At 42.4% G+C, this 273,700-nt stretch overlaps 1 protein-coding gene and 3 long non-coding RNA genes across 10 annotated transcripts; all 4 read right to left on the reverse strand.

The window, feature by feature from the left end:
• Positions 1-28,090: 28,090 nt before the first annotated feature.
• LOC146396170 (uncharacterized) lies at positions 28,091-51,696 on the reverse strand. Of its 2 annotated transcripts, XR_014829038.1 has the most exons (8): positions 51,349-51,696; positions 49,148-49,222; positions 45,661-45,735; positions 39,820-39,932; positions 38,383-38,443; positions 35,302-35,439; positions 30,597-30,621; positions 28,091-28,946 (listed from the first exon to the last, which is right to left on the reverse strand). It is a non-coding gene; the product is annotated as an uncharacterized LOC146396170 (long non-coding RNA). The 2 variants fall into 2 exon arrangements; XR_014829039.1 differs by lacking the exon at positions 49,148-49,222.
• A 31,206-nt stretch (positions 51,697-82,902) lies between these two features.
• LOC102164493 (uncharacterized) lies at positions 82,903-119,173 on the reverse strand. The gene is made up of 4 exons (XR_001301648.3): positions 119,060-119,173; positions 108,965-109,140; positions 88,613-88,772; positions 82,903-86,060 (listed from the first exon to the last, which is right to left on the reverse strand). It is a non-coding gene; the product is annotated as an uncharacterized LOC102164493 (long non-coding RNA).
• Positions 119,174-122,129: 2,956 nt separating this feature from the next.
• On the reverse strand, positions 122,130-165,416 carry LOC106506385 (uncharacterized). The gene is made up of 4 exons (XR_001301650.3): positions 165,236-165,416; positions 128,743-128,835; positions 127,943-128,143; positions 122,130-125,381 (listed from the first exon to the last, which is right to left on the reverse strand). It is a non-coding gene; the product is annotated as an uncharacterized LOC106506385 (long non-coding RNA).
• An 11,624-nt stretch (positions 165,417-177,040) lies between these two features.
• Positions 177,041-243,513, reverse strand: IRS1 (insulin receptor substrate 1). 6 transcript variants are annotated; one of them, XR_014828786.1, is made up of 4 exons: positions 240,137-243,513; positions 238,716-240,081; positions 227,021-227,191; positions 180,650-181,702 (listed from the first exon to the last, which is right to left on the reverse strand). XR_014828786.1 is itself a non-coding variant. In NM_001244489.1 (2 exon segments), a coding segment is annotated over 1 exon segment (3,726 nt). In that variant the 3' UTR covers positions 180,636-181,702; positions 238,716-238,736.
• Positions 243,514-273,700: the final 30,187 nt, after the last annotated feature.

Consider the following 273,700-nt stretch of genomic DNA (forward strand, 5'->3'; position numbering starts at 1 on the left):
GGACATTTGGCGTCAGATAACTGTTATGAAGCACTGTCCTCTACTACTAGGAGCATTTTGAAGAGGAGAGGAGTCAAATATCAATAACCGAGAAGTTTAAAAATCCAAATGCCTTCAAGAGCCAGGCTGGTCAAGACAGAGAGAGGTGAACTGAGGGACTGGCCTCCACAGAGTCCTAGCCAAGTGCTTTCATGCAGAGATGCAAGCCTAGTGCTCATGGGTCTCCCAGCTTTGGAAGGGAGGTTGGAAATTGAGATATTAATGTAAAAGGTGAAGTTCTGCTCTTTAATCTTGGCCACTAGTTAAACTTTTCAAACATAGAGGGAGTCCAACAAACCTGGTCATCAGCCAGAACTGGCCGAAGAGTAGATTATTTCCAACCTGGGGAAGTGGCCCAAAAGCTCTCAGAGGAGCACCAGCGTGTGACACTGGGCCTGATGGACCTCTGATAGTGCATCTCATCCACCAGGTAGCTGGGGATTTGGCTGGACTGTGTAATTTTGGAGACTGGGGAGTACGATGGGCTGAAATGTGCACCCTCAAAATTCATGCATGGAAGCCCTATCCATCTCCACTCATCCACCCCCACCTCCACCCCCACCAGGGCCTCAGAATGTGACTGTACTTGGAGCTAGGACCTGTAAAGAAGGGATGAGGTTAACTACAGCCATCAGAGTGGGCCATAACCCAATCTGACTGGTGTCCTTGTAAGAGGAAATTTGGATACGGACAACCATAGAGGAAGGATCATGTGAGGCCCCAACAAGGAGACAGCCCTCTGCAAGTTAAGGAGACAGGCCAGAGGGGAAATTAACTCTGCTAGTGTCTCAGTCTTGGATTTCCAAGCTCTAGAACTGTGAGAAAAATTAATTTCTATTGTTTAAGCCACTCAGTCGTGGCATCTTCTTACATCCTCCGCACTGTGAATACAAGGAATAGCAGACATCCTCCCTTCTCTTCACAAATTGAGAGGGGATCTCCTTCCCAAGGCTGGTAAAGAGAGAGTGGGCATCAGCATGCATAGGTAAGAGCCAAGGTCCAGTCACTCGTGCAACTTGATGATCGGAGGAACAAGAGAAAGAGTGGGCTAACCAGGACCTACGTTCACTGGCCACCTCATCCATGCCTCATTTCTGTAGCCCATAAGACAAACCTAACACATCTCTGCTTCAGCCAGCCCTTGGGGAATATCCAGCCTTGCCTCCTCCCTGAATAGCACTTTGTTGGCAATGGGGTCCAGCTGCCTGATTCTCTTCATGTTCTGCTTCTATTGCCTCTACAAACTCTTCTCCTGGAGTTTCAGCCTCAGCTCATCTGCATGGATCTCCTGGTAGCAGCACCTCCCTTTAAAGGTAGGTGAGAGTTTCTGGGCCAGTCTCTGGGTCCAGCCCCAAGGCTAAGCCAGTCCATCTCCCCTTCTCCCAAACAAGGCTGGGAGGGGTGAGGGTCAGAAACCCAAAGGAGGGGCATTCAAACAGGAGTGTGTATATGGGCATGAGTTGGGGTGGGTGTCATATCCTTTGAGGGAGAACTCCAAAAGGGAACGGGCTGGGTGAGGTCAAGGTACAGGTGAAAGGGTTGTTCTGAATGAGCCCCTACATTGAAAGAAAATGATAGGGAGAGGATCTCCCGTTGTGGCTCAGCAGTAACCAACCTGGCTAGTATCCATAAGGACTCCAGTTGGATCTCTGGCTGTGGCTGTAGCTGTAGCATAGGACAGCAGCTGCAGCTCTGATTTGACCTCTAGCCCGGGAACTTCCACATGCTGCATGTGCAGCCCTAAAAAAATAAAAAAATAAAATAAAGGGGAGAGAAGAGAGAAGACAAGGTGGAACTCTTAACTGCCTCACCAATTGGATTTACTATGAGTAAGCTGAGCATCAGAGGACCTGGACGTAACTGGAAGGGCAGGATAGAGAGCTAGAGGGCTAGAGGTTGCGTCCAAGCCTTGAGCGGGGAAGGAATTAAGCACAGGGAGGCAGGGAAGACATTTCCCAAGTGGTGTCAAAGGTCAGCTTGTCCAGAGGTCTGTGACAACTGGCAATTAACAGCTGTGCTTTAGCTTCTGTGATGAAAGGCCAAAAATGCATCCGTTCCTGCCCCAGCCCCCTCTCCCTTGAGCCGCCAGGTTATATCTTGTCACAGCATCACATATTAGTGCCCTGATTATGTTAGAAAAGATTCAAGAAAGCATTTATTAAGCAACTACTGCGATCACACAATCGAGAGATATGGCCAAAGAGGATCTTTTTTAGGATGCTAATACTTGTCTCTTAAACTGAGACGTTATCCTAAACACACTTCCCTTACTGCCTGCATTCCAAATTCCAGACTATGTGTCTTTGATCCACTTAAAAGGAGAAGTATTCTGCTCTGAATCAGAACAAGTAAACAGCAGAACAAAGCATCTTAGAGACTCCTCAGGAGAAATTTGACAGCCTTCATATTTTAATACAAAGTACCTGGAATGGGTGACATCAAAAGTCAATTTCTGCTAAATAAAGTAATAACTCATCAAGTTCCAACTATAGAGATAAGCCAGTAATTACATCATCATTTGGTATGTATCACTCTCTCTGTTATGTTTGCTTTGGCCCTATAGCATACAAGGGCACTAAGCATTAATAAACCCAACACTGGAACTTCCTATTAACTACTTAAATCAGAAGATGCCATTTACTTTCTCTTTAAGAACTCCTTTTCAAGCACTTTAAAAATAGTACCTTTATCAAAAATATTAAGTGGCAAGAAACCAAACAGCACACTGCCTTAGAGGCACTCCAGCTTCTATAGAAAATAAGGTAATGCCTTTAAAAGATTAAAGGAGAAAGATCTCCATGACAGCTTACCCTTGTCCCTCCTCTCCACTTTCCTTCCTTAAATCCGATCATCTGCCTTTGTAAAAGGAACCATAAAATAACATCCATGTCTGAGTATCAGTGAGAAGATTTATCCATTCCTTGGGCATAATCCACTCTCCTCCAATTGAGTTAGCATCTGGCAACCTGGCTGGAGGGATTTGATGTGACAACACATCCCCCAGGCAAGGTTTCTTGATTCTCAATTGCTGTGACCCCAGATGACTCAGGGTCACTGCTCCATTCCCCAGAGCCAGCCTCTTAGTCTCAGGCACATGGTCTTATCTCCCAAGCAAATGCATGGATTTTTTTTTTTTAATTCCTGCATTTCATTTCTCTCCACCAAATAACTAACAAACCTCTCTTTCCTAAAGACTCTTTGTTCTCTTCAGAGTTCGAGCAAACTTTTCCAAAATTCACAGAGATTTTTTTTATTTCCCATGCTCAGAAATGGGGCATTTCAGAGAAGAGTGCCTGTTTGTGTGTTTGTACTTCTGTCTGTCTGTCTGTCTGTTTTGATCTCAGTTGGGTTTAATCAGTAAAACATGTTAGAACTTCTGTTAGACCAAGTTCTAACCCAAACATAGCTATTTAGAAAAACTGCTCTCCTGTACTCGGGCAGCAAAGCAAGAACAGGTTTGTCGAAGTACAGGGTGTGGAAAGGATTGCTGCACCCCGATGGGGCTCTGGATCCAACTCCATCAGCATTTTTCTCCCACCAAAACACCCTCCCACCCTTTGTTGCAAATGAGGATTCCAATGAGTTAGGTCTGTCCCCACAGGTAGTCACCTGCCTGGAACCTCGAGAGCAAAACCATCCGTGATGAAAACATTTTTCAGAGGAGGCAGGGCTGCCTTTTTTTTTTTTTTTTTTTAACTCAGAAGACATGCTAAGGCATCTCACTGTGTTTGATGCTTTATGACATGTGCCATAAAAAGCAAAACATGTTTTTCAAACAGCCGCTGATACGCAAGAAGACGAGTGATTTCTGAACATGAGCCAGTTACCCTTGCAATGTTTTCTCTTTTTTTTTTTTCCATTACATCTCATGCACAAATGAAAACACAAGGTAAGACTTGCAAATCTCCCATGCAAAATCCCAGAGGTGCTCCAGTTCCATGAACCTCCTAGTTTTTAAAATATTCCTGTAGAGTTAAAAATGCATCTCATTCTGTTTCCATCCAGCTGTTAACAGATTACAAATGCTGGTCAGAAATCAGCTTCTTGGAACCTCCTGATACTTGATGATTCTAGGAAACACTGTTTTTTTGTTTGTTTGTTTGTTTGTTTCCTGATGTTTATCACTGTTCTTAGAAACTGTAAAGAGAAAACATCCTCGTGGAGTTCGAGGCAAATGCCCGTGGGTCTCTTGGGTACAGCATTATTCCCCTGAAATCAAGCAGAAATGCACAGGAGTTGGTGATTTGGAGGCAGCTTAGTATGTAAGTGGAGAGAAGGGGCTTTGAAAATAATGGACCCTACGACTCTTGTTATTTCTGTATAAACTTATGCAGCTATTTACCCTCTTTAAGCCACAGTTGTCCTGATTGTTAAATGATGATTTAAAAATAGTGCCCGATTCTCATTGTCATTAGGAGATTTGTTCAGACAATCTACATAAATAAAGCACTTAGCTCTGTGCGGCACACAGTAAGTGTTCTAGATCATTTTAGCTCCGCAATATTGGAAACCGGAGCTCCAGACAGTCACTATGTGGGGCAGCTTTTATAATGACCCCATACTTAGGAAGTTGACTTTAATAGAATTGATAGCAGAGTGAGGCTAGTAACAATGGCACCTCTAGTAAGACACTGAATTTTTAAAAAATCTGTAGGTAGGGAGGCTTAAGGAATGCACACAAGCAACAACAACCAAAAAGAAATTTAGAAAAATTTGAAACAGCGGGAGAGATTGATTCAAAGCAAGCAATACACTGACGGTGTCATTAAACAAACAAACAAACAAAAAATGTATCAGAAGAAATGAGATAAATTGCAAAAAAGCTTGGTTAAAAAAAAATGCATCTCAAATTAGGCTTTATGAGATACTTACAAACCATGGTGACATGCCTGGTTTTCTCCAAAAATGAAATGTTCAATTATTGACATGGAATACATGGTCTCGGACTCGGCCACTAAAACCATAGAGGTTTTGTTAGAATGAGATGTGGCATTAGAGCACAGACGTTTAGAAGGGTTTTTTGAAAGAAGCTGTGCCACATATTCTATATCAGGGAATAAAGCACAAAAGAGCAAAGGACAGGCTAAAGAGGAAAAATTAAAAATTAGAAAAGCTAAGCCAGTACAGCAACCTTCCCCCGCCTCTACACCTTAGCTATCTCGTATATACCTGCCTACTAGGGTTAACTCAGGAGCTGGCTGTTCGATTCCACTGTCATGTGCAACGTGGACACATGAGCTTAACAGAGAATTGCTTCACCACAAAAGCAGTTGGAACAAATGTATTCCTTCACTGCTGTAGCTGGGGACAGATCCACAGAGGAAACAGGCATGACAGAAATGGGACAGGCCAGTAACAATTCTGCCCCAAGCCTCCTTGGCTCTTGTCTCTTCCAACTTGCTTTCTTAGGACAAAATCTTTTATAAAGGAAAGCCAAGCAAAGAGCTGGAATCATCAGTGTAACCACTCCTTCCACAAACCACTAAAAGGAAGTATTGTCATCGCCCCCCGGATACTAAGAAAGATTCAAGTCCAAGTGGCAGAAAATCAGGGGGATTAAAAGGAATATGTTCACTCATACAGCCTATTGGTGCTATAATCAATGTGGAATTATAATAAATAGCTATCATTTATTTTTATTGTTAAGGGACCATTTTTCTTCACACTTATACTTTGTTCAACTGGTAAGGAAAGCTCATTAAGTAAACTCTTGTAAACTAGAGATACATAGAAACAAACAAATCACCGCAGTGTCAAGAAAGCACACATGTATCTCCTGTCTGAAGTGATGTATACATAACATGTTTCACCATGTTACCCATAGCATACATTCCTGTCTTGTTTTTAGCAGCTAGTGTGCCAGGCACTGAGTACCTTGAATGTGTTGACTTATTTAACTTTGCAAAAAAAAATGCCTTGCAGAAAATTCTATAATATTTCCATTTTACAGGTGAGGAAATGGAGGTCTCTGGAGATTAAATGCTTTGCCCAAGAAGATGATGAGGAGTCGGTGAAGGAGAAAGGGGTAAAATGCAGGCATCTCCCCATAGAACTCACATTCTTCATCACTCTGCCATGCTGACCCTTTTTGATAAGAAAAGAGTTGTTTAATAGAGCTTATCATCAATATACGTATTTCTGAAATTAGTGGTGGATTTCATCTCAAAGATTCATTAGATGAACTCGTGACGAATTCAAAAGATGTCCCCTTAACAATGAGCCACAATTTGTAACGAAACTCTTTTAGGCTTTGAGGCTTCATCCAGATGACGGTGTAGAAAGAGGCAGCAATTCCTTCAAATTCTTGTGGCTTTGTTAATGTGGCCAGTTTAAACACATTTGCTGGAATGACAGTTGGTCTTGGGACTTGGGAAGTTAACTGTGTTTCTGCCCATCCCTGGTACCCCTGGGTAATGGAGCAGTCGTGCTGTACCTTGGTTTAACTCGTCTTAAATTTCATGTATTAAAATATGTCTCTGCAGGGTAAATTGTTTTCAGAAAAATTAGATGGTTGGCATATTTTGAGGGGATTGGTAAATGTCTTATTTCATATTAGATATTTTTAAAGCTTGGCCAACTATCAAATGCTCATGTAACAATTTTTTCCTTCAAAATTCTGTAGACATGGCTCCATTGTGTCCAGGGGAAAAGTCAGTGTAAGGCCAGCTAAGCTTTGTTCTTTTGTTTTTCACCTATTTTCCTGCATGAATGCTTACTCTCTTTTTTTCCATCCCTGTAATTCAAAAGCTACAAAGTTCTCTTTTCATTTAATTCACTTTGAACACAGTGAGCCCTTTTGATCCGCTTGTTCATTCCTTTCTTTCAACTCAGGGAACCTTTATTTAATTATATCTTTGAATAATTGCTTCTGTTCTACTTGTTATTTATTTTTCTCCTGGAACACCTATAATTCTGGGGTTGGCTCCCCATCCTCTGGCCTCCATGCATACCCTTTGTTCTCATCGTTTTTAACGTTTGTTCTTTCTCTCTATATCCTGGTAGAACTTCTCTAGTTCTTATTGTTATGGTTCATAATATGTATTTGATTGTTTATAATGTCCCTTCAACTCTTTACTGCTTTAACTTTGTTAGTGCATCTAATTTACCTAACTACAATTTCATCTAATACAGATTCCTGTTCCTATTTTATAGTGACCCTGTCTTCTTGTTTTATCCCATGGCAATGCCATTTGCTACATTTTTCTTCTCATTCCTATAGTAAATATTTTTCGGAGATAGCCTCTTTCTCTGTGACTTCTGGATGGTATTCTATTTTTCTTCTCTTATTTTTATGTATGATTTTCTTCCCTATTTAAATAAGAGATCTACCCAGATCCAGAGTTCAAAAGACAGGATTATGTATTAATTTTGGCTCTCTTTTTTTGTCCAGTTGGTTCCTGGTCAAATTTTTTTTTCAGACCTCCTTGTGGATGGCAGGTGGATGTGCCTGCAGCTCCTACCCTAATTCCCCTTCCATAACATGCAAAACCCTCTTGCATGAGATGGGATCTTCTCAGCTCCATTGTTTGGCTCTCTGGCTTTGAACACATGGATGATATAAGATAGTACAATTCAAACAGTAGTCTTCCTATTTCTACTTTCATCTCCCATCATCCTCTTCTCCCCCATCCCCTGCCTCACCACTCTTTTCTTTTATATAGAGTTGCTTTCTAGGAGCTTTAATCCAGGAGTAGAAGAAGTAGAAGAACTGCTGCACCCTTGTGACACCAAGGCAGCCCTTGTGTTTCCTGATTGATGCTTGAGTTCTGTGTTGGCAGCAGATGATTGAAAATGGTTGGAAGGGTCTCAGGCTAATTTTCAGGACTGCTTCTGGTATTGTTTAGACTCATTCCACCAGCCAGGAAGACTTAGTTGGGATTAGTCCAGTTTCTGGCAATAGGTACATGGTTTTGTTTTTGCTTTGAATCACAGTGTAAACTTTAACCTTTTGCTGTAGAAGAGTTTGTTTTGGAGACAACTAACTAGATGTCCTTTTTGAACTGGAAGTTCTCAAGTGGATACCAAAAAAGGAGTTTTTCCTCTGCCCTCATTAGGTTATTCTTGCCATGTGACAAGGTGGACATGGCAATACATTGGGCAGAGCTGCAAGATACCCACGTTCCTTTTCTGACAGTGTCATGGGGAACGATTAAAAGCTCAGACACCTAAACCATTCTTGTAGCACATGGAGCTGACAATGAAAGAGATGTGGCTTCTATAACAACCTGGGTTCAAAGTGTCAGAGGGAGCCTGGGAACAGCTTTCTGCATTGGCCCAGGGTGATACAATGACGTTTCAGCAGAAAAGTCATGAGGAAAGTAGGTTTTGTCAATGTCAAGAAAGTTTAAAAAAATCAGAAATTAAGATTAAAAATGTTTTATTATAAAAGAAAGAATTCATTTAGGAAACAAGACCACGTACTTAGAAATTTGATTAAATAATAAGTATCAACCAATGGTGGTGTTTGATCATGTGACTGACTATGACAGTCCAAAATTCCCTTCAGAAAAGACTGTAGGATTTTTCAGTTTTGTATATATATTAAAGTAGTTCAGTAGCTATAGAGAATGGTTGTAATTTATAGCTTCTTTCTGAGTAATTTTATGCAAATTCTAGTACTAATAATAGTATGATTCCGGATATTTCAGTAAGATGTTTCTGGATAGAAGAAGTCCCAATCCCTTTTCAGATAGAAGCTGACACATTTGGGAGAAGGAGTTAATTTCTGTGGAAACTGACACTTGAGGTAAACATACACACACACACACACACACACAGGAGCTTCCATCTTCATATTCAACTAACAGTTTGGTCATATAGACCCGGCCACCTAAGCAGATTTGGACTTGGCTCTCTCTCCTGGTTTAATTTTGATTTCTATTATCAGCAAAGCTAAGCATAAGCTGTAATTAAGAGAATAAAGCAGAAAATGAAGAGACAAAGTAGAAATTGAAAATTAATTAAGATTAAGTGAAATTAGTTTCACTTAATAGATTCACACACTAGCCTAGTGACAGTAAGCTTATTAGTTCTACTGATGTGAATTCATAAGAGTTTGAAAAGTCTATATTAAGGTTCTGCCTTTGAAAATGTTTCTCATTATCAATCCAACCACTTGATGAAACATTATAGAAAGACATCATGCTCTTGTTGACTTAAGAGTTTTGTAATATCATGATCATCTCCCAACATGCAAGGTGGCAGGGTCTCATGGAAAGGTTAACCACCACCTAGACCCAAAAGGTCACAGTAAAAATTGAATTGTCTCTCATTCTCAAGGACATTCCAGCCCATGACAGTTTTAAACCTATTAAAGTATAAAGCCTTTGTGAAATGTATAAACTTTGATGACTCCAAGTTTTAGATATTCCAGGAGCAAGCTGTAATCTTTCTTGTAATGAATGTTCAATTTTCTTCTCAAAGCTGAAATAGATGCATATTCTGTGGGGCATTCAAATAAACAATAAGCATTTTTGTTCTTCACAAGATCTGTAATAAAAAAAAAAACCATGCATGCAGCTGAGTCATGTAATCAATCTACAGCCCAATAAGTTATTTTTAAGTGTTTTTTCACTATTCATGGTTTAAAAGTGTGGAAATTCCATAAATACTTCACATGCATTGACACACAAAAAAGCAAGAATATTTCCTGGAAATAAAGAAACAAAACAAAAATTTTTTTAAGCAGTCCCTTTCTTTATAAACCAGTTCCCTGAAAAAGAAAAGCAAGTTTGTCATCTTAACTATAAGTTATTTTTTACACTAATTTGACTATAAATCACTTGCCCTTATGTCTAGTCGGTAGCAGATGTCTAAAAAGCAATCTGATGAGAGATATTGTGCTCTAAGCACCCGCTTAATTTTGAAACATACTTGGAATTAACATTGAACTGTAATTTCTCAGCAGCAGCATGTTCATATTATGTGCTGAATAATTCTTGGGTGTGGGGAGAAGTCCTTTAAATTGTAGGTCCTTTAGCAACCTCCTTAGTCTCTGTTCACTATGTGCGGTAGAATCCCCCACCTGGTTGTGACCATCAAAAATCTCTCCACTTTGGCAGATGCCCCTTGGGTAGGGGAGATCGCCCCTGATTAAAAACCACTGTCCTGGCATTCCCTTTGTGGTGTAGCAGAAATGAATCCCACTAGTAACCATGAGGTTGCAGGTGTGATCCCTGGCCTTGCTCAGTAGCTTAAGGATCTGGCGTTGCCATGAGCTGTAGTGTGGGTCACAGACACGGCTTGGATCCTGTGTTGCTCTGGCTGTGACTGGCCGCTGTAGGTCTGATTCAACCCCTAGCCTGGGAACCTCTGTATGCTGCAGGGGTGGTCCTAAAAAGCAAAAAAAAAAAAAAAAAAAAAAAAAAAAAACACTGTCCTATCACCCTTGCTAATTTGTACTTGCTCTGGAAATGTTCAGAGCTCTTTCTTCTCGTTGAAGGAAATTAACATGTTTGAAGGCCCGAAGGTGTGGTTCCCTTGCCCAAATGTGTTATTCAGGCTCACTGCTGCATTCTTGTATTTGCAATTTGTCAATCTCAACGAGTTTGTGGCACTTCGCAGCTTGAAATGCCATCCTGTTGGGGTTGGGGGCGTGCCACCGTCTCAACTGATGGGTTCTGTTCAAGCACAGACCAGCATCCCTCTGGGAAGAAAAATAAGTTCGATGTCTATGGAATCAAATATATGCCTTCTGATTTGCATTCTTCCCTCGCTTTCTCTTTATTTCCTTGCCTTACCAATACTACTTATTGGGAAATGCATATTTTTCCACTGGCAATTTCTAGGAGGAAGCTTCAGGTCTGTTAGTCCCACCTTCAGGCCTTTCCCCATACTCCATACCCTATCCCTCTCCAACTACCAGCTGGATAATTTCTGTTCAAGTAATTAATTCCATTGTTCTTTTTGACAAGGCACACCCCGTTCATGCAGGCAGCACATGGCAAATTGTAGGGCCTGTTCTCTATCTGCCTCCCAACAGCAACTCTGTGACAAAAGGCAGTGAAGAAGCAGGTCATTTTAAGAGGATCAATGGGTGGCCAAGGAGTAAGAAAACCTGATTATTACACATTGGATGGTTTGTGCTTTTAAAGTGTCCAAAGGAGAGATTTCAGTTTCCATTCCTAGGAGGAAAAATTTGTAGACTTTCAGGGATCTGCCAAGTAAAAAGAGCTCTTTGCAAATCATAGGGTAGGGGGAGTAGCTTTTATAACGACCTATTTATTGTAAGGACACACAAAACATCGAAATAGATTCCCTCTCAAGTCATTAAGAACATGGTGGCGTGGAATGCTTTAGGTAAATGATATTTGTTCAGGAGATTTTAAGAAATGTCCTCCAGAGAAAGATCTAATCACCTGAAGACAAGTTTGGTTGTAATTGAAACAGAAGATAAGCACACACTGCGGAAGGGCAGGCCCTGCACTGTCCTGGCTCTGATGTCCTCTGTCCTGGGCTTTTGTCCCTGACCCAGTTTCTCCCATATCTAAACTGTTCTACAATGAATGGCCAGCATGGCTCCAGAGTCTGTCTGCAATTGCATCTACTCCAGTTGGTGGTAAGAATCTAGCTTGCCTTGAGTTTCTGGAAACCGGCCCCCTCCCCAAAACCTTCATATAATCTAAGCACACCATCCTGTTGAGTATTAGGCTAAGAGGAGTCTCTTTAGGAGATTTAAAATAAGACCAGAAACAAAGGACAAGAAGCACATGTTACCCACAAAGCCCTAAGAGAGCACTCAGTCTTTAGAGCAGAAGTTCCCATTCTTTTAAAGACAACCAGTTATGGAAATGGGCATTCAAGGCCCAAGAGACTATCCTGCTGGCCTACCTCTCACCTTTCTACATCTGCCTCCCAAATACAAAATGCGCCCACTCTACCAGGTGGGAACTGGTTGCCCCCACCAACCAGTTAAGATTAAGTTGGGGCATCCGTGGCCTTTTAAGACCAAACCCAGATATACAAAAAATGAAATGTTTCCTTTTTTACAATAAACTCCATTTTTTATTTGGAGGGCTCTTTCACTAGGTGAGGATAAGGAAGAGAGAAGCATAATCTCACAGAATGCAAGGTCATCCCCAGAGATGGCCCTGTGGCCTGACAAACATGAGTAGATCAAAACCTAGAAGTACAGGAGCAGCAGCTGCCCACACATCTGAGAGTCTCAGCTCTTCAGCAGTTAAGTGACAGAAACACTTCCTTTCAGCATAAGACCTCCCTGGGGCCACATCGGAGCCCCTCATGCATACCCAGGAAATCTATGACTAGGAATAAGGAAACTCAATGAGGCTATTTCTGGCCCATGTGTCCAAACACTTCTCCTCAAGCCTTCTAAGCCATGCCATGGGGAATGTCTTATAAACTAGAAAAATTGAAACATCTAAGAGCTGTGCTCAGGAAGCAAAGAACTGGTCTCCTCAACTCTCAGGTGGACTAACCCAACAGATGTTTCAATTGTCTCTTCCCTGCTCCTTGCTGACACTAGCTCCTGGTTGTTTCTCAAAAGCCTATGTCTCAACTTTATTCTTCACCTTTGACTCTCATCACATGCCAAGTCCATGGACTGTTTATCTAGAAAGGGTGAGTAGAGAAAGAAGTTGCTGTGTCTTATGTCATCTGCATTGCGTGTGTGCTCCAGTTTTAAGGCTTAAAAAATTAGTCAAGAATTTAGTTCTTTTGTTCCACTGTAACAACTCCCACGAGGCATCTCTTGATATTTATTTGTTAGGTTATATATTCCTAACTATCTTCCTACCACCTAATCAGCTGGCAAAAGCGCCTACCTTAAGGATATGTTAGCTCAAGCAAGGGGTATGTGGGCAGCTATCATGTTTTCCTCACATTTCAGACTTGCGTGTTTAAGGCTGGTGAGTCTTCCTGAACTACAGATGAATGCAATACACGCAGGTCTTTTCAGCCTCTCTGGGAGCCCATGTGCTGATGACCTTGTATTCATAAGTACATTTGAAAATTTGATTGACTATTTTTAATTCCTTAGTTCTCTCATTGGTAGCTGTGTCACCATATTCTCAGGAAAAATAATAATAATAATAATTCTAGATCTCTGCAGTCTCCTTAATAACAAGGCAATAGAGCCGTTAAGGCTTGGGATGTGTTTCCAATAAATAAGAACAGTATTTAACCTTATGTACAAATGGTAGAAGTATGTACAACGGAGTCATTTTTGAATAAGGGATTGCGTGGAGATCATCCATCAACAGTGTATTAATCTGCCAGAGCTGCCGTTAACAAAGCATCGCAGACTGGGGGACACCAACATTTATTTCTCACAGTTCTGGAGACAGGAAATCCAAGATCAAGTTGTCAGCAAGGCTGGTGTCTCCTGAGGCCTCTCCCCTTGGCCTGGAGATGCCACCTTCTCGATGTGTCCTCACGTGGCCTGTCCTCTAAGCCTGGGCATCCCTAGTGTCTCTTCCTCTTCTTAGGAGTGCACTGGTCCCCGGACTTGGACCCCACCCTCATGACCGCCTCGAACCCAAATTCTTTCTTCAAAGGCCCCATCTCCAAACTCAGTCATATTAGGAATTAGGGGCTCTACATATGAATTTGGGAGTGGTGGGGGGGGATACAATTCAGACCACAGCAAATATTATACATCAGTGACTCTACATAATAAGTAAAACCTATAAGCTAAATAAAGACGTTCCTTCTCTTCACACGCAGCCTTAGAATAAGGATTTTTAATTTTGTTTTTTCCTGCCAAAGGCTAACAATTCAAGTTGCTTCCCTTTTACCAATAGAGAAGCTGACTCAGTGCCTGGCTGTTTGCAATGCTGATCCCTGATGCAACCGTGGAAAAAATGGGACAGAGAGGAGTCAGCAAGGGATGTGGGTGTGACTAACGATGACTCACGAGGCGAGTGATCTGATTGCATCCAAATCACTACCGTGCCCTCCTCCCACTTACCAGTAGCAGTTCTTCCCTCTGACAAGGAGAAGCCCCTGTCCCCTTTCCTGGAACACCACTTCATTTATGCATTCAAAGCTCACATTTCTCCAACCCTCTTTCTCAACCGTGTTTGGCCGTGAGAAACACCCTCAATTATAGCTTAGCCATTACAAACACCAAAGGGCATAAGCCCTCAGGACAAACAGGGTTGAAAAACCAGGACAAACAGGGGTGAAAAACTCTCATGGAAAAAAAAAAAAAATCCTCTTGTAGAAGAATACTGTTGAATTCAAAGTGATAGGATTCCTTGTCTGTCAGAATTGAACGTGAAGTAGACCTCCAAAAAAATCACTAGATCCCGAAGGAATTTAAATAAATTTAAACTGAAAAAATTATTCTTCTGGGGAATTTAGCTGCCTTTTTTTTTTTTTCTTCTGAAGAGTCCTGGTGTACTGCAGCCACAAAACATGAGCGTAAAATAAATGTCTCTGTGAAGCAACTATTGCTTTCATGTTAATGAAACTACCTAAGAAGCAATGTTTAGGGACAAGAGTCACTACCACAATGGCTATGATTCTCTGTACATTTTCCTTTTATGAAATTTGTGAACTTTTGGCCTTTTTTATGGTTCCATTAGAATCTAAGACAGCACACACATAGACACAAACACAGTACGGAGATGATACTAAAGGCAAGATTGCACTAATCTATCTTTATATAAAGAGCACGTTAATTTGCCACTTAAGTTCAGAGTCAATTGCTTGGCTTTCTAGAAAATGTAATATCTATCATGAGTTTTAACCCTAAGGCTAGCCAGCCTCACCTTTCAAAATTAGATACTTGGAGTTTATTTCCTCTGTGAATAAAGAACAAAGAAAAATGCAGTAAAAAAGGGTTTCGTTGTTGTTCTTCAGTTATACGTATTTTTAATGATATCTGTGGTAATAGCATTATGACTTTCAGCCTTGCAATTTAATCAATTGAAAGGAATTACTTCGTGGCTATAAAAAGTGATGAAAGGCAAGAAAATTTTCTAGGTTATAAAAAGAAAAAAAATTACACACACACAAAAAAACACCACACTTGGAATAAATGTGAGTATCATTCTATGATATTGTTCTTAAAATACGGAGAGAAAAATGACTGATGCTTTGACATTGGTCTAGAATGATTGTGCCCACACATTAGAAAAATTCTCCCACATGTTCACAAATAAATTGACAATTCAACCAGTGAGCTCTATGTAGAAATTTGACATATGTTTGAACTTAACCATTCATACACAGAGAGAGAGAGCTCAGAAACATCTGACTTTATAAACACCAGATTCTCATGGGCAGCCTTGTTTTTCATCCATGGCCAACCCCACTCCCCCATCCCCACCTTGGAGCACACAACGGGGGGAAGCGGCCACTGCCCCCATGGAGAGAGAAACTGAAGGTATTTAGACATTTTAAAGAGTTAGGATTTCCCACTGTGTTGCAATGAGATCTGTGGCCACTTGGGAGCCCTGGGATGCAGGTTCGATCACCTGCCCAGCACAGTGGGTTAAGGATCCATCTTTGCCGCAGATGCAGTGTAAGTTGACACTGTGGCTCAGATCAGATCCCTGGCCAGGGAACTCCAGGGTGCAGCCAAAATAAAGAAAAAAGAAAAAAAATAAATAAAATAAAATTGGAAAAAAAAAAAAAAAGAGTTGTGAGGTTTAGAACTTAAAGAGACGAAAATGTGTGGCAATCAGGAGCAGAATTATGTGTACATTTTGATCCCAGACTCTGGCAGGGGAGGGGGTGTTGGGGGTGGAGGAGAGACTTACTTCCCTCTATTCATTTCTGATGTTTAAAAAAACAAACAAACAAAAAAAAACGGTGAATGGGGAGGAGAGGAAAGATCTGCACTAGAAATGAAACACTCTTTTCTTCCTGCTGATACACTTGAGGTCCCTGCTCAAAAATAATATTCATATAAAGATAAAGTGTGATTTATTCTGAAAATTACACCTATGGGTAAAATGCACTTTCAATTCAAAAGTAAAAAGCAAGAGAACACCCTGGAATTCAGGAAGAGGTTACCACCTAACAAGCACTTGTGACGTACTTTATAAGCATTACCGTATTTATCATCCTCCACTACTCACTGGTTAGTAGATGAGCTCGCAGCATTATTTCCATACTGCATCAGGGCAACTGAGGCTGAGAGCCTGAGACCCTGTGTGAGTGGAAAACAAGACCTGATTCAAACACTGACTCCAGGGGTTCCAGCTGTAGCACAGTGGGTTTAAGAATCCAACTGCAGCGGCTCGGGTCACTGTGGAGGTGTGAATTCAATCCCTGGTCCGGTGTGGTGGGTTATGTCTGGGAACTTCCACATGTTGTGGGTGCAGCCACAAAAGGAAAAAACAAAAACGAAACAAAACACTGACTCTAAGGCCTTGTTCACTCTAGCTTGTTGCGACCTTGCCAATATACCCTTCACCACCACCAACCTCCATGAGTAGTGATCATCATTTTCCTTTTTTTCTGAAATGTCTTATTGTGATGTCTCATTTTCTTCAGTTTAGAAAAATTTAAACTAAAAGCCTTTAGTCTGAGGCCAGATCTTCAATTCCTTGAAGTCAGGGACCATAATTTAAATTTTGTTGCGTCCTAAACCCAACTGAGTGGCTTACAAGTGGTGGGGCTTATTGATTTAATTGTTTGATTTGATTTGATACACAATGTGTCTTAAGGAGCTGAAGTGACTTAAAGCTTTCCATTTATTATTTGGTAAGGCCATAGTAGGCTTGCAAAAAAATTTTTTTTAGATCTGAGAGCTAATGGCCACATCAGAAATAGCAGACTTCTTGGACCTGGAATGTTGTATGCTTTAATATCCAGAAGTGCTGATAGGAGCAGACAGCACTAAAAACATACAATTTCAAGTCATAAAGTATAAGATGCATAGATTCACATGTGTAGAGTAACAAGGTTTGGCACAGAGTTGTGGAATAAATGTGCTTTGAAATCCCTCAGGAAACTTGAAGAACATGTCAGGATATTTATAAGGTCCACACGGCTATACAGCATGGACCCTTGGCGTCCCTTGAGTGCTGGGAGAGTTCTTCAGAGGGAACATGAACTAACCTGGCTGAGGGGGAGCCTGGGGAACACTGAGCAAGAGAGAGGAAGAAGATCACTGAACAAGCCTTCAAGAAAGGAAGTCATCCCTTTGATGAAAGGTAAGTCAGGTGAGGACCTGAAAGGACATCAAGGTGGACCCACCTTCGCCTTCTATTGGTTAAAGGGAGAACGACTTTTCTTTCAAGTTACCTCAAGTTAATTTCTGCCCTTCCCTTCTTCTGAAGCTTCTTCCCCCTGCCTTTTAGCTGTAGCTATTACTCACAGTGGTTTTTAAATGTTTATGTCACACCCACTCCTTAGTAATTAAGGACCATTTTTGCCATATGTATATTTCTTTAATTGGTACACATCACTGGGACCACCCTATAGAGCCACAATATTGGCAAAGATACAAGACAGATTGTTTGGGTTCCCTTTCTCTCTCTCTCACCACAGTGTGTATGAGTATACATTGTGTGCATAAGAGGAGGTATTAGTCTGCAGGGGCTGCCATAGCAAGATGCCCCAGAAGAGGGGCTTAAACAACAGATATTCATTTCTCACAGTCCTAGAACCTAGAAGCTCAAGATCAAGGTATGGGCAAGGCTAGTGACTCTGAGGCCTCTCTCCCTGACTTGCAGATGCCACCCTCTTGCTGCATCCTTACATGGCCTGTCCTCTGAGTCTGGGCATTCCAAGTGTCTCCTCCTCTTCTTAGGAGGACACTGGTCCTCCTGGGCTAGGGTCCCACACTCATGACCGCCTTGAACCTGACCTAAATGACCTCTTTAAGGCCCCATCTCCAAAGTCACTCACATTTGGAATTAGGGCCTCAGTCTATAAATGGAGGGGGGGATACAATTCTGTCCATAACAGGTGGGTAGAAGGAACCAGAAAAATCTTTGAGGAAATCATACAAGCAGGGAAATATTTCCTCTCCAGAAAGTTAGTTGAAGTGTAAAGCCACTAGTTTACTCTTGATATGTGGCCCTGATCAGAGTTAACACCAAAGGACAGAAGAGGAGCCACAACATGGGATGGAGCCTGAATATGGGGGGGATAAGAAAGACCCAAGACTTCAGACGACAGCCAGCTTGATGCATAGTAACGGTGTGATGTGGCTACAAAAAAAAAAAGCAAATAATGCCTAACCCTATGTTAGGCTTCATTATAAAAGTTTAATATTTAGACTGGGGTAGGGGCTCTATAAGAACTTTGTAAATCATATTGGCCAGACCACACAAGGAATATTCACATTTAATTCTGAGAATCAGCTTTGAAGAAAGTGCTGCCTATATCTTCTGGAGGAAGATGGGCAAGCTGAGATGGAGTGTGGCAAATAATTGTGTTTTCCTTCTCCATTTTCGACCACCACACCATGAGAGAGAATGGTATGTCCCCACAGTGTTGACATCAGTGTCAGCACACATGCCTGCGCTGACCAATGAAACATGAGCAAGAAATATGGACCAGTTCTGAGTAGAAGCTTGGCAGCCATTGCATGGTTCGACCGTAACTCTTTTCTTTTGGCTTCAAACCAGTACTGTCCCAATAGCGGCCACACTGCAGCCTGGGTCCCATGAGGGTGAATAAGAAACCAGGATGGTGGTTTAAGCCATAAGATTTGGGGGTTGTTCCCGTAGGATGGAAAACTGGCTGGCGACAGGGAGTGAAAAGCATGTGAAGTTCGGGAAGGTTGAATGACTCTCACTCCCTCACAGGGGTCCTGGCACAAAAGTAGGTATAACTAAATATCTAGCATATCCGCTTTAAGTGGAACAAGCTCTTCCGTTGAGGTCCTTCGATGCATACAAAACTCCATCACCCTGGTTGTCACGTAGTCCAGAGTTAGGACATTTCGTAAAGACGAAAAGATGATAAAGGACTGTTCTCCTCCACTGTAAACTCAAGAAGTGACATTATTGGGCGCTCTCACTATAGTGCAAAGGGATCGGCAGTGTCTTGGGAGTGCTGGAACACAGGTTTGATCCCCAGGTTGCCACAGTGGATTAAGGATGTGGCATTGCTGAGGTGCAGCCCCCCCCAAAAAAAAAATCTAGAAAAGAAAAAAAAAAGTGAATTATTGGATTCTGTCATGTCAGAAAGCAAAAAGATGTTTATGTCTAACCTCATCCTGAAAAACATGTAGTAGGAGACTTTCATTAACTTAACAGGTGTAAAATACCTCTACGCCATCTCCCCACATTCTGGTAATCCTTTTACACAACTTGTCCAAAGAATTTGCGATCCTAGACTCCTTCATAAGTGGGGACCTAGGCTCTTCCTTGTGTCTTAGATTCTCCAAATGAAAGGCACGTGTGCGACATGGGATACAGAAGTGAGCAACCTGGGGCAGGGCCCTGGAGGACAGACCTGTGGCAGAAGCCCATGGTTCTCTGGATGATAATAGAGGAAGAGCTTCCACCCCAAGTTTGTAGATAGTCAAGTGGCCATGGGATTTATGCTGAAGAAGTCTCCACAGCGGGCTGCCCATGACTTCGATGTTAGATAGAAACCCTCACTGCCGGAAAAACGTAAGGTTATGTGAACAGAGTTATCCCCAGTGTCTTCTCTTCGCCTCCACATGCCCACTTAAAAATTGGCAGTGGTACTGTAACAAATTTCCCTTCCTAGCTTTCAAGTCTCTTTAGTCAAGCCTCATGTATTTTCCTCCCTCTGCTCCACAATGAGTGTTTCCCACTTTTATAGGCCAAACTCCTGGTTGCAACACACACACACACACACACACACACACACACACTGATTTTACGCCCCACCATCCTTTTCGCGTATCCTCTGCACCCACTGCCATCCTTGTCTGTACCAGGAAAGCTCCCCTGCTCCTCTCAAGGTATCCAGATTCTCTCTATCTTTAAAAAGTTCAGCTTAGATCCTATGTCCACAGAAGCTCTAATCACTCCAACTGTAAATAATCTATTTTCTAAAACTTTTGTAATGTGGTTTTCCACTTAATTATTTTCTGGGGGTTTGATGCCTTTGTTTTGTCTGCTTCCAACTAAAATACTTTGAAAGTAAGCTTTTGCTTTTTCATGGATTGCTAGCAAGAATTCTCACCAACCACCATGAGGTCTTTCCAACCAACTTGCCATTCTGTCAATTTGCAATACTTTTCCGTAAATGAAAAGGCAAGGTATGAAAACAGTTTGCTAAATTCAAAAAGCTTTGGTGTGTTCTAGACCTTGTGTGGTAGTAGATTGAACTCTTTTGCTTTTCTTCTTTTCCCTCTTTTATGAAATTTTCCTATTATCATGACTGCTATTCTCTACTTCTTGATAATAGCTTCTAGAATAAAGAATTCTTAAAATAGTAGAAATTTAAAGGAAATTAAAAGTGCAAAATATGATAACAATTTAGTTAAATATGATTATGTTGAGTTTGTAATAATCTAGAAAAGAAGTTATAATGTGGAAAAAGCAGGAAATGGTTTATATTCTGTATTATTACACCTCTAATAGTGTTAACATCAGTTACTATAGTAACATTAGCTAAAATATAATAATGTAACTTTCACACAAATGTTCATTTGATTCTTACAAACACCATATAATATAGAAATTCTTATCCTCCTTTCATGTAAAAGAAAACAGCTCAGCAAGGCTAATATACTTATCCAAGGTCACACAGCGGGCAGGAGACCAGGTGCTTGAGTTGAGATCCAGTTGATTCCAAAGATATTAGGGTCTTGACACTAATTTCTACATATGTATGGAAAGCTACAAAGACTGGAGGAACAGACACAAGTGCTAACAAAGATTTTCTTTGAACAACAGAATTATGAGAATCCTTTTTTTTTAACTATTTCTCTGTTTCAAGTTCATAATTTGCATAAATAAATAAAGCAGAATGATTTTTAAAACTCAACAAATCGTAATTCCTATATCATTCCTCGATACTGGAGTTAAGGTTGAAATGATCTGATCAAATCTTCAGCTTGGAGCTCAGAACAGACTTGACTTCCTTTTTTTTTTTTTGCTTTTTTTAAGGCTATACCTGTGGCATATGGAGGTTCCCAGGCTAGGGGTCGACTATGCCACAGCCACAGTCATGCCAGATCTGAGCCACGTCTGCAACCTACACCACAGGTCATGGCAACACTGGATCCTTAACACACTGAGCGAGGCCAGGGATTGAACCCACAACCTCATGCTTCCTAGTAGGATCCGTTTCCACTGCACCACAATGGGAACTCTTTACTTGACTTCTATATACATAAAAATAAAGAAACCTATCCTAGGAACATAAGAAATAAAATGCAAAGGCATTGCCTAAACCCGTTGCTTCCTTTCTCTGTCCCTTACCCCAATCCAACCCACAGCCCACCAACGCTGCCCTTGTTCCTTTTTAAGTTCTTTCCTGAGAAACTTAACAAAAAGAAAAGGAAAGGGTACAATCAAAATAACAATAGCTACCCCTCACTAGATGAATTCAGATCAATATCCTGCAGGACGGTGGCCTTTCAATGAACTGTTTTGTTCTTCTCACATCCCATTTTCTCACCTCTCATATACACAATTCCTTAGCATGGTACATCTCTTCTCTTCAGTAAACAACATACAATTAACAAATGCCTGCTCAGTGGTCACGAAAGCATCACTGCAGAGATGTTTTTGAGTAACTCCAAAGTACGTGTTTCAGAATGATGCCTCTTAAAATCGAAAAAGGAACATGGAGCCTCAGATTCAGATCCATAACCCCAACTACATCCTGTCGGACTCTCCAAGTTTCCCTCACTCTTTTGACGGAGGTGAGGAAATACGGCTTTACCCAAACATCTCTTAACAGAGACATGGGATGCCTTTACTGAAAGGAATTTTCAACAATCAAGGTGCTCTCTGTTGAGGAAAGCTGCCTGACTTCTACCTCCCAGGGACCTGCCTGGATGCTCAGGACCTTGGATTTTTGTGGTGCACACACCTGACTCAGGTGTGACTAGCCTCCAACGGGTACATCACGGTTGTCCCTCCAAGTCAACAATCGAATTAATAGATCACTGACCTTAACAGTGGTCAAAATGCATGGAATGAAAACAACAAATCTTTGGCACATCCAAATAGACGGCTAAAGAAATATTTCCTTGGAAACATGACTGCCTTCTATTGTTTTCTTCATTCTCTTTTTTATTTTTCTTCTCTCTTTTTATTCCAGGGCACCACCAATTAAATTCCCTGCATTTTCACACTGTTCTGCAGGTTTATCATATTACTTCAGAGAAGGGTAAATAATTGACTAGATCCATGACCTCTAATTCCTATCGTTCAATTAGATATGCTCTGATAAAATTACACATAAACACTGGACAGATTGCATTTTATACCCAGATTCCCAAGGAATCTAACCCTAGAATTTTTTGAAAGAACTCAAATGATCAATCTAGGATTACAGTAAAAAATGATTTAGGGAATGATAGACGAACTTCTTACAATGAGGTCCTTGATGATGCACAAGGGAACATTTGAGTGTTTTGAATGTTTTTCACAAAATAACATCTACTTTCATTAGTTGGGTGATCTTCACCTTCCTTTTAGACTTTCAGAATCAGAGAGTTTTCATTCTCACTTCCTTCTATTATAGAAGTAGCTATAAATAGGTTAAAAGAGTAGCTATTGCATTAAGTGAAGAGCATCCAGAAAATAAATGTTCCTGTGGGCAGGGTAGCACCAGGAGCATTAACCTGACTCACAAAGCCAGCTCAGGAACTCCAATCGTGGCTCAACAGGTTAAGAACCCAACATAGCGTCTGTGAGGATACCGGTTCCATACCTGGCCTTCCTCAGAGGGTTAAGGATCCGCTGTTGCCACAAACTGTGGCATAGGTCACAGATGTGGCTTTGATCCATCGTTGTTGTGTCTGTGGTGTAGTCCAGCAGCTGCAGCTCCAATCAATGTGACCCCTAGCCAGGAACTTTCATATGCACAGGTGCTGGTGTAAAAGAAAAGAAAAAACACAAAGCTAGCTCAAAGCTCACTCAACCTGATGAACTGTTATCCACAATAAACTTGGGGGGTGGAGTTTGGAGCTTCCAGTCTGGACTACATACCAGCTCCTTGAGGTTCAGCTCCTCTTCTTGTGTGTCTACTGGCTGGTTACATTTGGGTAGGAGAGGTTGATTTCAGCGGAAAACTTGAATAATTACTCAGAGCAATGGAGGAGTCTGACTTGGGTATAGACAAAGGCAAACAAATTTACTGCCCAAAATGCAAACAAAAAAGAAACCTGCAAATAACCTAAATGCCCAAAAAGAGGAGAATAATTAGTAAATGATGATGTGAGTGTCTGATGAAATAACACGTTCATTCAAAATCATGTTTTTTAATCCCTGGTGACATTAAAAATATTAAGGCATAATATTAAGTGAAAGAGACAGGATTTAAAACAATATACATGATCAAAATTTAGAAAAAGGGAGTTTTCATTGTGGTTCAACAGTAATGAACCCACTAGTATCCACGAGGATTCAGGTTTGATCCCTGGCCCCACTCAGTAGGTTAAAAATCCAGTGTTGACATGAGTTGTGGTGTATGTAGGTTGGCAGCTGCAGCTCCGATTGGACCCTTAGCCTGGGAACTTCCATATGCCATGGGTGTGGCTCTAAAAAGACCAAAAAAAAAAAAAAACCCACAATTTTTAGGAAAAAAAAGTGCGAGTGTGTGTGTGTGTGTGTGTGTGTGTGTGTGTGTGTAAAATTGGTAGGATATATACCAAAATCTGAGAAGTTAAATCTTTTAAAAATATAGGAGTTTTTCTTCTTATGTCTTTTCCAAATTTTCCACAATGAGAGTGTATTACTTTTTATAGTAAAGAAAAGAACACCCTGAGTGTCTTTAGATAACATCAGCGTGGTATAGATTTTCTTTCTTTCCTGGCTTGTCCCCCTGCTAGGCTCTTTCCCAGAGATGCCTCAGGCAATCCCTATTCCACCATTTCCTGCGTCATGCCAGCAAATTTTTCTTTCCAAAATACAAATCTGATTTTATCATTGCCTTCTTTAAAACTTTCAGAGCTATCCCATTTCCTAAAAGAATCCAGACTCCTTTGCCTAATTTATACAATATTCCCAACCTCCAGCCAGTCAAGGTTCACAGCTGCCCCCACCAGTTCTCCCCTCCTGGCCCAGACACACATCAGACGCATCGGCCATCCTGGATGCCTCTGTGTGAAGTTTTACACGAAGGCTTCTTGCTCACTGGATGCCTTCTGCCCCAATACCCAATTTGCTACCTGGGATACTCCTACTCATCTTTCAGCGCTTACGTTGTTTAACCATCCCATGGTATATAGGATGTGTCAAATAGGTATAATAATAATATGGACTATTGAGGGGACTAAATAGGTTGGTACACATTTGCTTATCTATGCTGTTGTTGATTTCCGTTTTTTACTAAAGGTATAGCTGATTTACAATGCTGTGTCAATATCTGCTGTACAGCCAAATGACCCAGTCATACATATATACATTCTTTTTCTCACATTATCTTCCATCAGGGTCCATCCCAAGAGATTGGATATAGTTCCCTGCGCCATACAGTAGGACCTCTGTATGCTTATCCATTCTAAATGTAATAGTTTGCATCTACTAAACCCCAAACTCCCAGACCACCCCACTCCTTCCCACTCCTTCTTCGCAACCACAAGTCTATTCTTCATGTCTCTGACTCTGTTTCTGTTCTCTAGATAGAGTCAATCCCTAGCAGATAGTAAATTCTTCATAAGTTGGAATCTGGAAAGTTCCACTGTCTCCCCTGCAGTGCCCAAGTCGTCTTCCCTACATGCCCACTGCACACGCAGCTCAGCTTTAGCCTTTCCCAGGCTGTATATTTATTACAGGGATTACTTCTGTGCCTGTCTTCTCTGCAAAACTGGGACCACATCTAGGTAAAAGACTAAATTATATTGGTCTTTGTTGCCCCTGCTCCTGGCCCATAATTGGTCCTCTGGAATGCTTATCAAATTGAAGAGATTGATATCAAACAGCAACAAATATTGTATCCTGATTCAAGAAATGAGAGAAAATTAGACATTTTTAAAATCATGATTGGGCTCAGAGGGCGTTAAATAATTGTGTAAATTTTACTTGTTGTGATAGTGGTATTAGGAGCCTGGGTTTTTCAAAGTCCTTATCTGTTCTCTGAAGTTTTTAGGGGTGAAAAGTCTATGGTATCTAGAATTTTCTTTAAAATGTTCCAGCAAATGAAAGTCAACAATAAAGCAAGGGTAGATGGGACAAAACGGGCAATACACCGATCATCGTGGGGCTTGATGCACGTACCTGGGAGTTTGTTACACTGGTCTCTCTGCTTTTGCAAATGCCTGAAAGTTGCCATAGTAAAGGTTTACAACAACACCAGCAAGTGAACCACTAGATTTTCATAACAACAGTGAGTAAAATCTCATAACGCTGGTATTTTCACAAAAGAAAACTATGTAAAAATTTGTTCTATAAGCATAGGAGTGCCCCATGTATGAAAGGTTCTATTCTCATCTTAGATGAATTAATAGCCCACCTAATTTGAAATTGGCAACCCAGCCATCAGAAACTTTCTTTTGCTGAGACCTGGAAACCAGAGACCACACCTTTCAGGATAACTGAAAAACAATGATAAATAATTAATGACAGTAAGCCCTCTGCTAATATAAATGCAAATGGTCTGCTTGATTTACATACAAATGGTCTTTTTTTTTTTCAAATATATCAATAGTGGAAAATCAATAAGGTAGTGAAGGGAAAGTCACTCCCAAAGCTTTTTTAATGTTAAAAAAAATTAAAGCTCAGTGTTAATGGTTATTCATCTCCCACCCTCCCAGGCCTGAGCAAAGGCTTAGGAATCAGAATCTCCAAGCAGCTGCTGATTCACCCTGTGACCTCAAGCTCGTCCCTGTGTCCCTGTTTTCCTAGAAAAGGGATGAAGACCATCCAGTGGCAGGAATATCCAGAGTCATATGGACCCAAGCAGATGGGGCCCATCCAGTGCCGGAGGCATCCGAGCCACAATCTCCATTTAGGCCTCAGTCACCATCTCAGATTCCAAAGTTTTAGACTCTCCATCTAGGTTCTTTGTCTCAGGGTAACGGACAATAGCCAAGAGCCATCCACCCACAGAGCTCTCTTTTGTGAGGGCTCCCCATTGAAGTCCCTCTATATAAACCAAAAGGGTCATGTCAGGATACGTTTGGCCGTTGGCCATGAGATACTGAAACTAGAATTACTGAACATTAACTGCATGGTGGATTCAATGATAAGAAATGCCTTTATTGCAGGATGAGTACAAAGTGGCTGTTATAGTCTTACTTGTGTAAAGTATTGCAAAGTGCTAGGCACCCCCTAACACCAATGAAAGCCAGAGCCCTCCTCTAAAGCACTCTACTTGAAAGACACTTTAGAACTCCTAGAATTCTAAACTTCAGAACTCTTAGGAGTACTAAGAATCTCCTAATCTTCCATGATGGCAAGGCAGAAAGTGATTTCATTGTTGGGAAGAAATAATACAAAATTCCAATTTAAAAGAATATATACATATAATCTGACTAATAATTAAACGCTCAAATTCACTGGTGGAAATAAAGACCATTTTTTAAAGACGTCACTGAGCACAACGTCCATGCACATAGTAACCTGAAGTTTCTGTTTGGAACCACATCATAAGAAACTGATTTGAGTTTTAGCAAACGTGGAGAATGTGCTTGCAACTGATGGAAAATCAGTGACAAAGAGACAGGCATCTCCTGTAGCTGCTTGGAAATGAAGTCCAGCTTATCTTCCAATTCGACGTGTATATTTCAGCTGGTCTGTCCTAAAATCCAGGCACTATGGTGCTTGCAAAAATCCACCATGAGGGGCCCAACCAAAACGTTACTTCCAAGAGATGTAGGTAAATCCTTCAGAGCAGCTGAAATGCCATCCAGGGAGGGAGAGGTCACGGAGTGACGTGCTTGCCATTCGTGTTGGCGTGGAGTGGAGGGAGAAAAGCAAATAGTGGGATCCAGTGTGCGATCTTCTCCCCTTATCCAATTCGATGTTAGAGAAGCACACCTGAGCTGTCTGTTAAATGGGTGATTCTAGGTGACTTGTGAATCACAGCTCAGGACAAGAATGAGGTGACGCTAGAAAGACACCAAGAATGTGAATTTTAAGGAGACTTGTTCACTGGGCCAGGGTGACTGTTTTCCTTAAATTTTGTGCCCTGGACATCTCTCTTGCCTCACCTTAGTCCTGCCCCTGCACTACAAGTCAGATTAGCTTGACAGAGTCAATGACTTTGAAGTGCTTTCTGGAAGACCAGGCAATAGTACCTCAGCATCATTATCCCTCTGGGCACGTAATTACCCCAGTGCTCCGAGGGACGGGCACACCGACAGGACTCTAGAGGGCAAGATTTCAGACATGAGAGGTGTGACAGAGCCTTCCACTAAAGTCCCAGACTCGTACTCCTAATATATGACCATGACTCCCCTTGCTCTCTCCTCATGGGGTCCCGAGGAGAGCCTGGAACATGCAGTGTCTTACTCCTATCAAGGCAGAATATTTACAGAAAGCACTGATCCCACCCAATGGGTCCTGAAGTCCATCATGTGCTCTCAGCCTGTATCCAATATCCCTGGCAGAAAACCGAAGCTCTTCTCTACTTAGCAAGCCCCCCAGGGCCCCCATCTGAGCATCCTATTTCTCAACCTCAGTCGCACATTGGAACCACCTAGCCCATGTCAGTGCCATGAGTTAAATCGGATTATCAGGGAGGAGAGCCCAGGCAATCATTTGAAATCTCCCTAGGTGATTCCGGAGTACAGCCAACACTGAGAACCACTGGTCAGTTGGATTGAGATAATTTCAATCATGACAGATCCCTAATGGGCCAACCCCCTGCCCAAAACACCAAGCGGATTCATGGAAGCATTGAGGGCATTGAATTTATTATTAAACTTAATTGGATTAGATTACTCATCACCCCCACATGAACACAAGCCAGCGCGCACACGCACACGCACACATACTGCTTTGGGTGATGAATAGACAAAGCAGACACATTGTTGTAGCTAAGAAAATGGATATATTATGGCAGGTCAGACTGAGATCCTAAACCAGTCTCTTTGCTCCTACAGATCTAGGGCGACCCAACATCCCAGTTTGCCTGGGACTGGCCTGGCTTTAAGTGCTGAAAGTTCCCTGTCCCAGGAAACCCCCCGGGGCCAGGCAAACCACAGGGGTCGGTGACCCTATGATCCCCTCTCTACCTACTTCTACCCAAGGAGCTGAGCTTCATGGCAAGTATCAAGGATGCCTTTCTCTCTGGCTTCCAGTTGGTTTCAGCCAATGGGAGACACTTATATGAAATTAGGGAGTGGGAGCACAGTGGGTTTACAGTGTTTGGTCCGCTGAAGCATCACGCTTCTCAACACCTCAGCTTCTATCCGGCTGCCCCCTCCTTCAGCTGCCCTCTCCAGAATTCGGTAACCACTTTCTCCCCCTCTCCTTTTAGGTTTAAAGGTAGAAATAGTTCCCTACTTTCCCCAGTTCCAAAATACTGCATTATCTCTTGTTTGTTTCTCCAAATCCTGCCCCCTAACTATGTAAACATTGTCATGATTAAATTGTCCTCACATTACCAGGTTTGAGGGTACCATCTGTTTCCTGTCAGGACCGTGATGGATCCACTCTGTATTCGGAAGGGGTAGGGCACTCTGCTTTGGAACCCCACTGGAGCATATGGGATGGAGGAGGGGCAGTTCCCAAAGGGAAAGGAGATGCTGTTTACGGGGCAAAGATAAAGAGAAGCTGAACAACAGACAGCAAAGGGCAAAGGGTGAAATCTAGGCCAGGGCTACTCAGAGTGTCACCAATGGTCTGGTGCTGGTACACGGACTGATGATGCTGGTCAATGAAGAGCTAAGAAGACAAAATAAGATGAAGCATTTAGAAATTCTGACAGCAATTTCACATTGTGCACAATGTGTTTTACAAAATAAACAGTCCAGTCAAGTGTATTAGAAATTAAAATCTTCAAAAAATGTTCCTTCACAACAGACAGTTTGAGAGGCCCTGATGGAAGCCAAGATGTTATGTATTGATGTTATGGGTAAATTTCAAGAAACGCTTCTATTGAAAATTTGACTGAGAAGCTCATGTTTTTAGATAACAAATAAAAATCAATATTTACTGTGGGCTTACTGTGTGCTGGCTGCTCTTTTCAAATGTTTCACATGGGTTTTCTCATTTAATCCTTGAAAATGGCCTGTGGAGTAGGTAGTATTATTCTCCCCAGCTTGATAAAGAGGAAAGCAAACCCCAGAGAAGAAGAAACTTATTGAAGCTACAGGAGTACATGGCAAACCAAGATTCATGTCAGGATTCAAAACTGGATTCCAGAGCACAGGAACCCCAAATTCTCCACAATACCTCTCCTTACCAAAATTTCAATTTTTCACAATATCTACGTAGTCAAAATAAACATGGCATTTATATGTTTCTTTCTATTTTCTATCTCTCTGTTCCTAGTTTTGAGCTGGATTAGAAAAGATGCTTCAATTTCTCTTTTACTTTTAACTGAATCCCCTCTTGCTTTTCTTCAAACCCTTGCAGAGCAGTTAATGATATAACTTGAAACACTCTGGCATGATCTATATAAAGGGTGTATAGATTTGTCTATATCTCATTCTGATAAAAAGTACTTAGAGCTCAATGGTCTATTACCCAGACCATTCCCTTGGCTTCCCATATATTCTGTGGGAATTTCACCTGCAGTGTTGGAACTAAGTGTCTCTTTATGCTGTCTCTAGTTACATGCTATAAATTGGACCTTTAGCAGAGAGCTATAAACATCTATTCCATTCAGGGATATAATAGCAAATAAGGGCAAAGGTGCTTCAGAAATAAAGATGAGACCTGGATGCCAACCCGTGCTTCAGGTTTTGTTGATGTGTGCATTCAGGCCATTTCCGTCTTTACCTCTGAAAGAGCTGCATGTGAGTGGGAAGTTCTCTGCCACTGTTTCAGGACAGACAGAGACGAAGAAAAGAAATAAATACTGACTTTTCCAACCAAAGTATAAACAATACCACTTCAATACCACTCTGGTGATTTTCTGACACGTAGCTCAGATAACTCCACCAACATCCATCACCGGCTACATACTCACGATTTACCTGAGTGAGGTATTTTCATCATCCCTCTTTAACAAGGAAGTGGAAGTTCATTAAGTGACCTGCCCAAAGTCTCATAACATGTAGTTGCAACTATAATCCAAGCCTTTACTAACTAGTGTTTCCCATACACAGAGAACTATTCTGGCTTTGTTATTCCATAGCCTACTTTACTTACCAGATATCACTGGTAATCTGGTTATAATATGAAAACTTGGGGTGGTCCCCTCTCACCACTTTTACATGACTAACCATCTTGGGCCCTCTTTACACATTTGTAGAACAATGCAGCGAGAGGTGGAGAAGCAGGAGCTAAGCCCAGTCTCAGAGTCACTCTGCCTGGGTTGAATCATAGCTTTATAAACCTCAGACACAAAAACATGGGCATGTTACTTACCTTCTCTGTCCTCCAGTAGCATTGTCTATGAAATGAAAATGAGAAAATAAAACTCACCATAAATGTTGCAGGCAGGATTGATTATTATATGTAAAAGCTTGGCACATAATAAGTACTGGATAAATGTTAGCTAGTCCAAAGTACTTTTCCAAAGTTAAAGCACCAATGTAGCCTCTTAGACAATTATAAACTTTTTTGTCTCTGATATCATCTTTAGGGTGGAAGCATGGAATAGGCAAGTTGGGTAATCATATTCCGTACTGAAGAAACCAGTACATTTTGACAGTGCAAATGGCATCATTCATAATTTTAATGGAACAATAGGTGTGATCTGGGACTGTACAGGACAAACCAGCTTGTGTTGTTTGTTCTCTATATGGAGGCTTCCAGGTCTCACACCTGCTCTGTAAATATCTCACTTACATATGTACTAGGATTGTCCTCTTTCTTCATACTGAGTTTGAATTTCCCAGCCCTTAAGATTTCCAATATCATAGTCATCCCCTAAATTAGAAATAATACAAGATATTTATTCAACCTTCATGCTTTCTGCCTTATTAATCCCGATCCTTTGCTAAATAAAGGATTCCACTACATTAAAAAAAGCTACAAGAATCTTGACCTAAGCCTCATACTGTACACAAAAATGAACTCAGAATGGGTCATGGACTAAAATGCACAACATGAAATGACAAAACTTTTTGGAAAAAAAAATAGAAAATCTCACAGACCTAGGACTAGGTGAAAGGTTCTTAGACTTGAAACCAAATGCATGATATGTAAAAGGATTAAAAATTAAGATATCATCATTAAAAACTTTTGATCTGTGAAAGACTCTATTAAGAGAATAAAGAAAAAATTACAAACTGGGAGAAATATTTACAAATCACATCCGACAAATTTTATCTAAAATATATAAAGAACGCAAAACTTACATTGTTCATCTATAGATGACTGAATAAAGAAAATGTAATACATACTACATTAAGTTAAAAATATGCAATGGAATATTATTGTACCTTGAAAAGGAAGGAAAGTCCAACACATGCTACAATATAAATGAAGCTTGAAGACATCGTGCTACATGGATTGTAAAAAACAGAAAGTAGAATTGGTTGCCAGGGACTGGAAGGAGGAATATGGAGTAGTTCAATGGTCTAGAATTTCAGTCTTGCAAGAATAAAAGAATTCTGGAGACTGGATTAACAAAAATGTGAATATACGTAAGACTACTGAGTTGCGCACATAAAAATGGGTAAGATGGTAAATTGTATGTAAAATAGAAACATACAAAATACAACTAATGAAATTGAATCAGTAATTTTAAAAAACTCCCAACAAACAAAAGTCCAGGACCAGGCAGCTTCACAGGTGACTTCTACCGAACTTTTAAGGCAGAGTTAAAATAAATTCCTCTTGAAATATTCCAAAAAATTACACAAAAAAGAATGCTTCTCAGCTCATTCTGCAAGGCCAACATCACTCTGATACCAAAACCTGATAAAGTCACACACACACAAAAAATTATGGGTCAATATCACTGATGAACATAGATGCAAAAATCCTCAACAAAACATTAGCAAACAGAGTTCAACAATACATTAAAAGGATCATACACCATGCCCAAGTGGAATTTATCCCAGGAATTCAAGGATGATGGTTGGATATCTCCAAATCAATCAATGTGATTCAGCACATTAACAAATTGAATAAAGATTATATGATTATCCTAGTAAATACAGAAAAAGCTTTTGACAAAACTTAATATCTATTTAAGATAAAGACACACAACAAAGAGGGTAAGTGGGGAACATATCTTGACATAATAAAGAGCTTATATGACAAGCCCAGAGCTAACATTACACTCAATAGTGAAAGGCTACAAGCCTTTCCTCTAAGATGAGGAGGTGGACAGGGGTGTCCACTCTAACCTCTTTTATTCAATGTAGTGCTGGAAGTCCTATCTATAGCAATCAGATAAGAAAATAAAATTAAAGGAATCTGAATAGGAAAGGAAGATATAAAACTGTCACTGTTCACAAAGGACGTGATACTGTATATATAAAATCCTAATGACACCATCCAAAATTTTCTAGAATGCATCAGTATATTCAGTAAATTTGTAGGCAACAAAATTATAACATATAAATCTGTGGTGTTTTTATGACTAAAAACATGAACTATCTGAAAGAAAAAATTTTTTAAACTGCATTTATAGTCACATAAAAAAGAATAAAACACCTAGGTATAAATCTAACTAAGAAGGTAAAAGACCTGCAGTGGAAAAACTATAAGACACTGACAAAAGAAAGTGAAGAAAATACAAACAAATGGGATGATATACTGTGCTCATGGATTGGAAGAATTAATATTGCTACAGTGGCCATACTACCCAAGACACTCTGCAGATTCAGCATAATCCCTATCAAAATATCAATGGCATTTTTTACAGAACTAGAAAAAATAATTCTAAAATTTTTATGGAAACACAAAAGTCTCCAAATAACCAAAACAATATTGAGAAAGAGGAATTAAGTTAGTGGTGTGATACTCCCTGATTTCAAACTATACTACAAAGCTACAATAATCAAAACAGTATGGTACTGGCACAAAAATAGGCACACAGGTCCATGGAAGAGGATAGAGAGCCAAGAAATAAACCCACTCTTATATAGGCAGTTAATCTATGACAAAAGAGGCAAGAATATACAATGAGGAAAACACAGTCTTTTCAGTAAATGGTGTTGGGAAAACTGGACAGCTACATGCAGCTTACATCTGGTGCTGCTGTGACTGTGGTGTAGGCCTACAGCTGCAGCTGCAATTTGACCCCTAGCCTGAGAACTTCCACATGCCACAGATGCATCAATAAAAAAGAAAATAATTTTTTTAAAAAAAATGCTAACTTGAAAAGATCTATGCACCCCAATGTCCATTGCAGCATTATTTACAATAGCCAAGATATGGAAAAACCTAAGTGCCCATCAATAGATGAGTGGATAAAGAAGATGTGGTGTGTGTGTATATATAGATGTGCATGTGTGTGTGTGTATAATGGAATATTATTCAGCTATAGAAAATTTGAATAAAGTATTGCCATTTGTGACAAAATGGACAGAAAGACCTAGAGGGTATTAGGCTAAGGGTAATAAGTCACAGAAAGCCATATACTGTATGATTTCACTTATATGTGGAATCTAAACAAAACAAACAAAAAAAAAATAGAACGAACAAACATAACAAAGCAGAAACTGAGTCATGGAGACAGAGAACAAACAGGCAATTGCCAGATGGGAGGGTAATGGAGAGATGAGAGAAATAGGAGAGGAAGGTTGAGAGGTACAACTTCTAATTACAAAATAAATGAGTCATGATACGAAATGAACACTGTGGGGAACACAGTCAATAGTTATGTAATATCTTTGCATAGTGACAGGTGGTAACTAAACTTTTCATGGTAATCATTTTGAAACATAGAAATATTGAAAATGTGTGCTGGGAACTAACAGTATTAATGGGTCAACTACACTTCAAAAACAAACAAGCAAACAAAGTGATGGAAAAAGGGAACAGATTTATAGTTACCAGAGGCAGGAAGTAGGGGGAACAGAGAATTGCATGTGGAGGTCAAAAGTTATAAATTTCTAGTTATACGATAAATAAGTTCAAGGGCTGCAGTATATAACACGATAAATATAATTAACACTGCTGTATGTTATATATGAAAGTTTTTAAGATAGTAAATCCAAAGAGGTCTTATAGTAAGAAAATATTTTTTCTACATCTTTAATTTCGTGTCTATATGAAATCATGGATGTTCACTAAACTTATTATGGTAATCATTTATTGGTGTATACAGTCAAAACATTACACTGTACACCTTAAACTTACAGGGCTGTATGTCAATTATATCTCAACAAAAACTAGAAGAAAGAAAAAAGATATTCAGCCTTGCTAGCCATTAAAGGTAAATTGAAGCCAGAGAGAGATAGAACTCCAGTAAGTATAGACGAAGTAGGTGGCTACTCTTCTAACACAATTTAGTGGAGGGACCTCATGCTGGATTGAGGAAAGAGTACCCTATGAAGATGGAAGGGGTCCTATTACTAATTTCAACAGAACAACAGGCTTGATCAGAGATTATCCCAGACAAACCTATTTGAAGGAATACAATTTAAAACAGTGACAACAACACATACCAATTGCTGAACAGGATGTGGAGAAAGTGGATCTCTCACACACTGATAGTGGGAAATGTAAAATGGTACAGCGCCTCCGGATAATGGTTTGGCAGTTTCTTTTAAAACTAAAAATAGACTTATCATATGGCCCAGCAATTGTACTCTTGGGCATGTCCTAGAGAAATAATATATATATATATATATAAATGAAGAGAATTTTTAAATATGGTGCCACCAATACAATGGAATACTAATTGGTTATTAAACATATATAAACTTATGATGATTGTGTAGAAATGGGTTTTAAAGGATTCAGAAATAAACCATGTTTAAAACTGCAGATATCAAAACACCAGCCTGGAATAAAGACGAACAGGAAAGAAGCAGAAAGAAAACAACTAGTGTGTGGGGAGGTGGGGGGGATGGATTAGGGTGCTCATTTCCGTTCTTTTCAGAAGAGTCTTTGCAGTTCTTTTTATATCTTATGTTTTTAAAACATGAAACCAAAACTGGAAAATCATTACCAGAATACAACCATTCAAAGAGAGACTTCCTGGGAGGGAGGGGCTTGCCTGCAGGGCCTCCTGCTGCTCTGCTGTTGAGCCTTGAGAGCATTCACCAGAATGATCTTTATCAGATTAGCTGGGGTGGGTGCCAACCGCCTGAGGATTAGGACACAGAAGAGAAAGGTATCAAGGGAGGCAGAAGAAAGCCAGAAACAACACAACTGCCTGAGCTGCATGATTAATTCTGTCGATATAGAAAAGGACCTTTAAGGAAAGGGAATCAAGGAGGAGTAAGAAAGAGAAGGGTCTGATTCCAAGAAGGAAGGGCAGAGTTCATCAGAGTGTGATCAAGCAGAGCTCTAGGAGGGCAGCATCTGAAGGCAGGAGACCTAAAGGGTGCAGCTCCAGGAGGAGGACAAGGTGAAGGGAGGGAGGGAACCAAGTGGGACAGGATGAGCGTAACAGTTTCTATCTTCAGCATTACAGGATAACCATAGCAGATTTCACATTTGAGTTTCCAAAACATAAATAATTAGAGGGACAATACCATCCTTTGTTAACACGATTCGTTATTCTTTTAGTTATTTTGATTTCCATGCACAGTCTATAAACTTGCAGGGGATCTTTGCAAACCAAACTATTAATTACTCCTTCCAACAGAGAGAAGGAAGGAAAGAACAAATTCAGAAACAAGGAGCATCATTTTGATGAGATGATCTGTCCAAACACACCATGGGCCACTATTTCAACTCCACCCTCACTAATGTCCCAGGTTTACTTGCTGAATGTGGAATGGCTTTGCATTTAGATGTTCTAAGGAAGAACTGAGTCTCTGTTGCTCGTTGCAAAGTTCCTTCATCTCTCTGAAATTCAGTTTCTTCATGTGACAGATGTGAGAATAAAGGGAGACTGAAAGACACACGCACAGTAAAGCATCCGGTGTCCTGTATGCATTAGGCACTCAATAAATGTTAATCCCTTACTCTTTTCCTCTCCTCTGTCTCCACCCTGCCTAGTCCATCCCTAATCGCAGCAGACCCTGCCCACACCTCTCTGAACTTGCCATACACATGCATGCAAGCACTTGTGACTCTGAGGTTGGCTGTTTGTTGGTTTGCTTGGGGGCGGGGGGCTTAGTTTGTTTTTGATGTGCTCTCTGCAGGCATAGGGCAGGTCAGAAGTGTCAGGGGTTGACACTCTAAAAACAGCCCTCAGTTGAAGGATAAATACTTGAGCGTCCTTACCTCCCCAAAAGAGCAAGTCCGAGGTGCATTCAAGAATGTGTCCAAGGTGCATTCTAGAACGTGTACAAAACGTCCCCAGAAGGAATGGGCTCCAAGTGCCACAGCAGCAATTTGATCATAGCACCCAGTATGGGTTTCTTCCCTTCTCTCCCTCACGTCTTCATTCCCCTATTGATTTCTCCTGGTACCATCTCCCAGATAAACTCTTTGTACTCAAATCCTAGCCTGAGTCAGCTTTTGGTGGAACTCAACCCAAGATCCCGAGACACTCAAGCAGGTATTTTGGCCCCTCTCATTCCTGAGTGGTTAAGACAAGCTCAAGATCTCACTTGACACTGGTCTGAGTAGCGTTCATGCACTGGTTCCAGCGTATCAACATGAAACCATTCTACAGCTCCTTGCAACATAACTTTGTGACCAACTACTCTTCTGAAAGTATTTTCTCAAAAGTTTCCAACAATCTTTTAATTGAAAAATCAGCCCTGCAATCCTTAACAACCCCTGCAAAACTCAGTGCTAATGGTCAACCTTTCTTTGAAACCCTCTTCTTCTTTGTGGTGGAATTCATTCCTTGCTTTTTCAGTCTCTGTCGTTTCCTTTCAGAACCCTCTCTAGATCCTCTTTGAGTATCTGCTAAGTGTAGGCCTTTTATTTATTTATTTATTTTTTTTTTTTTTAGAGCCACACCTGTGGCATTTGCAAGTTCCCATACTAAGGATCGATTTAGAGCTGCAGCTGCCAGCCTACACCACAGCCACAGTAACACAGGATCCGAGCTGCATCTGTGAGCTACACAGCAGCTCACAGCAACACTGGCTCCTTAACCCACTGAGGGAGGCCAGGGATCAAACCCACCTCTTCAGAGACAACATCAGGTTCTTACCCACTGAGCCACAACAGGAACTTCACCAAGTATAGGCTTTCACATGTTCCAGTGTCCAGAATGTGCTTCTGATTTTACACTCTCCTTCTAGACTATCTCATCCACTTTGCTGTCTCAAATATCTCCTGTCTACCCATGACTCCCCAAGTCTACATCTTCAAATCAGCCTTCTATACTCCTGGTTAAACTTCAGATGCAAAGTTGTGCTAAATATCTCTACACAGAAGTTCTCCCATCACCTCAAACCTAATAAGTTCCAAACTGAACACTTTATCTCCCCTGATAAGCTTGCTCCTCATCCCATGAGCTCCACCTCCACGTCACAGGTATGCTTATACTGGGGTCCTCCTCTTCACTCAGGCCCCCCAACCAAGCAGTCTCTCTCACATAGATCAGTTCCTTTCCATCACCACTCGTTCAGAGTGTCACCATCTCTCATCGTGAATAATGTAGTTGCCTCCTAATGGAATTAATGCAGCAACTCGCAATTCACTACCCTCTGTATGATCACAGCACAAAAATCCCTTGAGGTGGGTGTTATCATTATCCCCGTATTACAGGTAAAGATGAAACCCTATTCAATGTCACCCCTGCCACTATGTACCCAGTGCAATCCAAACAGACTCAGCTAGAAAATCCTGAAGAATTTCCACCATGCTAGGTGACACTTTGGGCAGATGGTAAAGTTCTGCATGCATTTTATGCATCCCAGGAGAATTAACTTTCTCTTGTTGCAGGAAATGCGGTCCCAAAGAGGGTGAAGTGTCATTTGGAGCATGGACTCTGGGCATGAGATCTGGACAGACGCTGGCCTAAGTTTAGATCCCACTTCTGCCTTTTACAAGCGCCATAACCACAGGCAAATTAGTAATCTCTCAGAGCCTTCATTTCCCCACCTATCAGATGAGAATAGTAAAAATTTACTTCAGAGAACTGTAATAAGGATTAAATTAAATGGTGGAAGAGAAGTACCTGGTGTGTTCCTGTTGTCTTGCAGGTGCTCTGTAAATGGTAATTATTCTTTAAAGCTATCCTAAAACAAGGAAAAAGTAAATATAATGAGATGATGTAAAGACAGGATAAATAAATTTATTTTTTAAATATTATTTTAGAACAAATAAAACATGCAAGCAAAGTCTCCACACTGAACACCTTCTTAGCAACCCCAAACTAAGGAATCACTTTCATAAAAGCAGAATGCACTAAAGCAACACTTTATTTGGCTGCACCTCTATTTACAAATCATGGCCATTGCCTCTAAAAATTAAGAAACGTGGTCTTCATTTGATTTGGATCCTACAAGTCTTTGAAATTTTCAAAAACTTTTCTCTTCCCTTCCACTCATGAAAAGCCATTTCAGGGCACCTAAAAATGGCAGTGGTAGATCACTAAGATTTGGAGGCTGGTCTTGGCACTCCCAAATACCAGTGGAAAGACTCCACTTGCTGTCAGTGGAAGGGCCAGATTCATGGGACAGCCCTGAGTGGAGTCTATGGCTACATCTATTATATCAGCCACACTCAAGAGCCCATCAATGACCAGTCCACTTTTTGGGGAGCATCTTAGGAGGCAAAGGGTTGTCCAAACTGCAAAGAGGTTGACACAGTAATGTTCTCTATGTAGTTCAAGGAAGGAGTCCACAGAGATATTCTCACGATGTAGACTCCATTATGAAAGAAAAATGAGGCTTGAACCACTGTGACAGAATTGCCAGTTTCAGGGGAGTGTGACAAGACCTCTCTCTAGTCACTGGGATGGAAGCGGGGCAGGGAATCAATGTTACTGATGATGACTAACTTGGATGTTGGCTCATGGTGGAAAGGGCATTTGAGGTTATAAAAATATTTGGAAAATATAAAGCCAGGACATCCATGCAATGCCCAAAAAAATACCTGAAGTTGAGGAGTTTGAACTAAAATGGGATGTCTATGTTTTGGCAAGTCTAGGAATAAAAGGAATGCTTCCACTGGATCTCTTTTATTCTTTAATGCAAATCCTAGGTTTGCTTTCTTTGAAAGTACAGTAAACTATCTCTACAAGTCCCAACAATCTCCATTTTGGTGGGGAGGGTTAAAGAGAGACCCCTACGTAGCAAAATCTGGAGAAGCCAGGAGATGATGGTGGCACAAACAAAGCACTTTCATCTTCAAAGCTCTTTATAAGTGCTAATTAATTAATCCTTCCTACAACCACGTAAGGCGGTAAGAAGAGATCAAAGGGACCCTGGACAGAAATTGGCAGGATGAGCTCAGGAAGGCATATAACCCTCTTCTTGAAAGTAGGGGAGATAGATTTTTCCCAGTAAGAGCTCTTTCCCACTAAGTCCCCCTCCCCTTGAAAAATTCCCATTGAGAAGATACACTGGATGAGAGAGATAATGTAGGAATAGGAAAGAAACCTTTAACTGACCCCATGCCATTTTTCTGAAAATATAGTGAGAAAAGAAGGTAAAGACGTTTCAATCCAGACGTTCCTCACTGTTCCCAAGTTCATGAGCACCATCTCTCTTAGTAAGGAAATCACTAGAAGATCAAGGACAAAACAAGATTCAGCAGAAAATCAGAATCTAGATTGTTGGGGGCAAGCTTGCATATGATAAATGAAACTAGTTCATTGTTCTCTTGTGATTTCGCTTGTTTATTTGTTCACGACATTATGAAAATAGATCTGGAACCTAACAGAACATTCAAACACTGTTAAGGACAATTTTTAAAATATTCTAAAATTTCAAAATAGGGTACTAAGTAGGAACAAAATTGTACAAAACATATTTACCAAGGTCCTCATGAAGTCTATTCATGAATTAAATACACATTATCAAATATACAAATGTTAAAATGTTCCATAAAAGAAAGACAGTGAATATAACAACAGCTCAATAATCTACATGTGTGCATATCATACATACACCTTTTCGGTATAAATGAGTTGGATGAGGACAGTCAATGCTTAATCAGACAAGTTTCTCAATGCTGATACAACATACTTGATACTGATGTATTGGTAGCAGGATATTGACTCTCTTCAGGAATCACGGTCATTTTCTCTTTGGCTTGAACACAATGAAAAATGGCTGCAAATAGCTTCCTCCACATTATTTGTGGCTAGGTAAAGTATTCCATGTCAACATAAAAAAGTGATGAGAAGGATTTTTTTTCCTGACAGAGGACACCATTAAGTACCTCAATTTTGTGGGCTTAGAACATGTGATAAACGGGAGGGCAGTGGGTGGTTGGGGTTTGGCACTGTGTTTCCAAGTGCTTGTTGTCATATTTGTGTGTTGAATAAAAACTTTAATGGCATTTGACCCCAAATCCTCTTCCTTTGGTTATTTCAACACACACAGATGACAAGTAAGATGTAATTAGCATTTTCTTACATATTTTCACCAGAAAGAGATGTTTCTAAGTGACATTTATAATAACCATATAATTACAACCTATCCGCTTTTGAACCAGGAGTGAATTCTTGCAGAAAACAAGCCATGAATATGGTCAAAACCACGGATAAGCTTTTTGAGTTAAAATAGGGCCAGCTGATGGGAAAGGGTTCATGGGAACCTACTAGGGTGCCGGAAAAGTTGTACATCTTGGGCTGGGTAATGATTATACAGCTTGATTCCTGTAAAGATTCATCGAGATTTAAGTGCACTAACTGCATTTCATACTCTTCAACTGAAAACCTGGAGTTCCCGTTGTGGCTCAGCCACATTGTTTCTGTGAGGATGCAGGTTCGACCCCTGGCCTTGCTCAGTGAGTTAAAGGTCCAGCCTTGCTGCAAGCTGTGGCATAAGCTGAAGCTGCAGCTCTGATTCAACCCCTGGCCCAGGAACTTCCATAGGTCACAAGTGTGGCCATAAAAAGAAAAATTAATTAATTAAAAAAAAATTTTAAATAAAAAGCTAAAAAGAGACCATTCTAGCTATCTCCATGCAGCAATTTTAACACAAAGTCCTCCCAAAAAAAAGGTGAAAATTCATACAAGCATTGAACATTAAAAAATAAATAAATTTTTTTCTGGACTCTGGAAACATTTCTGGTGAAGACATGAGAGAACTGGAAACATGATCCATTGCCCACATACTCTTTCCCCTTTGAATGCAATAGCATAGTCAGCTAGAAAGCAGATGGGAAGAAATTTTAGCCTCACCCCCATCTCCCTACACCCCAATTCCACCTATCAACCAAAAAACTGAGCAGCCAGCTAAATCTACTTGATTTTGCTAGAGTTACTTTCTGAGACTGAAAGTCATGACCAGCTCCATCCTCCAACCTATTTCTAGCCTTTAAAAAGAGCTAAATGCTTCTATGTCAATAAATTGAGCATCAGTATCTACAATTCGGAGCTTGATCTCACACAGCCAATCATTTAGATGCTGTATTTCACCAAAACATCATTTGCAGTAGCAGGTGGGGACAGCAATGCTATAAAGAAAACGTTCTGGGAGTTCCCATCATGGCCCAGTGGTTAATGAATCCAACGAGGAACCATGAGGTTGCGGGTTCGATCCCTGCCCTTGCTCAGTGGGTTAAGGATCTAACATCGCCATGAGCTGTGGTGTGGGTCACAGACACAGCTCGGATCCCATGTTGCTGTGGCTCTGGCATAGGCCGGCAGCAACAGCTCTGATTGGACCCCTAGCCTGGGAATCTCCATGTGCCGCAGGGGTAGCCATAGAAAAGACAAAAAGACAAAAAACAAACAAACAAACGAACAAACAAAACAAACAAACAAAAAAAGTTCTGGTTGGAAAAGAGAAGAAAAGCAGAGAAAGAAGAGATGAAATGAACAAACGGAATTTTGATGTTTCCCTTTCTCCGTGAGTGTCCTTGTGGATGAGATGGAAACAGTTCCAACTTAGGTCCTGTGGAGGATTATTCTGGTGCAACTCCTCAATAGCTATCAGATTTCAGGCAAGTTATTTTAACTTCTCTGAGCTTTAGTTCCTCCCTCAGGGGAATGAGAAGCTGAGCGGCGTGGTGTGTGAGAGCACTTGACAACGGTAAAGTGGTACAAAAATGGAAGTTCTCAACACAGCAGCTGGGGAGATCCTATGAAATCATGTCAGATGAGGTCACACCTCAGCTCCAAACCTTCCAGTATCTCCTCTTCTCACTCAGAGGAATGACCAATGTCCTGCCTCAAAGCTCTGCCCTCACCCTCGACCCCGCCCCACACCTCCCATCCTCTTCTTTGCTCCAGCCACCATCAGCCTCTGAGTTCTCCCGGACCTGTTGTCACCCAGGCCTTTGCTCCTCCTTCTGTCTAGAATGTTTTTTCCTCAGGAGCCCCAGGTTTGCTCCTTTCGTCGCTTTGAGGTTACTACTCAAAACTTTGGTTCTCAGGGAAAACATTCTTGGCCATCCCCCTAAAAGTCCCACCCTCCCTCCAGACTCCCTGCTCCCCTCTGTGCTTTTTTTCCCTCCTTACCATTTAACATTATTTATCTCATTCATTATCTCTCCACTCAGTTTCTGCAGGAACACACGCCAAATAATTCTACCGGATGGAATATACTAGAACAGTGCCTGGCATATGGTAGGCACTAAATATATATTTGTTGAATGAATGGACTTACGGCTCACATCCTCCTCTCCTCCTTTAAACCCTCTCCCTCCTTTTTTGTTCTTTTCCTTAAAAAGCTGAAGTCTTATTCCTGCTCCAGGGTTCGCACGGTCACCTCCTGAGTGAGGTCTTCTCCACTTAACTCCCTCCTCCTCTTCTTCCTCCTGTCTAGATGCATCCATCCCTCTCCGCCTTCCCTGTAGTGTATGGCTTACAATTTTTGTCCAGCATTTAGATTTCTCACCCTCTGTCACAGTGGCTGTGATCATTGGTCCCCATTTCTTACATCGTGTGCAGGGTGGGTTGTCCAAAATGATCGTTTTAATTATCACCGGTTCCTAATCCATAACAATCTCTCACTGGAACATTGCTAAATGCACACATATGTATCGCATATATTTTACTTATTATTTCCACTGGAAATGGAGAAGGTAGTCTGCAGATCACGTCTTCAGTTCTGTGTCAGAGAAGATCATAGCAGTCGCACACTCCTGGCTGGTCACCCCACGAACTCTAGCTCAGAGCACTGAAAATTCCCACCCCGTTCCATGATGATTCTTGCTCTCTCTCAACACCCTCCATTGTGTTCTTTTTCTCACATATTCCCTCCTAGCCACTCCATTGTGACCAAGGAGAGAAAGCAGGGGATTTCTGTAATCAGCCTAGCATGCAGGAATATCTAAAGCCTGTATAAGGAAAACTATTGAAAAAATGTACTTCCAAAAAATATGTGGGACAAGAAAGATCCTCTCCAAAGTAGACATCTTTATTTGAACTGTACGGTAATTCTAGGCTCTCCAACAGGGCCTCATTTTCAATGACATCAGTTCTTGAATTCTAATCGCTTCTCAAGCCATACACATAATAATGGCCACAAACAAGAGAGGCCAATGACTCTATAATATCTCCAGACAAAATCCTCAAACCATTTGTTCCGATGACTGTTCTCAGCAAAGTGGGTGAAGGGCATTAATTCCTGTAAATCCATCATCCAGCAAGATGCCGCCGCAGTGTCCACGGTGACCCCAAAGGGAGTGAAACAAAACACGCCATTGACTCTCCAGAGGTTAATCGATCGTATTTCTGGTGCTCCTTGGTTTGACATAACCAAATTTGCACCGAAAATCAAGTCATCTATCTCTGTTCTGGTGAACTGAAAAAAATGTAATCCTGTTTGACCTTTCTTGAGGTGCAGTCAAAGAAAAACAGATTCTTTTTGGAGCCGGACAACCCGCTTGTATCTCTCTTACAGACAGACACCTGAGCAGTCCTAGCTCTGCTCTTGTTCAAGAGCACTGGATGGCCTGTGACAAAACCACTCACTTGCAATTTGGTCCCCAAAGGCAGGAAGATCGGAGAGCTTTCTGTGTTTTACTTTGAGATGATAAAGGGAGCACTTTTTAAGGATGATTAAAGAGAAAGAGGACAAGCAAGGAAGAATAACACGGTACCCTGATTCACTATATAGCTGAAGAGGAAAATAAATCTAGAGAAATCACTAGGTTCCCACAATCAACCAATTTTTCTCACGGAAATGGTTGCCAGAGTTTGCCTCTCACAGTGGCCTCCAGAAAGCAGACTTGGCCCTCTGCTTCAATTTGTTTTTATTAACTTAATTTAGAACTTACTGGAGAGATGCTCTTTTTTTTTTTTTTAACATAGAGGCTTTCTTCCCAGAAAACCAGAGTATTTGAAGTTGTATTTCAATGGCTATTTACAAAGGGATTTTTCTTTCTCCCCCCCCTCCCCAACTCTCTCCCTTTCATGAACACTCTCTTGCTCTCATTCTCTCTCTCCCTCTCTCTCCCCAGACATGGCCCCGAATATCCTTTGTGGGATGTTTAAAACCTCTCATGTTCGCATTGTCCCAGGGAAGGAAACCGGCCTGTTTCTCTGAGGATAATGGGTGAATTGGATACGTTGAAAGCAGGACTAAATTTTTGCAGCAGCTCTCCAAGAAGAGGGCAAATCAGGATGACATCAAAGAGCGTGTGTATCCACTCATTTGGTGGCTGAGATGTTAACCAAGCAAAGCAAATAAGCACGAGAACCAAAGGGAGGAGCCCAGGGAGGAAAGAACAGCCATTTGAAGGGATAATGTATATCTCACAAATGGCCATTGAGGAATTTCAGGCTTTCCACACATGTGATGTATACATGAAGAGTGACCCAAAAAAGGGAAAAAAATGTTTTTTAATATCTGGTTCCCACACTTGGTTCTTTCCCTGGTGTGTGTATATGTGGAGACTAAACCAAGCTCTTGGTTTTGTTGACAGAGGTAGAAAAAGGGGCGGGGGGATGGGGTTAGAATGTTCTTCCTTGGACCAATTACACTTTACACAGTTTTTATTTTCCCTTAAATCCCAAAGGTCTTCATTTGTGTCATTACTGATAGGCACTTCCCTAAATTTTTACTGAGACATAACTCAAAATGTCAGGCCAAGGTTCAACGAATAATAGGAAAGCTTTGAGAAGACATGCAATTCAATCAAACCTCTTTTTTAAGGTGTAGAGACTTAGGTAGATGGTAATGTCCTCCACGTCAGCCCTGCTTCAGGTGTAAGGGGTGGAATTATCTGAGGAAGGGAGTGACACAAATGATGCTGATTTTAAATTTAAGCAGACATCCACTGTAGAAATGTCAGTCCAATACACATTCCATAACATGTACGGGACTGTTTTTACCTTCTGTGTAAGTGTTAGCAAATCTGTCCTGGAGCTTGAAGAATTTCTGAAGCATCATCATTTTCTGGACTGGCTCTAGAACACAAAATTATAATAATAGTAACAGTATATATTATATAAGTGATTATGTAGGCATATTACATAATATAAGATGAAAATACTGTATTAAACATTTATGCTGGGTAAGAGTCTTTTTGAGCAAACATTGATCAAACACGAATAAAGTTAATATTTGTTTATCTTCTTTGTTCTGTTAAGGTTTTATTGACATATAGTTGATTTACGATGATGAGGTCATTTCTGCTGTAGAAAAAAGTGATTCGATTATACCCATAAATACGTCCATTCTTTTTCAGATTGTTTTCACATATTATCACAGAATATTGAGTCAATTTCCATGTACTGTACAGCAGGCCCTCACTGACTATGCTTTCCATATTCAACGGTGTGTATACGCCAGTCCCAAAGCCCCTTCCATGCCTCCCTCCCCACATCTGTCCCCTTTGGGAACTATACATTCTTTGAGTGCTAACAATGTGCCAGGCACTGTTTTAAGCGCTTTATGTGTTTTAACGTGTTAACTTTAATGACAACCCTGAGAACTAGCCCCTACTATTTCCCCATTTTCCAGAGGAGGAAACAAAGGTGCAGAGAGTGTAAGTAGATTTTACAAGGTATTTCTATGAAGAGACATTGTTATAGTGACAGCTGACATTTATTGAGTATATACCAAATGGCAAACAATGTGCTAAATAGTTTAAAGTACATTAAATTTCTTAAATATCCTAAAAGTCCTCTGGGGTAGGGATTGCTCTTGACCCTAATACACACAAACCTAAAGACCACGCAGACTAAATAATCCCAAATATTAAGTCGTGTGACAACTCTCAAGTTCAAAGAAGCTTACTGTGGAAACAAGATCTTGTCCTGAACTTTCCTACAGTATCCTCTATTATTAGGGGGAAAAAAAAAAGAGGGAAGGGCATGACCACCTGCTGTGATCCTTTCTCTACGGCCAGAGTTGGAGAAGGTTCTCCTTTGCACATATCCTCTTACTGAATGCTCCCAACTACCTGGTCCACAGGGATTATTAGCCCTATTTTAATGATAAGGAAAGAGTTTCAGGGTAATATTGTTCAACATCCACAGCTACCGAGAAGCAGAACCAGGATTTGCACCCAAGTCCTTCAATACCGAGGTCCCCATGCAGCTGTTCCATGGTTTCCTCTCTAGGCTCTTGCTCTAGAATAATGTTGAAGATCCTGAAACACTTCCTATGGGCCCAGTTTCCCTCCGTGTGCCTCAGAGTTGGGGGGACAGGAATGGAGGAGGCAGAGGGGGGATTGTCCAATCTTTATTTCTATCTGTATTTTAGTGATGATGACACAAACTTGAAAGCTATTTCAGTACATTGTGGTGGACTCTGGAAAACCAAAATAAGGGAGGTATTATATATGTTTAACATGTGACAACTCAGACAACACTTCTGTGGGGGGACAATCTTGTAAGTGGCTCCCCATAATTCTTTCTTCCTGGGATTCATGCCCCTGTATGCTTCCCTCCCCTTGAAAATGGGCTGGACCCATGGACTTGCCTCCAATCGCTATGAATGTGGAATATGGAAAAAGTGACAGGAGGTTGCGCCTGAGATTCAATAATAAAGGACTCTGACTTGTGCTTTGCTGGTACTCTCTCTTTCTCTTGCCTCCAGTCCTCTCTGTCTTTCAAGAAATGACCTGGCATGTTAAAGACACCCATGTGGCAGGGAACTGAGGGATCTCTCTGGCCCACAGAGGGGACCTTCCCTCAGTCTAACAGCCCACAAAGTACTGAGACCTCCAACAACCATGTGAGTCAGTTTGTACACAGATCCTTCCCCACTCGAGCCTCTGGCTGAGACCACAGTCCTGGCCAACACCTTGACTGTGAGATATCCCACAGCAGAGAACCCAGCTCAGTTAGTGTCAGACTCCAACCACATAACTGTAGGATAATATATGCATTTTGTTTTAGTTATTAAGACTTTGGGTAATTTATTACAAAATAATAGATAACATATAACTCCTTCTCCCATAAAAAGTTCTTCCAGACAAATATTTACAGTCATTTTTACTTTGACCTGACCCATTTACATCTACATCACTCATTACATCTACAGGGAATGAAGAACACGGATTTCAGAAATCTCAAACGGCAGAGATAGCCGTCCTGCTTTTACCACCTCACTGTTGCTGGAAAAGTCTACCATCAGTAGACTTGGGGCCAAAACATCTGGCTCGGCCAGGAGCTCTATATCAGTTAATTTCTCTGGGCCTTGCATTGCTGTTTGAAAAAAACGGGGTGAAGGTGCTTACTAGAGTTTAGAGCTGAAATCCCTTCCAGCATGAAAAATAAATGTGAGATGATCTGCAAGAGCACTAAGGACTGTTAAAAATGTTACTGCTCCCTGATAAACAGCAGTGAGGAATGTCGCTGCCTAACTGGTATACAAGACTTGCCTTTCTTCCTTAGGTGGATTAAAACACAGACCACGGCCCAGTAAGCCATGTCATTGAGGCAACACCTTGCTAGGATACTGCTTTAGGCCAGCCCAGTTCCAGCAATGGCCCAGTGGGTGGGCCACAAGTCCGTATTGATCTCCCACCCCTATCCCACATCTAGAGAAGACCATGCCTTTAACAGGGAGTCCTTTAACCCTCTGAGACCCAATGGTGTGCACATCAGAAGCTTTATGCCGTACATGCTAAATCAAGGCCATTGGAAAGGAGCTAAGGCACTAGAAAACAAGGTATGGCCTGGAAGTAAAATATCTAAAAAGCCATCACGTTGGAATAGTTTTATACCTCCAAACACAGAGGAGAGTTTTGTGAGTCACAGGAATTGTAAACTCCAGGGAAGTCTAACTCTGAAGTTCTGGGCCACTCCCCCCTGCCCAAACACACACACACCCCTTCCCCCCTTTGACCCACATTATGAAATAGTAGCCTTAAATAAAGATATTCTTTTCAAGGTGGAGAATGATTTGGGAAACATGTAGGGAGATCTGTAAATGCTTCCTAATCTATCTAGGGGAAAAATCTAATAAGGAGCTAAAAATTACTTCATCTTATGCTCTTCACTGTTTCACCATTGGACAGACATCCCGTGATTCCCTGTACAGGACCAGCGATTTGCCTTCATTTCTGTGTACGAACACATGCCCTTTCAATCACGCAACAGCCTGTTATATGATTCCAAGTCTCAATAACTGTTAAGCATTTCATTTGTGTTATTTTGGCAGGCGTCGGTTCGATTGTCTTATTAAGTCAGATTAGTTTTACAGTGGAAAGGAAAGCAACACATACACACAGGCAATTCGTGTCTCTTGCTGCTTAAGAGCACTGTGCCTTCCATCATTCAAATGGTTAGCAATTATACAATGAGTCCAATCAATATAGACAGCCGACACAAGTCAGACATAGCTGATCTTGTATGAATTAATAAGTACGTAATGAGCCTTTACCGCTTCTTAGCATGAATTCTGCAGACTCCATCTCTATTTTTCTCTTGTGCCTGGGAGTAGCTTAAAACAGTAGCCAAAAGAAAAACATTAACGGCAAGAAAGCCTTGGTTGGTGGATATTTATTTTGGAGACTATCAGAGAAATAATTTGGTCTGTGGTATTTTCCTTACTACTGTTCAACAGCTCGATCATGCCTGTTGCTTCTAGAGTGTATGTCGCTGATAGTTAAAACCTTGGAATCAGTTGTTCTGGTTCTGGAATCTTTGAGTCTTCGTTTGTCACTCTTTCCTTTCACAATGTGTGTTTCTTCTATGTAATCACTCTTTCAGACACGAGCAAATGGTTGCCATCTTAGGACAAACTCATGAGATCAGAACTGCCTGGAAATATGCTGAAGTGTGTGATCTTATTCCAGAAACTGATGCTTTGTTGAAATTCAATATTGTGTATTTTACCAGCATATATTTAATGTGCATCAATGGAAAGCATTTAAAACAGCAAATTTTAATGCTAATTTATAAGGTGCTATTTCCAGACACTGCTTACAGGATCCTTTTTAAACAATTCTAAATTCCTACTACCACGAACGCTACCAAAAATAATAGTAATATCCCTTACAACATTTTTGAATTTACAAAGCACTTTTATGTGAGATATAAAAACCCTGTGAGACAGATAGTACAAAACATTTTCCAACTAGCAGATGAGGGAATTGAGAACAGGAAGGGTAAAATAACTGGCTTAAAGTTAGTAAGAAGCAGAAATGGAATTCTAGAGTCCAGGCTCTAGAGCAAGAAAATCCAGCATGCTTTATAGCATAAGAGGACCAAATCTGATCTAAAATAGAAAAGCGAAATAGCAACAATAATAATGTTGACATTTTTCTCATAACTGGGCAAGACTAAAATAGAACATGGGTAACATTTGGAAGTAGCAATTGGGAAGAGATGAGATTCATTTGGAAACCTGAGTAGAGATTTTCTATCTAAAAAAAGCACTGAGACTCATGTAGGGACCTCTTGGTCCTCTCCAGTTTCCATCAGCTGCAAAGGAGCCAGCTACCTGAAAAGTTACCAATAAACCTCTCTTAGTGAGATACACGAGGCCGAGTCCTTCTTTTGACTGTCTTCAGCTGTTGTGATCATCACCCCGGAAACAGGTATGGCTCCCTTCAACTGACCTCGCATAGCCCTATACACTACTGTATTGTATTCAGTTCCCACCCCAACCTTATGGACAGGCCAGAGCACATGCCATTCTCCTCATTTATTCCAGAGGACTCTACAAAAACACCATGTCACTCATCTGTGCACTCAGAGTTATTTAATCATAGGTCGTGGGACCAGAATTGGGGATTGCTCTGTCCAAGACTGATCTGTCTCTACCAAGAGGAGTCTTACTAACCACTGTATCAGTTGGGGTCTGATCAGGAGATAGTTAACTCAAGGCTACTTGAGCAGAGAGAGTTTAGTACAAAAGTGAAGTAGATAAGCAATGACTTCAACCAAAAAATGTATCAATCACCTCTGTCTCGAGACGAGATGTTTATTGGTAACATTACAGGGAGCTGGCTCCTTTGCAGCTATGGAAACTGAGAGACCCAAAAGATGATACTCATATTTTCAAATGAATCTCATCTCCTTGATACTCTTCATCTACCTACATAAATGAACAGCCAGAAAGAGAACACTAAAGTATCACAGAGGTTGCGACCACAGAAAGCAGGGAGGGCTGAGAGAACAAGGTCTGGGATTCTGAAATAAAATTATTAAACTTCTAGGATCTTGGCAAGGAGCCTTATAGAAGGGACCCAGACCTCTGAGGAAAAGTCATGACCCATCAAGCACTCTTATTCCTAAGGCGTAAAGGAGGTTGGTTCCACATTGTTGGAAAACCTGCAAGATGTGCTTACCTGCTGCTATAGGAAAACCTTGCCATTTCTGAAATTAAAAACCATCGCTAAGGTCCCCCTTGCAGGAACTAGAAACATACAAGAAGAAGCATTCCCTTCTTTTTCCTCCAGTCTTGCAACCTCTCTTGGGTATTCCCAGTAAGCAGCACCATGGGGAGCCAGCTAGCAAAGCAGAAAGAAGGCTTGTACAGTCTACCCCAGCACCACTCCATAGAGTTTAAAACTGTGGGTCGAGAGCCAAGAGACCATAGCTAAAATCTGGTAGCATCCTCACCTTTGGATCCCACAGCCATGTACGTCTTCTAGTCTTCTACCGTTGCTAGAACTTCCATACAACAATAAAAGCAACTCTGCATTTCTGCCTGCCAAGATCCACCTGTCTTCCTACAAACAAAATACTCTCATTCTCTTCACCGAATGAGGAGACAGAAAGTCCTGAAAGGCTTTGCCTCCATCTCTGACCCATGTTAATTAACCATCAGTTTCAGTCCAGGTCTTTTCTGGATCTACTTTTACCCAAACGCTAACTTCTAAAATGAACCTCCAATATGGGGAGAGAGAGAAAACAGTTGTAACAAGTGAAAAAAAAAAAAAAAACAAAAAACCTCTATTTCCTATGGCTGTTACTGATTATGAGGTCATAATGGGTATTTGTAACTTCCTTCTCCTGAGACTCAGTCCATATTTCTTCTGCCCTCAGTTAGATCCTCAGCTGGCTGGGATTAGTCCATGGTAGCATCACCTAAACCTTCTTCCTGAAAGGTCTGAATCCTCAGTGGTTTGGATGGCTTCTCATGATTGCTCTAATTTTTCCATTATCTTTTACTACTTGGTAGAAAAGTACCACAAGGCACTTAAGAAAACCTTCTAAGTTCCAGACATACTTCTCCTTTCCCCCAAGGTGAAGAGCAACCCCGTCTACCTTGGTGTAGAATCAATCCCCTACAGCCAGTAGGCTCAGTGACATAAGGAGACTAAATGGCCAAGAGGTGTTCTTGCCTGCCTATTCAGTGAAACCACAGTTGCCACTATTGTAGGCCCTGGTGGAAGCTTTTATTTCTCAGGAACCAAGACCTCCAAACCAAATGGAAAGTGTTCAAGTATGACTGGATGATTATTAAGAGCCTCGACTCAGTTCCACATGTACTAGTCCCATGTACTCTGGCCTTAGGAAGGGCGGTTTAATGGTCTCTGATCACAGGAGTCTCATCCACTCAGCAGTAGAGGCCTCATTTTAGAGTGTGGTAACAGAATTCACTCTCTTTAAATGAGAGTGATAAAATATTATACATAATAATAAAACATTGCATGAAGGACATCATTTCCTCTATTTTGTTAAACTGATCCCAGAAAAAAACTCTTCTCCTAAGTTTGCTAGATGTTGCTCAAAGGGGAAGATTGTTCCACTAGAGGCAAAAGAACACAACAGATCATTCTGTGCTTTCAGAAGACATTCATATGATTAAAGGAAAAACGAGAATTCTACAAAGAGGAGACAACGTGGGGCTATTCATTTTAAAGAAATGGTAGAAAGTGGGGTTAGACAGAAGAAGAAAAGCAAGAACATTTGAAAAGCAACAAATTTGAAAGGAATAAATGCAAACCAATAATATCCCGGCAACCCTAGAGTTCTTTAGATGGCTGCTTCATCCTGCCATTTTCCCTTTTCAGGTCACACACCTTCACCTCCACCCCCACTACTCCCCTCCACCTTCCCCCTCGTAACAGGTAAGCCCTGCAGCTGGATATGCCTTTTGATCAACACCATGTGATTTTTTTGTCCACATTCCCAGGTTAGATCCCATCAGAGAGAAGACATTTCCAAAGGCTGCCAGAAGCTGATAGCAATTGCCTCTGTGGTTTGGAAGTTTTGTGGTTAATTTTTGTATTTAGATATTTATTCCCTATAATTTGCAGAGAGGCATTGAACCGAATGCTCTGGTCCCCAGTTCAAATCCCAGGACCCTATAATTCTGCAGAGAGAGAAAGAGAGTGTGGGAATAAGATATTCAGTGCAAATTATAGGGTCTTATGAGAGAGGGGGCACAAGTGAGACGGAGAGGTTTGCAGAAGCTTCTGTTCCCTCTGGGCTTCAGAGTAGAAGATGAGGATTCAGAATCTCCACTGCCAGCCAATGTCGGCTGCCAGAGACCAAGGGCCCCTCCCAGAACCTCAGCATCACCACATTGTCTTCCTACAGCCAGCCAGTTGCTACACAGAGAGAGTCAACTTGGACAGCCGTGGAAGGGCCACGCCCTGCATTTGAGAAAAAACATCAAAGAGAAGGCATCAGAAGGATGACCTCATCCCCTACTTTAAAATCCCACCTTCCCAACTCACCCTCCCTATCTCACACTCTTTCACGTGGGTTATTGCAATAGACTTCTTTGTAATGCCTAGCAAATAGTAGACAGTGGTTAAGTTTTTGTTGAGTAGATAGAGGAATGGATAGATAAATCATGGTCATAGGTCTCCTTGCCGGCAATCTCCTTCCTTTCTATCCATCCTTCATGATAAACCGTCTTAAATATGTATCAGATTTTATCCACCTACACACTCTACCCCACAAACAAGGGCATTTCAATACCCCCCTTATTCCCAGAGTAGTAAACGAAACTCCTCAGCACAGAATTAAAGTGTGACCCCTACTCCACCTCCCACTCCATGCCTTCCCTCACCTTAAGCTCCAGCCGTGCCTTTCACTTAGCCAGGTTACCTGGGGAAGTGCTTTAATTTCCTGAGCCTCCATATTCCAACACTTTCTACACAGGACCCAGAATTCCAGCCACACTTTTCCTCTTGCCCTTCTTCTTCCACCCCTGACTGACCACCCACTTTCAAGACTTTCGCCCTTTAGAAATAATCATCTCTTTTTCTTTGGCTGGGCTGGGGTGGGGTGGGGGAGGGGTAGGTACTTTTTATATGTTTTTATCTGATTTATTCTGCCTTACTTTATTTTTATCCATTGTCAGTTCTTATCTCTTTCACTGGACTGTGATTTCCTTGAGGGAGGGGACTATATTTAACCACGATATTCTCCTCAGCCCATCGCCTTGTGCTTGACCATGGCAGGTGTCATTGGATAAGTCCTTGAAAGGATTGATTGTGAGAGGCCTAGGCAGTCTTTCAACAAAATGTGAACACAGAGAAGTTGAGAAGGCAGTCTGTTCTCTTCCCTCCCTCCAACTCCAAATTCCTTCACCCTGAATTGCTTATTTTTTTTTTCCAAAAATTACCGCATCACAGAATCATTCCTTTAGCTTAAATCCTTGTCTTCTAAGAAGTAAAATAGACATAGTGGTTAATCAATCCCTCTTGGAGAGTTGCAATACCCCTCTTTCTGGGGTCATACTTCTAAGTAAGAACACATGTATCTGACCCTTTCTGGGAAGCAGATTTTCAGAGAGATGAGAGCTTGGTGCTACCGAGGTGCCGGATTGAAGACACAGAGATGGGAAGCTGGGAACACCAAGATAAACTCCCACCACATCATAATCTCGCCCAGACCAATCCTGACTGGTGGTCCCTAAGAGCCTCCTAGGTGGTCCGTAGACATAGTTCTTGAGGAATTAATGTTTATAATAAGACTATGTCTTTGTTTTTGTTTCTGGAATGAATTAATCATTCAGCCAGGATAGTAAATGAGGATCAGACATCGCCTTTCAACAAAAGCATTTCCTTTTGTCTCATTAATACTTGAAAAAGCGTTCGGCTCTGTAGAATGTACATAGCTGAAATGCATGAGGCCACAGGTTCTTTTCCTCTGATGGAAGGACACAAAAGAAGGAAAAGGGTGAGATCGCTGTTATCATCTCATTCCTCCTAACTTTACAGAGCTGCTCTCTAACCATCAGTGTAAACTCTTGTCAACATTAGGTTAAAGTCCCCTTAAGGAGGTCTTGTTATTTTATGTCTCCAAGTTATCTTTCAGGCAGGCTCACTCCATCTAACAGAAACTCTGATTCACTCTTCAAAATTCAAGTCAAGCACCGTTTCTCCCCAGAAGCCTGTCTTGACTTCTCCAGATAAGTGTTGACATCCACTTATGTTTTCTTACTTATTTCTTTTTCATAGACGACCTTATTGTGAATTGACATTGTACATTGATTTGTCTTTCTACTTCAGTTATTACTGCATAGCAAACCACCTCAAAACATACTAGCTTAGAACAATATATTTTATTAATTTCTCTTAATTGTATGGGCCACCTGAGTTCAGTGAGGCAGTTCTTCTGCTCCATGAAGGTGGTAGCAGCTGAGGTCACTCAGGTAGCAGCATTTTCACAGGGACCCACTTACAGCAGGAACGTCTTGGTGGCCTTTCATTCTCCAGGGTCTCTCTCCCCATGGTCAGTCATTCCATAGCCTTGCTTGAGCTCCTTATAGCATGGCAGCCATACTCCAGGAGAGGAGAGGTAGAAGCTGCTAGACCTCTTAAGGTCTAATCTTAGAACTTGCCCTGAATCACTCCTTCCCTTTCCATTGATGAAAGCAGTCACAAGCCCACCTCAGATTTAAAGGAAAGAATTATGAAACACTTTATTTCATCTGCTAGAGGCAGAATACAGGCAACAAAGGAGAATAGAAGGTTTAACAGTAGAAGATCAGTCACTGCCTGGCTCCAAGTTAAGTCAGTCTGATATTTTAATTCTCACATTAGGGTATTTATGTCTTTTGATGCTCTCATTGAGGTGTTTGGTCTCAATGAGAGAAAAAGTTGGTTTTCTTGGGCCCTGGTCTCCAATACTTGCCAAGATTTCAGCCCTCTGAACCCTCAAACTTCCCCTGTCCAGTGAGGCTTCTTGGTCTCCCAGGGACTTAATGTGAAGTGATTTTGGACATTTGCTGAGGGTACTTGTGGTGAATTCTGTGGTATTTGTCAAGGTCCACCTGCAGGACCAAAGCACTCCATTTAGGACATACCTTTTGGAGGTATATCTAAATGTCTATCCCTACCTTGTCTCTGCTTTTCTCCTTTGAGTGTTTCAAGATCATTGAAGCCTGGCCTTCCAAATAATTTATCATGCCCTCTCCATGACCCGAACAAAGAGTCTTTATTAATAAATACCTAAAATTTCAGTATGTACCTCATAAATGTTCCAGAACAGGACTAATGATTAAATTTTTTTGTATTTTTTTAATTTAATTTATTGATTGATTTTGTTAAAACTTTATAATGAAAATCCACTTATATAGATAAACTACCTTAAGCGATTTTTCCATTTTGGATTTGAAGAGTAGGTCATAAGCTGAGAACCACCTAGAGTAGAATCCAAGAGGATGGGAGGAGGGATAGCAAAGCCCTCAAAAAAGGTGATGTGGGTGCCACTGGGAAGGAATCTGGGACCTGCCTCCTGCCCCCAAATCTGCCCTCCACCTGAGACATGTACCCCAACCTACAGGAGATGCCAGCAAGACCCAGCAGCCAAGATCCAGAGACCAAGGCTCGGGCCGTGTAGAAAAGGGTCTGTCACACTTTCGGGCACAGCTGGCTACTTAGAGACACAGGCGAGTGCAGCCCTTAAGGTATCAATAAGACAGAAAGAAGAAGAGTGCCCCAGGTGACCAGCTGGCTGCCACCCATAGCATGTGCACATCACCCCATGGCACCTCAAGCATAGAAGTTGAGCTTAGGAATCTGCCCTCCCTGGACCCTGATCCCTTTGGTGCTGTTGGAGGAGCACTGGCACTTGAAGGTCACCTTCCCACAGTGCACTTCTGTTATGCTCTCCTGCCCAGAGTAGCTGAGCTCGCTGCCGTCCAGGATGGCACTGGCCGTGTCGATGGTGTTCTGTTCCACCTGAACGGGGTGTTCAAACCAGACGGAGAAGGTGTTGCTGGAGCCGCTGGGGAAAAACTTGGTCAAGTTCTGCACGAGGACCACCCCAGCACCTTGAGCTCTATCTTCACGCTGTACTCAGCTTTCCCAGAGCTGGAACCCTACAAGTCCAGCCCCGCAATGATTAATTCTTGACTTTTCCTCTCGTGTGTTAAGGTTCTTCTTCCAAGTCTGCTCTTTTGCCGCTAAGTAACTCCATAGACAGGCTGTTTCTCCTCTTTCTCCTTTCCCTTCTCATTAAAATCCTTAGTAAAAACAAATCACTGAGCCACAGGCAGAAACGTGGCACCTGTCGGGTTACTGGTCCCCTAACCCCCACCAATGGACCCAGCAATACAGCTATCCTGTCTCTCTCATGACAGTACAACAATCAACCTTCCTTAAGAGGACACTGACAAAGTAACTACATTCAGGGCTTTTTGCTTTTGGTTTTGTTTTTATAAATTCCATCCATCCTATAGGAACCCGAATACCTAGGAAACAGTAACAAAATACTGATACATCAGTGCACTTAATTAAACTGCCTCAACCAATCATCTGCTTTAAAGTTGGTGATATTCAATATGCAGAACACAAAGTTTTTACCCAGTTGGTTTAGAACTGCCAACGTGGGTGCCATAGAAATGTGGTACATTTTCCAAAGACAGGTCAGTGATTTTACTTGCTATTTTAGGGAGTAGTCAATATACTACATAATTTCACCTGTCTTGACCCTAAGACCTGTGTTAATGATGACTGGCTGGTAAACACCCCCATCAACACACACACACACACACACACACACACTGATTTTTTTTCAATTGCAGTTATAGAAACTCTGTGCTCAGGAGTTCCCGTCGTGGCGCAGTGGTTAACGAATCCGACTAGGAACCATGAGGTTGCGGGTTTGGTCCCTGGCCTTGCTCAGTGGGTTAACGATCCGGCGTTGCCGTGAGCTGTGGTGTAGGTTGCAGACGCGGCTCGGATCCCGCGTTGCTGTGGCTCTGGCGTAGGCCGGTGGCTACAGCTCCGATTCAACCCCTAGCCTGGGAACCTCCATATGCTGCGGGAGCGGCCCAAGAAATAGCAACAACAACAACAAAAAGACAAAAGACAAAAAAAAAAAAAAAAAGAAAAAAGAAACTCTGTGCTCAGATTAACAAGGTAATTATTCCACAGTTCTTTATGCTTCTCTGACTTATCTGGATTATCAACTAGTATTCTCCTGGAGTCTGTTTGTTTTGAGAAAGGCATTTATTGGTCCATGTAAGTAAAAAGTCATGGTTGTGCTCAATTGGACATGACAGGATTTGGGGCCCACATTATACCATTAGGGTTCCCTTTTTTTTTAATTTTTTTCCTTTTCCTGGGCTCAACCTTTCATCTGTTCTGATACACTTAATGTGGAGATAGGATGACAGTAGTATCCTCAATCCCACATCCTCTCAGGCTTAAAACCTAGCAGAAAACCTCAAAGGAAAGTCCCAGAATTGAATCCCATTCATCCTGATGATCATGGGCATGACTTATGCCCATTAAAAATAAAAAAATATTTCTAGCCAGTGACATGGAAATGTGCTGGTTTGTTTGGGCTGTGTGCACAGACTTCAAGCCTGGAGTCCGGGATAACTTCTGCTCCTTTAAAATACATGGGTAGAGAAAGGTTGGGGATTTCCCAGAAAAAAATTATGGTAGGTGCCAGAAGGAGTATGAATGGCAGGCATCTCAAATGACAGACAAGGTCCTGCCCTCATGGAGCTCACAATGGAGAAAAGAAAAGAGAGGATGAACAAAACACTTAAAAAGATAATGCCAAACCATGTTGAGTGCTTTAAAGAAAATAAACAGTGTAATAAAACAGATGGGGCAGTCAGAAAAAGCTTAACCCAGGAGGCAACTTCTCCATATAAGATTATATTCCGGCAAGTGTGGCTTTGATTTATAAAATTCTTCAGTAAATATGAATAATTTCTTAGGTTATTTAGCCCAAGTGTTTCTTAAGCATTGTTCAGTTTACTGAAGACATTTCATACAGATTTTCAACAGATGCTGGCAAATCTAAATATTTGTTCAGTTCTTAGATGGTTGTTTGCTGAGGGCAGTATTTTGTATTTTTAGATAATTGCGTTTGTTTGCATGTGACCTTGGTTTGTTGCAACCAATTGTCTGATGATCCCAAATTTGTCTGAGATCAGTACAGTGAGAACCTTTTTGTTGTCTTTCCCAACTTAATTCTCTCCTTCATCTGATAATTACCATTGTCTCGAGAATTACAAAAAGAGCCGCAGTAAGAAAAAACACACATGGGGCTTCGTCTTTTAAAAAACAAATCTTGGCAACTGATTGAATTATCCCATCAAATAAGTGTTCCCCTTGAGCTGGAGGCAGCATCTTTGAAAACCCCATCTGTGAGTGCCGGGGCGCAGCTGCCATCTTGGGAAGAGACAGGGGTTTCAGTGTCAGAAGGCAACTGGGTTCTAACAGGTCACTCAAGGACCATATGGAAAACAGCTCAGACTGTTTACAAGTCAGTTCCAGAGAAAAGCCCTGTGCAATTATGACTGTCTGACAGCTGTGGCAACCAAGGCACAAACCTGCAAGCCATTTGCTTTGGGGAACAATTGGTAAACAGGATTGAGAAAAAAAAAAAATGGTCTCTGCTACTCTCTGGACCTGGGTGAGCCTGTTTCCTGGTTGGCAATTTGTGCAACTCACAGCTCTACTCCCAGGACCCAGCAGAATTCCTGGGACAATGCAAATCCTTGTATCATTTTCCTTTGTCATGGTAACATTTCCATAAACCAAGCAGTTTAAAACAACACATTATCTCAGGGTTCTGGGGGTCTGAGGTCCAGGAAGGTCAAGGCTCAGCTAGAGCCTCAGGCTTAGAGTCTCCCAAGCTGAAATCAAGGTGCCAGCAGCCTTTTTCTCAGACTGCTGTGGGGAGAAAGCCACTTCCAAGTTCACTCAGGTTGTTGGCCAAATGCAGTGACCTATGATCATGAGATTGAGTTCCCGTGGGTTTTCTGTCTACAAGATGAGGGCTCTCCCCAGCTCCCATTCCCTGGTTCAGAACCACCTGCTCTTTCAAAGCCAGTCACCATAGATGGAGTCCTTCTGACACTCTGAATCTCTCCTGCCTCTTCTGTCACATTTCTCCTCGAATCTTCTGCCTCCCTCTTCCAACCTTTAAGGGTCCGTGTGATTACATTTGGCCACCCAGGATAATCTATGACATTCTCTCTACTTTAAGGTCAGCGGATTAGCAAGCTCTCATCCTTCATCTAAGTCCCTTTTGCCATGTAACACTGACAACTTCACTGGTTCCGATGGTTACATCATGGACATCTTTGGGGGGCCATTATGGTACAAGACACAACACTCAAATAACATGTTTAAATAAATGGGGGGTTCCCCTAAGAGCAGACACTGTCTGCACTTTACAGCGATATACCTGAGGACTGAATCTGATGGTTGAGGGCTCCTGCGACTATAGGAGGGAAGAAGGAAATAGCACTGCACACCCCTGCTGTACCAGGTCTAGAGCCATGTGCCTTCCCATGAAAGTCTTCTTGGAACACAAGGCTTTGGGAAGCAAGGCACATTATCTCAAATTTCTAATAAGGACACTGAGATGAGTTAAATGACTTTTCCAGGAGCAGAGCCCTCTGCACCTAAATCCACCTGGTTTTCCCAACAGGCAGAGTGCCGTTTTGATTAGAACTACTTCTGTTACATCCCTGTGTAGTCATGATTACGTATACAGACTGCAGCAAGATTATATGCATTCAACATAGGTATGGGACTAAACCAACTGTGTGCCTAGTATTTAACATCTCTGTGTCTCAGTTTCCTCCTCTGTTAAAAACGGAGATAGGTATTGTACCAAGTTCAAGTTCTTGTCAGATTAAGTGAGTTAATACAAGTAAAGCCCTCAAAATGACACCTAGAGTCATTATGCGTTTGAGCAGTTGGATTTCAACCATATTTGTTTCCTGTTGATTTCTGGACATATTTGCATTTGGACTGATATTTTCATTCTTATTCTTCCCCCAAAAAACCCTATGGGATAATAGAGGAAAGTGATATTAGTAAGATAATGCTTTTGAAATGATGATTGAAATGATTGGGGAGAACATGTGTGTGTTTGTTGATGGGATGGACAGAAGAAGGAAACTTCTACCAGATGCCAGAAGATTCCTCTGGGCTTGGCAGAGTGAGACAAAAAGCAAAGAGACATTAGTGGAACCCAGACAAGGTGAATGGATATGGGAGGTCACATCCACACTGAGGTGAGGGGTTGGTGCTCAGACATCCCCTTCTACACCTTTCACAGAAGCTCAGGCTGCCCAGGCTCCACTGGGAGAGCAGAGTGCACAGTCAGCACTCAGGAGCAGTGATGCTCCATGTCCAGCGACGGCCTCCTTTCCACAGCAGCAGACAGGGCCAGTGGGTGGTCAAGCAGAGCAGCCTCATCCAGTACACAGTCTTGGCTCCTCATTACCCAGTTTCTTTCCTCTCACTCCCTCTCTTCCTATTCTTCTGACTCCCTCCTTCTTTTTTGACACCAAGATGACAGGAGCAGGAAGGACCACTGTCAAGCTTATTAGGCCCAGGTGAGTCTCCTGGCCCAGCCTCAGCCAACCACTCTTTTCCATCATTTAACAGTGGCACCAGACATGAATTCTTTCTTGTCTTCAGACATCAGAGAGAAAGAAATCATTACCAATCTGTTCTGAAAGCCAAGTAATCACCTTCAACACGAAGCAGAAACGCAAATCCCAGAGGAAATAACATTCCTGATTGCTATAACCTAATGAACACCAGAATTGAATCCACATGGAGATGCTTGCTCCTTTGCTCACAATGAGTGAGATTTTGCTATATTGAAGGAGCACTAAGAACAGCATTTAAAGGAAGAGATATGCAAGGAAAGGGAAATATTTCCATGCTGTCAGGAGTGTGTGAACATTCATTTGATTGTTCCATCCTGTGATCTGTTCATAGCAACTGTTGGATCATAGAGCTGTCCAGCCAACAAGTCTCTCCCATGAATTCTACACCCCCCTTCTTGGGCCTGTTGCCAAGAATAACAGATTGAACTTTAACTCCAAGTCTGAAAAGTTTCCCTTCACTGTCTAGAGTTCAACCCTAGTCTATTATCCTAAATGAACCGATAAAACCTGCCTTTGATGCTATCCTTTGAACAAGTTGTGTAAGCTAAAACTTAGTGAGGAAAAAAAAAAAGCCGCATCTGAAGGAAGTTTTGGAGCTAGCAGTGATCCTAATCCTTAATTTCAGACATAGCGCAAACATTTCACACCTTAGGGTTGCAATAACAAGACCCACAAAACTTCAAAAGCTCAGGCGGATATGTCTGAGTTCCTTCCTTCATCTCACACAAAAACCTAAACAGCACATGGTACCTTATTTTTCGTGAGAGCTATGATTTACATTCATACATTCCATTTTCCCCTGAATCTGGAAATAATTTCCCCTGAATATGAATGTGAAGGCAGAAAAGGGGGGGGGGGCAGGGTGGGAAGTGCCGTGTTCACACAGAACCTTGTTTATATCCCTGTCACTTTGGATATAGTTCTATCATAGGGTGTGTCTCTTTGTATTGCAATTATTTATTCAAATCTGTTTACCTGTCTGTTGCTTCCATGAACTATGAGCAGTGATGGATTACCAACCAGGAAAATGTGCTTGGCAGAAAGAAAGGCAGCAACAAAAAAAAGATTATACAGAAATATCTGGATAATTGATGTTTATTTTAACAATATCATTGGAGTTCTGCTCCTCATCCTGCCCATATTGGGGAATAGGATGCCCAGGAAGAGGACAGAATATGGGTAGTGATTGAAGACACACTGCAGGAGAAGGGTATTTACTCTGTTAGACTTCTTTATACTTATTTTACTGTTTTGGGTTGTTTGGATTTGAATTGTATTCTGGGTGGAGAGAGGCCATCAATGGATTTGTCTGTACTCTCTAAGAATTTCTAGAAGGGAGAAAACCACCAAAACTCATCCTGGGCAAAGATGGCCAAGGATGGTTCCCAAGCCAGAGAAGAGCCGGGCACAAAGCAAGAGGTCAGTATATTATTAAACAAATGAATGGATGGAAATTGGCATCCCTAGTTCTGAGCACACATGCAACTCCTTGGAAAGAGTTTAATCAATGTTTGTTGACCTATGACAATGTGACACAGTTTAAGCTTTCTCCTAGAAAAGGAATGGAGTGAACAACTAAAAAATTGAAATATGTATAGATGTATCAGATTAGTCGTGTGCACACACACACATACATGCACACACACACTCTCAGCAAGATATAACCAGATCCTTCTGGAACCATGTAACCAGTATCTACTGCTTTTCTTTACACCAGTAAGATGTTTCTCCTCCATGTGCTGTGTTTGCTTGTGTAAGTTGTCTCTGATGGCTTGGCCAGATTGAAGAATCTGTAATCTTGGATAACTGAAGGTGCCTCCAAGTTGAATTAGCTCTGTTCCCTTAGGTGGTGAATGAATTGGGATGGGGTTAGAGTGGATTCAGTGGTAGCATATGGCTAAGCGGAGGGGAGGTCCTAAACAAGCAGGGACAAGCATCACAGAGAGATACCAGCAAACAATTGCCACTGAGCAGGTCCAGGAAGGGATGATGGACCCTCCTGATGGGCCAAAACACCTTGGAAATGGGGGTCTGAAAGCAAGCGATATTTAGACACTCGGGAAAGTAGCTGAAGTCTCCTGTTAGTAAAGAGTAAAACTTTATCACCAGCTAAGATTCAAGGGGGCAGAAAGAGGATGGAATATGAGCAGGATGGGGAACAGGCAAGAGCCTAGTGGGCTCCTTTTCTCAAGGACCTAGAAGTGACACACTATGAATTTAGTCACAAGAGGATTCATAATCTTTTCTCAAAACGAGAGCTTAAGATGGAAACTCCGTGCCATAAACCGAAGAGAAGACAAATCAGAAGCAAACTGATGCTGATGTCCAGCTGAAAGTCAATTCCCCTTCATAAATCACAACCTAGAATGCCCTTGGCCAGATGTGGAGATCTAGGGCCCTCAACATACCTTCATTTATTCACTTGTTCACTTAAACTTTCTGTGATTATCAACTCTGTGCCAGGCACTGGAATGAATGGAGATTAAGACAACATAGCACGGTAGGGGAAGTGATAAGAGGACAACTTCACAAGCTCTAAGCAGTCTCCGGGAAACACAGGGCAAGGGGAGGGGCATCCAAAAGGAGGAGCTGAGAGCTGTGGAAAGAAGGAAAAGGGCCAGGTCACCTCAGAGTTATATACTACATTTTCTCTATAAGTTAGGTTTCCCTTTGCACCTGATATTCAGTAACCTGTTCTTCAACAAAAGAGAACTTACCTCTTATAAGTTGTCCTTTCACTAATTATACTGTTGATTCATATCAAATTTTAATGGGCATCATTAGGGTTAAACTAACACAGCTGAAATAATATCTGTGGTTTTGATCCCCAAGCAGTTTCTCCCCATCCATGCTCCATGGTACCCACCACCCGCTATGTGGACAAACTCAAAACCTAGGAGTCATCCTTGATTTCTCTCTTGGTCTCATTGCTTCTGTTCCCAATAGCCAACCCATTAGCACACTCTATTCAAAGGCTACTTCAAAAATATATACTGAATCCTTTTTCTTCCCTCCATCTCTATGGCCATTCCCTAGCAAAAGACACAAATATCTCTTACCTATACACTATAATAGCCTCCTACTTTTATTCTCAACTCTCCCTCCCACTATCTGCCAGAATGATCACCTCATTACCTGCCAAAAGACATCCAGTGGTGACCAATCCCTCTTCAAGTCCTAGCTTGTTCCTTACTTGTTCCTATGTTCTGGTCTCTAATCCCCATAAAGAATAGTGACCTGATTGAAAACTTTTATCTTGGCAGCTGTTAAATTCCGTGGCCAAAATGAAGGCTTTTTGACTCCAGATGTCTTCAGTATGTTAATTTGAAAAATCTCTATCTGCTAGACTTGCTGTGGGGAGTACATTTACTGGGAACTCTGGTAGATTTCAACAGGACCCATCTGGTAGACCCAACCTGTTATTTTTTAAGAATCAGATATCTAAAGCCTCACTTTGGAACGAAAGAGAATTCTGGAGTTTGATGTTGCCTAACATTACAGGTAGAGATATGACTTGCAATTTTCTGATTAGTAAACAAGAGCAAGTTGAATATATCCAGAGAATATATCCTGGTTGTATTCCTACAACCAGGCCATAGTACCATTAGAGAATACAGGTTAAATTCTATGTACTATCAAAGGTCTTTGGTAAAGAACATTTCTTTCCTCTTGGAAACAATTCCTGCCTCCTTAAAGAGAATGTACTTCTGGCTGACAAATCTAATTTTGAGTATCCAAAGGAGTAATTGGCATTCTCTTGGACTAGAGGCTTCATATTCATAACCTAACTCACGCAACCTTAGGAAAAGTTAGCCTTGATTTTTTTTTTTTTTTTTTTTGCAAAGAAACCAAGGCTGGAGGACATTGCAGGGGAGTGAAGGTAGAGCTTGTTTTGGAAGAAGAGTCTGTGCTAAGAATCTGAGCCCTGTACTAATTCCATTCCAACACATGCCCTCCAATTTCCTTGACCAATTAGGCTAGAAGAATTTAGCCTCACCTAACAGCTTTAGAGAATAAAACAATCCTTACACTGTGAAGGAAGTGAAAGAGAAAAGAGAACAAAAAGTAAAAGGGTGGAGAGTATACTAAAGGAGAAAATTGGCACAAACCCTTATTATTATTTGAGGTGGAGTTTATTGGATTTCTAGCAAAATCCACTTTATCTTCTCAAGTCAATCAGATTGATAAACCCTCTGAAGATTTATACCATGCTGTCATTGTTTTTCTGACCCATCTGGTGACTGTGATCATGTTCAAACATTAAATGGGAGGAAAATAAATGTGCATTCTTTCTGGAACGGCACACACATATGTTCTCAGCCTGACAAGTCAGATTCAGCTGAAGAAGATACACACGCAAAAAATGGATCCGCTTAAATAGAAATGGGCTCAAATCGGTTCCCAAGCAGCTGCTTTATTTTGAGCAAAGCTGCATGTAATACTAGATGGGATTAAATATCTCTTTTTCTGATGAGGAGCCAGGCAAATGTTTCCTAGTTTCTAACTTTGTCCCCTTGTTGGATCCCAAAGAGGAACTAGGAGAGCTTTCCAAAGGATCTTCTGTTGAATATGTCACTCAAGATTCTCCCTTGCCAGACCTTTGGTAATTGGAGAAAAATGTCCTAAGGTGAATTGTTTGAGAATAAATCATTCCAAATCACAAAGAAACCGATTCCTTATTCAAGCCTCTCAGACTTCCGGGAAATCCTTTTTGATTTATTTATTTTTTTAAGTTAGGTGCTGATCTTTATTGGCATGCTAAAAAAAGATTTTCTCTCTCTGACTGAAGGTACTAATTCGCTGAAGATAAATCCTCTTGTTTGCACAAGAGGGTTACGAGAATATTTTAATTTGACAGGCAAAGATTTGTCTAATAATTTCAGAAGGTGAAGTTGCTATTGTCAGTTAAAGAGCAAACAGTTTTGGTGTCCCATTTCACAGATAAGAAACTCAGCCAGGCAGGTATAAAATGACTTTATTGGATAGTATATTCCAAGACTCTGAGACTAAGCCAGACAATAAGCCACCAAGTTCTTAAAAACTGCATTTCTTTCCTAAGGTGTGTTTTACAACTGTATTCTTTTTAAGATTACTCTTTTGTTTCAATCCCCTTTCTGACCGGAAATGACCTGGTCTCTTATTTTATTTTTGTTTGTTTTTGATTTCACAAGGTAAAATCCACTTTCTACTTGTGATCCAGGTTTGATTTGTGACATTTTCTGGAACTTCCTAAGGATGGAAAATGCTTGAGAGGGAGCAGGTGGGCGCCTAACTGCATATGGGGGCAGGTGCTAACACCCTGCTGCTTTGGGGGGAGCCAGAATGCCTGGTATGCCTCTCAGCCTCTCTTATCATTCTCTTCTCTGCTAATTCATGTAATCTCATAGCCTGTGCTGCCTTTGGAACTTGGAGCTCTTGTTCCAAGTCAGCTCGCCTGAGTTTGAAAAGAATCATACGAAAGGTTCTGGAAATTGGCCATTCATTGAATGAGAGAAGAAATATGAAAAACGACTTCATTATTCCATCAAATGTCAAGTGCCTAACATGTTCATCTGTGGAAGAAGCCCAGAGATGCCTTGAAATAAATTCTTTTACCTCCTGATGATGTTTTTAAAGGGTGCTCTTTGTGAACCAGCAGGTTCTAGGAATCCACCTTTCCCAAAGTGATTCTTTTCCATTGAGATCGCTTAAAAACAGCTATTTTAAGAGGCAGATCATTCCATTCAAGAAAATTCCATCTTGGATTGGAAATCAGGGATTTTTGGTTGTTGCTCAGCTGGTTACAAACCCGACTAGTATCCATGAGGACTTGGGTTCAATTCCTGGCCTCACTCAGTGGGTTAAGGATCTGGCATCACAGTGAGCTCTGGTGTAGGTCATGGATGTGGCTTGGATCCTGAGTTATTGTGGCTGTGGCATAGACGGGCAGCTGCAGCTCTGATTCAGCCTCTAACCTGGGAACTTCCATATGCCACAGGTGCAGTCCTAAAAAGAAAAAGAAAAAAGAAAAAAGAGAAGAGCAAAGCAAAGCATGGTGAGAAATGAAGAGTTCATTTTAGACATTTTTGGCTACTATGACAATGTTTTTTCTAGCCTTATTGAGGTACAATTGACATATAACATTGTGACATACAATGTGATGATCTGATACATGCACATGTTATGAAACGATTACCCAGTAAGGTGAGTTAACATCTCATCATCTCACGTGATCACCTTTGTGTATGTGGGGTGAGACCATGTCAGCCCTGCTCTCTTAGCAACTCTCAAGTATATCATACAGTGCTGGTAACTCTAGTCGCCCTGCTGAATATCACATCCCCAGAACTTTTTATCTTATAATTTGAAGGTGGTGCCCTTTAATCAACATCTCCTATTTCCTCCAGCCTCCAGCCTCCATCCCTTGACACCTGCTATTTTTCTCTTTGTTTCTATGACATTGGCCTTTTTTTTTTTTTAATTTGGCATATGAATGAAATCAATTGCCTTTGTTTTCTCTGTCTGACTTATTTCATTTAGCATAATGTCCCCAGGGTCTCCAGGGTCCACCCATGTTGTCATAATGGCAGGATTTCCATCTGGTTATGGCTGAATGATAATATGTGTATGTGTATCACATTTTCTGTTTCCATTCATTCCCTAGTGGATGCTTACGTTGTTTTCATGTCTTGGCTATCCTAATAATGCTGCTTTGAACATGGGGTGCAGATCACCTCAATATAGTGGTTTGATTTCCTTTGGCTACTTACCCAGAGGTGGGATTGCTGGGTCTTGTGGCGGGTCTATTTTAAAATTTTTAATGACCCTCTATACTGTTTTCCATAGTAGATGCACCAATTTCAAGTGGCAATATTCCTTTAAACCTTAAAATATTTGAAAATATCTTTGAGGGAGTTCCCATTGTGGCTTAGCAGGTTAAGAACCTGACATAGTTTCTGTGAGGATGTGGGTCTGATCCCTGGCCTCCCTCAGTGGATTAAGTATCCAACATCGCCACAAGCTACAGCAAAGATCACAGATGCAGCTTGAACCTAGTGTTGCCATCGTTGTGGCACAGGCCTGCAGCTGCAGCTCCAATTCGACCCCTAGTCCAGAAACTTCCATGTATGGCAGGTGTGGCCATAAAAATAAAAAAAAATTTTAAAAAGAAAATATCTTCAAGCAGAGATTGATTTGGTGGCCTGGAAATAGATGTCTTATCTTTGTTTCAGCTAGCTTACCCTTTGTTTTATTACTGTGAGAAACGCACAAGCTTGCCTTTTTTAAATGTGGCTTATTAACATGTCATCTATTCTAGTTATGTTTGTAAATGGCTTTAACTAAGCCTGGCTTCTTCAAAAACTTAGGTTGATGGGAATTTTGCTGCTTGGTTGGTTGATTGATTGGTTAACATCCATCTTGTCTGCACTGCACTTACTACAGATATTAGAAAAGATTCATTATTGAACAGGACTATGCTTTTATTTCTCACACCAGTAAGGTTTTGTTTGCTTATCAACTGGAATTTATCAGCTGATTTTAACTTACTTAGCTGCTATTTCTAACATAAATAAGGGCTTTTGAAAATTGTCATCCAGACATTTAACTGAGAAGAGAAATTAAACCAAGGAGAAAGGAAGATGAAGCTGACTTTCAGCTAAAGAAGTTAGGTTGACAGAGCATGTAAAGGAAAGTAGGATTAGAAGACATAATTTGGGAGTTCCCATTGTGGCTTGGCAGGTTAACAACCTGACATCTCTGTGAAGACACAGGTTCGATCCCTAGGTTCACTCAGTTAGTTGGGGATCTGGTGTTGCCACAAGCTGCAGTGCAGGTCACAGATGTGACTCAGATCTGGTGTTGCTGTGGCTGTGGTGTAGGCCTACAGCTGCAGCTCCAATTCAACCTCTGTCCTGGAAACTTCCATATGCTGCATGTGTGGCCGTTAAAAAAAAAAAAATTAATTAAAAAAAAAGCAAAAAGAGGGAGGAGGAGGGGTGAGGGAAAAGAAGAATAGGATGAAGAAGAAGGAGGAGGAGAAGGAGAAAAAAAAAGAAGAGGAAGAAGAAGAAAGAGACATAACTTGCTTTTTCTTCAGGGGTGGAAGAAGAATGATGGGCTTCCCAAAGTCAGACCTGGAGGAGAAATTCTCATCTTTAAGGTTGTTAAGTGAGTCAAAACATGTCAAAACCAAAACTTGTGCAAGGTATGGGGGTCCAATAAGCCAAGGAGTCCTGGAATGGAGGATCCTAACCCAAGACGTAGGGCTCTAGGAAGCAAAGTGCAGGTTGAGTGTAGCAGGAAAATTCAGCCTCTTAAATGGAAGTCGCTTTATAAACTATGGTTGGTTTTGCTGTGCAAATGGCTACACCAGGGATGGGAAGGTGAGCTGTGTGTCAAGGCTATGGATGGTATGGATTGCAAGTTCTATGTTTTGGAATTGCAGATCTCTGCCCACCTGTGGATCATAAAAAAAAAATTATTGGATAGCAAAAGGCTCTTTTAATTTTCACGAAGCAATAAAATATAATAGCATAGATGGAACAAAACAGAATGGACTACACTGCACATTTGTCTGTGTATGTGTGTGTACCATTTTATTATATAGTTTGTACTTCTTAGTGTATTTCAAGGTGAAAAAAAGTTTGAAGGAGTTCCCACTGTGCCACAGTGGGTTAAGAATTCTACTGCAGTGGTTCAGGTCGCTGGGAAGGTGCAGTGCAATGGGTTAAAGGATCCAGTGTTGTCACAGCTGCAGCTTAACTTCAATCCCTGACCCAGGAACTTCCATACGCTGCAGGTGCAGCCATAAGGAAAAAAAAAGTTTAAGATAGAAAATAGTTTTCCAGACTGGCTCTCCCTAGCTGCCCTAATTCTAATCATGGCAGGCACTGGACAGGCAAATCTCAGATATAGGTAGCTCTGCATCCTATGTCTTGGCTCAGTACTTGCTCAGCACCAGCCTCCCTCATGCATGGGACTAGAATTGGCCTGGTGGGTTTACCTAGTCAAGGTAAGCTCTTGGGACTCCACAGCCTCCATCTTCGGCTTTTCCTGAGACTCCATCACATGCAACAGGCTCTTCAACTCAATTTCTATCCTAATAGGCACTCCAAGTCCTAACTAGTCTTGAACCTCTGCTTTTAAAATCCAGAATGCAGGGTGAGAGCTCCAACAACCTGCCTGGTTATTATTTGGCACATCTTCCCAAGGATGCAAACTCTGCCATTTTACCCCACACCTGAACTGAAGTCCAGTGTTCACCCAAATCTTTCCTCTTGGACCAGTGTCTCTTCCATAATTCAGATCATCACCAGCGCTAGAAACTCTGGTTAATAATGTCTCCAGGGCAGCTTCAACTCCTCTCTCAGCTGAATCATGATGACTCATGTGGAGTGGAGCTCTGAGATCTATCTAGGAGGGGTTCTCCAAGTGTGGTCCCAGAGAGCAGCATCAGCAACACATAGCAACTTGCTAGAAATGCAAACTTGGAGGCCCACCACACACCTACTGAATCAGAAACTCTGGGGATGAGGCCAGACAACATGGGTTTTAGTAAGCCTTCCTAGTGACAACGGTACACACTAGTCTGAGGACCACAGTTCTGGGGCAAAGGGAAACGTACTCAAAAATCTATTGACACCTGACAACAGGCAAAACATCTTCTTTCTCTTGCCTCAAACAGATTGCCAGGGTGTTATGCTCAAGTGAAATGTGTCCATGTATTAACTCTTTAATACACTGTAACAGAAATATTGGCACTGCAATCTTTACTCTTTGTATTTTGTTTTTACTCAACTGACGCATGAGGACATTTAAGTAGACCTGATTGAATAAAAAACTGAGAAATAATGACAGAATTATTTTGAGGTTTGCAAGTTTCCATCATACTAAAAAAGTTTCCACTTGTTAAATATCACTTGCTACATTTCCTTCTTCCAGCTGGGACTGTCAGCAAAAGAGATATGAGTCTCAGGAGGACTTTTTGTGCCTCTCATGAAAACAGAAGCCAGTGTTTGTTTGTTTTTTTTGTTTTGTTTTATGATTTCCCTTCTTTTTACTCAAAAGTTCAGATAAAACTCCAGACATTAGGCTCCTTATCCCAACTGTGCATTTTTTCGTTTGCCCATCGGGCATCGCCTTAAAGCCCAGATCACTGCTGAACTTTACAGTAATTTACATGTAACCATCTTAAGAAGGTAGTATGCCTTAGTGATAAACAAAATTTCTCAATATTTTTTGGTCAATGGTCCATTATAAACTTCTTAGTAAAGAGACCACCCCTTCTGGTCATCAGCCTACTCCTTTGTTAATCCTTAGCCTTCCAAACCCAAGCGCAGATGCGTACCCCAATTTTTACAAACTTACATGGATCTCCACCATCCCTAGACTAGAAACACTAATTCAGGCAGGAAATAGAAATTAAAAATCAATCAATACAAATAAACATGGAATTGGGACTCATGTATATCATGTTCTACTTTAACCTATCAATGACAGGTAGCAGACATCTATTTTTCTGGGCCGGCCAGCCTCCCTTCCTTGGGGAAGTGACCCATTCGCATTCTCCCATTCTATAGATGCCTCTTTAGATCCCATAGTGCAAGTGGAATAGATATCACCATCCTGTTGAAGAAGCGGCCATGACCCAGGCTAGGTCACCCACAGAACTGAGCCCGTTTCTCTGGGGGCAGTGGTCAGGACTGGGCTCCTGTCCCAAACCAAGGCAATCCTAATGGTCTCAGAACTCTCGTCACAAGAGGCAGCTGCTCTTTCTCTATAAGCATGAACACTGAAGGCCACATGCGTCTGGAACATCTGGGGGCCACCGTGCCTCCTCCTGGGGAGAGGATGAGAGGAAAGCCAGGCAGAAGAAAGTACATCTAAGAGACCAGGAGCCATCTATGCCTAAGGTCAAGTGCACTTCTAGTTAGCTGTGTCAATTAGTTTTTCTTTTTACAAAACCTAGGTAGGGTTGGGTCTTCATCATTGACAATCAAGAGCCTGATACAGTTTGCTGAATATTCCTGTAAACTGGCTTTCTAATTTATTCAATAAATGGGAAAAAAAATCATTCTCAATGGCCTTTTTCCAGATCTATGTTTCTAGAACATATTCTATTCCCTAACTTGGGCAGACTCTTTTCTAACAGAGCATGCCACTTCATCTATTCCTGGACCCATTTTCTTTTATTTAAATGAAATCAAATTTATTGTGCCTAGGTTTTCTGTGAAGATTAATTAAGTCAAAATTTATGGATACTGTGAAGAGAAAAATCTTCCTTTCTGAACTGATATGAAAGTATTCACTGGTGCTCAGCCCCTGAAGTCTGCAAGTATAGGCTGTGTGAGGTTCACTGCCTTCTTGCCATTGACCTTGTTTTATAACGGGTACATCAGCCCCTTATTTGGTTCTGGTGAGAATCCAAACAAAGAACAAAAGCAAAATGCCTTGATAATATTTGCTGACGTATTGTGAACAGTTATATTGTAAGAACCAAAGTATTGGCAGCCCTGATAAACCCCAATGAACACAAGAAAAGACTGAGTTGCTCTATAAACAGGGGGGGTTTGTATATAAATGTCACATGAAAGGCAGTAGGATTAAAGATTTATGCTGTGGGGTTGCCTGGAAAACATCACCCAAGCGCTATTGTTCCTTTGGCAGAAGATGTAGGGGCACTTACTGTTTATTTAATCTGGGCCTCTCTTTTTCCGAGAACTCTGCACTGTCAAAATAGTTCTTTGTTCTTCGTGTATGTGTGTAGAATTTTATTTAAAAGAACTGGGGCCATTTTATTTCTTTTATTTAAAAAAAAAAACTAGAGGCAAATACGAGAAAATGTTAACAATGCATATCTCTAGGTATTAGGAACACCAGTGTTTTTTTCATATATTTAAAAAAAGGGGGGAGGTAGGTACTTGTAGAGTTCCTGTTGTGGCTCATGCTCAGCAGTTTAAGAATCTAATGTCCATGAGGATGCAGGTTTGATCTCTGGCCATGCTCAGTGGACTAAGAATCTGGCATTGCCACAAGCTGCAGGGTAGGTTGCAGATGCAGCTTCCATCTGGTGTGGCTGTGGCTGTGGTGTGTGGCCATTGGGAAAAAAAAAAAAAAAAACCTTGGGATCTACTGGTTATACCAAGTCATCACTCATAAATAGCAAGACTCCAGAAGGATTCATATATTTACATTCTGACTTAATACTAACTCTTAATGATAATTAAAAAGTTCTTATTAAGTGGCTTTACTTTAACCTCAGAGATGAGAAGACACTTAATAAGCCACTTTTAGAAAAGAATACTTGAAAAGAGTTCAGAACATCAAAGTTGCCAAATTTGGAATCTACCCACAAAACTTGTTTGAGTAATACAGAGCAATAACCCAACCTACCATTTGTTTAAGCAGTTTCTTCAGCTTTCAGATGGGAATTCTGGACAGAGGCTGGGGGAGGGGGGAGTGACGTGGGAGGGGGAAGGGAGAGTCAAAATTCTCACCAAGGAAGGCTGTGGAAGGCCAATAAAGGAAATTTACACATAGAGGAAGGTGCCATATACATGTAAACTAAGATTATTTTGTGGAATAATTTGCATTTTTATTGCTTTAGTATTTGTCATTTCCATTATTGCTTTGCCACCAAATAATGCCAAGGAATGGGATGGGGGGGTGCACGCATGCAGCATTAATGTATGCATGAACATTTCTTTAATCAGCTCTAATGTTATTAACACAATACCTACTCTAGGAACGCAATAATTGTGCATCAAAAGGAATTTTTCTGATAAACTTTCTTTTCATGCCATTTAATAGGTCAATTATTGGACAATATTATTCATTCATGGAATCTGGCATTACCACGACCCAAAAGATTGTGTTCTAAACAGAGCCTGCTTCCAAGAAATGTTGGATTCAAATATTACAAATCTCTTATAGTGATTAGTAGACAGTCTCAAAGAAAATGTCCCGACTTTACATTTGAATATGAACAAATAAACATATTTAAATATTTAAGTGCTTTAAGTTAAAATAGGATATGTAAGTTCCATTTTTTGTGATTCCCCAAAGTAAGCAGATTTTTAGCCTAATGGATCAATTAACAATTACATTATTTAGTTCAACAGGGACTTCATCATAACATCGCAATATTTATTTATTGTTTTTACATTTTTATAATCAACCTATGGACAGAGGTAAAGTATGCCAAACTTAATTATACTTATAGAACAGAATGCAAATGCTAAAAACCTAAATAATGTAAAAGGCAACAATCAGAGGAGAAAAGGCTGGCCTAGAGGGGGCTCAATATCTCAACCTGTGCAGGGAGGATTCAAAGCAAAACCACCCAAAGTTAAGGAATCAAAAATATAAAAATGGAGTTCCCATCGTGTCTCAGTGGTTAACGAATCCGACTAGGAACCATGAGGTTGCAGGTTCGATTCCTGACCTTGCTCAGTGGGTTAAGGATCCAGTGTTGCCGTGAGCTATGGTATAGGTCACAGACGTGGCTCGGATCCTGAGTTGCTGTGGCTCTGGCGTAGGCCGGTGGCTGCAGCTCTGATTAGACTCCTACCCTGGGAATCTCCACATACTGCAGGGGCGGCCCTAGAAAAGGCAAAAAGACCAAAAAAAAATTTGTTTTAATAAAAATAAAAATATAAGTACGCTGTAATCTGAATTTTTATGCCCTCCCCCAATTCACATTTTGGAAAACCCATTGATCAAGGTCAAAGTGTTAGGAGGCAGGGCCTTTGGAAGGAACTTAGGTCGTGAGGGTGGTGGAGCCCTCGTGAATGGGATTAGTGCCCCTGGAAAAGAGACCCAGAGAGTTCTTTAGCCCTCTTTCTACCAGATGAGGATACAAGAAGTCGGCAGTCTGCAACCCAGAAGAGGGACTATATCAGAACTTAACCATGCCAGTCAGTACCCTGATCTTGAACTTTCCAGCATCTAGAACTGCATGGACTAAGACAAATATAAGCGTAGTTGCATGGAGTTACATAGGTTATTATGAACTAAATACTATAATACAACCTCCAAAGGAGGGGTTTTTTCTTAAGTAGGTATAAGGAAACACATATTTCACCTCCAAGAGCAGAGATCAATACTGACATATTTGATTAAAAAAGAGAAATACATATATATGTAGGTAGATAGATGATAGATTAGGTAGATAGATGATAGATGAAAGATAGATAGATAGATAGATAGATAGATAGATAGATAATAGCTAGCTAGCTAGCTAGATAGATAGATAGATAGATAGATAGATGGGTAGATAGAGATAAATAGAGAGATAGAACTTTCCGTTATCAGAAAAGTATCAAAAAAAAATAAAGCCAGACGTGGTTAACTCCTAGTCCTCCTCTTATTAATCTATGAACAACATTTGACCAGTGGATAGCCCCCTCCTTAATATCCTGACTTGCTTGGCTGTCCCATCTTAGGGTTTTTCCTCCTATTTCATCTGCTCCTTCTCAGTCTTTCTTGCTCCCTCCTTCTCTCTAAACCTGTAATGTCAGGGTATCCCAGAACTGTACTCATTCCCTTGGAAATGATAGTCTCTTGGCTTAAGATCATTTTCATACTTTTCTAAGATTTTGAAAATTGCAATTAATTTTGATAATTTGAGCTGACAAATATTTATTAAGTACCTGTGATATGCAAGGTACTGTATTCTATTCCTGGGCTGCATTGTTCTTTCAAGAACTTTCTATGTTGATAGAAATATTCTCTATACCATCTAATATGGTAGCCACTGGTCCATGTTGCTATTGAGTATCTGAAATGTGGCTAGAGTGTAACTGATTGACTAAATGTTTTGTTCTGATTCATTCTAACTTTAATGGCCACATATGGAGTGGCTACCATGTTCAACAATGTAGTTCTAGGGATTCAGCTATGAAAAGGACATTTATGGTGGTGCTTGATTCTTGGATCTTACCTTTTAAAAAGGAAAGAATCCCTCCAAAGAAAATCAAAAATTTTTCAGAAACTAGATGATCAAAATCTCTATCATTACTAAAAAGGGGCCAACTGCATTGAACTATATCATATAAAGATTTCAGAAAGCTGGCCCTAATTTTCCTGGTTAAAATAAAGAACCTCAAATCAACTTCCTTCGTTGTTAAAATTATTGGGTTTTTAAATAGCGTCAGCGCATTCATTCCATTTTTACTTTATAAATTTTGGTGATTTGGGAAGAGAACATTACGAAATGCACTTTAAAAAAAAAACCCATTTTAGCCAATTTTAATTTTGCCCTTCCTTGTTTTTCAGTGATGTGTCTTCAGTTTCAAAGCTCTCACTAGAAGTGTTATTTCATCTGTCTCTAATTCTGAACTTCCTGCTCTGAATATGTTTGCTGATATTTATCATATGCTTCATGAGTGTCTCCCTGCAGCACTGATACTTGCCTTTATTACTGTAAACCCTTGTGTGTTCATAGTCCACTAATGGCAATAATAATCTCAACTTATTTCTGGCAAGGGAGGGAAATATCTGACATTTCGTTCTAATTTACATTCCATTATAATGGAATTTCTATTTATTTTGTATTGTCTCAGAGCATATTTTCCCTTGGTAGATATCTAGGTTTTAGTCACTTAGACATTTTGAGTATATAAAAGGAAAAGTTCTTTATAATTTTTAAACTCTTTTTGGAATGAATAAACATCTGTTTTACGCGTACATGATTAACTGTTGTGGTCAATCTCATATTCCAAAACCCACACCCGCCATTATTTTCGAGACATGGCTCTCTCTCCAGACTTAATTACTGGTCCTGGAATATCAATCTGCTGGAAGACCTACCCTTAAGCTTTCTAAGATCCAGTTGAAAGGATGTTGTAGTTTCTATTTGATTTTTTTTTTTTTCAAAGGTTCTTTTAAAGGTGTTTCAGTCCAGCATTTGCTTTTGATCTTTAACCCTTGGAGCAAAGGCTAGAGTAGAAGGCCACATCTTGCTAGGACACCTGAACTTCAAGGTCACAGGCTACATCTTCACTTAAGAATCTCTCACTGAATGATACCATAGAAACAAAAAAAGGATCATAAAGCAATGAGGTCTTATTGTACAGCACAGGGAACTATATCCAATCTCTAGGGATAGAACATGATTGAAGCTAGGATGAGAAAAAGAATGTGTGTGTGTGTGTGTGTGTGTGTGTGTGTGTGACTGAATCACTATGCTATATAGCAGAAATTGACACAACACTGTAAAACAATTATACTTGAATAAAGAAATTTTTAAAGGATCATAAAAGATGACTGCAAGCAACTACATACTAATAAAATAAATAACTTAGAAGTAATAGATAAATTCTTAGGAAGGTACAATCTCCCAAGTCTGAAACAGAAAGATTTAGAAAATATAAACAGACAAATTACCAATAATGAAATTGGATCGATCAAACATTTAAAAATTCCCAACAAACAAAAGTCCGGGGCCAGATAGTTTTCCAGGTGAATTCTACCAAACATTTAGAGAAGCATTAACACCAAGCCTTCTCAAACTATTACAAAAAAAAAAAAAAAAAAAGGAGTTCCCATCATGGCTCAGTGGTCAACGAATCTGACTAGGAACCATGAGGTTGAGGGTTCGATCCCTAACCTTGCTCAGTGGGTTAACGATCCAGCTTTGCCGTGAGCTGTGGTGTATGTTGCTGATGCGGCTCCGAATCTCCCATTGCTGTGGCTCTGACTTAGGCCAGTGGCTACAGCTCTGATTGGACTCCTAGCCTGGGAACCTCCATATGCCACGAGTGTGGCCCAAGAAAATGCAAAAATACAAAAAAAAAAAAAAAAAGCAAAGAAAGAAACACTTTTGAACTCATTTTATGAAGCCAGTAAAAAGATATCACGAAAAAGAAGATTGCTAAATGTAAAGATAGTATAAGAAATTTGTTTTTCCCTAAACCAGAAAGTTCTGGGTTCTCTGCTACTCTTCAAAGTTCTATTTCAAACCAGCTAGTGCTTTTCTGAGTTCATCATATATGGCTAAAATAAGGCAGCAAATACTTCAACATTTCTAACAGAATCCATCTTGCCAAAGTCCACAACTCATTGGTTGTATTTCTAGCTTCTAGTTATCACAGAAGTTCATTATACCAAGTGCTCCATGGTTATATAACATCAACTATCATTTCTTCAGGCTCTTAGGATAGTTTCTTCAATATTTTTCCAACATATAGCCACCACCCAGTCCTATATATTTTAGGTTTTTCTTGCAGCCGGTACATCAGTTATTAATACAAATTCCTATATAGATTTGTCATTGCTACCAAAATATTGCATAACAAACAGCCAAAGAATCACAAACATGTGCAACAATAAACATTTATTGAGTTCACGTATCTGTGGATTGGCCAGGGATCTGCTGATCTAGGCTGGGGCAGCTCAGCTGAGTGGATCTGCACTTTGCATTTCTCATCCTTCTCCTGGAACCTATGGATGAATCTGGGAATGTTCTTTTCATGGCAACAGCAGAAGGCAAGAGCAATTCCAGCCTCTGTTGAGTCATACCTGCTAATATCTCATTAGCCCAATCAAATCCCACTTTATACCCAAGATCAAGGGGTAGGGAAATATTCCCTGCCCATTCTGAAGCCAAAGACAATCACATGGCCAAGTCCAATATTAACAGAATGAGAAAGTTTACTTCTTCCATGGAAATGTGAAAAGGGAGTACATCTGACAATAGTTAAACCTGCCACCAAAAATTACCTAGCTAGCTAGCTAGCTAGCTAGATATAGATATTGTTTCTCTTTTTGATTTCTTTCATAAGTCCATAAGTTAGGGACTTTGGGGTGTAAATAACTAAAATCAATCTGGCAAACCTAATCACCAAAGGAATTCCTTGGAAGGGTTTGAAGAAGTTCCTAAAATCAAAGAAAGATATGAGCAAACAGGCCTCAGAAAGTATTAGTACCAGGAAGTCTCCAAAGATGTAGGTAATAGAAACCTAATAAAATCTCTGGGAGATTCTGACATAGAATGGGGAAATTTTTCCCATCAAGTCACCAGCTGAAGATGCAAATTCCCAAGTCAGAGCCAAGAGATCCTGCCCAGCCCTAGGCTGGTGAGGAGACAGGGTATTGTCTCACCAAATGTACAGATAACAGGGAAGGTTTGGTCCTCCAAGGAAAGTCAGCATTTTGTTATCAGAAATAAGGGACCTGAATGCTAAGAAGGCAAATTCAACAGGTGTGCACACCAGTTACCATATAAGCCAAACTACTGGCATTTTAAGGATATGAAATCTGTCAAAATTAGTCTGTTGTGTTAATCCACTTACACAAGATTATCCAGCAAAGACTTGAATGAAGAAATAAATCTGTGTCCCTCTAGTTAACACTGTGCATCAGAGGCCTTGGAATCAGAAGATTTGCGCTAAAGTTCCAGGTCTACCATTGACTACTTATGTGACTTGAAGCAAATCCCTTAGCTGCAATCTCTTCATTCATAAAACAGGAAAAACCTGTCTTATCTATTTCTGTAGGTTGTTGTGAAGCCCAAATGAACTAACAGATACATCTACAAAGTGCTTTAAAAACTGGATAATGACTCCCCTGAAACAGCAGCTTTGATGTCCCGTGACCCTGTTACCAGCTTAACATTTTTTCAAATGCCTCAACCTCATCATCACAACCTTCAAAATCCTGGGACTAAATGCTGTTTTATCAACGGACACAGGCAGGTCAGAAGAACTTTTCCCCTTTATGTTGTTTATTCTTTTCTTATCGTACCAAGAAGATGCTCTGAATGCAGCATACCTGAAAATTGAAGGAGGGGAGAAAGACGGGTGTTCGTTTTCATACCAGGCAAGCTGGGACACGGTCTTAAAGAGGCCCCAGGCTGTGATATGTTCCATCATCACAGAAGGTACCAGGTCAGAAACATAGTCAATAGTCTCCCAAGGGGAAAGGAAAGAAGCAGGCGGATAAAGAGAGAGGAACAGACAAGAAGAGGAGGAAACACTTCTTTGCATGGAAAACTCAAGCTCAGGAGTTCCCATTCTGGTGCAGGGGAAACAAATTCGACTAGGAACCATGAGGTTGCAGGTTCAATCCCTGGCCTCACTCAGTGGGTTAAGGATCCGGCATTGCTGTGGCTGTGGTGTAGGCCAGCAGCTACAGCTCCGATTCAATCCCTAGTCTGGGACCCTCCATATGCTTGCAGGTACAGCCCTAAAAAGAAAAAAAAGAAACTTCAAGCTCAGAGCTGTCCAGCGAACAGCAGTGATGGCGTATCTACAAGACAGCACATCATTTAATCCTGTTCTGAACACCTTTCACCCTTTTGGATGTTTGCCATTGGTAGTAGATTGTGACAGGAACAGAAAACAGCAGAACCTCCAAACCTGCAAGTGTTCCACTGAGGGAGCCTATACGACCATATTGTCTCAGCCATGCAGACCTTAAAAGACTCCCACCACTGGGGGAGGGTGACACAGCCCCACTTTCAACATGGTGGTTCCTGATGAGGTGACATCTGTAGGTACCAAAGGAAGAGAGGTCAGCCCCTCCAAGCCCACACAGGAGCAGTGGGCATCTTTGAATCATCCTTCAAGGCCACGGGGTGTGGGACCAGACGCGCCCACTCAGCACAGAGAAGCACTCAGATGGGGTTGGTTAAAGATGGTAACTCAGACAGCTTTTCCCTAATGAAGGACTTTCTCATTCATGTACTGCTGCACAGTCCGGCCCCAATTTATGCCTTACTCCGTGGCTAATCTCTCTTCATTCTTCCGTTCCTGTGGTGAAATAACATTTGGAGACACGATTTTCTTTGAATTGACCTCATGGAAATCTCGCCCTCTCCTCTCATCCAAGTGAAGAGCAGCCCAGGGGCCCTCTGCCCCAGGGAATAGTTTTAAGCAGCGGAATCTCCTGGGATTTGTGGTTCCAAGAACTTAAACCTATTAAGAGATCAAGCGGCTGCCTCTGAGGAAAATACAACAAATCAAGAGAAGGAAGGATTTCCTTGAGGGTGGAAAGGTCTCCTGAGCTAAGCTAAGAGTAAGAAAGATTAAGTGTGTCATCCTCCATGGGGCTCAGAAGGAACACACACACACACGCACACGCACACGCACACACACACGTGTTTTCTCTTCACCTGTTCAACTTCTTGGGCAGAGGCTCATGGGCTGTGTCCCTCTAAATCCCCACATCCCTGTATGGCCTCAAGCTTAGGGACCTTCAGCCACTAGACTCCAAGGGACCCATAAGAAAAAAATAAACAAATAAGACTATCACTTCTGTAAGAAAATAAAAAGGGACCAATGCAGTTTATGGAAATCCCAGAGGACTCCCCAGCGGACAGTCGACTAAGGAACTGATCCTCTCTGGTCCACAAAACTTACTATTGCACCAAGAGGGAGTGAGGGAGGCTCTGCATCGTCAGAGATGTAGCTTCCACCATGCCAGCATTTGGAGCTGCAAACAGGAATTGAACTGAGTTACAGGAAAAATAAGGTCATACATCTTGTGCCCACCAAGGCGTGTAGTCTGAGAGCCACACTAGCTACCTATGCACATTGAGCCTTCCTAAGTCAGCTGTGAGCTCCTAGAAGACCTCAAACAAATCTGCGTTCTTACGGCAGAGCTTCCCAGGTATTCCTGTTCACTTGTATCATCTGGGTCTTATGAAAACAGATTCTGATTCAATAAAACCGTGGTGGGCCCCCGAGTCTTCATTTCTAACAAACTCTTGGATGCTGCTAATGGTGAGGAGCAAAGCCAGAGATGATACACTTGGGTAACAGGGGCAGGGGGCATGGGAGGCACAAATAAACAAATAGAAAACGAGGATCGAATAACCGGGAGAATGGTGGAAGTGGGCTGACTCTAGTCGTCTTTCCGCATTTTTACTTCCGGGCCCAGAAGAGGAAAGGTAGAAGGTACAACACATGATTTACCGTGTGATTTCATGGGGACATGTAAAAATTAATTATTCTTCTAGTTAATACTATTCATCCATTCAACTAATATTGAGTGTACAAGTATATATGTTAGAGAGGCAAACCAAAGGCACTCCCCTCATAGTGCCACATCCTAATTAGGTTTAACTTTTTGTTTTAGTCTAGGTACAATGCTGGACACATGTTATCTCCTTGGATCCATAAAAGAACCGGACAAGTGAGAATACTGGGGGTCAGTGTGACAAAGTGACTGGCTTAAAGCCATTTAGCCAATAAAAGGTAAGGTACGGATTTGAACTTGATTTTCTTCATGTTCTGTCCTTTTCACAATATCCTAGGGAATAACGTGTACTATTAACATATTATTTGAAGTGACCATTAGGCTTTTCAGCTGGACCCACAAAACCCCACCGAAACAGCAAAAAAATTCTCACGCTCTTGGTCAAAAACATCATATTTATTTAAATATACATATACATATATTCCTTGGGTAACTGCAAATCAGGAGGCATCTGATTTCCATCTGGTTAGTAGATAGCAATCTCATACATGAAACAGTTTAAAATCTTGGTGGGTTTATTTGCCTCATGAAAGACAAAGCTATGGTCTCAGTGGTTTCTGCATATCCCTGAAGACATTACAAGTCCTCCAAGAGCAAACTTCTAATAAAATGAGGACAAATATAAAGAATTAATAAGTCTAGCAGTTTGGCATCTTCTACTTGCAAAGAAATTTCTCTCCCAACTCTACAAGTACTCTAGGAGCAAAACTGATTATTATCTTACTGAGAAAATTTTTACAGCTGGCATTATGTTGCCCAGGGGCTGGAAAGAGACTGGGTAGCTTGGGAAAGAAGCACAGGTGATAAAGGTGGCAGTGCCACACCTGAAGCCCTCATTCAATTGTGAGTTGCATGATTAAAAAACACCATGGAGTTCTCTCCTGCTATTTGTTTTGTTTTGTTTTGTTTGTTTGTTTGTTTGTTTGTTTGTTTTAAGGCTGCACCTGTGGCATAGGGAAGTTCCCAGGGCAGGGGTTAAATCAGAACTGCAGCTGTGAGCTACTCCACAGCTATGGCAACACCAGATCTAAGCTGCATCCACAAACCATGCCACAGCTTGCAGCAGCACCAGATCATTAACCCACTGAGTGAGACCAGGGATGGAACCCGCATCCTCATGGACTCTATGTTGGATTTTTAACCCACTGAGCCACAACAGGAACTCCTCTCCTGCTACTTGGGACCTTCTCTTATTTAAGTAGTTCTCTTCAACATAATATACTTAATTTAACCACACAGTGTCCCAATCAGATATTCAGACCGTGGTCCAGAAGTGCACTTGTTACATACATGCTGCAGAATGCATACAAAATTCAATTAACATTATATAATTGCTTCAGTATGCTAGTGTCAATGAGATTCATGGAAGGTGGCAGTCTCAAGGCAGAAATAACCTTGGTACCCAACTGCCACAGCCAGAGTGACCATGGTTGGCCATGGACAGCCCTGGTTTTGCCACAATCGCTAATTGCTCCCATTTTCAGTTTTACATGCATTCCTACTTGGACAACAAATTATGGAGACACTTTATTTCTGACTCTCCTGAGTTCCCGAACCTCACTGCTTGCCAATTTGCAGGTTGGGCTGAGAATCTGGCCACACAGAGAGACCAGTGATGAGTATAGATCTGAGCATCTTCTGATTAGGGACATCGTGGGGTCAATCAATAGTCACAGCAACCCCACCTCCGATCTCCACCATGAATATCTGAGATTTATGGATTTTTTTAAATTTCTAATTAATTTCTTACAGAGAAGCAAATAGTATTGTTAGGGGACCATTGACTGAAAGTGCCCACCTTGGCCAAGCACAATAATAGCTGCTTGCCTGAGTTGTCTCACACTAGCAGGCCCTGATAAGGACGGTGGGGCTGCCCTGAAGACGAACCAGGAGGAGGTGGGAGGGGCCCATAGGAGGGAGGAGACAAGACGACCAACCTCCCAGAATCCTTGGCGCTGGAATTCTTCTACTTCTTGGCTCAAGAAGGACCCTGAGTCAGATCAAATATGGACCAAGCCAAAAAAAATGGAGTTCCCGTTGTGGCTTGGTAGTAACTGGTGTCCATGAGGATCTGGGTTCAAACCCTGGCCTTGCTCAGTGGGTTGAGGATCCGGCATTGCCGTGAGCTGTAGTGTAGGGCACAGCTGCAGGTGGAATCTGGTGTTGCTATGGCTGTGGTGGAGGGTGGTGGCCACAGCGTCAATTCAGTTCCTAGCCTGGGAACTTCCATAGGCCGAGTGTGGCCCTAAAAATTCAAAAAAAAAAAAAAAAGTACAGACCAAGCAAGGAGATTGGCCAGGGACAACCCAGAAATAACCCCATCCCTGTAAATGTGGCAGAGCAGTTCTCCTGGGTTCCCTTCCCAAGAAAGTCTCTTGCTTTGTCAGCACGTGTGTCTCCTTGGACAATTCATTTCCAAGTGTTAGACAAGAGCCCATTCCCAGGCCCTGGAAGGGGTCTCCCTTCTTGCAACACGATCATTGGCACCGCATGACAAATGATGAAGCTGAAATGAAGAAAAGCTATTTAAAAAGGACCTGACCACTTACTTGATGATAAACATATCCTAGGTAACTGGGCATAAAAACACCTAAAAGATAAAATATATTGTTCTATCCTCAAGGTGTTTAGAATTTATTGTGGGAAAGCACAGGCTAATGGGGGAAAAGAAGCAATAAATGACAAATGTAGACTGATATTAGGCCTAAGTGTTGAAAGAGCTCTCTCAAGGTTACACAATAAATATGTGTCAGAGTTAAAAATAGAAGGAGTGGATGGAAAATAACCATTTACCAAGCACATGGTATGGGCCAGTAGGAGCTGGCTTTAGGTCTTATTTCACTTAATTCTCATTACAAGCCCTATAAAGGCAATAAAGATTTCTTTACAGATAAGGCAACACACCTTGAGAGGTTAAGTAAGTTGCCTGGGGTCACAGAGTCCAGAACTATGGAGGGCCTGAAAAAGCCTGTCTTCTCTCTCCCCTGTACTATATGAATTGACCACATTTCCCATAGCCCAGGGCAGGAATTGGCCCGTATCAGGAATTCTAGGAATGCCTAAACTCAGAGGCAATACATGCAAAATTGTATAAGATACAGGACAAGCACATTAAAATTATACAGGTATACATTTTTAACAGTAAAGAAAGGAAAGAAGATTGCTTCTCTACATTTCCAAAAGGGAACTGGGTATGCAGTTGTGTACGATTAAGGAATGAAAACAAAAAGGGATTGTGTAAACATACAGACTGATCCAAAAAGTCTTTGTTGAACTGGTCATGCCGAATTCCCTGCGAAGCCTCCCCTACGGCAGGTAGTATTAATCTCTTCTTGCTGTTAGAAGGCTGATTACAACACCCCCTCCTCTGGCATCACCATCAACATGTGAGAGGGAAGGGCATTGCTGAGCTGCAGAGGAAAGCTTCAAAGCATTCCCAACGTGAAGGTTTTGTCCTGCTATTGATTCCACTCCCTGGCAATTTCTCAATTCCTCTGGAGTTACCTAGCAAGGTCCTGGATGGAAGAAGCAGAGCCTGGGGGGAAAAGACAGGAAAACCCCCTTCAGAACCTCCAGGCCATTACAGTCCAGTAGGAAAGTGGTCTAACAATTTACAAGATTACAAATCACAGGTGATGGGCCAGAGGGAAGTGAAAATAAAGAGCTAGAAGGGGGACGAGAGAGGGCAACAGGATGGCCTGGGAGTTTGGGGTTCAGAGATACAAACTCTTCTATTTAGAATGGGTAGAAAGTCAGGTCCTACTGTCCAGCACAGGGAAATATAACCAGCCTCCTGGGATAGACCATGATGGAAAATAAAGGAAAAAAAATTTAAAAACAGTGTATACATATATATGACTGAGTCACTGTGCTCTACAGCAGAAATGGGCACAGCACTGTACCTCGACTATACTTTAATTTTAAAAATTAAAAAAAAAAAGAGCTAGGAAAACATGAGTGTGAAAAGACAATGACCTCTAACCACCATGGGTGAGCTTCAACTTTATCGTTAAAAAGAGGCTCATACAAACACGTTTCGGCACCACTTATATGTGGAGTCCTCAACTCATAGAGTGGTTGCCAGGGGCTCGGGGGTGGCGGAAAAAGGGACAATGATAAAAGGGTACAGACCAGCTTTATAAGGTAAGATCTGAGGCTCTAATGTATAACAGGATAAATACAGTTGATAATGCTCTGCAGTATAATTGAAATTTGCTGATAGAGAACCTACAAGTTCTCACCAAAAAAAGAGAGGGGTAAATGTGGGAGGGGATAGATATGTTAATTAACTTGGTGGGGGAGGGATTCTTTCACAATGTGTGTCTATATATAATCAATATGTTGCACACTTTAAATATCTTACCATTTCTTTTGTCAATCATACCTCAAGAAAGCTGGAGAAAAAAAGGAGGAGTTCAAAATACCTCCTACGGGAGTTCCTGTCGTGGCTCAGTGGTTAACGAATCCGACTAGGAACCATGAGGTTGCAGGTTCGATCCCTGGCCTTGCTCAATGGGTTAAGGATCCGGCGTTGCTGTGAGCTGTGGTGTAGGTCGCAGACGCAGCTTGGATCCCAAGTTGCTGTGGCTGTGGTGTAGGCCAGTGGCTACAGCTCCAATTAGACCCCTAGCCTGGGAACCTCCATATGCCAAGGGAGTGGCCCAAGAAATGGCAAAAAGACAAAAAGACAAAAAGACAAAAAAATAAATAAATAAATAAACCAACCTCCTGTGACTTCCTCGCTGGTTCATTATAGGAATGTAATTTTTAGGGAGTTTCCTTGTGTGGTAGCTGGTAGCAGGTTAGGGATCCGGTGTTTTCATTGCAGCTGCAGCGAGGGTTTGATCCCTGGCCTGGGAACTTCCACGTGCTGAGGGCATGTCCTCCCGCCCCCCAAAAAGAAAAATTTTTTCTTTAAATAAAATTGTTCAAAAAGAGTTTTGAAGGCTCTGTTTATGTTAATATACAAATGAAAGATAACATTTGAAAAGAAAAACAGGGCCGGGCTGGAGTTTAACTAGTTAATATACATCCACACTGTTCCCCTACATCCTGGGTAGGGGGGGTTGGGACCTCTGGAGAGAACTAGCTGCAGGGCTACTCCTGATCCTTCTGTTCCTCCCCACCTGGTCTCTCTTCCAGTCTCCTCTTTAAACCCAGCCCTGGCCCTTCAGCTGCTCAGATGAACTATCTCTGATGAGCTCATGCACATGCACAGCTTCAATTCTCTGTTGACCCAAAGTTATGCCTCCAGCCCAGATGTCTCTGAGCTCCAGACTCATATATCTGCCTGCCTAGTGGAGATTTCCACTTGGACCTGTCGAAAGCCTGTCCAGAAGCTCACTATTTTCTTTCTCTTTCAAAGAACATGCCTGTCTCCCTTGTCCCTGCCCTCTGCTCTTTACACAATAACCCTGCTCTCTCCAAGGTCCTTGGCCCTGTCCCCCGACTCCCTCCCTCCAGCACCACCTCCTTCTCTTTGCTACCTTAGACTATAACTTAAGAGGGAAGGAGATTGAAAGGTGATGCTTCCTTTATGCTTGTCCTATTCCCACGTGGTTGAATGTTGTTCATTTCTCTTTTTCCTTTTCTTCTTCTTCTTTTTTTTTTTTTTTTTTTTTTTTTTTTTTTGGTTTTCTTAGGGCAGCACCTGCAGCATAAGGAAGTTCCCGGGTTAGGGGTCCCATCAGAGCTGCAGCTGTAGTCTACACCAAAGCCACCACAAAACCGTATCTGACCTACACCACAGCTTGGGGCAATGCATGGTCCCCTAACCCACGGAGCAAGGCCAGGGATGGAACCTGCATCCTCACGGAGACTGCGATGGTTTCTTAACTAAGTCACAACGGGAACTACAAGGATGTTGTTCATTTCTGATTCACGCATTCGACTGATCTCTTTTGTCTCTGTAAAGAAAATAATGTTGGGATCTATATAGACAGGTGTTTTCCTAACAAGAGTCCCTGAAATATTATTTCCAAGATTAAGAAAAAAAGAAAAAAAAAAAAAACTTTTAGGCAGCCTGCCTTTCTGGGTATATATTGTTATAAACTGACAAAGTCCCTGAGGGATGTGGAATAAACTCACCAGGAGAGAGTTTCTGGGTGAGCCCTAACTCTTTCAGCTTTCAGTTGGGTCAGAACAGGTGCACCAGGAACCCCTGCACCTGTGTCACTTTGCAAGAGGTGATCTGCATGCCAGCAGGTCTGAGGCTAAGACCTGTTGGATGGAGCAGGTGCCAGAGAATCTGAAAGAAGGAAGGAGCCAGGGAGTGAGGAGGCCAGAAGAAAAGGTGTGGAATCTGCCTCCCACCCCACCCTCCGGACACCCGCCTCTGGCCCCCAGCTTGAGCCTCTGTGGAGAGAAGGCAGCTAAGGAAGCCAGGCGTGGGGGACACTGTTAAACTCTGAGCACGGGGAGGGCCTGAAACTAAGGAAGAAAACAGTTTTTCCACCCCTTCCTCGGACCCTAGTTTCTGCTACAAATGGCAGCACAATCTGGCCCCTGAGCCCAGAGAAGCAGCCTTCCCAGGGGTGGGTCCAGCCGGAGGTCCCTAGAGGAATTGTTACAGGCCCAGGAAGGACACGCACCCCTGACAAGGAAGGGCAGACTTTCTGGGGTGGGGGCTGTTAACATTTTCTAGGAGCTTCTGATGATAGAACTGCTGTCCTTTGGGTCTTCCGGTGCCTGTAATTCCACCTAGAAGCTGGGGAGCTCCAGGCATCCTGACCCCTTTGTATGTTAAGAAACCTTCTGGTTTCCTCTTCTTTTTTCCCCCAGGCCATACTCACCCCACCCATCTGGTCCCTCCAGAGGAATCAGCTCTAAGAAGGGCGTAGCTGGCCTGCGGGGCCTTTCTTATTTTAATTCAAGAGACTCAGTGGGTGGCAGAGTCAAGGCCCCCCCCCAACACCCACACACCGGGCGGTTACTGGTTGTGAAACTAGGCCTGTAAAACGGATGGTCAGACTCGGGTTGGGGGTTTTGCTAGTTTAGGGAGTTCCCGGTGTCTTAAATCACCCAGAATTGTTTACTGCAAAAGGCAGCCGTTTAATCTAAAACACAGACAGGCATAACTGCAGCCTTGCGCGTCTCCGCAGGTCTTGGCCGAGCCCATCTCTTACATCCTAAGCACTCTGAGTACCAAGTGACCTGAATGGCTCCAAGCCAAACAGTAATGTTTCCTTTCGCTGTTGTTGAGAAAGGCATTCAGGAAAAAAATTGAGCGCAATGAGGGCCTTCCTGTTCCGGCCTGTGGGCAGGCAGGCGTGTGAACCACCCAGCAAACGTGGAGTGAGTCATCCTAGCAAACAGGGAGCTTCCTTCGCCTTTGTCAAAGTCTCTCTGGAGGCCGCCGCAGGCAGGCTGCCCCACTGCCAATGCTCCGGGAGCCAAGCATCTTTAGAATCCATTCCTCCTACCTCACCAGGCACCAGGGGTTTCCTTGCTAACCACAGTCAGTGCTGATGCAGGGAAATGTCCCCAGCATGTTTTGCTTGGGAAAGGCCTTGACCTTACGTTTCCCTGCAGCCTAAAGTCACTTCTGCAAAGGAACTTGCAGAACCCCACTGGAGTTGCTCTAAGAAGATGCAGCATGTCTAAGTTTCATGGGCTTTTCATTACGTGGGTACACAAATGGTACCTCAGCTGTGGTCTAACACATACGGGGCTAATTGCAGGCCAGCCAGTGGTAGCTGCCCATGGAGGGCCAATAGCTGATGGAACTCTAATAAAACTAGTTGTATACAGAATTAATTACAATGAAGCCACACCTTACAATATAGTATGACCTTTAATTTTCCAGGCAATACAACTTAAATACTAAGAGTTGCACTGACATGTCCTGGATGCTTAAAAAATGCCTGGAGGGATATGGAATAGCCAATAGTTGGCTGGTAGTAGTAAAGGCAATTCCCTCTCTCTCTCCATCTCCTTACTTCCCCTCTCCCTCTCCCCAACCTCTAGAATTATTCTTTCTATGAATGGAAAAAAATATTCCATTTTATTCCTCCATGAATCAAAGTTCCAAAAGATCTTTCCGAGTACAGTCCAATAGAGATGATAAACCCGACATCATTCCCTGTTCTAGGAGTGACTCCAAAAGTTAAACCAATTAATATTAAGTTTTAAAGCCTCATAGGACATGCCACCCCAAATATGCCACTTTGGTAACAGCACTTGAAAACAGCAAATGCAAAATCTCTGCACTTTTTCCTGTGTCTTGATGGTTTATTATTTTGATGCAAATGTGAGTTTGTAGTCCCATGAGAGTAAATAAATGAATTTTCTTTTTTGTTCAAAAAAAAACCACAAAAAACAAACAAACAAAACCCAGCACCTGAAAACAGCAAACACAAGTCCTTTCTCTGGACTTCCCTCATCTGCCTCAAGACAGAGCTTCCAAAAGGAACTCAACTGTAAATCCCTTCCCCAGGAGTTTCATCAACCAGGGAAGATGGACTCATCACAGAAGGGGAGACTAGAAGTTGACATCACACCCAAACTTTGTCACAAACTCTCATGTCTCCCATCTATTTCTCGAAAAGCCCACTTCACTTTTTAAAAAATCGCTGAGATAGTATTTAAGCCTGAATTCCAAGCCGCTTCTTTGAGATACTCACTTTTCCTTGGACATCTCCCATATATACGTAAGGTCTACATGTTAATAATTTTTTTCTTATTAATCTTTTTTTTTTTTTTTTGAGCCCTACTAATCATTTAGCCAAGGAATACCAAATCTGAGCAGACAGGGTTTTTGTTTTCGTTTTTTGTTTCTCCCTCCTTGTTTATTTATTTATTTATTTTTTTTTTTTTGTCTATTCTAAGGCTGCACCCACGGTTTGTGGAGGTTCCCAGGCTAGGGGTCTAATCGGAGCTGTAGCTGCCGGCCTACACCACAGCTCACAGCAATGCCGGATCGGTAACCCACTGAGCGAGGCCAGGGATCAAACCCACAACCTCATGGTTCCTCATCGGATTCGATTACCACTGAGCCACGATGGGAACTCCTAATCTGTCTTTAACTACAGAGGTCTTAGCTAAGAACTCCGAAGTGTAAAGGGAAAATTGTTTTCCCCTCCTACAGTTTTAAGTATCCCCTGTGCCTATGCACATAGAGTTGCCACTAGCTGTTCATGTTTTGATAAAATAAAATTTAAAAAAGCGATTCTGTAGTACTTTACTTAATACTGTAGAGTGTTTTGAAATGGTCATGAGTTTTTGTTTATTTGTCTCTTCCAGGCCACTTCCCAAGGCATATGGAGGTTCCCAGGCAAGGGGTCTAATCAGAGCTGTAGCCGCCAGCCTACACCAGAGCCACAGCAACGCGGGACCCGAGCTGTATCTGTGACCTACACCACAGCTCACGGCAACACTGGATCCTTAACCCACTGAGCAAGGCCAGGGATCAAACTCGCAACCTCATGGTTCCTAGTTGGATTCGTTAACCACTGCACAAGGATAGAAACTCCGGTTGTGAGTTTTGAGTCTAACAAAACTATATTTAGGCCCGATCTGTTCCATTTCCTAGCTATGCCACCTGAACATTTGACTCCTCTGGGCCTCAATTTCCTCATCTGAAAATGGGGATAATAACAGTGCCTGCTTCACAGGGTTGTTGGGAGGACTAAATGAGATGATTAATACAGATCATTTTATTTAGTGTCTTGCCCAGTTCTCATCATCATCTAATCAAATTGTCATTGGATTAATTTTTTTCACTGGAAGTCTAATGAGCTGGGCTTGGCTGAGCCGAAAGCATAATGTAAACCCCTTGGAAAGGCTGAGCATCACTCTTCTGCCAAAATAAAACTAGACGTCTAAAGGGGGTGGATGTTTCTGATGAAGGATAGGAGTGATTCGTCAATCAAAAAGCAGTATTTTTTTTCAATCATAATAGAAAATATTTTAAAAATGTGTGCACTGGGGGGAGGCAGCAAAGCCCCTGGATTTTTCCAACAAATTTGTTAATCATTTCAATTGAGACATAGTTCCTAGAAATTTACATATTTAGTCCTCCAGAACCTTCACCTGAACATGGAAATATTCACTGTGTTACACTAAAATATCTGCCAGATTTGTACACTAGCTGGGTTCGGTTTATCATTAGAGGACAATCTAGGATACACGTTCTCTTTCCTCTACATGAAAGAGTCTTAAAAAAACACAACGTTGTTCCACCAAATACATTCAAAAATCCACTCTTGTAGGGCAGGTGGCAGCCACTTGTTCACCTGGACCAGTCAATACTCTTGTTGGAAGTTCCCCTGTGGCACAGCAAAGTAAGGATCCAGTGTTGCTGTAGCTGTGGTGCAGGTCGCACCTGTGGCACGGGTTCAAGCCCTGACCCAGGAATTTCCACATGCCAAGGATATGGCCAAAAAAGAAAGAAAACTTACGTTAAACTGAGCTATTCTGAAAAATCTCGGAAGTACCTCAAGTTGGAGTGGATCTCATTTCTGAGTCACAATCTACATCCCTGAGACTCAGCTCTGATCTCAAGAGTTTCATGAAAGAAAACATTTCTACAAAGCCAACAAACCCCAAACTTGAGCAAGATTTCAGCCTTGTGGCCAGAAAATTCAGAGCGATTCGGGTTAATAGAGCCAACATTTTTTCTAATGGTCTCCTTGGTGGGCACAGTTCATTTTTGGCTCTGTCAAGTCTTTTAGAAACTGAACCACAGGAATAGCACAGATGCTGAGTAAATCAGATACTTCCTGTGGTTTGCACTTCAAAGGCAGCCACAAATTCTTAAGGTATGATTCATAGTCATCAAAATCTATGAATCTTCTCTGAAATTATTCTTTCACTTCCACTAAATACCTTATAATTCTTCAGATAAGTGACCCCACTGAGATCAAGGAAATTATGAATAGGAAATTTCAATAGGAAAAGAATGTAGTTGTCACCTGCTTAGGCCACTTGGCCTGTTAAAACCTGCATTCGCCGCTTGAACAAGAATAAGAAAGAAGCCAGGGTCCACGCCTTCTTAAACACTTAAGGGGTCCATGGAACACCTATTTACACAGTCATTCAAAGCCTAGTGTCTCATGTCATGTAAGTTTCTATGCTAAAATTGGAAGGTTCTACCAAACTACTAAACTCTATTCTAATACATATGTCAGTTTTGAGCATTTAGGGACTATACTCTATGAGAAATATTCTAGGTCGAAGAAACCTATTAATTTCACCAACAGAAATAGCCTATTTAATCCTTTGCTCCAAAACAGGAAGGGACAAAATGCTCAGCAAGTCAATATCAGTAATTCTACTCCTGGTATAAAGTGATACCTGTATCTGCTAGTTTTTTCTGCATAACAAACCAGCCCAGAATTCAACAGCTTAAAACAGCAGTCATTTATTTAACTCATAATTCTGCAGCTTGGTCATTGGAGCTGTGATCAGTGATCCACTGAGTGGCTCCTCTGGTCTCAGTTGGGTTCATTGATGTGTTTAGGGCTGGCTAGGAGGCCCGCCGAGGTAGACTAGTCTAAAATGGTCTCAGTCGAAATGGCATCTCGATTCCACATAATCTCTTGTCCTTCAACAGGCTAGCCTGGCCTCGTTCATGAATTTTCTGGCCAGGGTTCCAAGAGAGAGTGTGGAAGTACACAAGCCCTCTTGGAACCAAAGGTCAGAACTAACACACTCTTACTTCCCCTGCATTTCGTTGCCAAAGCACGTTACCAGGCCAGCCTAGATGCAAGAAGTGGGCAAAGAAACACCACTTATTGATGAGAAAAGCTTCAGAGTCAGATTGCAAACATTTAAAATTAGGACCATTTTTTCCATCTACCAAAATCATACCTTCACTCTTTCATGACTGTGTCACTAAACCCAGCAGGAGAGGGGTAAGTGTCGGCATGGACTCAGTACACCTTCCTGTGTAGCATCAGTCAGAGCTCAACAAGAATGCCTGATGCTCATTTGTGGCAATCCCTCCCACCACTTGGTACTCCTGAGATGGGGGACAGTCCCTTTAATATGAGTAGCAAACAACGAAGCAGCTGCCCCAGGTAATGATGTGCACAGTTAAAGCTCAACTGAGCAAACAACAAATTCTCACGAGCCCTTTGAGCACCGTTTCTTCATTTGTAAAATGTCAGCCTTTCCTATGTCACAGGGCTGTTTTGAAAAATCAAAGCAGAAAATGTATATGGAAACACTTTGCAGCCTGCTGTACAAATGAGGGACGTGTAGTTGTAAACATACCCAGCCTACCATGTAGAACTAAGGGAGGCAGAGAGTGAAAGACACAAGACTCATTACATGCTGACTGGGTACAAGAAATGTGACTCTTCTGCATCCTCCGGACTTTCCCGAGGCAGCAAGTATTTGTCCCACATCAGAGATGAGGACATTGAGGCACAGAGAGGCTGACCAATTTTCCAAGGGCACAGGATAGGTCTAGAGCCCAGTGTGAAACTGTTTTATGACACCAGAATGCCAGCTGTTTGTAACACCATGCCATCGCTTTTAGAAAATCAAAGACAATCATTTCATGGGATACCATGAAATATATTCTACTTCAAAGATTTTCAAGAAATACTTTCAGTAGAGCTACTTTTCTTCGGGAGCTCCTCCTTCGAGGAGCAAAGAACCTATATTCATCAGTGTAAAAGTTGTTTCTTCTTTTCTTGTTTGTTTTGTTTTTTGCTTTTTAGGGCCTCACCTGCAGCATATAGAAGTTTCCAGGCTAGGGATCGAATCAGAGTTGTAGCTGCCAGCCACAGCCACAGCAACACCAAATCTGAGCCGTGATCTACACCGCAGTTCTTGGCAATGCTGGATCCCCAGCCCACTGAACGAGGCCAGGGATCAAACCCACATCCTCTTGGATACTAGTCGGATTCATTGCCACTGAGCCACAAGGGGAACTCCAAGAAGTTTTTCTTCTGATATGCTCTGAGACACAACACTTGAGACCTCAATAAAAGCGAATATCTCTTCTGCTCCTTTGCCAACTGGCAAATTTTCTTTCCTTAATTTCCAATAAAACCATTACTGCAGAAAAATGAAAGTGAAACTTCACTACCTACTTATTTGGATTGCTTCAGTCTTTAAATACTCAGGAAGGACACTTGACTGTGTTTGCGCCCACAGGAAAATGACTGTGGTTGGAGGTTAAAGTTATTCAGCAAACAAAGGGACAATTTTGTAAATGTACCTTTTCCTCAAAAATTTAAAGCAGCCAGGATAATTTGAGGCTTAGGCCTTTCCTGGGAGTTAATGATCAACTCTGTGAAAAGTCCTTGAGACAGTTAGTTAGTAAAATGGCAAGGAGGGGCCTTCCACTGGGCCCTGGAGATCTGGGGACATTTGCTATGCACTAAAGGGACCCAAAATGAGCCAACAATATATTCACAGCCGATCAAACTTTTTTCAGATCAGTGCATCACATATAATGTTAATTCCATTCAAATTAACTTGCAAAATACAGGAAGGAGAAAAAAAACCACAGCACTTATTAAATACTCACCAAATATTATGCTTGGCATTTTAAATCATTTTTCTCTTGGTTCTCACAAGATTTTATTTTAGTATTTATTCATTTCACTTTAATGAGGAAACTGACAGTTTGAGGGGTCACAGCCATAGCTGGTAAGAGCACAGCTGGGGTTCAAATCCAGTTCAAGCCAAAGGATTCACAATTTCTGCTGTTTGTGATTCTGTAGTCTTTCATTTAAATGAGTTATAAGTTATTTTTATAATTTTTGTGTGTGTGTGTGTCTTTTTTCCCTTTCCAGGGCCACTTCCCGTGGCATACGGAGGTTCCCAGGCTAGGGGTCTAATTGGAGCTGTAGCCACTGGCCTACGCCAGAGCCACAGCAACACCAGATCTGAGCCACATCTGCAACCTACACCACAGCTGACAGCAATGCCGGATCCTTAACCCACTGAGCAAGGCCAGGGATCAAACCTGCAATCTCGGGACTCCTAGTTGGATTCATTAACCACTGTGCCACGAGAGAATTCCGTTAATTTCATAATTTAAAAGAGAGTCTTGGAGTTCCCTGATGGCTCAGTGGGTTAAGGATCCAGCATTGTCACTACTATGGCTCAGGATACTGCTGCAGTACATGTTTGATCCCTGGCCCAGGAACCTCCATAGGCCAAAATTTTTTTAAAGAGCCCTATTTTATTTTTAATTTGTTTCTTGTTTTATTATTTAATTTTTTTGTGTTGTACAGCATGGGGACCAAGTTCCACTTACATGTACACATTTTTCCCCCCACCCTTTGTTCTGTTGCAATATGAGTATCTAGACATAGTTCTCAATGCTACTCAACAGGATCTCCTTGTAAATCCATTCCAAGTTGTATCCAATAACCCCAAGCTCCGGATCCCTCCCACTCCCTCCCTCCCCCATCGGGCAGCCACAAGTCTATTTTCCAAGTCCATGATTTTCTTTTCTGTGGAAAGTTTCATTTGTGCCATATATTAGATTCCAGTTATAAGTGATATCATGTGGTATTTGTCTTTGTCTTTCTGACTCATTTCACTCAGTATGAGATTCTCTAGTTCCATCCATGTTGCTGCAAATGGCATTATGTCATCCTTTTTTATGACTGAGTAGTATTCCATTGTGTATATATACTACATCTTCAGAATCCAATCATCTGTTGATGGACATTTGGGTTGTTTCCATGTCTTGGCTATTGTGAATAGTGCTGCAATGAACATGCAGGTGCATGTGTCTCTTTTAAGTAGAGTTTTGTCCGGATATATGCTCAAGAGTGGGATTGTGGGGTCATATGGAAGTTCTATGTATAGGTTTCTAAGCTATCTCCAAACTGTTCTCTATAGTGGCTGTACCAGTTTACAGTCCCACCAACAGTGCAGGAGGGTTCCCTTTTCTCCACAGCCCCTCCAGCACTTGTTTTTTGTGGATTTATTAATGATGGCCATTCTGACTGGTGTGAGGTGGTATCTCATGGTAGTTTTGATTTGCATTTCTCTTATAATCAGTGATGTTGAGCATTTTCTCATGTGTTTGCTGGCCATCTGTATATCTTCCTTGGAGAACAGTCTATTCAGGTCTTTTGCCCATTTTTCCATTGGGTGATTGGCTTTTTTGCTGTTGAGTTGGATAAGTTGCTTATATATTCTAGAGATTAACCCTTGTCTGTTGCATCGTCTGAAACTATTTTCTCCCATTCTATAAGTTGTCTTTTTGTTTTCTTTTGGGTTTCCTTTGCTGTGCAAAAGCTTTTCAGTTTGATGAGGTCCCATGGGTTTATTTTTGCTCTAATTTCTGTTGCTTTGGGAGACTGACCTGAGAAAATATTCATGATGTTGATGTCAGAGAGTGTTTTGCCTATGTTCTCTTCTAGGAGTTTGATGGTGTCCTGTCTTGTATTTAAGTCTTTCAGCCATTTTGAGTTTATTTTTGTGCATGGTGTGAGGGTGTGTTCTAGTTTCATTGCTTTGCCTGCAGCTGTCCAGGTTTCCCAGCAATACTTACTGAATAGACTTTCTTTTTCCCATTTGATGTTCTTGCCTCCCTTGTCAAAGATTAATTGACCATAGGTGTCAGGGTTTATTTCCGGATTCTCTATTCTGTTCCATTGGCCTGTCTGTCTGTTTTGGTACCAGTACCACACTGTTTTGATGATTGTGGCTTTGTAATATTGCTTGAAGTCTGGGAGAGTTATGCCCCCTGCTTGGTTTTTGCTTCTCAGGATTGCTTTGGCAATTCTGGGTCTTTTGTGGTTCCATATAAATGTTTGGATTGTTTTTTCTAGTTCTGTGAAAAATGTCATGGGTAATTTGATAGGGATTGCATTGAATCTGTAGATTGCTTTGGGTAGCATGGCCATTTTTATAATATTGATTTTTCCAATCCATGAATGTGTACTATCTTGCCATTTCTTTACATCTTCTTTAGTTTCTTTGATTAAGGTTTTATAGTTCTCAGCATATAAGTCCTTTACCTCTTTGGTCAGGTGTATTCCGAGGTATTTGATTTTGTGAGGTACAATTTTAAAAGGTATTGTATTTTTGTATTCCTTTTCTAATATTTCATTGCTGGTATACAGAAATGCAACTGACTTCTGAATGTTAATCTTATATCCTGCTACTTTGCTGAATTTATTAATCAGTTCAAGCAGTTTTTGGGTTGAGTCCTTAGGGTTTTCTATGTATAGTATCATGTCATCTTCATACAGTGACAGTTTTATCTCTTCTCTTCCTATTTGAATGCCTTTTATTTCTTTTGTTTGTCTAATTGCTGTGGCTAGGACTTCCAAAACTATGTTGAAGAGCAGTGGTGAGAGTGGGCATCCCTGTCTTGTTCCAGATTTGAGTGAGAAGGCTTTCAGTTTTTCTCCATTGAGTATTATATTTGCTGTGGGTTTGTCATAAATGGCTTTGATTATGTTCAGGAATGTTCCCTAACAGTCCTATTTTAATAAATAAGTTAAAGGCTTCAATCTTACCACCTTGACTCAAAACCAAACTTGAGCCCAATGTACCAAAATTCCATCAGCACTGGTTAAATCTTTGTGAAGCTCATTAATCAGAGTTTAAACTCTCATTAATTCTTAGATAGGGGCCAGAGAGTGTTAATTCTTTCTCATTCCATGAGCTTCTCCACGTGCAACCCCGACCTTGTCTTACCCATTTATTCTATATTGGATATAACTTGGTGCTTAGCGCACAGAGGGTGCCAGCAGATTAATAAACACTCAGTCATTATTTGTGATGAAATGCTATCTTGTAGAAACTCAGTGCTTTAAAACTTACCACCACTCTCCCTCAACCTATTGCTTGGGATCACAACAACCCTATGCATGAGTTGCGGCTGATGATCATTAGCCCCACTTTACAGATAAGGAAACTGAAACTCATGATAAATTGAGCAATTGGCTCTGTCACAAAGCTAGTAATGTCACGTGTTGGATGTGATCACAACCAAATTTCCTGAGTACCAAGATCAAAGTTTTTGTTCTACTCTGAATACTCCCTCATTAAGTACTATCAATGTTTGTTAATGTTTGAACAAACGATGACTCCTAGTTAAATAAAGCTCTGAAGTGAAAAGACCTGGAGGATACCAACCTATCAGTTAGAGCTTGAGGTCAGCACGTTTATTTAAGTGTTGGAATGTGGTCTTTTCGCACTGACTGTCTTATAAATCAGACCAGCGTCTATTTGTCATCCGTGATGTTGGGTCATCCATGGATTGAGGGGTCTGAGAATAACACTCGAGGGAAAAGAGCAGTAGCGTCTGTGTGGCACCCAAGGGCTCAGGGTGTTGCCGTTACCTACAGGAAGGTGAGGCCTGAGCCAAGTCAGTGGGAAAACAACAGTGGGGAGCCAGTGCCCTAGAATGAGTATGAAAAGGCCAAAACAAGCAAACAAATAAAGGCCAGAACGGTAAAGATCAGATCTATTTGGTCAGCTCTGTATTGACACAGCCTTTTTTGAGACTTTTATATTTAGATTATAAATGGGATCATTTTTAAGAAAAACTTTCATGTGCTTATATAACGTGGGTCTTAGAGCACTGCGTCCCTAGCAGAAGCAACACAAGCCAAAAATTAAATAAATAGGTGACTCTGTGTGTGTGTGTGTGTGTGTCTTTTAATATGAAGTTCATCAAAGTTAAAAGGTTTTAAGGGACTTGATTTGCATTTGAGCTGCCCAGTGTGTGAAAAGCCACACATTTTATTCCCAATTACCCACAGTCTTCTTTGCTCTCCACAAATACTTGAAGGACAGGACTAAGCCAAGTTATGCATGACTCAACACTTTTTAGCAGTATCTCTTAAACTTTTTTACCTCTGTCTAATCCCTGGTCATAGCCTCTGGGAAATTCAACACTATGTAGAAAAGGCTTTTTGCTTTATGGTCATATATAAAAGAACCTCTCACCCAAAAGTCATGGGATATGCTGCTGACTCAACGTAAAGAAGGATTTCAGGTTGGGTCAGCAACATAGCCCTGGAGTGGAGGCCGCCAAAGTTCCCCTTAAGGCCAGGTCACAGCAAGTTTACTGAGGAGACTAGATGGATACCTGTGATGACGGCTGGAACTCACTCCAAAACCAACATCTATAAAAAGAAACTTCTCTTCAACCTTCCCTTCCAATCAGGAAACCTGTGTGTTTTCTTAGCAGGGAAAAGAGACAAAACCCCTTTTCCTCTTCCCTCTGGCTTCTCTGGGGAAAGGATACAACTTCCAGATATTCTGCGAGATGCTGTGCCTTTTGTTTTTGTCCATTAAGTGCCAGGTATGTTCATCTGGCAATGTGAGCACCTCTTGAAGTGCTCCAAGAGGTGGGAAATGGATGTGTAATTGTCCCTGGTTCCCAGGCATCAGTTTTGTTACCTCTGAATCAGGTTATAAACAGTGAGTCTGCTCTGATCTGTGCACCGTTTTGAGACCACCAGGCAACAAGTTACACCTAAGGAGAGGTAGTTCATCTGTATCTGCATTTCCAGTTCCCCCACACTAGCCTGGGAGTTAAAATACCATCACAAAATAGCAGTGGTTGTATTTCCTCTTCTGTCACTTCCTCTGACGTCGTCGCCAACCTTCCTCAAAGCCCTGCCTGCCCATTAGTAGAAGTACCCCACCAAGGGGTGACCTCCTGGGCACCATGGACAAGACCTCTGCCCCACCTCTATGTGACTATCTTTTACCAGCTCTCTGTGAGCCTCTGTTACCACCTTGCTTGCCTGCTCTGGCCCCACCACAAAAACTGGCCCTCCCTGACAAAGCATCTGTTCTCTATGTTCGTCTCAAAGCTATTAGTTGGGCTCTAACCACTCATCCCGTTGCTCCCAGCCCCCAACCCACCTCCCCAGGCAGTGGCACTGATAAGACACTGGATCCCATGAGTATGTGCATGGTGTAGCCTGCAGAGTCGAAAATCTGCAGGGCAAGTCCATGAGCTTGGAGACCCAGGGAAGAGTTGATGTTGCAGATCAAGTCCAAAGGCAGCTGGGAGAAAGGTCAGCCTTTCTTCTCTTAAGATCTTCAGCTGATTGGATGTGGCCCATGCATGTTAGGGAGGGTAATATACTTTATTCAAGGCTAATCATTTAAATAGTAACCTTGTCAAAAAAAATACCTTCACAGAAACATCCAGGATAGCATTTGACCAAATATTTGGGTACCACCGCCCAGCCAGTAGACACATGCCCTTCTCCTCTTTCACTTCACATCCTGGTGGCCCTCCTTAATGTTCCACTTCCCTTTTGGTTCTTAACCCCCAGACACATGTAGCAATGTCTAGAGACATTTTTGGCTGTCACAACTGTGGGGTGGGTGGGAGGATACTACTGGCATCTAGTGGGTAGAGGCCAGGGATGCTGCAAAATATCTTACAATGCATGGGATAACCTCCAACAACAGAGAATTTTCCGGTCCCGAAAGACAATAATAGCACTGTGGCTGAGAAACTCTGCTCCAAATGACCACTTCACTTCCTGTCTCCCCAACCCTGGTCATTATGCTTCAGTCACTCTGGCCTCCTTTCAGGTTACAGAACATGCCGATTGCTTCTCTCCTCAGGGCCTTTGCAACTGTTCTTCCCACTGTTGGAAATACTCCTTGATGGCTGGTTCCTTGCCATCTTTCAGGCTTAACTATAAAATCCTGCCCCTCCAAGCCCCTAATTTTTCTCCATTTCATTATTTCCTTATCACTAGCTGACATCATTTGGCTTGCCGTATTCATCAGTGGTTGGTACCACCTTGAATTCATCCAGGGCAGAATCCATCACTATACCCCAGGGAAAAGCGACCCTACTAGTACAGAGCAAGTGTTCAACAAATACTTATTGGGTCAAAGGAGGAAGGAATGTCCTAGACATTTTTTTAAAGTTGTTGTCTGTGTCCATCACATGTAGAAGTTCCTGGGCCAGGGATTGAATTATGCCACAGCAGTGCCAATGCTGAATCTTTAACCACTAGGACATCAGGAAAATCCTGCCGTGGACATTTTTAGTGAATGCCATTTTCCCCGTGGTTTTGGTTTTACATCCTCCATCCACTCAAATGTGCATTTATAAGGTCTGTCACCATAAGGTCTGTCACCAAGGCAATTGTTTCCATAGGCTAACCTTGTCCTCAAGAACACTGAGTCATTTTCTATTGGAACTAGAATGTGAGCCCAGATTTTTTCTCCAGGGCATCCTTCTCCCTGGACACAGCTTAGTCTCTCATGACAAGACATCTGAGCCCTACAGTATTAGTCTTCCTAATATGCAAAGACATCAGCTCAGATTCTAAGTAGGACCCCCTAATATAGAAAAAGATATCTGATTAGGATCCTTAAGAAGGACTTGCCCCGAAACAGATTAATCTGAGGAAAATTAGCATACGTAATTAAAGAATTCACTTTGAAAATACAACCATATTATTTGTGACCAAAAGTCTCTGCTCAGAGAAATAAAGGTCGTCTAGTCAAGATCAGCTAAGTCTGCATCTCAAAATTGTCTGTGCTGATTCTTTTTCCCCCTTTCCCCCTTCTGTTACATTCCAACATGTTCTTATGGAGGTGACTGAGAACTTTTGGATACCTCCAAGTGACTCAGCATATAGTTATTACTGTTTATTCTTGTCCTTTTCCATTTTCCCTGTAAAATCTTATAAATGCCACCTATCACTGCCTTGCCCCCTGCTCCTAGAAATGCTTGCTTTGCTTCAGCATCTTCTCGCTAGATCCCTTCTGTTCTCAATTCTGCCCATGTGGCCTCTGCACATGGCTGCCAGCCTTGGATCTGACCTGCCTCTGCCATTTCTAAATCTGTATTCAATGCCCTTTTTGACTAATTATCTATCAAGTGGGCAGGACAAGTATTTCCCTCACCATACTCTCTGCTTAGGAAGAAAAATTCAGATCGAAGAGACAGGACCACCGGGGAGACTAACCTGTCCCTAGAACTTCCTCGCATCCTTCTTTCAAAACATTCCTGCCCAAGCATGAAACACATTGGCAGGTAGCCTGCACCTGTGTGTGTAGAATAGTGGGAAAGCTGCCTGTGTGTTCTTTCTTCACTGCGTGAAAGTAACCTACACCTTCTGGACCCACAACATACAAGGCTCTCACTTAGATCATCAACATAGTTAAAGGAAGTGCCAAGGATGAGTGGCAGCAGCCCATGATTCCCACAGCACCTATGAAAATGAGGAAGCAGAAGGACCTCTACAGTGTCACTCAATCCACATCGAAAAGAGTAGAACCTCTCCAGCTTAATTTCTTATCATTTGATTGCCAAAATACTCTCAAAGCTGAAAGAAGCATTAGAAACCATCTCATCCCACTTTTTTTTTTTTTTTTTTTTTTTTTTTTTTGGTCTTTTCAGGGCCCTACCCATGGAGGTTCCCAGGCTAGGGGTCTAATTGGAGCTGTAGTGGCCGGCCTACACCAAAGCCCACAGCAAAGCCTGATCCTTAACCCACTGAGCAAGGCCAGGGATTGAACCCGCAACCTCATGATTCCTAGTTGGATTCATTTCTGTGGCACCACAACGGGAACTCCTCACCCCACTCTTGCATTGTACCAAGGAAGCAACCAAGCCCTAGAATAGGTAAGCCACATGCCCAAGGTTGCACACAAGTTATGGTAAATCCAAGCCCAGAACATGATGCTGCTGTTTGATCCTATAACTACTGCCATGGCATCTTTTTTTTTTTTTTTCCCTGTCTCTTCTCTCTTCACTTTACAAATGATTTGGTCCCATTCCATCTGTTTCTGGAGGGGAATCAATTGTCTCCACTTGCTCCTCACCTCATGGAAACTTCCATTAGTCCAGTATGTTGTCAAATAGCTGGAGGTGGAGTTCCCATCATGGCTCAGCAGAAATGAACCCAACTAGTATCCATGAGGACATGAGTTCTATGCATGGCCTTGCTCAGTGGGTTAGGGATCGAGCACTGCCATGAGCTGTATTGTAGGTTGTAGATGTGGCTCAGATCTGGTGTTGCTATGGCTGTGGCTTAGGCCAGCAGCTGCAGCTCTGATTCAACCCCTGGCCTTGGAACTTCCATATGCTGTGGCTGCATCCCTAAAAAGCAAAAAAAAAAAAAAAAAAAAAAAAAAAAGCCCTTGTTGAGATCATGAGAATTCTTTCTAGAATTGGTGGAGACACATGGATTATGAGAGGGTATAAAGGGAGGATAACTACTGCAGCAAAACAAAAACAAAAACAAAAACACACCAAAATTTCAGTAGGTTAAAACACAACAGAAGTGTTCTTCCTAACACTCCAGGGTGGGTACATGATAGGTGACCTTCTATGCAGTGACTTGGAAACCCAGGTTCGCTCCATCCCAGGGCCATGGAGTTCTCACTGGATCCCCTGCAGCCTACTGGCAGCTGGAGAAAGAAAGACAGCAAATGTTCCTGAGGGATGGTGGCAGGCATCACTCTGCCCACTTTCCATGATCCGGGGCCCATCACGTGGTCACGTCTAATCACAGGTAAGGCTGGGAAAAATTGTCTGCTTGTGTGCCGAGAGCAAGGGAAGAGGAAGACAGGTGAACGAGTGAAAGCTACCATGGTTCATTTTTCCTACCATGTGGAAAAAGAGCCCGCTGGAAAAGGAAACCAAAGCACAGCAGAGTAGGGCCAAAGTTGAGAAAAACAGAGATTTTAGAAACATTAATTTGAGCCCCTGGATAGAGCTATATCGGATGATAGACCAACTCTGATACCTATCGCTCACAGAAAGCATCCCTATATTTTCCAATAGTCAACAGAATAATAGTAATCCCACCAGCTGGCAGATAACAAGAATATTTAAAGCTTCAACGGGTGTCTGGATTGGCCAGCACTTGTATGCACATCACTTCCTCCAGCCACTGACCGTGGAGTCCAATTCCATAAGATTTAAACCAGGTTGACACAGGGGCCAGTTAAGTGGTGCCTCACTTCGGTCCACTGCCTGGAGCCTCTCGTTTCCCACCTCAGAGTGGCTCTGACCCTGCAGCCCAGTTCTCCCATGGAAACTGCCCAGCTATCACGTATGTGTACCCCAGGGTGTGGTGAGTCACCACACAGAAGTTGTCCTTGACCAAGGCAGTTCAGGAGCCAGTGGATCAATGTTCTCTTTTTTATCCTCTAGGTAGACAATTTTGAGACACACTTGGTAGGACTCCACGCATCAGCTGAAACGATGCTCCCAAGATTTCTTTCTCAACTTCTCACCCAACTTTCTCATGATTTGCTTTCATTTTCCAGCAGAAAGCCCCACATGGTTGACAGGTGGCCTTTGTGGTGGAAACTCAGACAGTAACACACGCTTGGCTTCCTCTCCTTCCTTCCAGCCTCACTCCCCTTTGCCCTTTGCTGGGTTCACACTCAATAATAAGCTCCCCACATACAGCCTAGGCAGCTCCAGCCCTTAGGAAACCTGGGCTGGACAGTTCCTTTAGTGTAAGAGGGAAGCTTAATACAAGAATACACAGTGATCCTCCTAGAAGCAACAGGTCCCAGAACTTCCCAAGGATATTTAATTAGGCCACTCTTTTTTTTTTTTCTTTTCTCTCTCTCTCTTCTCAAAAGCCTGTGCAGCTAAAACAAACTACCTTTCTTATCAGTTTAATTTCTTGATTGTAAGCTGTCTAATTTCCTAATTGTTTTAAATCCCCAGTGAGACCACAGGCACTAAGGGAGCAGACACTGAGCCATTGATAAGCCCAACCTGTCACCCCGGCACCTGGCAAATTCAGACACACAGCAAATACTCAATAAACACTTGCAGTTAGGTTAATAAGATGCGTCCAGACTGGGGGAGAAAACCACTCAAATTTTATAGGGTATTTTCAAGGATGTCTGAATCATCAGAATATTTTCAACTTTCACTTCACTCAGTTGGAACAACATAAAATATAACAGTGTAACAGCACACTGACTTCTTTCCCCACCTCTCTCTTTCCTTTTCTTTCCCTCTCATTTTTTTTTCCTCTTTGTTTTCCCTCTTGGCCTTGCATTTCTTCCACCCCTCTTTATCTCTCTCCCACCCCCTTTTTTTTTTCTTGGTTTAAAATTCAGAGGAAAAGACTCCAGAGACAATGAGTCAGTAAGTCCAAACTGTGTTGACTCTCATGGTAGAGAAAGTCGTAAATTCCTGAGAATTCCAAAATGGATGTATTTCTTATGGGAAAATCATCACCATGCCTTCTCCTTCCATAGATTATGATGCTAATTTTCCTGCATCACTCTCTAGTGTCTATAATGATCTTGGGCAAGTGATTTTTTTAAAGGGTGTCTCTCCTGTCTTCCAACCTCCATCTCCCATGAACTCTGCTTTTTATGGATGGTACTTGCACAACTCAAAGACCAAAACCTCAGTGATGACAGTAAAAAAGTGTTTAGAAGCAGCAATAGATGGTGTGCCCGTCTTAGATTCAGGGATGTGGTCAAAGGCAGAGGCTTTGTAAATCCTTCTAATCTTCTCATTTACTAATAATTATCAAATGGTGATGATCAGTCATCATCAAAACATGTGTGTGATCTCTTTGAGCCCTGAGGGGTAGGAGTTTTCCATAGTCCCTCAACCCCTCTGGTTATTCACACAGATAATATTCACACACATGTTTTACTACGTGTAACATGCAATATTTTATATCATTACTAAGAGCTACCATCTATTGTGAGGACTATTTGACTTCACATCTAGTGTTTTACATATACCATTGCATTTAACTTTAGTTTCTCAAAAATCCTACGAAATAGAGACTGCAATCGTCACTTTGCAGAGAGGTTAAGTAACCGGCCCAATAGCACACAGCCAGTTAAGTGGTCAAGGTGGGATTCACACCACATTCATATGATTTTAAAGTCTGCACTCCTGAAGAAAACAGAAACATCCTACACTATTGGTGGAAATGTAAATTTGTGCAGCAACTCTGGAAAACGGTATGGAGGTTCCTTAGCAACCAAAGGTAGAGCTATCATACGGTCCAGCAATCTGACTCTTGGGCATCTATCCAGACAAAGCTCTAATTCAAAAAGATACATGCACCCCAATGTTTGTAACAGCACTATTTACGATAGTCACGGCATGGAAACAACCTAAATGTCTATTAACAGACAAATGGATAAAGATGTGGTACATTGAAGTTCCCATTGTGGCTCAGCAGTAATGAACCTGACTGGTATCCACGAGAATTTAGATTCAATTCCTGGCTTCATTCAGTGGGTTAAGGATCTGGCTTTGCTGTGGCTGTGGCATAGGCTGGCTATGGCTCCGATACAACCCCTAGCCTGGGAACTTCCATATGTTGTGGGTGCAGCCCTAAAAAAAAAAAAAAAAAGTGCTACATATATACAATGGAATGCTACTCAGCCATAAAAAAGAATGAAATAATGCCATTTATGGCAAAATGGATGGGCCTAGAGATTCTCATACTAGATGAAGAAAGTCAGAGAGAGGAAAGATAGATATCACAAGATATCACTTATATATGGAATCCAAAAGATGAATGAACCTATCTACAAAACAGAAACAGACTCACAGACATAGAGAATAGACTTGTGGTTACCAAAGGGGAGAGGGGCTGAGGAGAGAAGAATTGGGAGTTTGGGATTCGCAGATGCAAACTATTTAAAAACAAAAACAAAAAAAACCCTTGTATTCCCTAAATCCATAAATAAACCTCATGAGAAGAATCAGAGACTTGAAAAACTTAAAGGGAAGAATAGCACTATCTATAGCACATAGTAAATTCTCAAAAATGGATGTTTCTAGGTTTTTTATGATTATTATTAGTAGTACTTCTGCTGCTGCTGCTATTATCATGATTCAAATACTCTGACCCTTCAAACCTAATTTCTAGGACTTAGAAATACTGAAGTTTCCGTTGTGGCACAGAGGTTAACCAATCTGACTAGGAACCATGAGGTTGCGGGTTTGATCCCTGGCCTCACTCAGTGTGTTAAAGATCTGGCATTGCCGTGAGCTGTGGTGTAGGTCGCAGACACGGCTCGGATCCCACATTGCTGTGGCTGTGGTGTAGGCTGACAGCTGTAGCTCCAATTGGACCCCTAGCCTGGGAACCTCCATATGCTGTGGCTGCAGCCCTAAAAAGACAAAAGACAAAATGAAAAGAAATACCTACGACAAAATTTTAAGTAAAACATTAAATGCCTTAAACTAATGACAGTAGGTGAGATAAGTCAATAAACACATTATCAAAATGCAGAATAAAGGAGTGAATTTAAATAACAACTATCTATAAAGAGCTCTCAGTATATTTACTCCCCCTGAACAGAAAGTGTTGAAAATGAATAATTGAGTGACCAAGCCGTGGTAAAGGCATGCTGATAAAAGTTTACGGAACACAGGGGACAAGTGCTTCTTACTGTACACATCAAAGGTCCCATGCCAGCTTCACGATCAACATCCTAAGTTGGTGTTAGCTCCAAATGGAAAGAAGATTGGTAAAGAAGGAAGTCAAGCTATTAAACGTTGAGTCACAGTACCTGGAAAGACTGCGAATTTTTCCTTCCTTGAAAGTGCAGACAATTTCCAACTTACAATCTGCTTTCCAAAAACGTGGCAGGTGCTTGGTGTCTGTCACTTCAAATGCTCTTTCCCACATTTGCGTGGTTCCGTCAGGTCCTGGGGCCTGTCACATCCTCAGTATAAGATGTGAGCTCTGGTGGAGAAAAGATCAGAGGGAAGGTCCAGGGCTCAATGAGGTTGCAATTACAAACAGTTCTCACTGAGAAGGTGATGTTTGTGTGAAAACCCAAAGGCGCGCGGGGTGCGGGGGGGGGGGGGGGGGCGTGCAAGGGGGGCAGGCCATGAGACCATGAGACCCTCAAAGAAAAGGAATGAAAAGGTCTGAGTGGAAGTGAGCCCAGCAAGGTCAAAGATAAGCAAAGAGGCTCATGCAACTGGCGTAGAGCGTACAGCAAGTGAGCGGAGCCTGGTAGGAAGAGGCTGGGGCTATGGTGGGCCAAGAATGCATAGAGCTTTGTGGGCCCTGAGAAGTACCTTGGCTTCTCTTCTGAGCCTGTCTCGATTAGCTATTGCGTGGAAAGAAACAACCACAGATTTTCTGTGGCATGCTATAAGCATTTCTTTTTTTAAAAAAAAATTATGTATTTTTTATGAGAGCATGGTTGATTTACAATGTTGTGCCAATTTCTGCTATACAGCAAAGTGACTCAGTCATACATACACACATTCTTTTTTTATATTATTTTCCATCACAGTCTGTCCCGGGAGATTGGATACAGTCCCTGTGCTATACAGTAGGACCTTGTTGTTTATCCATTCTCGAAGTAATAGTTTTCATCTACTAACCCCACACTCCCACTTCCTCCCCGCTCCCCCTTGGCAACCATGGTCTGCACGCCTGTGAGTCTGTTTCTGTTCTGTAGGGAGGTTCATTTGTACCACATTATAGATCCCAAATATAAGGATATCATATGATATTTGTCTTTCTATTTCTGACTTACTTTACTTCGTATGAGAATCTCTACTTGCATCCATATTGCTGTGAATGGCATTATGTCCTTCTTTTTTTATTGCTGAATAGTTTGTACATATGTCCCACATCTTCATCCATTCATCTGTCGATGGACATTTAGGTTGTTTCCATGTCTTGACTATTGGGAATAGTGCTGCTATGAATGCATCTTTCTGAATTATAGTTTTGTCCAGATATATGGCCAGGAGTGGGATTGCTGGATAATATTGCAGTTCGATATTTAGTTTTCTGAGGAATCTCCATACTGTTTTCCATAGCGTTGTTCCAATTTACACCCCTACCAACAGTGTAGGAGGGTTCCCTTTCTCCACACCCTCTCCAGCCTTTGTTATATGTAGACTTATATATGGCATTCTGACCAGCCTAAGGTGGTACCTCATTGTAGTTTTGATTCACATTTCTCTAATAAGTAGCAATCTTGAGCATGCTATAAGCATTTCCTTTGCCCACATGCCTACTGGTTGGCACAGAACCAACCATATCTAGCTGGGCTCACCTGGAGAGCATGAAGTGGCAGGTTGGGCCCCTCTCTGCTCCAAGTGTCTCTCATCCTCCTTGAACAATTGGACCAGCCAAGCATGTTCTCACAGTGACAGCAGGGTGCAGAGGGCAAGTGGAAACACACGACAACTCAGGCCTTTTAAGGACTGAGACTTGTCACTTCTGCACACCTCTCTCCACTTCTATCTACCAGCCCAAATCAAGTTCATGGCCAAACATAAATCAAAGAATGGGGCAACCTGCTTCCCCTCTAGTGAGAGGGACTGCAAAGTCATATGGCAAAGGAAGAGATGGAGAATTGGGACTAATGACTTGGTCTACCAGAGAGACATCGAAGGTTCTAAGCAGATGAGTGACTGAGCTTTCATGTAACAACCTCACTCTGGTTGGTATATTAAAAATAGACTGTAAGAGAGCCAGGATAAAATCCGGGAGGCCAGTTGGAGGCTATTTGCACTAGTCCATGTGAAATACACCGATGGCATAGATCAAAGTGAGAGCAAAGGCATTAGTGAGAAGTGGTTAATTCTGGAAGTATTTTGAAAGTAGAGTCAAAGTTTCAAACCAATGGACAGACCATGAAACATGAGTCAAAGCTTTTGGGTTAAGCAGCTGGAAGTATAGCGTTGTCATTTTTTATGTAAAATGGCTGTAGGAAAAGTGAGTTAGGAGAAAGGGAAGATGGGGAGCCCCATGGGGAGACCCCATGTTCAGTCGGCAACGTCTACTAGACATGGAAGTAGAGACATTAAGTAGATGGTTGTATATTATACTAAAGCTCAGGAGAGAGGCCTGGACTGGAAATACAAATTTTAGAGTTATCAGCAAATTGATGGCATATATTTATTTTCTATTGTTCTGTAAAAAATTACCGCAAATTGGACAGCATAAAACAATATCCATTAATTATCTCAACAGTTCTGTAGGTTAAAATTCCAGACCTTGTGTGGCTGAATTCTCTCCTTGGGCTCTCATGGGCCAAACTCAAGGAGTCCACTGGGGCTGCAATAAGGCTTTGGTTCTCTTCCAAGCTAGCTTGATTTCAGAATTCAGCTCCTTGCAGCTACAGGACTGAGGTCCCACCTTCTGGCTGGCTATTGCTTAAGGTCCCTCTCAGCTCTTGGAGGTACCCACAGCTCCCTGCCACATGGCCTTGTCCACGGTGGTTTTCAGCTTCAAGGTCACCAAGAGAAGCTTTTTCTTATAGACTCTCTCACCCCAGGAAAAGCTTAGCCCTCTTTTTAGAGCTCAGCTGATTAGATCAGACAAACCTAGGATAATCCCCTCTTTGGATGAACGCAAAGACAACAGCTTAGTAACCTGATCTTGCCAGTAATATTCCATCATATTCATAATCTCACCCTGAGTGTGGGGGAAAGGATTATATGGGATGTGTACACCAGGATGTGATGGCAAATTTTACGTGTCAACTTGACTGTGCTAAAGCGTACCCAGGAAGCCGGTAAAACATCATTTGTGCTTGTATCTGTGAGAGGGTTTGCAGAGGAGTTAAGTAATTGAATGGTAGACTTGTTTACTCTCATCATGGCAAGCAGGCATTACCCAACCTGTTGAGGGCCTGAACAGAACAGAAAGGCTGAGGAAGGGTGAATCTGCTCTCTCTTGACCTAGGACATGGTGCTTCTGGCTCTTGAACCTTCGGGTTTGGACTGAAAGTACAGCACCGGCTTTCCTTGACCCTCAGCTTTGGAACATCAGATGGTGCAATTTCTCTGCCTCCTAATCATGTGGACCAAACTCTTATAATAAGTCCTTTGTGTGTCTGTCTGTCTCTGTGTGTATATGTGGATACACATTCAGGTTCTAGATACTTTTACTGTGAATATCTTTGCCACAAGCGTTTTCGCCACAAATATTTTCACCACATAAGTGATGGCCTGTTAAGACAATTTTGCCCTAAAAGATAAAATAACAGTAACCAAAAAAGAGGGGCATTAAAAAGGACATAACGAAGCATGAAAAAGAAATAACAACGTTTAAAAGACTTTACAGTTTTACCACGTAACTAATTGTCCATAAGTCAATTTTTCCAAGAAACATAAAACCACAAAAAAATTGAAAGGGACATGCACATGGACATAAACATGAAACATGAGAAATGAATAACAACGCTAAAAAGCTTTTCTTGCAAAATATAAAATATTCAAATACATTTAAAATGTGTGTAGATCTGCGGCAAGACTCTGCAAATAATTAATTTTACCTTGTGGGGGTTCCCAAGCGTTCGTCCTCCAAGTCTTTCATTCATGGTATTTATACTGGTTTTTGTTTGGTTTGTTTGGGGCTTGCTAATTTGTCTCCTGGCTCAGCATGACACTTTTTCTTTTTTTGCTAAAATTTCTTCCTTCATTAAGTGGGGCATCAGTTTCCAAATGCTAGGACGCTTATCTGTGAGTGGAAGACCCCTACACTCTTCTTTGTCGTTGGCACGTTGTCTCATGTCCCTTGCTAGACTTTCCAAACGCTATGGGAAATATGGGCTCCCCTCTGGGCCTTCACATCACCAAAGCATTTGCAAGCTGGTGTGCAATCAAACTTGACAGTCTCCTCGTTCACATTTCCAGTAAGGTTTATCGCTGTATTTTCTGTCAAGTCCTCATGCAGAGTGGCTATCATCCACTGTTTTAAGACTGCCGTGTCCTCTCATCTCTGTACAGACTATTATAAGGACTAAGATTTATGTGATTTACAAATGGGAGTATTGCATCCATGGAGAAATGAAACCAAACGGTCAACCCGCTGTTTTATCTTTTACGGCAAAATTGTCTGACAAATTAATTATGCCATGAAGATGTTTGTGGCAAAAAGGCTCACGGCAAAATGTCTATGGCAGAAATACAAGACAAAATATATATTATATATATTTACATATATATATATATATATATATGTCATATACACATTATCAATATATATATGGCCTATCAATTCTATTTCTATACTAGAGAACACTAGTATACAGGGTGTGGGACTCTTAAGGCCCATCTTAGAATTCTGACTACTATACATAGGTTATTTTTATATCTTAGGATTTAAAGACAAGGTAAATTTAAAACACAGTCTTGAGGGTAGAGGGAAAAAAGTCAGTTCCTCCCCCTTAAACCCCTAGAGCTGTCTGTCTCTCTCCTTTTTCTGTCCCTGTTCTCTAGCTTCCCTCGGGTTCTGAAAGCTGCCTAAATCCTTGTTGTTTACAGTAGCCAGAAAAGAGTTCTGTTACTTGCAAGCAAAGAACACCAACTGCTTCACCCTTGGATGAGGGTTATTCATGCCAAGGTTTGAAAAACACTGGATCAGACCAACAGAGAGAGACTGAGATGCAAATAAAAGATAATGGGTCTTTCGTACCCCCCAGTTTTGAATTAAAATCTATCTACATATCACAGGAAATCCCATCTAAATGATTTCTTGATAACTTGCTCAATGGACAGAGCTGAGCCTCTGAGTTCAGAATGCGGAAACATGGAAGAATTGCACTCTGAAATTTATAAGACTAGCTGCTTGGAGTTCCCTGGTAGCCTAGCAGATAAGGATCCAGCTTTACCATTGCTGTGGCATAGGTTCAATCCCTAGTCTGGGAAATTCTGAATGCCATGAGCCAAAAAAAGAAAAAAAATAAAATAAAAACTAGCTTCTTTTACTTCTAAATCAGACAACCGGTATCTCTTTAGGTTCCACTCCGTTGCTGTTGCTTGAGTGTAGTGGATGGAGAAGCAAGAAGAAGATGTATATGACGAGAATGTGACAAATGTAGAAAGACTCACATAACCAGTGGCCACCTTGTCCTCTACCTTCTCAAAACCTTGCTTTCCAAAAAGCAGCAGAGTAGAGTAACCAAAGCACAGGCTTTAGCAGGAGATAAATCTGGATTTAAACTCAACACTTTCATTCACCAGCTGTGCAAGTGTGAGCTCATTACCTAAATTTTCTGCATCTCCTTTCCCTCACCCATCAAATACAATAATATTGCCTTTCTCCTAGTTATTGAAAGGATTCAATGAGATTATTGGGTATAAAAGCATTACTGCTGTGTGCTAAATAACAGTGACCCTGTCCTGCAGCTCTTGTGCATATTTCTCTCCCTGAAATTGGAACTGGAAAGATGGCCTCCTTTTGTCTCTCACCCTTGCCAAACACACACCAATCAGAAAGCTTAAGAGAGAAAAGCTGTAAATAGCATGAAGCTGCAACAAGGCTTGCTCATATATTCCTTGACCTACCCATGACTCCCTAATATTCGCCAGCCCTCATCCCTCATCTCAGTTCCACTTTGGATGGGATGGAAAGTAGAAAAAGAAAAGAGAAGAAAAGAAAAGAAAAACCCCTGGACAACTGAGCTATGCTATGTAAATGCATACCAAAACTGTGAGGTCGGAATCCTTGTGAAGTCTAGAGAAAGTAAGAGCAAACAAGACATTAAAAATCTTCGTTAAGTCAATGCAAATTCGGAATGATTGGTAACTGATTCTCCAGTTACCAAGTTCCCCTCTATCGACTCGGAGAAACACCACCCAGGACGAGCATGCCATGGTGTCTGTTCTCTTGGACATTTTTGACTACACAAAAATACTGATATGACAACTTTAAAAAGTTATATGGATAAACCTTGCAGATATTTTCCCACCCTTAACTACACTGTAACTCTCCCATCCAGCATATCTACAATCCCTCCTTATATTAACTTCTGCATTCAACAATGAAGCTTTGTGCCAAATCCAAATTTTAATTATTCTCAAGAAATCTCACGGTCCTACTAATGAAGCTAAGCAAATGAATCCACCGTTAGGTGGCTTATTGTCATCTTCCTGGATTCCAAGGATGATTGTTATCCTCCAAGTAAAGATAAGGATGAGTCAAATGTTCCCTCTCAGAGCTCCTCTTTTTCGTCAGTGCTTAAAATAAAGTGACGGCCGCTTGGTTATAAAAGACAAAGTTTAAGTGCATATGAAACTCATCCTATCAGTTTCTTGAGTACACACACCCCAGTACCCAAATCTCCCATGTTAGGGGATTCAAAGACCTCACAAGCCGCCAAAAGGATGGAAGTCGGGGACAAAATGATTGAAAGTCCTAAGAGTCCCTGATTGGCAGCTTCTGACCCTCTTAAAGTCTCACTTTAGCTAAAGCATGATATTTATAGGACAGAGTGAGGAGCTCCTGATGTGGCACAGTGGGCTCGGCGGCGTCTCTGAAGCACCACGGCAAATTTCAATCCCCAACCGGACACAGTGGGTTAAGGATCCCGCATTGCCCCAGCTGTGGTATAGGGTGCAAATGTGGCTCGGATCTGATCCCTGGCCCAGGAACTCCATATGCCGCAGGGTAGCCAAAAAAAAAAAAAAAAAAAAAAGACAGAATGAAACAATTAACCACTGCATGCCTCATTAAAGCAGGGAGGGAGGGATTTGGGCCATCAAAAATGCAACTGTGCCCTGGGAAACATGACTAAAACAAAATTTGACCTATTAATTCCTAAGCTTTACTTTCCATTTTAATTCGTAAGGGCTTACTGGGAGAAGGAAAAGTAAACTATAGGAAATGATCAATACCATTTTGTAATTTATCTATACTCTGTACAGGAGATTAACAAATAAACACAATAGGCACTGGGAGTGCAAATCAACTGCTTTGTGAGCCAGTGGGTTATTGATTACATCTGCCATTTTGTCAGCTGCTAACTCCATCAGCCCATCACTTAAATTACTGATTTAATGCATTCGGGGGTGCGCAAGAGCCTCTGTAGAATGGCTAATTGTGCCAACCAAGCAATGCTTAATTTAACTCAAAAATGAGAGAAAAATTTTAGAGGTTAGAAAATTATTGCCTCTGTATACTCTTTGACTCCCAATGTTTGTGTAGATATTTGCTTCTCCTTCTGTCTCTTCATTTTTTTTCTTCTTTTTTCTTTCTTACTATCTGTGGTGAGACATCATCTCATGGGTGTTACTAAAAACCAAAGAGCTTATTCACCCTCCGCTCAAAGTAAGGATAACTTTTCTATCATTTCATCACCTTTCCTGGGACTTACTTAAGAGGTAATGATCCAGTCAATTTACCATTTTGTAGAATTCATTCCATGGATTCTCCTTAGAATCAAAGGCAGAAATTGACTCCCGTTGTCAACGCAGGGTGTTCATAACTCAAGACCAACAGGAAGCCCAGTGAAATCTTGGAGAAGAGGGAGTAGATAAGGAAGGGGATTAGATGCCAAGAAATAAAGCCCTTTTCATGGTAAGAGAATTCTAGCAACCACAAACCGATAAGGAAAGCCCTGGGGCTGCCTTCCCTAAGAGATGCCAACAGGGAAAGCTGATTCTAAATCTAGAGGAAGCGGCTGCCTGCCAGGGAATGCAGAGGCCACGTGGAATGGCAGAGCAGCAGTGTGGGGTGGTGGAAGCACTGAAACCCCTAAGTCAGAATGCTAGCGTTTCATCCTGGATTCCCTGCACCAGCCAGGTGGTCCTGTGCCCTTGAATTCATCTCCCTGAGTCTTCGTTGTCTCATCTGTACAATGTGGATGATAAAAATCCACTCCAGGGAATTGGTCTCAGGTTCCTATGAAATCAAGTAGTAGCAGCCCTTTGCACAGTGGAATGTGGTTTATAAATGTTAATATTAGCTCTTATTATTGTTTGCTGGACCTGTGGCTGCAACCTTGCCCAGAAACACTAGGCAGATCTCTCCTTCAGTGTAGCATGATCTAGAGGGCGTCAAGGAAAATCACAGAAAAAGAGTCTTTATCCCTGATTAATGAGAAAAAGTAATCACATCTCCAGACAACACAGATAGAGCTCCAGCACATTGCAAAGTATGAAAAGTTTCTTTTCGTACTTTTTTTCCCTTTCTCTATATTCCACCCTCTCCAGTTCCTCTTCTGGGAACTATTTTCCTTTTACTTTCTTCCCAGCTCTATTTATTCTCCTGGACTCAAAACCTGATCCCAGAAAAGAACACTCGCAAACCCATTGTATTAGTTACATTAGCTGTTTTAAATCTAAGGGTTTTAACACAGAACGTATGTCTTACTTCTCTGGAAGTCTTGATAAGGATTGGATGATCCTTGGACTGGACAGTGTCATGAAACACTCAAGTTCTTTCTATCTCTCTTTTCTGCTCAATGCAGTGTCAGCTCCATCTGAATGTTTTCCCCTGAGGTTATAGGATGGCTACATGAATCAGTTAGGGCCCTATGCTTCCATGTTTGCATCCAATGAGGGGCAATGAGGGATGCAGAGAAAGATGCTCTCCCCAGCCCTTGAATCAAAAGACTTCTTTTCTCTCTGTTTGGAAGGGCATATGCCATTTACCCCTGAGCTGTCATTCACAGAATGCTGCAATCTGAGTTTCTGAACCAAGTGCTGATCAGAGGGAAAAGATTGCCCTGATTGTCTGAGACACATCAGTCTCCCTGCCTCCCTGGAGCTGGCTTAACGCCACCCGAGTCCCCATTGCTGCTACACACCAGGGAGACAGTGGAATGGACACAACATTCAGCATGATGAGACTTCTTGTGTTATTCTCCCAGAGATACCATTTTATCCAAGGAGGAAAGAGACAAAGGAGTGACTCTCTAAGATTTTAGCCTTCAGAAGCCGAAGTAGGGAAGGCTCCCTTAGTGACTCTGAAGACATGGCCTAGAAATGACAGGCAGGATTTGAGAAGCAGGGAACTTCTCAAAGTCAGTGTGAGAGAAGGAAGCATCCCAGAGGGCAGGTCAATCCAGGAGGAGTTTTACCTAAGGAACTGTTACTGAACATGCCCAGCCCAGAAGCACGATGGCTTGGGGGTGGCCGTAAGGGGGACTCACAAACTAGACCAGGGCTGAGAAATGACAGAATGAAGACAGGATGAAGGTGCGAATGTTAATCAAGCCTAGAAGGTGAAGGTCAGCCAGTGAGATCAGAAAATTTGGGAATTAAATCAGAAAGAGCTGGGCACGGGTTCTTTGGATCAAGCCCAGCAGCAGTAATACATCCTCAGAAGAGAACGGAGACAAGATTCAGCCAATTTGGAGGCAGTATTTATAACCACCAAGTGGGAAAGGGGGCTGCTTTCGTTTGCTTTTATTGTGCAGTGTGCTTTTCCCCCCCATATCACTTTATGCATAACTCAACAAACCAAGTGAATCTCTCATCAAGAGGATGCCCTCCATAAAAATACAGTGTTTACTGAAGCAGAAGTTATGTGGAAATGTAGTATAAAATGCTTTTTGGAGATTCTAACAATAACTATCAATGTATTTTGTTGAATTTTACAGGACTGTTTTATCCAAACTGTATCTTCCACTGAGTAGATGCGATCCCTATTTTGGTGGGATTTGTTGCTAATTTTACTTAGGCTTTGAAATCAAGGTGCATCTGTTTTGGATGTTGCCTAATCCAACAGGTAACCTTCTGTATTAATCATGACTCTGTGTTTCAAATCCCAAAAACTCAAAACTAGCCCTTGCAAAAAGGGCAATCCCATATTTCTGCAAAGTCTAGAATAATCACTGATTTCAGGCACACCTGGCTTCGGGACCTAAATAATGTCTTGAGGATTTCATTTTGCCATACCTCACCTCTTCTGATCTAGCTTGGCTTCCTTCTTCAGCCTGTGTCCCTCCAAGGTGACTTCCATGGCTGCCAGCCCCAGCCTCTCTGTGTAGCAACTCCAGAAGAAAATGGCAAACTCCAACCGAAACATTTCAGAGGAGGCCGTCAGGGTTTGGCTGAAACTGGTCCATGTGCCCGTTTCTGAACCAATCCTTGTAGCCATGCCAAGGGATACTCTGAGTCATGTGCCTGGCTGCTGCAGTAAGGAGAGGCCAGCCCACTGTGACCTTCAGCCCCACCAAGCTCCTGTGGAAAGGGCAGGATTCGCACTGAAAGGAAAACAAAGGGCCTGTTATCAGAAAGACACTGGAACAGCCTGCAGGGCAGCTTGAGGCCACAGTCACTGCAGTCTTACCTCCTCTCTGGGTCTTCATCTTGGATTGTGGCTTCCTGAAAGATAATTTAAGGATGTTCAATCTCCCACCTTGAGTAGAAAATCGTGGTAATTCTCATCCATACAAATCCGGGTGATGTTATAAATAACCTAATAGATTAAGAGTTCAGCAAATTGAATGGAAGAAAATGTTTAATAATAATGAACATCATAAGGAAGCCAAGAGCCCTACCGTGATGAAAGTATTTACCAACTTCAAGTGAAGTTTAGCCTAATTAGATGGTAATCAAACCGGGCCAGAGTACGCAATGTTCTTACACAAGAAACAGGCACAATCAACATTTGATCCGAGCTCTGATAATCCTGGCTGGGTCCTCCTTTCCGACACCTCCATCTTCAAAGGAGGAAACTTTTCACCTAAATATTTTTGATTGGGCTCTGCTCCTTAATGCGTAGCTTTGAAGGATCAAAAAAAAAAAAAAAAAAAAATCACCAAATCATATCATACAAGCCGAGACGTGTTCCAGCAAGCCTAAATATCTTTCAAATAATTCCCCATTAAAATTCTGCTTTCAGCCGTCCAACAAGTGAGCAGAGCTGGTGAGGCATAGCGATATTGGTTTTATTGACAGATTTTACTGCTGTCTGTGATCCAGATGTGGGTTTCACTCGTTGTTTATCACAGGGCAATTAAAGAAGTTGCTCCTTAGACACATAGCTAAATTGTTTATTTGAAAGTCATTTTTACAAATTAGGAATTACTATATTTACTATGCATAATTCTTTGTAAAAATCTTCATCCAAAGGCTAATTTCCCATTAGCTTCTCTGGGAAACTTCCTCAATCAAAAGTGTATGTGGACAGAAAGACATATAGAATACATCATACAGAGCTGGTCATATATAGCGGTTACATTATTCTCATTTAAGGAAAAAAAAAAAAAAAACTGCTGAGAGTTCCCGTTGCAGCTCAGAGGAAACCAATCTGACAAGTATCCATAAGGATGCAGGTTCCATCCCTGGCCTCACTCAGAAGGTTAAGTATCCGCTGTTGCCATGAGCTGTGGTGTAGGTCACAGACATGGTTCGAGTCTAGCATTACTGTGGCTGTGGCATAGGCCAGTAGGTATAGCTCTGATTCGACTTTGGAAACCTCCATATGCCACAGGTGAGGCCCTGAAAAAATAAACAAAAAAAAAGAACTGCTTTCTTGGAGTTCCCTGTTTGGCTCAGCAGTTTATCCAGGAGGATGTGGGTTCGATTCTTGGCCTCCCTCAGTGGGTTAAGGGTCCAGCTTTGCTGTGTTATAGGTCGAAGACATGGCTCGGATTCTGAGTTGCTCTGATTGTCTCGAAGACCTGCTGCCGCGACTCTGATTCAACCCCTAGCCTGGGAACTCCCATATGCTGCAGGTGCAGCCCTAAAAAGGAAAAACAAAAAACAAAAAACAAAAAAACAAACAAACAAAAAACCTGCTTGGAGTTCTCTTGTGGCACAGTGGGAATTACTGATCCAGTGTTGTCACTGCAACGGCTCCTCTTGGATCACTGCTATAGCACAGGTTCAATCCCTGGCCTGGAAACTTCCACATGCTGCAAATGTGGCCCCAAAAAAGAGAGAGAGAGAAGAAGAACTGCTTACTTATAGGCAACAGTGAATCACACAAAAAAATAGACTTCACAGAATGGTTGCAAAAATAAGCAAAAGACCAACAATTTTTTTTAAAACCCACTTACCTTAAAAGGGACAAATGAGGCCCCAGAGTGGTAAAATTCAAAATGTTTTGCATGAAGAAGATGCTGATCCTCACTAAAAAATAAGCCCTAGCTCTTTTTTTTTTTTTTTCTTTTTTGGCAAATGAATATTACAATATAATTCTCCCTGAAACGCATTGGCCCTGAGCCCAAAAGAAAGCAAGAAGCAAATGGCAACCTATTTGCGGGGCCGCCTTGAGCTGCCTTTTGTGTAATTGCCCCAGCCCCAGGGCCGCCTGACCTTGCTTATCTGAGCGTGAGCTCGCCGCTGAGTTCAGTCTGGACTCTCCATATCTGCACATGCTGCCTGGTAAATAAAGCAGGCTTCTCCACACAGGTGGCCTGGCTTGTGTATGCACCACCTTGGTAGCCCGGTGACAAATGCTTGGCGTTATCGTGGGTATTACACACCCACATCCACAGAGACCTGGGAGCCGTCCATCGGTCTTCGGTCACAAGGGAAAAGAGGCACATTTACCCTGGGCTCTTTCATTTCTGTTTGTTTCTGTGTTTCTTGTATTTTATCCTGGAGTATATCGGGGTCAAGGTGGAAGAGTAGTGATTACAATTCTTTATTTGGAGAAGGAAGGGATTTGACAGTGAAGCAAATGTATCTAGTTCTCAGTCCATATGTATGCGTGTTTTCACGTGACCTTACAAAAAGAGAGAGAGGTTAGCGAACGACCTCCCTAGAAGCCAAGCCTCATGAATGGAAAGAAAGATCTAGATTGGAAGGGGGGCTGAGGAATAGTGTCTCTTTGAGAATAGAGACTGTGCCCTGCTTCTCATTCTATCTCCAGTGCCCAGGACATGCCTGGCACATAAATATTTGCCCTGTGAATGATCGGATAGCTCTCAGGAATATCCGATTCAAAACATGAGTTCAACGAGTGTTTATCTCCATCAGTCCTCTTCCCCTGATGGGTTCAGTCTTTGGAAGGAGGAAGTTTTTATTTTTACCTTTTTTTATTTTTATTTTTTTCATATTTTAACATTTTTTAAAATTGAAGTATAGTTGATTTATAAGTTTGTGCTAGTTTCAGGTGTATAGCAAAGGGATTTGGGCATATATTATATATATATGCGTGTGTGTATATATATTTTCTTTTTCAGATTCTTTCCCTATATAGGTTATTGCAAAATCTGAAGAAGGAAGTTCTAATGTGCATAATACCCAGTGAACGCAGCCTGTGTGCAGCTTTGATGTGATCCAGGAGCCATCGAGGTGTAGAACCAGCCTTGTGAGGCTCTGAGAAGGACATGGCTTTGGGGCTGGGTTACATCTCAACAGTGAATGGTGGAAGGAAAGCTACTTCAGGAAAGGAATGAGTCCTAAACACACAGAGGTAAAAAAAAAAAAAATCACATCGGACCATCTGTTGGAGAAGGGACTAGGAAACAGAGGCCAAACCTAGGGTTCCTGGAAAGCCAGAAACATTATTCTGTTGTGATCTGCTCCCCCCAAGTTGGTTCAGATGTCAGCCTGGTTGTGTAAATGAGATGACTTACACTTGCCAGAAAGAAACACTCTCACCCAATCCCCAGCTTCAGTCTGTTTCTTCCTACCAGGCACTGCAATGGCACACCCCAGGACCCTGTCCTCAGCCCCTGGGCATAGACAGCCAGCTACCTGCTGATAAACCTTTGAGGAACCTGAGCTTAATCAATCCTCCCACTAAGCTTTTCCCAAGAGAACGAGACACTAAGTCTTACATGTCTGAGATCTGAGATAATTAGACTTGGACACAGTGTAGAGGTTCAAGATATGTCACAAATGCCTTGATGTTTCAAAGTAAACAGTTAGAAGCCTTGAGTCCTTTTTTTAATTTTTTCTTAAAGTCATTGCTTAGGAAACCTGAAGTCAAGGGCCTTACACATCTCGACATCCAACCCAAGTGGTCAGATGCTCAGTGAATAATAGACTTTTAATAACTACATGGGCACTGGACAGCCACAATGGATGTCAGCTGCACACCCCTGCAAGATCCTGGACACCCTGCTGCGAGAGAGATCGAGGGAGCTTTGGGGACTGGGAGTCCATGTCAGGTTAAATCACATGAAATTACTGTTATTTAAACATTTGGGGACTCCAAAACTGGCGATTTTGTGTACCTTACTATTGTAATAACTAACACAGCAGAGTTCCCTGGGTGGCTCAGAAGGTTAAGGATCCAGGATTGTCACTGCGGTGGCAAAAGTTCAATCCCTGGCCCAGGAACTTCTCCATGCCGTGGATGCAAGGGAAAAACAAAAACAAAAACAAAAAACTAGCACAGCTATCTCAGAACTTATACAGGGATTGTCTCCACAAAATAGGCAAACTTTGGTAGTATTTCCCCAGCACAAGTAGGTACAATCTGACAGGTGTCTAGCTAACATCATCCATCCAGACAACCAGATATTTGAGATCCCAAGTTCAAGTTGCTGGGGCTGGGGGCTCAATCAACAGCCCACATGTCCCCATGTCCCGTTCAGCACTGTGAAAATCAGCAGTTCCTGAATGTGCCCCCCCTCCCCGCCCGCCCCAACTCCCAATGTCATTCTAAGACCCTCATGTGAACTGGCTCCTTAAATTCAGAGGCCGGATGAAGGCCCAAGAGAAGCTGAGCTGCACGGGCTGATCTCTTCCCAAATCACCACGCAGATAACCTTGCCTCCTCCTGCGGCGAACCGTGGCCAGGGCCTCTTAACAAGGGGTCCCTGGAGAGGATTCCGGGGGGCTATGAAACTGGAAAGGGGAAAAATTACTTCTTTATTGTCATCAACCTCTCTCTGACCTATTAACCCCTAGCTGAAAGTTAGCCTTTCCTTTCAGTTATGAGATGAGGCAATAAACCAAGCTCATATGAGCAGCACGTGTGACTCTGTCTGATGCTTTCATACAGGTTTCTCCTCTGGAGAGATCTGGAGTCTCACTCATGAGTATCAGTACTTCAAAATCATGGTAGTTCAGACCTGCTGCTCCATCTCACTATTTAGCGCATTAAGAAACACATAGTTGGAGTTCCTGTCGAGGCTCAGAGTTAACGAACCCAACTAGCATCCACGAGGAGGTGGGTTTGATCCCTGGCCACACTCAGTGGGTTAAGGATCCAGCATTGCTGTGAGCTGTGGTGTAGGTCACAGACCTAGCTTGGATCTGGTGATGCTGTGGCTGTGGGATGGGCCAGAGGCTATAGTTCTGATTGGACCCCTAGCCTGGGAACCCGCATATACCGCAGGTGTGGCCCTAACAAAACAAAACAAAAGAAACACATATACATTAGCCACAACTTTCAATCTGGGGGGGGAGTATTTTGAAAACAGCATGTAGCTGTAATTAATTTCCTCTATCCTCCTATATATGGTATTGCATACACTTAAAAACATTATTCTGAGAAGGGTTCGACAGACCTCCAAAGGTGCTCCCCCAAAATATAGGGGGAATTGAAGTCCCTCCATATAGAAACACGAGGCGATAGAAATGGAGCCCCCCCCCCTTAGAGATGTTAATAAGCCATAAATAATCTTCTTTCTCCAGGCTTGATGTCTCCTTTTTCCTTTCCATGAATTCAGTCATATTTCTCCATCACAGCCCTCAACATCAAGGCTGTATAACACAAATCTCTGATATGAGACTAGTAGCTTGGAGATTTTTTTCTCTCTCTAGTCTCTTTCTCTGACCACAAATTGCTTAAACTGTGCAAAAGTGTTAAATGCATGTTTTTATTTCCATTTTATGTCCTTATGCCCTGACTTACTCCAGAAATATGTTTAGGGATTATTAGAATGCACGCCTTTCAGCATCGAGTCAATCTTACTAATTATAGTGACTGGCAGTTCTGCAGCTCGCAGCAGGCTCGCCCTAGACTTCCCATGCAAGCCGTGCTTTCAGTGAAGGTACAAGTGCAGTTCCTCCCAGGGCAACGGCTGAGAAAAGGGAGGCACCAACTATGAGGGACACGTCGCCTCTAATTGATAATGAATAGATTTAGATTTAGAAATTCTTGCTCCACTTATCACTTTTATTTGAAGTGCAAGGTTACATAAGGAAAATTCTTTCCATTAAGCTCAGCATTCGTGTCTCACCCTGCAGATGGCCCACCTTGCTGTAGACGTCTTAGTGGGATCAAACTCAGCTTTACCCTGAGTGTCCATGGCCAAGCAGAGTTCCCACTTTGTTCCATCACTGTAATTTCTCATGTCCAAGTAGGAAACTGAACTTAAGAGAGAGAGAGGAAAAAAAAAAAAAAAAATTGATGATTTAATGCTGACCTTACCTTAAAGGCTTCATCAGTATTTGACTGGTCTTCTACTAGCATCTTTTTTTGCAAATTTCCTCTTTCATTTTTCTTTTTTTATTTATATGGTGGCACCTGGAGCATATGGAGATTCCCAGGCTAGGGGTAGAATTGGAGCTACAACTGCTGGCCTACGACACAGCCACGGCAATGCCAGATCCAAAAGCTGCATCTGGGATCTACCCCACAGCTTGCGGCAACGCCAGATCCTTAACCCGCTGAGCAAGGCCAGGGATTGAACCCGCATCCTCATGGACACTATGTCAGGTTCTTAACCCACTAAGCTACAACAGGAACTCCAAATTTCTTTTTTCTTTTCAATTTAAGTAACAGTCAAAATATTTTCTCATAAGATTCAAGTCTTTGTCCCTTTTTCAATCATATCATGACATCCAATTCTAAATTATGCAAGCCATACCTGACATCCAAATCATTTATATAGCTTATTTGAAAGCCTTTAGAACTTGATTCTCTCTCTCCCGAAACTCTGATTTGAGAAAAAAAGAATATGTAGATAGGTTTCCTTCCCTAACTCTGCCAAATATAAGCAGTGAGTATGTGACTACGAGCAGGGAGCTGTTGTCCTAGCCTATCAAGGACCACACCCAGGTTGCACAGTCTGGAAGGGTCACTCTGCGTAGTCAGCCTCCTGGGAGAATCCGAATCCCCTAAGAACTCAGTGGATCCCACCTGGTATAGATATGTCTCTACAAAAACCTGAGCAGACACTTTAACTCAAGACATTATAAAGAGTCCATTAAGGGAGTTCCCATTGTGGCTCAGTGGTTTAATGAATCTGACTAGGAACCATGAGGTTGCAGGTTCAATCCCTGGCCTCGCTCAGTGGGCTTAGGATCGGGCATTGCCCTGAGATGTGGTGTAGGTCGCAGATGCAGCTCAGATCTGGCGTTGCTGCGCCTCTGGTGTAGGCAGGCGGCTTCAGCTCCGATTGGACCCCTAGCCTGGGAACCTCCATATGCATGAATGCAGCCCTAGAAAAAGACCAAAAAAAAAGAGTCCATTGAAAGTGAGGAAACTCACACTATGAGGTTAAAAAGAAAAAGCATGTACACACACACCCACAGGACCACAGCCACCACCACCACACCCAGAAAGCAAACCACAGACTCCGTTCTGTAAAGTTCTGGTGTTCACTTCCAAGCCTTCCTCACCAAGGAGCTGGCGAACATTCTTAGGCAGATAAGCGTAAGGGGCCTGTCCCTGGCCTAGCCCATCTGTATCCTTTCCTGCTGCCATAGTCCCAATTTTGTCACCTGAAGACCTATTCCCAGGAGCGGTCCTGGGGGTGTTTCTCTGTAGCAGGTCATTTCACATCTGCTACGAATGATGCTCAGTCTGCAGTTGCTTTAACTGGCAGTTTTAGTTCTTCAGTCTTTACCAAGCAGAGCCCTACAGCATTTACTTTCATTGCAGCCTCTGAGATACCAGCACCTGTTTGACAAGACTCGTGGCTGGGCTTTCTTGCAGACACCCTAGCTCTGTCTTTATTCTTCAATCTCACCCCTGAGGTTCTGTCCAGCCTCCTCCAAGGGACTGCAGCCTTTGGAAGGGTTTTTAAAGCTACTGAATTTAACTTACAGTCTGAATCCAGATTGAAAGAGGTTTCCCAGATAAGTGGACTTCTTAATGTTCCCCAAAGCCCAGAGTTTAACCCTTTTGTTCCCGCAGACTCTTAGGCAACACCATGGATTCTCATCGATAGGGTCAGGACACTGTGGATATTAGGTTTCAGAAGTCTTGGAAATAATTCATTGCTGACATTGGAAAATGATTGACCTTAATAAAAGCCAATCTCAAGTTGCTCCTGTAACAGCGAGAGTTCTAGTCACCTTTTTTTTTTTTTGTGGGAGAGAGCTGTGGATTGCGCTGGGAATAAAAGGTAGCCTAAGGCCTATTTCTCTAGGCTCCAGGCTCTTAATTCTTGTGATGGCAAAAACTTACAGGAGTTCCCTTCGTGGCTCAGCAGAAACAAATCTGACTAGTATCCATGAGGGTGCGGGTTGGATTCCTGGCCTCAATCTGTGGGTTAAGGATCCGGTATTGCCATGAGCTGTGGTGTAGGTCGCAGGCGAGGCTTGGCTCTGGTGTTGTTGTGGCCGTAGCATAGGCTGGCAGCTACAGCTCCAATTCGACCCCTAGCCTGGGAACCTTTTGGTGTCCCAGTACAGTCTGAGTGCATCCACGGAAAGTGTAGCACGTGGAAATGTCCATTAATCATACGAATAGACGAAGGAATGGGGAGAAGAGAACATTTAAAATGCCATCTACTCTTGATCAGTTTTACAATCAACCTGTGCCACATAAATCTAGAACTATCCATTCTAAGCATGACTATAAGAAATGGCCAATATTTGCATTTCTGACCCGCAAAAGTGGCAGTTTCCTTTGGTTCACGTTCAGACTATGCATATTGCATTAAAACAAGCTGGGGAAGAGAGCAACAAAAATCAGCCAATCCTACCTTACGAGCCGGCAACAGGGGAAGGAGGCTGCCCGAAATGTTTTCGTTTTGTTTTGGTTTGTTTTGTTTCGTCCCATTTTTAACCAAAAGGACTTCAACAATACACAGTGCTATAAATGCTTCCTTGTTTTTACCCATGTTTGGGTATATACATCTGAGAATAGCAGTGGAATTTCTTCCTTAGCTCTGGACCCTTCATCACTGTACAAAAACAAACAAACAAAAATGCATCAACAGAATGTAAGAATGGTTGGTCAAAGTCCTCTAGAAGTGGAAAGCTATTATTTTAAAGTTTCTGAGGAAGCATCTACCAGAGAGGAATAAATTATCCCTTCACTTGAACTTCTCTGCATTTCTCCATCAGTACAGGGTGCTATTATACCTGCCACTATAATTTGACCCCAAAATACAAAGAAACATGAGATAAAGTGCATGAAGGGTTTAGAAGAATGATTCTATTCTTTTCCTTTTTTTGTTGGGTTTCCATTCCTCAGGTTAATCTGATTGTTGTTTTTGCAAGGAGGGAATTCACCAAATACATTATAAATAAGCATTACCATGCTCAAAATCCTTCCGTATGGGAAGTTTTCTTTCCTTAATGCATTTACCTGTGTATGTGGAACCAGGTCGTCTTCCATTGCTAAGACAATAACAATTACTACTTCCAAACGAAGGTGCGACATTAAATAGTTTAAATGCTGGCAGCCTCTCTCTGCTTCTTTTTAATATTAAACTTCCACAGAAATGCTCAGTTCTTCAGCTCTTGCCTTTTAGTTAAAATCTACACATTGTGGACATACCTTAAACATGTTCTTGGGTGAAGGCTGATGAGGATCGGAACATGTATTAGGGGATATCGTTACCTGTCGACATTTCCAGAAGACTTCAATCCTCTAGGAGGAAGGGAAAAACATGCTTAATGCTTAATTGGTCATTCCTTGACTACTGAACAATAACCATGCCATGCATTTTTTTTTTAAACACACCAGTGGCAGGGTTGGTTGTATGAGGCATGAGTCTGCATGGCTGCTGTAACAAAATGCCTCAGACTGGATGGTTTGACCAGCAGACATTTATTTCTCACGACAGAGTCCTGGAGGCTAGAAAGTCTAAGATCAAGGTGCAGCTGATTCAGTTCTTGACCAGGGATCTCTTCCTGGCTTGCAGATGGCTTCCTTCTTATGTCCTCACATGGTGGAGAGAGAGACAAAACTCTGGTGTCTCCTTCTCTTCTGATAAGGGCACTAACCCCATGGTGAGGCCCCTACCCACATGACCTCATCAAAATCTAATTACCTCCCAAAGGCCCACCTCCAAAGGCTGCCACTTTGAAAGTAAGGGCTTCAACACATGAACCTTGGCTGGGCTGGAATGGGGAGGACAGTTCACGCAGCATGAGTTAGCAACCCCACCAAAATCTTAAGAGTTCTAATTCATCTGAGAAAGCAGCTTTCTAGACATCTGAATTTAACAAATACTAATAAAATACAGAGACGGCCATTCTTAAACGAATGTCTTTAGTGTTCTAGACAAATCACCTCTTTGGTAAACTATGGCTACACACCAAGAAGTTTATATTACCTTTTCCTGTAGCATTTATATTTCCTTATCTTTTACTCATTCTCTCTTTTTTTTTTTAATAATTGGGTTTAGTGTGCTAAAAATAGCCCATGTTGCACTGTTTTTCCTTCTAGCTTCGTTACAAACTGATTTCTAATTGTCTTTGAGACTAGGAAATTCTCATGTGAATGCACTCAGCATATTTGACTGAAACTCAGGCATGCATTAATGCAACCTTGGATTGGGGGGGGGGCCATAGCTCTTGTGACCCCTTCAGCTCTGCCCCTCCATCCCTCCTTAGTCATACACCCTTTGGGGATTTATTTCTGCCCAGTGTACAATCTGGGTATTAAATGCTCTGAGTTGCTATAATTAAAGAGACTCTATTTTTAGTTACAAACTGTTTCCCTGAGATACATACAACTGCTCATTAATCCTGGGAGCCTTTTTCACAAAGCTTGTGTTCTCGACTTTTTTTTTTTTCCAATGCCCAATAGACTCATGAGGGAAAATACGAACACTGGTTATATTTAGTTTTCTCCTCAACCATGTCAAACCCTAAATTGAGAGGAAGTTATAAATACACTGCAAAAAAGTGTTCTCTCTTTCCTTTAAGCAGTATTTTAGTGCCCCCCAGGATTGTGGTGTAAAGGGCAGAGAGGAGCCTGTATTAAAATGAGAGATGAAGTAAATTAAACTTCAGCCTTTTGAAGGCGTTGTCCAGTCCGCGGGGCTGATCACACTCTGTGGCGTGGAAGAGTGTCTCAGACATAGTAGGCGTTTGTCCAATATTTATGGGGACCAGAAGGATTGACCACATGTAGCAGCTATGCAGAAAAGGCCCATTGCTTGAATGAATATAACATTTTGCCTAGTTGACCCTTTGAGAGCAGAGGGAATGTTCTCTGAAGCAAATTCCTTGAAGAGGTGAGCACTACAAAGCCACAAACCGTCCAACACCTTCCCAACAATGGATCCAGCCATCAATTTCAGTTTGCAAGTGGTCTCAGCGGCTTCCAGGGTGGTAGTGAGCTTTCACTTGCAAAGAGGCATTCCTGGGTTTGGAACTTCTAGCTTAGGAATGTTCTGATACCCGCTGCCAAGCAGTTGCCCCATGATCAATCCCATCTCTCTGCTCTCCAGCTCAGAACCCATTTCCTAAGCTCTCTCGGGCCTGGTGACAAGTACCAGGAACCCATCTGACACCCTCTCAGGCACCTCTTCCATCCTTCTCAAAGGGCTCAGACGCAACATGACCCTCCACACCCGCTGTTTGCCACCTCTCACTGCAGTCTGGGGTGTGTTGTAACGTGAGGGCAGGGCTTGACAGTCAGGAGGCTGGCGTTTATATCCAGACTCATCTATTACATGGAAGGAGCCGAGGTAGTGCCTTAAGTGAAGTGTTTCATCTCTAAATGTTGATTCCCCTAGGTGAGGCATAGAGGAAACAGCCTACTCATAAGGCTGCTGTGAGAATTCCATGAACTAATTCATATAAATAATCTAGTTCAGTTCCCAGCCCTGGAAGGAAAGTCTGTGTAAGTGGAGACCATTGTTACTCACAAGTCTGTGAACTGCCCCCCCAGCATCATCATAAACCTGAACGTCTTCCTTTTCTCTCTTTCAACTTCTGTCCATCATGCAGTAATCTCTTTCCCCCTCTCCATTTTTCTTTCCTTCCTTCTCTTTGTCTTCCTCACAAATCAAAACAAGGCTATGAGTGTTTCCAAGAGCCATATGATTGATAAACCCACAGTCAAGAAAAGGGAAGCCATCAAAGTTCCCATCGTGGCTCAGCAGAAGTGAATCTGACAAGTATCCATGAGGATGCAGGTTCGATCCCTGGCCTTTCTCAGTGGGTTAAGGATCCAGCATTGCCACCAGCTGTGATGTAGGCTGCAGACATGCCTCAGACCTGGTGTTGCTGTGGCTGTGGCATAGGCCAGCGGCTACAGCTCCAATTTAATCCCTAGCCTAGGAACTTCCATATGCTGTGGGTGCAGCCCTAAAAAGACAAAAAAAAAAAAAAAAAAATAAGAAAAGGGAAGCTATCAAATCTGAAATAAAATATCTGAAGTGAAAATAGGACGGGGGTTAATAACTGCAAACACCCTTAACAATAAGTCCAGCATATCCCAAATAACTCTTCAGAATGTTCCCAGAAGTCTCCCAATACTTCTAAGTTTAATCTGCTTTTTTTTTGAGCAGTCGACACTTCAGAACAAAGCAAAACCAAAAGTTGTTTTTTTTTTTAACTTTTCAAACTTCAAACATATTTTTGGAGAGTGGCATCAAATAATGAATACTCATATTTTGATCTGGGTTTCCATTAACAACAAGTACAACAGAAGTCTTTTCTAATATTTTTTGCTGCAAACACACCATCACTGACTCCATGATGGGTAAAAGAGGCTACTAGAGTGTGATCTTGGAAACTGGCAAATTACAACAGCACTTCCATGGAGTACATTTTTCAAGCTCCAAATAAGTGAGTTACAGCCACATAGGGAAGGACTTGGTTGCAAGTTGAAGCCTGTGTCGTCAAGCATTTTCCCACACCGAGCACATCTTCCTTTCTCTGTTTTATTGCCTTGTTGTGTTTTGTTTTGTTTTTCTAAGATGTGGTTTGGAAAGGAGTTAGACAGTTCTCCAACACAGATAAAAGTTCAGGAACCCCTAATCCAGAAATGAATGACAGAAGGTGACAGATCAACTTGCTGAGAAGTTAGCACTTTTCATCACAGCTAATGTTTGGCCAAGAAATAATCATCAATCTTTCTCCAACAACACCTGTAACCTCAGGTTTATTTATTTTATTTTTTTCTCTTTTCATTCTTTTTCTTTCTGGTTTTTATTGAGGGACTTAGCCTAGTGCAGGAATGCGTTTTCTTTTTAAGACAAGCATCGTAGCTTCATGGGAAAACTAAATGGAATCTCCCAAACTTTAAACACATAGAGCAGACATCGTCTCCATCAGTTCTAAATAGCACAATGAAACGGGGGCTTGTGTACATCCTGCTGTGGTCCCCCTAGGACTGTGCTATGTGACATGAAATCTATTAGGCACGTGTGACTGCTTAAATTAAAATGAATTGAAAATGAGTAAAATGAAACCAGTTCCTCAGGTGCGGTGGCCACTTGTGGATCATGGCTGCCATATTGGACAGGGCAGCTATGGAGAATTTCTTTCACTGGAGAAAGGTTTTTATGGACAATGGGGCTGCAGAATATGGATTTTTTCATGGCAGAGCAGAGCTGGGGATCTTCACGACATCCGGATGATGAATTTTCAGGGAGGACCTCTGCAGCTCTGGACCAGGGCTTAGACAAAGACTTCTCTATTTTACCACGCTATCTTTTGTGCATCTCAGTGCGTAACATGAGAGTGTCATCACTCTGCTTTTCTGATGTAGAGGCTTATTGCTTCAGAAAGAGCTAAAGTTGCAGATTCAGACCTCTGACTCTCTTACACAATTCAGCAGGCCCTGAGCCGCCAAGGAGGCAACCTTTGCTCTCAAACACTTTGTAAAGAAGCAAGCCGAGCAAGGACAACGACCTACTTATCATGTTCTTCCCAAATGCAACAGATTGTGAGGATGCAGCCAAGGTCATAATAGAGTTCTGGAAATAAAGCTTCCTTCGTTTCCTGGGTGGCATGATTTTCAAGAACCTCAGTGCTTGGACCACCTGCTCAGGAAGGGGGTGGTGCAGACAGCAGAGAAAAATGTCAGCCTTAGGGCTGAGTCAGCCTTTTGCGGTTGTCATCTCAGTTCAAATACAGAAAATATTCTCTTGACGTCCCCTCCATAATTATTTGGACACCAGTTTCCACCTTCTAAAAGGCACCAAGTAAATTTGGCAGCCCAATAAGTGTTTTATTGAATGCGTGTTGAGTTGGCTTTAACTCTACCATCAGCTTATTCAATGAAATACCACGACAACAACCCTCTAAGAAGATCAAAGTTCCCTCTTTTAATTCCTTTAGATCATTTGGGGAAAGCAATGTTGATCTCTGTAAAGTTCAAGTCTACATAACTAAGTCAACCAACTCAGATAACCAGCCACCGAAACTTGCAGAAGCCATCTCTCCCCCTCCTGCCTCCGTCTTGTATTCCCATTCCCGGCTTAGACTACAGTTTGGAAGTGGCTGAATGAATTCACAAGTACTACCGTTTGCACTTTCACATACTGTTTAAAGGCAGAAGTATCAGGTTTCACAGGGCTGAGAGGAAGTTGGCAACCACTTCAAAGCAATGTTGAAGCATCTATTACTACTTTATTAAGCAAGGGCAATAATGATCCGCAAAGTGCCAGCTTGTTCACGTTTTCCTGCTCTTTCTGCATTTCATTGCAAATACCACAGCCCCTCTTTTCCTGCTTAAATGCCAGTTAGTGTGTTGCCTTTACAATTATAGATGTGACTGCAATCACAAAGAAAGCGCTAAAAGCACATGGCTCCATGACTTATACAGCTATGCGAGTTAGAGAGGGGTAGAAAAATCTGCTGTAAAATAGTTTGTCTCTTGTCACTTTTTGTGTATCTGTATACTCTTTATCTCCCCCACTCCCTTCATTTTTGCATTCTGTATATTTTCTACAGGTATTGTGAAGAACAGTAATAATTACAAATGATTCGTCCTTACGGTAACTCAAGAGACACTTAACTGTGTGTTTCCAATGAGTCCAACACTTGGTAGCCCAAGTGGATGCAATATAAGTGCAAATATTCTGTACTATATCCAAGGAACATATAATCTAATCTTGGGGATAAGTAAGTCTAACCCACATTAAGCCACAATGACAAATTCTACATCAAATAAATGTAAATTTGGGGAAAATGGATGATCTGTTCTGGTCCCTTTCTACTGTAGTGGCGTATGAAATCTCAGACAGTATAACTTGAGGGCTCCATTATGCCCTACAGGCTGTAAGTCTTGTGGATGTTAAGATCTGAGGTGACAACTGAACTGCCATTCCTGAAACTTGACCTTGTCGCTTTTAACAAGGCAGGTTCTTACCAAGTGATCCCTCGCACTTAGGATCTATTGGTCAGCAACTAGTTTTACTCTGGTCAGCTGAAATCTACACTTACCTCTCCCCTCTGATGGTCCGTCCACACTGGGGGGAAGATGCATGGAGCTGAATGACTTTCAAAGCCACGGTCTCCAAATCTGCCTATTTCATGTTATCCCTTAGCACTTGGTCTTGTCACAGTCCTCTGTATAAGTTCCTATAAATGAATCCATTACATGGATTCTGAACGTTCAATCTGATTACTGGTCTTCCCGTTTATATGGAAAATGGAAATGGTTTGGTGTTTACCATCCCTCTCCCACTAAAAAAATCCAATATTTTCAGACATGGAAATGATGCCTACCCAGAAAAGTTGAGGGCAGGTTTAGAGATTACCAAGAGTACCACCAGCCTGTCATCCGAGTATCTCAGAACTCAGGTCTGAGGCCACAGTCTGTTTGTGGAGCATAGCTGGGTATGGCCGAGCATAAAGGAAGAGGAGGAGAATGGGTTGCTGTGGGTCTGCAAATCTCTTGTTCATATGTTGTAGTCACTACCTGACTTTTCTCTTGGATTGAGCACAAAGTCAAAGTTAATTCCCGCCTTTGACCACACTGGTAATGCTCACCCAATAATAAGAGCTGAATTGTTGCTCTTTTCCCTGTGTTGCTCTTGTGTCAAAGAGGTCATTTCTTACATCACAGCCAACTGGTTCAATCCAATAAATGGAGAAGCAGAGACTATATTTCCATATGCAAAGGGCCAGTGGACAGAATTTGGAGAAATTAGAAAGAAATAAATCACATTCACACCTGTGAAGGGTGTCTTATTAAGGAATGACACTGCTTTTTTTAGGCAATTGTTTGTCCAAATGGGCATTGGCGTTCAAAACAATCAGCTTAGGGGTTCCCGTGGTGGCTCAGTGGTTAACGAATCCAACTAGGAACCATGAGGTTGCGGGTTCGATCCCTGGCCTCGCTCAGTGGGTTAAGGATCCAGCATTGCCGTGAGCTGTGCTGTAGGTCACAGACATGACTCAGATCCTGCATTGCTGTGGCTCTGGCATAGGCCGACGGCTACAGTTCTGATTAGACCTCTAGCCTGGGAACCTCCATATGCTGTGGGAGCGGCCCTAGAAAAGGCCAAAAGACAAAAAAAAAATCAGCTTAGAAGATGATGTTTGCCAAAGACACAGTTCTCTTCAGCATAGTTCTAAACCCTGATTTTGGCATCACCTTCAGCTCCAATGTATGAGACACCCCTGTAAATCTAGCCCATTACTTTAAAATCACACTTGGGTTAAGTCCAAACTGTGTTGCCTGATTTGACCACTCCCTTTGTTAGCCCAGTGCCTCAGTTCATTTAGGCTCTTATAACAAAAAGACGCCAGAGACTGGGTGGTTTATAAACAACAAATATTTATTTCTCACAGTTCTGGAGGCTGGGACAACCAAGATCAAGGCACCAGCAGAATGGGTGTCTGGTAAAAGCCTACTTCCTAATTCCTAGTTTGCCGTCTTTCCATGGAAGATGGAAGATGACAGAAGGAGCGAGGAAGCTCTCTGGGTCTTGTTTTTAAAAGACTCTGCTGTACAGTAGGAAGCAACCACAACATTGTGAATAACTATACTTCAATAAAAGAGCAAACTGAAATATCTAAAGTTTCTAAAAAGGGTGCTAATCTCATTATTAATCCTATGAAAATCCTCATGCCCTAATTAACTCCAGTGACCTTCCTCCTCTTACCATCACTTTGGGCATTGTTAGGATTTCACGTGTCAATGGGGAAGTGGAGGACAAACATTCCGTCTATAGCACCCAGCTTGACCATAACCTACTGTTGGTTTTTCTCGAAATATATGTTCCAATAATGAAGGATGCCACTGATGAGAAAGTTCGAAAGTACAAATTACAGTCTCTGAGGCTATAATGCTTCCAAAGGGTCATTTCACAAGAGTTGGAGCAAAAGTCTTATTATTGGGGGTGTCCCCTGGTGGCTCAGTGGGTTAAGGATCTGACATTGTCCTTGCTGTGGTGCACGTCTGACCCCTGGCCCTGGAAGTTCCACATGCTTCACGTGTGGCCAAAAAACAGAATTATTATTGGGAAAAGTTGACTGTTTCGCAAGATAACTTCTGCAGAGACCTCTCATGTAAATATCTAAGGGCTGTTTTATGCTATAGAGTACCTCCCAGTGTCATGGCTTTGCAAAGTCTTCCCCATAAGCCATGTGCCCTGCAGTGTACATTTCTCTACGCCATCATCCCTCCCCCGTAGGTTTTATTTTTTCTCCTTAAACCCTGCACCCAAGGTCAAGTCTGACATTTTCCAGGAAACTTTTCCTGACCAATCAGCTGACCTTCAGTCAACTCAGCCAAGGCTGTCTAGACAGTCCTTCAGTTTTTTCCTCTTTTTCAGCTCAAGATATCTCGTTATTTTCCTATGCATTGTTATCTTTTCATACATGGTTTCATAGCTCCCTCATCAATTAAGTTATAAGCTATTTGGAGGTAGAGATCTCTCTTGAGCTTCATTGCATTTGCCATACAATCCAACATTATACCTGATATGTAATAGGCACCCAATAAATATGAATTAGTTAATTGCTAGATGACTTTTTTACGTTCTAACTTTTATCTAATATTTTCTCTTTAAAATTTTTTGACTATGTAAAACATAAAAATGAAATGCATAGGCTATTATATTTATCTTTACCTTGTGCAGAGGATAAAACTCCTTATCCTTGCTTTGGTCAACCAACATGCACTGAGCACCAGAGTGCATATAAAAAAGCCACATTCTCAGTGCTGAGACTCCAACTGTGTAAGAATGGAGCTCACATTTCCAGTGAGGGGAGAGGGAGATGGTTGATTAATAATAATAATAACAAATAAAATCCTAAAATAGATATTATATCTGATGGTTACTGGTGAGGAAGAAATAAAGCATGAAAGAAGAGCAGGGAAAAGTGAGGGTGTGCAGGCGGGAGGAAAAATTTAAAATAGGATGATTAGCGAAGACCTCAGTAGGAAGGCGATCTTTGAAGAAAGACTTGCAAAGAATGGGGAATCAAAGCTTCTATCATGTAGGAGTTCCCACTGTGGCACAACAGAATCCGTGGCATCTTGGAGCTCTGAGTTGCAGGTTCAATTCTGAGCCCAGCACAATTGGTTAAGGGCTGTGCTGCCGCAGCTGTGGCTTAATTTAAAACTATGTTTTGGATCTGATACCTGGCCCCTGGAACTCAATATGCCATGGGTGGCCAAAAGAAAAAAAGGAAAAAAAAGCTTGTCTCATGTAAAAAGCATTTGGGATATTCAAAGAAATAAGGGTCCATGTAGGTGGTTGTACAAGTCTTTGGCAATTTCTTTTGGCTATGCCCACAGCAAGTGGAAGTTCCCAGGCCAGGGCTTGAACCCACGCCATAGCAGTGACCTGAGCCATAGCAGTGATAACACAAGATCTTTAACCACTAGGCTACCAGGAAACTCCACCTTTGGCATTTCACTGGGTGATCTTCTAAGCCTGATATTCCTTGTCTGGAGCAACCACCCCCCACCCCACCCCCTGCCCTGCCAAAATGGTGTCATGGCCCTCTGTGCTTATATACACCCAAATATTAATCACAAAATTCCATTAATCTTTTTTTAATGTCTCCCTCAGGAGACTAAGAATGATTTGAAGATAAGGATTATCTCATTTATCAATACAAACCTCATAGATAATATTTAATACTTTGTGGCCAACAGTAAGAGATCAATAAAGCTTTGCTGGACATTGAATAAGTCTTTATTCAGCTAAGCAAATCATCGCATCTAAATTCACAGCATAACATACCCTAATTTGAGTCCAATGATGTTTGTGTAGATATGGTTTTTGCTTTGGGGGGGCTGGGGGGTTTTTTTTGGTCTTTTTGCCTTTTCTAGGGCCACTTCCACGGCACATGGAAGTTCCCAGGCTAGGGGTCCAATCAGAGCTGTAGCCGCCAGCCTACGCCAGAGCCACGGCAACGCGGGATCTGAGCCGCATCAGCAACCTACACCACAGCTCATGGCAACGCCAGATCCTTAACCCACTGAGCAAAACCAGGGACCCACAACCTCGTGGTTCCTAGTGGGATTCATTAACCACTGAGCCACGACAGGAACTCCGATATGTTTATTTTTAATGTAGACACTTGGCAAAACTTCCTTTGACATAAAGAATTAAATCTCTTATAAAAAGTTCAATAAAGCTGGCCCTGTCACCTCTTTTGGCACTTCTGTGTGGACCACGGAGAACCTGCCAAATATGGATCGAAAACTGGGTAGCACATTTGCTACTGTTCAGTAAAGGAGGAACAGCCAGTACAAGAAGAGATGGCACCGGTTCCCAAAGGAAACTTTTAAACTAGCACACGCAGTACCAATTTGGTCCTAGAATTATTAGCATGAGGAAAGAGTAAAGTTCAATTCGTCCAAACCCTCAAGGACAAATGCGATGACTACACTGTTTCCTTGGCGTAATCATGGTTGTGGCGAGACTTGACTTTCTTGCCGGCTTTTGAGTTGGGGTGGGGGAGTGGGTGGGAATGGGGTGAATGCCAGTCTCTTCTTCACCATGGTCTACCCCTCACAGAGAAGTTTTCTTTCTCTCTGCATTCCTTTTCAGTTTTCCCTCTTGTTGAGTGTTAGAGGCTCCCAAACAGAAATACCCAAGTGCTCTGCCTTCTAGCCACGTGTCCAAAAGGGCTCGTCGCTGGAGGAAGGCTATCCGTGGAGTGATCTAAAGGCGGACGTCACTCTCTTATTGATAAGCTCCCTGGCGACAGGAGGTTGATTCCAATCCAGTAAAACCTATTATAATTCCAACCGATACAACAGGCCAAAGCCATTCGGTATCACTCAACACGCAGCTAAGTGTTCCACCGCCTCTCTTGAGGTGCTCAGAGAGAACACAGATGACTCGGGGGTCCTGCCATGTGCTCCTTGGCCCTGAGCTGGTGAGGCAGTTCCAGTGAAATCTGCTGCTGGCTTCCAGCCAACCAGCAGCCTATTTACCGCTGTTGTTCTAGGCATTTCATTGTGGGCAGGCTCCAGCTGTGGCCACAACGGTCACTCTCTGCCACTCCCAGAGGTAACAAGGTGCCTGTAAAACGCTGCTATAGCCACTCTCTGGGCTCAGGCTCTGTCTCTCTTCCTCTTCTCACCCTCTTGACCCATTTGGTTTCTCTCCCACTGACAGGACTCTCCTTTTCATTGACCACCTAGCTGGATGGTTTTATCTGATTTTCTTTTCAGTTTCTGCCCCAGATGCTACCTCTGGGGCTGATCCTCAGGGAATAAGCATGAGCATCTAAGGCTGTTCCTTTCAGTACCATCCAACAAATATTCCTCTCTCTCTCTCTCTTTTTTTGTCTTTTTAGGGCTACACTCATGGCCTATGGAAGCTCCCAGGCCAAGGGCTGAATCAGAGCTGCAGCTGCCAGCCACAGCCACAGCCACAGCAACACCAGATCTGAGCCACATCTGCAGCCTACATCACAGCTGGTAGCAACAGTGGCTCCTTAACCCACTGTGTGAGGCCAGTGGTGGAACCCACATCCTCATGGACCCTATGTCGATGTCTTAGCCTACTCATCCACAATGGGAACTCTAACAACACGTGCTTCAAATACTGCTCATTTAGGGGAGGACGTGGATGGAATACTACCTATGACTCCACACCATAAAGTTAACACAAAACAAATGGAATAAAAGGACCGTACTGAACATCTGTGCAGCCATATAAACCCGACAGCCAATCATCTTAAGGCACACTGTACACCTAGGAATAGCAGAAGGGATCATCAGCGTGCTTATAGATGCCCTGGGTTCTGGGTGTGGCCAACACATCAGCAAGAAAAAGATGTGGTGTCCAGATACGTCCCTGTGGACACAAGGTAGATGGAGACTTGATTTTGCCAATTTTTATTGTAAAGAATTTTTTTTTTAAAGCTAATTATGAACTACTTCAGGAAGTTTCCTGAGTCTTCTACAGCCTTTAAGGAGTAGTGAATATTAGGGAGTGGCCTAGAGATCCCCTCTAAACTAGTAAGCAGAGTTCCCTGAAGTTTAGATTTCAAAGAAGCCTGGAGCTGGATTTGCAATTATAATTTTTTATCTTACAGGTGAAAAACCAAGGCTTTGGGAAGTTACATGGTGAACCTAAGATCTCTGTTGGGACTTTTCACTGAGTCCATTCAGTCATTTGTCCCTACTGCTTTCAGTTCAGATGTGGCTCACTTTAAGTCTCATCTCTCTCTAAACTCTATCTAATGATGTTGAGTATCCCTTCCATAAGTGAAAAACCATCATGAGTTAAGAACATGATGGAAGAGTATATGAGAAAAGGAATGTATGTATATGTATGACTAGGTCACTATACTATGCTGGACAGCAGCAATTGACACAACACTGTAAATCAACTACACTATAATAAAGAAAAAATTAGGGAGTTCCCGTTTTGGCTCAGGAGGTTAAGAATCTAACTAGTATCCATGAGGATGGAGGTTCGATCCCTGGCCTTGCTCAATGAGTTAAGGATCTGGCATTGTCATGAGCTGCAGTGAAATTCACAGATGCTGCTCAGATCTGGCATTGCTGTGGCTGTGGTGTAGGCCAGAAGCTGCAATTCCAACTTGACCCCTAGCCTGGGAACGTCCACATGCTGCAGGTGCGGACATAAAAATGCAAAAAGAAAAAAAAATCAAATTAAAAAAGAAGTAAGTATATTACATGCAGTCTTCTCCAGTTTACTCAAAGAAATGAACTAACTCTGTGGTGTTGTGTTCATATATATCTGTCTCCCAAATCAACTGGAAGCCCCTTAAAGGCAGAGATGGCCCTTATCATGGTTTCCCTGGGATTTAGTACATGATTACAAGCAGTTATTGAATAAATGATAAATCCTTCTAATGTTAATGGGAGGGAGGTCAACATTTAGATATATTGACTTCACTGTGCCCTATCACCTCTAGTTAGTAAGATGCCTTGGTCAGATTACTTCAGGAAAGTCATGGTTTGGTTATCCTATAAGCTGGTTATCTATATTCTTTCTATAGAGATTAATTTCACCTATAATCTCTACTAGTCTTCTTGAAGTTGGGCACCAGGACTGAAAAACAATTTACATCGAGGGCCATAAAATTGTGCTGCTTGACTTGATAGTTATACTTGAAATCACTCCCAAGGTAGGTGATTTATAAACGTACCCCAAAGCATTTATAGTAATATAATTTATTCTTCTAAAAGTTGTCCCTGACTAAAGAGCAAAGTGAATTAGAGTACATTCACAGTACATAGAACCATTCAGTGGCTATCTATGAAGTGCTTGCTATGTCCAGGCACTATCCTTGGCACCTGATGGACATTGGTTAGGGCACCAAAGATCTCTTCCACAATGAAGTTTGAATAATAAAAAAAAAAAAAAAAAATTCTGTTCTTGGGAGTTCCCAATGTAGCTCAGCGGTAATGAATCCAACTAGCATCCATTAAGGATGTGGGTTCGGTCCCTGGCCTTGCTCAGTGGGTTAAGGATCCGGCGTTGCCATGAGCTGTGGTGTAGGTCGCAGACACAGCTCAGATCCTGCATTGCTGTGGCTGTGGTGTAGGATGGCAGCTATAGCTCCTATTTGACCCCTAGTCTGGGAACTTCCATATGCACAAGTGTGGCCCTAAAAAGACCAAAAAAAAAAAAAATCATGTTCTTCAGAGCTTTTAGTTGCATAGGGAAATGCTTAACATATTAAGTTTAAAAAAAGCAATATACACAATTATACATTCAACATGATCTTTATCTGTTCCTGTATCCAGATAATTATTTTAAAACCCAAAAATCTTAATGGAAGTTGTCTCTGAGTGTTAACATTGTAAGTTATTGTTATTTTTTCTTTATGACCTTCCATATTTCAATATTTTAAACCTTATTTTCCATAAGCAACTTTTATAGTGAGATAAACACTGAAGCAGATAGAATCATGAGTAACACACCCATCTGAGCTACAGGAATCTGGAATTCCTGTTCTAAAAACTCCTACTCGGTGTTCCTTACAAGTAATACCACTTTTTCTTTAAGTAAAAGTTTCCCAATCTACAAAGCCCTTTTCAGCATTCCTCTATCTGGCAGCTGAGAATAGCAAGCAGTAACCTGCCATGAACAATTGCTGCTCAGTATTAAATGTGTTTGGGGCTGAAAAGTTAACGAGTTGATGGGTTGATGTAAAGTACATTTTGAGATGTTACATATTCTAACAGCCATGGAATTATTTATATAATGGTACTTGTGTACAAAGTAGATTGAGCATCTGTGAGCATGATATACACACACTCTCTCTCTCTCACACACACACACAAGCATGTGCATCCCCCCAGGGGTAACAAAACAACGATAGCTGGTGCTAAAGATTTCCTAAAACATTCCTAATGTCATTGAATATTTTTGGTATCAATGCAGATAACATTTAAACTACAGTCTTTACTTTTTATCTGTTCGTGAGACTTTGACCAAATAGATATTTAAGCACTAGAGAAAAAAAAAAATTCTTTATCAGACCATGTGTTCTAATTTTTGTTTCAGAATCTAAGCTCACCTAAAAAAAGGAGCATTATATAAATGCTCATGGCATAACCTAAATAGAGACTCTTACATTTGTTATCCCAAACAGGTGTCAGAGGTATGTAAACACACCCAATTGCTCTACTCTCATTTTCCTGCATATCTGCACCTTAAACACACACATACACAAATGAATTTGAGAAAGACACTGAGGTGACCAGGAGGAAGGTGCCTTGAAGGCATAAGTTAGGTGAACATGAGTAATGGGGACAATGATATATGAAGGATCAGACCTTGTAGCATCTCAGACCTGGTGATCCAGTGAGGAGGTAGGATACAGGACAGAGGGAGAGGGACTGTTGGATTTTCTGAAGTCTATGGAACTGATCTATTAACACCTTTGAAGTGATAAAAAGAAAAGGAAAGAAAAGAAAGAAAAAAAAAAAAAACACCTCAAATACCTGATTAATACCCAAAGCAGAATTAAGCTCAAGATTGTCTGTCTAACCAGAAAAGCTCATGACTACGTGCAAGGAAAGAATGGCACGTTTGACTTACTAAGTAGGTGCAGGGATTAGAGTAGTTGTTCAATGGGTAGTGACAACTCAGGCTGCCCTCCCACAGAGGTGGCTGGCAGAAAAGGGCACTACGGGAGGACAGGAAGGGGCGCCAAAGACGGTTCAAATTTTGTTCCAAATCAGTAGCTAAAAGAAGAGCCATCTCTTTTATGCCAGGGATCCAAAGAGTTTCCCGTCAATGACATGTGAAAAAGCCAGGCTCCGAGAAACCTGGTGGGAGTCAGAGAGGCAGTAAAGCAGTGCCACCGACGGCTTGATTCTGAGGACACAGGTGGTAAGATGGGGGTGGCAGTCCCTGGGAGTATATGCAGATTCTGGTCCCTAAATAGCTTGACCCGGTACCATGTAGGGAACACAGAGAGAAGAGGGCGAAGAAGGGACAGGGACCCAGACTGTCTTTTCCTGTTGTGTTCACCTTTCCCATTTGTCTTTGTTTTGCTGGGCTTATTTCTTAACATAACAGCAATACAGATGAACATATGCTTATTGTGGAAAAATACATAGAGGCAGAAGGATGCAAAAATAGAAATAAATACCACCTGGAACCTCGTCTTTCAATGACAGTTTGAACATTCTGACATATATCCATCCAGCTGTCTTTTTTTTTTTTTTTTTTTTTCCAACACATAACATTGGGTTTTTTTGTTGTTTTGTTTTACAGCCGCCTCTTTGGCATAAGGATGTTCCCAGGCTAGCAGTTGAATCTGAGCTGCAGCTGAGGCCTATAGCACAGCCACAGCAGCACCAAATCCAAGCCGAATCCGCACCTATGCCACACCTTGTGTCAATGCTGGATCCTTAACCCACTGAGTGAGGCTGGGGATCGAACCCATAGCCTCACGAAAACTATGTCAGGTTCTCAACCCACTGAACCACAGTGGGAACTCCTGTTTCGTTTTGTTTTTGAATTGGGAATCATTGCGAAGATACTTGGTTCCTGCCTCTTAAATTTTAAACACGTGTTGAAACCTGCCTCTTAAATCTTAAAAAATATCCTGATGATTTAATAATGTCATTCAGTATTCTTTTTAAAAGTGCCTTTTTTTAAATGGTGATTTTTTTATTTTTTCCATTATAGCTGGTTTACAGTGTTCTGTCAATTTTCTACTGTACGACAAGGTGGCCCAGCTGCACATACATGTATACATTCTTTTTTCTCACATTATCATGTTCCATTATAAGTGGCTCGTTAGAGTTCCCAGTGCTATGCAGCAGGATCTCATTGCTTATCCATTCTGAAGGCAATAATTTGCATCCATTAAGCCCAAATTCCCAATCCATCCCACTCCCCCCGCCCCCGTTGGCAGCCACAAGTCTGTTCCCCATGTCCATGATTTTCTAAAAAGTGACTTTTAATGGCCACAGGCAATGCTGTCACGAAGTTTCTCTCTCATCTGTGCTATGACTGCACTCACATCTCAACGGATTCTGACCTACACAGAGTTTGTAATGCACATGCTCGCACATAGGGCTGTAGCAAACCTCTTCTTTTCTTCTCGATAGTTTTCTTGGGGTGAAACTGGGTGAAATGACTGTGCATAACAGTCAGGCACTTGATATTCGATGTCCAGTTGTCCTCCAGACAAGTCTGCTGATCTGTCTTTCATCAGCAGGGCATGAGTCTGCCTGTTTCCCCCATGTCACATTAACTATCACAATGTTCCTGTAAAAAGAATTTGTTGTGGTTCTACTTAAATGTCAGTGTTTTATTACAGTTTCTATAACAATTTTAAAAATTATTGGTGAGATTTCCTTATGCTTGTTGCTTGTTCACATCTTGTGTTTTAACGTAAAAATAAAACCAAAATGCAAGTTTCTTTCCTTTTTTTTTTTTTTTTTTGCTTTTTAGGGCTGCATGGCATGTGGAGGTTCCCAGGCTAGGGGTCGAATTGGAGCTACAGCTGCCAGCCTCCACCCCAGCCACAGCAACGCAGGATCCAAGCCGCATCTTCGACCTACACTGCAGCTCACGGCAACACCGGATCCTTAACCCACTGAACAAGGCCAGGTTTAGAACCAGAAACCTCATGGTTACTAGTCCGATTCGTTTCCACTGAGCCGCAATGGGAACTCTCAAAATGCAAGTTTCTATGGCACACGTTTTTTACACAAAAGCAGAAGGAGCACATACAATTATTTGCACCCCTTCTCAACTCCTGCAGTACTATTTCCTTCACAGTTGTTTTTTTCCCCCAAAGGGTCAGTAAAATGTTTTTTAAAAAGGAAGAGAAGGGGGAATAGCAGAAAAGAGTGTCAAAAAGTTTGAAAGAGAGACACGGCTTATGCTTCAGCTCCCGTGTCCCTGAAGGAAGGGAGTGAATATTTGACAGAGAATACTGGAAACACTCAGGAGCCAGTGCTGGAGTTCCCACTGTGACACAATTGGTTAAGAATCCGACTGAGGGAGTTCCCACTGTGGATCAGTGGGTTAAGAACCCAACTTTGTGTCCATGAGGATTCAGATTCTATCCCTGGTCTCACTCAGGGGTTAAGGATCCAGTTTTGCCCCAAGCTGCAGCATAGATCACAGATGGGGTTAGGATCTGGTGCTGCCGTGGCTGTGGTGTAGGCCTGCAGCTGCAGCTCCGATGCAACCTCTAGCCTGGGAGCTTCCATACCATATGCAAGGGTGTGCCCCTCCCGCAAAAAAAGACTGATTGCAGCAGCTCAGGTGGCTGCAGAGGCAAAGATCTGATCCTGGCCCAAAACACAGTGGGTTAATGGAGTTGGCATTTCCGAAGCAGCAAAGTAGGTTGCAGCTAAGGCTCAGATACAGTCCCTGGCCTGGGACCTTCCATATGCTGTGGGTGTGGCCAGAAAATTTAAAATATATATATATATATTTTTTTTAAAGAAGTCGGTATTAAGAGGGATTCATACTCCCTCTTCCAAGCTCACAGACTGAGAGCTGCCCCTCCCAGGGGAGATGATGGGCGGTTACCAGGAGGTGATCACAGAATCAGTCCTTGGGCACCAGCAAAGACACTTGGCTGGATGCTGCCCAGCTTAGCATTGTCGATCCCAAAGTGTCTTGCTTTGGACAAAAAAAATGTATGTGGTCACCAGATTGTGGTGAACTGTGTCACACAAAAGATATCCACCTGGGGAGTTTCTGTTGTGGCGCAGTGATTAATGAATCCGACTAGAAACCATGAGGTTGTGGGTTCGATCCCTGGCCTTGCTCAGTGGGTTAAGGATCCAGCGTTGCCATGAGCTATGGTGTAGGTTGCAGACACGGCTCAGATCCTGTGTTGCTGTGGCTGTGGTGTAGGCTGGCAGCTACAGTTCTGGTGTAAGCCAGCGGCTACAGCTCCGATTAGACCCCTAGCCTGGGAACCTCATATGCCACAGGAGATGCCCTAGAAAAGGAAAAAAAGAAAAGAAAAAAAAAATATCCACGTGGATCCTCAGATGTCCTTATTTGGAATTTGCATACGTAGTGAACAGAAGGATCTTGAAGTGTGACCGTGCTGAATTAGGGTGGCCCTCAATTCAATGAGGAGAGCCCTAGGACGAGACAGAAAGGAGACAGAGCCCCCGGGGAGGCCATGTGACCACCGAGGCAGAAAATGGAGATTCCGCTGCCCCCACGCCAAGGAGCATCAAGCGATGCCAACAGCCACCAGAAGCGAGCAGAGAAGCATGGACTGGCTCCTCCCTCAGAGACTCCAGAAGGAACCAACACTGCCAACAGCTTGATTTAGGACTTCTGGCCTCCAGAACTGTGAGAAAAAAAAAAAATCCTGTTGTGTAAGCCACCTGGTTTGTGGTACTTGGCAACAGCGGCCCTAAGCAAGTCACCCAGTCACCTGACTTGGAGCAGCCATCCCAGAGGTCCAGGTAGGAGTGCCGCTTCCTGGCTGTAGCCAGGTCAAGGGACATAGGAACGTGGAAAGGTCGGGAACTCTTTCCACTTTGCTCCAGAACTCAGTTTCTGGGTTTATACACCCAGCCCTTCCTGCCCAACAGGAGATGGGAAGAGATTTCTCTGAAGAAGCCAACTGCCCTAGCTAGTGACTTTGCAGAACCTCTCCTGTGAGACATGGCTTCTGTCATATGTCCGTGCAACCGTCTTAAATGGACAACAAATAATCATAAGTGGGAATAAATTCAGAGCATTAAGAGCATGACGTGCAGAGATTTATAAGTCTGGGGAGCACTGCGTTCTCTAGGAAACTGGCCCTCCTTCCCACAGCCCCAAATCCCGCTATCTTGCTCTGGATTCCTACAGTATGATCTAGCTGCCTTGGTCCTGTGGCATGTAAAAGATTTTTTTTTTTTAAAGTCCACACACGAGTCATATGGAGGTTCCCAGGCGAGGGGTCAAATCAGAGGTGTAGCTGCCAGCAAGCACCACAGCCACAGCAACACCAGATCTGAGCTGCATCTTCGACCTACACCACAGCTCACAGTAACGCCAGATCCTTAACCCACTGAGTGAGGCTGGGGATCGAACCCACGTTTGATCCGCTGAGCCATGACGGGAACTCCTAAAAGAATTTTATATCTATTTTCCTCTCTCTTTCAGATGCTGAGTTCTATATTTTATACATCTATAGGTTCCGCACAGCACTGCCTCTGTCAAGAGTCTCCATAAATATGACTAAAGATAGGACTCAGGGTGCAGTGCATTTTCCCCCCACACACCTATATTTAGCACCACCTTGGTGAATCCACCAGCAAAGCTGTGTTCTAAGAGTCCCCACAGCGGGCACATCATTCCCAAGTGCATCCATGGATTGAGTGCATTCCAGATGCCAGCACGGTGCTAAGAGTTTGACTCAAAGTTATATACCACTCCGTCTTTGCAGGAGCCCTAGAAGCTAAGAACTGCAATTGTCCCCCATTTTACAGGTATGGAAACCAAGGCTCCCAAAGGTTTCTCAACTTGCCCAGGATCACACAGACTAGATTCAGGCTAAGGCAGTCTAACCCCAGATTCTGGGCCCTTCAATCTTAAACCAGGTTTTCCCTCTGACGTTCCATAGATCATTCTACCTGGCACACAGATTCATTCGCCTCTTCTCCATTTATAGCATCCTCAGCCCTGGATGTGACAGGCACTCCTAGGATCATTCTAAAGGTATGCCAAGAAGACCGAGAGGGAATTCACTGGCCAGTGCCATAGGTGGGGCTCCCAACTGTGGAGTGGAAAGCAGCCAAGCCGAGAGCTTCACATGGGATCCTTCCAGGCCCGCTGAGGTCCAGAGAGAGCCCAGCCAATAGAGTTTCCAGTCAGTGCTCCTGTGCTGTGACTAGACTCGCATTTGGAAGAGCGACGAGCACAAGAGGAGAAAGGAATAAGCCTTCTCTGCACAAACTCAGGCAAACGTGGCCTCCTCCAGAGAGTAGTGCAGATTGAATACAAAGTCTTGGGAGTAGCTATTATGGATAAAAATCTAATCTGGTTCCCACGTTCCCAACTTGAGTATGAAGTGGGCCTTTTGGAAAGAAGACAAACTTCTTTGGGCCTCTAGGATCCCACTGCACATTGATTAATAATGAATTCCTATAGAATTAATTATGCTTAAATGGGGGGTATGTAAATCCATGAGGAAACTCACTGACCTTGCAGATTGTGGTCAGCTGAATAATGGCGCCACTAAAGCGTCTGAAGATGGAATCCTTACACCTGTGCAAGTTACCTTATATAGACACTTTGCAGGTGTGGCTACATTAAAGATCTAGAGATGGAGGGATTAGCCTGAATGATCCAGGTGGGCTCTCAGTGTGATCACTCACTAGACACTCCAAGGAAACACAGCCCTGTCGCCATCCTGATTTGTGCCCAGTGAAACTGAGTCCCAGCTTCTTTCCTCCAGAACTATAGCAGACTAAATGTGTGTCGTCTTAAGCCACCATATTTGCAGTCATTTATTACAGCAACCACAGGACACTAATACACAGACTTGCGCCTATGAGCGAATAACCCACTTATTCTGCATTCGATTAGCCTCCCCATTTTCTCTTTTATTACATAAGTAGCAAGCTTAATCATCCAGTGCTTTGTGAACAAAGAATGGCAACAGCTGGTCTAGCAAATGACACTGTTGACTATTGGCAGGCTAGTTTCTCATTTCTTCTGACTCCGAGAAAGGTTAGCCCAGGGCAGGCTTCAATAGGATCCATGTGTCCCAAAGTCCATTGAGATCACCTGTTGTTCTTCAACACCAGGTAGCAGGTAAAACACTGCAAATTCACAGCTACCAGCATGATGCCACAGTCCCAGACCACCCCTTCCCTGCAACCCCATCCCGCGAAGGCAGGGAGAGACAGAAATCCCGTTGTCGTGGTGATGCCTGCAGATCAAGGGCAAAGGATAAAGTTCTCCTCTCCAGTTGGAAGGAACAAAGCTAGGGGCCAAATGGACTTAGCCACTGTAACTCAATTCTTAATGTTTGGGCCAAGCCGACTTTCAATAAAAGCTCTGGGGCAATTATTCAAGATATTTAATAAACAGTTTTGACCACATTCCAGGCACTTCCAATCTTCTGGCAGCACTGGGTGGTAGAGAGCAGACTGGTCTTAGCATTAGAAAAATTCACCTTTGACACTTCACATCTGGACCTCAATGTCCTCATCTGTGAAATGCGAGGATCGGATTAGATCGGGCTTTGCACCCCAGAACCTCTTATCTACGGATTTCATTGGTCTGCATTGTCAAAATAGTTTAAATATCATTGCTCAATATGCAGCTGAGAAAGAGTCTCTTTTAGACTATACATGCAAGGAAAATTATTTTTTCAGATGAAACTATGGAGAATAAGAACCATACTTTTTAAATTCTCAGTAGAGATGGCTATTTTTTGAAGGGAGTACTTCAAGAGAGCAATCAAAATAACGCCAGCTGGAACTATAACTATCTTATTTGTGATGGTGAAAGCTGATGCTAACTAATCAAGGGTTTAACTGAATATCACATTTCAAAGCCCCTCATTCGACCCTAGGTATAAACATGTGTCTGCCCTGCTAGACCCACTGCCAAACTTTAATGAATGATATAAACTTGCAGAAGCTCTCGAGACACACACTTTGCCATTAAGCACTTCCTGAAATAAACCTATAGAGTTTCTAACATCAAGGCACTGCAGAAACTGCTGATCATTACGTGCTAAAGAAATGGACATATGCAGTACCACAGGTGCCACAGGTGAGAAAGTGCTTATCGGTGAATATTGTCCACAGTCACAAACCTAAGAAAATGCATCGGCCGTTCCCTGGGCTGTTAGCTCTGTGTTTTTTACTTTGCAAGGGCTTCGTCTTTTTCTTTCACGTTTATACAGGAAAGCATTTGTTCGTTTGGAAGCTCAGAGCTGGAAGGTCGGAAGGACCTCCGCACCCATAAGCATTTCCTGGAAGATACAGGAGGTTAAAGAGATTCTGAGGGTTGCCGCGCGCAGGCACCTCCTTCCAGCTCCCTTCTCATAATTGCTGTTTCTACGGTCTTTCATCACTGCCCTGCCTTGACTGCTCTAAATTAACCTCTATGAATCAAAAGTGTTGAGGTCTACTGTAGAGAGAGGTTCATCTTCTCACCCAGCACAGCAGCGTGGCTAAGAGCATCAAAAAAGACCCCAACTCCCCCAGTGACTGTGTCCCCAACCTCCACGAGTCTTGGCTGGGGCCACTTGAGATGCAGCAATACTCCTCCCACACCCCAACTTCCTTCCTGACATACCAACGGCGGTTTCCTGGCCTCCCCAAGATTTAAGCAGGGAGGGAGGAGAGATACACAGGTGAAACGTTCTGACCTGCTTAGTGCTGTCCTAAAACGGTCCCAGCCGTGTCCTCTGGGACCATGAGGTGCATTAAGCTGACACTTTTTCTTGCGGGTGGGAGCATTTATGGGTTCGTTGGATACATGCTCCTGGGACTCTCTGGATATAAATTGTGAGGAGCAGAGGCTTCTTTGTCAGATCTGGCTCCATCCCTGTCAGCCCCTTCCACAAGTGGCGTCTGGAGTCATCAGAGGGCCGGGTCAGGAGTTTCCAGATGTAATCCATGCTCTGTGGCACTTTTGTTTGTTAGGTTTGTGCCAGGCACCTGACCATGGTACCCAGCCTTGTTGGGACATAGCTCTCTGAGTGAGGTTAGACTTAGCTCAAAGGGGGATGTACCTTGCACCCCGGTCCATGGAGGATTGGGGTTTCCAGCAAAGCTCTCGCCATAAAATACCTCCTGACAAACCACCTCCTAATTCCCATGTTCTTGACTCCTTTATAGCCTTCCTCAAGTTGAGAGCCACTTGGGAAAGAGATACACCTGGTTTTAGAATACCTTTTTGAAATATGCAGATGACAGGATAATAGGTATATTTGGGATCTGACCTTTATTGCATCTTTTTTCAAACATCATAATTTATAAACCAGAGAACGTACTCGTTTAAATTGTACAGTTCAGTGGGTGTTGGCATATGCATGAGGTTGTGCATTCATCCCCACTATCTATTTCCAAAACATCGCCATCCCCCCCAAAAGGAACCCCGTATCCATTAGCATCATTTCTCACGCTCCACCTCCCTGGAAACTATTAATCTACTTTCTATCTCCATAAACTTGCCTGTTCTGGACATTTCACATACATGAAATTAAACAATATGTGGCTTCTTTCACTTAGCCTAATATTTTCACCCATGCTGTAGCGCACATCCGTATCTCATGCCTTGTTATGGCTGGAAAATACCATTGTAAAGAGACGCCATGTTTTGTTTATCCGTTCATCAGGTGATGGGCATTTAGGTTTTTTTCATTTATTGGCTATTATGAATGAAATGTACAAGTTTTCACGTGGAGAGATGTTTTCAGTTTCCTTGGGTTTATGCTTGAGTGGAAATGCTGGGTGATGTAGTAACTCTATGGTGACTCTTTTGAGAAACTGCCAGTCTGTTTTTCCAATTGCTACACCATTCTGCAATTCTTAAAGTATGAGGGTCTGATTTCTCTGCATGCTTGTCAGCATTTGTGATTGTCTGTCTTTTTTTTATTACAGCCACACTAGGGGGTATGGAATGGTATCTCCCTGTGATTTTGATTCATTTCCCCAATGACTAATGGTGTTGACCATCTTTTCATCTGCTTATCAACCATTTGTATATCTCTTTTAGTGAAATAGCTATTCAAATTCTTTGCCTATTTTTGAGTTGGGTAACTCCTCTTTTTATACTTATATACTCAATACCAGACTGTTAGCAGACATACGTATGATGTGCAAATATTTTCTCCCCTATGGAGGGTTGTCTTTCCACTTTCTTGAGAGTATTCTTTGAGTCATAAAGATTTTTAATTTTGATGGAATCCAGTTCATCTTTTTTTGTTTCTTTCTTTGCTTGTGTGTTAGGTATCATAGCTAAGAAACCATTGCCTAGTCCAAGGTCATGAAGATTTACATCTATGTTTTAAGAGTTTTATCAATTATCTGTTATATTAAGGTCTTTGGTCCTTTTTGTGTTGGTTTTTGTACATGGCATGAGCATTTGTTGTATCTTTACATTAAACCCACAAACTCAGCATCCTGCTACATAAGAAAACAATTATATTTTTGTAAATAAGAGGTGGCCAAAAACATCTAAGCCATTAAAGAAAAATATTTTAAGCTCTTTAAAATATTTGTTATAAAAATTAGAATAGTTATCAGAGTGTACATTATAAATCATCCTTATGTACTAAAAAAAACACCCTAAAATCCTTAGTAGGAAACATTTCCTGGAAGATGTGGAGGTTAAAGAGATTCTGTGGGTTAATTAACTAATAAATGAATTAAATAAAATAAAAGCAAAGCAAGCAGCATTTCTTTAAAAGTCATAATGCATAACTTTTAATACACTTGAGTTTTAACACTCAATAACTAATTTGTCTAAGAAAAAAACTATGACAGATGAATATGTTACTTACAGGGTTAAGGTAGTCATAAGCTACCTTAGGCACATGTTAAAATATTATCCCTCATGTTGTTCTTGCCAAAGTGTAGGGGCTTGACAAAGAGATATAACCTTGCAAGATTCTGGTTTCTTCTTAAATGAATTAGTACACCGCCATCAGAGCTCAGTGCATTCATGAAAATGTAAATAGAAGACATGTCAACTCAGTGGATGTGAGAGGAGAAATAGAGGAGGAAACTAGAGATAGAGATATATTTTTGGAAAAAAACCTTTTTTTTCTTTCTTTTCCCTTTTTTTTTTTTTTTTTTTTTTTTTTGGTTTTTTTTCTTTGTTTGTTTGGGCCATATCGGTGGTATATGGAAGTTCCCAGGCTAGGGGTCAAATCAGAACTGCAGCTGCCAGCCTACCCCACAGTGCTGGATCTGAACCACATCTGCAACCTACACCACAGCTCCTGGCAACACCAGATCCTTAACCCACTGAGCAAGGCCAGGAATCGAACCCGGGTGCTCATGGATACTACTTGGTTTTGTTAACTGCTGAGCCATGACAGGCACTCCAAGAAAAAACCTTTTGACAGAGGCACCCAAAAAATAATAAAGGATGTCATTTTGGCATTAGACTTTCTATGTAGGCAACTCAGTTTCACTGCTGACCAATTGTGTGAACCTGAGTGATTTAACCTCTGTAAAGCCTCAGTTTCCTCCCCTGTAAAATGGGTTTCATGACTGTGTCTGTCTCATAGATTTGTTATGAAGATTGAATGAATTAATGCAGGTAGAACACTTAACTCAGTTCCTTGCTTATAGAGGTAACCCAATAAATGTTAGCTTTATTATTTATTATTGTTTACATAACCAAAAAGAGAAAGCTTGCACAGGGTCCCCAAACTTCTGAAAATTTTTCGCTCCTGGATTTAAAATCCCTTTTGCATGTGATACATAATGCCAGAACAGAACCCCAAGGAAAAACATTTCATATAAAAATGAATTTAGTTGTCATTCAGCTTTGACCATGAATTTCAAGGACCTAAATCCCCATTGGGAGAAAATGAACTTAGAAGAAACATCAGGTAGTTATTACACAATTAATACTGAGGAAAAGCTACCTACATAAGAAAATAGCCTAAAACGAATCCTGCAAACACTAACTAAAGTTGCCAGGGAATCAATAGGAAAATGCCTGATGCCTTAGTTCTCACTAACTCTGACAGTAGGTAAATGAGACCACTTAACTCTTCTGGGTTTTGCTTTTCTCACTTGGCAAATGAGGTGTTTGGACTTCATCAGATGATTATTAAAGTCCACTTCAGGAGTTCCCATCGTGGCTCAGTGGTTAATGAATCTGACTAGGAACCATGAGGTTGAGGGTTCGGTCCCTGCCCTTGCTCAGTGGGTTAAGGATCCGGCGCTGCCATGAGCTGTGGTGTAGGTTGCAGACGCAGCTCGGATCCCGTGTTGCTGTGGCTCTGGCATAGGCCGGTGGCTACAGCTCTGATTCGACCCCCAGCCTGGGAACCTCCATATGCTGCAGGAGCGGCCCAAGAAATGGCAAAAAAAAAGACAAAAAATTAAAAAAAAAATTAAAAAATAAAGTCCACTTCAGATTTTAAAAACTGATGGTTACACTTCCAAAACAATGGGGACATTCATTTATTTTCAGTTTGATCCTAGACTACCTGAAAGCACCATTGGAAGGATTGTCACTTACAGTGAGAGCACATGTAATCATCGCAGCACAAATTTTAAATTTCTTTCTCAGGTTATCTGTCTGATATTTTGTATAGGTAATAGATTATTGAACTCAAATAACAAAAAGTACAAAAGTGTACACTATAAAAAACCTTCCTGGAGTTCCCATCGTGGCTCAGTGGAAACGAGTCTGAGTAGCATCCATGAGGACCCAGGTTCAATCCCTGCCCTCTCTCAGTAGGCTGGGGATCTGGTGTTGCCATGAGCTGAGGTGTAAGTCGCAGATGTGGCTCAGATCCCTTGTAGCTGTGGCTCTGGCGAAGGCCGGTGGCTACAGCTCTGATTGGACCCCTAGCCTGGAAACCTCCATATGCCATGGGTGCAGCCCTAAAAAGACCAAAAAAAAAAAAAAAAAAAAAACAACAACATAACTTCCGTCACCCATTTGATTCCAACTCTGTCCCTCCAACACACTCGTGTGCACACACACCAGTAACTTAATCTCACTTCCTTTTTATCCTTATGGATGTTGTTTATAAATTTATATATGTAAAGCAACACAAATATTTATTCTCTCCTACCTACATATAATATATAATATTTGCTCTGGAGCATTTTGCTTTTTTCACTTAACACTATGCAGAGGAGATCTTTCTACATCTAAAATAAGGATTTTCCTCATTTTCTCTTACAGGCTCAGAGCATTTCATTGTGTATATGCATCACATTTGACATAACTAATCCTGTTGATAACTCTATAAAGTTTTTGGGTTCAGTCCTTTCTATTCTGTTAAAGTGCCTTTTCCAGTTTAAGAAAATAAATATTAAATATTATCAAATGCCAGATCCTGCGTTGCTGTGGCTGTGGTATAGGCCAGTGGCTGCAGCCCCAACTCAACCCCTAGCCTGGGCACCTCCTTATGCCATGCGTGCAGCCCTAAAAAAAATGACAACAAAAAAAATTATCAAATGCCTTTTCCACATATATCAGGACAAATGACCTCTATAGTTTCAGCTACTGATGTGCTAGATTAAGTTAAACTTCCTGTTTTAAAATCATCCTTACCTCCCTACAATAAACCCTTCACTAAGGGGAATTTTTTTTTTTTTTTCATGTGTTGTTGGAGTGTGCCTGCTAGTATTTTATTTAGGCGTTTTGCCTTGATAGCCATGTCATATCGTTCATGGCTTTCTTTTTGTGCTGTCTTTGTTGCGTTGTGAGGACAGTATTATCCCGGCCTCATAAAGCTCATTTAGAAGCTCTCCCCTTGTCTGCTCTGGACCAGCCTAAGTAACATCGGCGTTATCTGCTCCTTAACAATTGGGTAGAACTTCTCTGTGAAACCATCTGGGCCTGGGGCTTTCCAAGGTTTCGCTTTCACAAACTTCTCTGTTTTGTTTATGCTGTTTGTCTGGTTTATATTCCAGTTTTGTTTTGTTTTTTTAAGCGTTAGGAACAGAAGGTTAGGCTTATCGGACACTTCAGTTCATGGCACATTATTATCACTGGTTTCACAAGGCCCTTTGTATTTATTCTTTCAGAGTCTTTCTTTTCATCCCCACATTCCCTCCCTTGCCCTTCCCCCTCAGACAGGCAACCATTCTAACATGTGTTCCAAACATCTTTCTAAAAAATATATCCTTGCAAACTGTGCATTGTGTTTCTATGCACATGCATTCCATGATTTCCATAAATGCTGTTGTGCTACAGTCTTTCCACGGGATCCAAGGGGTATTGGTTTCAGGACCTGCCTGGATACCAAGATCTGATGACCCTCAAATTCTTGGTGTAAAATGGCACAGTACAGTCGCACTTAAGCATCCACAGAAGTAGGACCAATGGATACAGAGGGCCGACTCATATGTCCCATTCCCTTTGCTACTTTTTTTCTCAAGCACTGTTTCTTTCTTTCTTTCTTAAGAGCCGAAACTGTGGCATATGGAAGTTCCTGGGCAAAGGGATGAATCAGAGCTGCAGCTGCTGGCCTACACCACAGCCACAGCAACAACAGATCTGATACCTGTCTGCAACCTACACCACAGCTTCTGGCAGCAGCAGATCCTTAACCCACTGAGCAAGGCCAAGGATAGAACCAGCATCCTCATGGATACTCGTCGGGTTCTTTACCACTGAGCCACAATGGGAACTCCCGGGAATCCACTGCTTCTCACGGGTGTGATAAACTCCAAGGTGTGAACCCTCTTGATTGTACATCTCAACTCTTCTGGCGACAGACACCCGGCTCTCCTGCCATCACCAGCAGCTCTGCAGTTCATATCCTCGCACCAGCTCCTATGTGAGCGTTCATCTGGTGGCCGTCCTAATCATAGCGTGGCTATTGAATCCGACCAAGACGGCTGAGCAGCCTACACTCCCACCAGCTCAACCTGAGGATTTCTGTTCTCCGAACCCCACTGATTATCTAGTTTTCTACCCAGTGTCAGTCCAAGAAGTGTACACTGCATACCGTTGTTACTTTGATTTTTATTTCTCTTCAAATACTACCTAGTTGTTGAGGTGTCCTTGTCTGTATCCTGCCTATGCATATATTTTACCCACTTCCTAATTGGACTTGCTGTATTTTTCTTTTTGGTTTTCAAAAGTTTTCTGACTAATCTAAACATGAGTCCTTGGCTCAGGCATGGCAAATACCCTCCCTCATTCTGTCGTGGATTGAGGCACTTGAGTCACGATGCTCTTTGTTGACTAGAAATCCTTAATTCTGATGTAATCCTATTCACGGATTTTTAGTGTATGCTCCTGATTGTGACATTTTCTTTAAAAAGTCTTTCTCTATTCTAGGTAGCAAAAATATTCTTCTGTATTTCTCTATACTTTTTCTTTGAAATGTAATTATGTAACTAAATTCATTTAAAATTCACCTTCATTTGAGATGCCTAGGATGGATCTACACATGCTTTTCTCCAAGTTTTTCTAAAACGACCTTAATTGGATGAGTAGTGATGAGAGTTAATTTTATGTGTCTGTTTGGCTGGGCACAGTACTCACATGTGTGGTCAGACATTATTCTGGATATTTATGTGAGAGGGTTTTCTGATTAGATTAACCTTTAAGTTGGTGGATTTGAGGAGTTTCCATTGTGGCTCAGAGGGATAAGGACCCAACGTTGTCCCTGTGAGGATGTGGGTTCAGTCTCTGGCCTCGCTCAGTGTGTTAAGGATCTGGTGTTGCTGCAGGCTGAGGTATAGGTTGCAGACGTGTCCTGGATCCAGTGTTGCCAATGGCATTGGCCTCAGCTGCCGCTCCAGTTGAACTGATCCCTAGCCCAGGAATGTCCATATGCCACAGGTGCAGCCATTAAAAAAAAAAAAGGTGGATTTTAGTAAAACAGACTGCCCTCCACCTTGTGGGTGGGCCTTGTCCAATCAGTTGACGGCTCAAGAAGAACTAAAGATGGACCTCTGCTCAGCAACAGGGAATTCAGTAGCCTTCAGGCTTAAACAGAAGCATAGGCAGCTCCTTTGTGGCTCTCCAGTTTACTGGCTCCCCGTGCAGAGTCTGGATTTGCCAGTCTCAGTAATGATGTTGTTATAACTGTTAACATTTGTTAGGTAAAGCCCTAGGGTGCTGGATGGTGAGCCATGATTCAACCAAAGGCCATAGGAGAAACTGAAATAGAGACGTTTATTACTCACAGATCTCAAAGGGCCACACGGGGAGGTCAAGGCAGGGTACAAGTGGAGAGAGAGACAGGACCTGGGGCAAATGACTTTATTATTATGAAATGGGTAGCATGCTTCAGAGTACCTGGGCTAAGACCAGACTGGTCAATTAAAACCAGAAAGAGTAGGGTTTGGGTAAGTTCCACAGAGGTCTTATCTAAGGGGTGCACAGGGGAAGGTCCTGGGAGTGAAGAAGACTGTCGAATCAGGAACTTGCCTTGTGACCCTGCAGGCTCCAACCTAGGGCATGTGCTTGTATGAGGGGCTAGAGTCAGTTCAAGACCCCACAGGCAGCTTGGCTAATTTGTCCCAACCAAGAGCATGGATATCTCTCCATTTCTCTGAACAGTTTCTATATCTTTTACTGTTTTCACCATAAAGGTCTTAGGAATTCTTGTTTAGGCTAACTCCTAGAAACTTCATACTTTGATTGCCATTGTGAATGGGATTTTTAAAAGAAAAATTTTAATAATTGATTTACGATGTTTTGTCAATTTCTGCCATACCATGAATGGGTGTTTTTACATTGCATTTTTTAGCTGGATAATGTTCTGAACTGCTATCGATTCTTAGAGGATGACTTTATGTCCAGCAACTTTATTAAACTCTCTTATTAGTTCTAAAAATTTGTCCATGCTCTTATTTTTCTATAGTGGTGGCTATACCACCAGCAAAAAAATGACAATTTTATCTCTTTCTCACCAATGTGTACTGCTTTCTTTTTATTTTTCCTTTTGGTTTCCTACAGCATTGGCAAGAATTTCTAGTTCTATGTTAAACAGCAGCAGTTCCTGATGTTTATAGATACACACTTAAATTTTGCCCATTATTTATGTTTGCTATAAATTTTCAATACATAACTTTTAAAGAAATTCCTTTCTAACCTTAAAGGATGGTTGTCTTCATGATAAATGGGTATTAACATGTCGAAACCTTTCTTACCATGTTTTGAGATAATCACATAGTATTTTCCCCTTTAGTCTGTTAATGTAATGAAATATAAAGTTTACAATAGTGAACCATCCTTGCATTCTTGGGACAGACGATCCCTAATCATACTGTATTTTGTCTTAAATATATTATTGGATTAAGATACTCCTCTTTTATTTAAAAATTTTGCATTTACATTATTTAATGAAATAGACTTATGACTTTCTTGGGAGTGGGTTATGAATTATTTTTATCTGGTTTTAGGATCAAGATTAGTCGGTTAAATGAGGCAGGCAAACTGCTCATTTTCCATCCTTCTTTCTTTGTTCCTTTCTCTTTTTTTCGACTAGTTCTATAAGATAAGAATGAACTGTCCTTAAAATCTTGATAAAACACACATGTAAAACCATCTGGACTGTGGTTTTGGGGGCAGGATTGAGATATTTTTCACTATCAATTTAATTTCTTTGACACTTGCTAATCTATTCAAGCTATCTATCTTATCTTTCATCAATTTTGACATGTTTTGCCAGAAAGCATAATTTCATCTGAATTTTCAAGGTTGTTATCAAATAAATTAGTATTGTACTTGAAATTTTTTCCCCTTATGTCCATAGTTATTCTTTATTTTTTTTCCTCTGAATTCTTTGTTTATTTGTACCTTTTCTCTTTTTTCATTAGCAGTCTTACTAGGAGTCTTTTTTATCTCATTAATATTTTCAAAGAATTTTGCTTTTGCTAATCTTTACTATTTTTTGTTGTTGATGCTGTTTACTTCCTTCTTGTTTTTTTTTTTTTTTTTGGATTTGCTCTGTTACCCTTTCCAACTCCTTAACTTGATTAGCATATTTATTTTTTGAAGTGTTCTTGTTTCCAAGTAAATTTATGTAAAACAAAATTCCTTCAAAGTGCTCCTTTATTGTCACACAATTTTAAAAATCCCCTTTACTGAGATATAATTTACATAAATAAAATAGTGAACAACTTGATGAGTTTTAATGTATCTATAACTCCCAGGAACCACAGTCAAGATACACATATTTCCATTACCTCCAAAATGCTTCTTTTGGTCAGCCTTTTCTGATGCTTTACCAAAGCAACCCTAATTTGTTTTCTAGTACTATAGATTAGTTTTGCCTTTTCTAGGACTTTATATAAATGAAATCACACAGGATGTACTTTTTTAGTTCTGATATTTTTTTGCTCAGCATAATGTTTTTGAGATCCATCCATTCATGTCATTGCATATGCCAATAATTTTTTCCTTTTTATTCCTGAGTATAATTCTATTGAATATACCACAATTTATGTCGCTGTTCACCTTTGATGGACATTTGCTTTGTTTCTAATTTGGGGTTAATAAGAATAAATCGTCTATAAACTCTTGAGTACAAGAACATGTGTTGTCCCACAGATTTTGAACTACGGTATTTTTATATCTTTCATGACTAAATATTTAAAATTTTTCTTTATAATTTCCTTTTTAACTTGAGAGTTCTTTAATAATATATTACTTACTTTCCAAGTATATAAGCGTTTTAAGCTTTTGTTGTATTGTTGTTTTCTAGTGTTTCCATCTCCTACCTATCCTGGGGTCAGTTTTCATAAATTGTTATCCTAGAAAAATTATCCATTACAACCAAGTTCACAAATTAATTTTATGAAGTTATACAGTATATTCCCTGAAAGTCTTTCAGTGCTTTCCATTTCTGTGATTATTTTCCTATTATTAGTTCATGTTGTGTCTTCTTTTTTCACTTGTTAGATTAGCTAATAGTTTTGTTTTGCTTTTTTGGAGGAAAAAAGCAAAATAAATCTTTGGTTCATTTTTTTAAAGAAGTTTTTTCTTTATTAATTATTCCCTTTACTTTCTTTTGGTTTATTTTCTTTCATTAATTTGTTTCCATTTTTTATTTTATGTAAATCGAATAGAATAGAATTTATAGTTTATAAGTACTGATATCTAGGTTTTAACTTTCATTATTTCCTTGATATTCTGCAATTTTGAATAGTCCTTTTGCTTTTGTTTTCTTCTAACTTGTTTCCATTACTCTCAGGAGATGATTTTTGTACAGGTTCATGCTTTGTATTCATGGAACAGAGTATGATATATATTGATTAGCTTTCCCTTGTTAAATTTTTTTTTTTTTTTTTTTTTTTTTTTTGCTTTTTAGGGCCACATCCATGGCATATGGAGGGTCCCAGGCTAGGGGTCTAATTAGAGCTATAGCTGCCAGCCACAGCCACAGCCACACCAGATCTGAGCCTCACCTGTGACTACACCACAGCTCACAGCAATGCCGGATCTTTAACCCACTGGGCAAAGCCAGGGATCGAACTCGCAACCTCATGGTTCCTAGTTGGGTTCATTTCTGCTGTGCCACGATGGGACCTCTCCCTGTTAATTTGATTGTCTGTATCTTCTACTGCCTTTATTGCTTTTTATTCACTTGATCTGCCACGGGCTAAGAGAATGCACAAAAAGTCTCTTCCTAGGAAGTATTTCTGCCTGTATCTCGTATTGGAATTTTTTCTTTGTGCATGTTGATACTACATTCTTAGGCTTACATAGACTCAAAACTGTTAGATTCTTGTTCCCAGTTACACTCTTTATCCTGTTAAACTGTGATATAGTTGTGGTTTATCATCAAGGCAACCAGTAGATCAGAATTATTATCCTGGCTCCCTCCTCCATTATTCAGTTTTATATTTATCTTTATAATTTTCTTTCTTTCTTTCTTTTTAGGCCCGCACCTGTGGCATATGGAAGTTCCCAGGCTAGGGGTCTAATTGGAGCTGTAGCTGCCGGCCTACACTGCAGCTCATGGCAATGCCAGATCCTTAACCCACTGAGCGAGGCCAGGGATCAAACCTGTGTCCTCATGGATACTAGTCAGATTCGTTTCCACTGTGCCACAACAGGTACTCCCTCTTTATACTTTAAATACAATTTTACTTCCCCTCTTTGCTTTATCAGCTATAAATTATAAAGTTTGCCTCTTCATCTGAGAGATCAGGAGATCAGTGGATGCACTTGACCCCCATTTCATTATACTCTCACTGTCACCGGGACGTCACCAGGATTTATAACATGCACATTCAGTTCCATGACAACATATCGGTATCAATCTAAATGCAATCTATTACGATGCCAGTCCTTTGGCTGTGCTTTCGATTCTGGTTCCCAGCCCTCCCCCACGGGTCTTAGCTCTCAGAAGAGAGGAGGCCTTTGTCCCTGTCCTGTGACACTCCACTGCCTGGAGGACGCATAGGAAGGCAGCCAATTTGGAAACGAAGGACTCTGGTTTGGAGTCCCAGGCAGGGGGCTTGGTCCAAAACACAGAGTCCAAGAGCCTGTGGAGACTACAGACTCCGGCAGCAGAGAGAAGGCAAAGCAGTGCCAGCAGGGAGGACTCCTGTGAACGCAGCCCAAGTGCCTTCCTTGACGACTCAAGGGCAGTTTGGACAGAGGCTTTGCAGAGGATATAAATCCTACTCGAGTAGACAGAGACACTGACTCATGAACATGTGGGTTTAAGTGGTAAAGTGGCCACATATGACCCCCTCTCCCCCTCCCAGGCTAGACAGGCCTGGGAACATTTAGCCTACATCTGACATTAAAATGTGACTCGATAGGAAAGTACATTTTTTTCCAGCAGATAAATAGCGAGGTCTGCTTAAACAGAAATATGGGATTATACATGTTTAGAGGAAGCTCTTCCTCTAAAAGATACAGATGGGTAATTTCGTCTTAAAGAAGAATCCAAGTTAGAAGAGGATAAAAGAAGGCAATACGCCTTCCTGCAACTACTTACTTTCTCAGAATAGAATTTACACTCCTGTTACCATTCTCACCTTTCTACTCTCCACTATCTCAAACACACACACACACACACACACACACACAGAGAGTAGCTTTCTGGTGTTTTCCTTCAACGGACTCTGGGGTTTCATATTCCACCTCCAACTGTGCAAATTCTCCCACCTCCCTCCCATGAGTCTTCAGGGGCAGAGGTACAGAAATACAAAATCACTTTGTCCCAACCCTTTCTCGTTGCCCTCATCCAGAGGCCACTTCTTCCTTCTTCGAATTCCCGTGATATTTTATCTGTACTTCTCATGGACCTTATCTCTTTCTGGCTTGTGTTTTCGTTGTTTGCATGTATGAAACATGACGGTCAAGAGGAAAAAACCACTGCTGGCTTTAGAGGCAGACCTGTCTCAGGATGGATCCCAGGTCCTTCCCTCACAAGGTGGGTGGCCTTGGGAAAATACCAACTCTAGAGAACCTCCTTTTTTTGGGCAAAGTTTAAAAGTAGTACTCTCTCACAATTGTTTTGAAGATTGGAGATAGTATACATAAAACACAGTGCTCATAAAATACCCCCAGAAGTCAATCATTACTATTATCATTATTTATGATGGGTTTTGGTTTGGTTTGGTTTGGGTTTTTTTGGCTTTTTAGGGCTGCACCCCTGGCATATGGTAGTTCCCAGGCTAGGGGTGGAATCGGATGTGTAGCTGCCGGCCACAGCCATAGAAACACCAGATCCGAGCCGCGTCTGCAACCTACAGCACAGCTCACAGCAATGCCGGATCCTTAATCCACGGAGTGAGGCCAGGGATTGAACCCACATCCTCATGCATACCAGGTTCATTAGCGCTGAGCCATGGCAGGAACTTCATTTTTGTATTTCTTATGTCCATACTAGAATGTTTATTCCTCCATTCATCCCATAGGTATTTATTAAAGACAAATTATGTGGGCGGCATTGGGGGCGACGTAGAGAAAAAGAGAGTTTGTGGATGGGGAAAGGCAGAAAGTTAACAAGCAAAAAAATAAACCCAGGGATAATTGCAGACGAAGGTCAGGGCCGTGAAGAAACTGAAACAAAAATATGTAACAGAGGTGGCAGGGGGGAGATAGACAAAGGGGTCTCTGGGAAGGGAGTGTGTGGGCTCAAAGCAGGGTAAGACGGAGGCACCCATGAGAAGTTCTGAAGCCAGAGCATCTGGGGAGGAGGGAGAGTCAACGTGGCTCAGAGTTGAGGAAGCCACTGAGAGCAGGGTGAGGGAAGGAAGGCTGGAGAGGGAGAGGGTGTGAAGAGAGGGGGGCAGTCCCAGGGTGGGGGGGGGATGGCCTTGATGCAGCGCCCACATGACTGGGCACTACCTTGAAGACTTGGTCCACTGGCTTGTGCTCAGTCTCCCATCTGCCATTGTGCTTGACTCCTGCGGAGATGGTACCCAGCAGCCCACCCACCCACAGATGGTTGTGAAAGGTAGAAATAAAGGGAAGGAAGGAAGGAAGACAGGAGGGGAGAGAGAGGGAGGGAGGAAGCAAGGAAGCGGGGAGGGAGACTACAGAGCAGACATCCATACAGACCATGTCAGGGGCTCAAGGACAGAGCCGGCCGGCCTTGGTGGGTGGAGACATGGTCCATCCTCCGTGAACATTCGGTGTCACACCGTCCCTTTCCTCGGGTGGTCCCAGATGGTGGCGGGGGCTGGGGAGCTGGGAGGTCCGTGCGAAGGACAGCTCATCCCTGCCTCTGGCTCCCATCGCTGGCGGTTCTGTCTCTCAGGTCCCAGATAACAACTGTCAGATGGTCTCCCTGTGAAGCAATAAGCTTCCCCCAAACAAAGAGGCCGGCCAAGCTCCAGAAAAGCTGCAGTCTGGACAAAACACACAAGCCTGGAAAAAATTAAGAGTTCATGAGCAGCTGAACAAAGGACCTGGGGGAAATGCAAGGGGTTAAACCCCAGCACACAATGTTCCCGACGCCCTTGAACGCACAAGCAGAAAAATCATCGCACCTCCTTGGTAAAGGGAAAAAGAAACCACGGGAGAAACAAGTCAGTGTTTTCGTAGGAGAACTAAAAATAATGCTGTGAGAGGTCGGCCCAGCCCAGAAATGGAGGAAAAGAGAAATGACAGACAGTAGGGAAAGGCGAGAAACAAGGCAGGCAGGGGCAGGAGCCCAGCTCCTTCACAGCCTTCAGGGCTGGGGAGGGAGGCTTTCCCCCTGGACCCGCTCCTCTGTGGCGGGGGATCTAGACTACAGATGAAGCAGAAATCACAGCCTCTCCTTAAATATTTTTCTTCATTCATTTTCATCTTAAATATAAAAGGAAGTAAACTCAAGCCTGGCCCACCCCAAGGGCCAAATGTTGTAGGGGGTATTTGCTAAGACACAAACATCTCCAAAAGAAGGCTTCGGGGAGTTCCCATTGTGGTTCAGGGGGTTAAGAACCCTACTAGTATCCACGAGGAAGCGGGTTTGATCCCTGGCCCCGCTCAGTGGGTTAAGGATCTGGCATTGCTGTGGCTGTGGTGTAGGCTGGCAGCTGTAGCTCCGATTCAACCCTGAGCCTTGGAACTGGCATATGCCGCGGGTATGGCCTTAACAAGAAAAAAAAGAAGAAGAAGGCTTATGATTCAGAATAAAATAGCAGCATTTGGACGAACAAGAAGTGTGAGAGTGAGAGGCTCCAGAACCATATTTGAATCCAGCTTAAAGAATTAAGTGAGCAGGACTGGATGGCACAAGGGGTTGCAGTCTCAGCTTATAGCTTAAGAAAGGAATGCAATAGCTGGAATTAAAGGCAGAACTAGCTAACCTCTTCATCATTTGTAACATCCAGTTTCCTCAGGGGTGCCAGTTTTGTGCTCAGAGAGTTGTATGAGTGTGTTTCTGAGACAGAGAGCCATAGTGGCAATATTCCATCTATGGCTTCACCATAAATTTTCCTTTGTACACAGGCCAAGGAAAACGCGAAGCAAGGAAGATGCTTATGTCCAAGGCCTTTGAAACGTCACAGTCATAATGAAGGTAGACCCCACCGTTTTGGCACAAAGAAAGAGATTTTGTCCAAAAGTTGTAAAGATGTTTAGAATTTAAATTATCCAACAAGGTCTGTAATGTGCACGGTGCCAGCTGCAGACGAAGCACAATTCCACATGCTCTGCATATGGTGAGAGTGCCTTGAATGCTCTCCAAACCTCTGTAAAGCAAATATCATCCCCACGTCACAGATGGAAACACTACGGCTCCAAGACGTTAAGAATTTTTCCCACGGTCTCATAGCTGGTAAATGGAATTTCCAGGTTGGTCTGGGACTGCCTCAGCAATATAGCCCCCACTGGGTTTTGTTTGCTTGTTTGTTTGTTTGTTTGTTTGTTTGTTTGTTTAATGGCTATACTGCAGCATATGGAAATAGCCAGGTCTGGGACTAAATCTGAGCGACAGCTGCAGCAAAACCCAATCCTTTAATCTATTGCACAAGGCCGGGGATGGAACCCCAAGCCTCTGCAGCAACCCAAGCCGCTACAGTTGAATTCTTAACCCATTGCGCCACAGGGGGTGCAATAAAAACTTTTCTGCAATAAAAACTCATCACCGTGTCATGCCTCTCCCCACATGCTTGCCCTGTGTATCTCTTCCTCTGGCTGCTAATTCGGACCTTTTAAAATCCTTTGTAGTAAATCAGTAATCTAGTAAGTTAAAAAAAACCAAAACCCTCATCACTCCACAACCACGTAGAAAAACTTAAATGGAAGATTTCATCTTCGGTGAAAATCTTTGATAAGTGATTACGTTTTCATTGGCGGCTCAACATTTTGATAGAACACACGCAGTGGGCATAGTATTCTTACCTGCAATGGGGTTTTCCTAAAGAAGCTATTTTGAGTGTATAATCTCCAAAGAGAAATGCTGTTTTTACATTTTTGGCTGAGGGTTTCTTTGTGTCATGAAGATCAACTCCACTGCTGGGGCATGAAAGAGTAAAAATAGATTTCCATTAGTAGCAACAAGTAGGAGTTGTTTGTCAGCCAGAAGGAAATTCTTTCATTCTTTCCTGCTTTGGTTCTTTTTCTGCCAATAGTTAAGCAAGGGTCATTAGAGGGTGGTCAGAGCCAACTTCACGTACGAGTAGGTGGTTGCCTACAAAAGCTGATTTCAGAGATGGGAGCCCAGGGGTGTTGATCCCAGGCAAGACTTCAGGGCAACAGCCAAGCAGGGACCCATCCCCCCAAAACGAAGGAGAACAAGTTTAGCTCTGATGGAGTTTTCCAGAATTACAATTATTCAGAAACTCTGCAAATAAGGTTTCTTGATTGCAAACATGCATGCTTTATGTCATTGTCAAAGTAAACTTTTATCTTTTCTTTTTCTTTCTTTTTAGGCTGCACCTGTGGCATGTGGAAGTTCCCAGGCTAGGAGTCGAATTGAAGCTGCAGCTGTGGCCTACACCACAGCCACGGCAACATAGGATCCTAGCCTCATCTGCAAACTATGCCTCACCTTGTGGCAATGCCAGATCCTTAACCCACTGAGCGAGGTCAGGGATTGAACCCGAATCCTCCTAGATACTAGTCAAGTTCTTAATCAGATGAGCCACACCAGAAAATCCTAAATCTTTATCTTAATTTCATAAAGAGAAAAGGGACCCCCTTACCATATTCTTTCAAGACTCATTGCCTGTAAAGCACTAAATCTTCTCCAACTAAACAAAAGCTCTCCCACTAAACATCTCTCCATGTGGACACCTAAAACCCTGCGATTAACAATTAGTTCCCATTGTTCTCGTCCTTCTGGGTAGATTTTCTTTTTTGAGCCAAATGCATTTCATATATCTTTGCGGGGAAAAATAGTTTATCAGATGTGTTTTCGACTCCAGAAAGTCCCTGGATCCCAAGAAAACATTTGGTGAAGGGGGAACGCCCAACCTCAACCCATGTGTAGAGCTGAGCAGAGAAAAAAATAGGAACAAAATTCACTCACCTAATATTTTGCCCTCAGCCAGTCCCTAACTTTATCAAATTTGCTAGGACATCATAAAGATCATGAAATTCTATGATTCGAAGACACCATCTCTGCTTTGCCTCTTTAATGAGCCTCCTGGAAGTTATAGCCATACCCAGGAAAACACTAGGTTTGATTTTAGAGTGTTGACAAATTTTTGAATCCCATGTTAAGATCAGATAAGCCTCATATTTTATAAACAAAGAAGGAGAGAGCCGGAGAGAAGTGCTTTGCTCCAAATCACTCAGTTAGGGGCAAAGCAACGATGAGAGCCGCAGTCTCCCACAGTCACTGAAAGGAACACCCCCGTCGGATTCCCATCTTTCAAACATTTCAGCAAACACAAAAAGGAGGGTGACTCTACTCAGGAAGAAGTGTGTTGAGCTCAGCCAAACTTACTTCTTTTACAACAGATAAAGTAAACCAGATTCAGAAATCTACATTTTTTTTTTTAACTGATGGGGCAGGGGACCCTACTAACTGGAATAATTTGTGTGTGCTGGTGATGAGATGGGGGGGGATGTAAAGTTAAAGGAACTATTGGAATTTAAACCAGAAACATTCTGCTGATGTTAAAAACAAGTTAGCTGTTTTAGATGCATCATTAACTTTTCCTCCTTGAATTTTATGGTGGGGCGGGGAAGGAGGGGGGCTGTGGTGTGCGTGCATGCATGTGTGTGTATGTGTGTGTGTGTGTGTGTATGAGTGGTGTGGTATGGTGTGTGCGTGTGTGTATTTGGCTGCCATCTTCTGTGAAAAGCAAATGAGAAGCTGAATTTAACCCTATGAGGAGAAGCTCTTTATCAGGAATTGAACTTGAAAAGGTTAATGAGAGACAGCTGAGGATCTCTTTCATGACAACTTAACCAGAAGCCCCCCCCCCAAAAGAAGGGGAAGAAAGTTGGACATGGGAGATGGGAGTGGGGGAGGGGTATAGGTTATGTCCGGGGACAGGAACGAGGAATCAAAAACTTTCCACATGGCCGCATAATTAAACATCTATTGATAGCAAGGGGAGGAGTTCCCTGGTGGCCTAGCTATTAAGGATCCAGCATTGTCACTGCTGTGGTTCAGGTCACTGCTGGGACTCAGGTTGGATCCTCAGCCTGGAAACCGCTGCATGTTGCAGACACAGGCAAAAAAAAAAGCAGTGGGAATATGTGAAAGCCAAAAGTTATTTTAAAAGAGATTTATCATTTCTCTGTTAGCACCTGAAGACCAGACAGAGGAAGGCAGCCCTTTAAAACAAAACAATTTGTAGCAACATGGATGGAATTGGAGATTCTCACACTAAGTGAAGTAAGTGAGAAAGAGAAAGACAAATATTATATGATATCAGTTCAATGAGGATTATAAAATATGGCACAAATGAACCTATCTACAGAACAGAAACAAACTCATGGACATAAAGAACAGACTTGTGGTTTCCCAGGGTGCGGGGGGCAGTAGGATGGATTGGGAGTTAGGGGTTAGTAGATGCAAATTATTACATTTAGAATGGATAAGCAATGAAGTCCTACTGTATAGCACGGGGAACTCTCTCCAATAACTTGTGACAGAACGTGATGGAAAATAACATGAGAAAAAGAACGTATATATGTGTATAAATGTATATATACAACCTGTATATATATATATATATAACTGTAAATATATATATAATTTCTGCTGTATAGCAAAAATTGACAGAACATTGTAAATCAACTATCATAATTTTTTTAAATAAAACAGAAATACGAATTAAAAAAAGAGAGAGAACTTTCCAACAGGACATTTTCCAACAACGCAGTGTCATAAATATGCATCAGGATTTCAAAGATGTGGATTTTTTGTTCAGTGTCCATATCTCAGTTGTTCAAAGTCTAGACTTAAAGCTCTCCAGTTGGATGGAACCGAGTTGGAATCCCAGCGCTACATTTACCCACTGAGTGGCCTTAGGCAACTTTTATTTTTTACTTTCCAAAGTGGTGTTACATGTAATATCTACAAATCTTTGAGATGAAGGCACATGAGTTGATCCATGACCAGGGATAGGCATGTAGCAAAATGCTTGATAAATGTGAGCTGTGGGTGTGACTCGGGTTTTCGCTATATCTGATCCAGGAGGAGTTCTGAATTCAGGGGCGAGAGACTGGGGACCTTAGATTCTTGACTCTTCTTAGGGAGTTGTACCATAGATAAATAAAGAATTCCACCCAGCAGGACCCCTTCGAGATTCTCTGATGCTTTCTGCTCTCTTTGAAAGCCAGGCTTGGAGCATCTCCAATTGGCTGTTTTGATTCCTCATTCCAGCTTTGAGGTCCTCATGGCTGTCCTATCTCAGTGCCTCTCCTGTTCCCTACTTGCCACCCAGCTGGCTATCCAGGTCAATGTCAGGAACCCTCCAGGACAGGACTTTTCAATCCGTGCGAGCTTCACCCACCCCATCCTGAGCCATGAGAGTATCTCAGAACTTGCCAGGAACGGGGCATGGAAGCCCTTTGAGAATCTGTTTTAATCAATTTGGTATAAATATGGTTTTAAAATAAAGTCACGTAAAATGGGGGGTGGAACAGAAATCCAGTTTTCTTACCCATAAAACAAGTGGGCCAGACATGCTGAGATCTGAGATCCCATCCAGAACAAATACAGGAACGTCAAGGGAGTAAGAACTTGGCCCTTGTGCCGTAGAGCTGCATATAAATTTTCCTCAATAATATCATGAGTGTGATGAGTAAATAAATAGTAGGATTTTTTTTCTTTTTTTTTTTTTTTTCTTTTTAGGGCCGCACCTGGGGCATATGGAAGTTCCCGGGATAGGGGTAGAATCAGAGATGCAGCTGAAGACCTACACCACGGCTTGTGGCAATGCCGGATCCTTAATCCACTGAGTGAGGCCAAAGACTGAACGTACCTCCTCATGGATGCTAATCGGGTTCTTAACCTTTGAGCCACAACAGGAACTCCCAATTTAATTTTATAATCTAAAACTACCAAGGTATCGTGTTCCTATCTAATGACTTAATTTATAACAATGCTTCGTTGTTGTTTTTTTTTTAAATCCAATAATCCTCAACTATTTTATCATCCACTCATAGGTATTGTCTTCTGGCTGGAATTCACACTCCTGGCGCTGTCTTGTCCGCACTGCAGTAGAGGACGAGTTGGAAAAAGGGACTCGAAAGGGATGCTCGTTTTCTTGTCTCTGCTATTGGTAGGGGTCCTGCTGTTCTACAGACCACAACTTACTTTGAGTTGCCTTTGGACCCTCCTAAGGAAACTCCATCTCAATTTGAAAAAGACAGCTTTTAACTCATGATTTAAAAAAAAAAAAAAAAATGTTTTTTTCTCATCTGTTAATCTAGAAATACTGAGACAGCAAGAAAAACATATCATCCCAGATTTACTTTAATTCAGTTCCAAGTGCCTAACCAGAAGAGTACCTTGGCGGTGTTGATGAAATGTAAAGAAGACCTTTTCGCACTTGGATGACCGACAGCATAGGGAATTAAGATAAGGTAATAAACTCTGTCCAACAGCACTATAATTGTGGCCACAGAGCTCCAGAAAGTTCCTCGAACAGGAGAATTTCAGAAGCCCAGTGCAGGGGACTTTGCCTCATCCCAATTCTCTCTCTTAAAACACATCTAATTAGAGGGCTGAGCAAACAGTTTTATAAAGGATCAGATAATAAGTGTATTACTTTGGAGGGGGTGGCGTTTGGTCTTTGTCAAGATTACTTAACCTACCATTGCAGCGCCAGAAGCAATATGTAAATGAATGAGCACAGCTATGTTCCAATAAAACTTTATTTACAAAAACAGGCATCTGGGCTGGATTGGGCTGACCCCTGATTTATTGATCAGGGAGGGGTGTGATGTATGGCAAAATTCCAGCCCGTGGGGATTCACTAAAATTCTCATCCAACCCCCTCTGTGCTTTTTTATAATATTTTGTTTTCTTTCTCATTATGAACATGAGACATGATCACTGGACAAAAGTTTATAGAAGAAAAAAGATAAAACAAAAAAAATCATCCATACTGCCATCAGACCTACCACGTTTTAATAATTCTAGATATTCCGTTTTGCTTTGTTTGGGATTTTGTTATATAGAATGAGGATACTGTGGTGTGTACCTGCAAATCGACCTAATTCTCTTGTTTTTATGCTGTTTCCTACATAAATTTAGACCAATTTTTACTAATCCCTACTTCATAGGTTGTTTTTCCAGGAGCCCTGAGTCACACCAGCAATATCATCGCTTCTCTTACATTTACAGTGAAGGCTTGTGGTGCTTGCAATTTGGAGCCACTTCCACCGAGAAGGAAGCGGAAAGGACACTGCCCGGTGAGTGCCAACAACACATTCCACCAAGGTCAGGGTGTAGAACAGCCCTGGAGAGAAGGAGTGTGTGCCTCTGTGTTGGGGAAACAACTTGTTACGAATTTAGTTTCCTGAGGCCCCTGTTAAAATCTCTGCTATAAGCCCTCCAGGAAATTCTGCACGGGGAGTGTACAGTCCAGGCTTTGAGGAGCACTGTGGGTTATGGGGTTCAGAGATGCCATCCCCCAACACAGCCCTTTGGCACACTGAATATTTTAAGCTGAAGGCATCTGAGAAACAGCTCAAGCAGGAAGGTCACTCTGACCTTCTCCCTCCCCTCTTCTCCTGAAATAGGTCATAAAACCCTCATGTGAGAGGTGCCCTCCCTACACCCAGAGGAAAGGAGGCGCATCCTTATCTGCAAAGACAAAGAGCTGCCAAGAAGAATGCGAACAAACAGGTCTAGCAGAGTCCCTCCCCCCGCGCCCCGCCCCCGAACCCATCCGCATCCCCCTCCTGGCTGGACCGCTACCTCGCACTCCTTAACCTGTCCTAGTCCTCCGCCCGTGTCCATTCTCCATCAACCCCAGCGTAATGCTAGTCAGCTAGCTCTTTCTTCAGGGCATCCTTTAGAAAGTCTCCCCTTGCGTGGAAAACTCGGTACGCGTACATCTGTTGGCATCTCTCCTGTTAATTTGTCTTGGTCCGTTTAATTTTCAGATCCAGCCAGGGACCTTAAGCGAGTCAGGAAGCCTTTTCCTCCCGGGCAAGGGGTGTGACTGAGAAGACTGTGTGTTGGAGAAGCTTCGACCACTCCATCGCTTCAGGTGAGGGCTCGCTCCAGCTCACGTGACCGTTTTTTTTTTCCTAGGGCCAGTCTCATTTGCCACATCATTGGCATCTTTTGTAGGGAACGTAAGGGGTTCTGATCTAACAGGTTTACAGCAGGCCATGTGTAAAACCTGATGACTGAAAACACAGGTGTTTGCTTCTTTTTTTTTTTTTTTGTGGCTTTCCCGTTTCACCTACTGCCCTGGTGCCTTCCTAAAATAGAGTTCTCTCTCTATTCTGGTGCTAAAAAGAGGTGGGGGTTTTTTGTTTGGTTGGTCGGTTGGTTGGTTTTTTAGGGCTGCACCTGCAGCATATGGAAGTTCCCAGGCTAGGGGTTGAATTGGAGCCACAGCTGCCAGCCTACGCCACAGCCATGGCAATGTAGGATCCGAGGCAAATGTGTGACCTACACCACAGATGCTTAGCCCAGTGAGTGAGGCCAGGGATCAAACCCGCATCGTATGGATACCACGCAGGTTCTTAACCTGCTGAGCCGCAACGGGAGCCCCAGGGGTGAACTTCTTGAGGAAACAAATCAGGAGTCAGAAAAAGCTTTTTGACACGAATGAACTAAACACAAAGATAAAGAACGGAAATCAATGTGATAAGGGCCTCTTATTTCATAGGGTGAAACGTATGTACACTGGACAGAGCTTTCCTCTCAGGCTCATGGGAGGTCATATTTGCTCAGTATGCTAGTAACAAGATAGTTTGGGTGGTGATTTTTTTTCTTTTTGGCCTCATGCACGGCATGTGGAAGTTCCCAGGCCAGGGATTGAGCCCACAGCACTGCAGTGACAATGCTAGATCCTTAACCACTAGGCCACCAGGGAACTCTGGAGTGATAACGTTTTTTGGTTGTTATTGTTTTCTTTTCACGGCTGCACCTGCCACAGATGGAAGTTCCCAGGCTAGGGGTTGAATCGGAGCTGTAGCTTCGGGCCTACACCACAGCCACAGCAACGTGGGATCCAAGTTGCATTTGCAGTCTATGATGCAGCTTGTGGTAACACTGGATCCTTAACCCATTGAGCGAGGCCAGGGATTGAACCTGCATCCTCACAGACACTATGTTGGGGTGTTAGCCTGCTGAGCCACAACAGGAACTCAGAAGTGATAATGTTTTTAATGTAAAGAACTTATTTTTAAGTTTTTGGAAACCAGAGACTTGCAGTGGCATTGATGAGAATATGGACTATGCCGTGAAGCAGTCCATGGCTGAGCGACTGCTGGAGCCCATAGTAGCCGGTGACCACAGCCATGCCCCTTCTCTCTTCTGCTCTCCCATCTGCGAAATAAGAATAATGATGTATCTGCCTCTGAGTTGCTGGAAGGATAAAATGAGATGACTGCTGTAAATCCTGATGGCTAACCTAGAAGGAATGCAGAATAAAACTACTGTTTATAACAGAATTATAAGCTCTATTATACAGGTAATTACAAATGCTCCTTGACTGGTAATTCTCGCAGGCACTTTGTTGACAACATTTTACTTGCTATAGTTTGTTTCTGAATATGTATAAAGGTAATAAGACAATTACGCTGTAAATTGCACCATGAATTCACCCCAACTAGACTTCCCTCAAATTAATACTAATTAGTGATGTACAATACTGATACTTGTAATTTCAATGGAAGTTAGAGGGATGTTTGCTTTGCAATACCACTGGGAGAGAAAAAAACCAGTTGTTTTTTTTAAAATAAACGGAGGAAGCTAATATAAAGTGAAGATGAAATAATGACTTGAAGCATTTATTCAGTCATGTTGTGTGCTGCTTCTTAACAATAAACATATCATTTACAACACTAAGCAGAAGGAAGACTCCTCTAGCCTGTGTACCAAATAAGGACAAAAAAGACAGAAAACCCAGCCTTTTTACTCTCAATGGAGCATCGCGCTCATTAAAAAAAAAAAAAAATTTTTTTTTAATTAATCTCAGGCGTTCCTGTCGTAGCTCAGCAGAAACGAATCTGACTAGGAACCATGAGGTTGCGGGTTTGATCTGTAGACTCACTCAGTGGGTTAAGGATCTGGCTTTGCCGTGAGCTGTGGTGTAGGCCAACAGCTGTAGCTCTAATTGGACCCCTAGCCTGGGAGCCTCTGTGTGCCTCGGGTGTAGCCCTAAAAAAAAGCAAAAAAACAAACAAAAAAAAACCAAAAACAAACAAACAAAAAAACCTCAAAGCTGTTTCCAAATGTTTAATAACCTGAGTCCACCCTAATAACATAAGACAGATCAATCACCTATTTCAATTGTTTAAGCAGGAAAGCTCAATTTGGGAGGAGTGGGGGAGTTGGCTCCTGTACACTGGCAACCTGCTTTATTAGTTTCAAAAACCATTGTTGTTTTTGAAAAGGGTTTTTCCAGCCCTTCTAGTGGTAACAATCCAAAAGACTCTGCTTGACCAGAAACCAGGATTTCCCAAACTTGCCCATCACGAGAGTCCCCTGTTTAAACACATATTCCCAGACAGCCCTAGGGAATCAGCCTTTCTAAGTGGCTCTAGTCATCAGACAATTTGGGCAACACCTCCCTGCAGTGGCTCTTGACCCTGATCATGTGCTGGAGTCTTCTGGGGAGCACAAAAAGCAGCCGCGGCAACACCTGAGGCCTGGACCCACCGCAGACAAAAGAAATCACCATCTCTGGAGCTGGCCTGGCCCCTGGTTTTTGGTTTTGGCTGTGTCTGCCGCACGTGGAAGTTCTTGAGCCAGGAATCCAACCTGCGCCACAGCGGTGGCAATGCCGGATCCTTCACCCCCTGTGCTACAAGAGAACTCCATCGCTGGTGTTTTTCCAAAGCTACCCAGAGGATACGAACCATCTCAGGCCCCCCGTCCCATCCCCAGGCCTCCTCAAGGGCAATCTGCATCAGAACAAGAGCTTCGGCGATCTACGTGCACACTGAAGGTGGACAAGGCTGTCCTCGTGCCTCCCAACAAACAGAACTCATATCTTTCCACCCCAGGAAGGATGGATTTTTTGGCTCTCCTTTCCCTCTAGCCACCACAAGAAACTCACCCTCTTTCCAGGTCTTTTTCTTTATACTCTTGGCCATTGAAAGCCAAGTGAAGAGGGACAGGGTGAGGCACACCTCTCCGTTCCAAAATCATTTATTAACGTAGGTTCGATGGTATACACTGCTCTTACCCAATCGAATGCCCCGGAAAAACTTTAATTGGCAGTTTCAGTTTCATGTCCCATAAATCAAAAACATGAAGGATCACTAGCATTCACATCCGTGAACTCATTTAGACAGTTTTCTTTAATTAACGATGAAGACACTACAGTTCTAAGTACCAGACAGCATCGGGGGTGGGGGGGGGGGGACTGAAAAGCATAACACTATAAAGAAGACTGGGAAAAAAGTGAATCTAAATAAAAATATATACCTGGCCTGGTACCCATTACATATATACATAATACATATGTTATACACATATTTACAATAAATGTTTTGGTAGCAATACAGACCATGCATTGGTCCTTTTGAACACAGATGACGTAGCACCCAAATCAGCACCACCATCTTAAGATGAAAAACCCAACTGCACAGACATTAAAGGAAAAAAATAGATATGTATTTGATTTGGCCCACCCTGTAGCCAAGAGGTGTAAGGAAAGAACTCAGTGAGAAAAAATGGTTCCGGGAACTGCATTCTTAAGCCAATAGCAAAGTTCTAAAAAGAAAAAAAAAAAAAAAGGAAAACAGCAGTAAAGACGTCTATAGAGACTGGTTTTCCTGATTACTGAACTCTGTCCTATCATGTGACATATTGGTGCCACTGGGAAGATAAACCACAAAAATTAAGAGCAAGATTGAAAGGCCAGGCGCATAGCAAAAGTCTGCCATACTAGATCTCTTGGTGTATATATCACAGATGCCAAATCATCAACAGACTAGGAAAAGACAACTTTCCAGCTCTGCCCTGTTTTTCTAATCATATTAGCTAATTCTAAGTTCTTGATTACTGACGAATTCGTTAAGAGGAGGGTCGAACACCTCCAGTATCATCCCACCTCCTCCCAGCACTTAATTTGATGCTCTGGGTACAAGCAGGGAAGGAATCCAACGTGCCATCTGACCCACCCTTTGTCTCTCCAGCCCTGGGAGACTGACTCAGAGAGCGACGAAGGACCCCTGCGACCTCCTCTGGCCTGGCTTTGGAAATGACCAAAGGCACCCAGTTTAACCCCTGGATGGTCTACTGACTGCAAGGCTCTATTTGCCCGCCATGACTACACTCACGGAGCGGGGGTCTTTCTTTTCCTGTTGGCAAGGTCATGTTTCCTCACATCCCTAGAAATGCCTACTGCTTCCTCTCAAATTTCTCAGCTGCCCATACGAAGGCAGCATTACCTCCATCTAACACACTCAAGGTCCTAGGAACACTAATTCCCTTGTCAAGTCACTGTAAAGAGCGAGTTCCCACCTGGCCTCCATCTCTTCTCCTTCCCGTGCCTTCTAGAGGGGTCCTCTCTCTTCAATCAAGGTCTGAATTCCCACAGTGTTTCTAGTTTCAGCACCTCCTTGTGTGACAGGCTGACCTACAGAGCTCTGCTGACGTGGCTGGAACACCTCCCACCAAGTCTGTGTTTTGTGGCTCTTGTTGTCAGTGGACGCTGGGCTCCCCTCCCCCATTTTGAAACCACCTGCAGTGAATAAAATGAAGGTTTTCAACTACACAGCCTATCAAGCTCAGGATGCAAGACTGAGCAAAACAGGGCTTTGGTAGTGTCGGATACGGGTTTTTACCGTATAGTAAAATGGTTTAATATACTTTAAATGTCTCATGTCAAAGAAGGCTAGGAGACAAGAGTTAGGGAAAGAAAAGTTAAAAAGAAAAAAAAAAAAAAAACTCCTTGTGGCTAGACGATTTTTAGAAAATCCATTTTTGCACTCAACTTAGTCAAGAGAGTCCCTGACCTTTGCAAGTGAGCAAGAAGTGGCCACAGAGGTAACATCAGTACTGAATCGTCATTATTGACTCAGGTGGTTGATCATTAATGGATTCTCTTCACTTTTAAGGGTTCTAGGACCTTTTCTTTTTTCCCCCAGAATAAAGATATCATCAAAGTCATAGAACATATTTGTTCTTCCCACAAAGGAGAATTTTAACACTCTGCCTAAGTCTCTAAGAAAGAACACTGTGAAAGGTTGGTCTCATGAAGAAAAAGCCCCTCACTTGTAGTTACCCAGAGGCCACTAGAAGCCCTATTCATGGAAGCCCTTGGCTGACCTACAAATACTTTGAAATGGATAAAAGCCAAGTCTCCTGAATAGGAACTGAACACAAGGACTTAGCAGCTGATGGTGCTCAAGGTCAACCCCTCATGGAGACAGAGCATGAGTTTTTGCCTTAAATACCAGCAACTTCCAGTTTTAAAGGGATGAGGTTTGATACCAGCCTCAAACCCCACTCAGGGATGGCGAGGAGCAGCTTAAATAAGAATTTCTACCTGTACGCCATTTGACTCACCAAAACATCAGAGAACTAGAAACCAAGAGAGATGGTTTTTCCAGTCTGGGTCCTTGTTCTCACCCCAGGTATGTTGACAGTCCCACATGCAGAGGTATCTTGGTAATAACATATTCAAAGTTCAGGTTCCTTGAGAAGTAATAGCCACCTTTACAGGGAAATGGTTGGGGCCAACGTGGTTGGTTGATTTCCTGTTAACTACTTATGGCCTCAATGGAAGAGAGTGGGACAGCTTGCTTTCGCCCTACACAAGCAAGAGTATGAGTCAGAATACTTGAAAAAAAAAAAAAAAAAGTACGTTAATTTGACTAAGAAAGGCTTTTTGATCCAAGAGTTTAACAAAAAATAAGATAAAAGCTTTCCTATCAGACTTGTAAAATCGGTCTTGTTCTCTCCTGATAGGAAACGGTGTCATTCAGCAAGTTCCTCGAAAACAATGGATTCTTATGACTACAGACCTATTTCATCTTAGAAATTGATGAGCATGCAAACGATTAGAATCTGCAACAATGAACATTGTACAACAGTCTGTGAGGTCCATGCCATCCGGTGGAATTAACAGTAACACAGGCCTCAGCAGTGAGGGGTTCCACTGATCTCCACTCCCTTTTGAGTAGAGTTGGGGTGCATTCCCCGATCCGTGGGTACGGGAGGCAGCGGCCACGGCAATGGCCCCCAACCCTGGCCCTTTCCTGGCATCCCCTCCCCTACCCAGGGAACTCAACCCCTTCCGTGAAAGAAAATGTTGCTTTTCTCAACAGCAGGGCTGGGCATTCCTGACAGAGAGTTTACCAGGACGCCCTCGGAGGGAGCCTGAAATTAGGCTCAATTCACTTCACCTTTAGGTTTCCTGGTAAAAAGATTCACAACTCTCTAGGTAATTTTTTTTTTTTTTTAAGTACATTCACTGCCATTTCTCGTTCATAAGGAAGAAATTCCAGGTTGGGTGTAGTTTCCAAACAAGAAAAGGATTAACGTTTTCACTGCTGGCTAGATGTTTCAGTAGCAGGTCCTGAAGCGTGGACAAGCTCTCCATGCACTGGGCTGTATGAACGAATCACCACTAGGCCAGGAGCCACCTGGCCGCATGGACCAAGTTACATTCAGTTACGTGACGTCACACTGGACGTTCTCAGAAAAACATGAGTTAAAGAGTCTTCAGGAAGGGGATATGTATGTGGCCCTGGTCATGCTAAAAAACTAATTTCTGGAATTTTAATTTATGGTTGGTTGGACATTAAAGACAAGCACTCACTTGTCTTAACATCTTTCTTGAGACAATGCAGGACATGACCGATCCTAACGTGTGCAACAGGGAAAAAACAAATGGTGCCAATGGAACAGGAAGCTTACAGAAGTGGGGGGAGGGGGAGAAGAAAGATCAACAGTCTCTAGTTTATTATGAATAGAAAGAAATTTCCAGAATTTACAAACACCCACATTGTTCATTCCAAAGAGAGCTTTTGATTCAAAGGGATCCCCCATGTCTCCTCCTCTTTACAGTATATACAATGGAAGACTCTGATTTCCTTTTTTTGCAATTTTGCTTCCATTCAATGGCCAAGTTCAAGCTGACACTTGAAAATACCCAGTAGCCTCTATCCTTCTTCAGTTTCATTAACATGGCCTACTGCCTTACAGAAAAAAAAAAAAAAAAAAAAATTACAAAATGAAGATCAATTCTTGGAAGGATCTCAGCTCAACATCAGGGCTATATTACACGACAAGTTATCAGCAAATATAACTATACAACTGAGAACCATCTATGGCACTATGATTCTTATTATATTATTTTTCTGAATTACAATCTTAAAACAAGGATCGTACCCTAGTCTACGCTGTTAGCCTTGTTTTAAGCCTCTGCTCCACTCTTTACAACAGAACACTGTATATACCTCAGTTCCACATCCAAAAAAGAGATGTGCTGTAAGAAAAGTTACATTTTAATTAAAAAAATTACACATATAAATCAAAAACCTATGTTAAATATTTAATACTCTCTCCACCCAACGCGAACAGTTTCGTATGAAATAATTTACAATGATGCTCTGTCGCACACAGTTTCAGCAGCAGATGAAATGTGTCTTGTAAATGCAATGAGCGTAAACCCATTCTCCCGTGGCATGGTGGAGGGCCCATCAGCTCAGGTGGCCAGCTAAGTCCTTAAGGTCGAAGATGAAGTTTATGCAGGTTCATTGTTCTGGTGTCACAGTGCTTTTTATTTATTTATTTATTTTCTTGGCACGATAGAGAGCGTGCAGTTCAGTCAACAAACTCCTGAGGATTGTGTAAAGTAAACAAACTGAAATGGATGCATCGTACCATCTACTGAGGAGGAAGGTGTGAGGTCCTGGTTGTGAATCATGAAATAGAGTCTGGGTACCCATGAGTTTAAAGGAGAATTTGCTGAGGTCATTTAGGTCTTCATTCTGAAAAGGAAAAGGAAAGAATTCGTCATCATCGGCATCTCAAAATGATGATCACTTTTTTCGGGTTTTTCTTTAAAAAGGGATGGCACCAGATAAGCTGGGGTCACAGGCACAAACAGTACTGTGTACGTAGGTAAAATCAACAAACAGTATTTAACTTCTTTTTTTTTTTTTAATGCAAGGGTCTAAAGCAATCACAAACGGAAAAGAGTCAATATTAAGTCAGCAAACAAATCAATATGATTTGGAGGTTTCAGATGTTTAGCAACTCAAAAACATAAAACATCTTGATGTTCTTATGCTCAAACCAAAAACATCCACTACAGTTACTGTGTAAAACAACTACGAAGTATGGCACACAGGTTACAGGCAGGCTATGCTTACATATTTGAATTAAAAGTCAGCTGCAGATTTTAGAACTGGAAGTTGCAGGGATCAACCTTACAAAATCCGAAATCGGTTTTTAACATGACGTTGTTTGACAGGAGAATTTCAGATGCAAAAGGATATCCAAGCCCAAGAGACCTGGTTGATCATTAAATAAAGAGAAAGGTTCCGATGTAGATCTAATAGAAATAAGTTATTCTGCCAGAAACACAACATTTCTCCTATGAAATTTCAAAAGCCAGACCTCAGGATGCGTTATTCATTTATCCCCAGAGAAGGAACACCTTTTCAACCTCCTAAAGCCTCTTTTGCTCTCAAGTCTTAATACCAGATAGTCCTTCTGAGGTCTCTATTTTTCAGGCACCCCAAAGGTCTCTATAAATATCAATATTTATAGAATGTCCTGAGCAGGAGGTGGCACAGAGCTAAGCAATAAATACCTGTTAAACGAGTAAATGGCTGCATTAGGCACTACAGAGGATACAAAGGTGAATTCTGCTATAGGCTCTTCTTTCTAGAAATTCTACCAAGGAAGGTAAGTTCCATTCCCAGATAGAATACAAAGAAACAGAGTGAATTCCATGATAGATGCACACGGGCAAAAAGCTCTAGATGCATTGAGGAGGGAGGGACGCGGCTTCCACCTGGGAAAGTAAAGGAAGTACCCTGCTGACACACTAGGCTTGGTTTGGAAGAAATGGCATAGTCTGGGGGTGTGGAAATGGGTATGGTGTTTCAGCATCTCCAGAGCCTAGCGCAAGGGCTGGCATCAAGAGAGAACTCCCCAAATAGGATCGGAATGAATGGAAGGGACAAAGCACACTTCCTGCTGAGGGCACAGAACCAAACAGCACCCGGAGGATGAGAGCAGCCCTGGACAGACCACGTGAGGAATGTGGCTTCCTTAGAAGCATCAGGTGTCTGCAAAGGGGTAGTCGGAGTGACATCTACAAATGTAGGACAGGGTAGATGGCGGGGAACCTTAATTAACAGGTCACCATGTTTCTAAATAAGTGAAGGGACACAGGACACGCTTTGTGATACGATCGATACGCAGCAGTAATGATCCATGTCCACTGTGAGGACAGTAATTAGACTTTAAAATCCACACGAGGGAAAAGTCATCTCGGAGTTGCCGTTGTGGCTCGGCGGAAATGAATCTGACTCATATCCAAAACGATGCAGGTGCGATCCTTGGCCTTGCTCAGTGGGTTAAGGATCCGCTGCTGCAGGGCACTGCGGTGTAGGTCACAGACGCGGCTCAGATCTGGCGTTGCTGTGGCTGTGGTGCAGGCTGGCGGCTGCAGCTCCGATTCACACCCTAGCCTGGGAACCTCCATATGCTGTGGGTGGGGCCCTAAAAAGCCAAAAAAAATAAATAAATAAAACAAAATCCACACAAGGTAATAAACATTGACAAATGCAACTTTTTACCCCCTTCTCTTGCTCCTTTTTGAAGGAGAGTATGGCTGGGACCGGTCAGCCCTCACCATGCCCAGAATGGCTTTCAGGTAAGTTGAAGATTACCAAATGCAGACTGGAATTTTACCAGGAGACTTTCTATTCATTTCGCAATTATTAACTCTGCCCCTAAATGACAGAGAATGTCCGTTTTCTACTTAGAAATAAAGACCTGATGGGGAGACAGCAAGGTAAAAAACAAAACAACACAAAAATGCACCCCAGGCTTATCTCTTTAATTGCCAGAGACACCAGATCTGCTTTCATGTGCTTTCCAAAAAAAGAAAGGAAAACCTAGCCTTTCAAAAACTCCGGAGATCTTACTTTCAAGTTTCTCCTGAATTCACAATGCAAACTATCAGAATGTTCTTAAAAGATACCCACATACAGCTTAACACAGCTTCCTATGGCCAGGCCTGAACGTAGGTAGGAAGGCCATACTTTGCCAAAAGTCTGGAGCCACGTAAACTGCCAACTTATATAAAATAGGGGAAAAGTTTAGGGTACACGGTATGTTTTTCATTTTACATTCTGGCTCTTAGCCAGAATGGCTGAATGAAGAGCTTAGCACAGGAACAAACTCTATCCAGTTTTGTCACATGTGCCAACCTGCATGGATGCAGAAGGGTGGAGACTGGAGGCCCTATGAGGAGAGAAAAAAAAATCTGGCTTCACCAGATGCTGAAATCTTTTGCTCTGGGCCCCTCTGAAACCATCCTTGTAATCTGCCACAAGTAGTACCTTCAAAGAGCAAGAAATAAAAAGATATATCCGTTCCATCATATACCTTCCCCTTTAAGACCTCAGAATACTGCTTTTCAAAGCCTTTCTTGTAAATCCTGGTCAACACACGTCTCAGCCACTAATGTTACCTGCTGGCGCCATCCATTTAGGAGTAGAGGGAAAAGGGAAAGTGGGAAAAAGAGAGGGAAGGCTGACGTGGAGGGGATGGGAACAGAACTATAAACAGGCAATAGAGGTCTGGAAATAGAGAGAGTCTGAAGTTCACAACAATTTATCTTTATACAAGGGTGTGTGTGTGTGTGCGTGTGTGTGCGGGCGCGCATGTGTGCATAAAGTTTAGCTACTGAGTAAACAATACGGATTTTTAACAGACACCCTCAGTGAGGACTGTCTGGCCCTCCCACCCCCACCCCTTGCAGCCACTTTGGGGTCTGCATACTTAGTCCAATCACGCAGCCATTGTCGCCAGCATTTTTGGAATGCCTTCTTAACTTCCCATTTCTTTCTTCCAACTGCCTTCTCAGCCTGGGCATATTCTTTCACATGGTCTCTCTAGCAGCCAGTTTGGCCCTTTGACGGTACTTTTGATCTCTGGAGACAGCCAAAAAGCTTTGAGAGCCAAATACAGTGCAGAAAAGAGCTGATTATGCTGGGTTAATGGATCCCAGCAAGGTATTATCTAATGCCAAAGAACTGCGAAACTAAAGTTCCAGAAACAGAACTGTTCACAATGGCTGTAAGGAGTTTTGCTGGAAAGGAACTCTCGTAATATTATAGACAGACCTTAGCATATGCCTCACAGGACTGTAGTACATCTGCCTTTACCCCTGTCTCTAACACACCTGCAGTCTAGAAAGGCTGAGTTTGAATAAAGCAACTCCTTGCAGAAGGGCAACTGTGTATATTAGTCTGCAGGCATACGCATAATGTATGAATGTATATTCATAATTTTTATAATTTAGGAATATGTTGAAAAAAAAAAAAGCAATACCATACTAGGCTCCTGCAGTCATTAAATGCAACAAATATCTGTTGAGTGACACATAAAAATACAACGATAAAGACTGTAATACGCACTGAAAAAGATGACATGGGTAATGGGTGTTTAATGTACTTTATGTATGCAACTCCAAGGGACTCACACCAACCATATGAGGCAAATATTGCTACGATGTTTTATAAAACCTCATTTGTAGCACTCATAAACTGGAAACAAAAAAAGCAAACCATATCCCTGGAGAAGGGCTGTGCAAATATCAACCCGTGATGTTCCCGGGATACATTCTCTCTAGTTACGTCATTGGGGAATAACTTCTGAACCCAGAAATACGATGCACCTGTCACGAGATTTAGTCGCAGGAAATTACATTTTGACAAAATTTCATCACCACATCAGCATCTACTGTCCGCATGTGTCTTCTCACAGGATAAAACCCACCTAATCCTGTTGCCAGTAATGAAAAATGTAATTTTTAAGGCATTATCTAATAAGTCAACACTTGGGCAACACTACTTGAGACCTACGGATTATTGCATCATGGCATCCACTAGGAATTTACATCTTCTGGGCTCGACCGATGTAAACTATGCCCGCTAGAGCTGAAAAACAAATAAAGCTTCTGCTTCCTTCCACACTGTCTCAGCTTACTGATTAGTCTCCACTATGTACGCAGCTGAAAACAGCATAAGGTTATGATGTAAATACACGAGAGAGATCCGCACCCCTTCAGCAAGGCCTTCTTAGTCAAACCCATCGATTAAAAGTTTTGATCTTGCTGTCCAGGAGAAAATGGACAGAACACCGTAAACCAGCTATAATGGAAAAAATAAAAATCATTTAAAAAAAGTTTTGATCTTGTATTTAAATGCCTTGAAACTTCTTGCCAATTTATGGAGTCTAGTGCAACATAATTAAAATACCTGGTTAGAGATTTACTAGCAGTTTCTCTTTTTACTGAGAACACAGGAATACAATATTGTTGCTTGGCTATTGTCATGTACTCAGATGTAGCCAGAAAGTAATTCTTCCTCATCCAACCATGCTTGGAAAAAAAAAAAAAAAAAAAAAAATCACTACAGTAATGACTTTTCCTTCAATGGAGATCATTGTTTGAAATCTTATATTGTAGATGCAACTAGAAAAATTCATCTAAATAAATTCCTCCACTGGAAGAAATGTGTCAAAACAGCATATTTCTCATTGCCTTAACAGAAACAGCTGTGACTTTTAAAAAAATCTTGAGTATAATATAGAAAACATATAAAATACAGTAAATGTAGACACGGAGTAAACATATACTTTATTATAAACATTATAATTCCTATCACCCAGGAAAACCCACTTTTCAGCTATGGTTCTGATTTCACTATTTAAAGGATATGAACTTTGAATATTCTAATGTCAAAAATGTTTAAGCAGAGAGTTAATGTTTTAATCCTATGTAGAGCTTTCCCGTTCTGAAAAAAAAAAATCTGTGAGAAGATAAAATGTCAACCAACTCTTGCAACTTTCCTGGTATTCTATCCCTTTCGCGTGCTCCCAATTCACTATGTATATGGAGAAGTAGGACAGTTTGAAAGAAACCCTCTGGCTTCCTGGGTTTGGTTTCCCAAAGCGTTAAGTCCTGAAGGGAAGGGCACAGGCAAAGTATGCAGAAGAGCCAGGAAGGTGGGGCAGGGGGGACTCTTCTACAAGGAGGAGGTTACCTTAAGCTGGGATTTGAAGAAGAAAAAAGGTGGAACGGATGTGAGAGCAGAGAGGTTGGTGGGTACCTTTGCGCCTTGCAGGATGCTAAGCATAGAGCGCCTATGACATCTCTCTATATGCTGTCTTCCCAGGTCCGTTGATTCCTTACTTCACACAATTGTATTCCACTGTATACCGTTACCTATGACCACAGATCATTTCTTCAGCCACCTCTTTGATGCTAATGCAATTAATTCACAGCACCACTGATTTAGAGCTGACCAAGTCTCCTACAATGCTTACCTGTAAGAAAACACCTTATAAAAACACTGCAAAAGTACTCTGTTTCTCGGAGTACTTGACGTCTGAAAAATGGGCCCAGTAATTTCTCTCCAATCATCAGTATCAAATACATTGATAGTTCTGGTAGTATACCAGTGCTCCTCATTTTAACATTTACCACACAGTCTTGGATGGATAGGTGAAAGCACGGACCCACCTGATGGACAGTCAAACCTTTTATGAAAGGAATTTCCTGCCTTAGAGCTTGGCTTCCACTATGTGGTTTCAACGGTAGCATCTAAGGAGAAAGCAGCAGGCCCAGCCCAGGTGTTGGCTGTGGTGACCACCCGAGGAAAAAGGAAATGCACGTTCAATCCAGAGAGCTTCAAGTGCGGGCCAAGGGGAACTGCTCTGCTCTTCCCAGGGTACGGCTGGGAAGTGTGGGGGCAAGCTGAGACTCTGCAAAAGCTCAGATCTAAATAGTGAAAAAGCATTCTGTTTTAAAGCTTTCCGGCCATTATCCCCAAAGAGAAAAAAGAAAAAAATCAAGATCTAGTTGAACTAAAGAAAGAAAGTCAGAGGTGAGACCAAGATGTTTGCTACTTTATGTTGACAGGAGGAGAGGGCCATCGTAGCTAAAGAAAGGAAACCAACATCTTTTAAAATAGGCCAGAATTGAGCTGGAAAGACTTGGTTTCATGGTCTTAAATGGCAAAGGGTAACCGACCGGCCAAGCCAGTGCTTTAATGGAGCTGCTTACATAGCACTTTTGCCTGGTGCGAGTCACATGGGCAGGGCTGGTGAAAATAACAAGGTTGCTGGCCAGCCCTTCCAGCGCACAGAGTTGCCAAGGAAGGAAATTCAGGGAGAGGTGCCAACATGTGAGAGGCCATCTCGCTCCAGTTCCCCTTTTGTCCCAGGAAAGACCTTCTGGCAGGGCTGGTGACTTCAGGGGACCACCAATGAAGGAAGGCACATGTATTATGCAAAAGAAAGAGAGGGAGAGGGAGGACCCCAGGAGCCAACCACCACGCCTGCAGGCTCCGGGCTCCTGCTGCGGTCCAGCGGGGTGAATGCCGTCAGCACCAAGGACTCCTCCTTCCCCGGCAACAAAAGGCAGGAGGAGGGTCCAGAAACTTTTCCGGAGGGCCAGGGACTCACAGAGAAGATAGATTTCAAGAACAACGACAGAGCGTCCTCAACAATGCAAAGTATTCCGCCACTGATCTAGTAAGGAAATCTGAATAAACAATCAGAAATCGTTTAAGCCAAAGGATAGGCACTTCTGTTACCACTCCTTTTATGAAAGACAGAGCATGCTGATAAAGCAAAAGGTAACTGAAAGATGAAGCAAATGGGGGGTCAACCCCATAAACATCTCCCCCCGAAATGTAAATCAAAATGTCTCAGATCTCTCTTCTGCCTAAACTCGTATTTTTTATGTTATTTTTTGCTTTTTAGGGCCGCACCCATGGCTTATGGAAGTTCGCAGGCTAGGGGCTGAATCAGAGCTGCAGCTGCTACAGCCACAGCAATGCAGGATCTAAGCCGAGTCTGGGACCTACACCACAGCTCACGGCAACACCGAATCCTTGACCCACTGAGCAAGACCAGGGATCGAACACACATCCTCATGGATACTAGTCGGGCTTTGTTTCTGCTGAGCCACAACGGGAACTCTTCTGGCAAAATTCTAATATGTCCCCACATACCTGACAGTCAAGGTAGAGGAACTCAGAAAAAACAATGCAGCATTTCAAGTCAGGCCACATGTGCTGGGGGAAAGGAAGCTTTCATTTTAACAGAGCTCAACCAAAATTAACTGTTACCTGAAGACCTGAAAATAACATGATATCATCTTCCCGACCCGAGTAAGAAAGTCATAAAAGTCGCGCTTTCTTCTGCTTTCATGGGAATTATTTCTGCCGTCTATTTTCCCCAACAGGAATTAAAATTCCAGTTCTGAGGCTTATACTGTCATTTCACATCAGGGTTTTTTGGGGTTTTTTTTGTTGGTTTGTTTTTGTAATATTCAGAAATACAGGACAGAAGTTTTATGTGTCTGGCTCTGACACAAACCGGTAGACTTCAAATAACATCACAACTTGGTTTGCAATGTGGTGTAGGTTTAGCAAAAGGTGTTTGCAATACCGTTTCTGTCATGAGGCAAAAGGAAATCAAGCAGACCCAGGCGCCCTGCCTTGACTTTTTCTGTTAAACACTAAAGAGATGTCACATTCTTGGCCCATTCCCTGGAGTCATCTCATACACTTCAAGAAAGCAAGTGCCTGACCTTACCATCGAGTAACTGTCCGCCTGCTGCTCCATTAGGTGTTTGTTTGTTAATCAAGCATCATCAGCTTTTCTGTAACAGCAGAGGAACCAGAACACAGAACAGGCGTCCACAGAGATGGCCCTACGTCTGCCGAGGGCTGAGGTAAGGCTCATTAACGCCAGTGACATCACTCTTGGCAGCCAGAGAAAAGGAAAAACCTGTGTTTAATCTATTTCCTACTCACCACAAGTTTGAGTCGGAGTCCCCGATAATACGGGTTGTGGTTGACTTTATGGAAGAACTTGGTAATGCGAGAAAAATGTACTGAACTGCACAAGCATCTTTAAAAGGAACTATGAGGTACCACAGCCATGGGGCCTTGATCTCCTTCCGGTAGGTTTTTTGGATATTCAACTAACCTAACAGAGGACAGGCCATTCGCAACTGTTTCTAGGAAGGTCAAGCTCAGTCAAAGACCGCGCCCTCCTACATGCATGCAATTAACATCTCCTGCAACCCATCCTCATATATTATAACCAAAAAGGTTTTAGCCGTTGTCTTCCCTCTTGCTTTGAGAACACCAAGGGGGAAATGCTGAGAAGAAGTTCATCTGAGATTTCTTTGCAGTTAAGTGAGTTGTTCCTTTTTTTTCCCCCTTAAGCAATCTAAAGAATGACAGAACATCCTCTGAAACCAATTGAAACTAGTCATAAATATGCGAGTGTATGAGAGCATATTTCAAGTGTATTGAACCCACAATTCTCATTTGTTTTACCTTAAGAATTCTTGTTAAAGAAGCTCAGGGCATTACGATCTCTGGGTTATGAGAGCAGTAATTAAACACAAGTCAGTGTGAAGGAGGATGGAAACGGGTACCATTCACCTTGGACTACAAAAGGGCCACAGGTTCTAAAATAACGGGATCACTATAAAGATGGGCTTAAAGTCGCTTACAATAAAGGAACAATAAATGTGTGTCCCTTGAGTTGCCACTACCTGAGTGATTCGTGAGTAACCTGGAAGCAATTCTGAATTCTAAAATGTAATTTAGGACATTCCACCCAGACGAGTTATTTTTTAGAACGAAGGCAGAGCTTTGTTACATGGCTCTTATGCTTTTTAAAGACTGATCAATTTTAACTCCAGACTTATTTCCAAGGTAAAATTTTTAAAAGGACTAAGACAATGTACATTACCTCTTCCCTTGATGCTCTGCTCTTTGCGATTGGGGGCAAGTTACTAACCCTCCTAAATCTCGATGTTTTCGCCTGTAACAAACATGGTGCTAACAGTACCCATTCCATAGGCTTATCATGGAGGTTCAATGAGATAAGACATGAAAAGGTCTCATCATTGTGCTTGACACATAATAAGCCCTCAAACATGAACTCATATTGGAAGCAATCTCATGAAGGAGTAGAAGTCCTTGGATCTCATCTCTTCTCTTGGTACCTGAATACACACCAGCCGAAAATGCCCTGGTGGGAGGAGCAAGCACGAATGACTCCCCAGAGCAGGTGGCAGCCAAGGACCAAAGCTGAAGCCAAGATGAGGATGCGTCTTGGGAAGAGAGACAAGGTTATTTCAGCGAGGAGGTAAATATGGGAGAAAGGCCAGAACAAAACGAGAAAGTAAAAGCAGGCGTCGTAAAGCTAAAAATATGACCCTGGGATAAGATTTTAGACAAAGACCTACGTACCTTCAAAAGGGACAGTTTGACTTAAGTATGAGGACAGATACCATTAGCAAATCTGAAAGTAATGCCATCTACTGAAATGTCATGGAAAGGCCACTTCTGCTGCTTTCACAGAAGAAATTAGAAGCTTGAAGCCCCCCACCCCTTCTGAGTTGGCTAATGAAAGACTTCCGAGGCTACCTAAAAGGATTTCCAAAGCATTCTCATGAAGAGGCTTAAGAGGATGTTCAATAAGGTTCTTAGACACAATTTCCAGGTTCTAAAGCTCATTTCTAATTGTTGGGGAAGGAATTGGGTGGCTTTTACTTCTGAATTCTTACCCCCCGTCTCTCATCTGAAGGAACTGCAGTGTGACACAGCCTGGGTACCTTGGGTGATGCTGCCTGGGTTAACGTGACAAAAAACTGAAATTACTGCCAGATGCACAAGTCTCATTGTGGGCAGCTGGCAGGGGAGGGGAAAAACTTGGAAAGATAATCTGAAATAATTGATAATGTATACATTGCTTGTGTCGCTAAGGTCTTTGAAGGAGACAATGGTGCGGATTTCCAACTAAACTGCAAACACTTTTTGACTGTCTCCGATAAGGAGGCAAAATTCTTCCACTTGACAAAGCAGCGCTGACCTTTCACCCTCTGACCCCAAAGCTCCTGGTCCTTTGCTTTCATCTTTCAAGTCCCACCTCCCCGGTGCCCTCGTTCCTCCCTCTCTTCTTCATTATCTGACATCTCAGCCTTTTTCTTTTTGACTTGGAAAATGGCATTTGCTGAAAAGTCTCCTACCCACATGCTGAGTTAAGTGCATCCCGTTGGTGTGGTACCCAGCTGGCTGCCTGGCTGAACTAAAAGCATACTGAGGACAGATGGGGCAGATCTTTTTTTTTTTTTTTCTTTTTTTAGGGCCACACCAGCAGCATATGGAAGTTCCCTGGCTAAGGGTGGAATGGGAGCTGCACCTGCAGGACTACAGCAATGCCAGATCCAAGTTGCATCTACAACCTACACCAAAACTCATGGCAATGCCAGATCCTTAGCCCACGGAGGCCAGATCAAACCCACATCCTCATAGATACTAGTTGGGTTCTTAACCTGCTGAGCCACAACAGGAACTCCAGGGTAAATTCTTTAATGAAGAGGTGGTGGCGACTCTTAACTAAGGAATCCTTGAAGGATATTTATTAGCCTCTGAGGGGCTCTTGGTCCCAGGGATTGTTGGTTCAATCCCTGGCCCAGGAACTTCCACATGCCACACGAGTGGCCAAAAAAAAAAAAAGAGAGAGAGAGAGAGAATGTGACTGGAAAATGATTACTAGAAAATTATAACTTTCCACTATTTATTTATTTGTGGAGTGCCAGGCTGGAGTCACCTGGACTTTGGCTGAAAGCTGCTCGTGGGGCTACATCACTTCTCAGCACAGAGACCCTCTACAGCCTCCAGTCATTCCACGAAGTCTCTAGAGCAACAGTTCTCAGTGTGTGTGGCTAGAAATAATTTCTCTCCTTGAGGGAATTTAGCGATGCCTGAAATCATTTAGGGTTGTCCCAACTCGGGTTGTGGTAAGGTGGGAGAGGTGCTATTGGTGTTTAGTACGTAGAGGGTAGGAAGGCTACCAAACGTCCAACAAGGCACAGGATGGCCACCTGCAGCAAAGAATTACCTGGCCCAAAATGTCAACAGTGCTGAGGCTGAGAAGCCCTGCTCCAGAGCCATTGCCCATAGCTGAGGAAATGAAAGAAGCCCAGCGCATGCTCATCAGCTGTTTCTGGAGTTCACACCAGTTCTAGGAAGAGGTGTCCCTGTCCCGAGGCTCTTTTAAAATTTCCAATGGTCACACTGTGGCCTCAGAGTTCCAGTGTGTGCCTCCCGATTGACCACTGATGGAAAGTACCACGACTGCACCTCACTCCTTCACAACCTTTTACTGGCAGACCGCTAATCTGGTTAACAGTCCCAGCCCACGATTTCATACATCCCTCCTCCCAAGGAAAACAGGAACCTTCTGGATGCAACGCAAAACCACTGACCGAAGAGGGGAGAGTACCGGGCATCACTGAGACCAAAGCAAGAGTGTGCGGAAGACCAGCAGGAAGTGATGCTGCCCCATCTATTCTGACCACAGAAATGAGATTAACCCCACGAGGAAACACATCTAAACACTCTCAGGTCTGCATCTCTGCCCAGCTCAGCCAGGACTTTCCTTCTGGTCTTGGACAAGTCATTTGACCTCATTTTGCCTCTGCAATGTAATACAGTGGAGAAAATACTTTGTTCTCACTATCATTTGCCGAACTCAGTGAGATAACAAGAGAAGGACACTGTGAGCCAGAAGACCCTTTCTTTATGTGACTCATCACTTTGAGGCCTGCTCATCACCCTTCAACTATCTGGGAGCAGAAGAAAAAAGTAAGGATTAGGTCCCCACTTGTTCCAGAATTAGTCTCTTCAAAATAAACCCACTCACTTTGTTCTCTAAGAGGCTACTCTTAAGTCACAAAACTGTTTCCTAGAGACTTTTTTTCTCTTTATGACATAAATGCCCACCTTGGAAGATGATTTATTATACAAAGAAAAAGTCAAAGTACAAGACTGAGATAGAAACAGCAACTGAAATTTCTAAATATATCCTCCCAGGAAGACACTTTTAGGTCTGTTTCCCTAAACTTAAACTTGAAGAAAAACAGTGGAGGGGTGGGCGGTCAGGGAGCAGGGGACCGCACATCAACCATCACCCACGAAACTACACAGGGTTCAAAGTTCTAAAATCTAGACAACGAACAGAAAGAATAAGTTGATTTCTGGGGAGTTAAATACAAAGTTTTCCTGGCTGGATCCTAAGGTAATGGTAATAAGAAGAGATCCCCTTTAAATACAGCCACCGAAGCTGCTGTGGTCCTAACACACACAAAGAAAACAATACCTTCTATTCTTCCTAGACTGTAGCCTGAGAGGCTAACAAAATGCCTTCAACATAAAACTGAACCAGGCAATTTCGCCATGACTACCCACCAGCGACAGGCCGTAATTAACACTTAATTAACAGATCTATGATGAGCTTTGCTTCATTCAGCTCAAAAATTGATTTCATTTTTTTTCCCCATAAAACCTATTGCCAATGGACAATGGCCGATCTGTTTGCATGGTTTCTTGAGGCTTGCCTTCCTCAACAAGAGAGGAAGAGCCTGACAAGCTCAAGGTCCAGGTCAAGATGGATGCTTCAGAGACATTCCTTTCTTCTTCTCTTCTGACTCTCAGCTCTCCTCACTCCCAGCCATCAGCAGTACCTACCAGGGCCTCGAAACACACACTCTTTCTTCTTGGAGCCTCCCTAGAGAGGTTCCGGTAGACCTAAAGGCTCTCCAGAGTCTTTCAACAGAGGTGCAAACATTGAGAGCAACCAGATGCTTGCGAATTTCCCATCATGCACAGCTAGAGAACGTCGGTACGAAGGTGACTTGAGAACCACTGGACATAAGTAAATAAGCAGAGACCCTTCCTATGGTGGCCTCCTGCCCCCGCCTCGGACCATTTAGTGTTTTCCCAGCACTTCTTCCAGGGAGAGATCCAAGAAAGAAAAGGAAAACTCAACAAGAATTCAATGTGGGGCTCCCAGGTGGGGACACCTTGCTATGCAAGTGGTGAGGAAGGTCGTCCAAGGACAAAATACGCATCTGGATGGCGATTACCCCCATTTCTGTTTTGGATGCCCCATTCCTATTTCTATAGCCAATGTCCACCACATGAACAAGTCACTGTAGAAACGCTTCATGGATGGAAGAAGCAGAACACACAAAGCAATCCCAGGCCTGGTATTATGGGGACTTCCTTGACTGTGTGGTTAAACAGTTAAATCATCACTAAATGAAGAGGCCCAAGCTCATGACACTGGAGCATGGAGATGACACTTGGAATCTCCCCACCTCCAAAGCAGCACTCTTTCTAACCCTGAGTCATTAAAACCTTAGTACCCCAATTCTTTAGAAAAGCAAAATGATTCTAACAGAGGCAAAAACACAGAGTGGTATTCCGTGTAAGGGCAAAGTGAGATTCCTGGCAGCCAGTTCATTCAACCTCAAAGTGGGGAGTTTCTTTAGGTGATGGGAGTAAATACATGGCAGAAAAAGATGCCCTCCCCCCCGCCCAAGTCTCTGAAGACTACATACTTATTGTAAATGAAGCTTACACATCAATTTAGTTGGAAGTATTTTAACATCATGTGTGTGAACAGACAGCTAAGTACTTACTAAAAATATTTCCTTTACTATAGTACCTTGTCTGGCTTTGGCCTCCACTGTTAAGGCATACTAGAGAAAAGTACAGAGAAAGTAATAACCAAATTACAAAGGGATAAAAATAAAGTGGTGCTTGTGAAAATTTAATGTGCTTAGGGTCTCCTGAAGACTTGGTGAAAATGCAGACTCTGATTATCTAGGTTTGGGGTGGGAACCAAGATCCTGAATTTTTAACCAACTCCCAGGTGACCCTAGGGCTGCTCATCTGAGGACCAAACTTTGAGTAGCAAAGGAGTAAAGGACCTAAAAGGAAAAAGAAAGCATATACCATTTAATTTATAGAAAAGAATAATAAGAGGGCTTAACTGGGGAGCGACAAGGAAGGCTACACGGTACACCATCTGTTCTCCAGCTCCATAGGTAAAGGGGCTAAAATTGCAAAAACCGCTTTGAATTGAAACAGGAAGAAAAATGTCCAGGTGGAAACGGTTCTAGAAGAGATAGCTGGGAGCAGAACGAGAAAGCGCTGCCTCTGGGACTCTGGAACAACACAGAAGACCTGGATGGTTGCAAAGCGAATCCTGGAGAAGACAGCAGGAGTCAGAATTCCTTAAAGACTCCACACTGATGGGTTTGTACCCTGCCTCATGTTCAGGCCAGGGGAGATGGAGACTCTTGGACTGGGGAAGGGAGAATGGAAACTGTGACCAATGCATTTCCATCTCTTTCAAAAATGAATGCTGATTACTTTGAGGTCTGGCTGTCTTGGTCAAGAGGAACTGAGGAGGGCCATGTGTGTTAGCTCACAGACGACAGAACCAAAATAAACAGGCACTTCCCACATCTCAATGAAAGGCATGCACCCTGCCCTCTGCTCATCTTTTACCAGATAAACCGCAAGGCACAAATCAGAGGTCAGTCCTCAACATCACATCTTTATGATGTGAGGGGACCCAAAGGTCGTCAAAGCCACTGAACTGCCAAGTCAGATTTCTTCTCAAATAAAGGAGGAGAATCAATATAATGATTACATGATTGTAACAACTTATGGCACCTTTAACTCTGAAATAGCAAAAGTACTGATATTGGGTGTTCCCACTGTGGCACCAGAACCGAGGTTCCATCCCCAGCCCAGCACAGTGGGTTAAAGCATCTGGCATTGCCACAGCTATAGTGTAGGTCACAGCTGCAGCTTGGATCTGATCCCTGGCCCAGGAACTCCATATGCCTCCAGGTGGCCAAAAAAAAAAAAAAAAAAAAAAAAAAAAAAAACTGATATCAAACCATGCTTCTATTTTTCCCATGAGTATTAGTTCATCCTCCAAAATTGTTCTTAAGAACAAGGATGATTCCATGTGTGGATATTTCATCCCCAAAACCATCAATGTATGCAAAAGAAGATCTGGAAGTGGTACCCTGGGTAGTATCAGGGGAAGCAGCAAAGCCATCATGACTTAAAGGTATCAAAATTTGAAAAAGACTACAAAATAAGCACAAAGGGATAGTCTGTGTATGCTAAAAACTTCCATTCAGGTCAACAGACAGTAGCAAATTAGTCCCAATTTCTAGAGGAGGGCAAACAACCCAAGTCAAGAGCATGCCCTTCAGTCTGATTTATTAGGACTGGATAAAGAAGATGTGGTACATATATACAGTGGAATATTACTCAGCCATCAAAAAGAATGAAATAACGGCACTTTCGGCAACATGGGTGGATGGACCTAGATATTATCATACTGAGTGAAGTAAATCAGATGGAGAAAGACAGACATCATATGATGTCACTTATATGTAGAATCTAAAAAATGATGCAAATGAACATATTTACAAAACAGAAGAGACTCATCGACTTTGAACACAAATTTATAGTTACCAAAGAGGAAAGGAGCAGGGGAGGGATGGACTGGGGGTTTGGGACTGGCATATGTACACTATTGCATATGGAATCAATGGTCAGCAGGGACCTGCTGTATAGCACAGGAAACTCCATTCAGTATTCTGTGATAACCTCTATGGGGAAAGAATCTGAAAAAGAATGGATGTAGGTACATGTATAACAGAACCACTTTGTTGTAGAGCAGAAATAAACACCACATTGTAAATCAACTATACCTCAAAAAATTTTTTTAAAAATGAAGAAAAGAGAAAGAGCATGCCCTTCGATCTGATTTATTAGGAAGTCAGTTATAAGAGTTCCGTTCCCCATCAATGAAGTTTCATAGGCACACAAAGGGCTTCATTATTAGATGGCAATTTCATTCACGGGGCCAGACCCTGTGCTCTGACCAGGAGGTCCAAGTTTACTGGTCTGGAAGAGAACCCCAGGCAGGACAAGCAAAGATGTCTAACGGCTTTAGGAAACAGCAGGAAAATGCTGCTGGCCAGAGACACTCCAAGAAGTAGTGGCCAAAGATACTCCCCAAGAAGCAGGTAGCCAGAGATACTCCCCAAGAATTACTCCCAAAACCACTGCAGGGGTTGTTTCGAGCATTAAATGAGATGGTGACTGTAAAACACATGGCAGAGACCCTGACAACTGAGCCAATTCAGAACAATTCATTCATTCCAGCCAGCAGCAAGAAGCCACCAGAAAACCACGTGGGAGGGAGACAGAAGAGGAATCAAAGATGGAAGGCACCTAAGGCTAAAGCTCTCTGCTCTTGGTCATACCATAGACATGGCTGAAGAGAGGAACACCTCCAAAAATGCTGGCAAGGAAACCCCAATAATCACAGTCAAAGGATGATACCATACCACTGGTCTCAAATGAGAAATACTGCCCACGTTACAACTGTTTAACACTGAATATGAAGGTGCTTCCTATTTTGATTTGAACCTACAATGTAAAAAGTTGATCCATTATTAACATGGACTGTCCTCAGTAATTATAAAGCACCTCCCCCCCCCAGCCCCCACCAACTGTCCTAACCTGGATGGCTCTTTTTGTTTGTTTTTTATGGCTGCAACGACGGCATATGGAAACTCCTGGGTCAGGGATTGAATCCGAGCTGCAGCTGCAGCCTACACCACAGCTACAGCCACCTGGGATCCTTTAACCCACTGCATGGTGCTAGGGATTGAACCTGTACCTCTGCCACGACCTGAGCCGCTGCAGTCCAATTTGATTCTTCGCCCACTGAGCCACAGTGAGAACTCCTAACCTGAATGTTTATACTTCACTAGCTGAAAGGAAAAATAATGTCTAGGCATGGTAGAGTCATACCAATCTTCAGATATGCCATGACGTTTAATTTTCTGAGACTGTGGGAAAAAACAAACAAACAAAAACCTTCTATTTGATTAATATCCTTTCCCCAGTAGCTCTTGAGGTTTCTTCTCTGCAACTCTCAACTTGATTTATCACTGTTTTATACAAAATTGGCACTCAATAAATAACTGTTTGTAGTGTCTAAAAAGTACCTACAGGGAAATTACATGTACTCAGACACACGGATTCTAATGTCCATTAAGTCTTGACCAAGGGTAATTTCAGCCAAAGGCAAAATGGGCTGTTGCATGTCTGTGAGGTTCCCCTCACATCTGGCAGTGAGTAAAGCAGGGGTTTGTTACCCTTTGCAAGGCGTGCATCCCCTTTAGATAAACATATTTTAAAAATCTCGACCAATTACTTAATGCTATAAATTCTATATCATGACTAAGACAGAAATTTTAATATTGATTATAGTTGTTTTCGAATAACATGTGTATCATCCTCCTCCCTCCCCAGATATTTCAGTAAACTGGTCCTGGGGTGAGGCTGTTGTGTATAAACTTATCCAACCCACGAACACGTCACAGTAATTGAGAGCCTACATCACCAGCACAGCTAACATTTGTTCCATGTCACACCCGATGTCAGGGTGGTTTTTTGGTTTGTTGTTGTTGTTGTTGTTGTTGTTTTGGCCACACTCCCAGTCTGCGGGAGTTCCAGGACCAGGAATCAAACTTGGGCCACAGCAGAGACCCGCGCCCCAGCAGTGACAGTGATCCTGAACCTGCTAAGGCCACCCGGGCATGGGCCTCCAGGGAACTCCTGTTAGGGCTTTAAATAGGCCTTATTTCATTTAATGCTCATGGCCATCCAGAGACTGCATGACTATCCCTCCCCGAGGTTCAAAACGGATAAGTACATTCCTCCCGATCTCAAAGCTAGTAATTGGGGTAATGAGGAGTCGAAAGCCATGCTCTTGCCTACAAACGTATAGACCACTTGCTATAAACAGCATGGGTGGAAGTGCTGTCACACCACCCATCTAAACAGAATCTACTGGAATATACAAAGTTATTTTTATAAAAGGAAACAGGGGGGGTGAACTTGGTGTTTACAAAGGGTAATGAGAAATTACATAGTGAAATGCCATTCTGATAAATCTAAACGAAATCAGCTAAAACAACATTTCACAGAACAGGCACCTGGATATCAGAAATGCCTTCACTTCTGGAAAATCGTTTGCAAGAGAGATTGCCATCGTAAAAGCACCCTTTTATCCCTTAATTCGTGCCCTCCTGTAAAAACACTAAATATGAAATCTCTCATTCCTTGAAGCGTCTAGACAGCGGTAGATGCAAGCAACCGGGTGTGACTAATAGCTTCTGACAAACACACACAAACAGAGCCCTAAGGTAAAGACTGAGGCCTGACATTTATTGGCCCCATAAAATAGAAAGCCCCTGTCACTCCAGGACGGAGGCTCTTCTGGCCCAACGCTTGCAGTGCAACATCTAGTCGACGCGGGGCTATTTTTATCTGACAACTTTTCCTTCGGTCCTTCTGTCCCTTATTTAGAAAGCCAAAATAAAAACCAGAAAAAGTCTACTTACAGAGCCATAAGCGAAAGCAAAGCCCTTTGCCATTACAAGCCAGGAAAGAGCAGAGAGATTAAAAAGTAAATTGCAAGCAGCTGCATCTCCCTCCTGATTTGTTTACATGCTTAGACATCTACTCTTTAAAAATATTCCCTATGTAGATCAAAACATGCTGCACTTTGAGGAGGGGCAAACAATGACGTTAGCTTGAAGATATTACACAGTTTACATATAAACAGAGCCGGGGTTCTGCGCATTGTTCTGGTTGGCAGTAACAGATCCGAAGGGCTCAAAGGGAGAGCTGTAATTGTGTTAATTATCTGTCTACAGAAAACGCTAAAATATATAGGTAACCTTTAAAATGCTATCTAGCTTGCGTGTTATCTTCCCCATTGTAGGATATAGGATACTACTGGTTTAACAAGTCAAACTAATTCGGAAAGCTTTAAGTTAAACCCAGGTGGCACGAGGCCTAGATGATACCAGATGCAATTATTGGGGCACTTTGTCCCTTCAACCCAACTTCCCTCTCTCCCTGTCCCAACTTTTTTTTTTAGCACCACTCATACTTACTGATACTCAGGCTTAGAACACTGAATGCCTCCATATCAAGAACCGCTTTTTAAAAAAATTCTTATAACCATTTTTTAAAAAAATTCTTACCTTCGAGCATTGAAACACTAAGGCAACAAGAAATAAACCTTAGGAGTGTGGATCTCTCTATCCCAAGATCACATATACATGTGGGAGAGGAGCAGGGAAGAGTCAAAGGTCTAAAATTCTAGTTTGCCACATTTTTAAGCCATCGACAGTTGACAAAACATCTTTAAAAAAGTGATGTCCATTCAGACCTCATGCATTGTCCATATCAAGAGACCTCATTCTAAAATGTTTCGGTTTTAACACAAGCCCACTTCTGTCAGGAGCAGCCAATTAATATCAAAGGGGAGAGAGCCAATAAATGCAGGCAGATAAAAAAAAATTGGGCCACCCTAAACTATCATTAAGAAATCATTTATCCTATACCCATGTGTTTGAAGTACAGGCCAAGGTGAATCATCAACTTGATCTTACTGAGAAATATCTGATGTTAAAATCTGGCATCGATGACCTCACTGAAATCAAAACATATGCTCCACTGAAGGTGGTGAAAGAGCCCTGGACATGCATCCCTTTTCAGTAAATCACTGTTGCCCCAAAGTTCCCATTAACCCCACGACGAGGTCTTGACATTCAAAAAAGTGGCTCTAAGTGTTACACACCCAAAGGTTTAATGATGAGCCAACAGAAACAATGTCTCATCTTCAGAAGGAGAAAAGATAGCTTTGCAATCAGATGACTTATTGATCAATCATATCCTCAATGATGCCATACAACAGCAATGTGAATTCGGACCCAATGGTTCAAATCACAACACAACAGAATTACAGGGAAGCATGGGATGGTGTCCTTTAAAATATGATGGTTCTTCTCTTCCACAGCCTTCAGAGAAGGCAGCCTCATGTAGCCAAAGAGAAGTCTAGTTGCTGTGAGCTTGCTTTCAATAATGAAAACCGCATGTAAGAAGTAAAAAATCTGATTATTTATAAAGTACTGCAATTAATGGGTCATGACAACGACTCCAAAGTCATACAATGTTTGGGGGGGCAGTGGATATACAGCGTAAGAAGTAGCAGATGCGAGTTTTCTACTGTGGTGCAATGGGATCGGCAGTGGCATCTCTGGATCACTGGGGTTGCAGGTTCGATCCCTGGCCCAGCACAGCGTTGCCGTAGCTATGCCATAGCTCACAACTGTGGCTCAGATCTGATCCCTAGCCCGGGAACTCCATGTGCCACAGGATGGTCAAAAAAGAAAAAAAAGTAGCAGAGGATGGCTGGTGCTACTTCTGCAAACCCAGTCCTGGGCATGGAATAAGCCTGCAGTTCCAAAATGTGTTCTACAGAACAGGAGCTCCAGGACAAAGGAGGTTCTGTAGCCAATGTCATGTGGACAGTATCTCCCTCTGGACATCAGAGCCTTCACATTTTTGGAACCATGTGCTTCCTAAACTTCTGATCAGAAAACATATAGATGTTATTTCATACTAATAACTCCAACATCCTGTGAAACACACTTAGGAAAAGACTGCTAAAATGTTTCCCCTCAAAAACCATTTTCCCCTGAACTTTGCTATCAAAAAGTATTCTGATAAAATGCTAGACAAAATAATAGGCATAAACAAAAGAAATGTATTTTTGGATGGAAAATTGATAAAAAATTAATTGAATACAAAAAATACCTTTTGAGAATACCATATTTGGGTTTTATTCCTAAATTCCTAATATGATTTGTAGTCACTAAAATATGACTGCATCAATAATCCATAATTTGGCATATCATACGTCAAAAGTAGTATTTGTTGCTTTGATTCTGAAAGGAAATGAATACATATAGAGAGAAAATAAACTGAAGAGCGGAGAGAACAAACTTCCTTCCCTAATTATTCACAGACTCAATCTGAGTTCAAAAAAGCATCCTTCAGTTTTCACGGCTCATGTGTGAAAGGTGTTTCATTTTGACCTTCACGGCACTGGTGGGTGATTGTCATATAAATGAAATGGCTTATTACTACACAAATAATCTGAAGTAATACTTGAAGAAATACAGACCAAAGTAAAAATATTTTGCATTGCTAGAAAAACCAACACTACCATTAGTCTACCACTATAACCAAACACACATGATGAGTACTTTTAAAACTATAAAAAAATATAAATGAAAACACTATACTTTTTTCAAAATATTAAACAGAACATGATACTATTTTTAGCCTAAATATTTTCTCAATATACAGTTGTGTATATTGGAAAAACGTGAAGTTTGAATGTCCAAGGTTGCATATTTAGACGTGGGTAGAAATTTTAGCTCCCATGGGGTTAAAGTTAAATTTTGATGTAATATAGAGATAATAACAATGAATCAGACTCTTACTTTGATCCTTTTTTTGGTTTCCAAATGGCTGTGATCATATACATATTTTCTAAGATACATTTATATGTACAAATTATATACTGCCAGAAATACAGATATGCAACAAAAAGAACATAATGTTTTATATGGAATAAGCAAAAAGGGAACGGTGGCAGGGAAGGGGCGGTTAAATTACCAGATGTAAATGGGAACAAGCCCACAATTAGCCAGACAAGACGAAGTCCAATGTAAGATGCCTAAAATGTCCAAGGAAGTAGAATTTTTGAAACTCTTCAGAGAGACACAGCAACGATCTTGAAGACGTGTTTATAAATTCTGTTAGCAAAAATGCTTAGTGCACATGACAAATTATTTTATCTGATAATTGTGGAATAAGGGAGGCTGGGCAATTATACATTCACTTCTGTTTGTGCCCAAAAGATGACTCATGGAGGCCCAATGGGAGATCCTGAAAAAAATAAGCCCTATTATCCAAAACTCCCTGTTTCAGTCGGGAGAAAAAGTATTACACAAGGCTGAAAGCACAAATAAAAGTCACAACTAGCAAGTAATATTCATTAGGCATCCATGCGGTTTTTCAAAGCCAAATCCAAATGCTTCTTTCTAAATGTGAGATAAAACTGCTGTATTTTTTAACAAGGCAATGCTGTTAAATGGAAAAGTTCCATTTTCCATAAAGCCAAATACTTTGACCAGAGGAAACCTCTATGGAGATCTGGGACAAATGAACTTCTAAACATGGTACCTGCATTTAATAAAGAGGCAAATAAGTACTGGGTTCTTGAGTCTGAAGTTACAAAGGTTTTGACATCGCCAGCAAACCGTGGCAGCTGGCAAACATCCTGAACCATGAACCACCAAACAGCAGCTGAAGCAGGTCACATTCCAAACCTCTGTAGCATTTCCTACAATATAGTAAATGTTGATGGGCAGGGAAATTTATTTCCTTCAGAGGAGCAGAGAAGAGCTTATTTGGATCAGAGCAGATAGCAAATTTCAAATGTACTCAAAAAGTGAATGAAAAACAACATAGAAACTTTTTTTTTTTTTTTTTTTGCAAAATTCATGCAAAGGCAAATAAAAACCATTTTTAATATAATTGAAAACATGCCACTCTCTTTACACTGGAGAAAACTCAAGAGAATCATACATCACAATAAAATGCAAGTGTATCATGAATCATGAAGCCATGAAAATACACTGAAATGTTTTGCCTCCAAGAACTCCACTAGAACATGTACATATAGGCTCAGATGAGAGAGAGAAGTCATTCGCAAAATAAGCCTACCCTCCCAACAAAAGCCTTTAATGTATGTGCATAAATTAAATTTGGGGTTGGTTTTTTGTTTGGGTTTTGGTGAGCTGTTTGGGTTTTGTTTTGTTTTTTTTCTTGGCACCGTTTGTTTTATTGTCTTTTGCCTTAAGATAAGATTAGCAGTTAACTTTAAAACCAAGATTTGATAAGTAGGTTTACCTAAAGGTTGCCTGAAATATTGTTTCAACAAAAAATAGCATTAAGAATCTCCTCTCTAGTCCCCGGAGTGGGCTGAAACACCCAGTTCGTTTATAAAACGTCAACAGAAGAGGATCTCAGGAACAGCAAAGCTGATGGTGTCCGGTCCACACTTCCCTACAAAGATAAGCAGTCACCCTTTTTTTCCCCCCCTTAATCTGCTGTGGCTCCATTAGTAAGCCCCTAAAAATGCAACCTGGCATTTACACTCTTGTCCATCTGGAATGTCTCTACGTCAGAGGAAAACCCTCTCCCCCCGTGAAAGATGAACAAGTACACAGCTGGTAGAGATCTGGGCACGCAGAAAGGAGCCCGCTTAAGCGGCCGCAGGCACATGGCTCCACGGCTAATCCCTCCGCACCCTCTTCTTCCCACTTTCAGATGAAGCTGGCAAGGAAATGAGCTGCGTTTGTAACCGAATTCTCTACTATTATCAGACACCGAACAATTCCTTGTTGAAAAGAGATTGCAAGGACAAAGCTTGAACACTCGCCATAGAAGCTGTCTGAAGTCCAAGGTGCTGTCTTTTACCGTCACTGGAAGCCTTGCAAGCACATATGCACAAGGTCTTGTGAAAGCCGCATTGTGAAATCTAATCCTGCCCCTCTGCCCCCCGCCCAGCGGCAGACTCACATATGGGCACTGCCGCGGAGATTCGGGAATTGCTGAGGTTTTCCACGCCGCTTCCATGAAAACCAATACTTCTAGGTTTCACTGCTGGCCCGCGATGTGAAGCTAAACTTAGAAATCAAAGCTGGGTTCTCTATCAAGCCGCACCACCTAGGTAGCTGTGGGCAGGAATGTGAACATCCAAACAATTCCAATTCCTAACTATGGGTTTTGATGAGCAAAGCTCGGCAATAAAACCCAACTCTCTAGATAATTTAACTACAACAACAGCGTAATTGCTCTGGAATGCTTTTGGTATTAAATTTGGCTTTTGTTGAAACTGAGGTTTTGACAGTACCACCACAGGGGGCGCTAGCTGCACCCTCATCTGTCCAAAACAGACCCCAGGTGCTGTGCCTTACACAGCCCAGCTGGTTGTGGGTTTTATTAAATCTAAGCTAGTTATCAAGAGCTATACTAGAAAAAGCTGGAAATTAATCCATTTTACCTCTGCTACTTCCTATGGAATTCTTCCCAACCACACTGGTCAACTGTCATTCCCAGTGACAAAGTTTTGCTTCTTATCAAAATTTACACCAAACGAAGGCTAATTGGGGTTTCAAAGAGCTTCCTCCCTCCCACAAAGCATCCTACACCGCAGATGATATAGGTTTTAAAATTGTGAAGAGGCATTCCCGTCGTGGCTCAGTGGTTAACAAACCCGACTAGTATCCATGAGGACGCAGGTTCGATGCCTGGACTTGCTCAGTGGGTTAAGGATCGGGCGTTGTTGCGAGCTGTGGTGTGGCATAAGCAGGAGGTACAGCTCGGATTAGACCCCTACCCTGGGAACCTCCATATGCTGCAGGGGCGGCCCTAAAAAGACACATACATACACACACATACACACACACACACAAAATTGTGAAGAGAACCAAGATTTTATAGGTAATTCAATAAATCTAAAATTCTCCAAATCCAAGGACTCTGCCCAAGAAGAGGCAGTTGACCTGGTTAAGCTCCAAATTGTGAATCTTGAAACTTAAATGACTATTTCATTAATGTCACTTGGAAATCATGACAGAGACATAAACATGGTCATGGATAATAGAAGTTGCCACGTGACATTGCTTTCCATCCTAAACCAGAGGAATATTCAAGTTCCTTCTCGTTATTTTTAGCAAAGACACCCTGGTTCCTGGCTTGCACCAGCACTTCCTTCCGATTATCCAAAAAGCACTTAAGGCAAAAGTGACCAATCTATACAAAGGGCTTATCTGTAGCTCCACAACAATACAATCCCAGCTTACTACAGAAGCAGTCTAAATAAATATTAAAAGGCTCCCTAAGGCTTCCTACTATCTTCCAACAACTGGCAATCATTATTTTCCACAACGACATAGATTTGACTTTGGTTTGATTTATTAATCTAGTGAAGTGTTTAAAAATCTTGCCCTTAGTGAATAGAAGAATGCACTATTGACAAATATCATACCATAGCAGGTATGTGTAGAAATCTTTAAAAATGATACAAATAAATTTATTTATAAAACAGAAACGCACTCACAGACATGGAAAACAAGTTTATGGTTACCAAGGCGTAAGGAGCAGAGGAACCCAGGATAAATGAAATTTGGAGTCTGGGATTAACAGATACACACTACTAAATATCAGATAAACAACAGAGTCCTACTGTATAGCACAGGGAACTATATGCGATATCTTGTAATAACCTATGGTGGAAAAGAATCTGAAAAAGAAAAAATATATATATACACATGCATTTTATATATATATATATATATATATAAACTGAATTACTCTATGGTACACCAGAAACTAACACAATATTGTAAGCTAACTATACTTCGATTTAAAAAAAAATGCACTATCACCATTTGAATGTGGCACCCTAACTTAGAATCAATGCCCAGAATTCTTTAGGAAGCCATTACATATGTCATATCATACCAGCAATTAAAAGACCTGTAACTCAGGCCTGCTGTGATATAACCATCTAAAATGCCATGAGACCATAGAAATGTAAAAAATGGTAAAGAGAAAAAAAAAATCACAATGTACATTTTGCCCACCATACTACCTAAAATTTCTACTATAACAACTCAATTCTGCTGTTATAGCTAGAAAGCAGCCACTGACAATACAGAAGGAAATGAGTGTAGCCATGCCCCTCCCGCAAACTACAGACAGATGATGGCCAGATTTTGGCCTATAAGGTTAATTTGCTGACTCCTGATCGAGTGTAAAGTCAGCAAAACCACATACTTCACTGTAATTCAGGAATAAGAATAAAGAAGGGACTGCACATTAAAACCAAGCCGGGGTGGGGGGGGGGGAGGTTGGGGAGGGATGGATTGGGAGTTGGGGATTAGTAGATGCAAACTGTGATATATATACATACACACACACATACATACACACAATGGATAAACAACATAGCACAGGGAACTATGTTCAACCTTCTGTGATAAACCATAAAGGAAAAGAATATGAAAAAGAACATATATATAACTATTTATATATAATATACATTATGTATACATATGATTATGTCCCTTTGCTGTACAGTAGAAATTAATACCACACTGTAAATCAACTATACTTCAACCAATTAAATAATTATTTTTAAATAAACCAATCAGCCTACAAACAGAAAACATCTCTCTAATGCGAGGAATCCAATAAGGAAAACAGCTAATAAGTGGCCTGCCCAGGTATAAGTAGGTATTTGGTATTCTTAGGACCTAGTATACTATTTTGAGCACCCAGAAGAGAACAAGACGACCGTCTCAGGAACACTCTGTGCCATTATCTTCCTTTAAATGCTTTTATAGGAAAGGATGCACAGTCATTTTCTGAATGGAAAGATGAATGAAGAGAAAGACAAAACCTTCAAAGGCGAGAAAGGAAGATGTTTAGTGTAAGGGGTAAAGGAGCTGCAGAGACCATGTGAGGGCCTTATACTGGAGGGTTTTGTTAATTTTAAATTCACCATTCCCGAAACATTTCCCACACCATCCTATTTTTAGCTTCTTTTCATTCAAATTCCTACATTTGGTGTGTGTGTGGGGGGGGGGTTTCTTGTAATACTATGTGTGGTTTCTTCAGTCCTGGAACTATGCAAGGTTCTGAGAGTCCTGTGTTAAGGCTCTCTAGGAAGCCTACTCTGCCTGCTTATGACAAAAATATTACGTTAAAAAAATCCACACAAAGTGCCATAGATGCCGCATCTCAGATCCCGCTGGTTACCACCCCTTAGAATGCCAACACGATGATGAAATGAGCAATTCGGGGAACGTGGATTTCAAGGGTATTTTTTAAGTACCCCAAAGCAAAACAGCAGCAGAAATAGTTCTCTACGTCTCTGGCACCAGTGACCCAAAACATCAGATCATACTGCGTTTGATTTCCAATGGCCAAGGTGTCGATATTTTTGCGGTCTTTCTCTCTTGGTTCCTATGATAAAAGTTTTAGTCCATCTGGAACTATTGATTATGGTCACAATAATTCCAAACCAACTATAAATGCCATCAAAAAAGACTCTACATAAATCCCCCATTCATAAAAAACTTTTTAACTTCTGAATTGAATTTCTCTTGAGCGACACCCACGCTATTCTTCACCTCATTGTCAATACTGACAATGGCCCCAGGGTATTAATATACGCTACTTAATATGACTAGCTTTGGACCAATCATTTAGCAGTCAGAGCTTCAAAACTCATTTGTAATAATGCTGCACAGTAAATGAAATCCAAATACCAAAACGAAGATGAAAATCCCTACACATAACTCCACAGTTCATTCCACTCCATTTGAAAATCAGTTCAGTGCTTTCTCTCCATACCAGGTTTTCTAAATAATATTTTTTTCTGCCTTGGTTTTTTTTTGGGGGGGGGCCACACCCATGGCATACAGAGGTTCCCAGGCTAGGAGTCGAATTAGAGCTGTAGCTGCCAGCCTACACCCCAGCCACAGCCACGCAGAATCTGAGCCACATCTGCAAGCTACACCACAGCTCATGGCTACGCCAGATCCTTAACCCACTGAGTAAGGCCTGGGATCAAATCTGCGTCCTCATGGATGCTAGTCAGATTCATTTTCTGCTGAGCCACGATGGGAACGCCTCTAAATAATATTTTACGTTGCTTTTACAGCACTAATAAAAGTGTGTGTTCCTTTGGCAATCACATTTTAAAATCACATTTTAAAATTGTCGTGGAAAGCATGCCACATACCTGACACATGAGGACCAGGAAAAAGAGAGAGAGAAGGAAGGAGGAAAAGGAGTTGAAGAAGAACACGGGGTGTCAACCACAGCATCAGCTCTGTACAAGAACTACCTACAACCCGTCTTAGGTGTTGGAGCTGTCAAGGTCTTAAGCTCATCTCGATGTGAGCAGATCAGAACCGAATCAGCTGCCTGGCTAGTTTTCCTATGAAATTACAAAATACCACATGCCAATAATGAAGTGCTCCCTAGAAATCTGAAAAATACAGCAAACCGGTGACTATAACAAAAAACTATACTCACAAACATAGAAGACAAACGAGTGGTTACCAGTGGGAAAGAGGGAGGGGCAACCAAGGGGTAGCGGTTTAAGAGGTATAAATTATTAGGTGGAAAATAAGCCACAAGGCTATATTACACAACAAAGGGAACATAGCTAACGTTTCCTGATAGCTATAAATGGAGCATAACCTTTAAAAATTATGAATACTATATTGTACACTTGTTATATGTAATAGTGTATAGCAACCCATACATCAACAGAAAAATTAAGAAGTAAAGACCTAAGAGACACTGAAGTGGTGATTATAGAAATGCATAATCCATAGAGTACTTGGAACTCTACCACTGGGAGTTCCCTAGTGGCTCAGCAGGTTAAGGATCTGGCACTGTCACTCAAGTGGCTCCAGTCACTGCTATGGCTGGGGTCTGATCCCTGGCTCCGGAACTTCTGCATGCTGTGGGTGTGGCCAAAAAAAAAAAAAAAAAAAAAAAGCTAAGAGAACCCTATCACACAAACCCCAAACTTTGTTTCTTGGTAATTCTCTTCAAAGCCAAGAAAATCTGCTTCCATTTCCATTTCCTTCCTCTTGGATTAGAGACCTATCTCAATCTCACATTACCACTTCATCAATTCAGATTTCTTTCTTAGAAAAAAAAAAATCGCTCAAACTCATCTCCTTCAGGAAATACACAGCTGAGCTGACATGGGAATTAGACATGAGATAATCCCCTTAAGATCTAAAATATTACTGAGTAGCAAGTTGCAAGCTTTTCATGAAGAGCTGTTTGTTGTCAGATAAACTTTTTCGGAGGGTCCTCTTGAGACAGCTGTCTTCAGGACTGGTCCATATCTAGTCTTAAGGGCCAGGAAGATTTTTATTGGGGCCCTATGAGGAATCGACAACTTACTTGGGTTCCCTACAAAGTTGGCTAGCATCACTCTGTTCCAGTGATTTCTTGAAAACCCATGAGCACTCACGGTCTTTCATGGGCCCACAGGAGTGAAATATCCTCCTTTGCCATCTGCCTATTGAACAACTGGCCGTAGAGCTCTGGAAAAATTAGAAACTTCTACTTTGTAAAATTTGGGGAGCAAAAAAAAAAAAAAAAGGCTTCCCATGATTGTCTTCTGCCACATCCTTAAAAGAAATACAGAGGATGTCTTTATCAGCTGAACCTAACTGATACCAGGAAAAGGTCACTTTTAATTTTTTTTTTTTTTTTTTAGGGCTGCACCTGCAGCATATGGGAGTTCCCAGGCTAGGGGTTGAATCAGAGCTGCAGCTACTGACCAAAACCACAGCCACAGCAACACAGGATCCAATCCGTGTCTGTGACCTACACCATAGCTCACAGCGGCACTGGATCCTTAACCCACTGAGCGAGGCCAGGAATCAAACCAGCATCCTCATGGATACTAGTTGGGCTGGTAATCTACTGCGCCACAGCAGGAACTCTCAGGAAAGGGTTGTTTTAAAAAGTAAAACCTGGAGTTCCTGTTGTGGGGCAGCGGGTTAAGAACCCAACTAGTATCCATGAGAATTCAGGTTAGATTCCTGGCCTCGCTCAGTGGGCTAAGGATCCAGCATTGCCGTGGCTGGCTGTGGTGCAGGCTGGCAGCTTGCAGCTTTGATTCAACCCCCTAGCCCAGGAACGTCTATATGCTGCAGGTGCAGCCCTTAAAAAAAAAAAAAAAAAAAAAAAAAGAAAGAAAGAAAGAAAGAAAGAAAAGTAAAATCTATTTAACTAAGAACCTGATTTCACATTAAAAAAAAAAAAAGGTTTGAATGGAATTTTACATTGGAAAACTAAAATATTGGAAATATTATAACTAAAATGCATGGCGAAAAGCTCTTTATGTTTAACAAAACATAAGTCTTCGTTGCTTCTACCGGCAAAGTCTCCGAATGAATAGAGTGATCAAATGTTCGTTTTTTGGATTATTTTTCCTTCATGTTTCATCTTTGACGTCTTGTTTGGTTTTCATAGAACAGTCATAAAAAGGACCACTTCTGTGGATATTCAAAGGCTTTATCAGTTTTCCCAAGGGCCTCTCTTGATCCTCTATTTTTACCGTGCGAATTTTTAGAAGTGCTAAGAAAGTCGTTATCTTTGATTTGTTTCTTCAACAGTTGGCTGATCTAATTCCGCTAGATATTCAGGTGTCACTGACTCCTTATGAATCCCAGCCCCTTCTCTAACATCATTTCACTGTCTTCAGGAAGTCCTGCATCTTTTGCAAAGTGCACATTTTCTACGTCGACTAAAACCGATGGAGGCACAGTCCCCGGGAGTAAGAATAGCGAGATAATAAGCAAGGAATGAGTTTTAAAGTGACTAGTTCCTTAGAGAATGTTTTTATAGCTTCTCCTTCCTTACTAAATCCTTCTAATTGTAGGAACTCAGATCATGAAGCTCACTCTTCCACCACCCCCGCCACCCACCTATTTAGAGTTTCATCAGCTCACGAGCAAGTCCCCACGAAGCCACTAGAGCCAGCTGTCCAGAGCAGCTCAAAACAAGGATGGTTACAGAATTAACACCTTAAAGCACATGGCATATCCAAATATCATGAAACGTTAACTCAGCCAACATTCTCCAGGAAGTAGGTAAAATCCGGTTTAAAAAAAGCCAGTAACCGTCAAAGCAAACTCGCTCACTCTACCTGACTGATGCCATATGTTTCCATTAGAGGTTTTAAATGTCACAGAAAGAATGCTCTGATATGTAGGTGTTGGAGCAGCCCAGGATCTAGCACACAGAAGATTAAAGGATTAAAATGAACTAATACTGTACTTCCTAAAACCTACAGACTTCCACTCAGTGCCAGTCAACTGGCAGCCAAGTGTTATCAGCAAGTCTAAATTTGGATCTCTATAACCTAAAAACCACTTCAGATAAAAAGAGGGCTGAAATAAGGGCAAGGACCAACGGGGCCAATGTGAATGGGTCACGTCAGGTGACACAGATTCCAAAAGCAAAACGACCAAATCGAGATATGTAAAAATTAAAATAGGTTCAATTATTCATTTACCTCTTTTCTGTTTATGGACACACCCACGCATATGGCAGTTCCCCAACTAGGGGTGTCATTGGAGCTGCAGCTGCAGGCCTATGCCACAGCCACAGCAACACTGGATTGGAGCCACTGACTGCAACCTCCGCTGTGGCTTGCAGCTACTGTGTGACCGACAGATCGAGGCCAGGGATCAAACCTACATCCTCATAGATACCATGTCAGTCAGGTTCTTAACCCGCTGAGCCATAGCAAAAACTTCAAAATGGGCTGAATTATTTACAGTTAGAATGCTTGTTTGAAGCTTAAATCAAGGATCCTACCCCGGAAGGAAGGAAGGAAGGGGCTTGGTGGTTCTTTTTTTCTTTTTCTTTTTAAATTTTATTGAAGTATAGTAGATCGTTGGGATCAGTCTTTTTTTTTTTTTTTTTTTTTTTTTTGTCTTTTTGCCTTTTCTGGGGCCGCTTCCATGGCATATGGAGGCTCCCAGGCTAGGGGTCTAATCAGAGCTGTAGCCACCGGCCTATGCCAGAGCCACAGCAACAGGGGATCCAAGCCGTGTCTGCAACCTACACCACAGGTCATGGCAACGCCAGATCCCTAACCCCCTAAGCGAGGCCAGAGGTCAAACCTGCAACCTCATGGTCCCTAGTCGGATTCATTAACCACTGCACCACAATCGGAACTCCGGGATGGGTCTTTAATGAAACCAGAGAAGGCGTGTCCTGCAAGGAATGTGTCCATGATCATCAGGTAGGTGGCCAAGCATCCAGACAGGCCTGCAACTAGGACCAAACTGTAGTCCCAATACTCAAGAGCAGGGTTTGGCCAATGGGCCATATCCCAGGAGCCTGAGCAGGAGGTTGCCAGGGCAAGACTAAAGAGGAAATCTCCTGAATGCACCCCTGGGTAGACACCTGCGTGATGCTGGGAAGGAATCTAGGAAAATCTAGGTCACAGGTGGCTTTAGTTCATATCTAAGAGGTCCCAGCTGATTGGCTCAATCAAAAGACAGACGCCAGACAGAAGAACTCCATGTCTCTCCAGCAGGAAACTTGGTAGGCATGTTGGGTGGTCCTGGCACATCTGCTAGCTTTCTTCATGGACTTCCCATCCCACTTACAATGAATCCAAATGACTCACCACAGCCTATCCAGCCCTCCAGGACCTGGCCCTAACCTGCTCCTCTGGTTGCATCTCCTATCCCGCTCTCCGCTGCTCCAGGTGCACTGGAACCTGCTGGAATGTTCTCACCACAGGACTCCAGCTGCGGCTGCTCCTGAGAACAGTCTAAGCAGCATCTGGTTACACGGCTTTCTCCTTCACCTCATCAGGTGTTTGCGCTAACACAGCCTCCATTTCTGACTCCCTTCCTCCAAAGAGCCCACCCTACCCCTTCGCCGCTATCATCTTACACTACTTAATTTTCTTTGTAGTGCTCACTCTCTGAAATTATATTACTTTTGTTGGTTTGTTTGTCATTCACCTCTTCCACTGGAATAATACACACTCCACAAGGACAAAAGTCTATTCCTCTGCCTGATTCACCAAAGAATCTGAATTTTCCAAAAACCTATCTGGGCACAGAGGAAGGTCTCAATAAGTAAATATCTGTGGAATGAATAAACAGACATAAATTTGTCGCACTGACATAAATACATTTTATGAAATAATAATGAACATCATATGCAAATCATCACTGATAAGATGAAAGCAGGAGTTCCCACTGTGGTGCGGCAGGTTAAGGATCTGGCATGGTCTCTGCACTGGCACAGGTTCGATTCTCAGCCCAACACAGTGAGTTAAGGATCCTGTGTTGCCACAGCTGCAGCTCGGATTCAATTCCTGGCCCAGGAACTTCCATCTACCGAGGGTGAGACCAAAAAAAACCACAGCCAAAGGGCCAAAGGCATAAGCGTTTGTGTGTTACATTATATGCCAAGAGCCGACTGGCAGAACTGCCTTGGGCACTCCTCTGTTCTTCCTGACCTTAAAATCCATTTGAAACGAGGCTCTGGCTGTACCAGTTTGGAAGTCCTCAGAAGTTCACTAAGATCTTTTTTTTTTTTTTTGGTCTTTTTGCTATTTCTTGGGCTGCTCCTGAGGCATATGGAGGTTCCCAGGCTAGGGGTCCAATTGGAGCTGTAGCCACCCGCCTACACCAGAGCCACAGCAACGGGGGATCCGAGTCGCGTCTGCAACCTACACCACAGCTCACGGCAACGCCAGATCGTTAACCCACTGAGCAGGGGCAGGGACCGAACCCACAACCTCATGGTTCCTAGTCGGATTCGTTAACCACTGCGCCACGACGGGAACTCCAAGATCTTGATTCTCCTTGAAAACCATCAGAGCTGACCGAAGCAGGATAGCTTGTCCCTTCAGTGAACTATTCTCCAACTACATGTGTTTGCCGAATGGACCACTCGCCTTCTGTATATTTCATGTAATTCTGTTCAGTACATTTTAATTTTGTTTATGCAACTGAGGAGATGACCAGAACCTAGAAACGGGTACTAGAATTCTCAGAATGCACCACTACCACCATCACCACATCGCTCTACGACCACAAGAATGCTCTTACAGCCCTGAGGACATGCCAAAGATTGTAATCAATTGTGCAGAGTCAGAAAAGAGTTATGAACAAACCAAGAAGCCCAGGACAACTAAGGACACCAGCCCTTGTCCAGTCAAGGATGGACACTGGCAATGGTAGAAGAGGGACATTAAAACGAGGACAGTTCAGGTTCACCGAAGCAGTGATGGACAAGGGGAAGGAAGCTCGATCGAGATTGCCTTGAGCATCCTCAGCAAATTCAAACGTTACACCAAAGCAATGCAGGCTTTCGGCACCCCACGGAACCAGCCAGCCACATCAGTGCCTGGCCTTCCAGCCCACTAGTTCGTGGATGAAGACCTAGCTGTGTAGGACGCGTCATTCTAGGCTTCCTAAGAGTTTCACAGGAGACGTAACTTCCACTTGAAAAGAAACAGCTTATCACCGCATCATTACAATATCAAAGGAGTTTAATACAGCGATTCTTTTAGTGGGACCAGGGGAGAGCATAAGGAGGGACTGTCAATAGAAAACTTTGCATCTATGACTCTAGGAAAACGGGCACATTTTTTAAAACATTATAAGCCAAATGGAATAGTCTTCCAACTCTTCTGAGTGAACTTGAGTCACTCTGATAGCGAGCATATATTTCTCTTAGTTAAGATTCGCCATCCAGTGATTGCCTTACTATCATGTAAGACGTGTCCTTTCAAGTGGTGTAAAATAGAATATGGTTTTACTGCTCTCTGATATGAGCAGTAGAGATGCTGGGAAGTGTACTCCTCTCCCAAAAAGGAAATAGGAGATTGAAAAACGAGCACTAATGGAATTCCTGTTGTGGCTCATCGGTCTGGAACCCGACTCAAGTAACCATGAGGATGTGGGATTGATCCCTGGCCTCACTCAGTGGGTTAAGGATCCGGCGTTGCCATGAGCTGTGGTGTAGGTCACAGATGTGGTTTGGATCTGGCGTCGCTGTGGATGTAGTGTAAGCCAGCAGCTGCAGCTCCGATTTGACCCCTAGCCTGGGAACCTGCATCTGCTGTGGGTGCAGCCTCCACCCTCCCCGCAAAAAAACCCCAAAAAAAGAGTACTAATAAAGTCCTAGTGGTCATAAATGCTTTTTTAAAACTTTATGGTTAGCGTTGACTAGGTCATAGATACAGGCAGTTAATTACCAGTGTTCGTAAATTATTTTCAAGCTGTGCTAATAATCAGACACTCTATATATAAAAGAGGAAACTTCATTTAACAAGCAATCTTTTAAATCCTTTAATTAGTCTCATAAATTACAAGTTTTCCCAACATATCTTTGAAACTTTGAATGCTTCTTGTCCAATAGAGTTTTTCAAAACAATCTTCCAAAATAATAAATTAAAACTAAACTTGAGTGTGGTCCACTTAGCTTCTTTGGCACAGCCGTGATCATGATTTTGCCCACGAAACCCTCTACTCTGCTTGCTTTTTTTTCCTGAGAGTACTTACCACAATCTGAAATAACGTTATCTGTTGACTGTCTGTGTGTCCCCCTTGGATATAAACTCCTTGAAGGCAGAAACTAAGTCTTATTCCTGGGTTTATTCCCAGCACCCAAAACCATGGCTGGCATTAAAAATATGGGAGCAACAAATAAATGAACAGTTAAATCTGCCACACAGACACACAGACGGACCACATATAAATGTGAATATGATCTATGTAACCTATTTTATATGCATATAAATATAAAGTAGACAAAGCATTATACACATACACATGTAATATAGCACCGGGGAAAAGCATCCACCTAGAAATGATACACTGGGGTCCTTTGCGGACACTACCACAAACCAGCTGTATCATCTGGAGCAAGTTTATTTATCCGTATCTATAAAATGAACGTTTTATGCTTTATCGTCTTTAAGGACACTGACAGCCCTAATATTTTTCTTAATAAAGTCGAGAGACTCATACAAGGTTTTACATAATCTACATGGAAAACCAAATAGCAAAACAACTAAAATTCTAGCTCTTGACCCCTGGGTAGTTATAAATCATTAACTAATCATTGTCACTAACTACCTACAAAACTGTCATACAGTTGTACATCTCTTCCAACCTATCCCTTTGCTCTCATTTTTTCTCTATTTTCTTTTTCCTTGACCAATGGAACCAAATGCTCTGAATTTTGGAATACAAAAATTCAGTATTTTTGCACCAAACAAGCCCCTGAAATGGCTGTTCTGGATAGCTCACTAATGCTATGCACTTGAGCATGGGAAGGGCACTTTGCTGTAAACTCCTCTGTAGCCACGTGGACCCTACTGTCCTTATCCTTCCCCCAAACCTTGACAAACACAAGACCAAGAATGAGCTAAATACTCTCCTATTTACAAACAAAAAAAAACATGGTGGAGCTTCCGTTGTGGCTCAGCAGAAACAAATCTGACTAGCATCCATGAGGACGCAGGTTCAATCCCTGGCCTCGATCAGTGGGTTAAGAATCCAGTGTTGCCGGGAGCTGTGGTGTAGGTCGCAGACGTGGCTCGGATCTGACGCTGCTGTGGCTGTGGCGTCGGCTGGTGGCTGCAGCTCCGATTAGACCCCTAGCCTGGGAATCCCCATATGCCGAGGGGGCTGCCCTAAAAAGCAAAAAACAAAACAAAGAAAACAAACACGGTAATCTTTAAAATCACAACACAGCTAGTACTACCATTAATTTTCGGACAGCAAGAGGAAAAGAGCATTCTTGTAGCTAGCTTTCACTCTCCATGGCCTCTTTTCTTTAAGACTAGTAAACTGCACCATTTAGACCAACCTTCAAGAGTTAATCCAGTTCCTTCGCTAAGTAGGTGAGTCATGCTTCCTGTTCCCCATCTCACAAAGGCCACCCTTCTGCCCAGCACAGCACACAACACCAGATCTTTCTGGCAAAGGGTGCGGAGACTCAAGAGCAGAGATATTTATAAACAAGACTTTTGTGGAAGAAAACCTTCAGTGCCACCCAGTAATACTTGTATTTTCCATACTTAGTGTATAATTAAATCCATGAGAACTATAAAATGCAGGTTAACATGCCTTTTTTTTATATCTAATAAATACATTTCACTCTTTAATCCTGATTTATACCTTCAGCTTATAATTTAGCCCACGTGTAGAACTTTGGTTTTTTTTTTCCCTACATCAACCCAGTTTCTTAAGACTCTTAACAGTGCAACACACTCACACTTCATGAAACAAGTATTGGAACTAGAGAGTCAATGGCCATGCCCCCTTTTGGTCAGGTCCATCACAGTACACTCATCCAGCCAAGAAGTCCGAGGAAGCTGAGTGAGTTTGCAAAGTATGTTAATAAGGAAGCAACATAAACTAAGAGGACCCTTGAGTGAAAGGGGGCGTGGTGCCGTCTAAACTCACCACAGCAAACCCTAGGCTCGAAAGGCAACTCAAAGTTTACAACTGTACTTTTACTGGGGCCTTAGAACAACACCGTAAGGTAGATGGGGCGAATATCACTACCTCCAATTTTAAGGACCAGAAAATCAGATCAAAGAATGCTGGATCCCAGGAGGGGGCAGAAGTAGGAATAAAAGTCACATCTCCTCTCTTCTTGTCTATTCATTCTCCTCCTACCATATCATTTGACCTCTCACGTACAATGACCAGCCTGGAAAAATGATGCTGGTAAATTCACCCCAGACCCCTCAACTTGTACCCCCTACTCCCCTTTTTTTAATCCTCTTATAGGAGCTTATTACATGAAAAGAAATCAGGAAAGCAGAACTGAAACTTAAAGCTTATTCCACTGATAAGGATACTTATACAGGAAGCAATAAATTACCATTGCTTCCTGTTTTCAAGTATTCTTATCTGTAGGACACTACATTTTTTTCCACCACAGAATCTCACATTTAGGACACTTCCCGAAATAGAATCTTCTGATCTTCAGCTGTCAGCTGAAGTTGTTTCATAAATAGCCCAGCATATGTACTCCGGAGGCTTGCTAACACTCTAAATGCAAATATAGTCCAGTCACACCAATTCCTCTTAGGCTCTGGTGACAATTGAGAACGTACAAAATCCAGCAGCCCCAGAAATTCTATGGAGGAGCCCAAGAATGTCTGTAGTCAATGACCTGTAGAACTCTATTGGGACATTTCTGGAAATTTTGAAATAAAAGCCATGAGCTTTTATATATATATATATATCTCCCTACATTTAATATATGGTTCATAAAGAACCTACGATTTGTTTCAGGTCAGTTAATTTTTAAATAATTTTACAAACAGCTTTTATCCAAAGATTCATTTTGGTGAAAAGAATAAGCATAAAGAAACCCCTGGATCCTGTATTTTAAACAACTTTTCCAGAGGCTTTGCTAGTCAACAAGTACAGACAGCAAACGTGATTATAAGGGAATGAGTTTGAAAAATTGCTCATGTAACCCAAGGTTAAATACATGGAGACGCACACACATACGGAGGTATAAAAATGCCTAACTCTAATCTTTATGATCTAGTATGTCAGGAATTCTATTGCCAGAATTACACAACAAGCTGAGACCATTTCAGAGAGAAAGAGGAAAAAAAAAAAAAAATCAATGTCTGTGTTTTAAAGGGGAAAAAAAAGGGACTGCAGGGAATGGGACCATGAGGCATAAATGGCCTGGGATTTTATCATCTGTCTTTTGTGTCCTGGTAACCAAACAAAACATCTGTGCCTGTATGGCCCCCTTATCACTCCCTCCTCTAATAACCTGCCCTACACTCACCCCAGGTGGGTGAGAAGGGATTTTACCTGTGTTGATGGAAGCTTAAGAGAAGAGTCTTAAGGTTGATCTCACTTTGAATATAATAAAAAATATGGTTGAGTGTCTTTTGGGTTTCTTTGCATTAAAAAAAATTTTTTTATTATGATTGATTTACAGTGTTCCATCAATTTCTGCTGTACAGCAAAGTGACCCAGTCATATACATATGTACATTCTTTTGAGTGTTGACTCTATAAATATGCTCTTCAAGCCCCTTTAAGCCAATTGCCAAGAAGCTGCCTTTTTCACACAAAGGTGATAAACACAGATTCACACAGAGGGGCCCCTTTATGAGCCTGGGAATAATTCCGAAGTCCAGGAAGGAAACCGCTGTCCCCAGACTACAGATCCAAACAGGCAGGAGGGCCTGATCAGTTCCATATTCCCAGGGGATGCCCAGAATGGCTGATGACCAAATTCACAGGCACTTGATTAACCTGATTCTCTAAGAAACAATTATTATAAGGAAAAAAAGAGGTGGAATTTTATAAATAGCTATTGTAAGACAATATTATAAAATAATTTTTAAAAAAGACTACCAGTAGAAGGATTCAAATAACTCTGTTTAAAAAAAAAAAAAAAATCCATATAGCTAGGTCCTTGAAGGAAGAGAGCTTAAGAAGGTTCTGATCAGAGTGGCTCCAAGATGATGCAAAAATCTATGTTCTGCTGTCATGGATCAAATAAACGCTGATACAGAGAAGATTATCATGGGAAGAACTGGACAAATTAGGAAGCAAATCTCCTGGGTTGGTCTGAAACACTACTCCAGAATGTTGGCCAATTCTGGGCAGGAAAAAGATCTGGAATACTTTAGAGGTTTTGGAAAGAACCACAAAATTGTTTGAAAGTTTGAGAAATCCGAGTGATGACTAAAACCTGATGATGGTTAATATTAAGGGAAAACTGAGCGCTGACTTCACAAAGGTCTTCGAACACAGGGAGTGAAACATCCCATAAGAGGTCAGGGGGCTGGATAAACAGACTATGGTACATCCATACAGCGGAACATTACTCGGCAAAGAAGAGAAATGAACTACCAAGCCATTACAGAAAGGGCTTGGATGAATCTTAAGAGCAGACTTCTCAGTAAAAGAAGCCAGTCTGAGAAACGGATGGACTGTGTGAGTCCAATCATAGAACATTCTGGAAAAGGCAAAACCCCGACAGAGATGATAAACAGAGCAGTGGTTTATCCCCAGAGGTTGGGGAGAGGGAGGAGGTTTGAATAGGGAAGTACAGGAAATTGTTAAGGGAGTGAAACTATTTACATGATATTATAATGGTAAATAAGACCATAAGGGTTTGTCAAAACTTAAAACTTTATGGCAAAAATAGTAAACCTTAAGTGTATGAAAAAACATTTTTTTTTCCCCACAGGTAGACTGCAGAATGTAACTGAAGCATCTAAATGTTTATAGATGTGTATGTACATAGATTAGTACACACACAGGTAGGCCTTGCTCTGGCAACTCAGAGGGCAAAGGAGAGCAAAAACTACATCTAGCGCCCAGATCTTGGTTTCTGATTCTCCAATAAAAGGAACCAGGGCTCCTTGGAGGAATGGATGATTCTAAGACTGGGGGAGGAAATAAAATAAGATGATCATGGGAGTTCCCGTCGTGGCTCAGCAGTTACCCAACCCGACTAGGATCCAAGAGGATGTGGGTTCAATCCCTGGCCTTGGTGAGTTAAGGATCAAGGGTTGCTGTGAGCTGTGGTGTAGGTCACGGACTCGGCTCAGATCTGGCCTTGCTGTGGCTGTGGCTGTGGCTGTGGCGTAGGCCAGCAGCTGTAGCTCCGATTGGACCCCTAGCCTGGGAACCTCCATATGCCTCAGGGGCAACCCTAAAAAGCAAATAAATAAATAAATAAATAAGATGGTCACGGAATATCTCATAATAACAGAAAGTAAGGAAATGCATTTTAAAAACAGTACTGAGTTTAAAATGAATGATAAAACAAGTTTAGGTAATTATGAAAATATTCATGAATTCTGCTCTCTAAATGGTTTCCAAACACCTGCAAATTGTCTGGCCACTTTGAAGAACCACCAATTTTAGTTGATGAATTATTGATTTGTTTAATAGAAAAGCTGGATGATGCAAATTTTCTTTTAGAGGCAACGAACTCCACAATTAAATTTCAGCAAATGAATACATATTATATTTGAAACTCAGAAAGTCATATTCGGTTTCATGAGAACTGTGTGATCACTTAAGAAACACTTTACATTTATGGCTATTTTTTTCCCAAGAATTTCTGTTTAAATTCATTTCCAGTTTTACTTCCTCTTTTAGCAAACTCATTAATAACAGTACCAAGGTTGGTTACGATTTCCTGTTTCATCTTCTGCGCATTTAAATGTATTCATTGTGTTTTATTTTTCATTTGTTTTTAGAACCTTACTGTACCTTAAAGGAGTTTTTTTTTTAACTACGTAAATTTAAATCTTCTGACAAAAATATCATTTATATCTTCAACTTAAAAAAAAAAAAAAAAAAGAGGCCATCACTTGTCACCACTACTAAAATCAGAATGAGGGGAATAATCTCATATTTCCACTAGAACCACTAGAAAAACTTAACCTCAAAATGGTAGGATTTAATTTTTTGCTGTATGGATACAACAGGAACATACCTGCAGATTCGTATTAGTAAATTACACAGTAATATCAAAATAAAAGCATTTTTTTAAAAGAGTAGTTCCAAAACGTAAGGTTACAAAGGGGACAAGTGGGAGTCCGGGGGGGATAGACTGAGGGTTTGGGATTGGCATATGCACACTAAGGTATATGGCATAATTGGCCAACAGGGACTGCTGTATAGCACAGAGAACTCTGCCCAGTATTCTCTGATCATCTGTGTGGGAAAAGAATCTGAAAGAGAATGGATGCATTTACATGCACAACTGAAACACTTTGTTGTACAGCAGAAATTAACACAACATTGTAATTAAGTGATACTTAATAAAACTTAAAAAAATATAAAGAGTCGTTTAAGACATTGGTTTTTCTCCCAAACATTTTGGATAAATGTAGAGAAGAGTAAACATATTACATGTTTCCGAGAGAATTTTCAAACAAAACTTCAAAAAATGACCCATCACCCGTTTTGCCTAACAGTCTTCGAAAGAAACTTCTTAACACCCAGGGACCACCACTCCCATCCAATACCACACCCCATCGCTACGGTTCATATGCCAACACACACATGTGGCCCAACACGCAGTGGGGGCCACACTTGTCTGTGTCTTTTCTAGGGCCTCCGGGAGACAGCACATACTCCGCTCACCCTTTCCCTAGGTGTGATCTGTTCCAGATCTTGCCTTTTACATCAGGCCACCTCTCCAAAGCAACACACTTCAATTTCAAGTCTTTCTTCTTTCTGTGTACTATCCTGCCTTATGACATCAGAAAAATCTGACTTCGCTTCCTTTGTGAGTCACAAGGTAACCTTAACATGACGAAAAAGCCACAAGGAGGACATATAATGTACTCACATCCGGGCAAAAGGACGTGATGAAAAAGGGAAAAGTACATGAACCAATCACTGTCAAGCCCTCCGGTCCACGAAAGAAAGAGGCCAGCAGTCCTTGTCCCTGCCCTCAGGGGTCTTAGTTGTCCCCAGAGGAAACTGATCCTTTAGAGCCTCTCCCTTAACCAGTCCTCAAGGGAAAAAAGCTCTCTGCAGGCCTGCGTTTTCATCTGTTTTCTTTACCACTGTAACTCAAGCACTTAGGGATATGCCAGGCATTCAATAGAAACGAACTCCTTATTGGATTAATTAACCAGAACATTCTCTAGTGTCTGGTCTGCACATATTTGAATCTTTGGCGATTCCCCACAACTATCTTCAAGACCAGTTATGATTTCTTCAAATTTCCAGGTTCAGTCATTACAACAGCCTAATTATGGAATGAAGGGACATGTTTAAGACCAGAAGGACCCACCAAGTGTCAGACCGTGGTGATGTAGCTAAGAAAAGCTCTGTGTCCACCTGAATAGAAGATGATTCTGCTCTACAGATAAATGAGGTGTTGGCACATTTCCCATACTGTGGTTTAAAAACATATGGCCCCGCGTTTACTCATTCAGTATCTACAACAAATACTGTCTACTGAATGCCAGACGCATTGCACTAAGCATCTGAACCTGCTCCACCTCCCTGGCAGAGAGAAAAATAGCCTCGCTCAATACCAGACACACACCCGCTGGAAACGCTTTCAAGTTTCAGAAAGCAGCATAAATGCCAAGTGACTGTACAGGACCAAGAACACTGGAGTCCTATTTAAAATAAAAGAGAACGCATTGATGTTGCGGATTTTGGGGAGTTGTGGGGTTTTCCGTTAAAGGACAATAAGTGTTTTGCTACAATGCTAAGTTTTAGCTTAATACTTAACATGTCAAGCAATTTTAAAAAGAATTGCTATAGCAGCTGATAAACTAGGTTTTAGAATGCGCATTCTATTCCTTTGGTCATCAAACCAGCCCAGCCTCCATCAGGGGCAGAAAGAGAATGCAGGGGAAACATCTCTTTTCTTGACAAGGAGGCTCAAATACCCAGACCAAGGTAACTTTTTTAGCATGAGTCCTAACAAGTACCACACTGGCAAAAGGGACTCATCTAAATTTAATTTCTTTCCCCAGCCCTTACCCGTATTTCAGTAGCAGGGCTAATTAGCCACAATATACTCAAGAGGAAGAAAAAAAAAATGAGCATAGGGACAAATTAGAAGGGGACTCTATGAATCATATACTTAATAACTGGCCTCTTTTTAAAAATAGAGGTAACTATGATACAATAATTATTTTTCAAATAATTGTCTTCTGGCTTTTGATATCTTTAAACTTCAGTGAAAACGTTATGCTCTGACCTAGATCAGTAGGCTACAATTAACATCAGAAGAACTCTATTAGTAGAATAAAAGTTGATGAACTACTGTTGGAAGCAGAGAAATAAATCTTGTCAAAACAGAGCAGAGTTTCTGTCAATCTTTAAAATAATTGTTTGGGGGAACAGAGGAAATATCCATGGATTTCAGACACAGTCATGATGCAGCTGTAATTAATTTTCCCCGAGTTTTCATATCCAGTCATATCAGATTGCAAAGACTCCTGTAATTTTGTTTGACCATTTTTAATATCTTGTTAAATCCGAATTTGATTTTTTTCAAAAATATTTGGCAAATGAAACAGTTTGAGGTCTTCAAAATATATCCACCATATAGTTTTTGTTTGGGATTTTTCTAAAGCCATTCTTTCCCTTGATTCAATACCTCTCTCCTGAACTGTGGATAAACAAATGTTTAATTTGGAAGGTATCTCCATAGATATTGGAGTGATAAAACCATTGGCGAGACTACTCTCAAATAGGAAAAGTAGCATGAAACTAGTCATTAGAGTCGGGACAGGGGTTTCTGCCATCTCGCAGGAAGGGGTGAACTTTCTGAAAGAAAAGAGAAAGAGTGCTAGGTACCCTGGAACCCAGCAAATCAAATACTTAAAATGGTCCCTTTGATCATTTGAACGTATTGGTTTCACACGATAAATACAATTTTCCAAAAGGTAGAAATCCATTCTGAACTCTTCAGCGCTAAGAATTCTTTCCTTATGTCCCTAAATACCTGCTGCCACTCTTTTTAAAAATAATATAGAATAACATTCATTGACAATTCACCTAAAAGTAGCTCATGAATTAGATAGAAGTGGGTGGCCTGGGTTTTTGCTGAGGGTTTGATTATGCAAGGATGCTTTTCAAGAGCCCATCTAAAACGGCCTGGTGGGATGCAGGCTCTGAAGGCACAATAACATTCCTCCAGCCTTTTAACTGGAGGCTAAAAGCACCAGCCATTCATTTTTTCATCTTGAGACACATTCCTCGCCCAGTGCAAAGGCCTGAGAAACAGCAAAGCCTGCACACTCTCAGAAGGTGATCCTTTGCAGGGACTTGCGAGGGACCAAAGGTTTAAGGCTGCAAAATATCTTTAAAGACATAGATTTAGGACTATAACCCACTTCATCAGACTGTGGTTTCCACCCCCTAACCTGCCGCCCCAATTCCCCAGCCCCCAGCCCCACCCCCTACTCCGTAAAGTTTCCGCAAAAGGGAAAATTTTAATTATAACCCCAAAGACGTCCAGGGTATCCTACTCATGGAAGTAAAATATTTTCAGAAGTTAAGTCATTACTCATTCTTTTAAAAATCGAATGTTTATAGTCCTTAATCTAACCATAGGGATGGGATCAACTTTGAAAGGAAGTTATTGTTTAGCTGTGGTTTAAAGAGTGCACTGGAATTGGGGAGGGGGGCAGAAAGGGCTGTCAAAGGAGGAGATGGGGGTGGGTGGGAGCGGCCAAGACTAGGCTGTAAATACACCACTGGGCTAAGGCCTCAAAACATGTGAGGGATCTCCTCCCCCACCCCCCACCATGACACACTTTAGACAATGTCCCATTTGGTTTTGTTCTAACCTCAGAAACATTTAAGGCATTGGAGATTCTGGGAAAAAAAACAAAACAAACAAACAAAAAAAAAACAGTGTAAATACTGCCTGGGAGAAGATCTGGGGGCAAAGAATTAAAAGCACCACCTTGGCTCTGAGGGGAATGTTGCCAACCTCTGGGTTTGGGTTTGCTTTCCAATAACTGGGCAGCTCTGCAGTACCCAGATCTGGATTTGTGCTCAGGTAGGAAAACCTCCCTCAACCCATTTGAAAGGTTCTGCTCCGTTTCAGTCATTGCTCTCCATCTCTCCGCACTCACGGTTAAGTTCTCATCTGGCCCAGCTTCCTGTGTCCATGGGTAAAGGGGCAGAGAGAGGGAGGATCACTGAAAATGCCTCATGTGCTCTGGTTCTGGCTGCCTTTCTAGGGCATTTCGTCTCCAGTCCTCTGCGAGCCGCATGGGGACTCTTAGCAAGTGTCATCCTCTAGTCTAGGAAAAGAGCAGGCATACTGTCACCGACCACTGACAGCACAGAGAATACAGACAACAACAGCCTCTGGTAATAGAAACCCCAGTATATTCCCTTTTCACCTTTTTCTCAGAGGTGGACTTGCAGTTTTCACTCATCCAGCAAGGCGCATTCTCATCCCCCAACCTGGATCTGCACCTGCCCCATCTGGACATGCGGGATAGAAACACGTGTTTCCCCATCACAAACCGGTCCCTGCCCCCACATTGAAAGGGGTCCTCCACTGTCTACCCCCTGACCCGCTGCTCCTTTCATCACACCACACCTCCGTGTTCACTTCTTTGTTCTCTGCCTCCTATGAAAGCTCCAGGACAGGGAACTGTCTACCTCCGTCTTCAATGCCTGGCTCAGAGCACAAAACCAATAAAGATTTACTGAGAGGAGTACCCTGGTCGCCTAGCAGTTAAAGATCTGGCATTGTCCCTGCTGTGGCTTGGGTTTGATCCCTGGCCTGGGAACTTCTACATGCTGCAGGTGTGGCCAAAAAAAATTTGTTTTTAAAGGATTTAATGAGAAGTTCCCATCGTGGCTCAGCAGTTAACGAATCCAACAAGCATCCATGAGGATTCAGGTTTGAGCCCAAGCCTCGCTCAGTGGATTAAGGATCCAGCATTGCCATGAGCTGTGGTGTAGGTCGCAGACGCAGCTTGAGTCCCGTGTTGCTGTGGCTGTGGTGTAGGCCAGCAGCTACAGCTCCTATTTGATTCCTAGCCTGGGAACTTCCATATGCCTTGAGTGAGGCCCTAAAAAGACCAAAAAATAAAAATTAAAAAAAAAAGATTTAATGAGAGAACATAAACTTTCATGTTTTTCAAAGAAAAAGAGGAAAAAAGTGATACCACCTGAATATGAAGGAAACTCTGATATTTGGCCCCAAACTGAGAATGTTCATTATAAACATGGTGAATAATTGTATTCTAAGTGTTTGACATGCAACTGATAAATCTTTGGTAATGATGACATTAATAAATGCATTTATGTCCTGCATGGAGCAGAAAAAATGGTTTCTCCCATCAAAAAGTATTATCTATATTTCTACCCCTTGAAACTGGGCATGACTTTGTGACTTGCTTTGGGCAAAGGCACAGTGGCAAATGTGAATCATGCAAGCAGTGGCTTGAGAAGTGCCTGGGCACGCTTGCCCTCCCTTGCTGCTGGGAACTCATCCAATGCCAGGTGAAGCTCGGGTTAGCCTACAGGGGACATGTGGTACAGGCGGTCACAATCACCAATGGACAGCCAGCATCACCCATCAGACAAGTGAGGGGAGCCATCCTAGACCAACCAGCCCCCAGCCGACCCTCCAGCCACTGCAACCACGGGACCTCACCCACGAAAGACAAGCAGAACCCAGCCCAAACCACCAACCCCCAGAATTTTCATCTGACAAATGGCTGATAATTTAAGGCAATCAGTTTTGAAGCGGTTTCTGTTAAACATCAAAGCGAAAGGATGCATACTGCAAAGAAACGAAATAGCTTCATGTTCTAATTAAAGCATTAGTTCTTTTGAACTCTCGAAACTATGAGACTTTGGTGTCCATGAAAGTCTTCACAAAGATCCTTAACCTTTATACTTAATCCTACTACACTATATTAAGAACTAGTTATTCATTCAGTCTTGGAGGGAGTGAGGGGGTTGGGTGCCGAATGCCTGAGTATTACCATGAACGTGAACTGGAGAGGTAAAGTAATAAAAATTAAAAATGGTTGGTGTTTGAAAACTGAGACACCTTTCCATTCTCAATCAATTAGCACAAGCACATCAAAATGAGAAAAGGTGGTCCTTTCTCGACTAATGCATTTCCTCCTTCCTGGGTTATGTAACATTTTGTATCCTGAGGATTCCAAAGAGGCATGGAAAAACAACGAATACTTTTCTTTTTCCCTTTAACAAAAACAAAGCAGTGAGTCTATTGTAACAGGTCTGCTGGCTTCCTTTACTGCAGAAATGTGGGATCGGAGCGTGTTCTTCCGTGGAAGACTCTGGGCGCTTGAGCATTTAACCAAATTTCTATTACTAAGCTTCAAAATTTATGAGCAGCTCATCTCTGGAAAGATAAACAAAAAAACCAGCGTTGGTGGTGGCCTCCGAGAAGAGAAGCTGGGGAACAGGGGTGGGAGGAAGCCTTCATTTTCACTCTATACCTTGGGGAAAAATTTTTAACCACTTGAAACTTACAGCACATGCATGCACTGCCTAGACTAAAATACGTAAGGAAAAAAATCATAGTGTGAATAGGTTCGGCAAACAATCAGAAGACTTGGTCTTTTTAAGAAAGGCTTGTTTCTGGAAGAAACAACTATAAACTTAAAAACAAGTATGACCACACCATCAAGAGAGAAAGAGAGAGAGGGAGAGGGAGGGAGAAAGAGAATGTGTGCAAGCTTAAAAAAGAGAAAAGACAAAATCTCAAAGGAGAGTATATTTCCCGCCAGAAGCAAGCAGAGGAACCAGAGGTCAGAAGGTTAGAGGTTTTCACTGCTAAAAATAAAAACCACTCACCCAAAGGGGAAGACTGGGAAGCCCTTGAATAGAGAGGTTCTAATGCCAGAAGAAAAGATTTTACAGTTTCTTTCGCAGCCCTCATCTTTACCCCGAGTTTCCTGACACTGCCCAACTCCAAACAAGCACTCACTGAACTCCTACTCGTTTAACACCTGGACCCCTCTCCTGGATGCTTCACTTAGGCCAAAGACATCTTTTTCTTGCTTCTGGCAAAGGTTATGTTTGCTAGCTGAGTATCTGAAAAATGGAACATTCTTCCAAAGGAGAGTTCTGACAGTGTCATAAACTATTTAAGTATGCTGGTGTAATTGTAAGGCAGGAAGCCATGCTGAGAATGATGAAGAAAAGCACAAAACTGGCAGCACTATTTGCAAGAGCCAAGACATGGAAGCAACCTAAAGGTCCATCAACAGGAGAAGGGATACAGATGTGGTACATATATACAATGGAATACTACTCAGACATAAAAAAGACCAAAATCATGCCATTGGCAGCAACATGAATGGTCCCTAGAAATGATGAATAATAAGTGAGGTCAGAGAAAGACAAATATCCTATAAGATCTCCAATAAGTGGAAATGAATAAAAAATGAAACAAAAGAAGTTAGTCGCAAAACAGAAACAGACTCAGTTTTCTACACCAAACTGGTGGTTACCGAAAGAGAAATGCAGTGGCAGGGGATAATCGGGAGGTTGAGATGAACATACTCACACTACCATGTATAAAACAGATAACCAGCAAGGACCTACTGCAGCGCACAGGGAAATCTACTCAAGGCCGCATCATAGCCTATATGGGAAAAGACTCTGAAAAGCAATGCAGAAATGTGTACACATAACTGATTTACTTTTTTAGTTGACCGAAACCAACACAACATTGTAAGTCAACTCTACTCCCATAAAAATTTTTTAAATTATTTTTAAAAAAGGAAAAGCTCAGAACTTTAAAGTCAATGGGCACCTTGGCCCCATGAGTGTATGAAAAATGCTGACTTTCATGGACCGCGCCTCCTGAATCTGGATTTTTTTTTTTCTTCCCAGAGGAGTTGGCCCATAAGAAACTGGGTAACGACTTGAATGAACTCTCCTCACTCCCATTTTTGTCTCCATCCTCATTCTCTTAACAAAATATGTGCTATTTGGAATACAGCAGGTGCTCAATGGTGTTTACTGAGGCAAAAGAGGGAGGGGCGCCAGCAAGAAATGACAGTTTAGAGCCTGTCTGGCCAAAGGCCAATCAATTGGGGTTCAGTGGTGGGTGACTCCATCACTGTGCTGGAGACAGAACGTTCTTCTGATTATTCCCACAATCCCTAGAATTCAAGGGTAAGTATGAATATTTCTCATTTCCCACAGAGTCCTTTTAACAGTTTTAAGAACAGGTAAATCATCACTGGAGACTACAGAATAACAGTTAAATACACAGTAATTACTGAATAATTCAGACCTTAGGAGTTCCCTTGTGGCACAGTGGATTAAGGATCTGGCATTGTCACTGCAGTGGCTCAGGTCACTGCTGTGGTGGAGATTCCATCCCTGGCCCTGGAACATCCACAGGCCACAGACACAGCCAAATAATAACAACAGTAATAATAATAATAATTCAGATGTTCAACTGCTATGTCTTTAGCAAAAGCCTTCTTTTAAAAAAATGTTGCCCGTTTCATTGAGAGCATAACCTTCCTAAAAGTAAGAATCATGGCTTTCTGTGCAAAATATATTGTGTTTGCCACACTACATATATTTTAAGGCAAAAAAAAAAAAAAGACGCAGAAAGAATGCCTCTTTGATCATTTTAACAAACATAACACAACTGTCCATTTCTCAAGATTGATACTGTTCAGCAACGTGACTTCAGTTATCTCAGAGATTAGAGAACTTGAATCAAAGATAGGAAAAAAAGGGGGGGTTATCAAAGTCTTTTTTTCTTTACTACAACTTTGGTTACGCCGGCACCTTCTTCAGCCCAACCAACTGGCATCCAGCGTACATGCATTTGGCTCTAACAAGGCCAAGCGTAGATGGCCAGTGTGACACAGGGTGGGAAACGACAACAAAAAACATGCAATGGCAACGAAAGACAATGAAGGCAACTCAGTTTACCCAGTAAGACGTTCAAGGACGGGCAATAAAACCACAAAAATCTCTTCTCTGCTTGAAGGTAGATACCATTAAAATCATAGTCTGAGCCCCAGAGTGAATGCCACTGCCATCATGAATGAAAATGCAGAAGGAAGGTTGAAAAAGAGAAGCAGGCTTTTTTCCATAAAGGCATCGTTTCTGAGCACTCGATTATGCAAAGATGACTGACTCATTGAAGAAACACAAATAACATGTATCCAACCAAATGTATTTTAACAAATAGATTATAGTCGAGCCTGCAGCAAGATGATTAAAACGGTGGAAATGTTCCTTTTCCCATAGATGACAGCTCCTTACGCTCATCTAATCTAGCTTCCCCCTCTTCCCGTAAGAATGGGAAAGAGACTACCATTTCCCACGGTCAAAGATAAGAATAGAACCCTAAAGATGATATGTGCTAGTCTATCATTTTAAAAAGCTGTACAACAACTTTTTTTTTTAGCAGTGTTTCACAATAGTTGGAAATTAGTATACGTATCCCACACTAATATTAAAATATAATTCTGTTAACTTAAAATTCAATGCGATCACAACTTCTGAGCATGTTTCAATAACATTTTAAAAAGAACCTGGAAAAGTCTGCCCCACAGCTATGGCCTCGGAAGGTAATGAAATAACAAATCAATTACATAATTGTAAATGCAGTAGAGTGCTTTCTTAAACACAAGAAGAGTATTCATATGAAAAAAAGTTACAGACTCTTTAGTGAGAAACTGACTCTAAACTGAATTCACAAGAAACTATTTTCCTTGAATACAATTCCCAGTAACTCTGCCACATGAGGAAATAATTGAGGAAATGGTTTTCTTTAAAACAAAGCAAAACAAAACCTTAAAATGGTGAAGTGTTCCGTTATGCTAAAATGACCAACCCACCAAAATGAAAGGAACCATTTACATGCTCTACAGCTAAGAAATATATCTGATAATAGCAGGAGGTTTGGAAAAGCATTAGGTCAATGAAGGTTTGAATGAAAGAGTCAATAGAGGAGTCTAATGACTTATGAAATCACATGGAGGTGCCCAAGGGCACTGGCAACTGAACAGCCAGGATTACACTAGGTCAGCAAAGCATTGTACAGCTCAACCAATCAATCAAAACATCCTGAAACACAAAAGAGCTGGACAACGTTGAATGCACCAGCAAGAGAAGTTTTGAGCTTTTCCACACACCTAAGAGAGAAAAATAAAACCAAACCAACAATTATGGAAGGTTTCCCATAGTTCCCTATTGCCTCTCAGATTTCCTCTCCATTCATACAAGTGGATACCTCACTGAAGGATTCCAGTGGCACAAATGAGAAACATTATCCATTAACAGACCACCAGCGCAAGAAGGGGTGATTCCCCACAGAGAATAAACAGAATAATGTCATAAACATAGACTGGTTAAAGCTTGACCTATACAGTCAGGTGGGGAGGGATGAGGCCAATAGTTGACCTTAGGGTGAAGGAACCAGCAGGTAACTTGCATCCTTACACAAATTTTACTTCTTAAAAGGGAGGAGGGAGAGGAACAGACTCCAATCTAGAGAAAGTTCCAAAAACTTAAAATTAGTAGAGTCAGGAAGGTTTATCTTAAGGTCTGTTAGAACCTGAAAATACTCCCTCCAAATAAGAAAGGTTAAAATTGGTCCTGAATCAAACCATGAAGAGTGATCCAAAAGCTAGAACGGGACAGATCAGAATATTCTAACACACTTCCTTACAGCCCCACCAATAGCTGCTTCAGAAAGAATCCTCATTTCAACTGACCCATTAAAGAATATCAGTCATTTTCTCCAAAATATCCCTATGTTTAGACTTACAAAGGAGGTTAGAGTAATTTAGAACAAAATCCTCAAGTTACTGATGAGGAAATAGGTCCAGAGAAATTAAGTGACTTTCTCAAGGTCATTTAGCTTACAAAGGGCACACAGGCTGTGTTACAACCCAAGATCTCTGGCTCCCAGGAGCTGCTTTTTCCATTGTATCATTCAAGATAGCTTTAAACTATTTTCCGGAAATTTTGATAAACAAACAAACAAACAAACAAAAAGGAGGGGGACGGGAAGTATGCCCTTTTGGATTCCAAGTCTCTTACTCTAAAACAATTCTAGAGATGGTATTTATTTGGGGGGCATCAGATAGATGACTACAACATGAGAGCTTTACGGATTTAGTTTTTAATATAAAAAGTTACCTAAACAAACGGCAGAATTAAGAAGATTGTTTAACACTCAAAGTTTTTGGAACAATGGAGAAGCTCACTCCCACCTGTTCAGAAGCAGTCTTGGGGTATAGAATTACTCAGGGGCTGTTTTTCTTCCTTACATTTTCACCTGTGATGTTTCAATCAACACCTAAGGAAAAAGGCTGCCTTTGGGGCTTATTCAGTGATTGCAACAGGGATCACTGGCTGGTGAGAAATGCTTATTTGAGAGGAATCAAGAGAAGAAAACACTTCCATAGTATTTCTTTGTTATTTTCCTTCTTTATTTTAGAAAGGACAGATTTGAACAAATTTCCAATCTCATTTGGTATCACATCTCACAAAAGTTTGGTTACAGGAGGGAGCCCAACATAAATCTACCAAGCTTTCACAACCAGTTCCCCCTGCTGCCCTGATGATCTGTCACTTGGGCTGTCACTGGTCAAAAAACAAATCCGGTTTTGAGAATCAAGCAGCATCACCTCCAAGCTCAGTAAGGAACCCAACCCAAGCCCTTGTAAGAATCTAAATTCTCACGGTTTGCAAGCTATTTCAGACGTGAGCTCCCCTGGGCCCAGGATGGCCAGTTTTTGTTGGTTTTATCCAGCTTCGTGCTTTGCAAACTGCAAACACCGAATAAAGTGCAGACCCTGACGCAATTTCAAGCCAAATAATGTGTTCCGAATGACCCCCATAAGATGCCAGCCACAGCACTTCTATTTCCTACTTCTTTTTTCCTCTCCTCCCTCCCAATAGTAAGGGATGTAAATGTAAAAATCTTGAGCCAACCCAATCAATCCCACAACCACGTGCCCTAGGCTCCCTCCAGCTTGCAGATTTCAAGACAGGAAGGTGAAGGAACAGGAACGTGGCTAGTAGTAAACCGTAGTAAACAGAGGAGGGAAACAAAATGGGGAACGTCACATGGTCACGGCCTGGATTTTTCTCAATTAAATATAAGAGGAAGTGTGTGTTTCCGGCCTCTGTCAGTGGGCTGGTTGGACTTTCTCATTCTTAGGATTCTGGTCTACATGCACGAATAAGGCTGAGTGCATAACATCCCCTGGAAGAGGGGTGGAGAGGACGCGTACTTGGCTCAATTCTGCGGGATCAAGAGGGAAGGGGCGGAGGGAAAGAGGTGGGTGACTCCCGGACGCCTGGCCCGAAGCCACCACCCGACCCTGTACCGAGGCCCCCACCCGACCCCCGCCCCAGGCCCCGCCCCACCCTCACTGCAGCTTGGCCTACACTCGCGCTGATTGGCTCCGGCGGGAGCCAATCAGCGCCTGACTGCCCCGCCCGCTCAGGGCCAGTCTCTGCACCACTCTGGGCCAGGGTTCACCCGCCCCGCCACCTCCCACCACGCACCCTGGAGGGGACCCGGCCGGGCCTGCGCCCCCCAAGAGACCAGAGGTGGGCGGGGGGGGCCTAGTTTTCCTAGGGTGGTCTCTGCCTCCCTGCAGGTTTCCCAACCCCGGGCCAAAGGGAGCTTGGAGAAGGGCAAGGGAGCCAAGCTCCAAACAGATAGGAGGAATGCAGGAAGCAGACGTGACCCGGGAAACGGGAAAGTGCCAGAGCCTAGAGAGTTTGCGCCAGACAAAAAGGCCACACAGCGAGGGGACAGGAGGGAGGGAGAGATGGGAGGTACTGGTGGAGGTAGGGATCCTTGAAATCACAACTAGGAAATTGAGTGAAAGGAAGAAAAATAGAAAATGGCTCATTTTTTAAGGGGACAAAGCAAAATTGCCCCCCCCCAAAAAAAAAGGAACCTAAAAGCGATGTGTCCTTGTCAACGCATGCTCTGTCTGCCCAGCTGCAGTTTCAAAACTAAAAACAAATTTGACGTAAGCGGTGGTTGAAGATAACTGGGCTGCTATGCCCTTTTTGCCCTCCTTTTTGGGCTCTCAGTTTACTCTCTGCAGAGCGCAGGCCACAACTACTGTGAAATTCTGAAGTGGAACCAATAAAGGAAAAAAAAAAAATAGCCAATGCCAGGAACATGAAAGGAGGTGGGAAACAAGGGGAGTAGGAGAGGAGGGTCCTGAAAACAATCTAGCAGGTCTGAACCCAGAGGAGACACAGATGGACAAGAGAAGAGAAACAGAAAAGGTGGTTGGACAGGAGGTGAATTCAAGGACAACCAACAGCCCTGAGCACCTGCACCAAATGCCTCAGGAATGCTTTCCTGTAACAGAAAGAAATACTGAGCAGGCAGAGATGTTTAGAATGAAGAGTTAGGAGAAAGAGCACACATCTCCCAGCCCCTCATTCTCTCTTTTGTTTCAGGTTTTACCTGAAAAATAGGAAGGAGAAGCAAAGCTAGCAATTGCTAAGGAGTTAGGAAAACAGTGTTTTCATAAACTAACATACCATTCCCAGGCAAAGTGGTGTGTCACAGGCAGGTTTGATTTCTTTATGTGTCCGATGATAATTGACTATCAAATCCCATCTTGAAACTCCAACAGGGCAAAGACAAACAAGCAGAATTCAGGATGTACATGTGCCCAAGTAGCATTTGGTACCTCATTTAAAACACACACACACACACACACACACCCTCATCTCTCTCAATTAACATCTTAGAAATATACACTGTAGAATTTTTCTGGTATGGCACTGCCAAAGCATGGTCTACTGCCACTCCAAGATTACTAAGGATATGATTATATGGTTGTTCCAGAATATTATATTTTCCCTCAGAAAGCTAAGAATAGAAGATTGTTTTGTTTTGGTTGGTTGGTTTTAATGTATCCTCCATATAAGGAGGATTTTATTTTAAAGCCCTTTTGAAAAACGATAATGTTATTTGGCCATCAGTTTCCTTCAGAGCAAGTATTATTTACTCTATAAAAAGAAACCTGCTCCAATCAAGAAAACAGGTGAGAAAAACTCGTTTCTTAGCCTCTCCTTTCATCTCCTTTCAAGCCATAATCTTAGTTCTGCTGGGTTTTTTCTCTTCAAATTCCCATTCCTTTATAAATGAAACACTTTGCAACACAGTTAAAGTCTTAGAGGGATTCACATTCCCAAAAACATCATTTGAAATAACCAAAATGTTTACTGCTGATGTACACAGTTAAATCTCTCTGTCTAGAGAATGCATCATGAAAATAAATCTCAAATAGTGATCAAATAAATGCTTTGTATAATATATCATATCACCTAAAATCTTAGTTTGTAGGTATATTTATACCCTGTTCTATAAGACAGAACCTGATCTAGGTCAAATATTAGAAACTGTTAGAATCAAGGAGACTATCTATGATCACATAATAAAGAAAAACCTATCAATAGGAATCCAATACACACATGAATTTCTTATGAATGGACACATATTAAGAAGAATGATGTTTTTAAAAGCTCATTCAGTGAAACATGTATAAAAAGACTATCACAAGATAATCAGTTTGTCAGAATAAAGTGTTTCCAAATGCTGGAAACTTCTGCATTGCCAACTCATCACACTGTTTGCAAACTGTACTCTCTTCTTCCCACAATTATGACCACCAGAAAATAAGTGCAACCGAATGAAGGGCAGGCTAATTTCCTATTACAAATGTTTTTCATTTTCAATACAGCCTTAGCCACAGAAGACCTGAAGCCAACTTTCAACCTTTACTGGGGTATCTACTCTTGAACTTACAGGTAAACAATAAATATCCTAAAAATAAAGAGTCCGAGGTTTAGCGCTTAGGTTCAATGAAGAAAACCAAGCCCTTCCATTTTCCTGACTTCATACTCCTTCTTTTCAAGTAAAAATGTCAAGTAATTTTACCGAAGATATACAGTAGCCCCCAAATGATGTGTGTGGTGTCTCTGTGCAGGCCTTTTCAAGAACAGACAACAGTAAGGCAGACACGCCAGGAGGAATTTTCATAACTCTTAACTCAATAATGGGTCCCAGATGCATGCCGACCTCACTGCATATCCTGTACCAAAGCGGCCATGCCTGTGAGGTGGTGGGTCAGTGTAACATTTCATAAATCTTCATTCAGGAACAAAAAGAAAAAGTCACCAATAATTACTTTCTAAAGAGAGTCATCAAGAGATAGTTATTTCTCTATGGAAGCCTAAGCAAGCTCTTACTTCTGCATCTTTTTAGAGCAACTGGAATAAAAATTGATCTTTCCCACTGCCATTTATGTTGCCATGGTCTTGTGAAATCACTGAACTAAAGTACACAGAGCAACTTGATAAGATCGCCCTTAAGAGCTCCGAGAATCTACCTTTAAATGAAGGACCTAGCCCCTGGGTAGCAAATATTTTTGTAGAGTTGTCCCTTCCCGACACTGACCCAATATACAGCCAAAAGAAAACTTCAATAAAGACAGCAAGGTTCTTATATATGAACTTTGCAAACCTCAGAACTGGTGTTAGAGTATATGTCTTGGCAATACCACGGGAAGTCCTTCACTTGGGAACCTCAAATGAAAAAGCCTTCCTGTGTGGCTGCTCCTACAGATGTACCGATTTCTCTGACCAGCAGCTGGGTGTCATCTCGGGTGCCCTGACCTCCCCTCTCCTGCGAGGGCACTCCCTAAGGAAGCAGTGGGGAAGAGGGGGAAGGGGCGGAGGTAGAAGAGCAGAATTCGAGCACCAGGTTAAAAGCGGTTTTGTCTTCTGATTGGTCACCATGAAACGCACCTGCTGTGATGTCCAGTTGAGCTACTGGAGGTCCTCTGGCTGCTTCTGGAAACTGATGCTGGCATAGGCGCTTAAATCCTCGCTGGAGCGGCTGGTGGAGCTGCTCTCACTGTTGCCCAGAGGCTGATGAGGAGGAGGGGGTGGAGGAGGCTGCGGTTGAGGGGGGCGCTCTTGAGGGCGCTGTTTGAAGTCCTTGACCAAATCCAGGTCTATGTAGTTAAGACCATTCTCCAAACCCCCAGCTGCTCCGCACATCTGGGCCAGTTCCTTGGGGGCTCCCCCAAGCTCCCCAGGCCTCAGCCACACGTTCTCGAAGGAGGCAGAGCTGTGGCGTTTCACATCCTCAGTGCTGCTGCTGCCACCACCGCCGCCCCCGACTGCAGCTCCCCCTCCGAAGGGTACCGAGTTGCCCGCCCGGGTGGCACTGGGTGTCGAGGAGAAGGTCTCGGAGCTGTGCCGCCTCCTGCACCCTTGAGGGTCGGCACGGATCACTTTGGCACTCTGGTTGCGGTTGGGACTGAGATTCACCCGTGTGAAGGCGCTCAGGCCCCCGGGTCCCTGCGGGCCCCCCAGCAGGGAAGAGCTGGCCGCCAGCTCCCCTGCTCCTTGGGGCGCGGCGGAGGAAGCAGAGGTGGCCGAGGACGCCGAGGGAGCGGCCGCTGTGGCCCCGGGAAGGCTGGCCTCCTCCACGACGATGCCGGTCCGCATATCGGCATAGCTGATGGGGGCCACTGGCGAGGTGTCCACGTAGCTCTGACGGGGACAACCCATCTGCATGGTCATGTAGTCACCCCGGCTGCTGGGCACCGCCCGGGTCGGCCTGCACACGCTAGCAGCTCCCGGGGGGGCGGGGCCCACCCTGCCGGGCTGGACCCCAGCGCTCTCCTGCCAGATCGCCCTCCGGCCTGGCCCCAGGTCCATGTTCATGTACTCTTCGGCGCCAGTCTCCTCTTCTCTGGGAGCTGGCTGGAGCTGCGATGAACATCTCACGGAAGGCGCGCTGTGGGACGCCACCGGGCCTGATAAGTAGCCCGGCTGATCGCCCCCAAATTCAATATTCACATATTCCCCTGGACTTTTGGGTTCCGGAGGGTGCAGCAGGGCCGGCTGCGGCGGCTGCTCTCGGGCCCGAGGTAAGGTGCTGGCCTTGGGATCCCCCAGGGACAGCCTCGTGGGCCGAGCCAGGCGGTTGTTGGTCTGGGCTGCTGTGTCCACCTTTCGAGGCAGATGGGGCTGCAGGACCTGATGATGGAGATGCGGGAGGCCAGGCTCGGGCCTAGCCCCACAGTATCCCCCGCCCAGGCTGTCGCTGCTGGTGGATGACGACGAATCTTCTGCTGCCGCAGCGTAGAGAAGCCGACCGGAGCTGGAGGAAAGGCGGAGGTGCTGGTGCCTGGCGCTCTCCTCCAGCTCCCCGGGGCGCTGCGTGTGCTTGAAGGACCTTGGCAACGAGTAGTAGGAAAGGACTGGCTTGTGCTGGGGATCCTCGGGGCCATAGTAGCAGTCGGAAGGGCTGCTGGTGTTGGAGTCCCCCACTGGCGACATGTTCATGTAGTCACCTGTACAAGACAAGAGCTTGCCACTGCTGCTCTCCACGGGGAGTTTGGGGTGTGGCAGGGCGTGAGAGTGGTGGCCCCCTACCCCATTTGTCCATAACTTGCCATAGCTGCTCCCAGAAGGGGCGGCACCGCTGCTGCTGCCCCCGCTGCTGGGACCACCTCCAATGTCAGGAGAGCAGCTGCCGCTGGGGGACATCATCATGTAGCCATTGGGGTCCACTCTCTGGGGATGGCGTCTGATGGGGTTGATGATCTGCTGCGGGGCAGACACGCTCTTGGGGCTCATGGGCATGTAGTCCCCACTGCCCTTTCGGGTGCCGGGCACTGGGGCTACTCCTGGGGACATGGGCATGTAGCCATCATCGGTGTGGAGGCTGGAGGTGTCTTGGCGGTGGTGACCCCCACGCCGCTCCAAGGGGTGCATTTCCAGACCCTCCTCAGGGTAGGAGTGGGTGGGCACAAAGGCGGAGTGCCGGTAGTTGGGCATCCGGCCTCCACTGCCACCTCCTGGTGGGTAGGCCGGCATCATCTCTGTATATTCCTCAATGGAAGCCACAGAGGACTGGGATGGGGTCTTCTGGTGGGAAATAGTAGGGGATGTGCCAGCAGAGTGAGTCCGCTTTCGGAACCGATTATCCAGATCAGATGCAGGGCCTGCTTCCTCCCCGGTCAGGGCTGGGCTCGTGCCCAAGCCAGCTCCTGGGAGGCAGCGGTGGCCATTGCCACCCCGAGGCAAAATGTAGTGGCCATTGGGGGCAGCGAGGGTGGAGGCCCCCTTGCCCCCCATGCAGATGTAGTTGCTCAGCTCCTCCTCACCGCGGGCGGGCGGGGTGTGGCCCAGGGAATCCGGCGTGACACTGCGGAAGGAACTTCGGAAATCACAGGGGCTAGAGCCATACTCATCGGAAGAGATGAAACCGCCGTCACTGGGGGACCCGGACACAGAAGCACTAGACCGCCGCGGGAAGAGACAGTCCGAGGTGGAGCCATGGCCGCTGGTGCTGCTGGACGACAGGCTGACCGGGCTGGTGGCGGAGGGTGAGCAGCGAGAGGAAGGCATGGGAATAGAGCGGCTGTGGTTAAGAGGCGGGTGCAGCCGGGAGCTGCCTCGATGCCGGTGGGCGTGAGTCCTGTTGGTGCTAGGGCTCACAGGACTGCCGTCCACAGAGGCGGGGCGAGACATGGTGCCTTCCCCATCACTGGACGCACGGACGCGGAAGGAGCCCTGCTTCCCGCCCACCAAGCTGGCGGGGGAGGTGGCAGTGATGCTCTCTGTGCGTGAGCGGCGGGTCAGCCCCACCTGGCTGGGCGGAGGGTTGTTGAGGTGGTGCCTGCGCAGAGGTACACTGATGGGGTTGGAGCAGTTAGAGGAGGACTGGCTCTTGCTTCGAGGGCGGAACTCATCGCTCATGGCCCGCATGGCCTCCAGGATTGTCTCATGCATATTCTGGGCCACCACAGAATCATCCACCTGCATCCAAAACTCCCCGGGTCCCGTCACTGCAGAACGGCCCACTTCGATGAAGAAGAAGTTCTCTGAGTGGCCACAGCGCCTGATGTTCATCAGCTGCAGCACCACAGCCGCCGCCTCCGAGTTCAGCTTCACGAAACTGATGGTCTTGCTGGTCAGGCAGAGGCGGTAGATGCCAATCAGGTTCTTTGTCTGACCCAGGCCTTTGGGTTTCAGGATCACCTGCCAAACTTCCTTGAAGGCGGGTCCTGGGGGCACGTCTCCGTAGCTCAAGTCCTCCCCAGCCTCGCCGAGGCCAGAGCTGCCACTGCAGCTGCCCCCACCGCCTCCCGCCCCGGGGCCTGCGGCCCCGTCGTGGTGGCCCTTGGCACGGTTGTGCAGCTGCAGGAGGGCCTGGTACCAGCTGTCCTGTTCGGCCTCGCTGTCCGCCGCGATGGCAAAGTGCTCGTCCCGGGTGTAGAGGGCCACCAGGTGCTTGTTCTTGGAATCCGCCCGCTTGTTGATGTTGAAGCAGCTCTCCAGGGGGATCGAGCGTTTGGGGGCGCTCGACTTGTGCCGCCACTTCTTCTCGTTCTCGTAGTACTCGAGGCGCGCGGGGCCCCCAGCCTCGCTGGCCGCCCGCAGCACGAAAAAGCGCTTGTGCATGCTCTTGGGTTTGCGCAGGTAGCCCACCTTGCGCACGTCCGAGAAGCCATCCGTCTCGGGAGGGCTCGCCATGCTGCCGCCGCCACCGCCGCCGAGGAGAGGGAGGCGCCGAAAAACAACCGGGTGGGGGGCGGAGGCTCCTCGCCGCGGCCCCGCACATGCAAACAGGGCTGGAGGCGGCAGAAACCCCGACTCCGAAATCCACGCCGCCCTCCGCGCCGGGGAGGGGCAGCCGAGGGAGGACGCAGCAGCTGCGCCAAGGAGATAGCCCCGACCGGAGTTTACTGGCGTTTCATGCCCTGGGGGGAGGCAGCGCGTCCGGCGTGAGTGCAGCCCGGATCCTCGGGGAGCCAAATCTCATCTCAGCCGCCGCGGCTGGGAAGGAGAGAAGATGCATCGCTCGCCGCCAGGGCTGGAGTCCGGCGCGCAGGCGGCGGCGGCCGGGGGTCCCCGCGTTGCCCCTCCAGGCACGCGCGCCTTCCCTCCTGAGTTCCCCTCTGGAAGTAGCGATTCCCGAGGCAAATTAAATATCCTTGGGCAGGGGGAGGCGAGCTGCCAAGTCCCAACGTTGCACGGGGTTCTCCCTCCTCCTTCTCCTTCGCCTCCTCCTCCGCCTCCTCCCACCCCCCAACCGTCCCCGCCGCCACCAGCCGCCCAAATACCAGCTCAGTCGCAGAGACCGCGGCGCTGCGGCTGTTGCTGCTGCTGCTGCCGCCGCCCGCGGACGCGTCCTCTGCAGCCCCCATTCGGGCCCATCTCCACAGGCGAAGAAAGTGGCTTTTCCACGCAAAACGCTACTGGGGAGCTGGGGACGCGCCGGAGGGACAGGCTCATCCCTGCCCCTCGATCCAGTCGGCAGGGGAGGAGGGGAGGGGACGAGGGCGGGAGGCAAGGGGGGAGGTTGGGGAAGGAGTCGGGGAAGACGCCTCTTCCCCGGGAGGCGCTGCTGCAGCAGTTACTTCTCCCCGCCTCCCTCCTCCTCGGAGAGTTGCCGAGAGCCCCAACCAAAACAAGCAGCGGCGTCTGGCTCTGCGCGTCGGCCCCCTCCGACCGCGCCGCCGTCTCACTCAGGAGAGAAACACGTGATGGAGCCTCCGCGCTCCGCAGCCCGGCTGCCGCCGCCGCCGCCGGGAGGCTCCCGCCTGGGTCTCTACATTCCCGGTTGAGCCCGCCCCGCGCCCGCCCCTCTCCGCCCCCCGGTCGTGCCGCAGAGGCGCCCGCGCCGGCTTCAGCGCTGCGCTCGGGCAGCGCCCCTGCGCGGCCGCCCGCCCTGGCGCAGAGCCTTCCTCCCCGAGCGCCACCCAGGGTGCCCCCGGCCCGCAGGAATCCCCGCCGCGGGCGCGGGCGGGGGTGTTTGGGTGGCTACCCGAAAGCACGAGGGGAATCTGGGAAAACGGGGGGTGTGCGTGTGCCGAACTCGGGAAGACGCAGGAGTGAGGGTGGGGGGCGACGGGCGGGGAGTTGGGGGGCGGGCACTGCGGCTACAGAGCCTAGCCTGGGAGGGTCCGGGAGGAGGGGGCGCGGGAGCTGGGCTAAATCTTTCCTAACAGGTAAGATCGACTCTTCCGGAGGGAGGTTTTTTTCTCCCTGGAAATATAAAAGCTGGATTTCAGTTTCAGGGTGATAGGCCATAGTGAAATCTTTGTTTTTGCGAGGTTTTCTAAAGGACTTAGGAGCCAGCCTTCCACCTTGGAATCCCCGCATTTGCGGCAGTGAGGTACCTCAAAGGAACGCCCAAGGGCAGTGATTGGGGGGTTATGGGCACTCCAGAACAAGAGGGATCTCTGAGAAGCGTTGTACCTCCCGCGTTGCGGTGTTAGCAGCTGATCAATTAGGAAGAAAACGTAAATATCCAGTTTCTCCTTTTCCCCACCCCACCCCCAGCGAGGGGGCGGGGATTCGCACCTTGGGATGAAGGCTTGGGGAGAAAAATGAGACGCCAGCCCCTCGTCATACTCCGAAATCTATTTATGACTTCCAAAAGATGTTAGGGACCTACAGAGGGTTTGTAAGGCCAAAACCCTACTATGTAAATACTGCCTGAAGTGTTTGTTTCACACACAGCTTCCACACCCACTGAACCACCCCATAACGTTTTTACCCTTGACCACAAGGATAATCGGGAGAAAACAAGAATGGTGCCAGCTCAACTGTACAGGAAAATGAGTTCTTCATGAGAAGGACAGACTCTTACACAGTTACCTTGCGGTATCAGGCTCACCACAAGCAAATGATCCCCTAAAGTTTTTGTGTTTTTTTAAGCTGACCTGTAAACAAGCAGGCTGCCCTCTGCTTGTCCAGCTGGCATTAAGGACCCTTTAGAAAATGACGCTAGCCCCTCTGTTTAGGGCTTATCTTATTTTCCCACCCCATTCCTGGCGGGTTTGGGGTCTCCGCCCCCTCTCAGCGCTGGAGACCCTGCTCGCGGGGAAAAGCAGCAGTAGGGGCACTGGGCATGCTCAGTGTTCGGACGGACTGGGCGGTGGAGGAGCGCGCCTGGGCCTAATACCAGGGTGAGGGGCGGGGAGTTTCTTGGGGGAGCCTGCTGATTGGTGGGACTGCCTGTCTCTCAGGCCTTGTTTGGCAGGAGGGGACGTAGGGAGAGAGGGTGAGGGTACCAAGGTAGGTTGCAAAGCGTAGTAAGAAAAAAAGAAAAAAAGAAAGAAACGAAAAAGAACCAAAGGCGCCATTCAGCAGCGTACGATATGTGAACTGGGGGAAGCCAGTATCTGAAGAGGGGCTACTGCCCACCGAAGCCAAGGAGCTTCTCATTTCTTCCCTCACAGTGTTCCCTGCCATCGTGCAGCCTCACTTCAACCTGGTTAATCTGTAATTTGTGTATACGCTGTTGAATTGAAAGCCCGTCCTTCTCTATCTCTGACAGCCTGGTGATGTGGGCACACGTGCCCACTACAGCAAAGCTATAAATAGCAGATAGAATCTGGTAACGAGGCGGCAGTAACAGTGACCGAGATTCTGGGGTAATAGCGAGCTTTGTGGTGAGCAGAGAAGAGGGATGCGGAGCGGGGTAGTCCGAAGTTAGTAGTAAAGTAACTGGTTTTACATTTGGAGAGGAAAAAAAAAAAAAAAAAGATAAAACAGTTGTTTACTAGTAACAGTGTAATCTAAGGCCAAAGGGCTTTTTACAGGTTTGATGTTTAGCGCCGGATGGGGGTGGAGAATATTTCACATTTTATAGGAAAAACAAACCAAATCTATTTACTTTTGAAATGATTTCCCCAACCCTCCTCCCCAAAGCTAAAAAAAAAAAAAAAGAAAGAAAGAAAAAAGAAATATACCTCTATGGAAAACAAAGTACCCTTTCCTGGAAAGAGAGGTCTGGAAGATCAACTTAAAATTTGCAAATATTCTAGAATAATCATCACAGAAAGATTAGGATTTTGATCACATAAAACTAATTATTATAAAAGCTTTTTTTAAAAAAAATCTCAGTGGGAAAGAATTTCCGCTTAAAGCAGAAATTCAGTTTCGGTGGCTAAAATATTCATAAGAAGTCGTGAAATAAGCCAGATTGCTGTGCCATTTTTTTCCAAACCAATGGATTTCACGTGGTAGCTAATCATTGAGCATAGGATGTTATTGTCCTTTCTCCCTACCTGCTGATGTTTTACCACCCACGTTAAAGGTGGTTAATATTTATTATAATTATTAATATGATAATTTCACATTTTCTACATTTTTATTAATGCACTGAGAGAACTCTGGAAATGCACATTTGGTTCATATACAGAATAGAAAGAAATGCTTTTGTAGAAACTGAACTGAAGTAATTTTGAGCAGGTACAAGTATTATCCTGTCACCATACTCCAAATTAGTCTTGTGGTGTACAGTAGTGAAATATACTGTATGAAAAATTGACTCCTAACTGAAAATTCACAGAAACCAAAAAGCAGCCCCACCAAATATATTGCTCAATGCTGCCATCTGTAGGACAGCTACAGATGATTTGGGTAGCAGGCTAAAGTGCATTTTAAAACTACCAGAGCTGAGATAATGATTCAACCAAACACTAGAACAGCTACGTTGACAAATGCAGTTATGATTCCAGGAGTTAAAACTTTACATGTCATGGGTGCACTGTTGGGCAGTATGTCTACAATTAGCTGTAAAATGGAAATATTCATGTGTTTGAGATGCCATCAGGGATATCATACAAATTTTATCAATTATTACATATTTCCCTAAAGTGATCTCCAGCTGTAAATTTGTTTTGCTTATGAATTGATCTGTTATAAATTAAACATTTTATATATGCTCAACACAGAGAACTGTAAGTTACTGTCATAGAGAATAGAAATTAGAATTGACTTGGCAGAAGGTACAACTAGGCATTTGAAAATTAACAATATTTCTTATATCAGAGTAGATGTTTTCCTTAAGATAAATAGGTCACAACTGGAGGAGCTGTTTAAATATTGTCATTTCTAGAATTAATTTTGGCAATTTAGAATGACGCTTAACGGAAAATAAAAACTTGCAGATTTTCTTATTTTAATGTCTTTTTTAACTTTGAGATTGCTCTCAATACTAACCAATATTTGAATGCCTACCCAGCAAGGTAGTATGGCGTATATAAAAAGAGATAGCTTCTTACAGCTTTAACGGGGTAATAAGAGGGATAAAAAATGAAGATAAGTGATAACTAAAATCCTCTGTGTTTGTGTGAGTTAAATGTCAAATGAGGGGTATTAGAGCAGATGAAGATCATGCTGAAATAATTAAAGAAGTCTTTATGGAGGAGTAGAACCTTAAGCTTGAACTTGAGGTGTGGATATAACTCATAAGTGATTGGCAATGTTTTTCCAATTCAAGTATTTTGGACCATCTCCTTGGGTGGCATTAGGCTAGCCACCAAGGATCTAAATATCTAAGACATGATCCTGCCCAGTGGAAGCTTACAGTGAAGATGGAAGACAAATTAAATCAATGGCAAGATACTAGAGTCTCACAGCACTAGGATCTCAAATGAAATCCTATAATAACCACTTTTTCTGATTTAAAAGTCATCAATCACAGGAGTTCTCCTTCGTGGCACAGTGGAAACAAATCCGACTAAGAACCATGAGATTGTGGGTTCAATCCCTGGCCTCGCTCAGTGGGTTAAGGATCCCGCATTGCCATGAGCTGTGGTTTAGGTCACAGACGTGCCTCGGATCGGGCATTGCAGTGGCTGTGGTGTAGGCCAGCAGCTTCAGTTCCAATTAGACCCTGAGCCTAAGAACCTCCATGTGCCAAGAGTATGGCCCTGAAAAGAAAAAAGACAAAAGACAAAAATAAAGTCTTCCATCACAGACACAATTTGGGACCCTCTGATAAATAACCTTGTTTTCTCTTGTAATTAAAATCTTTCATCCTTTTGAATTAAAAATGTGAAATAGTGAAATTAGAAGTGAGCTGAAAAGCCACATTTAGCTTGAGAATCTGCTAGATCAATGTATTTCAAATCTGAGGATCTTATTAAACTGCAGGTTCTGATTTAGAAGATCTAGGGCAGGCTGGGGGTCTGCATTTTTCACATACTCCAGATGATGTGGATTCTTCTGGGTGGGTGTGGGCATCACCCTCAGTGGCACAGTTCTAAGTGACTGATGACTTGTTCTAAGGCACAGTAATATGGTTCTGTGAAATGCAAGTAGGATACTTACATTTTAGTATGTCCCTATCAAGAACGACAGAAATAAAACCTCTGCTTAACTAAGACATGACTGCATTAGGGATTCTCTCTTTTCTCTTTTCAATCACAAGTATCAAATCTTTCCGACAGGAGTTCCAGTCATGGCTCAGCAGTTAACAAGTCCAACTAGTATCCATGAGGATGCGGGTTCAGTCCCTGGCCTCGCTTAGTGGGTTAAGGATCTGGCGTTGCGTGAGCTGTGGTGTAGGCCAGCTGTGGTGTAGGTCTCAGTTGTGGATCCGAAACCAAGTTGCTGTGGCTGTGGTGTAGGCCAGCAGCTACAGCTCGGATTCAACCGCTAGCCTGGGAACCTCCATGTGCCAAGGGTGCCGCCCTAAAAAGATAAAACAAAAGACAAAAAACTTTCTGACAACAGTGAAGAGTTATTCTCTCGCAAATGTTTGTGTAAGTGTTCTGCAAAGCATGATTAAAAATGCAGAGTTCTGGTTATATCCAAGTCCTGTTGAACCTTTCTAAGAATCTCTTAGAAAATGCTACCCCCCCACCCCACCACCTGTATTCTCAGTAATATTCCAAGAGACTGTTACTTACACTAAAATGTAAGAATCTTTGACTTAGGCGTCAAGGAAAACTGCTTCAATATCTTGGGAACAGGATTTCAGAAAGATGCTAGTACTTTCAACAGACAATTTCAAAACATTTGTTGCCTTTGGAGTAAATAAAGCATGAAAGGAAACGGTTGTGGTTGAAGGCGAGGAAGAAGGTGAAAAATCCATGCCACTATTTAATTTATCCATTTCAGAAATTTTACTGATTGGTGACTTTTTTAGATTAGTCTCTAATAACTGACACTTAACTAAAAGACTTGCTTTTTACAATTTTTCTTGATTTCTTTAATTATTATATTTTCTTTTGCATTCTTCAATAAGGATTAAGAGGTTGTCAATTTGGCATGTTAGGTAATGCCACCAACTCTTTTGAACAGTTAAAGAAAGAACCTTCAGCTGCTTCTTAAATAAAACAGAAAAAGCACATGTCTCGAAGGATCCGTAAACCTTATAACACCTCTTGCTGGTTTTGCCCCATCATTCATCTTAAAGTTGTTTTTTGATACAGTGCATTTAGTCTAAAATTTGGTAGCCAAGCAATGTCTTCATAACAATTCCTCACCTTTACTGTTTGGTTTTTAATAGGAATTGAAATAATTATTGATCTTCAATGCCCTCTGTTAGGGGTTCTAGAAGTAAAGCTGGTTGGTTTTCCTAAGAATTACTGTCACCCACGACTTTGGCTTTTCCCACACCCCCTCCTTAATTGCAAGATTAACATTCATCTTTTTTCGTCTTTTTTTTTTTTTTTTTTTTTTTAAGAAATCGTTCCTCAAACTGGAAACCAGGACTTCAAGGACTTTCATTAAAAAACAAAAAAGAAAAGAAAAACAACTGATTAGAAGCTTAGGAATATTTGCCATATGTGTATTAGGAAGATATGAGTTAATGTGAGTTCAAGACATTTGTAATTACATCGCTACCTGTGGTACTGCCTGGTGTGGCTCTTCAAGGGGGCAGAGGGCCACCCACATCAGAATCCCCTGGGGGGTCATTAAACCAAAGCCTCCTCCATCCCACCCCTGACCCTAGTAAATCAGCTGCTTTGTAGGTTAGTGTGCCCTTCCCCCATTCCCCACCCCCACTCCCAGGAGTTATATGGGTGCAAAGATTTGAAAACCACTCATTAGCCTATGTCTAGAACCATATATTTTATTTTGAGGGGTTTTTTTTGTATTTTTTTAATATTTTTAGGGCCACACCCTCAGCATATGGAAGTTCCCAGGCTAGGGGTCAATTCTGAGCTGTAGCTGCCGGCCTACACCACAGCCACAGCAAGACAGGATGCAAGCCAAGTCTGTGACCTACACCACAGCTCATGGCAAGGCCAGATCCTTTAACCCACTGAGCGAGGTCAGGGGTCGAACCTGTGTTCTCATGGATGCTAGTCAGATTCCTTTCCACTGAGCCACTACGGGAACCCCCTAAAACCACATGCTTTAAACGAGGATGTTATGAAACACATGTGGATGGACCTCCAGTAATTGTTACGAGTCTGGTCAATAGCTCTATTCAGAAATATTCTACTGCATTTACATAAAAACTTTTGACCATAAGTGCAATAAAAATACCGTGACAAACATATTGTACCTCAAACCCTGTCCGCAAACACACTCAGCTGAAACACAACCTACCCTTACTCTTTGTAATGCACACAAATCCTTCTTCCCATCTTTCTTTCTCTCCCCCTCTCTTGCTCCCTAGCTGTTTCTTTTAATACTTGCTAAGATCCACTAAATTAATTTCCCAGCATATTCAGGCGTCATGACCCACAGTGTAAAAGCAGTTCAACTTTCAGGTTCCCAGGCTATGTAAGTATTTCTGAGTTCGAAAGCAAAATAACAGTCATCTGTATTTCCTTGGTTGTGCCATCCATATGGTTCCTAAGGCAGAAATTTACATCACTTCCGGTGGGTATCGAATAGCATTTTGGGTACCCACCATATATCATTCTTCCACAGCTTTTTTAAAAAGCAGTCAATCTGTACCTACTAAGCAATGAAATCTGATGCACTTAAATTTTCCATGTATCTCGACAATGAAAATCTAACTACTTTTGAAAAAGATATTAAGAACACTGAATGCAGTATCTTCAAAATTAGAGATGTTTATTACCATTTCCCAATTTTACTCTACTGTAATATTGAGTTAATGTCATTTTCTTGATGCTACATATAAAGTATTGGGGACGAGAGGTGTAGTAGACATAAATGCATTTAAATTACACCCAGGTAAATTTTTATTTTGTTTTTGCATCCATTTTGAATTGAGGCTAAATGAGACATGAACTGTTCTCTTTTATAGAGGAGACATATTTTAAAACTAATTACTTTTTAGTAATTTAAATTAGTTTTATTAACATGTTTTACTACAACTAGCTGAGATATTCCTATTTTGCATTTCTCAGTTTATGAAACATAAATTTCTCCAAGTAATGGAAAATTGAATTTTTAGGGGCTAATTTTCCTGCATTTATTCAACAAAATATTTATGGAGTGTGTCTGCCACTGTTTCAGGTGTTTGAGATTCTTAAAGCACAAAGAAGACAAGTACCTGCTGCCCTCATGGAGCTTACATTCTAGGAAGAAAAGACAAAAGGCAATAAAACTAAGAAGCTTAAATAATCTAGTATGTGAGAAAGTGAAAAGTGCCATTGAAGAAAAATGAAATCGGGTGAGGAGGATTGGGAGGGTTGCAGTTATAAACAGGTAGCAGAAGGTTGCAATTATAAACAGGTGGTCCAGGTAAGCTCCAGTCCAGAAGGTGACATTGAGGAGTTCCTGTTGTGGCTCAGCAGCTTAAGAACCTGACTTGTATCCATGAGGGCGAAGGTTCAATCCCTGGCCTCGCTCAGTGGGTTAATCTGGTGTTGCCATGAGCTCTGGTGTAGGTCGCAGACGAGGCTTGGATCCCGAGTTGCTGTGGCTGTGTCATAGGCTGGCAGCTGCAGCTCTGATTCAACCTCTAGCCTGGGAACTTCCGTATGCTGCAGGTGTAGCCTTAAAAAAGCAAAAAAAAAAAAAAGAAAAAAAAAGAAAAAAAAAAAGAAAGAAAGAAAAAGAAAAAAAAAGTGACATTGAGTAAAGACCTGGGCTCAGCAGCCAGCTGGGAAAGGGTGATAAGTGTTCTATGCAGAAGAAATAATGCAAAGGGCCCAAGTTAGGGACATGTTTAACAGGGTCAAGGGACAGTAAGAAGGGTGACCGAAGCTAAGTGGAGGGGAAGAAATAGCAGGAAGAGAGATTAGAGAGAGCAGTGAATGCAATCATAGAAGACCATGTGGGCTTTTTAAAGGACTTTGGTTTTTACTCTGAATGAGATGAGAAGCCACCGGAGGGCATTTGATATTTTAAAGACATTCTGGCAGTTCTGTTGGGGGAAAGAAGCCAGGAGTAAAGGCAGAAGCAAGAAGACCTGTTAAAAGGCTATTGCAGAAATCCAACCGAGAGATGGAGTCAGCAGTGAAGATGGTAAAAGGCGTCAAGTTCTCAATGGAGTTCTCAATATAGTGAAATCAACAGGATTTGTAGGTAGTTTGGATGTGACATGAGACAAAAAGGCATTTTTTTCTAATCTTATGCCATTGGAAAAATAACATTTCTATCACCTAATCTATGCAATTGGAAAGATAACATTTCTATCACCTGAGATATCGTGTCAGTTTTCGATTACTTTCTGCAAACCACTCCAAAGGAAGTATTTTAAAACATAAACCAATTTATTATGCGCTAGGATTCTGTCTATGGGTTACGAATGCAGACAGGGCACTGTCGGGGTGCCTTGACTTTGCTCCCTGATGTCTGGAACCCTGACTGGGATGGCATAAATATCTGGGGGCAACTCGAATGGCTGGAGCCTGGAATCATCTGGAAGTTTCTTCAGTCATGCGTTTGGCACCGAGGCTGGGATGACTGAAGGGCTCAGCCAACCAGAGGACTTACACCTGCTCTCTTCACGTGGCCGAGCGTCTCACAGCTTGGAGGCTGAATTCCCAAGGAGAGAGTCTGCAGACTGAGCATCTCAAGAGTGAACATGCCGACATTCCTGTTGTGGCTCAGCAGGTTACAAACCGACTAGTATCCATGAGGATACAGGTTCAAACCCTGGACATGCTCAGTGGGTTAAGGATCCAGGCATTACTGTGGCTATGGCATAGCTGCAGCTCCGATGTGACCCCTAGCCTGGGAACTTCCATATGCCACAGGTTGGGCCATAAAAAGAAAGAAAAAAAAAGAGTAAATATGCCAAGAGGAGATGTTCTAAGAGAGCCAGGCAGAAATTGTGTAGCCTTTAATAACCTCCTCTCGGAAATCATATAGCTTCATCCTACTAAGAGTACTCTGTTGCAGAGAGCAGTCACCATACCCAGCCAGTTTAAGGGGAAGGGAACCTAGGCTATACTTCATGGAATGAATAACAAAGGATATGTAGCCATTTTTAAAAACTACCACAGATTAAAAGGCTGTGGGAGAACAGGTAGGAGGATAATGGGGACAGATCAAGAAGAAGTCAGTTTTAGATATGTCGAGTTTCAGATGCTTGTTGAGCCTCCAAGTGGAGATACCAAGTAGTTATTTGAATATATAAAATTGCACTTGAGGGAGTTCCTGTCGTGGCACAGCGGAAACGAATCCAACGAGGAACCATGAGGTACCAGGTTTGATCCCTGGCCTCACTCAGTGGGTTAAGGATCCAGCGTTGCCATGAGCTGTGGTGTAGGTCTAATTAGACTGCTAGCCTGGGAACCTCCATATGCTGTGGGTGCAACCCTAAAAAAACAAAAGACAAAAGACACAGTTCATGGCAATGCCGGATCCTTAACCCACTGAGCGAGGCCAGGGATGGAACCCGCCACTTCATGGTTCCTAGTCAGATTCGTTTCTGCTGCACCGCAATGGGAACTCCCCCCAGATTTTTAAAATAAAATAAAATTGCAGTTGAAAAGACTGATCTGGGCTAAAGATGTAAATGTGAAGGTTGTCAGCATCTCCGAGCTGTAAAGCCCACGATACTAAACAAGATCATTAAAAGGGAGAAAGTAGAGAAGAGACTAGGACAGAAGAACCAAAGAGACTGGGAGGAGTAACTGGTAAGATTCTCCTTAAGGCAAAGGGAGAAGAGAGGAAACAGCTGACCTGATTGCTGCTGGTGGTCAAACCAGAGGAGACCTTGGAATTGGCGTAGGTTTTAGCCTCATTGTGTTGCTGTGTCAGACCAAGCAGCATGGAGCCTGGGTGCACACCAGATGCTCAGGTTGTGACTGATTCTCCCCGGCCATCGACCCACCCCTCAGATGTGTACGGAACTGTAACTGTTGGCAGTAAATCTGCAGTGTTTACGCGGATAATTATGGCAGCACATTTCCTATTTCCTAAATAACTTTAACTCGAGAAATCGCCATGAGAATAAAGGTTTGATTTGTATTTAGAAAATTTTCACTGGGAACTTTAGCCTTCTTGTCTCTGAGATGTAACTTCCTAGATAGTTCTTAATATTTTGAGAGAGGGCAGGAAGAGAGAGAGGAAGGGAGAGGGGAAGGAGGAGGGGTGGGGAGATTTATAGAAAAGATTTCCAAGATACTATGTCCCAATTTTTACCAAGGCTTTTAAAAAACATTTTCAGATGAACGTTTATTTCCAGAAATCTACTTCTAGATTTATCAAACTTTACAGGTTTCAAATTTTCCCAAATAACACATAATAGCTTTCCCCTTTATCTTGAATTATTTTTAAAGATCGATGGAGGAGTTTCCTAATGGATCAGCAGGTTAGGGATCCTGTGGGTGTTTTCACTGCTGTGGGTTGTGTTTGCTCCCTGGTCCAGGAACTTCCACATGCCACAAGCACATTCAAAAAAAAAAAAAAAAAAAAGAAAGATTAATGGAAAGTAATTTAGTGAATTCAAAGGACAAATATCAATACCAGCTGGAAAAATAATAAATATAATCTTTCATAAAATAAATCGATACCCAACAGTATCATTATGTAAAAACAAAAATGAATGTATTATTGGTGGACACACAATTTACGAAAGAGTAAAAACCATAACTCTTGGACTCTTTATATAACTACAAACTACACTTAATCACATCTCTGTGAACTGTGAGACTTTATTATTGTTTTACTTCTGCAATTTTCTCATCATGCTATAAAAGTAAAAATAAAGAAAATCCATGTACAATTTGCTATATGTCATCTGAGAATGGCAGTTGCCCCTCCCACCTCTGTCCAGTGGTGATCAGCCCACTATCCCAGGTGACCTGGCTTGTGCACGTGGATGTTTGCACAGGTGACAATGCTTCCCCCAAAACTGCTGTCTCATTCATCTCGACCAAGGTTAATTGTAGTTTCTTTACTGGTAACAAAATTGACCAAACAAAAATCTTTTCTTTTCTCTCTCAGCAGCTTCTTCACTTTCTCTATTCCTGACTGCCCCTCCTATCACCTTTCAACTGACTCTAAAACACGGAGCATCCCAGGATGGTTCAGGACCACAGAGAACATGAGGAAGGGGGCACTTCCAGAATATTCTTGATATGCAGGAGCAAGGGGGGAGATGATTCTGGAATTGTTGCCGGGCAGCTTTCACGAAAAGGACGTATCATAAAGAGTATCAGTGGAATTTTGATTCTCTGATATTTGGGAAGAATTCTTTTTCCAGATGTCCCAACAGGGTTTTCGAAACTTCTCCATTGAATTCCATGTAATGGCAGGTGAGAAGACACCAAAAGCAGGCAAGAAGTTGCCCGTGCAAAATGTCTTTTGAAGTCCCGTGTTTACATTGTGCTACTTTTGTGTAAATGTTCCCATTTTTGACAGTTATGAGACCCACCCTTCTACCATAGAAGAGAATGAAATCACTCAGAGATACAGGGAGTTATAAATGGATAATTGGAGTGTGACTCTAGGTTTCTAGGACTGCCGTGGAGCTTGCAGCTCATCCTTCAGTTCTGTGAATCACCTAGAATTCTTTCAATAGTTTTTCTTCCCTCCACTTTTAATTTTCTTTAAGCTAGTCTTATTTGCATTTTGCTACTTGCAGCTGAGTGTGTCCCACTAATGCAGATAGGTAGGATTTAGATAGACAAATGGGAAGAGAGGATATTCTAGGCAAGAAGGCAAGAATGTAGCTAGCAGTTTTCTGGGACAGTGAGAAAATTGGCTTAAGAAAATTGGAGTGGTTTATAAGAGAAAATTGGCTTAAGAAAATTGGAGTGGTTTATAAGGAATCTATTTAAATAACTTCTCTGTACTACAACTGAGTAGGAGTATAAATTCATTCAGCCTCTTCAGAAGACTGAACAGAAGACTTGTTCAGTTGAACAAGAGCTGTAAAAATTTCAAACACATATACTCTCTGATCCAGCAATTCCACTTACAGAAATGAATTCTATAGAAATAATAATACATGGATATTCACTGAAATGTGTTTTGTCGTGGAAAATAATTGAAAACAACATACATGCTCGTTGATAGAGAACTTATTAAATAAGTTATACCATATTTGTTGAAATACTGCATAGCCATTAAAGATAATTTAGTAAACTTATTTGTGTCACTGTAGAACCATCCTCACAAGAAAAAAAAAAGGCAAATGGCAAAACTGTATTATAAATGCTATCATCTGTGGGCTTTTTTTAAAGCACAGGAATATTTTTATGTGCATAGAAAAATTCTAGAAGGGGAAAAAAAAAAAGCCTGAGCAATGTTTTTTTCTGGGAAAGGGAGTCTTTTCCATATTCTCTTATACTACTTGTTGGTTTTTTTCAGCTACATTCTTGCATTACTACTTGAATTAAACCACTATAATTGAATCTAACAAGTAAAGAACAATGACAATTTTAATGATGTGTAAGAGTTATTACTTGCTTAGGAATTTCTCTGTTGCCCTTATTTTAAGCCCTTTAGTCTGTTTTCTCATTCAGTCTTCACAGCAACCCTATGAGAAAGGTGTTGCCCTCAGATTGCACGTGAGGCTGTTGCAAATAAGGCTCAAAGAGTCAAACTGCCATAATTCCAAACTCTGGCTCCCAAACTCTTGTCTTTAACCATTTCGCCCTTTTGCCAAGACTTGCCTCTGACTTTTCTGTAGTGCTCCCAAGGACACGTTTCTGTAGATAAAAACTAGATTTCCATGCAGACAGCCTATCAGTAACATCCAATAAGGATTCTCTTCCTAATGGCTAAGAAAACACATCTCTAAAGAACCTTGTCCTTGTGCTGAGATTTGGTGTAGAGGTTTTCTTCAGCTGACAGTCAAGGCACACACCGCCTTGTACATCACCAGAAAGCAATGTATACTAATAGTTTCTTTCTCCAGCAGTGGGGGCCACTAAATTGCTTCATCAGGATAATGACAAAGTTGGGCTTTCATGTAGGGTGGATCACTGGTAGTTTTGGAGGGTAGATTTAGAAGAGGGAGGCAGAGAAGCAGTTGACATGGAAATTAGTTGGGCATCCACCCAGCATTCAGTTTCTCCATCTTTTGCCAAGAGCACCCTGATAGCTTATGGGTTAATTCATAGAATGGCGATTAATTTAGGCCTTAGGACTGAATTATCTTGGTTCAGTCGGCTCTGCCTCTTACCTTCACTGTAAGTGTTGATGATTTATTGAACCTCTCTCATATCTCAAGTATCAATAACATGGGAATAACAGTGGTATCTCGCTGGATCATTGTGAATTTTTAAACAGATAGGACTTATATTACCAGTGCTCAACAAACACTAGCCGTCACGATTGTTGTTATCCTTAACCACGTGTTTGGAATGGGATGAGTCCCACCACTCTTATCTTCCTTATCTCTCCCACCTTCAATCCCCACCCCAAGCAGAACAAGACCTACCATATAACGGTGAGGATCACAGAAATCTCATCCTTGAAGAAGGGGCAAGAGTTTGCCAAGCTGGCCCTCGCCTTGACTCTCTTTTTCTTAAGTATCGCCAGGTATCTGTGTTAAATATATCACCAGACAAATATGTGTTTCATAGAGAGTGCTGAAGGATGCATTCCAGGTGTGGGAATATTTGATCAGTGGTGGGAAAAGTCATGAAGACAAGCAGACCTCCCACGTGGACTGGAAGAAAGGGAACATGCAGCCCGTCTATAAATGAAATCATGCGCGGAAGGGCTTTAGCACATGGCAACCATCATGGTTCCGTTATAAGAAGTGGGGACTACAAACTCTTTGAGGAGAAGAGTGTTCTCTTCATTTGAGAACCACTCCTAATAGGCACTCAGTCCAGTCCGCCGTTGTAGAATTGAATGTTATTACATTAACCTTGAGGGCCCACACAGATGACTTGAATGCAGATCAAAGAGTGTGGAATAATTTGGCTAATAATAAGGAGCACTTGGGATGATAAACAGGGGCCGTAACCGGAGCAGATCTGAAAAACAGCATAAAATGGAAATCTCGGCCAGGGGAGGCGAGTGAGACGCCTGCTTCAAAAGACCAAATGAGATAATGAGGGTCTGGGTTAGGTGTGTGCTGGTGGAAACGAGGAGGAAGGAACGTGCGCGAAAAAAATTCAGAGGTGGGGACGACGGGCTTTGACAAGAGATTGGATGTTTGTCCAAACTGACCGGGGGAGTTCCCACTGTGGCTCAGCAGGTTAAGAACCCAACTCGAATCCCTGAGGACTCCAGTTTGATCCCTGGCTTCCCTCAGTGGGTTAAGGATCCAGCGTTTGCCGCAAGCTGTGGTGCAAGACGTGGCTCAGATCCCGCGTTGCTGTGGCTGTAGCATTGGCTGGCAGCTACAGCTCCGATTGGATTCCTAGCCTGGGAACTTCCATATGCAGCGGGTGCGGCCGTAAAAAGACAAAAAAAAAAAAAAAAAAAAAGAGAGAGAGAGAGAGCGAAAAAACAAAAAATCAATCAATTAATTAATTTAAAAAGTTAAAAAAAAAAAACTTGCTCAGGTTTTGATCCTGAGCAATTGGGAAAATTATGATCACTTTTTTTTTTTTAAAGAGATGAAAGACTACATTATGCACAGACAAAACAGTAGCCAGAAGTCAGCATGTTTGTGCCAATTTCCAATCCTCCAGAGTCCGCAATTAACACAGTTGGCTGATATACAAATTTTGCACAGAGAGTAGAGAGGAGTTCAGGGCTACAAGCCCAAAGAGCAGCAAACAAGCCACTCTCCATCCTTGCCATCCCTCAGGGCATGGGCAGTTACTGGCAGTCACGCTGTGTGCACCTTAATCCATTTGGGTGCCTATGTGACCAGCTACCAAAACTGCTCAGCACCCGGAGTTAGACCTGCCTAGAGGCCAACGATTCAGCAAAAATTTTCGGAGGATGGAGGAGACCTCTCCAGACTATTTTTTGGAAGTGCATGCATCTGATCAATTTTAGGTGCAACTGGCTTGAAGTTATTTTCTTTGCCTAAAACTAACCTAATTATTTTTTCTTCTCAATCCTTATTCATTAACTCTAATTGTTGGTAATGGACATTGATTGTCATCAGAAATTCTCCATTGGTGATTATATAAGCTAATTTTTGCCATGAGCATAGTTGAAATTATTTTTCTAATTTTTTTTTCTGTCTTTTTTGCTATTACTTGGGCCACTCCCGCAGCATATGGAGGTTCTCAGGCTAGGGGTCTAATCAGAGCTGTAACCACCAGCCTATACCAGAGCCACAGCAACGCAGGATCCAAGCCATGTCTGCAACCTACACCACAGTTCACGGCAATGCCGGATCCTTAACCCACTGAGTGAGGCCAGGGATCGAACCCGCAACCTCATGGTTCCTAGTCGGATTCGTTAACCACTGCGCCACGACAGGAACTCCTCTAATTTCTAAAATAATATTTCATCACAAAATTGCCTAGAATCTGCTTTTTGGAATCTCTGACTCATCCAGTTTGGAGATTCTTTTTAAAAATAAGGATCAGCCCATCAGATAACACAGTTACTGTACATTTCATCCAAACTTTAAAAATGCATTGAATATTTTCTTGCTTAATTCCTCTAAGGTAACATAGAAAGCTTTGGGGAATTTTTATATTGTATTAATTGAAGCATATCAAAGTTGGCTGATTCTAAAGACCAGGCAGTGTGCTCACAAAACAGGAGGCAAAAGTAAAAATTAGAACTTGCGATTTCCATTCGACTTTATAAATTTAATTTAAGCTATTTTGGTGTGTTCTATGGAGGAAGAAGTTTATTTAAAGTGTTGTCACCGGAGATCTCATTGTGGTTCAGCGGTAATGAACCTGACTAGTATCCATGAGGACTTGGGTTTGATCCCTGGCCTCACTCAGTGGGTGGGGGATCCAGCGTTGCCGTGAGCTATGGTGTAGGTCACAGGTGTGGCTTGGATCCTGAGTTGCTATGGCTGTGGTGTAGGCTGGCAGCTGCAGCTCTGATTCAACCCCTGAGAACTTCCATATGCTGCGGGTGTGGCCCTAAAAAGCAAAGATAATAATAATAGTAAAAATAAAGAGTTGTCACTATATATATGTGTATATATATATATTTTATTCCAATTGGCCATCAATTGGAAGACTGAGTTTTCCAGGAATTCTCCAAAGTATAATTTTCAGGACTCTGGCTACCCCAGGTTAATTCTTATCTTGCTCTTTGTTTATAATACATTCATGAGCTCTTCAGACATTAAAATAAAGGTCAACACCTTGGGGTGAAGGAAGTAGAAAGTAAAAGAGGCCCTTTATAGCTTTAAGGTCTGTTCATGAAAAGAGCTGCTCTGTGTCTTTAGTCCGTGAGGTGATGCCGATGGCTCCTCTATTAGTGTGCAGGTGGGGCTGCCTTTGTCGACGTGTCTGGCTCAGTTAGGAGGTGGATTCAATAACATTATGCTGACTCGCAGGCTACAGAGGCTCTGATGGCGGGTCATCACATCTGAAGCCTGATCTTATGTCAGTAGCTGACCTTCTTTTCACCTTCTTCCCCATGGACTTCTTAACGTAGAGCTTCTAAAGATATTATACAGTGCCATCTTCCTGACTTAGATGAGGCAGTGACAAATTCAATGCTACCTCACCTCTGCAAGGGAAAATTCAAGACCCAAGCCCTGTGTCCAGAACCTCAGTCACATACTTGAATATTCTGAACTGCACACCTGGTTGCACGAACTAGACGAGAATGGAGATGATGAAAAAAGACAGGCTGTGCAAGGAATTATTGGTTTATCTTCTGGAGAAGGTTACCTTAGAGATCAAATGTTTCTTTTATCTAACAATGCTTGGGATAGTTTAAGGAACATCACTACTTATAGTCCAGGCTAAAGGACGAATAATTTCTTAAACTGTGTCCCACATCCAAGGTGCTGTTATTTACAGGCTGTGAACACCAGATAGAAGGCAGGTATGATGTCTCTTCCTGATCTCAATGTTTTTAAAAGAATTTGCATTTTGGTTCATTTTTCACTGAAGCAACACGACCATTTACATTTCAATTGTGGTTTCTCCAAGGCATGCTAAAATGTGTAAGTTCGATGAACCTGTCCGTCCATCAGCATTTGCTACAGCTAATGTTGCCAGGGTCTAAAATGGTGCGACCATACCACTTTCACGACACTGTTTTTGTTCTGTGTAAGAGTGCATAATGACTTATATGTTCCTAATAATATATTTGTTCCCTGAATGTAAGAGCAGGCAAGATCAGAAGTTAGATTAATCATTTGGGGATGGGATCATTAGGTCAAATATCATCAAATAATTTTCTGAGCGCTAGAAATTAGTCAAATTATTGGCTTAACTACAATGCCTGGTGGGTTAAAGTAAATGATTGTTCAGTTTAGTCACAGACAGTTGATCTGGTAGGCCTAGTTGACAATGTTCTAATTAACGCATTATAATAGTTAATCAAAAATTACTTACTGGGCACCGATCAGGTACATTACACTGATACCCAGTAGGGAAACTTGAGGAAATAATCCACTAAGACATTAGCTAAATGAAGACATATACTGAGAAGCTATAAACTGCAAGTTAATGAGGAAGACATTTGTCATGATGAAGTATCAACCTGTAACTATGGAATCAAATGACCCCAAAGCACAGATGTGCTTTGGGTCACCCAGCCAAGCAGACATCTAAAGGACCTGAAACCTAACCCTCTTTAAGTCACAGCTATCTCTGATTGGGACAACAGGGATGCAGAAATTAAGGGCTGGCTCTGAAATGGCCACATAGCCTGTAAATTCTCAAAGAGAGGGATTCCATTAATGGTTGTATTAGGATCATCTGGGGGTCGGGGGGGACTTGTACAAAGTCGATTGCTAGGAGCCACCTGAGACCTGATTAATGCAAATCAGCATGCACATTTTAAATAAGCTCTTTGGTTAATTCTGAAGTAGGTGGTGTATAATTCACCTACTGAGAAATACATTTTATGGTTTCACATAGAACCATAGCTCTATAGCATTTTTCCTATTTGTCTTGGGAAAGCACAATTTAAGTGTATGTTTAATGTATATAAAGTCTAGTAGAGCGGTATAAAAATTCAGAATGATCTCATTTTCAGGTATTATTTCTATTTGTCTTTTTTCTTTAAATCAGAATTTGCAAAACGGTAGCCTGCTGGCCAGATGTGGTCCATAGTTTTTTTTTTTTTTTTTAATTGGCCCAAATAGCACTTTTAAAATTAATTGTCAACATTAGGCATTAGAAGATGATACAACTAAATTTGAAAGTCTAATTTCTCGTTAAAAATCAGATGATCTGAGAACACTGGCCTTCGATTCCCAAATGGCCTCAGTCAGCCAAAACTTAAAAGCAGCTGCCCCTTTTGGCGGCCAGTGTGCCGTAATCCCAGAGCTCCAGATCAGCTCCTTGACACCACGGCCAAGTGTCAGGTGCCATTTGTTACCATGATGTTTCAGATGCTTTCTTCCACCGGACCCACTTGACTCATTTATATCACCTGCCTACCTCCTTGAGGCATTGGAGTTTGTGACCCCTGTCTTAAGGGTACTTCAAAACCAATTGCTTTTGAACAGTATTTGATGATGAAGACAGATATCCCACACTCAGACTTGTTCTACTGCATCCCCCTGGGATGCCCAGATGATGCTCCTGGGCAGAATCTGGGCTAATTCGTTTAAAGAATGCTCATTAATCAAAAGAAGGTCCAATCTGACTCAGGTCCTTTTAAGAGGCTACACAATTTGCCATGTCTAATTGATGTGCATATTTATTCTGTGTGCATTTTTTAGAGCAAAAGGAAGGATACTGCTTATAGAGACTGTGGTTTAACAGAAAACACAATTGGTTATAGGATTTTATCCCAAATCAGATTAAATAATTTTTAAAGACTCACCTTAAATCAATCACATAATTAAGAACCTAAGACTATTCAATGGGTCACGTTCCTATATCTTCTTCACTTCATAAAAATATCATTAAAATATTTTATATTATTTCTCAGTAGGGACTTGAAAATCCAACATTGTCCCCTTTTCCCTGACACTTGAAAAACAAGCTTTTCCCTTCATTGTTTTTATTCCCTTGACTGTGTGCACTGAAAATAAGTATCAAGAAAACTCAAGGTAAAAATCTGTTAATAAGATATTGTCTAGGTTGATACTTGAAAGCCACATGTCATGGTGTTACATTTCTCCTGATGTTCAGGTCTGCCTTTTTGCTAGAGCAGCAGCAGCTCTGTGGATAAATTTATGATGAGTTAAATTTCAGTTCCAAGTTTCATTTTTTGTCTCTGTAAACTTGTATTAGTCATTTTGCTCCTAAGCCCCTTATTGCAAATGGGATAATAATCCTATTTCATAGACTCACTAGGAGAATAAACGTAGTTTGATGAATAAAAGTACATGGCACAGGTTCAATAAGTGACAGTTCTATTTTAGTCAGCGAGACTAACTTTTTGTGATACCAACTAAACCGTATTTCGTAGGACTTAGGAAAAACCCCTAAAAAAGTAAGTGGTAAAGCTTCATTCTGAGTTTCCTTTTAAGGAACTTTATTCAGCCAACAAAAGAAAAGGCAAATAAATGTATTATTCACGATATAGCATTATTTAGGCTAATAGCTAGTCATCACTCCTACTCAGACTGTTACCCAGTGTGATATTACTCCAGTGCATACTCTAAAGAAGTCCACAGGAAAGTAAATGTTTCCTTTAAAACTTAACTTTTATTTTTGAAAGTAAGTTCAGAAAAGCTATTTAAGCAGATGCAAAAGTGGTTTGCCAGAAAGTCAGCTGATCTCCCAAAGAATCGTGTTGAAGAAATGGGGCCTTGGGAATTCCCGCTGTGGTGCGGAGGAAACGAATCTAGCTCGTATTCATGCGGATCCGAACCGAAAAGTTTGATCCCTGGCCTCGCTCAGTGAGTTAAGGATCTGCCATTGCCGTGGGCTGTGGTGTAGGTCACAGATGTGGCTTGGATCCAGCATTGCTGTGCGTACAGCGTAGGCCGGCACCTGTAGTTCCGATTTGACCCCCTAGCCTGGGAACTTCCATATGCCATGGGGCTGGTCCTATAAAAGCCTCCCCCCACCAAAAAAAAAAAAAAAAAAAAAAGAAATGGGGCCTGTTATATAGTCTAGGTGGGTGGGTAAAGCAGCAACCCCGACATCAGTCAGATGTTTTCCGGCTCTTCCTCTAGGCTTCTGGTACTCCCACCCTCTTTTATCCCTGTCACTCAAGCACTTGTTTCTCCTCTTCCATATTCAGAAAATCGAATATGAATGATGGAAAGCTTGATATGATAGTTAACATCATTTTGAGCCCTTACTAAGGAGTAGTCACTAAGACATACATTTTCTGTATGTCAGTCAGTCCTAACAACAGGCCACCGAGAAAGGAATTATTGTCCCCTTTAAGAGCTTGGTCAGATCACACAGTCCCTGGGTTGGGTTTGAACTCAAGCCTGGTTCCCCTGAATTCAAGACAGTTATAAATGCAACAATGATTAGTAGTGTTTTTCTCTTTCTATATATTTTTTTCATACACTTCTTTTAAAACACACTTTTTTTTTTTTTTTTTTTTTTTTGGTCTTTTTTAGGGCCAAACCCACAGGATATGGAAGTTCCTAGGCTCGGGGTAGAATCTGAGCTGCAGCTGCCAGCCTACACCACCGCCACAGCAATGCCAGATCTGAGCCCCGGCACCACAGCTCAGGGCAATGCCAGATCCTTAACCCACTGAGTAAGGCCAGGGATCGAACCTGCATCCTCATGGATACTAGTTGGGCCACTGAGCCACAAAGGGAATTCCCTAAAAACACACTTTTATTATTTATTTATTTATTTATTTATTTGCCATGCCTGAGGCATGTGGAAATTACTGGGCCAAGGATCAAGGCTGAACCACAGCAGTGACAACACTGGATCCTTAACCTGCTGAGCCACCAAGGAACTCCTATTTTATTAAAATAAGTGAATTAATATTTATACTTTCCTATTAAGTTAAAAATAACTTATTCTTTGCTTGAGTTGGTCCTAGAGTTGTTGACTGTGTTTAGATCTATTTTTTTCTTTTTTCTTTTTTTATGACTTACTGGCTAGATAGAAATGTTTTAGACTTGTTTTTTGAGTTGTGCATTATTCTATAATTTAGAACTTTTCTTTATACAAAGCTATAATTGCCTCTCATAGACATCATAGTACAAGACATTTATTAAACAATTATTGAGTTATATTTCGTTTATTGACTTCTTGATCTATTTCTTCATTCCAAAACATAACAAAACTGTACACTTTTTTTTTCCATATTTATATATCAGCAAAGTTTTCTTTAAACTTAAGTTAGTCATTTTGTTTGTTTGCTTTGTTTTTGCTTTTTTAGGGCCATGCCTATAGCATATGGAAGTTCCTAGGCTAGGGGTAGAATCTGAGCTGCAGCTGCCAGCCTACATTACAGCTTTCAGCAATGCCAGATCCTTAACCCACTGAGTGAGGCCAAGGATCGAACCATATACTCATGAATACTAGTCGAGTTTGTAACCCACTGAGTCACACGAGGAACTGCCTTAAGTGAGTCTTTAAATGTTAAAAATTACGGTGATTCTTTTTTTTTTTTTTTTTTTTTCATTTTTCTGACTGAACTCACAGCATATGGAATTCCTGAGCCAGGAATCAAATCCAAACCACAGATGCCCACTGAGTTAGGCTGAGGATTGAACCCAGGCCTCAGAAGCAACTCAAGCTGCTACAGAGAAAACACCAGATCCTTAACGCACCATGCCACAGGGGGAACTCCACTAAAACTATAGTTTCTTGATATATCAAAACTTTATCTTCCCTTGGGTTCTGAGACTTTTTTCTTTTTCTTTTTTTATGATCACACCTGTGGCATATGGAAGTTCCCAGGCCAGGGGTGGAACTGGAGCTGCAGCTGCTGGCCTACACCACAGCCTCAGCAATGTGGGATCATAGCTGCCTCTGAGACCTATGTTGCAGCTTGCAGCAACCAGGATCCTTAACTCACTGAGAGAGGCCAGGGATTGAACCCACATCCTTGTGGACACTATGTCAGGTTCTTAACCTGCTGAGCTACCATGGGAATTCCTGCTCAGCAACTCTTACATCTGGTCACATTTTAGCATCTTATTGTCTTTGATTTTTTTCTAATGTGCTATTTGTGTTTTCTTCTAAATCTCAGAATCTTAAAATACTTTAGCCAAAGGGAACTTCAGAAATAATTTCATGTGATTCTCTTAACAGTTGAAAAAATCATTGTGAAGGGTTTGAATGGCTTACTCAAAGCCACAAAGCTCACGGGAGAGCTGAAGGTCATGCATTTTCCAATTTGCTACACTTTTTTGCTCATCCTAAGTCAAAAACATTGGAAATAAAAATCTCTATTAGGCTCCCATTAGCTTTAAAGCTCTGTACAACCATAATTTCTACCACAACCTACTAGAACCATACCTCCACCCTGACCTTGCCTCCTCCTTGATACCATCTGCCTTTATAACTTACTTTCTTCAATCAATTAATTTTAAGGTTCTGGGCTATTATTCAGTGCAGTGAATTTGATTTTGTTGGAATGCTTATTCTTTTGCGCACATGAAGAGAGAAATGTTTAAGAGTCACGGTGGCAGTTCAGCCTAAAGGGTCATTTGCATTTTATTATTTTTTTTAAATAAGTTTGTGCTCTACTTGATATTCAGACATATGGTCTTGAATAGACGTCAACAGTTCCTCACGATTAAGCCTGATGGCCCTTGGTTGTTGGCAACTTAAAATGGATAGAATAGTGTAACAGATTTACCCTGGAAATTGTGAAATAAAATTCATAATTTATGACAAGACAAGAACAATTTATTTTTACTTATTTTTTCCATGGCATATGGAAGTCCCCGGGCTAGGGGTCAAATCAGAGCTGCAGCTGCTGGCCTGTGCCACAGCCACAGTGACACGGCTTCGTTGCCGTCTCTATGACCTATGCGCAGCTTGCAGCAAAGCTAGATCCTTAATCCACTGATTGAGGCCAGGGATCGAACCCACATCCTCATGGTCAGATTCTTAACCAGATGAGCCACAGGGGAAACTCCAGACAAGAACAATTTATTTTATTTATTTATTTATTATTATTATTATTATTATTTTTTTGCTATTTCTTGGGCCGCTCCCGTGGCATATGGAGGTTCCCAGGCTAGGGGTCTAATCAGAGCTGCAGCCACCGGCCCACGCCAGAGCCACAGCAACTCGGGATCCAAACCGCGTCTGCAACCTACACCACAGCTCATGGCAACGCCGGATCGTTAACCCACTGAGCAAGGCCAGGGACTGAATCCGAAATCTCATGGATCCTAGTTGGATTCATTAACCACTGCGCCACGACGGGAACTCCCAATTTAAACATCAAAACAATTTAAACACTTTAAAACAAACATCAAAAACTTTCTCTGCCCTTTGGCCTCCTCTCTTCCCTCTACTCTGCATTGTGTATTTGCATTATGCATCGACCAAACCTCTCCCATTGGCAGAAATTTGCATTATGCATCGACCAAACCTCTCCCATTGGCAGAAATACCCACTTAACCTTAAAGAGCAACATTCTCCTAGAACCAGCCAGACAGTCCTTAAAAGATAATATTCCCACTTGATCTTGTAAGGGGCCATGATGGTCCATCACTTTCTCCTGGATCTGGATTGTGCAAACAATCTACATCGTTTAATGTACAGCCCTCCTCTCTCAAAAACCACCTATATAAAGATCAAACCATGCTTTGATCTTTAATGAGCAGAACAGTTATCAGAGCTTTCTGAGGTGCTGTGCCTGGGTTAATAATCCTCATTTTCTGTTGAATACAACTTTTCATTTCTTTCTTAGATTGAATGATTCATTTTTCCAGGGACAAAATTTAAGATTAATAACTTTTCCCTTAAAAAAACCCAGATTCTTGGGAGTTTCTGTTGCAGCAGTATGACTTAGGAACCTGACTAGCATGCATGAGGATGAGGGTTTGATCCCTGGCCTTGCTCAGTGGGTTAAAGATCCAGAGTTGAAGTGAGCTGTGGTGTAGGTCACAGATGTGGCTCAGGTCCTGAGTTGCTGTGGCTGTGGTGTAAACCTGCAGCTGCAGCTCTGATTTGACCCCTAGCCTGGGAACTTCCATATGCCGTAGGTATGGCCCTAAAATGCAAAAAGAAAAAAATTCTTGGCGTTCTCACTGTAGTGCAGCAGGTTGCTGTTGAGGCATGGGGTCAGTCCCTGGCCCAGGGGCAGTGGCTTAAAGATCCAGTGTTGCTGCATCTATGATGTAGGTCAAAGCTATGGCTCAGATTCATTCCCTGGCCTAGAAACCTCCATATGCCACGGATGCAGCCAAAACAAATAAGCAAGCAAACAAAAGCAAACCTTGATTTTTTTAGGAAATGCATACTGAAGCTCAGCACCCACCAAGAGGCAAACCCAGTTTTGGGGTAACAACACCACCAACCAATCGGAGGAAGGTCACATACCCTAAAGTGCCCCCCCCCCCATTTTGCCCATAAGAACACTTCCCTAAAAACCATCAGAGTTCAAGTCTTCTGAGCACCAGCCACCTGTTCTCCTTGCTTGGCCCCTGCAAGAAAACTTTCTCTGTTATAAACTCCATCATTTCAGTTTGTTTGGCCTCACTGTGCATCAGGCACACAAAGCTGGGTTTGACAACAAAATGACTCAGAATGATGGTGTGTGTGTATATATAGTTTACGTCAATTCATATATTAATTAACATGTACAGAGAGAGGGGAACAGAGAAAGAGAAGCATTAACATTTAGGATATTTTTGTGAATATAGAGGGGTTCTCTGTACTATTTTGGCAACTTCTATATAGTCTTTTTCTATAAAGTTTATTTCAAAATAAATTTAAAAAGTAATCAGCAGCATGAAAACTTACACGATTTGACATCCACTTAAAGACGGTCTTCTTATAACTTAAACAGTGAACTGTAAAAAACCTTTTTCACGAAGGTAACATTCTCAGATAAAATGATAGCCTTTACTTATACAAATAGATCACAAATAACAAATCCCCTGGGAAAGAGATGCTTTTGTTAGAAGTCAGGTGAATTAAACTAAAACAGAAAAGAAAAATCTAAATTATGCGAAGTAGTGACGTCAAAAATTCCGTCCTCTTCTGCTCCACCTCATGGCTTCTATGTTTCCTAGTTCTACGGTAGCAAATTGGGCAAAACCGTAGCAATAATTCTGTACATTTTCCTACTGTGTCTTTGGTCTCAGGTTCCCTCAAGACCCTTCTGCCTCTGGTTTCTGAGTCAGGACTGCCATGTGCTGGGAAACAAGTTGATATTGACCTTGAACGAAATTCCTTCTCTCCTAAGTGTTTCCTCAAAAGCTTGCATTTTAAACAAGTTATATCTAATTGTGGATGGAAAGATGTTTTTTTCCCCCTTTTTAGGGCTGTACCTGCTGCATATGGAAGTTCCCAGGCTAGGGGTCAAATTGGAACTGCAGCTGCCAGCCTACACCACGGCCACAGCAATTCCAGATCTGAGCCACATCTTCAACCTACGTCACAACTCTCTGCAATGCCAGATCCTTAACCCACTGAGTGAGGCCAGGGATCAAACCCACATCCTCACGGATGCTAGTTGGGCTCTTAACATGATAGCCACAACGGGAACTCCTGGAAAGACATTTTTGAAGGGACTTTAATTATTAGTAAACAGTGCTAGAGATATAGCCATGTGTATGTGTGTGTGGATGTGCTTGCATGAGTCAGTCCAAAGGAGGTCCTAAAGTCACGTGGCTCGTGGGCAGACGGGAAAGATGGCCAGAATGCCTGGGTCACCCATAACTGCTGTCATCACAGCTTCACAGCCTCCTTTCCCATATTTTGATGCAAGCACATTTATTTATTTATTTTGTCTTTTTAGGGCTACATCCATGGCATATGGTGGTTCCTAGGCTAGGGGTCGAGTCAGAGCTGTAGCTGCCAGCCTACACCACAGCCACAGCAACCCCGGATCTAAGCCATGTCTTCGACCTACACTACAGTTCATGGCAACGCTGGATCCTTAACCCACTGAGCAAGGCCAGGGATGGAACTTGCGTCCTCCTGACTTTACATCGGACTGGTTTCCACTGAGCCATGATAGGAACTACGCAAGCACCTTTTTGAAAAACTTTGCTTATCAAGAACATTCACAGATCTTCCTTTGCTAAGAATTTACCCTGGGAACTGTTTTCTTCATAAAGGACACATACAGTCTTCATACAGTGTTCTGCTAAGTCTCCGCTGAGCTCTCAGATGACACATAGAAAATGTGACGTGGCAGTTTGGAGGGAAATTATTCATTGTTGTCACGTAAGCATCAGAATTTTAGTTGATTTGAAAATAGAAGTGGTTTGTTAACCATTTGTTAACCATCATGGCCCGGTGGTTAACAAATCCGACCAGGAACCGTGAGGTTGCGAGTTCGATCCCAGTCCTTGATCAGTGGGTTAACGATCCGGCATTGCCGTGAGATATGGTATAGGTAGCAGATGTGGCTCAGATCCCATGTTGCTGTGGCTGTGGTGTAGGCTGGTAGCTACAGCTCCAATTAGACCTCTAGCCTGGGAACCTCCATGTGCCGTGGGAGCGGCCCTAGAAAAAAAGACAAAAAAAAAAAAAAAGAAAATAGAAGTGGCAGTTGCAGATGTAAAAGAAAAATGCTGTTAAAGGAATGATTATTAAAATAAACTGCTTATTTAGGATTTATTATTTGAAAGAAATATGTTTACTATTATCCTGTAAACACAAGAACAATGGGACATCTGTAAACCCAATTTAATTTTTAGATAATAATCATGACGAGTCAAAACAAGTTAAGGAAGATTTACCCCAAACACTCGATAGAGAAAAATACTTCTTAAAATAGAAAAACGTAGAAAATTGAAAGAAACACAATCATTCAAAATAATTCTGAAATGGATAATGAATAGTTGTCATTTTCATTTTTTATAGTTGAGATAATTAGTGAGGCAAGGGAAACTTTGTAGAAACATGTACATTAATAAAAACAAAATTACCTTTCAGGGGGATGATAATGCATCCAATGACAAGCAGTATCAGACATTTAATATTCAGAAGCAGAAACGGCGTATCCGAAAGTTTGAACCATTAATCCCTCCATCCACTAGCTTCGTGAATGTTGGCAAATTAGTTAAATTTTTGAACCCTCCTGCTTTTTTATTTACAAAATGGAGTTGAAGTGCCTGGAACATAGTAGGCACCCATGGTACACAAATGGCAGTTAATAGTAGTTATAACAACAGTTAATGTGAACTAGAGATTCTCATACTAAGTGGAGTAAGTCAGAAAGAGAAATAGTATATGTAAAATACAGCACAAATGTACCTATCTGCAAAACAGAAACTGACTCGCAGACATAGAGAACAGACTTCTTCTCCTCCAAGGGGGAGGGGGAGGGCGTGGGAGGGACTGGGAGTTTGGGGTGAGTAGATGCAAACTACTACAATTAGAACGGAGAGGCAATGAGGTCCTACTGTATAGCACAGGGAACTAACTATATCCAATCTCTTGCGATAGACCACGATCAAAGATAATACAAAAAGAAGAATGTGTATATATATATATATATATATATATATATGCACACACACACACACACACACACACACACATATACATGTGACTGGGAAACTTTGCTGTACAGCAGAAATTAGCACAACATTGTAAATCAACTATACTTTAATAAAAATAAATATAAAAAACAGTTATTGTGTTTTGAGTGTTTATTGTGCAACACGCACTTTGATAAGAGGTCTAAATTCTCTAGGTTACTTATCAAGCAGAGGTCACAGAAGTTGCAATAATGAGTTCTTACAGGATGTTAGAGGCGTGAGAAAACAATTTTAAAATTTACTACAATAATACTGAGTTGTAAGAAAACAAAATCTGTATCCGAAGGTCTTAGCAGCAGAGAGTCAAAAGTTGTGTTAAAATTCGAGGAGCCCCGAGCTGGTCAAGGTAACATCCTTCCCTTCCTCAGGCGCTTTGAGGGGTTCTTAGTCTCCAGCTCTCCCACTGAAGCATGTCATTTCCGATGCGGAGATGACTACGTCTCCCCATCCCCAGATCCTCCCAAGACTCCAAGTTCAAGAGAGAGCCTTTGACTGACAGCTTTCTACCTATATTGCTGACCTCTAGGAGTCCTTGGGCAGGGAGAAAGAAATTCCGACTTACTCACTTTCAATGAGGGGAGGGGACTATTCCTTAGGGAAAACTTGAGACAGTAGTTGAAATGAGGATCAGGTTTCATTGGTTTAATGCCTCAACATAAGAAATACATTAACCTGTTTACAGTATGATTGGAAATCAGGGAGCGGCTGATCTCAGGGTAGCAGTTTAAGCATTAAATTTTAAGCATTAGAATACCTGCAGAGTAACACAAATTATTTTATTGTTATCACAGCTCTTCTCAGCTCCGTTATATTAACTGAGAGTTGATTAGTGACAATTGATATGCAATTATAATAATGACCATAATAATGTCAAGATAATTAACCATCACAGATCTACTGCAAGTGCATCATTCCATTTTTTCTTTTTTTTAATGGCCGCGTCCCTGGCATAAGGAAGTTCCCAGGCCAGGGATTGAACCTGTGCCGTGGCAGCAAGCCAAGCTGCTGCAGTTGGGTTCTTAACCCACTGAACCACAGGAGAAACTCCGATTGCCCCTATTTGTAGTTTTCATAGTAACTTATTACTTCCAGGACTTTTCTCCTTGTTTGTAGAATGAACTTGATAGATTCTTAATTCTATATCTTAAATCAATGAAAAACCACTGGAGTTCTAAATAAAGCACATATTTCCATATAAAGACTCAAAGACAAGATCACTGTAAGAATTTCTGACTTGTTAATTGATTGTATTTCTATTATTAATGGATTTTTTCCAAGTGGAATTTAATATTCTCTATATTTTACATCCATAATCTACAGCTAATCTTTCCCATTATTCTAAAAATGTTTTCCATTTCATTTAGCCTAGTATCTATCTTACAAAGCTCATACACCAAGAATTATGGGACATCATGAAATTCCCGCTTTCACTCCTTATCAATGATCAAAATAATATGCTGCTCGAATGCTACATTAAAACATAAATCACTCTAATGATTGATTCCTCATAATACTGTTCTTGCTTCAATATTTTTTTTGGGGGGGCTGGAATTCTCTTCCATTCATCGAACTAGGTCCAACTTCACTTATACCTCCAGCAAACTATTCAAATATCAGTTCCTCAAAGCATTCTTTGATCTCTCCAGTTTTATCTTCCTTGAAAGTCCCGAGTTAATTTAATAAACCTCACTAGAGCAGTTATCTTTCTACCTGGTTTCAGCGAAATTTATGTAGATTCCTTGGCTCCTATACAAGACTAGAAGTTCCTAGAGTAGGGCATCCATAACCAACTTTGAGGCAGAATTTACACACCATAAATTTCACCCACTGTCTGTGTATAGTGTACCTTTGTGATTTTTAATACATTTATGGAATTGGGTAACCATCAGCACAAGCCAGTTGTAAACATTCCTACCTTCCCCCAAACAAAATTTTCTCAAGTCCATTTACAGTTAACCTGGCTCCC

Source organism: Sus scrofa, chromosome 15, assembly GCF_054392235.1.
Source record: "Sus scrofa isolate SSC_HxYL_T2T_F1_AM1 chromosome 15, Sscrofa_HxYL_maternal_Yorkshire_Landrace_v2.0, whole genome shotgun sequence".
Taxonomy (NCBI): Eukaryota; Metazoa; Chordata; class Mammalia; order Artiodactyla; family Suidae; genus Sus; species Sus scrofa.